Genomic DNA, 276345 nt, shown 5'->3' with positions numbered 1-276345 from the left:
GCCTCAGGGCCCCTCTCCACCTCATGCTCTCAGGAGGCCAGAGTGGCTGCACAGGAGTCCTAAGGAGGAAGAGTGAGGCAGTCGTACTTTAAGTGGCACTGGGGGAAGGAACATCAGCCACGCAGCTTGGGGTGAAGAACTGAAGGGGGCCTTGATGGTGAAACTGGGGGAGTCTTAGAGTGCCCTGAATCCTGCAGAAGGACATTTGACGTGTGAGATTTGAGCTGTGACCTCAGTTATACTAACAGGATGGGGTGGTGGGGTTGGCTAAGGGACAGTGACTCTTGCAGACGACAGGGCAGCCTGAGATGCCTCTGCCAAGAAAGGCTGCATTATTTCAGGAGGGCCCCCTCTTTGACTTGGGTGATTCTTTCAGACTAACTCCTATTGCAAAATGCATTCTGTTTCTTTATGCCTTCTTTCATCTCAGCTTCAAGGATGGAATCTTCTGGAGAGAGAATGTTATCAGTCTTTTCAGGCTGGAAGAAGGAACAGATATGGGAGCAGGAACCCACAATCACATTACATTGGTAATGAGGAACAAGGGCCACCTGTCAGTTACATGAATTTTCTGCTTTGGAACAAGATGCAGGCTGACTGAACCCATTAGATAACAAGAGCCTTTTCCCCTGAGCTTTGACTTGATTTTCAAACTACCAGCTCATATGTGATATCTTCCAGGTGAATGATTTTCTGCATCCAGTCAACTTATTTTTATTGTGGTCGTGATTGATCTCTGGCATCCTGGAAGAATAGCTACTGAGATCCAGAATCCAATCAACACATTGCTTTTTCAAAACAGACATTCAGAGAAACCTGACATTTTTAGGGCTGGAAAGAAACTTAGAGATCATCTAATCCCACTCCTCATTCGATACCTAACTCAGTGGGCATGACTGCTAGAGGAGGGCACAAGCTAATTTGGGTGAACTTAAAAGTGGAACCCAGGAAACCCTAACTCATGAAGAGTGCTACAAACATTTTATTCTGTAACTTTACAATTTGGATCCCCATTGACTGGCCCAGATACACTATAGAAGGGCTTAGGTTCTTTTTTTTCTGTGTATTTTTCTTGGAAATAATTTACAGACAGTTCCTCAGGTATCCATAGTCCAACTGGACAGAATCATAAACAAAATCACCCTATGGTTTTCTTACACAAGATCAAAGTCATGTGCAAAGCCTTTGCTTATCCTATCGTGTGCTTGGGGAGCAAGCATCATGTAACTATTCTGAGTTTCTTGAACTGGGTATCCTTTCTCCCCAATTCCTCCTCCCTCCCTCCTCCCTCTCCCTCTGCCCCTCCGCCCTTCTTTCCCTCCTCTTCCTCCCAGCTTACCCCCTTTCCTCCCTAATCCTGAACTTTGAACTTGCAGGCAGGTTTCTCCTTACATCTGCTGTAGCTCACAGTCAACCTACCAGGGTTTTTGTCCACATCAGCACCCCCACCACGCCCTTTTGTTCTTTACTTTCCCCTCTTCCCACCTCTCCCTGTACTTTTGTTTTCTAAGTTGTGGGTCTATCAAAATTGTTTTCTCCATATCAAATGCACACTGAAATTACTATATTTCTAAATCACCCCATGTGTCATGCCAACACATTCAGAGTCTTCTGGGAGCAACCAGAGCACCCCTTGATAACCTTGGGAACACGCCTGGGAACAACATCATAGAGATGCGGCTTTTGACAAGACAGAAGCTTTTCCTGGTCTATTCTTGGCCTGTCTCTTTGTTTTTTATTTTGAACATGCTTGGAGCTCTACGGAGTCAGTGACTAGGTTATACCGTGTAATCAGTATTCCAGGAGGCTCCCAAGGAAAAACCTATGACACATGATTTTGCTGGCAGAGCAGGTGTTCTGCCTTTAGTTGTGACATAGCTGGTGAGCAATAGCTCATGAAATGACCTTCTTTTCAATTTATTAAAGGGAAGGCATTTCTTGGAAATCCATATATTTCACAGAATTCTAAATCAAGACTGCATTGACCAGGGCCCTCTCAAAATCTCTTGCTTCGACTGACTTTCATAGAATTGGTCATTAAACTGATCATTTCTGCCTTTCACTGGTTAGAAAGCCCTGCTTTTAAATGCATCTCATAACAGTGAGGTGTATGCTGCAATTGAATGTTTGCAGTCTGGCTTTCTCAGATGTGACAGTGGGTTGTGTATGGTGCTGTGTCTCCTTGTGTTCTGAGGTCAGGGGCAACAGCCTTTTTGTTGGTCAAAAGGAGGACAAAGCTGGAAGGTCAACTCCAACCCTCCCACAGGTGGGCCAACAAGTCCTCCTGGTCCCAGTCAGTAGCATGAATCTTGGGATGGAAGGAACGTACTTTCATTCCTGTATTAACTTGCTTCTCCAGATCATGTCTTGACTCAAGCTGTGCTTTGTATTCTATGCTGATCTGCCTGCAAGCTACAAAGTAAACACAGGTGTGACGGATGTGCCAGCACCAACCTCAGCACGAGCTTTTTGCTCTATCACATTCTCCTGCTCCTCCTTTCCCCTGTGCCCAGCAGAAACATCTCTCTTCCAGGGTGAGCTGGCATGCTCTGGGGATCTGTCAAAACTTCATAGGGGACTCTCAGGTGGCTCTAGGAGGCAGGAGTGAAAATATCCCAGGGGCTGCTCTGCCCAAAGGTCCCTAGAAGGATAGAGATAAGTGAATAAATTCTATGCATACGATCAGAGCAAAGCTTATTGCTAAGACTGCTAGGTCTTTTTAATCCTTGCTAGGTCATCTTAAGCAAATTAAGTGCTGCCTCTGTATTTCCATAAGAAACAATTCCAGGGCAATTGGCCTTGGACACTGAGGCCTAGAATGTCTCCTACGAAACACATCACAGGAGTGCATAGGCTACTCAGAAATATAATAAGAACTTGCAAGATAAATTCAAAATAGTCCTAGCACCTGCTTTAAGGAACATAAGCTAGGGGACAAGAAAACCCTACTGGAACAAGAACAGAGTCCCTCTGGGCAGCAAGTCAGGCTAAGCTGGTCTCTACATCCCACACACACCAGGCCTCTTCCCTCTAACCCCCTTGTCCTGAACTGTTCCTACCAAGAGATGACTCTCATGATAACCCAGCTTCTTACCAAAGTTACTGCCTTCAGTTAAGCTGACTTCTATAAGTACAAATGTCTTTGATTTTACTAAACTTTGTGAAAGTAAGGTAACTTTATGCAATAGACCGCATCGTGTTTCCCATTCCCCTACCCCCAATTCATATGTTGAAGCCCTAATCCCCAGTGTGACAGTATTTGGAGATAGGGACTTGAGGGAGGTAATTACGGTTAGATGAGATTGTGAGGGTGGGGCCCCGATCCTATAGGATTATCATCCTAAATAAAAGAGATGTGAGAGAGCTCACTGTCTGTCCACCATGGGAGGGCATGGCCAGAAGGCAGCCGTCTGCAAGCCAGGAAGAGAGCCCTCACCAGACCCTAACCATGCTGGGACCCTCATCTCAGACTTCCAGTCTCCAGAGCTAAGAGAAAATGTCTGTCTGTCTCTTAAGCCATTTAGTTTGTGGTATTTTGTTATGGCAGCCTGAGCAGACTAATTCATTTTACCTCAGAGCATTCATAAATCAATGGAGGCTACATCTTTGGCCCAGGACTGAGACTAGGAGGAGGCCAGGTGGATGTCTCCTAGGAGGAGGGACAGGTGTATGCCTCGTCCCTCCTCCACAGGCACACAGTGCAGTCAAGGGAGGATGACAGCAGAAACTTTTCTTCTATCAGCTCCAAACTAATGATAAAAGGGGAGGATAAATTCTCCAAGGCTGCTACCTCATTAAAGGGACATCAGATCAATATGTCAGTGCTCCTTTAACTAAGGTTGGGATATGGATGCCAGGTTTATCTCCTGAATGCTTCTTGATACCTTTCTTTCCCCACTTCCTACCACACCATGCTCCCTCCAAATTCCCCAACTCCATCCTCAGACGTCAGATGAGATCTTTTAGAAACCACCTTCTAGATGACGGATCTGGCAGGAAGATCAAGAGGTTGAAAAGAACCATCCAGCAAGAGTTCAGATCTCGCCCTTGGCACTGACTCCTTTCAACCCCAGTGAAGAAAAATCTTAAACTTACTAAGCTTATAAACTTGCACTACAACACCAGGTCAACTCATGGAAAACAATCATTCATTTTTTTAAAAAAGAAGGCTTCCAATCTCTTCCTTTAGTTCTGTGCATGCAATGTGTGTCTTGTTTTCATCAACGGCAGAATTGAAATGTTGCTTTCCTCTTTTGACTAATTCAGAGGGCTTCTGAGATGACTGATTGATTTGATCAAAATTGGGAAAATGATTTTAACTCTTTTACAAATTCTTGAACTTGAAAAGAATGGTACTCATGATGTCACCATGCTGACATGTGCCCTTCAGAATGTCACATCTAAATTAAAAGAAAGAACATATCTAAATATGATGGGAGAGTTAACGCACCATGATGCTAGCTGCTGTGTAACCATTCCTGCAGGACGGGGTCAGATCGGGATGTGCATCCAGCAGGGAGAGAGGTACTGGTGTGGCAAATTATTGGTTGCTAATTTGGTAAGTGTTCATTAAGCATCTGCCATGTGTTAAGACTTTATGCCAGGTCCAAAGACCTATGAAATGAGACCTGTGCAAAGTGAACATATTATGTTTTTTTTCAGTGCTTATAGGTTGGTAAGCACGCAGAAGTTTCCAAGTAATCAAAAATCATTTTTAAAATAGCCAAGTGAAAGCTACTCTTCAGTTCTTGGAATAAAAACAAACACAAGCCACACCACTCTTACTTCCAAATTCTGATTTCTCTCACGGTAGCATTTAAACTTCTCCTGTGGTGAAACAGAAACAGGTAAATAAAGAGAAGTATGTGAATTGGCTCTAAATTGGCTTTCAAGAAATGTATTTAATGGAACATTACATAGCCATTTAAAAATGATTATTTTAAATATGATTATTTGCAAAGTTGTTCAAATGTGATTATTTGCAAAGTTGTTCAAGAGAGACAAAGAAAAAAACTGAGTTCTGAAAATTAGGTATTGTGTTGTGTGTGTGTGTGTGTGTGTATGTGTCCCTGTATACACATGTATATAGATACATATGCATGCAAACCTTCTGGAAGGAAATTTAAATTCATTAACCGTCTTACCAGGAGGCAGATATGGGGGGTTAAGGTCGTAGGGGAGGTCAGAAAAACAACTACTGTTTTTCATTTTTTATTCTTTTGTACTCTTTGAGTTTTTTCTAAACATGAGAACTTTTATAATTGTATAAAAGTTTTTAAATTTTTAAACCTATTTTTGTTACCACCAAAGCAATATGTACACAGAAAAATTAGAAAAGACATATTTCCAAAAAGAAAATTAAAAATCCCCATAACCTCATCTACAAAAACAATGACATATCTAAAACTCGAGTGTGTATTTTTTTCACTTTTGATCTTGTGTTTACTTCTGTTTTAACAAAGATAGAATCATACTGTAATACCATTTTGTGATCTGATCCTTTTTTCACTTAACAATTCATCATGAATATTTTTCCTGGAAATACATTTCCATATACAGCATCATTATTTAATGACTACATTATACTCCAGTGTATTATACCATCTTGTATCTAATCCATTTCCCTTATGTTTGACGGCTGTATTGTCCATTTCTCTCTCTCTTATAAACTATGTGCCAGTGCACAACCACATAACTAAATCTCTTGGCACATTTCTTATTATTTCTTGCAGCCAATTCCCTAGAAGTAGAATTGCCATTCAAAGCTTTAGATACATATGGTCAGCTTGCCATTTAGATAACGCACAGCAATTCCTCCTCTATTCAAGAGTGTGTGAGTGCCTTTTTTCCTGCATCCTTGCCAACATTGAATATTTTCATTAAAATATTTTCCTCTAAATCTGCTTTTAAAGATTTTAAAAGAATCCCTCCTTGCTGGTACAATTTAATTTGACCAACCAGAATATTACACTAAAACTGAAGCTGTGCTCATCAATAGAGTTTAACATGAAGTTCATTGTCTACTCTTGGGAGGCTGGAGCTCCTGTCCCTGCAGACCATACTCCTGGATGTCATAGACATGCACAAAGCCTTGCTGGTTAGCCAGGTAGGAAAGGGCATCTCCTGCTGTCACCGAGATGCTGCTGACTGGGGCTTTCCCTTGGGACTGAGACACACACAGGGCTCATTACAGACAAAGCTTTCCTACCAGGTAATGGCTAGTGAAATGCTGTATTCAATCAATGGTAAGAACTAGTCGTGCCTGTGTCAATCCACCAGTGATAAACACCATGAGGATAAATGAAGCCTAGGGCTTGGCGCCTGGCAGAGGTGCTGGGTTAGACAGTCAGTCTAGTGTCAAAAACCACACCAAAACGAAACACTGAACCTGTCTCTGGGAAGTGATTTCCAATTGACTCCCCAGCTTACAGGAACGAAGTTTGCAATGAGGCCCACTTCATAGAATAGCCTCCAGAAGGTAAGAGAGCCTGGGCGAGAGGGAAGCGCTAGGAAGAGGGCCATGGCTTTTGCGCTTTGCTATGTTCCCTGAGCCCACAAGGTGCTGGTCTCTGAGCCTGTGCGGAGAGGCCACTGCATCCTCATGATTCCTGGGACAAACACCTCTTCTTCCTTTTCATTTATATATGTTTTCATCAGCTAGAATTATCAGTGTATATCAGGGAAGGGGGCTCTTCCTTTTTGTGGGTTTTTATTTAAATGACTCCTGTAGCCTCTACTCAGGCCAGCTTTGGCTACAGAGGAAAGTGCAGAAGATTTGGGCTCTGATGGCCATTAATGTTTTTCAGTTTGGTATATGTGTGTGTGCATTTATTTTAAACACACAGTGGGACTTGCGTAATAAAGGAATTTGCTGGGGATTCTATTTGGCCTATCAGTCACAATTCTCGCCTGTGGTTCATGTGTGGGTGTTCACATAGCAAGCCTTTGTGTGTGGGGGGCCTGTGCAAAGCATTTCCTCTTGGAAGCTCCCTAAAAGATCGCAGAAGCCTCCTCCTTTTTCCCCAGGGGTGGGAGGAGGTGCTCTGTGCTCCCACCCAGGTAAAGCAGAAGCGATGGATGCCTCAGAGAGGAGGGTGGAGAAAGAGAGCCATCCAAGGGCACCTGGTGCCCAGCTGGGCCGTGAGCCAGGGCCCCGTGGGCTGGCCTCCCTCGCCGGCAAGGAGAGCTCAAGCAACCAGCTACCCCGGGACACCCAGCTCCTAGCCTCCGGCAACCAGAACATCACCGGTGGCTTTATTTAAAATCCTAGAGCTTTGGAGCTGGGCCTTGGCCCACTTGTGACATTTTACTGCAGCCTGGCTTACGTTGCTTCCTTAGTGCCAGCCAGCCCGTTACCACCAGTCTGGACTCAGAAGCCCGTTCTCGCTCCCAGGGGCCCAATTTCCAGCTCTATAAAATGAGCCAGCTCGGAAGCTGATCTCCCAGGCCCGGCCAGCTCTGCCCTGTGGGGATTCTTGGCCCGACTCTCTTGGCTCCTCTGTCGGGTTGCCTGGGGCTGTGGTGGCCACTTCCCCTTAAAGGCTGTGCATGGTGTTTAGGGACCCTGACTAAGTGATGTCCTTGGTCCATTTGACCTCAGAGGGCCTAGGGCCCCATCAGCCCTCAGAGCGTGCAGGGAGGATGTGGGTGTCAGGTCCTCGCTCTCCAAGGGACTGCTTCCCTGGATGGAGGTGGAGGTAGAGCAGGCTGGAGATGCCAGTCAGCCTGGGCTCTACAGAGGGAATAGGCCCCGGGAAATAGCAGGGGCACTCCAGGTGCGGGGTGGAGGCTCAGAGTCTCCCGTGTCTCACAAAAGAGCACAGCCCAGTGCAGGATCCAGGCTCACCTCCTGGCCCACTGGCCATTGGGGAGCAGTAGCTAATGCCAGCTTCGCTGCCGAGGGCTTCAGGAAGGCCAAGCAGGACTCGCTTCACTCAGGGCAGGGGGAAGGAGAGAGCTTTGGTGGTGCCCCATGCAGCTCACTGCTCTCACACTCACAGCTCTCACACTCACGGCTCACACACACTCACAGCTCTCAGCTCTCTCACACTCACAGCTTTCACACACCTCACACTCACAGCTCTTCCTCTCTCACTCACAGCTCTCTCTCTCTCACACTCACATACTCACAGCTCTCTTTCAATTAGGTGCCACCAGCAACACTGGCCTCTCTAGTCAATGGGGTAACATCAAAGAAGAAGGCTAATGGCCCTCCGTAGTTGATTAGGGGACTTGGATGTTGCCCCAGGACCCATAGGACTTTGAGGGAGAGACAGGGAATGGGAACTTGGTATAGTCTGTGGGGACAGTCTGAGGTATCTGAGGAACTAAGCAGGTGGGCTTTCAGGAGCTTAGCCTGGGAGTCTGCAGGCCCTTCCCAAGAGGACGCTTTTCCAGGAACCCGTGGACTGGTGTAATGTCGTTTAACTTTAATGGTGCCTTTTCCAGGTCCCTCGGACTCTTGCCCACATAGTGATAGATTATTATTCCTATTGCCGGATGAGGAAACGGAGTCATACACAAGTTGAAAGATTTGCTCAAGGCCATAAAGATGTCCATTTCTTCATTCGCTTATTTTTTATGGAAGTCTGTTAACTATGTCTAGGGGCTAAGCATGGTGCTGAGAGCAGGGGAAGAGGGAGAAGCAGAGATCAGAACCAATCTCCAGAGAACTACCCCAGAGGAAGGAACAAAATGCCATGGGCATGCACAGGAGGGGGAAATTTGCTGTGCATGGAAGGGAGAGGGTCATAGAGGGCACCTCAGGGCAAGCAGCATTTGATCTGGAGTCTTGAAAGATGGAACAGGCAGGGGCAGAGAAGGGCGCTGCAGGGAGTGGTAAATATCAAACGCAGACCGCCACCACACACTAAGCCAAGAATCGCTTTTAAACCCCTTCCTACCTCCCTGGTCTTCCACTTCTCTGCTGGACTTAAAGTGCCATCAACAAAGGGGCCACATCTGTCTTTTTACTACTTACTCCAACCCTCTCAGAGCGCTTAGTACATAGAACTGAAATATTTGCTGTCGAATGAAAATCCTACACACCTACTTGGAGTCAAACCTCCAAGAGCTACAAAGAATGTTGCTACTTGGGTACTGGGAGCCTTGGCAAAGAGCTCTCTTTATCTTACCCTCCTTGAGCCTGGGGAGTTCAGGGGGCCATTGCCCAGGCTGAGGGAGAAATGGATGTCATATACATAAGGGTTTGTTAGGGAATGAATATTTATGTCCCCCAAATTCATATGTTGAAATCTTAACCCACCAATACGACGATATTAAGAGGTGGGGCCTTGGGGAGGTGATTGGGTCATGAGGGTAGAGGCCTTATGAATGGCATTAGTAACCTTATAAAAGGGGCCCAAGAGGGTTCTCTTGCTTTCTTTCTGCTATGTGAGGACACAAGGAGAAACCAGCAGTTTGCACCTCAGACAAGAGCCCTTATCAGAACCCAAGCATGCTGGAACCCTGATCTTGGACTTCCAGTGTCCAGAACTAAGAAGTAAATTTTTGTAAGCCTTTTGTTTATGGTATTTTATTATAGCAACCTGAATAGACTAAGACAAAAATTATATAAATCATGGGTCTGGTGCTGGAGTCGTGCGCCCAAGGCTCACTATCATAACTCAGGATGTTAATCATTCAACAGTATTTATTTCAATCTGACTATGAGCTTAGCACTGGGCTGTGCACTTGGGAAGCCACAATGAACACAGAGAACTCAAGCCTTGCCCTCAAGTGGATGATGACCACAGCCAAAATTGTCCATATCATGAACACTTTGTATGTTCTGGGCACTGGGCATTATCCTCCGATTTTACAGGGGGAGAGACTGCTGTTTAGAAGGAACCATAATGTGCCCACAAACACAGCTACTAATGGAGGGGTTGGGATTCAACCCCAGCTGTTTGCCTCCAAAGCCCATGCCCTTGACGTTATCCTTTGTGATTGTCCTTAGGGGGCTGAATGCTCTCAGAGGCAGGATGGAGGGTCACCTATATGGAGATGTGGCTGCTGCCTTGCTCTTCAGCCCAGTATCCTCCCTGATTCCCAGAAAATAACACTAGTGATTTGAGCTAAGCATTACCTTGCTCTCAGGTTACTAGATTCATGGGAATATTGAACTTAGGGGGCAAGGTGGGAGAGGTTAAAGAGGAGAGGACGCAGCAAACACAAGCTTCCTTAGCTTTGCCCACACTCATTCCAGGAAAGAGGCTGCAGAGGCACAGAGACATGGGCATGCAGCCGCCTTCCCCACTTACCTGGGCGGGGCCTGGGGGAGCATTTCACCTCCCTCAACCTCAGTTTTCTTCGCCTGTGGTATGGAAAGTTCCTACTTTATAGGGTCTTAAAAGGGATTAATCAAGACACTATGTGACTAGTACTACACGACTTTCCTGAATGGATTTCATGAACGTAAAGTGTCAGGCACAAAGATGCTCAACAAATGACAGCTGTTACAACCATTGCCATTTAATTCTGCAGCCTCAGTTTCCCCATTCATGAAAATGAATATAATAGTACCTATCTCTCAGAATCAATATGAGCACTAAATGAGATAAAATATTAAAAAGCACTCCGGAAAATGACTGACATAGAAGAGGTACCCAACAAATGTTGTTATGTTATTTTCCTAGATAAAATGCCTTAGTATCCTAGTGAACGCACAGATTTCCTGGATTTTAGCCTGATTGAAATTTCATGATCTTTCTCTTTCCCTTTCAAATTCTTTCTCTTTGAGGTGAGAGAAGAAGTAACCATCCCCAGTGTAAGGAAGAATGAAGTTAAAATGTTGTAAAGTCAGCAGAAAGAATATATTCTCTACTCATCTGGCTTTGCTTGTACAGTTGCCTTTCTCTCTCAGTTTCCCTCTTTCCTGAGAATGACTTCAGAACAGTTTCCCAGATGGTTTTCCAAATAAGATGGCAATCTCCTAACCAATCCCATATGCAAAGATCACTGTGTTTTGGTTTGACCCTCAAGAAGAGCCAGGACTGTTCTTTTCTGGAAGTGTGGAGAAATTTTCATATATTTCTATCTCATTTTAGCAATTTTTTTCAATGCAAATGTGAGTTATTGGTGGCTATAGTTGGCTTTGCATTTTTGGAGAAGACCGGCTTCAGAAAACCACCAAAATGTCAAATAACTGATCAATAAATGCTTCTGTGAACAGGGTCTTACATTAGAACTGCTAGCTGAAAGGTTAACATTGCATTCTTGGCTAGTAATCTTGTTTTCATTTCAATGGCAATGAAAATAAGCTTTAGAAGAAGATGCTGCCACCTTTTCTCCCCAAAGGTTCCAAAGAGGTTTTTTTTTGACAGCATCTTGCTCTGTTTCCCAGGCTGAAGTACAGTGGTGTGGTCTCGGCTCACTGCAACCTCCGCCTCCCGGGTTCAAGTGATTCTCCTGCCTCAGCTTCCTGAGCAGCTGGGATTACAGACACCCACCATGCCCAGCTAATTTTTGTGTTTTCAGTAGAGATGAAGTTTCACCATGTTGGCCAGGCTGGTCTCAAACTGCTGACCTCAGGTGATCTGCCCACTTCGGCCTCCCAAAGTGCTGGGATTACAGGCATGAGCCACCATGCCTGGCCTCCCAGGAGACTTTTTAAAACTCTTCAACACTCTCAGAAACAGCTTCATAGAATAATATTTTTAAAAATATGTGTAGGAAAGGAGGATAGGAATAGACTCGATGATAAATCTAGAGCTAAGAATTTCTTTTTAATCTCAACTGTCCAGTGGTTTCAGTTTTTAACCGAGCAGCAGTGAGGACTGACTGCAAGGCTTTATCTTTATTTTACCTGCTGGGCATGCATATCTTGTCTTTGAATTTAGACTACGAGCCCCTTGAGGATAGCACCAGGCCTCATATCTCTCTGTTTCCTCTTTGTGTCTCTCATGGGTTATGCCCGTGGAAGCAGCTCAAAGATAATTTCTGATTGAGTAAGTCATCAGAGCTTCTCCTTGACTAATGAGTTATCAAATGTCTGAAGCAAGGGATTGTAATCCGGGACTTACTGCTCTCAGTATTTGCTGGTTGGGCTTCAGGAGACATAAGAACTTCCTAAATTTAAGCAAAAATGTCCAATTCCCTGTGTCTCCCCTACTGGGGCTCCACGGGCGTGGGGTGGTATAGCTCCTGGCTGTTGGCAGGTGAGCATTTGTGGCCTGCTGCTTGGGAAAGATGGGCCTAGACTCTGGAGGTGAGGGAAGAGTGGTAGGAAGGAAGCCCACTTGGCTGTGGGGTCCAGCCACTTATCCAATCCAGCACAGGCAGCAACAAAACTGGTAGATATTTGGATCCTGTGTTTGTTTCCCATATGTATTTATCAAATGGTTCAGGACATGGAGGGAGAGGGATGTGATTACTAGCTCTAAGCCTCAACACCTAGCATCATGCCTGGCACAGAGCAGGTGTTTGTCAGTATTTTTTGGATGAATAAATGAATGCATGAACCTATGATTGCATTGGCAGAAAGAAATGGAACCTTGGCAAAAAAAAAAAAAAAGAAAAAGAAAAAGAAAGGGGTAGCGGGGTGGGGGAGGGGGCGCATTTTTATAACACAATATACAGGCATTAAGGACAGACCCAGGCAGAGCCAAGTGGGTGTATAAAGGCCATGGGCCACCAGAGGGGGTTGAGAATGAGAATGGCATAAAAGCCTGAGGACATCCAGTTGGATAAGGCATCAGAGAGATGATGTCTGCACTGGGTTTGGGGAACAGGCTTGCTAGCTGGACGGAGGAAGCACGTGGGGAATGGGCATAGAAAGCAGAGGAGTAAAAGCGAGAGCAGAACCAGCAAAGCCTGAGGGGCTTATTAGGGGCATGTTGGCAGCTGATGAGAAAGGGCTCCTGGAGGTGGTGGGCTGGCCTGGCTTTGATGGACAGGTGCCTGGGGATGTGGGCTAACCTAGGTGGACTCTTAAGTGTCCTTCCAGCTTTGGGAATCTCCATCTGACAAGTCAAACCTGAAACCAGGCCAATCACTTCTAACTGGGAAGCAGTCCAGAACTGAGACTCCTTCAGACAACTTGCCAGGAGTTCCAGCCAGAAGGGCCTGTGCAGAGTGGCCATGGAGCCTGCCCCTTCATCTACTCTATCATCTGGGCCATCAGAGGGGCTGGAAGTGTTCAGCTTGTATGATATGTGGCCTGAGATGACTTTTCAAATAATAATCTCCCCGTTGTAACTGGAGAGGACACAGAGGTTGTCCTCCTTGTGCCTATGGTTCAGAGAAAGAAAAAAAAAAAGGGACAGAGTTAAGAAATCAAATCCCAAGTCACTCATAGTTAACTTTTATTTCTTTAATCCCTATGACAGAGAGTACAGAAGGGTGCCTCCTTCTGTGGCTTCCCAATCAAGGGCTCACCTAGAACCCCCACTCTTCTGTGTTGGAGTCTGTCTGCAGGTCAGCCAGAGAGGAGCTACCTCTCCTTGGGTCAGTTTTATCCCCTCTGAGGGCCTTGTCCCTCCCAGGGAAGTGCTACTCCTAGCAGCTTCCTCACCTCACCACACTGCTGGCAACAGAGTATTGACAAGGTGTCCTTACCGGGCTGAAATGCAGATGGAAATGGGACAAGGAAACCCAAGCACTGGCCGGGAGTTTTAGATATGTACCCTGAAGAGGCCAGGTGCAGTGGCTAACACCTGTAATCCCAGCACTTTGGGAGGCCGAGGTGGGTGGATCACCTGAGGTCAGGAGTTCGAGACCAGACTGGCCAATATGACAAAACCCCATCTCTACTAAAAATACAAAAATTAGCTGGCCGTGGTAGTGGGCACTTGTAATCCCAGCTACTCGGGAGGCTGAGGCAGGAGAGTCACTCGAACCTGGGAGGCGGAGTTTGCAGTGAGCGGGGATGGCACCATTGCACTCCAGCTAGGGCGACAAGAGCAAAACTTTGTCTCAAAAAAGAAAAAATAGATATGTACCCTAAGGAAAGATACAAAACCAAAATGGACTTTTGAAGACCATTTTGTCTTCAAAGTGCTGCAGGTTCAAAGAGTCCCTGATCATTCCCTCATCTTTTCACCATCCTCATTGTAGGATCATTACAATATGAAAAGAACTGGCTTCTCTTGGTCCTGCAAAGATATTCTTTCTCCCTTGCCACAGAGCACCCCTCGGGGACTTATCCATGATCACCTAAGATGCCCCTTCTGCCTGAATGTAGCTGAAAAAGTGCATTGTGAGACTGTTGAAAAAGACAGGTCAATGCCATGTCCTCCCCACAAGCCTGGGCTGCCAGGTCCCCCCCACCAACACCCTGCCCCTCCATAACTGTGAGCACTTCGGTCTGGGCTCCTCCTTCCATAACCTGCCCGCCTAGAGAATGAAGTTTATGCAGCTGTTAGAGACTGAATGCTTCTGTCCCCTCAAATTCATATGTTGAAGCCCTAACCTCCAATGTGATAGGATTTGGAGATGGGGTCTTTTGGAGGTGATGAGGGTTAGAAGAGGTCATGAAGGTGGGACCCTCATGATGGGATTAGTGCCCTTGTGAAAAGAGACACCAGAGAGCTCACTCTCTCAGCCATTTGAGGACACAGCAAGAAGGTAGCTGTCTGGAAACCAGGAAGACAGCCCTTACCAGAACCCAAACACGCTGGCACTTGATCTCGAACTGCCAGCGTCCAGACCTAGGAGAAATAAATTTCTGTTATTTAAGCTCCCCAGTCTACGGTATTTTGTTATGGCCGCACAAGAAGCCTAAGACAATATCTTAGCTTGGCTTTCAAGCTGTAATTTAAATTTCTAACCTCATTTTCCTTCTGTACCCAATGCTCTAGCCCCTCAGACATTCCATAGTCCTTCCAAACAAGCCTTTCATGCGTCCAGACTTTGCTCCTGCTTTCCCCCTTTCCCCTCATCTAGATTGCCTTTCTCACCTTGTCCTCAATCCTAGAAATCTTTTAATATCCTGTATGATATTCTAGCAAAGTTGGCGGTTCCCATCTCTGTGCTACCCCAGCATTTTATACCTTATTATATCATCTGTCACATTGTATGGTTATTATTTCCTCAGTGGTTTATCTCTTTGCCAGTCCATGAGATTCTTGAGGCTGGGAATCATGTTTTATTCATGTTTTTAGCATCTTTACCTATCCACTGAGCTATGCAAGTGCTTGATAAATATGCATTGAATGAATGAAAAACTGAATGAATATGGACTTCACTGACTCATGGATGATTTCTGCCCTTGCGATGGCCATGATTTCCTGGGACATTTTCTGCATAAATTTGTTCTTTCATTCAACATTCACTAAACTGCAAGCTCCATGAAGGGGGCGACTAAGCCTGGTTTTGCTCCTCACTGCATCTTTACTGAATAACACACACTTGGTCCACAATAGGCATTTAACAGATGCTGGTTGAATGAAAACATATTTATTGGGCAGCTACTGTAAACCAGGCACTGGGCTAAGTCCTGGAAATACCGCAGTGAAAAAGCAAATGAGGTGTGTCTTCATGGAGTTTGTATTCTAGTGACTTTTACCTTTTGGAGTATTTACAGGGGACTTAAGGTAGGTGAGGCAATGGCAGATGGTGGGGCACAGTGATTTTTTTTTTTTTTTTTTTGAGACAAGGTCTCATTCTGTTTCCTGGGCTGGAGTGCAGTGGCATGATCACAGCTCACTGTAGCCTTGACCTCCTGGGTCCAAGCAATCCTTCCACCTCAGCCTCCCGAGTAGCCAGGAATACAGATGTGTGCCACCACACCTGGCTAATTTTAAAAAGTTTTATTTTGTAGAGACGGGGTTTTGCCATTTTGCCCAAGCTGGTCTCAAACTCCTGGGCTCAGGCAATCCGCCTGCCTCGGCTTCCCAAAGTGCTGGGATTACAGATGTGAGCCACCGCACCCAGTTGACCTTGCTTTCTTAACACACGTCTTACTGACTTGGCATCCAGACAATTTTGAGGGAGATCATTCAGTCCAGGGAAGCTGTGTAAAGTTGGAGACATTTTGAGTCCTAATAAGAATCACAAGCAGTCTTCTGGCTATGGGCCCCTAACAAGCCACTAGGCAATAGGAATGCCATCTCTTAGGCTCCCTGGCTGCCAAAGGATGGCACAGTGAATGCATACAGTTTGGCCCACCAAACAGAAGCATGATGTAGATACTTCCTTGAGGAAAATCACACCCAACACACCCTGAGCCTCCCTTCGTGCCCCCCAGGACCCCCAAGGTAGATTACTGGACCCTGTGCCTCTGGCCTCATGCCCCAACCTGAACATTGGGCTGTCACTCTTCCGAAAGAGGAAGTGGATCCCTCGCACTCAGTGCTTTTGGCTCAGCTTGGACCTCAATCATGAATCCTGCTATAGCAGAGGTTTCTGAGATGCTGTGAGCCCTGAGGCAGGCCCAGAAGACTCAGGGGGAGACTCTGGAGAAAAAAAGACCCTGGTCGTGTGCCAGACAGATAGGGGACCAGGGCTCACCAGGTCATCCTGCCAGCATGGCTGTGGTTTCCAGAAGTGACGAAAGTCATGTGGCATGTCCTGTATCCAAAGCCAAAGAGGAGATGTTGTACAAGCAATAAAATGAGCTGCCAGACACTTGCTGCTTCAGAGAGAAGGTGTCAGCACATTTATAACCCTACCCCTCACCCCCAACCAGTGATGCAGATTTTTGAAATGTCAAAGCAAATTCCCCGAGTGCCAGTAGGAATAAAAAGCAATCCACTCCTGACGTTTGGGTGATTGCATTTCAGCAAATCATGTGTCAACTGACAAGCTCTCCTAGATGGTCTGCATAGCTTCGCCTTCGTAATAAGACCCTTAGCTGTTGCATGTGCTAAAACCAAAGCCATCAGCCCAGGAACCTGTAATTCCAAAAGACAAATTCAATACCAAGACTTCTCAGGTAGTCATCTCTCAGATCATTCTGCAGATGCAAGGCTTACGCTGTGAAATACAGCACACTTTCAAATGAATAAAGAACTTACAGTGTTTAAAGACGTGGAAATCCATGACTACACAGCATAGCAAGCAAGAGAAAGAAAATGCCACGGGGAGATTTAAAACTTAGTTTTAGTCAGCACTTTCAGCTTCTCCTGTCTCTTCATCCCCTTCCCCAACCTAAGCCACTAAAAAAAGTTCTTTCCGCAGAGCTATCTGTGGATAGCATCACATCTCCTCTTTCCATTTAGAGATGAACTAGGATGTAAGGACCAGGCAGATGGAAGGAAGAAACCGAAGGTGAGACAACTGACAGACCAGTTAATGGCAGCTGAGAGCAAGGGGATGTGGCCACAGCTGGAAAACCCTGCAGGCTGGGAGCCAGAACCACGACCAGCCTCGACAAAGGGTTAGAAAACAGGGCAAAGAGCGCAAGGCCAGGGGAAGCACTGCCGGTGTTCAAGGCACAGGCTTGGTTTTGATTCCCAGGGATACCCTCTCTGGCCCCAAGAGCTGTTCTAACTATTACTTCGTCTTAGGGAATGGAACTAGAGAAAATAAACTATGCAACAAATGAAGTAAAAAGGTTTTAGACTCTTGTTGCCGAGGCTGGAGTGAAATGGCATGATCTTGGCTCACTGCAACCTTCACCTCCCGGGTTCAAGCAATTCTCCTGCCTCAGCCTGCCGAGTAGTTGGAATTACAGGTGCCCGCCAGCACGCCTGGCTAATTTTTGAATTTTTAGTGGAGACAGGGTTTTGCCATGGTGGCCAGGCTGGTCTCAAACTCCTGACCTTGAGATCCGCCCGCCTTAGACTTCTGAAGTGCTGGGATTACAAGTGTGAGCCACCATGCTGGGCCGTATAAAGGTTTTTAAAGGAAATAAGGAAGGCAGGCAGGGAGGGAGGAAACTCTTCTGTCTATATCACAACCTGACTTGTACCAGAAAACAAAGGTGTAAAGGATTTCTCCAAAATCTCTGTTTAGAAGAAAAAGAATTAACAGAGTGAGAAAGATGGTTAAAAGAAAAAGAACAGAGAGTGGGAAAGAAGGAGATAAATCTGATGGAGGGTTTTGAAATATCATCGTTTTATATGTTTCACTTATAAAATACACAACTATTCTTCTGTCTCACCCAACAACTATGATACACCTAGAACAGTAACAGAACTTTATATTTTGATATTTAAGCTTTTCATCTGTTTAATGTTTGTGGGGGAATTAAGACTGTGGTTTAATTTTGCCATATCCATCTGATTAATGAAGAGAACAAGAACACAATCTCTTTTGTTTATGAAGAGCACGGTAAAATGTGATTTGATAAATTACAATCAGTTTTTTAACTGGTGTTTAAGGGATCAGGAGACAAGAATAGGATGCCCTGTAATTTCTGAGTCGACAGATGCTGCTCCATCAGCAGCTGCCTTTCTGAGGCTTGCCTGGTCCTAGGAGCATGGATCCATGGAGGTAAGGTTGAACTATGAACAGAGCTTGGCCAAGAATTGCTTTTACTTTCTGAGTGTCCAGAAGGGAATTTGGTAGATTTTTATTCTTTGATTTATGGCAGCAGAATTTAATTACGCCAGTCTCTGATTTCTTTCTTAACAATGCATTTGGCTGGGGGATAACAGTGCTTGCTTTCTCTATTTCTAAACAATTGTCAAAATGTGCGGAGAATTGCTTCCAATGTTCTGGAAGAGACTAGTTGCCTAAATTACCACTGGGGAGCAACTGGGGTCCTCGGGAATGCCTCAACACATTTTCTTCTGGAAAATTCCCTTCACTGTCTGGGTGCCTTCCTCCAGAAAAAACTTTACATTGGCCGGGCACGGTGGCTCACGCCAGTAATCCCAACACTTTGGGAGGCCAAGGCGGGTGGATCACTTGATGTCAGGAGTTCAAGACCAGCCTGCCCAACTTGGTGAAACCCTATCTCTACTAAAAATGCAAAATTAGCCAGGCATGGTGGTGCATGCCTGTAATCCCAGTAATTCAGGAGGCTAAGGCAGGAGAATAGCTTGCATCCGGGAGGCAGAGGTTGCAGTGAGCTGAGATGGTGCCACTGCACTCCAGCCTGGGCAACAGAGCGAGACTCTGTCTCAAAAGGAAAAGACAGAAAAAGGTTCCCTCCTAAATACAACCCCTCTTATATCCAAGCTGAATATAACTCACTTATTTTGGTTCACCTCCAAGTAGGTACAATCACAGACTTCACTTTGTTTTTCATCTAGAAAGATAGCAATATTATCATCTGATATTAAACATTTTTCTTTATGAATTCTTGAATACGCTTACATACCTAGTCTAACTGATGGTGCTGCAGTCTGTTTCCTTTGGGTTGGGCGGGGGAAGTCTCACCAGTATTGTCCCTTCATGGTCACCAGAAAGATGTTACCGGAAAGGGGTCCTGATCCAGACCCCAATAAAGGGTTTTTGGATCTCACACAAGAAAGAATTCAAGGCAAACCCATAGAGTAAAGTGAGAGCAAGTTTATTAAGAAAGTAAAGGAGCACTTTCGGAGGCCGAGGAGGGCGGATCACGGGTCAGGAGATCAAGACCATCCTGGCTAACATGGTGAAACCCCGTCTCTTCTAAAAATACAAAAAATTAGCTGGGTGTGGTGGTGGACGCCTGTAGTCCCAGCTACTCAGGGGGCTGAGGCAGGAGAATGGCATGAACCTGGGAGGCGGAGCTTGCAGTGAGCCAAGATTGCGCCACTGCACTCCAGCCTGGGCGACAGAACAAGACCTCAAAAAAAATAAAAAAAAAAAGTAAAGGAATAAAAGAATGGCTACTCCATATGCAGAGCAGCTCCTAGGGCTGCTGGGTGCCCATTTTTATGGTTATTTCTTGATTATATGCTAAATAAGGGGTGGATTATTCATGCTTCTCCTTTTTAGACCATATAGGGTAAATTCCTGACATTGCCATGGCATTTGTAAACTGTCGTGGTGCTGGTGGGAGTGTAGCAGTGAGGATGACCAGAGGTTGCTCTCATCCCCCTCTTGGTGGGTTTTGGCCGGCTTCTTTACTGCAACCTGTTTTATCAGCAAGGTCTTTATGATCTGTATCTTGTGCTGACCTGCTATCTCACTTTATGACTTAGAATGCCTACCTGTCTGGGAATTCAGCCCAGTAGGTCTCAGCCTTACTTTGCCCAGCCCCTATTCAAGATGGAGTTGCTCCTGTTTGAACACCTCTGACATGATGGGGAGATGGATTTAAGACTTTATCTCCCTTTCTCCTTGGGGGCAGTCCCAGATTAAAGCTTTCTTCCCTGGCAATACTCATTGTCTCAGTGATTGGCTTTCTGTGTGGTGAGCAGCAGGACCTAGACTGAACCCTTGGTGTTTTGATAACAGAATCTCTAAAAGACAGTGATAGTGTGGGAGGAGAAATCACGGGGGGACAGCATCTTTTCTAAAAACTATTGAATGTTTCTTCTGATCTGCCACTTTGTAAAAGAGGCAGCTACATTGACATGAAAGTTCTAGGTCTCCAAACCAAAAGCCAGAAGGTGTCCTCTCGTTGTTGATTTCAAATCCCTGAGAACAGATTTTCAGTTGTGCACACGTCGTTTACTTCCCTCTGTCCTCTTCCAATGCCAGGGTTTCTAGGGATGTCTACCACTCAGGTGCTTTCATCTGCTATCCATAACATTGCAACAGACCCATAGCATTACTAGAGTTCACCTCATGGTTTCAACCACTTGCAGATAACCCAAAGTTCTGCAACATGCAGTGATCTGTAATATGGTTGAGGACTGAAACTGCCTTTGCAAAAGTTATATCAGTGAGAAAATTAAAACAGTAAGCTAAGCTAACCCAAACCTCATCTTGCCTTTCCTTTCATTATTCCTGGGCTATTGGGCCAAGCTAACTTTGGAAGGCATTTAGATTACAGTTTAAATGATAATGGGTCTTGCCCAAAACTCAACTGCTTTTGTAAAGCTAATAGGAAGCCATGAGGCTGCAGGGGAGGATAGGAGCCTGGGTCCTGCTAAAGTGCAGACATTATTCCAGGGTTTATAAGACATGCAACTTCCCCAATTACTCCTACAAATAACACTACTATTATAGATTGGCCTTTTGAGATCTATTTCCAGGTTTTTTTGCATGTCTGACACTGACGGCTCCACCTGGACCAAAAACCCCGCTCTTGTGGCCCCACCCAGAAGTGATTCCTCCCACAGGAGGACAGCTTCAACATCCTATGAGTTCATCTCTGCCCCAACCAATCAGCAGCAAGTACCTGTTACCTGACCACCCTGACCCCTTCCCCCGAACTGCCTTTGAAAAACTCCTAACCTATGAGATTTGAATGAGATGATTTGAGTAGGAACTCCATCTCCCACGTGGCATGGCTGACTTCATGTCTATTAAACTGTTTCCCTCCTGCAAGGCTGTGGTTTTTCCTGATGCAGTGGGCAGGAATTACCCCTTGGGGCCTTACAGGACCAGATTTGAATTCAGGACCCATTGGCTGGTGATGAGGTGCTGGCATGGAAGGGTGAGCCAGAGCAGGCGTGGGCTGGGCAGTTGGGCTGGGCAGTTGGGCTGGCCGCCCGCCCGGAGCCACACCCGAGGGAGGCGTCCTCCTCTCCACCTGCCTTTCTAGGCTCAGGTCTCCCATTAAGTGCTTAAAAAGGCACTTCTTTGTTTCCTAAAAAAAGAAAAAAAATCCCCTAAGGAAGCTGCTACTGCTGGTAATGGAAGTGAAAAGATTGAACAATGAAAATGTCTTTCAAAATAACTTTTGGGTTCTATTTAGAAATCAAGAAATGTCTAATGGTACTATGTATGCTTTCTCAGGTATACCTTACTTGCACTTTGTAGGGGGAATTTTATACCACAGAAGGATTAATTTAAGAACTTCACAGGCTCAAGTGTTCTTCCTTTTGGAGATTCTATTCAATCAAACATATTAAAAGGCAACCACATCCCATATTTTAAAAATATTCCTATTTAATGTTAAAATCATGTAAACAAGATTTATAGTTTTAAGGTCTGTTGATAAAAATTATCTTATTCTTTCAAAATAAACTTCCATATTCTATATAACTATATATATAAATAAAATTATAGGTGGTATGTAATATGTTGTAAACATTTAATTAAACTTTTATTAGTTTTAATTGTGCAGTTTTCAAACATTTTCCGAGGCACTAAAAGTTGGTGGTCCCTAGTGCTATATGACCAAATGGACAACATTTATAATGTTATTTATAAATTTGGGCTTCATGAAGACATTGGTCTATATTCTCTCCTCTTCGAATGTCAACAGTGTAATGTAGTTTAGATCCTATGGATTGTGGCAGTGGCCATAATGATGTTATAAAGATTTCACACAGTGCCATATCTGCAAGGTGAGCAAATACTCAAATTAACAATTTCAGGCCGGGTGCGGTGGCTCATGGCTGTAATCCCAGCACTTTGGGAGGCCAAGGTGGGTGGATCACGAGGTTAAGACCATCCTGGCTAACACAGTGAAACCCCATCTCTACTAAAAATACAAAAAAATTAGCCAGGCATGGTGGCGGGTGCCTGTAGTCCCAGCTACTCGGGAGGCTGAGGCAGGAGAATGGCGTGAACCCAGGAGGCGGGGCTTGCAGTGAGCGGAGATCATGCCACTGCACTCCAGCCTGGGCACAAAGCGAGACTCCGTCACAAAAAAAAAAAAAAAACAATTTCATTCAGTCATTATTAGAGAGTTTATTAACAGCATGTACCTGCTAGAGTAATAGCTATGTGAGTATTTGTATCTCCATTCAACATCTACTTACCACCTACTGCCAGGGGAAATGTGCTTATCAAAAGTAATGTTATGGAAGAGGTGGGCTGCGTTACCATAGAATTAGAAGCTTACATGCTAATGGGGCCATTCATTCTGCCTAGATGGGGGATGGTGGGGGAGGGTCTAAGAAGGTTTCTCCAAGGAGCTGATATCTGAGTTGTGCCTTGAAAGAGAAGAAGGGTTTTGACAGATCAAGAAAGACAGAAGGCAAAACACAGATTCTCAGATCCCTGGGCTCAAGTGCCCACTGACTTGTTGGAGAGGGGATGCTCACTCTCAGGAAACAAACTAACACCATGATGTTGTAACCGCCTTTGCAAAAATCGTAACTGAGGAAATTATGACAGTGAAAGAGATCAGACCTAACTGACCCTGTTTTCCTTCTAATCTCTAAGCTGTCTTTGTTCATTCCTGGATGTAGGCCTAACTAGCCTTAGGAAGGAATTTAGCTTGTAGTTTAAACTCTGAAACAAAATTGATAATAGCCCTTTCCCCTAAAAACTCCTTGCCTGGGGACCAGCCTGCATTGTAGGACTAACAAATTAGCTACAAGATTAGAAATTACGGTTTAGAGGCCATGCAGCTTCTGGCTACAAAAGTCTCTCCAAATTGCTCCTGGGAATAACATCACTGTTGCAAAACCTAAGATCAGTGCTTGAGATATTTTGCACACCTTGCATTCCGATGTAGCAGATGACACCACCTAGACTGACAATCCAGCTCAACCAGTTCTAGGATCCCATCCAGAAACAGAAGTCAGCAAGAAGAACTCAGTTTGACCACCTATGATTTCATCTTCAACCTGACCAATCAGCACTCCCCGCTTTCTGAGCCCATACCCACCAAATTATCCTTAAAAACTCTTTTGAGTAATAATAAAACTCTGGTCTCCTGCACAGCCGGTTCTGCATGAATTACTCTTTTGCCCTTGCAATTCCACTGTCTTGATAAATCAGCTCTGTCTAGGCAGCGGGCAAGGTGAACTCACTGGGTGATTACAATATGAGGGACTAAGACGGGGTGGTCAGGGAGAGGGAGAAGCCTGTGTGAGTCAGGGTAGGGAAGAGAAATTCCATGGATATGCTGTGACTTGAGTTGGACCTTGAAGGATCACTAAGGTATGCAGAAGAGAAGAGCAAGAGGCAGGAAAGTTCCAGATGAGATGGTAAATGGTTGGACAGAGGCACAGGGCAGGAATGTGTAGGATGCTGAGAAGGTAAAATGTCGGCTTCATTGGAGTCACAAGAGAGTCTGATAAATAGAAGATAAATACTTCTTCATGAGCATGAACTCCAATACTTAGGAGCTGACCTTCTTTGAGATGTATTGAGACTGAGTTATCATAAAATAATTTTGAACAATAGATCTTGGTATCTGTAGAGAATGGGTTCCGGGACCACTGCAGATACCCAGATCCAAGGGTGTTTAAGTCTCTAAGATAAAATGGCATAATATTTGCATATAACCTAGCACAATAGTTGTTATGTTGTATTGTTTTTTTATTTGTATCATTTTTATCATTGTATTGCTGTTTATTTATTTGGAATATTTTTCATCCATGGTTGGCTGAATACATGGAGGCAGGACTCATGGGTGCAGAGAGCCAACTGTAATCTATTTTTAAAAATACTTAATAAAACCATGGTGATCACTTATTTCTGGAGCAGAAACTGGGCAAGAATGTGGGAAGACAACTGAGTCTCCCTGGGAGTGAAGCTGGAATGCATGTGATTATGACGAGGACATGGCGGGGCCTGTGGGGGGATGCTCTAAGGCCCGGAGAAGAAGGAGAGAGGGCATGGCCACATGCCCCAGGGCCGCTTTCATGTAACATCAGAGCCCAGGCCAGTGATTCAGAAAGTGACTGAAGTAATATTACGAGACTTCAGAGCATTAAAACATCATGGGTGTAGCTGGGGTGTGCCTTCCCATTAGCCTGAGGACAGAAGAACATGAATCATGGGATCTGTCTCTTTTTCGTATTCAATGAGCACTGATTATGCCCCATCCCCTTTGGGGGAACACTGCCTCATGCCAGTGGGCTGCATTTGAGCCATGAACAGGATGCAGATGGCATGGGCTTCACGAGCCCTTTTGTGAGGGGCAGTGGACATGGAATGCTCTGCAGAATCCTGTAACCTGGATTAGAGTTACAAGGTGTTAGGGTGGTAGTCATCATATTACACCACACAAGAGAACTGCAATGAAATAATGCTACCAGGATTATCCTTCCAGATAGCTCACACTATGGACCATGGAGAAACTGTACACGCTTTCATCTGACCATCATAGTAGGCTGTCCAAACAATACCTGATCCTCGGTAGAGTAGAATTGATTCTCTCATTGTTTACTTCCAGGGACAGAACATCCCCAGAACATGCTGTTCAGTTCTAAGGTGAGGACAGAGAGGCCAGGCTCTTCCTCTTAAATATATCATTGCTGAAGAGAGCAGGATGTGATAGTTACAGACGCTTGGGCGAAGCTGACCATGTGCCTGAAGGCTGGGTTGTACCTGTAGCACACCATGAGCTCTTGGTGGGAAAGTGTCAGGTGAGGCTCCAGGGCAGCTCTTGCTCAAGGAAAACAGAAAGAGGATGAACACTTGAGCCAACTGCATGACATGGTTACCCAGGGTGAGGTGTCCCCTGTGCTGTTAAAGGATGATCATGGGGAGAGGCTTTGGTTCAGATGACGGGTCTATGACCTTGGGCAAGTCCCTCAACTGCTCAAAACCCCAACTTCCTTATCTGTAAGATAGGGATTGTGACATCTACTTTAAAGGACTGTTTGGAGGATTAAATGAGAAAATATATAATGGCATGAGCACCGAACTTCACGTATGTAATTGGCATGCGATGAGCGGCAGTCACTGGTAAACCTCAGAACTGAGAACACACATCTCCTCTCCAAGCATGAGGCTTGTGAGACTGCAGAATAGATCTTCTTCCCTATTCATTTAGATCTTCCCACACACACAAATGTGTTAGTCCATTCTGAATCCTCGTGCATGAAAGGCAGTGCTTCTTGCTCCCAGCAGCGAGAAAGCCAGGTCAGATGGGCTGCTTCTGCCCAGGGGGGCCCTGCTGTGTGACTCCGGTGGGCATCCAGGTGCGAAGATCACACCTGAGCATGCAGGGCCTTGCTCCATGAACCATCTCTGAAGGTCAGCACACAGAAAGCCAGCCAGCCCTGGGGTTAAGCAACACAACCCCTGTGGACTAATTTTCGCGTCAGCAAAACGAATCCTTGATGGAAATTTGTGAGGAGTAAGCGAGAAGGATATGAAGTGTTTTTATTTAAAGGAGGAGCGTGGCAGGCAGTGGACACCTAAGAAAGGAATGTTGGTTCTGAGATCACCACTCCACCCTCTGCCTTTATTGTTGCTCCACTGCTTAGCCCCAAGTTTTGGCTGCAGTGGAACAGGTGAACTTCCCACAGATCTCAAGCCTCAGACCTGGTGCCCAGAAGATTCGTGGTATGGGAGAATCCTCTTCAAGAAAGAGCAGGATTTGGCATAAGAAATGTTTTCGGCCGGGCGCGGTGGCTCACGCCTGTAATCCCAGCACTTTGGGAGGCTGAGGCAGGAGGATCTCGAGGTCAGGAGATCAAGACAATCCTGGCCAACAAGGAGAAACCCCGTCTCTACTAAAAATACAAAAAATTAGCCGGGCGTGGTGGCGGGCGCCTGTAGTCCCAGCTACTCGGGAGGCTGAGGCAGGAGAATGGCGTGAACCCGGGAGGCGGAGCTTGCAGTGAGCCGAGATCGCGCCACTGCACTCCAGCCTGGGTGACAGAACAAGACTCGTCTCAAAAAAAAAAAAAAAAAAAAAAAAAAAAGAAATGTTTTCATGAAGGGTCTCTGGGCTTCGGGAAGCAAAGGTGGAGACTGGGTGTGGGAGGAGGAGGGAAGGCCCTGGGAAGCCCAGGCCCAAAGAGAAAACACGGGTTGCGGGCCAGCACCCTAATTCCTTCCCTCCTTTCCCCTTGCAGCACTGGGGGGGAAGGAGCTGAGGCTCCTCACTTCACAGATGAGGGTTGGGTAGCTGGATCCAGGTCACACAGCTCCTGAGTGACAGAGCAGGGATGCCGGGAGCGGGGGCGGCGGGGGGTTGGGAGATGAACTATCTGGCACTTAAGCATTGGCACTAGAGATTGAGGCTGTGTTTGCTATGAAGTGGAATTTCAGTCACCTTGCTCCAAAAAAATCAATCAAACATGCTGTTTGTTCTACACAATGCTATCATGTAGAACAAACAGCAGCTTGATTGATGGAAGCTTCTGTTTCTCAGCTGGTTATTTTGCCATCTTGAGTGAAGACCCTGCTCCCGAGCCCGGCTGTGATGATGACTTGGCAGCTGCTCTGCTCCGGCTCTCTCAGTCCTGAACAGGAAGGCTGTTTCACGGCCTCGGCGAGCACGTCGGAAAGGGAGGGGACAGACACAGGCAGCGGCCGCACATTCTAAACTTCTCCATGTAGTTCTGGTGCTGTGAGGTTTGATCACTTTTCCCTGAAGTTAACTCTTGACATGTGATTTAATCACTGAGTCCAATCACTGTATTTGAGAATCTTCTTGTGCCTGTGTTCACAAATCAAGAAAAAACATTGGGGAGGCCACACGTCATGATTTTTGGCTCAGGAAATCCAGTCATCATTACCATATAGATGGGATTTGAAATATGTAAGCTGTAAGAGTCAGCTGAAAGTAAAAGTTTTCCTGAGTCCTTTTTTTAGCTCCCATAAACTCTTGAGTTTGGATTTGGGATATTGCTGAACACGGAGGGGGCAGCTGCTGATGGGGAGCGAAGAATGTGTTTGTATTGGTGCAGCAAGGCGGGTAATGGGGCAATGACAGTGGGTCACTCTTGACCCATGAGTGGGTCACTCTTGACCCATGTGTGGGCTATGATGGCAGATTTCAAAGTGCAGGTGGTGGTTGCTCACAGCCCCGCTGGGTGGGCAGGGTAGAGCTCCTCCCCTGGGGAGCCTGGGAAAAGGGTCATGACTGACCCCACATCTACTGGGCCTCTCAGGACCATCTGAATGAAGCCCTCTTTGCAGGCTCTGGAAAAAGGAGACTAGTCAATGCACCTCCTATTGTCTGATTGTTTTTTTTAAAAAGCATAGGGCTTGTCTTTCCCTTTGAAGTCACAGAGAGCTCAGCCTTTCCAATGAAAGTGGCCCAGTGCATGGAAAGCTGCCGACTGGGCGTCCCAAGACAGGATAATAACCGCCCCAGTTCTCCTCTGTGCCCTGGGGCAATGCATTGCCTTCTCTATGCCTCTGTTTGCTTCTCTGTAAAGCTTCAGAGTTGGGCTAGATGACTACTGGGTATCTGGGAGGTAGAACTTAAAACTCTTCAGGAAGATCAGGCAGTCTCAGCATAGGCAGGACAGAGACGGGCAGCTGGAGCCGATAGGCATTCAATGTCCTCAGTGACCTCACTCAGTGGGAAAAGGTAAGGCAGGCGGCCACTCATTTTCTTTACTGAGGAGGCAATGGCAACGTGGCTTGGCAAAGGTGTGCCAAAGAAACCAAGCTTGGTTTGGTTGGAAACCAAGCAAACCTCACCTGCAGAGGAATCAAGGAGGCTTGGGTCTTGAGGCACTAGAGCTCCTGGACACTAAGGCCCTGGGCAGAAGCAGCCCACCCGGGGACCCTCCATCCAGCCTACGTCATCACCTGGGTGTGTGCTATCCCTGCATGACTGTCCTGCCTCAGGGACAGGGGTCTCAGACATGGGTCACTGCTGAGGCAATGAGACTGGTGGGCTGGCCCTCCAGGGCTGTCTCTGCTTGACATCTGCCTGTCAGGTCAATGTTTTTTGGCTGAATAAACAGCTCCCCATAGTAAATTTTAGGGCAATTTACTATAGGAGTAGGGCCAGTGGGTAGAATAGGCCTAAGAGATAGATCACAGGCTTTTCAATAGCATAGGAAGGTGGTGCTGGAGTAATTAATGGGAAATGTTAAAGAGAGCTCACCAAAAATATCCTACAAGCTGGGGACACAGGGCCTGCAATTCGGGAGCCTGCACATCGATCTTCACTGCAGAACATTAAGCAGAAGGCTGAAAACAGCTGCACAGGGCTCCGCAGAACCCTCTAGAGAACTGAGTGCTTGGAGCCAAAAGGACAACTCCATACCTCTGTCTCAGGCACAGGAGTGCAACAGTGTCAGTGCCCACACACACAGCTCGGGGGCCAGGGAGTTAGAGGCAGGCTGTGAGCTCACCTTTAGCCCACCGGCTTTTGACAAGGCCATAAACAAGCAGCTGTAGGCTTCCAGATCTCAGATCTGAGAAGGAGATGGGGGAAAATGTAATTAGAGGTCTTGAACAGCCTGCTGTGCAGCCGCTATCTGTCGTGGGGCCTGGCTTGGCTTGACCGAAATTTAAACACTGCCCTATACCCACCCCACCAAAATAATATATTGAAATGGGTTCCTTCTCCTTAGTTGTTTGCAAAAGAAGCAGACAGTGAGGCCTGTGTTCCTGGTCCCTTCTGCCATGCTGAAGCTGCCTGAGGAGAGGGGATACCTGCCCCCAGGCCACTCGGGCGATGTGCTTTACTGTCCCCTACAAGGAGAAGACCAGTGACATCTCTTTCCATGGACCTTACTTTCATAGCAGAGCTGAACACCACGCATCTGATTTGTGACACAGAGCTACCTCTGCCCTCATATAGGTTCCCCTTTCTTTTTTTTTTTCTTTTTTTTTTTTTTTGAGACGGAGTCTCGCTCTGTCGCCCAGGCTGGAGTGCAGTGGCGGGATCTCGGCTCATTGCAAGCTCCTGCCTCAGCCTCCCAAGTAGCTGGGACTACAGGCGCCCGCCACTACGCCCGGCTAATTTTTTGTATTTTTAGTAGAGACGGGGTTTCACCGTTTTTAGCCGGGATGGTCTCGATCTCCTGACCTCGTGATCCGCCCGCCTCCCCTTTCTTAAAACAGGTTTTCAAAACCAGTCACTAGGGAGATATTTGAAGGACACAGGGAATACACTTCAGGGTGGATATTGACTGAGCACATAAGTCCAGAGCCACCTGCTTGGTTTGGAATCTCAGTGCTATCTCCTAACAGGCAAGTGACTACACTCTCTCTCCCTGGTTTTTCATCTATAAAATGGGAGAATAATAATAGTACCTACCTTGTAGAGTTGTTTTAGGGAATTAAAAAACTAAAAAAATAGAATGCTTAGAATAGTGGCTACAACATGGCAATAGTACAACATGATCAAAATGATAATAGTGGCCGGGCGTGGCGGCTCGCCCCTATAATCCCAGCACTTTGGGAGGCCCAGGTGGGTGGATCACCTGAGGTCAGGAGTTCCAGACAAACCCGGTCAACATGGTGAAACTCCATCTCTACTAAAAATAAAAAAATTAGCCAGGCATGGTGACAGGCACCTGTAATCCCAGCTACTCAGGAGGCTGAGGGGAACTGCTTGAACCCGGGAGGCAGAGGTTGCAGTGAGCCAAGATCGTATCACTGCACTCTAGCCTTGGCAACAGAGCGAGACTCAGTCTCAAAAAAAAAAAAAAATTAAATTAAATAAATAAATAAATAAAATGATGATGGTACTGCCAGTCATTTCTTGCGATTGGTGTGTAAATCATGGCATAGTTCTTATAGTAGCTTCATGTGCTGTGGCCTGGTGAGGGCTGCAAGGGAGGACTGCATCCCTGGGGGAGAAGCAGTCAGGCCAAGTGTGAATTTGGGAAGATGATGATTGTCACAAAGGCAGTGGTTGTTTAGTGAGATGACATGTACCAGATGTTGTGTTAAATTCTTTACATGCATTGTTTTGTCTACTCTTTGTTGTGGGTTAAATTGTGTCCCCCTCAAATTCATATGTCGAATAACTCCCGTACCTTGGAATGTGACCTTATTTGGAAATAGGGTTGTTGCAGAGGTAATCAGTTAAGAGAAGGTCCTACTGATGAGTAGGTTGGGCCCTGAATGCTATATGACTAGTGTCCTTATAAAATGGGGAAATTCAGGGATAGACACGTACAGAGGAAGAATGCCACGTGAAGATGAAGAGAGACAGATCCCGATAACGCTTCTACAAGCCCAGGAATGCCAAAGATCACCAGCAAGCCACTAGATATGAGGTGAGGAGCACGGGACCAATGTTCGATCACAGCCCACAGAGGGAACCAACCCTGCTGACACCCTGATTTCAGCCTCTCAGCCTCCAGAATGGCGAGATAATACGTTTCTGTTGTAAAGCTGCTTGCTCTGTGGTACTTTGTTATGGCACACCCAGCAAATTAATACTCTCTTAGACAAACTTTGGGGGGTAAGCATGGTCCGTTGAGTCCCAGCAAGGTTAAATAACACAACCAAGTTTACACAGCTGGGAAGGAGCTAAACCAGAGGGTTAACCTCAGGCCAGTCTCCCTCCAGAGCATCACAGGAAAATCTAAGGATTAGAGTGGGTGGGGTGTGCCTGAATGGAGTTTTTTCCTCTTCCGAGTCTCCACTAAACAAATTAGCTTTGGTGAGATTTGAAGCCTTTACCTCCTAAGCCAGACTCTATTTGTGGTTTGTATACCCTGTGTTTATTTTTCTGTAGTTCTCCCTAGCAGTTAGTGAACTCATTCTGACAGTCCCAGCCTTTTTAATCTATGCTTTTAAGTCATGACATAAAACAGGGGAGCTGTACTTCCCAGCAGGGCAGCATGGGGACAGCCGTAGTGATCACAGTACAATAATCCCATGGAAAAGGTGGCCCTTCGGGCTGCTTTTTCAAGGAGCATTCTCTCTCCTTTCTGGAATATTGGTTTGTTTGAAGGTGCTCCGTTTTCTGGATAGAAAGGTAACATACATAGCTATTATCAGTCACTAATACCTCCATGTGAATTCATTTATCTGTTGATTTGTTTCACACTTAATGACATAAGGTTGCTTAGAGAAGGAGGATTTTAATGCTGGGGAGGAGCACAGAGCTAATTCTGGAGCCTGGGAAGAAGGATGTCAGGTGGGATGCTATACAGGGACTCCCACCAAAGTCCAAGAAGGGAAAGGTGGGAAGAAACTCTTCATATTGAAGTTGAAGCCGATTCAGCAAATTGGCCTTAAGTCCTCCAAATATAAATAGCCATCAAAAAGTAACCACCACTGACGTATCTGTTGTCAGCCCAGCACCCACCTTTTTTCTAAGAGTGGTCTTGGCACCCATGCCTCGCCAATCTGTGTCCTTTCCTCCAATTGTTCCAGCTGGCGCTAGTAGTGAAACTGAAATTGGAAGATGAGTTCAGGGCTGTGGGCATCTATGTTCCCTACCATTTGGAGGGAGAAAAGCTGTCTGCAGGAGGAGCTGAGGAGGCCAAGGTGTACCAAGGAGCAGAAATGAGAAACGCAGGCAGAGAACATGCTAGCAACAGTCCCATCTCTGAACCCAGCTGCCCATGAGGCCAACTGTTCCATGATCTGGTTTCAATCACCAACAAATCCTCCTTTTTAAACTCCAGCTATTTGAGTTAGAGTTTTGTCTCTTGGGCTCAAATGAGTCACCTGGTAAAACTCTGCGTTGGTGAGCACACTTTCTACATGACCTTGAATGAGCTCAACTACCCTACATGTGGGTCTTTCACCCATTTAGTAAGAGAGTGTATGAATGATCAAAAGAATTAAGGAACTCAGTTCAGAAGGATTGAATAATTCACCCTAGGTCATCTAGCCTGTGGCATTTTCACAATTGAAACTCAAGAATGTATGTCTCCAAAGTTTTCTGTCCCCCTCAGAAGCTATGCTTCTCTGTCTACATGTAGAGTTGTTGCTGAGAAGTGCTGCCAAACGAAGGCATGACCCAGTTTCCCTTTTATCCAGAGTAGTCGGGAGCTCAGCCATGGGATGTGAGAGGCAGTGATGCATGTGACTTCTGACTGGGATTCAGAAGAAGCAGGTGTGCCCTCTCTACTGTCACATCCCTTGCATGTGGATGCAGAGGACTCTGAGGACCTATGGCAGGGGAGCCACCCGCTGGAGAGAGGCTGGCCCTCGGGTGGGAGAGAAGCACCCACTCACCAGGGGCACTGGTGTTGGATGTCACAGAAGACAGAAATAAACTTTGGCTGTAACCTATTGAAAACGTGGGGTTTATTTGTTACAGTAGAAGCCTTACCCCAACGAATACACCATGCCTATCTTCCTTGCAAGAGATCATTTTCTTTCCATCTGAATTCCGGTCGACACAAAATAGCTCTGTTTGTGATATGCAATTTTAAATTCACAGAAAATAACAAGTGAAAAAGGAAATCTGAATCTGTCACTTTACTCTCCTTCAGAGAATGCCAGAAACCAGCAGACTTCCGAAATGTTTTGTGTGTCCCTGCGATTTACAGGAGTAAAATATTTGGGCTGAAAAATCAATTCAAAGAATGAAGACTCTCAGATCAGGCATGCTAGAAATCTAGCTGTTTGGCTTCTAGTTGATTAGTTTTTATTTGATAGGAATAATATATTCTGAAATAATGTACAGGCCATATTTCCAAGATAGGATTTCGATATATTTTAAATACACATTGGGATGTGATTCAATATGCCTGAATCATCATAGGCAAGATGCTAATCTTGTAATCATGAGTTTAGATTGGGAGAAAATGGAGTGGCACTAGGGAAAGAAAATAGGATATAAGACATGTCCCCACATACAGAATTATGATTATCTGAGGGTGGCAAATTTTGGGGGAAAAAAAGAAAATCTCATTAAAAATATGAAGTCTCCAACTTTGTGGCTTTGGATGATGCTTTTGGATGAATTTTATCTTTAAAATAAATCAAAAACCAAAGTTCACAAATCTTACCATTTTAATGAAGTTTGCCCAGAGGACTGAATTGAATTTGGATCCTTGCTGTATCACCAACTTAATTTTATATCCTCATCATCACCATGGGATGGACTCTAAGCTCACTATACAGGAGCCCTATTGGACCCATACAGAAAAAAATCCCAGCACATCCCAGGGCTCCAGTATGCAGTGTCTGAAGGTTTTTTCTTCTTTGCTCACTCTCACTCCCTTTGAGATCTCATCCATTCCATGGCTTAAAATTCCATCTAATTGCTAATGACTCCCAAATTCATATCTCTGGCCCTGGCACCTCCCCTAAACTCAGGACAACTCTATCCAACACATCCACAACAGAGCTCCTGGTTTTATCCCCCTGTCACTCACCATATTGCTTGTCTTAGTCTTTAGCTCACACCCCAAACCTTGGTGTCATCTTTGGCTCCCCTCTTGCCCTACCCCCTTAAAAATGCTTTCAGTGGTTTTCAGTATATCCACATAAGTATTCAGCCATCACCACTACCTAATTTTCAGAGCATTGTCATTATTCCTAAAAGAAACCCCATACCAATAGCAGCCACTCCTTACTCCTACCTCACCCCAGCCCTGGCAACTTCATAACTCCTTTCTGTTATGGGTTGGCCTATTCTGGACGTTTCATATAAATGGAGCAAAATAATATGTGGCTTTTTGTGACTGGCTTTCACTTAACATAATGTTTTCAAGGTTAATCTGTGTTGTAACATATCAGTACTTTATTTCTTTTTGTTGCTGAATACTATTCCATTCTACATTTACACCACATTTGGTTTACCCAATCACCAGTTGATGGACATCTGGGTTGTTTCTACTTTTTGCCTATTATAAATAATGCTGCCATGAATATTCATATGCAGATTTCTGTGTAAACATACAGTTTCAATTCTCGAGTATATTCCTGGGAGTGAAATTGCTGGGTCTATAGGCAACTTAATGTTTAACATTTGAGAACTGCCAACATGTTTTCCAAAGTAGCTGTACCATCTTAATTTCCTACCAGCAATGTAGAAGGGTTCCAATTTCTCCATATTCTTGTCAATATTTGCCTATCTTTTGATTTTAGCCATCCTAGTGGGTATAAAAAGAAATCTCATTGTGGTTTTGCTTTGTATTTCCCTGTGACTAATGATGCTGGGCATCTTGTCATGTACTTATTGGCCATCTTTGAAGAAACGTCTATTCAAATCCTTTGCCCATTTTAAAACTGGGCTATTTGTATTTTTATTGCTGAGCTTAAGAGTTCTTCATATTCTGCATAGGCAACAAAAGCTAAAATAGGCAAACAGGACTCTATCAAACTAAAAAGCTTCTGTACAACAAAGGAAACAATCAGCAGAGTGAAGAGACAACCTGTAGAATGGGAGAAAATATTTGCAAACTACTCATCTTACAAGGGATTAATTTCCAGAATATACCAGGAACTCAAACAACTCAATAGCCAAAATAAATAAATAAATAAATAAAATGGATTTAAAAATGGTGGTAAGAGCAGGTATCCATGTCTGTTTCCTGCTTCCCGATCTTAGGGGGAAGGAGCTTTCACCAGTAAGTATAATGTCAGCTGTGAGTTTCATGCAGATACCTTTTATTGGGTTGACATATTTTTCTTGTATTCCTAGATTGTTGAATAGCTTTATTATGAAAGGGTGTTGGATTTTGTCAAATGCCTTTTCTGCACCTATTGAAATAATTATATGGTCGATTGTCTTTTATTCTGTTAATATGGTATATTACATTGATTTTCATATGTTGAATCATGCTTGCGTTCCTGGGATAAAATCTATTTGGTCATATTGTATAATTCTTTTTGTATGATTCAGTTTGCTAGTATTTTGTTGAGAATTTTTGAATCCATATTTGTAAGAGACATTGGTTTATAGTTTTCTTGTGATGTTTTTGAGCTTGGCATCAGGATACTGGGCCCATAGGCTGAGTTAGGAAATGTTTCCTCCTCTTCTTTGTTTTTTTAAAAGAGTTTGTGAAGGACTGGTGTTAATTCTTCTTTAAGTGATTGCCATAGAAGCCTAGACTTTTCTTTGTTCGAAGTTTTTTTTTTTTAAACTAATAATTCAATCTCTTGATTTTCTTTTTCTTCTTGAGCCAATTTTAATAGTTTGTGTTTTTAGAAATGTGTACATTTCATCTAGGTTATCTAATTTGTTGGCATACAATTGTTCGTAGTATTTCCTTATAATCCTTTTTATTTCTTTGAGATTGGTGATGTTCCCTCTTTCATTCTTGATTTTAGTAATTTGAGTTTTTTCCTTTTTTCCCCTTGGTGAATCTAGGTAAAGTTTTGTCAATTTGGGTGATTTTTCAAAGGAATAAAAATTCTTGGTTCTGTTGATTCTCTGTATTGATTTTCTATTCTCTATTTCATTTATTTCCACTCTAATCTTACTTACTTCCTTTGGCTTGCTTTGGATTTAATTTGCTCCTCTTTTTAAGTATCTTAATGTGGAAAGTGAGATTATCGATTTAAGATCTTTTTTGTTTACAGATGTTTATGCCTTTAAGCACCGCCTTCGATGCATCCTGTATGTTTCAGTGAGTCATGCTTTTATGTTTTTGCTCTTATTTTTAGAAACTTCTCTAGTGTATCACCAAATCCTCTTGTCTCTGCTTTTAGTTGCCTGTCTTCAATATCTTTTATGTCACCCTTTGGGATAGGTATGTTTGGAAATTCAAATAATTTTGAACTTTTAAAGGTCATATAGCACATTAATGCCCCCAGTGGACTTGGTGGCAGCACCACATAATCGGACACATTTATATTTCTGTAGCAAAACCTACAAATATTAACTTCAAGTGGAATAAAGACTGTTAAACAGCCTCAAATCAGTTCAGGTTGTTTCATTGCCAAGTGAATGTGACTCAACCTTATTAAAAGAAATTCAGTTGTCGGGACTTTTTGAAGTGTGGAATTTTGAATAAGGGATTGCTAATCTGTGTATCCAGAACCAAACCACTTCTCTCCACTCTCTTGAGACCACCTTGCGCAAGCCAGCATCACCTCTCACTCAGGCTGTTGCAGAAACCTCCGGACTAATCTGTTGTTTCAGCCCTGGCCACCCTATAATCTATTAGCAACACAACAGGATGAGAGTCTGTGAAAATGAAAATCATATCATGTCATGCCTGTGTCTCAAGAAACAAGAAACAAAACCAAACAGCAACAAACCAAAGCCCTTAGCCAGGCCTCTACGGCCCTCTGCAATACACCTCCTGCATACCATCATGTTTCTATTCGATCTCATCTCCTCTCGACTCTCACCTCAGGGACTTTGCACTCACTGGTTCCTGTGCCTGCAACACTCTTTGCAGATAAATGCATGGCTTGCCCCTTCATTTCTTTCAGACCTTTTTGTATACGTCACCTTACTGTGGTCATTCCTGACCAGCCTATTAGAGACAGGAAACGAATTTCCTTGCTCTCTCTCTCCCCACTGCCTACCTTACTGCCATAGCACCTGTCACCATCTAACATACTATTTCCTTGATTTATTTTACTTATTTCTGCCATCCCTTCTCCATCCCTCCTCCCCATGAGACTGTAACCTCCATGAGAGCAGGATATTTTGACTATTTTTGTGTGTGCTGTATCTCCCATTCCTAGAACATGTTTGACACACGGTAACATTCAGTAGATTTGCTGAATGAATGAATAAATGAATCAGGCCTGCTCCTTGTGATCACAGACTAGGCAAATCTATTGCATTAGTCTCCTAGGCTGCCATAACCATCTGGGTGGCTTACACAACAGAAATCTATTTTTTGCACAGTTCTGGCAGTTGGAAGTCCAAGATAAAGGTATCAGCAGGGTTGGTTTCTTCTGAGGCCCTTCTTGTTGGCTTGCAGAGGGTGACATTATTGTCTTGCAAGTCTTCTCGCTCTCTTCACATGGTCGCTCCTCAGTCTGTGTATGTCCACATTGCCTATTCTTATAAGGACACCAGCCATAGTGCATGAGGGGCCCACTCTACTCAAGTATGACCTTTGTTTAACTAATTATATCAGCAGTGACCTTATTTCCAAATAAGGTCACATTCTAGGTGCTAGGGGTTAGGACTTCAACATATGTGTTTTGGGGAAGGAAGATATAATTGAGTCCATAACATCTATGAATCATTTATGATGTGAGTGGTCAGTGAGCTGGCTTCTGTATCTATACAAAGCAGTAAAATTGATTTCTTTTCTAAGTATCCCACATTCCTTTGATTTACTCCAGACTCCCTCCCTCCAGCCCCATGAGAGTCCAGAATAGAAGGTGGAAAAGTTAGGAAAACTTGTCATTTTCTTTGGAAAAGCATGTGAAATGACAGCTGAAGCAGATCAATGAGACTTCTTTTTGTATAAAAAGTAGTGCAAGATGGCAGTCACAGGGTTACCACATTTTAGAGGTGGACAGGATCTTAGGTGTAAAGAGAGGTGGAAAGGCAAGTGAAATCAAGATGGTAATATTACTCCCTCCAGCAGGCTCAGAAATTCTAAGCCTTACAAGTGACATTTCAGAAAGGGCCCAGTTGCCCTATGTGTTTTTCAAAATAAGGTGATAAGCAATGGTGGTAAGGGCCACTGCCTCCCTGAGGTCCCATTCCATCCCCAGCAACACTTCTCTCTCCTCCAACACACACTGTTGGGACTATTTGGGACAGGGATTACTTGCACAGTATGCATACAGGGCCCTAAATCCTGCAGTCTACTCACCCCAACACAAAACACCTGGTATGAAAAGTTCACTGCGAGTTCAATTGCCTACATATCCTCTCTTTGCAAAGCAATCTCACATAGGTAAATACCATTTGAGTGAGGCTCCTCAAACTGTCAAAGAGGGGAAAAGAAAAATATGAAAAGGAGACCTTCCCTCTCTGAACCTGTCTTGGAGGATGCATCAAAATACAGAAGAGGGAAGACCTTAATCGTATTGTTGGTGGACATGGAAAATATTTTGTTGTCCTTAGCAGATATGTGGATGTGGATCACTGGAGCCATGCAGCTTCTCAGCCTACCTGTTGGTTTTCTGGAATGGAAAAAGAACAGATGAATGCAAGGCAGCTCTATCTGCTATTTCTAAATAAAAACGCAAAACTAAATTGGCCTGGATCTGGCAGTTCTATTCAGCCTGGAGGAGGGTTATGTCTCCCTCTGAAATTACACAAGTATATCTTGTGTGATAAAAGGATTGAAGCAAATAATACCCAGCTATAGCAACATAACTCAGGGTGAGATGAAGCCTTGGGCTTTGTTTCTCCAACTGTTGACAATAATCACTATAAAAGGAATACATGAGGAAGAGCCCAGGGTGTGGTTGGAATGGATTCCGTGGTAGTTTTTTGTTGCTTTATTCAGGCTGGAGTGAACAGTATTAAAATTTTTGGGGGTGGGGATGGCTTTTTAATATGAGTTTGTTTTAAGGACCTCTGAGGGATTACAGTGCCCTTGCAGGGTCTCAGGGCTGGGAGGGTTAGAGGGAGAAGATAAGCAGGGCTGAGGTTATATTTTTAAGAATAACCAAGTCAGTGAAAAGTCAGCAAATTGTTCTCAATTACCAGACAAATGGGAGTCTTAGTAGAAGTGGGCAGAAAATAATTTCTTTCTTATTCTGCATCTGACATTGTGTTGAGTGTTTTGTGTGTCTTATCTCATTTTCAGTCTTTATTACTGCTCCGGAAGGTGGGTCCTCTTATCACCATTACAGATGAGGAAATGGGGGCTGTAGAACTTGGTCAGGTTGGAAGGCAGCAACATAGTGAGACCCCCCGTGCTAAGCTATGACACAGCACCGTCCTGGCACTTCCTGCCACTGCTGAGCACAGGGTCCCCTTGTGGACCCCCCCACTGATGCCAGGGAGGAAGGCTCTGCCGGGAACTTTGGCACGTCCTCCATGACTTGTCCTCATCCCTGGTTCCCACTATCAATGCAGGAGAGATCAGCTCCCCATTTCCCACTCTCCTCCCATCTTCAACACTTCTCAGCAGAAATGACAAGCCTGCATTTAAACCCTAATTCTGCCATTACTTCTAAGAAGTTATTTAACTTCTCTGCGCTTCAGTTTCTTCATTTCTAAGTAGGGTTGATGGGAGGATTAGAGATAATGTACTGGGTTGTAGAACCCAGTAAAATGGTAGTTAATTGTCAATATCTCAAGAAAGTGTTCCTGGAGCACTTGCTTGATAGGGGCACAGGATGAAAGGCAGGGGCTGATCGTAAAGAGAACGATGTTATCCATTGAGGGTGTGATGGTACCACACCTTTACTGCTTACACTGATTACCCTGCTACCCCAATTCTAGGTTTTCCAGAACAACCCATTTTCTTTCTTTCTTTCTTCCTTCCTTCCTTCCTTCCTTCCTTCCTTCCTTCCTTCCTTTCTCTCTCTCTCTCTCTCTCTCTCTCTCTCTCTCTCTCTCTCTCTTTCTTTCTTTCTTTCTTTCTTTCTTTCTTTCTTTCTTTCTTTCTCTTTCTTTCTTTTTGAGGTGGAGTCTTGCTCTGTCACCCAGGCTGGAGTGCAGTGGCGCGATCTCAGCTCACTGTAACCTCTGCCTCCCGGAACAACCCATTTTCTTATGTCAGTTTCACCTGCCCTTTTATGTCAATTCTGCTACACCTTAGGGATGGTAGAGTCATTCACTGTGATAGGGCTAAACAACCCCAGTGGAGAAGTGAGTGAATACTTAGGGAGATCTGTGTGAGGTACACTGAAAAAGGTACACTGATTGCACATCAAAATCCCTAAGTGCTCTGTACCACTGATCATGGTTCATTGTAGGAAAATAGCAATCTGATTGTATTTTATTTTTATTTATTAATTTATTTATTTTTAGACAGAGTCTCACTCTGTCACCCAGGCTGGAGTGCAGTGGCATGATCTTGGCTCACTACAGCCTCTGTCTCCCAGGTTCAAGCGATTCTCGTGCCTCAGTCTCCCAAGTAGTGGGGATTACAGGCACATGCCACCACACTCGGCTAATTTTTGTATTTTTTAGTAGAGACGGGGTTTCGCTATGTTGACCAGGCTGGTCTCGAACTCCTGACCTCAAGTGATCTGCCCGCCTCAGCCTCCCAAAGTGCTGGGATTACAGGTGTGAGCCACCGCACCCGGCCCTAGCAATCTGGTTTTAAAAATCCTCAGCTGTGGTGAATGATGGGTCCACACAGTCTCTTTGTCCTTGTAAAGTATTTACATTTTAAATGAGCTGTAATAAACTCCAAAGAATGAATCTTTAAAGGCCACAAAAGGAAGTTTCACAGGCTGTGCATATGGGGGATTAATTTTGGATGTAAATTCTTAAGTTATTCTAATAGGAATTTAGGGGCCCCTACTCCGGCTTTTGTGCACCTTACTACATCAATGGCACTCTTGGTTGGAGAAAGACAGCTTACCCAGGCAGGCAGATAAGCATTCCAGACTCTAATTATTTGATTCTTTCCACCTGTCAGCAGCAAGTTCTTTCCTTACGGAATGAAAACGTCTTGACTCCTTTGTAGTTACAAAAGATTGTTTGATCACATTCTGCTCGCCTTTGGGGCAAACCAAGGAATGCTTGGCCTTTTCTTGTCTTAACATCTTTTCTAACATTCCTTATCTCTTTCGTCTTTTGCTTGACATTTGTTGTTCCCATAGTGCACCCTAACAATATTCACAGGAAAACGATATACAGTTTCTTAATATGATCAGTCAATTTCCTGACAGGTTGCTGATTTTTAAAGGTCTCAGGTTCATTTTCAGTGATGACTAGTGTTTTCTTCTTCTTTCGCCCCCAGGTGTTAAACCACAGATAGTCTGAAGAATAAAAGTGATGCGGGTAGGAAAAACAAGATGTTTCTCCCTCCTCTAATAAGAGACAAGAAGAGTCACCTGGGAAAGAAAAGTGACATAAAGAAAGTCACTGTATTTGGAGAAAACTTTTATTAAATTTCTACCTAGTGCCAAGCCCTCTCCAAAAACAATCTTGTTTGAGCCTCACTCAGTGAGGCAACCATCTTCATCTCCGACTTACAGGTAAGAAAACTTAACCTAAAAAGGTTAAGAAGCTTGTCATCAAGAAATGGTACAACCAAGCCTAAAATCCAGACTGACTCTTAAATTGAGGCTCATTGAGTTGACCTACGCGTTCCATCAACCAACCAGCAATTTTGTCCTACAATTCTTTTGGCAGGTATTTTCAGGCAAATGACTTATTGGCTTATGAATCTACTGAAAACAGAATCAAAATAGTAGCATCAAACAGAAGCAATCAAAGGTCCTCCCATAGGTTTAAACATCATTCTCACCAGAAGGTCATGAAGGAAATCCTCAGTACACACATCAGGGCCTCTCCCATCTCCCCTCCACACCATCTGGCTTACTCTGATTGCTGACTTCTGCCTTGTCCAAGGGGACTGAAAGTGCCTTGGAGGAAGAAGGTAGAAGAACAATCTTCAGCTTCCCACTCCCTTCATCCCTAGATAAGAACTCTCTTCCATCATGTGTGACTTCAGCTATGAGTTGAGGGATAATTGGTTTTGTTTGAGTGTTGTGCATGTTACTACAAGTTACCAGTCCAAATATTTTTCAGGAATCATGGAGAAGAATTTTCTGTTTAGGAAGTTTCAGTCAGGTGTAGTGGCTCACACTTATAATCCCAGCACTTTGGGAGGCTGGGCAGGAGGATAGCTTGAGCCCAAGAGTTCAAAACCAGCCTGGGCAACATCATAGCAAGACCGTGTCCCTACAAAAAATGAAACAAATTAGCTGGGTGTGGTTGTTCATGCCTGCAGTCCCAGCCACTTGGAAGACTGAGTTAGGAGGATCACTTGAGCCCAGAAGTTTGAGGCTGCAATGAGCTATGATCATGCCACTGCACTCTAGTCTGGGCAACAGAGCAAGATCCTCTCTCTAAATTTTTTTAAAATAAATAAATAGAAAAGTTCAACCAGAGTGAATGTATGCTTAATCTGGAAGGATGAGTGCAGCTCCATCCAGTAGACCCTTGTCAAATAGAACTCTAACACAGATCTGCTTAATTTTCAAGATTAGTGGGAAGTCTCTATTTTTGTTAGAAAGTTCCAGAACTTTAAATATTACCCGGTTTCAAAACATGTTTTAAGGCTGGGCGCGGTGGGTCACGCCTGTAATCCCAGCACTTTGGGAGGCTGAGACAGGTGGATCACGAGGTCAGGAGATCGAGACCATCCCAGCTAACACGGTGAAACCCCGTCTCTACTAAAAATACAAAAAATTAGCTGGGCATGGTGGCAGGCACCTGTAATCCCAGCTGCTCGGGAGGCTGAGGCAGGAGAATGGCGTGAACCCAGGAGGCGGAACTTGCAGTGAGCCGAGATCATGCCACTGCACTCCAGCCTGGGTGACAGAGCGAGACTCCGTCTCAAAAAAAACAAAACAAAACATGTTTTAAATACTGTGCTTATCCATGGCTGCCTTAGCTCATGCTGCCTCTTGGGACCCTGGGTTTAGGGGCATGTCACTATACTGTAGTTCAAGGATGTGTCCAGGAAGGGGAAAGGGTGCTCTCTTAGTCTGTTTGTGTTGCTACAAAGGAAGAACTGAGGTTGTATAATTTATTAATAAAAGGGGCTTATTTAGCTCCTAGTTCTGCAGGTTGTATGTGAAGCATGGCATCAGCATCTGCTCCTGGTGAGGACCTCAAGCAGCCTCCACTCTTGGCAGAAGGCAAAGGGGAATCAGTGTGTGCAGAGATCACATGGCAAGAGAGGAAGCAAGAGAGAGGAGGCAGTGCCAGGTTCTCTTGTATAATCACATCTCACAGGAACTAATTGAGTGAGAACTCACTCTTTACTGTGAAGATGGCATCACAGCCACTCATGAGGGCTCCTCCTCCATGCCCCAAACACCTTCCATTGGGCTTTACCTCAACATTGGGGATCAAATTTCAACATGAGATTTGGAGGGGACAGTTGTCCAAACTGAAGCAGGATATCTCATCTTTCTACTTCTCCTGAGCTCTCTGACTGGCCCAAAGACCTGACCTCAAGAAGGGCTGCTCTTTCTTCCATGAGTTCTGATAGAGAGCGTCAAGTCATTTCCCAATGACTCACGTGTGTGATTTCCACATAATTTGGGGCTGCAATCTGAGTCTTGGACCACCCCTGGCCAGTCTATTGACAGTGACCGGAGGTAACAACTATGCTGTCTGTGGCATCTTTCCACAGTGGTGAATGGCTAGTTGGGTAGGGTGACTGGCTGGTCACTCTGGCCCTGTCCTTCCCTTTCTCCTTCAACAAACAGTAGGAAGGTAAACAGCCTTTAACTTGCAGCTCTTCATTTGCCAGGCAGTGGGGAGGGAGGATAAGTGGTGAGTGTAATTGCTTAAGACAGCAGAGTCAGCCTGAGACTCCGGGTGAGCACTTAAAGTGTCAAAGCAATGCAATAAACCTTCCTCAAACAGCAGTTTGACACAGTCACCCTTCTTGTTATGAGCAGAGATCTGAAACTTCTAAGCAGGTGTGTCACTTTATTTTTATTTTCTTAAAGGAAGGAGAGAGCAGCTAGTTCATTTGCATGATTTCTAGCAGTTCTTTTCTGAAACAGCCAGACAGAGACACATGGTTAAATGGTTGTCATGGAAACCAGAGAGCATAGCTCTCCTCCAAGGTCTAAAGGAAGGATGATGAAAAGTTTAAGTAATCACCATGGAAACCTAGAGCAGATTCAAGGCGAGTCAGATCCCCAGCACAGTAACCAGCAGGTAAGTCTTCAGAAACTGGGGCCCTGGTGGAAGGGTGATGCTGACTGTCCACTGTGGCTTATAGCATCAGGGCCAGCCCAGATGCCACCTCCACAGTCATAGGCCCAGAGCTCCCCACAGGGTTGGCAGTGAGATGAGTGTGTTCCCTCAAAGCTCAGACTTTCACTTTTCATGATTCGAGGTGGATCTTGGAGACTCTCTTGCCTGCCCTTCCCTGTCTCTTACCTCTTTGCATCCACAGTATGATGGGAACCCACGGATCTGTTGTCACAAAACAGAACCCTGTTCAGATTTGCAGGTAGGAAGACACTCAAGGCCCAGCCCTGGTTTATCTATGGACTTGACCAAGACACATCCCCTTTCATGTTCATTAATAACAAAAATGAAGCCAGAGATTCTGGCATTAAATAAACAAAAGCACTTGAAAGCACTTCCTGACTGCAGAGCTCTCTATGCAATTGTTGGTTTCTTCTATCACCATTTCCCCTCCTCGCCTGAGGTAAACCTATTTGGGAATAGGTGGCTGACCTTAAGCCAAGTTTTAAAGTCTAGGAGGTGCTGTGGAAGGGCTGTCACCTGAAGTGGGGACAGGAACTCTCCAAAGGGAGCCATGGGAATGGGGTGAGTCACCCCTCTTGCTCCTGACAGGGTTATGACCCTCCAGTAACCAATTAGGGGTGGGATTCTGATGCCATGGTACATAGTGGACATACACATACTCCTGGCGATGGCAGTGATATGGGCACAGGGAGCCGTGGGGACACACTGGGGGTAGGGAGTGGATTAGTTTGTTCTCACATTGCTGTAAAGAATTACCCGAGACTGGGTAATTTATAAAGGAAAGAGGTTTAATTGACTCACAGTTCCACATGGCTGGGGAGGCCTCAGGAAACTTACAATCATGGTGGAAGGGGAAGTAGGCACATCTTACATGGCCAGGGAAAGAATAGAGAGCAGGGGGAGGTGCTACACACTTTTAAACAAGCAGATCTCATGAGAGATCTCACTATCCTGAAAACAGCACAAGGGAAATCCACCTCTATGATCCAATCACCTCCCACCAGGCCCCTCCTCCAACACTGGGGATTACAACTGGACATGAGATTTGGGCAGGGGTACAAATCCAAACCATATCGGGGGAATGGGGAGATATGAGACAGGCACAGGAGGAAACCCCTGATGGGCTTGTCCCTACCTGTGGCTTTCCCAGAGTGTGCTGCTTCCGACCACTGCTTTGGGAGAGAGATGGGTGTAGCTCTGAATTTTAACTTCACAAACACATTCATTCAACAAGTATTGATTGAGCATCTATTATGTGCCATGCACTATTCTAAGCACTTGAGACACAACAGTGTACAAAACAGACAAGAATCCCTGTCTTTGAGGGAAGACAGACCATAAACAGCAAACACAACAGGTAAACAATATAGTATATGAGAAGGTGATTAGATGAATGGATTTAAACAAGGATAGAACAAGTAAGGAGGATTGGGAATGCCAAGAACTAGGGGGTGGGCATTTCCAACAGATAATAAAGTGAGCAGAGTCCGCCTCATTGAGAAGTCACATTTGAGCAGACTTGAAAAAGGCAAGGGAGTAAGCTTTGTGGATATTTGCAGGGGGAATCTTCCACACAGAGGGGAGAAACTGTGGAAAGGCCCTAAATATATTTAAAGAGACTGGAGTGGCTGGGAGTGAGTGAGCGAGGAACAGAGGTCAGAGACGAGGCCAGAAAGGGAAGGAATGGGGTGAGTCACACAGGCCCTGGGAGACTCTGGCTTTTAGTTTGAGTGAGATGGGGCCCATTGGTGGATCTGGAGGGCTTGGGCCTATAGTTTTATAGGATCTCCATGGCTGCTGTGAGAGAATAGGCTGAAGGGGCAGGATGGAAGCAGGGAGACCAGCGAGGAGGTGCTTGCTGAAATCCAGAAAAGAGAAGATCATGATGGTACTAGATGGTAGCAGCGGTGCTGGAGAGAAGAGGGCAGGTTCTGGGTATATTATGACTGTGGAACCAACAGTAGAATGCAGGTTGTAGGAGAGAAAAGTCAAAGGTGGCCACTAGGTTTTTGGCCTGAGCAACCGCAAGGACGGATTTAGCCCCAACTGAGACAGGGAAGTTGGTGGAACAGGTTTGAGGGAGAAGATCTGGGTTTCGGGTTTGGAATTCATTTTGACTTCCATTATCTATCCAAGTGCAGGTAACCATGTGTGAGCCAAGATCACTGGAAACACCAGGCTGAGATTCAGGGAGAGACCTGGGCTAGAGATACAAATTTGGAGCTGACAGATACCAATGATACTGGGAGATATCAGTAAGAGAGTGATGCAGACATGGAAGCAGAGATGAACGAGGACTGAACTCTGGGGGCTCCAACATCAAGTCAGGGAGATGTGGAGGGATGAGGAAGGGAGACAGAGAAGCAGCAACCAGGGGAGAGAAGGAAAACCAAGACAGGTTGGGGTTTTGAACTCAAGTGAGAGAAGTATATGAAGAAAGCCTGGGTGATTAGGTGCTTCAAATGCTGACAACAGATGAGATGAAGATTGGTAGGTGGATTTAGCAACAGGAGGGGCACTGGTGACTCTTATGAGAGTGGTTTTGGTGGCATTGTGGGGACACAGAGTAGGTTGGAGGGGTTCCTAGAGAGAATGTGGGGAGAGGAATTGGGAAGGTTGAGTCTAGGCAACTTTTGCCAGGAGTTTCACTCCAAAGGCTTTCTGAGCTTCAGTATCTCATCTTAGCATGGTGCCTGGCACATGGTAAATACTCAACAAAAAGTCACTAGAATGATGTCGATCCGCATGAATCCTTTCTACAGTCTGATTGTCTAGTTCTCAAGAGAGACTTGTTCAATGAAATCATAATAGTTTAGAGCTGTAAGCAATTGTAGTGACCTCAGGTTTCTGTGATGTGAGAAGGAAGAAGAGATGGACAGAACACTTTCTTTAGAAGAAGGAGTCTGCATCTGAGTTAGAAGGGTCCTCAGAGCTCACACCCAATTGTCTGATTGAGCCAGAGGGGAAACTGAGGCCTAACATCACAGCTCTGTTAGTGGCTGAGCTGGGGCTAAAACTAAGACTTTCTTGTTCTGAAGTCATTGCTTTTGATGTGTCCAAACAAATACTGGATTTTGAGCTGCTTCAGCCTCCAAAGGCTGAATTTCCATTTCTTAGGACACAATCCATTATCTTTCTGGAAAACCGAATTTCTTAGTTCCAAGGAAGTCTAATGAGTGTTCCCAACAATCTCTTTGACCACTGAGTATCTCTTTCTAACACTTTGGTGACTTAAATGTCAGTGAATCAGAACTTTATAAAGGATGCTTTCCTTGAAAGATAATGTGATGTGCACTCCTAGGCCATAAACCAGAGAGCTGGAGGGGGCTCAGAGCAGACTTCTAGCAGGAAAGCGACAAGGTGATATTCCACGGAAGGCTGACACCTTGGGCATGAGTTGTTACATATCCTCCATGATGTTCAGATGTTCAGTGGCAAATGGGACTAGATTTTAAAAGATAAAAAGAAGGAGAAAACTAGGATTTCAGCCTTCTCAAAGGCTCAGAAATGCTCAGGCACCACTAGGCTGGAAGGCATCAAAAAAGAAATGGCTGGCGTCATTGTGTGGGTGGCTGACTGCTGAGTCGCTTAAAATGGTGTTAACTATTTTGTGCATTACAAATGCACCACTTGGTGAGTTCAAACCAGGCCCTTAAAGTCCAGGGGTGGGGCTGGTGAGTGGAGCTGGGAGGAGGAGGAGAGGAGGGAGAGAAGGTAACTAAAAGATAGTTACAGTTAGGAAAAAAGGGAAGAAAATCCCAGTGAATGAAATATCTGGAGAAGATCTCCAGCAAGAGTGACCCAAGTCATTACCATCCTCTCCATTATAAATTCACAACGCTGACCTTCTCTGCTTCTGCCTCCTCCCCAGTGGGTGGGCCTGGCCGGGCAGCAGGCAGGACCATCTGTGTTTGGGCTCTTCAGGGATTCCTGTCTTCTGTTGCTGCTGCTGCTGCTGTTTCTGCTTTTGCTCAGGTAGGCAGGGAGCCCAACCAAAGATCCTAAAGATGACCAAAGGCAGCAACTCAGGCAGCTTTCTCAGGTTACACCTTCTCAATGCCCTAGGGATGAATAATAACATTTCCTTTTCCTGGGATCAGAGATTTATTCTGCTCCAGGGCCAGAATCTCCCTTTGATACTAGGCTGTCCCAGTATAAGTCCCGGAACCTGAAGGGCTTTAACAGCCCAAGTCTAGGGGATGGCAGGTGGGATCCTGGCTTTGGGGGTCAGAAAAACTGGAGTCGAGTCCCAGTTCCTTCTCTTTCAGCTAAGTGACCTTGTGGGCAAATTTATCTGGGCTTAAGTTTCCTCATCTGTAAAATGGTGATGAGCACAATTCATACCCAATGGGATACCATGAAGACGAAATCATGTAATGCATGTGAGTGGTCCTTGACCTTGGCTACGAACTAAAGTCACTGGGAAGTGCCTAAAAAATACAGATACCTGGGCTGTACCCCCTTGAATAATGGTTTTTGCTCTTGGCTGTGTATTAGAATCGCTGCAGGGGCTTTTAAAAGTCTCAATGCCCAGGCCAATTAGATCAGAATCTCTGAGCATAAAACCCAGGGAACGAGCTGTTATAAAGTCCCCAGATGATTCCAGTGGGCACCCAAGACTTAGAGTCACTGACAAACATGAAAATTACTTAAAATTAGTAAGCCAAACACATGTAAAGAATCATCATCAGTATCAACTGAAAATTAAATGTGATGATAGTGACATTGGCTATCTGGATGGGGCTTTCCAACATACTCTCGAAAGCTTCACAATATGAATATAAAGTTTAATACAGTAAGTGTGAAAAATTAAGAAGGTCTTCAAGAGACAAGTTGTTAGGAAGCATCATGATAGATTATTGTGATTAAAGAATGCCTCATGCACACACAAGTCACCCACAGGTGTTCTCAAAGGTAGAATCTGCTTTAGCAGTTCTGGGGTGGGGCCTGAGGCCCTGCCTTTCTAACACATGCCCAAGTAATGCCCCTGCTGTGGGCCCCAGGGTTAAATGCACAGGCTCTGGAGACAGATGAGGTTCATGTGCCCAGCCTTCCATAGCTGAGTTGTGTGACTCAGGGTACCATTCTTCATGTTTTCTGTCGTCAATGAACCTCCCCTCCCTGTCCCTGTTTGTGGAGAGTGCACCCCTCCTGTACTCTAATCTTCTGGGTTAGTTGAATCGTCCCACCCCTGCTCTTCTAGGTTAGCTGAATCATCATTGTCCCTGAGCCAGACTGGTTCAACAGGACCCTTCCTGGGGTGGTTGAGGACCAAGAGCATCAGCCAGTCCCTGTGCAGTTTAGCAGGGCAAAGGCTCATGGCCCTCTGAGGGGAGCGGTGTGCAGAGGGAATCAGGTGAGGGAGGAACAGAGATGAAGCAGCATTGGAGTCCCTGTTCTGTGGAGCTGCTTTTCTGCCCTTCCTGTGTTATATAAGCTGTCCAAAAAATTCTCCTTTTTGTTCAAGTCAGTTTGAGCTGGGTTTTTCTCAATGCAGTGTAGGGGGTGGTGGGGGGAAAGGCCCCAAGAAATGCCTTAACTATTCTGTACTTTAGTTTTCTTACCTGTGAGATGGAGTGAATAGTAAGTGGGTTGTAAATCATAAGGTTGTTATGGAGATTAAATAACGTAATACATGTAAGGCACTTTGTACAGTGCCTGCCCTTAAGTAAGCATTCCAGTTAGGAAGATCCAGGGCTGGCCAGAGGTCTGCATCCATTTCAGGGATTCCTGGGATCCACGGAATGGTCCATCGTAAAGGCATTCGATTCCTGGTTCAAATTTGGATCAGTCTGACCTCTTAAAGTCTACCAGGTGCTGAGGGAGTGTGTCCTCAGTCTAGTCCAGACAAACTGACTCCCACATGAATAGCACAGCCTCACCCTGCCACCCTCCCCACTCCTTTGACCTGAGATCAGCTTGGTAAAGTCCATGCCCAGACTTAGTGATTCACTGGGGGCTGTAAGATTGAGGGTGAGTCAGAAGCTGGGTTCTCCCTGGGCCTTTCTGGGAATTCACTTGCTCTAAGTCTATCTTCCAGAAACTCGGCGTGTCTTCAGGTTCTGGGCTTTCACTTATGGCTCTCACATCCAGCATGCCTTTCTTAAAATTTTCTAAAAATTTCCAAATTCCATTTCATACAAATGCCCCATATCAACCGTCCATGTCAATATCACTGTATATTTCACATAATGTAGCACATTAGGGGTGCTCAAATGGTATAGCCTGACATGACTTGCAGTGGATTTTGCTTTGATTTCAAGTCAACATACAGTAATGGAGCTCTCAGTGTGTGTGAAGCCCGTGGTAGGAGTGCCCTCCCTCACTCTGCCTCCCTGGCGGCCACGTGGTGTGAAGCTTATGAAACTAAAGGCAAACTAAGCAGTGGAGGATGCTACATTTTTGAGCTGCACTGGGAGTTATTAGCAGAGTGTGGGATGCCTGTCGCAATGCTGAAACTACAAAGATGGGAGCCATCCGAGGACCCAACACCCCAAAAGAGCATATCACAAGCATGATAGGCGTAAAAGCAGTACCTATTACTAGAGCGCTGGGCCCATGGATGGAGCTGGAAATGACAGCTTTCATAGAATCCTAGTAGTTCAGCTAGAAATAAAAAAGTGAGAAAATGCTAATTAATAAAATCACCCCACAGGTCACAAGAGTTTGTAAAAACGTCTAAAGCATTCTTTCAAAATGCATTTCATGAGGAAGAAAGGAACCACTTGCTCAAAAGATAGGAACGTTTCAAAAAAGCACACGTCTGTGTGGGCAGACCCGTGTAGGTAGCCTGGTGGAGTGTGGAGTGGGTGATGGTCTCTTCCCGTTACACTCGCTTGAGGAGAACACTAGAACAGACAATGCCTGGGTATCCTTTCTGACAGTCCGTGTTCAAGTTTCTACTGGCTATTTTAGATTTTTCTGAGAAAATCTGAATGTTGCCTGCATAGCCGCAGGGCTTTTACAGAGAAAACAATTTGTCCTTCCCTAGAACTCATTTTTAAATTGGAGGCTATGCTGAATATCGTACCGGGAGGAATAAAACTGCCCCCGACCCCCGTCTTTGAAAATCAAGAGCTGGACTCTGGAACAAATGTGCGGGAATTAGGGAACCAGGGCTTTTGGGCAGGACCCTGAGAAAGGGCCAGGGGCAGTCTTAGCTGCATGGGACCAGATTCCGTGGGGTTTGAGGAGCTCCTCTCCTCTCAGACCACCTTTCCCAGCAGAAGTCCTTATTAGGAATATGGGTGTGGCTGGGAGCCAGTGGTTCACACCTGTAATCCCAGCACTTTGGGAGGCTGAGGCAGGAGGATTGCTTGAGTCCAGGAGTTTGAGACCAGCCTGGGCAACATAGCAAGAACCCATCTCTACAGGAGGGAATCTTATCAGGGTCATGGAAATGTTCTAAAATTGGATTATGGTAATACTTGCACAACTCATTACACTTATAAACTGTACATTTAAATGAGTGAATTTTATGATATAAATTGTACCTCAATAAAGTTGAAGAAAAAAGAACCCCATTCTACATTCCAGCTACCCTTGAGAAACATGTCATATTACTACGTATGCTTGTTTATTCAGATTATTGTTTTGTTTTTTTTCTTTCTTCTTTTTTCAGGTTATTGTTTTCTTTTTGTACCTAGCTTTCTTAATTCACATTTCTGTTCTATTGCAGGATTGGTACTTAATTTTCTTCTCTTTGTATTCACTTTGTTGGTTTTCATCTTTTAGACAAATGCTATTTTCTTGGCCCAATTTTTCTTTCCCTTTAATTTTCCTTTCCCTTTAATTTTCCTTTTCACTTATCAAATGTTTGGTGATGTTTCCGTTTTTCCTTTCATTGTATTGTATTTCCCACCACTCTTTTCTTACATATGGCTTCATAATTAAGAACCTTCTCTGCCTGGCCGAAGCCTGATGTGTTTAGACAGAGTTAAGAGGCGTGGGCATGAGACCGTGCTCCCCCACTGGCTGCTCTCATCACAGCCATCCTCGGGACACTGCTCCCCTCCTGTTCCTTCGGCTGCCATGTCCACTCTGCACGTGGTTTCTGGGCTCTCTTGACATAAAGGACACTGTCTTGCTTCTTTATGCATTTGAGAAATACAAATATAGCTTCTCAGAGCCAATAGAAGTCTCAGGGAGTCAATCTCACATTGGTAATCACATTACTGGTCCTAAGACACTCTGGCCATTTGAGTTGCCTCTTACTCCAACATGAGGAAGGAAACGCCATCTGCTACCTTCGGACTCAAAAGACACCTGGGATAAGGCCCTCCCAAGCCAATCACAGCACAAAACTCAAACTGATTAATTTCACTAGCTTCAGAAAAACAGATGTGTATCATTCTTTATACTATTCTGTGTATTTCACGGAATATTTATTTTTGTTTTCAGCTAGGTTTGAGAAGTTATCTCCAGACCAGCAGTGACTTATTAAAGAATACTTACTATTTCTTATTTATTTGACTGCTTGTGGGATATATCTGGAGAGAGACAGAGGACAGGCTGGAAAATTCTTTTTTTTTTTTTTTCCAGAGATAATATTTCACTCTGTCACTCAGATTGGAGTGCAGGAGTGTGATCATAGCTCCAGATAACCTCCAACTCCTGGGCTCAAGTGATTCTCCTGCCTTAGCCTCCCAAATAGCTGAGACTACAAATGTAGACCACCGCACCTGGCTAATTTAAAGACATTTTTTGTAGAGACGGGGTCTTGCCATGTTATCCTCAAGAGATCTTTCCTCTTTGCCTTCCCAAAGTGCTGGGATTACAGACATGAGCCACCTCATCCTACCACAAATTCTAGCTTACTTTTACTTTTTTTTTTTTTTTTACCTGAGTAACCCAGTCTCCATGCACTTTCCAATGGATATAGTTTATATTTGGAGAGGGCACCGCATTGTTAATGGTAATGTTTGGCATGTTCTTAATTTTGGGCATCTTCTTCCAAGTTCTAAGGGGAAAAACATAAAAATCTCAAAAGATGAGAATGACTCACCATCACACATCCTTCTCATTCTAACTAGGAGCCTTTTCTCAGGCTCTTTTAGGTCAGGAATCACCCCCTGCCCCCATAGCCTTCACTCATATAATTCTTCTCATTCTCGGAGGCCTCAATAATCATCCTCAGGGCCTCTCTGCATATGCCAGACCATTTGAGCTCTCTCTTTTCTGGATTCCAGAAAAGTCGAGCATGTAGCTGCCATTTTTGATGTGTGCTGCTCTTATTTTCTCATAAGATGTGTACAGCCTGAAGGCAAGTGTGCTTCCTTTAGAGTCCCACGAGCCCCAGCAGTGAGGAGGACTCAACAAACTGACTGGGTGAGGGCTCCAAGGACTAACCTGTGTGTTCCAGTAAGGGCTTGAGCGGCCTTTCAAAATATGATATTGCACTTTTGAAGTCAGTCCCACAAAGAAGTGGACTTTGCTTGTAGTCAACATGTATGAAGGCAAATGGTGGCATCTGTGAAGTCCCATGTCATAAAAGTTCTTGAATAATTGATTAACTCAAATGAGGGCTCTGAGACAGGCTGTCCTTTCCATGGCCAAGGCAGGAACAAAGCAGTTGGTGCAATGAGGAATGATGAACTGTGGAAGACGCCATGGATGTCCACCTCTTCCCAACAAAATCAAGGCACAGATCTCCTAATCTCAGGGGCCTATTGTGACCCAGTTCTGGCCAGTGAAATGAAGTGAAATCAGCGGAGGAGCTCTGGGAAAACTTTTTCTTGTCTAATAAAATGTGAAACTAGTGTGAGACATACATCCTCTCTTTCCTCTCTCTGTATGTGTATGTGTGTGTGTGTCTGTCTGTCTGGTTTTCCTCTCCCCTGGTTGGCACTCTTCATCCTGATTCCAAACACAATTGAGATGTCTGGAGCTACAGCAGCCATTTTGAGACCCTGAGGCCACAGTGTGAAAGACAAAAAGTCAAGAGGCTAAGGATGGTGAAATGAGAGGATGAAGACTCAAAACTCTTGACTACATCATTAATCAGCTAAACCCATGTGGGCAACCACCTATATCCGGACATGTTTGTTAAAAGAAAACCCTTTTATTCTCTATGAGTCATTTTTCCCTGTTACTTAATAATAGCAAACATTTATTAAGTTCTTATTATGTGTCAAGCACTGTTCCAAGAACTTTATACCTTTATAGTTATTGATCCATTTACTTGTTTATTTTTGAAACAGAGTCTTGCTCTGTGGCCCAAGCTGGAGTGCAGTGGCAGGATCTTGGCTCACCGCAACCTCCACCTCCCAGGTTTAAGTGATTCTCCTGCCTCAGCCTCCCTGGTAGCTGGGATTACAGGTGCCTGCCACCACAGTAAGCTAATTTTTGTATTTTTAGTAGAGACAGGGGTTTGCCATGTTGGCCAGACTGATCTCAAACTTTTGACCTGAAGTGTGTGCTCCAACCACATCAGCCTCCCAAAGTGCTGGGATTACAGGCATGAGCCACCACTCCTGGCCTCTTGATCCATTTCCTCTTAAACATAACTCTATGAGATAAGCACTATTCATTATTCCTTTTTTAGGGATGAGGAAACTGAGACACAGAAAGATAAGTATCTTGCCAAAGTTAGCAAGTAGCAGGATGAGGATTCAAACCCAGGCAGTCTGGATTGCAGCTTAAAACATTCATAACGGATGGATTAACTATACATAATAGTCTACAATGGACATTCCCATGGTTCAACAAATCATAGAATTGTGGGACTGTTTTAGAGTTGTGAGGGATCCTTTGAGATGAGTGAATATGTTACAGTAGATATAACCTGGAATGGTGATCTCTGCCTTATGGAAACCTGTAGGCAAGATGTTTTTATACAGTTTAGCAGCAATTATGGAAATGCATTGTCTTCTTCAAGGCAGTCCCCATATTGGCATTTCCCCTTAGTAATTGTTTTCCCATTTTATTAAGCATTTCATAATAAAGTTCTCTTCCTCTGCACTTTTTAATTGCTATCATGGCAGTACATTGTCTTGTTTAAATTACTCATTACTTTTGACTATATTTTTTTCTTTCTTTCTTTTTTTTTTTTTTTTTTTTTTGAGACAGAGTCTTGCTCTGTTGCCCCTGAGCTGGAGTGCAGTGGCGCTATCTTGGCTCACTGCAACCTCTGCCTCCAGAGTTCAAGCGATTCTCCTGCCTCAACCTTCTGAGTAGCTGGGATTACAGGCGCACACCACTGCACCTGGCTAATTTTTGTATTTTCAGTAGAGATGAGGTTTCACCATGTTGGCCAGGCTGGTCTCAAACTCCTGACCTCATGTGATCCACCCACCTCAGCCTCCCAAAGTGCTGGGATTACAGGTGTGAGCCGCCGCACCCAGCCACTTTTGACTACTTTTTAAGTGTTACGTTTGTACGTTTTGATCCACTACAAAGTTATTTCTTGGTAATCTTCTGTGCATAGTAGTCTTGTCAGACACTCTTGGTTTCTAACCAACAATTACTCAGCACTCACTCCTGATTTGGCGTAACCCTTGCTGGACTTTCTCACCTCATGGAGGAGTGAGGGAGAGTCTACGTGAGGACTCACTTTCTCTCCAGGTGAACTTCCTGTCAAGCTTCTTCATGTCTTGGAGATGCTTTTCCATCAGGCCTTTCTTTGCCTGATAAAGTTCTTTACTGCTGAGTTTCTTGAACATTCCACACAAGTCCCTGCATCCTCTCCTCACCTGTTCACACAGTCCAGAAAGTTAGAAGCTTGAGTAGGTCTCAATCTTCACACTTCAGAACTCTCAAGATGCTTTGCCTTGTTTCAGCTTTCAGAGGATGGCGCCTCAGAGACTAATGCTGAGTACTTGACAACCTCCATTTTACCTGTGGAATTGTCCTTTTAAGATTTATTTTATTGTGTAAATTTACTTGGCTTCCATAACAATACCCCACAGCATCTAATTTCACTGGTTAAATGAAACATCTCTTTTTGAAAAGCAATTTTCAAGAAGCAGTTTGAAAAGTCTGATATTGTTTCTTTATGAATTGTCTGTTCTCCAACCATAGAGCAAATAATAAGTATGTCTCCTCAGCCTTCTGCTTCCTTTGTGATACTTTGAGAATCCTTCAACTCATTTTTTTTGTCAATTGATCTTCTCCCAATTGAATTTCCCTCAAATAAAATTTTTTTCTGGCCCTCTTCCACTAAGCTGTCCTTCGTAATACCATTCACCATCTCTGTTGCCTTTCTGTGGATACAGTTAATTTCTGGGACAGAAAATGGGGCAGAAGAAAAAAACCAGCCAAGTTTACAGGCTTAGTGAGATTACGGACATAGTGATGATGATCAGAAATCAAAGGTAACTGATTTGAAACATGCATTCGTATTTCAAGAAAGAAAACTAGGAAAAATCTTTAAACTTCTTGGAATTACTTCATGGAAATGTGGATTCAGTCACTTGTGAGTGTATTAATTGATGGGGACAAAGTCTCTAAAATAAGGACTTCATTGTAATTTGTTTTTCATTCTGATAATAGTTTCTGTATTGCCCACCAATATTTCCTTAATTTAGACAAGACCCATAATCTGTTTTTTAACCTCCAGCAAGCATGAAGCAGATAGATTTCCTGGGAGACTAATGATACAAGCTGTTATCTTTTGAGGGCATCTACAGGAGAGATGGAGAGATTTAAAGTCTTTCTTCTTTTTTTTTTTTTTTTTTATTATATAGATGAAGGCTTCCTATGTAGCCCAGGCTGGTCTTGAATGCCTGGCCTCGCCTTCTTATGCGCCAGGACAACAGACCTGAGCCATCGTGCCTCCCTAAAGTCTTTCTTCTATCAGTTTATTTCATCTACTGTGATACTGGTTTGGTCAGATCCAGACAACAGTTCTCCATGATGCTGGGTTGGTGAATTTGTGTCATCAGCCAATTGCTCACGTTGAACTTCATCTTTCAGCTTGTCAAAAAATAATCTAATACTTATCCAAGCACCAGCATGAATCCCTAAGGAAGCAAGATGGAGGAGGTCATCAATGCAACCAGGACCTCCAGTCCTTGCCCCTGTCCGGGACGCCCTGAGAGGCGGTGAGGAGCTGTGGGTGTGGTCTCTGAGAGCCCACTCCCACGTGCCACAAGGTCAGGGGCATCTGGAAGACCCAGAACCACGGCTGTGAAAGGCCTCTGCCATGTGAGACTCTTGATCTTAGCAGAGGCACTGAACAATTGTGTGTGTGTGTGTGTGTGTGTGTGTGTGTCGTGACAAGGGCCTGTTCATTTTAGGGCAAAGCTCTAACCAGTTCATTCTTTTTTACCCAGACACAACTGACAGATACTGTGAATTGTCCTGCTGTGACTCTTCAGAGGGACAACAATTCCTGAAACTGTTATTATCAGTACTTTCTCTTTTCTATTTTCTCCTTAAAGATGTGCTCGTATTATATCCTTTGAGCAAATGAGCAAACACCTCTACTCAAAGTGAAGCAAATCATATGAGTGAATCCCACCCGGAGGGATGTTCGTAGTGACAGGCCACAGGGCTGTTCTCAGCTGTGCCCTATTCAACAGTCTAATCCAGGACTTGGATGAACACATAGAAACACTGCTAAATTTACTGATGACACAATGCTGAGAGAGACAGCAAATCTACTGCATGCCAATATTATCAGTGAAAATTATTTTAGCCAAATAGGATAAGAATGCAAAAAAGTCAATAACATGAAATTTAGCATCAATGAAAGCTCTGGATTTAGGTTCAAAATAGGAATTTATAAGTAAAGGATGTGGACTATATGGCTCGAATATGGGCTGTATTATGCCAATGGACAAGGTGGGCTATAAGGTGCTGTGTGGCATCCAGTCCTGAGCACTCGGGCCGCTGTCGGCAAGAGAAAGCCAGGACAGTGAGGCGTCCTGAAACAAGGTCATATGAAAAACAGCTGAGAAAGCTAGAAATGGTCACCTGTGAGAGGGAAAGGCTTAGTAGTCATTTTCAAGCTCTTGAAAATTGGACATTTTTGGACATTATGTTTTGTTAATTTTTCTTTCGTTTCAAAATTTATTTTGATTTTTATTGAAATTATGTGCATTTTTTGAAATCATACGCTTTCCCAATGGGAAAGGGGAACCCTAAAACCTACACCAGATGAGGACAACCCTAGAAAAAAAGATAAAGTAGCAGATGCTTATGCAATGCAAAAAGACTCCTCATTTTTCTGGAAGGATTTTCCTCAGTAGTTTGTCAAACAGAAATCAATCACTTTCAGCTGAATAGTGTATCTGACAGAAGTTGGTAGGGAAGGAAAGTATTGAGGAATTTGAAGTTTTAGTGTGACTTCCTGCTAATTGAATAGCATGTCAAAAAAATAAAGCATATCTCAAATAATATTTAGTCAATGGGCAAATAAGATCCTGTTTATCAAAAGTCCTTTTGTATTCAACTTTCCAGCAACACAGCCATCATGTGCAGTTGACGAGTATGTATGCTCACAAGTAGTTACTTGCACATACTCCTTCAGCCATCTCTCCGGTAATGAAGAAGTTAATGTCTTACAATTAGTTTCTGAGCATTTTATAATGCTTAACTAATTATAAACTAAAAATAAAATCCCTTGAATTCAATATCTAATGAAAGACCCAGCATCCATTGATCTGCCACCCACCCATCCTCTATCTATCCTCCATTTATTCTCCATCCTTCCCCCATTTATTCATGCATGCATCCATCCATCTATTCACCCATCATCCATGCATCCTCCAACCATTACTCACCTATCCTCCATTCATCCTCCATCTTTTCATCTATCCATCCTTCATCCATCCATCATCCACCCAACTGTCCAAGGTCGACTAGAGATTCAGAAATAAAAGCTCTAATTTCTAGGTTCTATTAATAGTATTGCCCACTCTAGTGAGAGAGACAGATTGTGGACAGAACATTCTGATTCAGGGATAAAATCTCAATCACTGAGGTATGTACAGGACTTCATAGAGACTGCATTGTATAGAGAGGAGAAGACCTCCCTGAGGAGAAGATGCTCAGTGGAGGCCCAGAAGGGCACCACAGTCAGGCAGAGGAGGGCACCAATGCAAAAGCATGGGGCCATGAGAGAAGGGGATGCTTGTTTGATGCTCACCTGCTCCAGAACATGGGGGTTGAGGGGATGTGAAGGCACCATCAGAGATGAACCAGGAAAAGTAAGCAGAGCCCCAGTCCTGAAATGTTTTGTGGGTCACACTGAAGAGTTTAGGTTTTTGAGTGGGAGAGAGACATCAGCACCTCTCACAATCTTTTCTGCTACTCTCTGGTCTGAGGCAGCAGGATCATTAGAGTCATCATCCAATAGAGAAGTCGGAGCAAGTTGTCTACAGCTTAAAACCCTGCAATGGCACCACCCGCCATAAGGTCCAATATCACCTGACCCCCTCATAGCTCCCTGATCTCATTCCCTCCACTCTCAACCCACACCTATCCTGCCCCAGCCACCCCAACCTGTGTGCTGTTTCTTGAAGCCCCCATGTATGTTCTTACCTTAGGTCATATCTCTGACTCTTCTCTCTGCAAGGAATGCCCTTCCCACAGATCCTCAGGTGCCTCCTTTGGTCACCTGTCACTCCCTTACCTCCTTTGGTCATATGTCAGCTTCTCAGTGAGGCCTATCCTGCCTGCCCTACTGAAAACTCCACACACACGTGTGCACACCAGGAATTCTTGATCCCTTACCCTGCTTTATTTTTTCACAGCACTTACCACCTTCAAAATTATTATGATATAATTATGTTTATTGTCTTTCTCCTTCCACTAGTCTGAAGGTCGAGGTCTCTGTTTTGTTCACCGACCCCCAAGCACCTAGGACAAAACCTCACACATGCAGGTGCTCAATCAATGTTTGCTGAATGAACATGAGATGAGATTCATTTTCTCTTTTTACAAAAACCACCCAGTGAAAATATGAAGAGTGATGTGCAAGGATTTGAAATTGGGCCTGGTGAGACCATTTAGAAGTTTGTTGCTGTGATGGTGCTGACAGATCAAATGAAGCAGTTGCCATAGGGAGGGAGAAGAGGGCGGGGAGGGCATGAGCTAGAGTTATTAAGGAGATAGAATTGTCAGGACTTGGTGGCTAAGTACAGGCTTGTGCCTCATAATGATGCTTCAGTCAGTGATGGACAGCATATACGACAGTGGTCTCATAGATTATGCAGCATATATAGAAACGTGACAAATGGCATTTGATAATGGCATCGCAGATGAAGTAGCGGAAATGAATGATATTCAGCAATGGTGCTGGGACACTTGGTTTCCCATATAAAAATATACATAAATAAAAATATGTATGCAATCTAGGTTCATGTGAGTATGCCCTGTGATGTTTGCACAATGATGAAATTGCCTAAAGACGCATTTCTCAGAATGTATCTCCGTGATTAGCAACACACGACTGTCTCTGGATATGGGATATAAGCAGCTAGGATGACTTAGCTGGCATGGACCACAGGGCAGTGGTGGTGCCATTCACAGAGTCGGTGGGGAGAGAAGAGATGCTATTTTTGGTGGATGGCAAAGGCATGATGAGGTTAGTTTCACACACGCTGTCCTTTGGTTCTCCATGGGACAACTGAGTGGATGCAAAATGTCTTTATATATTACAGAGTGCATATTGACTTTACAATTTATTTCTTTTCCTCCTGGACAGCCACTACCAAGCACATATAATATGCCTTGAATATCTACCAAAATAAAAATAACCAACCACAATAATTTACTTCTTATCTTATAGTCATTGGCCTTCCTTCTGGTCCTGTTTGAGACTTAAAAAAAAATCACTGTATAAGGTAAAAACCACATGTCTTTACCCATTGTCTGTTTTCACACTGATATCCGGAGAGTCTTATCCCACAACACCCTCAGATGCTATCTAACGTTTCCTAAAATGATGATGTCCTTAGCTAGTTTACTTCAGACAGAAGCAAATTCACAGCAATCCGATTCTTACGGAAACCACTAGATTTTTTTAAAAAAGAAAATAGCTGGCAAGAATCTGGCTTCTCTGTAGTTTCTCCAAGCAGTAACCTTCTGTCATGACAAACTGTACCCACTTGCTAGAAACTCGGCAACTTGGTTTTCCCGTTCTGCGTGGCTCCCAGATGGCCACCAGCTGGCCGGAGCTATTTCCTGCATTCTAATCCCTTTCTGCATCCTCCTGGTTCTCTTTTTGATCTCCCACGTCTGTCCCCTCCTCCTTCTAACACCCACCATACTATATCCCTCTTTGGAAGCACCTATTTTCTAAGAAAATCTTGAGGAATTTTTTGGAGGCATTACGTCTTTTTTGTTTTGAAACTTTTGGATTGTAAGGAAAACCAGCTGCAGAGCTAGCCAGAGGCCCCAGCTCTGCTCCATCAGCAGAAGGACAGCTGTCTTTGAGGGCGGGACGAGGACCCCCACCTCGCAGGGGTCATGGCAGACTGCTTTGTGACAAGGCCGTTGGGGGACAAATGGACCTGACGTTCTCCAGAAACCAGGCTTCAGTCTTTGAGCTGCACTCCTCTTCCTTCAAAATCGTGGCAAGGAGACGCCTATTCCCCCGGTGTACTCATGGACCAGCGAGAGCCACTGACAGATGCATCACTGGATCCTAACTAAACACTTTGTTCCATCTCCCTGTGACCAGAGTATTGTACCACAATCCCAGTTGTTTGCAATAAATGGCTTGTCTTGATTTTCCAGATTATAGCTAGAAGATTGCCTCAAACGATGAATTGTAGAATGGAGCAGGATGTCTGTGTGTCTGCGTCTTCACCCGGGTTTTTCAGGCCAGTGAGTGTCGGGTCTGCGTCTTGGAGGAAAGGGCTTTGGTGGGGTCTCCATTAAGACTTCTGTACAGGGAGGGTTTCTGTAGAGGAGCATGTCTGACTGGGTGGTGGTAGGAGATTCCCAGGTGAGGGGTGGAGGCTACTGGTATGCCAGGCTAGCGTCAATGCCTGTGTGTGCATAGGGGTCTGTGTGGGTGACTGTGTGTGTGTGCACAGGGGGTCTATGTATGTATGTGCACAGGGGGTCTATGTGTATGTGTGCACACGTGGGGTCTGTGTGGGTGATTGTGTGTGTATGCACAGGGTGTGTGTGTGGGTGACTGTGTGTGTACATGGGTGTGTGTGTGCACAGGGGGTCTGTGTGGGTGACTGTATGTGTGCACAGGAAATCTGTGTGGGCAAGTGTGTGTGTGCACGGGGGATCTGTGTGGGTGACTGTGTGTGACTGTGTGTGTGCACAGGGGGTCTGTGTGGGTGTGTGTGCGCACAGGGGGTCTGTGTGTGTGTGTGCGCACAGGGGGGTCTGTGTGGATGACTGTGTATGCGCACAGGGGGTCTGTGTGTGTGTACACAATGGTTCTGTGTGGGTGACTGTGTGTGTGCACAGGGGGTCTGTGTGGGTGACTATGTGTGTAGGGGGGTCTGTGTGTGTGTGTGCACCGTGGGTCTGTGTGGGTGACTGTGTGCACAGGGGGTCTGTGTGGGTGACTATGTGTGTAGGGGGGTCTGTGTGTGTGCACAGGGGGTCTGTGTGGGTGACTGTGTATGTGTGTAGGGGGGTCTGTGTGTGTGCTTGCACAGGGGGTCTGTGTGGGTAACCGTGTATGTGTGTAGGGGGGTCTGTGTGTGTGCATGCACAGGGGTCTGTGTGGGTGATTATGTGCATGTGTGCACAGTGGGTCAGTGTGGGTGACTGTGTGTGCGCGCACAGGGGGTCTGTGCGTGTGCACAGGGATTTGTGTGGGGGACTGTGTGTGTGCACAGATCTGTGTGGGTGATGATGCGTGTGTGCACAGGGGGTCTCTGTGTGTGTGCACAGGGGATCTGTGTGTGTGTGTGCACGGGGCTCTGTGCGTGTTTGTGCACACAGGGGGTCTCTGTGTGTGTATGCACAGGGTGTGTATGTGGGTGACTGTGTGTGTACACGAGTGTGTGTGCCCAGGTCTGTGTGGGTGACTCTGTGTGTGTGTGCACAGAGAATCTCTGTGGGCAAGTGTGTGTGCACAGGGGGTCTGAGTAGGTGACTGTGTGTGTGTATGGGGGTCTGTGTGTGTATGCATGTGCACAGGGGGTCTGTGTGTGTGATGGTGTATGGGGGTCTGTGCGTGTGCGTGCACAGGGGGTCTGTGTGAGTGACTATGTGCATGTGTGCACAGTGGATCTGTGTGGGTGATTGTGTGTGTGCACAAGGGACCTTTATGGATGACTGCATGTGTGTGCACGGGGGTCTATGTGGATGATTGTGTGTGTGTGCACAAGGAAACTGTGTGGGTGACTGTGTGTGTGTGTGCACAAGGAACCTTTGTGGGTGACTGTGTGTCTGCACAGGGGTCTGTGTGGGTGTCTATGTGTGTGCATGGGGGTCTGTGTGGGTGACTGTGTGTGTGCATGGGGGTCTGTGTGTGTGCGTGCACAGGGGATCTGTGTGGGTGACTGTGTATGTGTGTAGGGGGGTCTGTGTGTGTGTGCATGCACAGGGGGTCTGTGTGGGTGACTGTGTATGTGTGTAGGGGGGTCTGTGTGTGTTGTGCACAGGGGGTCTGTGTGGGTGACTGTGTATGAGTGTAGGGGGTCTGTGTGTGTGTGTGCATGGGGGTCTGTGTGCGTGACTGTGTGTAGGGGGTCTGTGTGTGTGTGTGCACAGGGGGTCTGTGTGGGTGACTTTGTATGTGTGTATGGGGGGTCTGTGTGTGTGTGTGTACAGGGGGTCTGTGTGGGTGACTGTGTATGTGTGTGGGGGGTCTGTGTGTGTGCGTGCACGGGGGTCTGTGTGGGTGATTATGTGCATGTGTGCACAGTGGGTCGGTGTGGGTGACTGTGTGTGCGCACAGGGGGTCTGTGAGTGTGTGTGCATGTGCACAGTGGATCTATTTGGTTGGCTGTGTGTATGTGCCCAGGGGATCTGTATAGGTGACTCCGTGTGTGCACATGGGGTCTGAGTTTGTGTGCAGGTGCATATTTGTGTACCTGGCACTGTGAGGGTATGTGGGGTGTGGTGGAGGCGTGTGGGTTGCTTTGGAGGGGTATCTGTTTTGTGGTGGGTTTTGTGGAGTGACGTGAGGAGATGAGCTGGGGCAAGTGACACAAGAGGATCTGTGGAGGATGTGTTGAGGTGTCTGCCAGGGTGTTAGGTGTACTTTGAGATATTTTGGGGTATGTTTGGGGTACCTGTGAAGGTGTCTGTGTGGGTGTCAGTGGGGATCTTGTGGATGTCTGTGGTGGTGTGTGTGGTTTGTGAGTTGTGTTGGTGAGGGTGATTGTGGGGCATCTGTTGGGTGTCTTTGAAGTGAGTCTAGAGTTTCTATAAAGTGGGTGTGCAGATATTCATGGGATGCCTGTGGGGCATCTGTGAGGGTCTATGCATTTGGGTTTGGGGATTTTTTGTGGGGTGTTTCTGGTTGTCTGTGGGTCTGCCCTGTGGACAAGTGCCTGGGAAGGTGGTCTGTGTACCTGGGAAATGACTTCTGTGGCTTTTCTGTGTGCTCTGCCTGTGGGTAGCTGTGTCTGTGAACTTAGCTCTATGAAAGCAAGAAGCCTATGAGAATTCCGCCAGGGGCAAGCCTGGCCTTGGCGCTTCACTGTCTTAGCGTGTGTCTGGCCCTCCCATTCCTGGCCAAGGCCCACAGCCACCACAGATGACCTGCTGATGCCTCTGCTGAAATCCGTGGCCACTGGCCAACAGCTTGACAAGAGTGTCAGCTCCCTCCCGAGACGAAATCAGAGGTGAGTCACTCCTGATCCCAGCCTGTATGGTCACTTGTTGTGTGGCTCTCACACCAATTCCCAGGGCACCTGCAAACATCCCCGTGGATGCCCCAGCCTGTAAAACCATGCACCTGTCACCTTCAGAACAAATGTGTTGGGGCTGAGAAGGGAGTGCGTCACACCTTTTCCTGACATCTTCCAGATGATGTAAAAGAGCAAGAGGCATTTGAATTTCAATCCGCTGTTCTCCAAAGGGACTCATTCCCTCCCTTTAAGGGAAATGAGACGTTTCAAAAATCACACTTTAAATTTTACCCAGAAACTTAAAATAAACCAAAGATCGTTCTATTTAGAAGAATCCCGGGTCTCCTCATCCACAGACCATAGTGGGTGAATCGGTATTTATATTTATATTCGATGTGCAGCGTTGGCCCTCGGTATGAACAATTAGATCCTTTCAGCATCTCCAGGAGGCAGCTTGCGTTGTTCCCAGGGAAGCTGAAGCTGAAGGAGGTCACACTCCTGCCCAGGCTCCACATGGGCCTGCATCCCAGAGCAGCCTTATCCACATGGGGTGCTCCCAGGCCCCTCCATTCAGGGGTTCTCTAAGGCCTTCGGGGTTTTCTCTCAGCTAGCTCATTCCAGGGGTGCACACAGAGTCCCAAGCAAAAGCAGGAGCTGGCAAGGAGGCTGGCAAGTGAGCTTCTCGTGATCCTGAGCAGTACAGCTGCACTTGCCTTGAGGGCAGCGAGATGCTATTTTAAGCCGCCCTTGAACTGCCATCACAAAGTGATTTTAGCCAGTCTTGCCTTTTTGTTTGAAAAAGGTATTATTTTGCTAACTTCAAAGCCAAAATCCAAGGATGTTTATTCCTTACCCTTTCCTATTCATTTCAGGAAAACGCCTCTAGTTTCTAAGAAGCACACAGGGAGCCACTTCTTTACCGCTAGCTCCTGCAGGATCTGTGGGATCCTGCAGGTGCTGGTTTGCCTCCTGAGCCCTGTCCTAAGGACACTCTGCACATCGCCTCCTGGTGAGTGAGCTGGGGGACTTCTTCTGGATACATCTGAATCACTTCATTCGCACCTCAAGGCTCTCTGGGAGGAAAGCTGGTGCAGGAACTAGTGTCTTAGGATTATGAGGGAGGACGTGGAGGCAGAGGTGAGGACGGAGCTAAAGCCAAGCTGCAGGGAGCCTTTGGGCAGGAAGCGGAGCTTCGGGGTCCTAGGCATGTCCTCTCACTCTCTCTCATTGCCCCTAGCAATGAAGAGGTGCGTGTCTCCGAGATACGAGGTGCTCTTCTCTCTAGCAATGTAAGATCTGTTGAAAAGATGAGACATATCTACAAAACCTGACCATGAGTGGGTGACTGAGAAAGGCCTTGGGAGGTGCCGAGAAGGAGCATTACAGAAGGAGGCTGTGTCCTGTGATCAGGGAGATTTTTTGAAAGCAAGGGGATTAGATCTGAGCACCAAAGATGGGAGAGGAATTTGAAAAGCTGGGATGGAGGGAAGCACACATTCTCGTTGCAAAGTTTGTAAGACAAGATGCTGAGGAAGGTAAGCACACGCAGGCTCTGAAGAGAGCCCACTCCACCGCCCATGAGGAGGCAGATTCGGCAGGCTGGGCTGTGGCAGAGAGGAGTGGAAAGAAGGTAGGGGCCGGGTGCGGTGGCTCATGCCTATAATCACAGCACTTTGGGAGCCCAAGCCAGGAGGATTGTTTGAGGCTAGGAGTTTGAGACCAGCCTGTGCAACATAGTGAGACCCTGTCTCTACCAAAAAAAAAAAAAAAAAAAAAAAAGTAATTAGCCAGGAACAGTGTCATTTACCTGTAGTCCCAGCTACTCGAGAAGCTGAGCCCAGGAGTTCAAAGCTATAGTGAGTTATGATGGTGCCACTGCACTCCACATTCCAGTCTGGGTGAGAGAGCTAGATCCTGTCTGAAAAAAAAAAAAAGGAGAAAGAAATAAAACAAAAGGGAGAGGCAACAGGAAAAGAGAATAAGAGAATTCTCTGATGACAAAGGGGTTTTCACATCATCAGCAAAAATTCCCAGGGGACATATATTGTATTGTTTCCTTGATACTTTATTTTTTAGGTTATGTGGCAAAGACTGGCAAATTATTTATCAAACCCATTTCCCTTTCTGTGCTGTTCAACTTCCCCAGCTTCTGTGGCAATTATGGTGGCCATGTGACTGACTTCTGGAGTATGAGCAGAAGTGACACACAGCACTGAAGGCATAGCACATAAAATCACCCTGAATGACCACCCACTCCATCTCTTCCCCAGAATGCTGCCCGCTGCAGAGGACCCAAAGCCCTAGGGGGGAGCCTGGGTCCCCGAGTCACCCACCAAATGCATGCAAGGAGCTGTTACATAAGCAGAAAGTGAATTTCTATTGTGAGAAGCCACTAAACTTGGGAGTTATTCATTATAGCAGTTTGCCTGCCCTGACTAATACAGACTGATTCATACTAATATGTTATATCTGATTCTCTTAACATTTTATGTTTAGCTGAAATGTTCATCCTGACATTTGCTATGACTAGTTTAGGTTTCATTCCTCTATCCCCTGAACCAGGCAGAATGCTCTGTTGCACTAAATGCACCAACTCTGGAGGTCCACAATGGTATTGCACCATGAGAGAAGAATATCGGAGCAAAGCTGGGAAATGGACACACCAGGGGGAGCGAATGTAATGTTACAATCCGAGAAAATTAGAAAGGAGAAGAAAAAGCAAATCCCAATCCTAAACCATCTTGAGAACATTTGCTAGTTTATTCCTTTACCCCATGGCAACAGTTACATAAAGTGATTATGTCCTTGCTTTAAAAAAGTGCTATTCCTCTTCTTTCAAAATTATATTTAAACTTCAATATTTACCTTAATAGTTCACTTACAGATGGCAGAAGCAGAACGGTCACACATCCCTGCAACACAATTTAAAAAACAAAAGAAAAATAAATTTCTTGCAGAAGTAAAAACACAACATATTCCATTTATTTCCCACACACTAAAATCTTGTCCTCTCTCAGTAGAAACAACAAGCAATATTTTTCTGTGTAAAAGGGAGTGGAGAGTTTTCCAGTCTTCTCTGTTTCTCCCCAGACAGATGGGCTTTCACATTCAAGAGACACTGGAGCTGCCATAACCTTGAGTGGACATGAGCTTGGCCAGATTGCACTGTCCAAATGCCAGGACCCAGGGCCCCGGGGAGGTCTCTGGTGCATGCGGCAGTGCTCTTGGAGGATCTTGATCACTCCAGCGCATTCCTTGCAGCAATCTGCACTTGGAACAGCGTTTGATATGGAAGGAAACACTAGTATAATATCAAGTTGTGTATAATTGCAAAACTTGCTGTCTCGGATGTGAAATAAATTCGGCTAATTTGTTGGTAGGAGCTATCATAGTATTTTTTTGGTATCAATGTCACTGGAGACTATATCCCTGAATAAGTGCCAGGCACTGGCTCTGAACTAACTAAATGCTTTGCATGTGTTATTTCATTAAATCCTCACAATAATCCTGTGGAGTCAGTAATTTTATGATTTCCATTTTACAGGTGAGGAGACTGAGGCAGAAAGAGGTTGAATGATGTGCCCAAGGGAACAGAAGTCATGAGTAGCAGAGCTAGGCTTGCTAAACCTCGTGTGGTCTTCAAGCTCAGGTCCATCAGCACTGGAACAAGCTATGGTGTTAGTTGAGTTCACAGTAGGTCATGTCATTTTCCTGCCAAATTATCGCAGTCTGGGTACAAATAAAATCTCAGCCTGCTGCTTTTTTTTTTTTTAACCTCAGTATGACATACACCAAAAATTCTGTGTCAAGTGTGTCTTATACAAGATTTTTCCAGTGCATAATCTATTAATGGGAATTGCATCAGCATCATTGGGTTCTGTCACTTTTTCATGCCATTATAGCACCATTTAGAAGCTCATTTAATTTCACAAAGTCAGCATATACTGTTCCCTTCCCTCCATGTCTCTCTTCCTTAGCTAACGTGTCATTTTCTCACTCCACACTCCCTCATTAGAGCCCGGCAATCTGACTTCTCTCCCTGATCCTCCACTGACATTTTTCTCACCACTAGTTCCATTTCTAATAAATCGCATGGGGTTTTCTCAGTCTCTCTTCTTCCTCGAGCTCCCTGGATGTTCAGCTGCTAATCACCTCTTCCCTCCAGACATCCCTTCTCCCTTGGCTTCTGCTGGCTCCTTTCCTCTCTGTTACCCCAACACTTCCTCCCTCCAGTGCTCTTCGAGTCTTACTGCTGAGCAGTCTTCCCTAAGCCAATGATATTCATGACTACATCTCTTCCTGAATCCCAAACCGAGACTTGCAGCTTCCAACAGGACCCTTGCACTTGGGGGACCTTGGCTGTTCTAAAGCCATCTCACTCTCAACATACACAGCATCAAACCTTAGGCCTTAGCTTGGCCTGCCAGGAAGCTGAGCAGCTCCATTTGCTTGCAGCGCCCTCCATTGTCTTGGTATGCTGGCACTGGGATCTTATGCTTGGAGCTCGATAAGAATGATTGGAATGTATCTAGCCTAGTGTCTGGCATGGAAAAGGTGCTCTGTAAAACCATTTCCTCTTTCCTTTTCCTTCTCTCTCCTGCCCAGTGTTCATGGAGTCACCAGGTCTGTTGAGCATGGAAGGAAATGCCAGCTTTATTCCATTCCATCCACCCCACTGCCACTCCACTGACCCCTCATCCGTCAGCCTGGAATAGTATCTAGCCTTTGAGCCCATCTCCCAGCCCACATTTCTCCAGGGAACCACCCTGTTCACTGACACCAGGTAAATCTTTCCAACCCATGGCTATCACTCAGCTTGACTTTCAAAGCCTTCCATGCATGGGGCCTGTCATTCATTCAACATTTCCACCCCCCCACACAAAAATGAGAGCTCTTTCCTTTAGTCCACCCAGTGGCCCCACCTCTTCTCTGCCTGCCATCTCTGTGTCTTGCTCACATTGTTCCATTTATCAGATACACTTTCCCTCCCCAGACTTTGCTTCTTCAGGATCAAGCTGACCCATAAAGATGGTCTTATGTACTCAGTCCAAAATGTTCTTTATTTCCTCTGAATTCCTCTAGCATTTACAGTCAAGATCCCACACCCTCTGACTACCACTAATAGAATACACTGGGTTCTTACTGTTGTAAAGACTGATTCAATCACTCCTGAAAATAACTTGGAGAGAGATATGTCCACCTGTTCTTGCCAGTGAGGAAACTGAGGCTCACAAGGTGAACACCCCAGAATTGCATCTGGGATTTGGTTCCAAAGACCACATCCTCACTCCTCACTGTGCTAGATTCTCCTGTATTTGTTTCTTTTCGTCTCCTGATAGGATTTAATGGCACAGATCATTTATTGTGCTATTTTGTTGCTTTTCCAATGGGCCTAGCTAAGGACTGAGAACATGATATTCCTTTGATAAACACTCACTGATTTTGGCTTCTGACTTCCAGACTTAATAATGTTGTGACCCCCAAAAGAGGCAGGCAATTTATGTAAGCAGTGGTCACCAAAATTATTTGCCCTGATAAATAACATAACAATCAGCACCAGGCCAAAGTGACCAGTGATATCCAGATGACAAACTGCTTAACCTCGGCTGTCTCCTTCCTTTTCCTCCTTAAAAATAAGAAAACCAAGGTAAAATGCCTAAGAGCTCATTGCTATTCTGAAATCATTTTGCTTCCAACTCTTATTTAAATCATCTCAGGGGTTTTGTTGACATTATCTGCCAAAGATTGTAATTCATCTTTCCAAAAAGGAGAGAAGCATCAACCCATCAAACAATGCCCTTCCTTCTACAGAGAGCTGAGGTCTGAGTTTCCCTCCCGACTGCTGGGGCAAGTGCTCGCTACCAGGCCAGCTGCTTGCGCAGGGCCCCTGGATGCATTTCTAAAGGGTCATATTTACAGTGTCGGATGGCTGGGCACTGTGGAGCTTAATGGGATTCTTAATAAAGGCAGCCTTCATTAAGACGGGAGTACAGGCAAGGTGCCCTTGCGTTTGAGGAAAGGACGACCCAGTGCAAGACGGATGCTCCCCCTTGGCTTGGAAATCACGCGGGTCAAGTGCCTTGTCATGCATTAACAGCCTTTTAAGTTCCTAGGCAGATTAAGAGGAGCGGTGCAGATAAATGAAAGAAGAGGAATCATGTGATCTGTCTTGGTAGCATAAACATTGAGACACAGCAGCTGCATTTAAACACAGCAATTTGCTAAACGAGTGGTTGGCGACTTTCCAGATGGCCAATGTGACACAGGGCTTGGATGAATCCTTTATTCAATCATGCATCTGTCTAGACAGAGACATTGAAGGCCAGGTTATAGCCACTGCAGGAGTGGCAGCAGCAGCAGCAGCAGCTTTGAAAGCCTTATATAAAACATGCTCGGTATTGCCCGTGAGGCAGCTTGGCCACAGATCAGCTGGAGAGGGTGCGGCGGCATGGTGTGCGTGGAGCCTCCAGGAAAGCCGTCTTCTCAGCTGAATGACGGCCAGCTTGGAACAGGGGCTCTTTCTCTGCCCGTCTTCCTACTGTGTCACTTCACACACCTACCCGAAGAGATGGGGGTGGGTGATCTTAGGGGAATAAGGCAGCAGTATCAGTGTGGAAAGCAGCAATACTGGTTGTGTTCTATGTCCCTTTTTTAAAAATGCGCACATTAAAGTCATTTCAAATGTGTTTTATCTTGAATTTCTAGTTGATTTAAAAATTCCCCAAGTAGATAAAAATGGATGCTTAGCTTTCAGCCATGACCCTACTTTGCCTTCCCTTTTCCCTACTCCTAGCATTCAGTTCAGTCTTGGATTGAGGACTTTGCTAGAGATGATATCCTGAAGTTAGTGGCTGTAGAGGCTAGGGCGTAGACAAGATGACCACTCAGCCCCAGTTCAACTGACTGATTTAAACCAAGTCAGGTAAACTGGAGGCACCCGATGGGCCTTTGGCGTGACTGATAAAAACAGGCAGCCAGAGGGCTTCCCTGGGCTGCAATGGGGACTTACGGGAAATGCAGCTCTACTGATTGGTTTCCCTCTGGTAAGTTGTATCTCCAAGCCTATTTTATTTTTATTCTTTTATTAAGAAGTTTCCATGGGCAAGGGTTTCACTGTGTTCAACAGCCATTCGAGTGTTGTTACCGGAACGTTCTAAGCGTTTAGTAAGCAGCTCTGCCCCACCCCACCCCTGGAACCCTCAGGGCCAGCCACGATTCTTCGCCCTCCACACGGAGCAGCAGCTTCCGTTTACTTCTGACTCACAAGGAGCACTTTAACCTGATGAATCACCAGCAGCACTTCCTGTGACATTCTGGGGAAAACTACAGTTTGCTTAGGAAGGACTCTGAAGCACTTCACTTGCTGTGGTGTTTGATCTGCAATGGGGTGGAAAAATTTCAGTTCTGCTCTGTGTGGACACACCAAAGCCTTCTCACCAACTCTTGGAAGTTTCCTATCATCAGGGCTAGGTCTACTCCATAGTCAGCCTGAAATGAATGGATTAAATGAACAAGGCTGTCCCCGGGAGGATACAGCATATCCCCCTCACTGATCTCACCCAGGATGCCATTCCTTTTGTAACTGTTCTGGGCTTAGTTTACTCATCTGAACCACAAAGCACAGATAATTACCTAAGGGATGATGTTCTCAATTCTCCCAAAGGTGGTACCTCACCAGCGCCATTCTTCAGGTATAGGTAAGAAACAAATCCATACATACAAGAAATGCTTTAGGGTGTGGTCGGCCTAGACCTTATCAATGGAGGGCTTTGATAGTAAGAGTCCAGGCAAGGGTAAGGGAGTTGCCCTACTACCTAAGTTATGCCACAAGGTGAGAACAATGAGCTCTGGAACAGTTCCAAATTCGTTCAAGTCCTGGCAATGAGAAAACAGAAAGGGTAGAAAAGTCAGTGTTTTAACCTTCTACAGAAACAGTTCTCTTAGTATGTCAAATGTAATGCAGGTGAATATTATCGAAAGATCTTCAACTGCATGATCTAGGGCCAGGTATTACAAATCTAAAGCTGACCCAAGGACAGTCACGCACCAAAACAGCCTTTGTGGCATGTGGTGACAAACCAAGTTCCCCTGGCTGTTGTCAGCGTATTGCAGAGGTGGCTTTCCTTATGCTGAGTATGACTGGGCCCCTGATTGCCAGGATACATGGCAATTAAGAAGCATGCAAATTGTGAAAACCTTGAAAACCAAAAGGTGATTAGGTGACAGATTAGGTGATAAGGCAGGCAGTCAGTGCTTCTGCTTTATAAATAAACTCGTTTTTTCTCTTACACAAAACCTGAGGCTATGCTAGATGCCAACATGAGCTCTTTAATGCGACGTTCACGTTAAGCATTTTTATAACCTAATGAAAATTTGATTTTTAAAATGAGCATCAAATGAGGCCTGAAATACTGTTTGAAAATGTCACGACTTTTTAACATTTAAATATAGCTTTACACAGAGTCACCCTTGATTGACATTTTATTCCATTTCAGGGCTGTTAATTAAGAACCGTAGACACTAGCAACAAAGATTAAAGCAGCAGAGGCCGAAAACTTACTGAAATAAAATGCAGCTCTGATTTGCTCAGAGCCCACATCAAAGCGGAAGCACGGATCCTGGCTCATGCACATCTGGTCCACTAGGGGGCAGTGAATGATCGCGCCTCCAGCGGGAGGGCTTGTTCTACATCCACCTGAAGTGTGCAGGCCTTTCACACAAGTGAGATGCGCTGCCGCCAAGGCAGGTGTAGGGACTAGCCAGTTATTGCTACTAGCATAATATGCCAGAAGGATGAAGTGAAATTATCGTTTGAAAAACTGAACAATGAAAAAAGTTCATTTTTACCAATAAATTTGCATGGTAAGGAACAGGTGGTACCGCTGTACCTGCCCGGGTCCTGTTCCCTGGCTCCTGGTGGAGGGCAGTGACCAGGCTGGGCTGCACCCAGAAGGGCAGCCACGGAGAGGGGTAGAGCCAGGGAGCCCCGTTTACGCAGTTGCTGGGGCTAGCAACCACCGGGCACGAGTGACCAAGGCGGGCTTCCCCTACTCATCCTGTCCCTGTGCCGGGGTCCATTTGGGGGAGTCCCAGGCCTGGAAGCCGAACAGCACACATCCAGGGGCACCATCCGAGCCGTAGGCTGTGTGGATGCCCCCTGGAGCCGGGCAGTTCCCAGATCATCCCCGCTCCCACCACGTGGGGGCCCTGTAGAGAGAAAGGCAACACCGGAGCAAAATTAGGAATTGGGGCCAGCTGGATTTCAATGTCTGCGTGTTCCCTTCTCATTCTTCTATCCCCTCCTTGATTCAAGAATCTGGTGCCCTCCTGTCTTTGTCCAGTCCAAACCTGTTCTTCTAGGATATCCAGTCATTCACCTTCCACTGTGTTTCCTTCACCACCTCCCAAGGGAATTTGCATTTAAGCCTATTTATTTATTTTTTGAGACAAGGTCTCCCTCTGTCACCCAGGCTGGAGTGCATTGGAGCAATCATAGCTCACCGCAGCCTCAAACTCCTGGGCTTAAGCGATCCTCCCACCTCAGTCTTCTGAGTAGCTAGTATTACAGGCGCATGCCACCATGCCTGGCTAATTTTCTATTTTTTATTTTTTGTAGAGGCGGAGTCTTGCTAGGTTGCCCAGGCTGGTCTTGAACTCCTGGCCTCAAGCAATCCTCCTACCTCAGCCTCCCAAAACTCTGTGTTTACAGGCATGAGCCACCTTGATCGGCAAGACTTATTTCTAATTCTGAAGCAAAATACAGAGAAAAGGTTTCTCCCTCCTGGCCCTGATTAACAAGAATCTCCCCTGAAAATGGGAAGGAAACCAGATGTGCCATTTCCCCCAGCACTCTGACTTCAGTGATTTTAGAGTGACTTCTGTGTTCCCAGACCCATTTCTTCACATAGTCACCTGGAACATCTCTTTGTTTCCTCGAGAGTCAGTGAAGCCTCGTGGGCAGGTGCAGAGGCTATGCAGATCTGCTTGGGTTCAAATCCCAGCTCTGCCACCTCCTAGGGGCATAGAACCTTGGGCCAACTGCATAGCTGCTATGAGCCTCCATTTCCCCATTGTCACAAATGGCATGGTCATAACCACCTCGTGGGGATGTCATGAGGACTGAACGGAAAGCACTGAAAAGAGCAGAAGGCAGACAAACCAGCACTCGCACCTGCTCCCTCGGCATGGCTTGCTCACCAACGCCGCATTTCCTTTTCCGCTTCTCTCTTCGTTTTGCCTCCGCTTGAGACACAGATGCTCCTGTCCTCGTCCCTCCCCCTCACTTCTCCCTGAAAGGATGGCAGATGGTCTTCTGGCCCCTGACTCAGCGCCTTCCACTCTCCTTCCACCCTCCACACCTACCTGGCCATTGCTGTAGAGAATCAGGTACTTGTCAGGATCCACAGAACTAAAGCAAAGAATGCAAAAGCAAAACCTCATCTTCAGACATTAAGAATGACAGACTCGTTGTGGTGTGTGTGTGTGTGTGGTGTGTGTGTGTGTATGTGTGGTGTGGTGTGTGTGTGTGTGTGGTGGGGAATCCGACACATGTCCTCTGTGTCAGGCCTGTGTTCTATTTGTAGAACAGTCTTGGAAATAGACACTTGCTTACTTCGCCTGGATCAGGAGTGATTTCAGATTCTCTTCATTTAATCGTCTACTTCCACTGTGCAGATTTATAATTAAAATAAGAAACTTATTTATAAAACCAGAGTGGGAGCCGAGAGATGGCTGCAAGGAGATGCTTCTGCTGTTGAGGCCTCTGTGCAGTAGGCTCTAAGTTACACTGGGTGGCCTGGAAGGAGTTGCAGGGACCTCCCAGACATAGCCACAGATCTCTCACATCAGAGGGAAGAGACAGGGCTATTGGCTCCCTAAACCCAGCATATGAGGTGGAGAGTGAGGACATTTCTCTCAGAGAGAGGCTGGGTTTGCATGAGGAATTTCTGTGACCCTTTGCTTTGGGTAGGCACTTTGAGTTTGGGTGCCACTGGCTGGTGCCAGGACCAGGGTAGGCAAGCAGCTCCCCTCAATGGAGGAAGTCTGAAGTATGGGTGGGGCTGGCAGGAGGGTGGAGACGACCGCAGGCGGAGGGGACAAGGAGGCCAGGAAAGAGAAGAAGGAGTGGGAGGAGTGGAGAATGAAATGGCAAGACACAAGTGGTGTGACCTTTCCCAGTGACCCCACAAACCTTCACTGATGTCTATGAAAATCACAAAATGATTTGTGATGGTGCAGTTGGACCTCTTGTCAAAAGCCAGTGAAGGGGCTGAATGGATGCAAGAGGTGGAGCCCGTGCCAAACTCTGGAAATTAACATTGCCGTGGTAAGGCTTTGACGTTGTGTGATGTTGTGTAGCTACATTAAATTTAACACGTAATCCGTCAGTTTATATGGGACTTATTTGTTGTGTTTTTATTTCCAAAGACAGAGGAATCTTCTAGAAATATTTCTTTCTTGTGTCAGTATGAGAAATCTGTATGTCTTTTAAGCACATGAGTTATTATTCTCTCACAGACACTCTGAAGCCTACATTGGATGTTGTTTCCTTCTTTTTTCTGGGGTTATGGGAGCTCAAAGGGAAATGTGTTGTTCATTTCTAAAAAGTGTTTAGGGTATTATGAAATATGTTTTCTTCATTGACTTCATCTTCATATATATGTGTGTGTGTTTATATAAATATATATATATATATATATATATAGGCTTCACCTCCATTCATAAATGTGTGTGTACATGTAATCTTTTATTTTATTCTATATAAACTGCTGGAAGTATTCCAAAATCCTTTTTTAGACAGTGTTGTTATTAATAAGCAACAACATAAATAAATACATTTTACCTGTCCTGGAAGTTCTGACACTTTAATCATTTGCTGTACAGAAATATTCCTCAAGTTTTGTTGTAGTCAAATCTGCCCTGACTTCTGGCTTTAGAGTTCTGCTTTTGCAAAGGACTTTCATCACTCATGTTGTTATGAAGATATTCTCCTGTATTTTCTCCTTCTATATAGTTATAAAATATTGAGATCTTTATTCTAGCTGGAATTTATTTTGATACATACTATGGTATAGGGACTTAACTGTTCCCTAAATAAATAACCAACAGTTATTTGTTAGACTGTTTCCTCCCTAATTTGAAATGTCAGTTTTGTCAAATATTTTTTTCAATGTAAACAGGTGTGTCACTGACCTGCTTGTCTCTTCTTTGCCCCAGTATTTCACTGCTTTTATTGACTGTAACTTAACAGCATGGTTTACTATCTATTGTTCAAGTCCTTCTTCAATTTAAAACAATTCTTTTAGACATAGGGTCTTGTTCTGTTGCACAGGCTGGAGTGCAGTGATGCCATCACAGCTCACTGCACCCTCGCACTCCTGGTCTTGAGCGATCCTCCCATCTCAGTCTCCAGAGTAGCTGGGACCACAGGCGCATGCCATCGCACACAGCTATTTTTTTATTATTATTATTTTTAGTGGAGATAGGGTCTCTCTATGTTGCCCACGCTGGTCTTGAACTCTTGGGCTCAAAGGATTCTCCCACCTCAGCTTCCCAAGGTGCTGGGATTACAGGTGTGAGCCACTGCACTCCATCTCTCTCTCATTCCTTTTCAACAGTTTCTTGGCCGTTATTGCATATTTACCTTTCCAGATGAACTTTAGAATCAACTTGTTAAGCTCCAAAGCAATCTCACAGAGATTTTGATGAAAATTTCATTGAATTTGGCATTTAATTTTGGGATATCTTCCCAATATCCAGTTTACTCATCCAGGAACATAGATACTTTCTATATATTTGGGCTTTCTCTCATGTCTTTAGAAAGGTTGTTATTAAGATTATTTCTGAGTGTATTTAATAATCTGCCAGTCAATTTCTTCTTCAAACAGAGAGGAAGTGGGAAAGATAGTAAAAAGTCAAGTTCCCTGAGGCCAAGAAGTTTCATCATGAAGCCATATTCATCTGCAAAGATTTGACAACCTTTTTCCCAGCAAAGACCAGTTCAGTCCACGTAGGATATAGAAATTATTAGCTAAGAAGGTCTGGACAGTTGAGTAGGTTACAAAAACAAACAAACAAATACGTGTTCTTCAAGAAGCAAAGATTTGAGGCTCTCTGACAAGCTATCGAAAAGACCTGTTAGGACCAAATTTTTTTCTCTGTATCTCACATTTTTACAGATTTTCAACAGAGAATTTAGCTCCTTGCACACCATTCTTCTCCTCAACACTACTCTGTTCATAATTCTTGGTGATTTTAAAAGCCATTGTAGATAATCCTTCCAGTTTACCGGTTTCTCATGTCTTTCACTTTATATCTCCCAATGGTCTTGTCTCCCACCCAACTGCAGCCACTCACTGCCATGGTCACACTTGTAGTTTTTGCCAATAGTGTAACGGGAACCCCTCCAGAATCTCCATTTCGAACATTCTACCTCCAATATTTCCTCCAATAATTCTACCTCCAATATCCTCCACACTCCATCTCCAGCACTGGAACTTTCAATCCCCTGGTCCTAACACATGCTTGCTATCCCTGGCTCTCTCCTGCCTTATTTTCCTTCTTACTTGGCTTAAACTCCATGGCCAATTATAACCACTTCCTCGTGTCCACCCTCAACTCCCTTGCTTTCTCTCCTTTTTTGCTCTCATTTGGCAAAACATCACCCCTGCTTAACTCTGACTTTCCACCTACCTCATGCCCGAATTCATGTGAAAATGTGGTCGGAGAAAAACCTCAGAACTGTGCTGAGTGGTATGACTTTAAATTCGTGACCACAAACCACAAATAGGTTCTCACTGTTTCCTGGCAGCCGTCTGTCCTCTCCCACTTTCCAAGACCATTTCACTTCCTCCTTTCTCTGCAAGTCTCCAACACCTGTTCCCCAGTTCCCATTCTCAGATGAGACCTTGCTTCCTAAGTCATCACAAAACCCAAGGCCCTCAAAAGAGAAGCTGCACCAGGCCCCACCACAGAGGCACACATGCCTGCACCTGGACCGCTGCTCAGCCTTCCCTGGGGTCCCTCCAGGTGAGCAGCCCTGCTCCTTCCTGAGGCCAGCCCTCCACTGTGCATGGGAGCACAGCCCTCTTGCCTACCCAAGAAATACCTGTTTGGCGTTTATCCCCTTACTCTCCTGCATCCTTGATTTTCCAGTTTTTACCAGATCTTCCCATCAGCACATAAGCATGCTGTATTCCTGCCACTGGGGAAAAGAGAAAGGCTGGGGGCGGTGGCTCATGCCTATAATGCCAGAACTTCAGGAGGCAGAGATGGAACAATCTCTTGAGCCCAGGAGTTTGAGACCAGCCTGGGCAACATAGCTAGACTGCATCTCAACAAAAACAACAAAAATAAGAAAATTAGCTGGGTGTTGTGGCACACACCTGTAGTCCCAGCTACTCCGGAGGTTGAGGTGGGAGGATCACTTGAGCCCAGTAGGTAGAGGCTGCAGTGAATCGTGATTATACCACTGCACTGCAGCCTGGGTGACAGTGAGACCCTGTCTCAATAAAGAAAGAAGAAAGAAAGAGAAAAAGAAAGAGAGAAAGGAAGGAAGGAAGGGAGGAAGGAAAGAAAAAAGAATTTGTCTTGACCTTGACCCCCTTCCCATCCAACTATCAGGGCATTTCTCTCTGTCTTTTTTTTTTTTTTTTCCTATGGCAAAGTCACTTGAGAAAGAGGTTCATGCTGCTGTCTCCTTTCTCCCTTCCCTCTGTTTTCTTGACAGTATTCTCAGCAAGCTTTGTCCCCGCCTTCTGCAAAAGCTGTCTTGCTGGTCAGCAGTGACATCCATGCTGCTAAAGCCAGTGGAAATGCTGGGCCTCATCTTCCTAGAAGCTGCACTTGACCATGGCCTCCCCAGGCTCTCGTGCCCGCGTTCAGCCCTCACCACCTACCTGTAAGCCGTTGGCGAATACATTCATTAGCACATGGCTTTCACTTCCTCCCTCCATGCTAACGGCTCCTACTGTCCCAGGTCACATGCGCTGACCATCCTGGATGTCTAATGCCCTTCCCTGGCCTTTCTTTCCTCATAGCACTCACCATGTCCTACCTTCCTGTGTGACCCTATGTTACGAGAATGGCTTGTTGTTTACGGCAGGTTCCACTGGGGCAGGGGTTCTTGTCTACTTTCTTTGTGAACATATCCCAAGTGCCCAGAACAGTGCTGGCCCCATCACAGGCTACGTGGATCTCTGTTGTTGATGTGTTTGCTCACTTCCAGGTTGGCCATGCAAGCTCCTTGCACACACCAGCTGCGTCCCACCTGTGTGCCTCTTGGACGTGCCTGGAAGCTCTGTAGTGCATCGCTGCTCTCCCCCAGTCCTACCTCGGTGCTGCCCAGAGAGCTCCGCCTGGTCCCCATTCACCTGCTATCTCGTTCCTCCCATGCCACATTTTTTCTCCTTAGCCCTCACTCTCTAGCATACCCCTGTTAGTTTTGTATAGTGCCTGTCTCTGCCCACTATAATGCGAGCTCTGTGAGCATAGGGTTTATCTGTTTCTTTCTTTGCCGTAGGCCCAGCACTAATAACAGGGTCTGTATCTGTTTGTGGAAGAGACTTGCTGAGAAAGCATGCTTTACAAAGTTCTGTGTGTTTACAGCTGTGTCCTGATCAGCTCCCAGGCCAGTACCTCATCATCGTGAGTCTGTTCTACATGAGAGTCCCGCACCGTCTGAATGCGCTGTGTCTGGCCTGGATGCTGCACCCTGATTCCTCAGGGTAACAGTCATTCACCTTTGGCTGCTCAGCCTCCAAGCCACACGCCATGGTCAGCCTCGGCCACTATCACAGCTGGTCCTGGAGGCTGCAGGGCTCCCTCTCTTGGACCCAGTACTCCCACTACTCCCTCCCCAACTGATATGGTTTGGCTGTGTCTCCATCCAAGTCTCATCTTAAATTGTAGTTCCCAAAAATTGCACGTGTTGTGGGAGGGAGTTGTGGGAGATAATTTAATCCTGGGGGGCGGTTTTCCCCATACTGTTCTCGTGTTAGTGAATAAGTCTCACCAGATGTGGTGATTTCATAAGTGGTCTCCCCTTTTGCTTGGTTTTCATTCTCTCTCGTCTGCGCCATGTAAGATGTGCCTTTGGCTTTCCACCATGATTTTGAGGCCTCCCCAGCCACGTGGAGCTGTGAGTTAATTAAATCTCTTTTTTTTAAATAAATTACCCAGTATCATGTATGTCTTTATTAGCGTGAGAACAGACTAATACACCAACTACACGCACACACTACTGTGGCCTCCTGGACTTCTGAGTCCCAGTCACCACTCAGCCAAGCTCAGGGCTGCAGCCTCACTCACTCATGGCCTTGCTCCCAGTTGGATGAATGTTGGTGCCTAGCACAATGTCTGGCACAGCTAGACACACGCCCAAATCCATTCATTCCTTCATTCTGCAAATATTTACGGAACCGACACTATAAGCCCAGCATTGCTGTAGGCCCTTGGGATATAAGAGATAAAGCCCTTACTATCACATTACTTATATTCTGATGAGGGGAGGCACATCATAAATAAATTACCAAATAAATAGATTGTGTGTCAGGTGATGGAGAGTGCCATGGAGATAAATAAAGCAGGGTGTGGGCTATAAGGAGCTCTGGGCCCGGGTGGGGTAGTGTGCAGAGTGTATCTGCATAGAGGTGGTGAGAAAAGGCCTCTTTGAGAAGGTGACATTCCAGTGAGCCATGCGGCAGGGACAGAGTGGTATGAAAAAAGCACAAGGGAGGAAGATTTTCCCCAGAATTAAAACAGAGCCCCCCTAGGCTGGGGAAAGGTTACCACTAGGAGAGGAGCCACACAGGACGAGGAGGAAGAGAGGGCAGTGGGTATCCAGTCTCAGCTTCCCAAAAGGGCTGCTGGGGGCAGTGAGTCCCCAAGGAGGAGTGACTGTGTGGGCTTGAGGCAGACAGTGCCAGGGGCAGCCTTGTGCAGAGTCTTGGCTCAGAGACAGCCATAGGGCCCAAAGTCCCTGTGTGGCTCGGGATGAAGATCAGATGGCTTCCACCATGGGATCCCAGAACCATTGTACAACATCGGTGAGGGAACCCCCGAAATGACTGATATTATGGTGGGTGGTGGGAACTCAAAATAAAAATGAACTTGAGTTTAGGAAAGTAAAGCAAATTCTATTTCTTGCATACCTAAAGTTAGGGACTGAGATTCACACTTGCTACATTACATTAAAATCAGGCACAACGTACAGCGGTTGCATCCCTGGTGTATCTTTTAGGAATCTTTGCCCCTGGGAACTGGCATATTTTTCTCACAACAAGACTGCTGAAAAATGGAAAGAGTTGCCTTCAGTGGAGATCTCTGCCCCACTGCTGCTCATCCCGAAAGGAGTCTCCGATCCTGCTTCAGAGTGCAAAGCCGCTGACTTCTCTAAGAGAGATAGACTCCGATGGCATGTCTGCCAAAAAAATCCCAGAAACACATCCATCCTGGGGAAGGGAGCCCAGAAATTATTCATATCACTCTGCAGCTCTGGCAGGAGACCAGATCCTGGGAATTAGAGGCATCTGAAACGTTCCAGTGTGCTGCAGCAACAGCAATACACTTCGGGGGTCAACGTCTAAAAAGACGGAGCTTTGCAAAGAGGCTATCTTTGATTTCTTTTTAAGATGCAAAGAGGCCCAGTTTAAAACTTATTATTTCCTTCTTTCTTCAGGAATTTCTCATCTCTAGCTAATCTGTGTATCGGAATATGGATGAAGGGAGCAAAGGACACCATCTCATTTGGGAGTCAGGGGAAGCAAAAGGAAGTTTTACCCGACTAGCTGCAGCTGGGTGATCCACGAGAGCATTTTGTCACATCTAATAACCTGACATTTTCCACAGAGCTTAGGACAGAGCTCCAGATGCAGGGCATGTTCGCATATGGACACTGGAAAGAACCAGGGAGCCAGGGAATTGGAGAGACCCAGCGATGTTTGGATTGGCTCCAGATTTTGTTTCTTTGAACTTTCCTCAATTTCAAAGCATTTATGATAAGTGAGTCCATTTCTGACAAATCTTGGTATTCTAAATTCTAATGATCTTACCATCTCCGTATTGGAACTGCTTTTGATTTTTTGGAAGAACCATTTTTTTTCTCTCTCTCTCTGAAATGCAGTAGGATAAAGCACAGAACAAATCTCTCGGTTTTCCCTTCAAAATGGAGACAATCATTGACTCTTGCTTATGAAAGGTGACGGACATAGGGATGGACGAACACTGTCTACAAGGGGCAAATTGGTAATTTTTTTAGGTATGAGAAAGGGAAGGACCAGTCAGATTATAAATCAATCTGAAGGGTCTCTAGTCATTGATGTTAGATTCTTCTCCTCCAGACATCAGCCTTCCAAATAAAGTAAATGGCCTCTCAATGCTCTCAACTCATAACCCAGCCAAGGAAAGAACGTAGGCCATTTTTACTTAGTGTGTGCTTGACTTGAACTCAATTGATTGTGCTAAGGCAGTGAAGGGCAGCTGAGATTCCTCACATTTGTTAGAAAGCTCATTTGGGGCATCATGGTGATTACCATATCCTGAGAGAGCCAGCAAATGTCTTCACATCAACTTGGATGAAAACCAGAAAACAATGGTGACACCATCCCTTTTGCACCTCAAGGAAGCTGGGAGGAAGTGCAGGTCATCCGTGTCCAGAAAGGCCTTAATGCACTGGGATAGAAGCAGGATTCCATCATGATCTGTTGAGGGTTGTTGAACAAAGCATAATCAGATCTTCCCAGAGTTTGTGGGCTTAGTTGCAAAGAGGAGAGACAGGAGGCAGTGAACTAATCAGCCAGGATGTGTGTAAAACGATGGGGATGCACACTGGGGCCGGGATTACAGAAATGAGGGGACAAAAGCCACAAGAGTAGGTCAGTGATCGGAAGTGGAAGTACGGGACAGGAGGCACCCACAGAGAATTCCAAGGTTCCCAAATTGAATAGTGAAATGGAAGCTGATCTAACACATGGAGCTAGAAAACACTGGAAAAACTGCAGGATTTGTGGGGAACACCGTTATGTTTTGGCATTCCACGTTGGAAAGGCCTGTAGGACATCCTTGTGGACATGCCCCTGGTGTTTAGAGGGCAGAAGGCAAGCAGGGGCCTTCAGTGGAGATCTCTGCTGCTGCTGCTCACGCTGGAAGGGGTCCCCCAGCCTGCCTCAGTGTGGAGCCATGGATGTCTCTAAAAGAGGTAGACTCCAGTGGCATCAAGAAGTGGGCTTAAATCAAGGCTGAAGCCATGAAAATGAAAGGCAATACTTAATACTGAGAGAATATGGTTCACGGGAAGGCCAAGGATGGCACCTGAGGCAGAGGAGGGGCAGCTCAAGCAGAACCAGTGCAAGGCACTGTTCCAAAAGGCAAGGCAAGACAAGTGGCATCTACCGCCTTTGATATAAAGAAGGCTCAAAAGAGGGGGAAGGACTTGCCTCTTAGGAGTCACTGTGAGAAGCAGGGGGTAGTAAAGCAGGGCAGGGGTGGTGTCTTGGCAGGTGGGGAAGGCCCCGGGCATGAATGTCGGGAGGCCCTGTTTGCAAGGTGAGGGCAGCTCCCACTCCAGCCTTTGCTCCAGCTGTTCCTCTCACTGGGCTACTCTCCCCAGGTATCCCCTTGGTCCCCTGGCTCACCCTCTTGCTTCCTTACGGTCTCAGTTCAAATGACACCTTCTCATTGACCTAGCCATCTCTGTTAATACTGCAGCCGACAACCCCGCCCTTTCCACTGACGCTCACACAAGTGCATCCTTGGGCTTACTTTTCCTTTTTGTTTGCTTTTGTCACTTTCTAACATACTATATAATGTATATCTTTATAGTAATTTAATTTACATCTTGATAATATTTTTATAACATACTATATAATTTATATCTATTAGGTTGGTGCAAAAGTAAAACCGCAATTACTTTTGTACCAACCTAATATAATTTTCAAAATATTTCTAACATACTATATAATTCATATCTTTATAATAATATATGACATTATGTAATAATATCTTTATATATTTAATATTCATTGTCGCTCTCCCTCTACTCAAACAATTCCTTCTTGAGAGCAGAACATCTTATTTCTTTTGTACATTGAAGGTTCCCCTGCACCCAGAAGAGCGTCTGGCTCTCAGTGGTCCCATACAGTATTTGTTGTGGAATGAATGTTGCTGACTATGATAGAAGACCGAGAGTGCTAATGTCTAGAATAGAGATATAAAGGAAGAACTCCAGAGGCCCAGAAGAGGAAGGAATTAATTCCAGATCAGAGGACTGGCAAAGGCTCCACGAAGACAGAGACATCTGAGTCAGATCTTGGGGACTGGTAGGATTTTCATAGTCAGAAGTGGATACTGCGTGGGCTGTGACCACGCTCCTGGCTGGGGAGCTGCTCGCCTGTGCGGGAAGAGGTGAGTGGCCCAGTGGGCTGTAACAGGAGCTCCTTGAGGAGCATGGTCGGGGGCAGAGTGCAGGCCGGAAGGGACCTCCATCCACAGTCACTGCTGCGGGCTTGGACATGCCTGGCAGACTTCAAAGTGGAGACAGTGAGAAGAGAGTTGGATATGAGCCTGGAACCTGGGAGAAAGATCTGCGCTAGAGATACAACCATGGGAACCACCTGCATACCGGTGGTTATCTGGAGATCACCAGAGGGCATGAGTGTAGATGGAGAAGAGAACCAGGATGGAAGCCAAGACGCTCGAAGGATAAGAGGTCAGGGAGAAGGAGAGGAACTAGCAAGGATCAGCTAGATCAAATGATGGTTCTCATGAGAGGAGCTCAGAGAACTGACAGCGGACCTTCAACATGGTGTTGTTGGAGGCCCTGGAAAGAACTGCCTGGCAGAGGGGGCAGGGGAGTGGCGGGAGTAGACAGGGGAGACGGCGTATGGATGATTCTGATCCTTTTAAGAAGTTGTGCTACAAGGAAACGGGACAATGGCTGGCTGAAAAAAGGGAGATAGAGAAGAATTTTGTTTGTTTAATAAGGGAAAAACAACAGCATTTTAATTAGCTAGTGGGAAGGAGGCAGTAGAGAGTGGAAAGGAGGGAAAGTGAAGGGAGATTTGCAAGAGGGCTCCCTTGAGTGGGCGGGAGACGCTGGGATCTGAGATCGAGTGGAGAGATTTGCTGTGGATGCAACGTGGAAAGGCCATCTGGTATAGCCAACCGGAGTCCGTGATCTGGGTGCTGGTAGGCACAGCGGGGGGTGGGGGTGGGGGGTGGGGGAGTGGAAGCCAGTGGACGTTCCTGCTGGATGGTTTTGATGTTCCCAATGAGGTGGGAAATGAGGCCAACAGCTTAGAGGAAGATGAAAGCAGGATTGTTGGGGATTTGGTAAGAAAGGAGGAAAAGCGGAACTATAGACTTGGCATGAGCACACTCAGGAGTGGTAGGTGACTGCCTGGGGGTCTCAAGGGCCCACTGAAGTTTAAAGCACCTCCGTTGCAGGCTTGCATGTGTACTCCAGCTGTACTCATGCCCTCTCTTTACTTCTCTAATCTCCACTCCTCACTCGGCCTTTGAACTCGGTGAGGTCTGGTGCGCACAGCATGCTGAATGAATGTTGGCTAAGTGGAACTGAGGTCTACAGCACTTCAGGAAGGGCCAACAAAAAGGCAAAGGCAGACAGCTGAGGACATCCCCAGGTAGGCCAAAGGGGAAGGGGTGGGGAGTAGTGTCGTTTTTGGGATCCTGTCCTCTCTCCTGGCCCTTCTCTGCTACTGTGGTGGGTATGGTGTTGGAGAGAGGATGAGGGGTAGAAGAAAAAATGGAAGGAATCTTAAAGCTCATCTCACCTAAACTGAACACAGCTCAATGGCCTCATGGGCCACCCAGACCTGGAGTGACCTCTGGCCCCTTGGCCCTCAGCCCTGCACCTCTAGCCAGTAACAAATCCAGCTGACCCAACCTCCTGAAAAGCTCCGGAATTGTTTCCTTCTCTACCCCAGCTGCTGTTTCAGCCTTTCGTGGTTCCTTCAGCATTTCTTATCTGGATCATAATAACAATTGTTACTATTTACTGAGCACTTACTGTATGCCAGTCACTAGCTAATGGGCTTTTATGTTTGTTCATTCATTGAGTCCTCAAAAGAAACCCCTCATTTTGCAGATGAGGAACCTCAGGCCCCTGAATGTCTGCAATACTCTCCCTATCAGTCTGTCTGTCTCCCGTCTAATCCATCCCCCAATCCCCACCAGCGTGAGCATCCTTAGACATCTATTTAGAATCTGCACAGTGTTTAGGCTGCAGAACAAAGTCCTTGGCAGGGGCATAGATGACTTTTCATTAGCAAACTCTGACTGTCTTTTCTGATCTCCTCATGTTTCTTTCCTTCAAAGGGGCCCTTTACTCCAAAATAAGTCAGCTTCTCCAAAGAATTCAATGCCTCCCAGCCCCCTTCCAGCCCTATGCCCGCTGCTACCCACCATGCTTATTTGGCTCCTATGAATTGAAATGTCCTTTCTGTCCCTCAGCCTGCCTCCCTATTGTCCTGTAGCCCCACCGTGACTGCCCTGGGAGGGCTTTGCTGACATCCCCCATCGCTCCCCCAGTCTGAAGTGGTGTGCCCCCTCTCTGGGTGCCCTCACACCCACTGCAAATCTCTACCCAGCTCCGAGTCCCCACATGCCAAGGTGGGTTGGCTTGTCTGCCTCCCTCAGGTGGACATCCTGAGAAAGCAGTGTTTTAAAAATCTATTTTAGAGCTCATTTCATAGCCAAGTAGGACTCAAGATACAAACATCCTTTTGACACAGAACAGAAGAGAAATGTGTCTAATTTAGAAGTGAAGCCAGTGTCTATTTGGTTTCTCACGCATATGTTTTTTAAGAAAATGCTCTAAAATTTTAAGTTTTTACTGCAACAAATCCTCTGGATTAGGTTGATGTCATGTCCCCTAGGAAAGTAAATATTTTTTTCTGTTGTTGTTAGTTTATTTTATATTCAAATAGGGCAATGTCTTGCCCTGGTTAGCAGACAAATTAGCAGTAGGTCAGGCTGGGATAAAAAATTACTTATTTTTTAATGTATTTATTTGTTATTCAAAAAGTAGTTGTTGAATGCCTTCTTATGATCCAAGAGCTCTATTAGGCAGGTACATTTATCACTTATCAAAAACACTCTTGCCTTTTTGTTTATTTTTTATCAAAAATTTTTAAGGCTGAGGCATGCCTTGGAGTCTGCAGCACTGTGAAAGCAACAAAATAGGAGTTGTATTGTATTTGAAATCATATATTAAAGGTAATGATAGAGTGAGCGCCACACGTGGTAATTAGTTTACAATGTGCTCCTACAAATGCACTCAGACACCATGATTAGTGCTCCCTGGAGCCTTCAGCCCATGAAACTAGCGATCATGGTTCTCACCAGAACTCGACTCTCCCAGGGTATTATGATAAATACCAAGTTGGTTCTAATATTACTCTAAGTGTTTAGGCCTGGGTGTGAGAAGGGATGGCGAGATGAAATGGAGATAAAACACAAAGCTTATGCTTTGGTTGCTTAGCCAGAAATAGGTAAGGAATGAGCCAGTCACCCTTCAGTGAGGTTTTAGGGTGACATAGGGACAACCCCCCCCCCACCAGCCCCTTCCTGCACATATATGTGCCCAGCCTGTGGGAGTTATAATGGGTTATAAGTGCTGTTTCAAACTGATTTTCTATTGGGTGTGTCTACAAGCTTAACAAGAAAGAAAGAGAAAGAAAGAGAAAAAAAGAAAGAAAGAGAAAAAAAAAGAAAGAAAGAGAAAGGAAGGAAGGAAAGAAACAGAGAGAGAGAGAAGTCTAGTCTCCACTTCACAGGAGCAGAGAAGCATCCTGAGCCTCACTCCTAGTTTCCTGGGACAGCCCTCTGACAGATGCCAGGCCGCAGATGCGGGGCTGTCAGAGAATGACATCATCAGCCGACAGTGCCATTGGCTGAGGAGGCTAGTGTGTAGACAGTACTATTGGCTCCATCCCAGACGAGGCCCTCGGGAAGCGAGGGTGGCGTGGTTGGAGTGCACCACCTAAGTCAGTAAACATGCAGTGTTGGGCCTGAATGCCTTGGCCTCCCCCAACAAATCCATGTGTTGAAGGCCTAAGACCCCGTGTGATGGTCTTTGGAGACATTGTCTTGGAGTTGATGAGGTCATGAGGAAGTGGCCCTCACAATAGGATTTGTGTTCTTATAGGAGACACCAAGGAGCACTTTCTCTTTTTCTCCTCCCTCTCTTTCCTCCTTTTCTCTCTCTGCCCTCACTCACTGAGGAAGGGCCACATGAGCACGCAGTGAGAAGGCAGCCATCTGCAAGCCAGGAAGAGTGCCCTTATTGGAAACAGAATGGGTGGGCACCTTGATCTCGAATGCCCAGTCTCCAGAACTGCGGGAAAACAAGTTTCTGTGGTTTAAGCTGCCCAGTCTATGGTGTCCTGCAGCTCCAGCAGACGAATACATTCACCAAAGTGTGCACATCTCGAGGTTAGGCATCCTGTGTGCTCAATGCACAGCAAAGGGCACACACACAGCTCCAAGCCCCAGGAGTCCAGGGGGCAGAATAGGGTCCTCATGACTGCCTGGGTCCACGGCATCCCTAGACTCTTATGAATTTGGAATGCTGTCCATCCAGCCTCGCCTGGTCAGGAGTCCATATAGTCGTGATGATAATGAAAACCAGCATGTATAAAGCCCCTTCTGCATGCCAGGGAGCTACTATCACAAGAACGCCTCCCAACAATGCAGGAGGTGAAGTACTGTTTTTATTCTACCAATTTCACAGACAAGGAAGCTGAGGCACAAAGCGTTTGGACAACTTCCTGGGACTCCAAGTGAGCTTTGACTTCATAGTCTAAGCCTTTGCTTGTTCAGTTATTTAAGAAAATACTTAACAGCTATTATATGCCTTGCACTCTAGGCTTACAGTGGGGAAGAAAGCAGATGTGGTTCCTGCCCCCACTGTGTAGTGAACAGGACCGCCAATAGACAATTCACCGTCTATACTCATGGCCTATGCTACATGCAATAAGGAAAGGAACAGGGTCATGGGAACATAGTTAGATGAGGCGTTTAGGAAAGGATGGTCAGAGGAGGGGAGGTTTCAATCAAGATCTGAAAGAAAAGGCTGTCGTAGTGTCTCAGACAGAGGCACAGCATGTGCCAAGGCCCTGAGACAGGAAAGAGCTGAGTGAGACAGGATTTGAGTGAGGCCGGAGCAGCTGGGGCTCCCAAGTCAGGAGAGGATTGGAAGGCAAGGGGTCTAAGTGGCTTTGAGGGCCAGATGTGGGGACAGAAGCCCCGGGGGCCATCAAGCATGGTTCCTCCCATTCGCAGCAGGCTGGGATTAGAAAAGGAAAGGGTGTTCTGCGTGTGGAGCACCTGCTGTTGGGTGTTGTATTAGGGGCCTAATCTACAGCGTGGATTTCATCTCAACCACAGCTCAGTGAGGCCAGTCGTATAAGCTCTGTTTCGCAGATGAGACACCTGAGGTTGAGAATGAAGACATGACTTGCTCAGGTCCCCAGAGACGAGTAAGAGGGCTGAGAAGGGAGCCAGAACCCTCGGCCTTTGGAGCCTGCATGGGTCCACCACTCTGTCCTGCCCTCCCCAGAGCCCAGGGCTGCACTAGGAGGAACCCAGATCCGCTGATGCTGGATGCTGGGGTCTTATGAGGGTGGTTACAGGGTAGATGCAAAGTGCAGAGGGGCTGGGAGCCTGGGCCCCTTCAGGGCATAGGGAAGCTGCAGCACCACCTCCAACCTTTGTCATGGGGTGTGAGTGGGCATTGCCCTCTGGATGGGAATCCGGGTTTTCGATGAGCTGGGGAGGAACCCGGGGTCCCACAGGGCAGGAGCTGCACACCAGAGGGGAAAAGGCCTCTTTGTCTTATGTGAAAGGTGCTCCAGGGCAGGGCAGGGCAGGGCAGGGCAGGGCAGGGCAGGGCAGCTGAGCCTGACTTGTGTCTCCTAGGCTTTTGTTCTGCCAGAACCACTCGGGGACAGTTTTTCTTTTCAATCATTTCATTCTGAATCCATTAACTTTTTTCTATATTTCTCAATGTACAAAATGATTGATAGGAGAGAGATGAAAGAGAGACCTATTTCACTGCAATTGTTGAGCAGCTGAAGGAGATTTCTATCTCATCTGGAGAAGAAGGAGGAGGAGGGGGAAAGGAAAGGCAAAATGAGCCTGGACCTTCTCTTCGTCCACTTAAATAAGAATTTCTGACTTGGTTAATCCACAAATGTTTCCTGAGCACCTACAATGCACCAGTTGATATGTAGGTGCCAGAGAGTAGACAGTAAATTTTAAGGCGCTGGTGTCACCCACAAATGACTAAGGACCTGCACACTGGTGGCCACAGCTCAAGGCTAAGGAATCTCCTGGGTACGCTCACTTCTGCTTATGATGGACATTCTAGGTAATCTTCACAATGATGTGTGAGCTGGAAAGAATGGTAGGATTATAGCAGGACTACCTGCTCTATGAGACTTATGGCTCGTTGGGAACCAGGTCTTATTCGCATGTGCATCTCCGTGTCCAATCAAATCAGCACATAGTAAGTGCTCAACAAATGTCGAGCAACAAATGTCGTTGGGGTAAGGGGCAGCACATGGAACAGTATGGAGGCGACAGTGTTTGACGCATTGACAGTTCCCTATTCAGTTAGGTTAGTGCTTCCCCAGCCTCAAGGCACAGCAAGGCAAAGGCTGGAAAGGTAGAAGGGAGTGGATGCCTCAGAAGGGTTTGGACATTACTGTGTTGGAGAACAACTGGTAACTATTAAGAAGCAGAGTACTGTGATCAGAGTTGAATTTCAGGAAATGAATCCAGTCTCATTTAACACAGAAATTAATTTGTAACCGCATGACTCTAAAAATAATTTCACCTCCCTGGTTTCCCTGTCCTTGCTAGATGCAGGAAGCTCCCTCTTTGCTGGGCACAAAGAGGGAGCTGTGCCATGGTTGTGACAGGCTGCCTGGAACCCTGACATTTACTGATTGAACACAGCTGCCCCAGGAGAGAGGAGGCCAGGTTTTAATGTCCAGGGGAAGCCACCCACAACCAGGCCTCCTGGCCCCGCAGACGCCTTCCCTTGCCAGCAGTCCAGCTCCATAGGCACAGCTTCCAGGCCACCAAGCTGACAGTAGGGCTTTGCAATAGAGAGCTCCTACAGCTGGGTTTCACGGTTCCTGTTTAAAAATCAAGCACACTTGAAGTAGACTTTAAGCTTCCCACTTCACCTCTGTAGAAATATTTTGTATTCCACAAATCCCACAAAACAGAGGCACCGGACGATGACCTAGCAGGGTGGAGCTTGAGGCCTCCCTCCCAGCTCTCCCCATTTGGGAAAACTTCTTTGGCCTGGTTCTAAATCTGCCCACGGGGCTGGTCCTTCTCCATCAGGAGGCTAACACAATTTTCAACCACCTGAGCTCTGAATTCCAGCAGAGGGGTATTCAGATCCCAGCTCAGCACTCAGTTCCCTCATCTGTGAAATGGGATTGTAACAGTCCCTGCCTTATAGGAGAGTGGTGAGGATTAAACGAGATGATGTGGGAGAAAGGGCTCAGTCCAGTATCTGGGGCTTGTGAAGTGCTCAGAATATGAGCTGCTGTTTGATATTGATAATATGAAAAGGGTTAGCTCTGCAAAGCGGAGGGTTGAAGGCCTCTTTCTCTACACCGAAGGGTTCACTTGGTGCCTCCCTAATTCCCCGCTTCCTAAGCTGCAGCGTGGACCCCTTCCCTCCTATGATAGCTTGTCTATCTTGGAGCTGATGAAAAGAAGAATTTTGTGGGTGTGAGAAAACTCACTGCTTTGACTTGTTCACACAGGTCACTCTCAAGTCCACAGGCCTTGCCTTTGTCTCAGTGCTAAATGGCTTTTTTTCACTTCCTTTCTACCTGTCCTGCAGTTCAAAAGTGGTTCCCTGCCTCCCAATGGCATATACCCTGCCTCAACTTCTGGTTTGTCAGCTCAGAGAGCCTCTATAAGATCCTGCTCCAATCTCTGAACTTCTGTGCGTTTAAAACACATGATAAAGTCATTGAATGTACTTTAAAGAATCAAACTGGACTGAACGTATAAATCTAAATTTGTTGCTTTTAGAATAGTTAATATTTATTATGTTAGTTATATTTATATTTTGATAAATACATGTTAATGATTTACATATATTAATAAATATATACATTATGATATGTAACATTAAAATTAATTATATTTAATAGCCTAGATAGTTTGAGGTTGTATTTAACTTTTCATTCAAGTGGTTAAATCCTAGGGAACTGGTGACTTCTGGAAGAGACAAGGTAGAGAGGAGAAAACCCTTGCAAGAAGCTGAGCTTCCAAGGAGTCCATGGTGTCCTGGTAGGCAGTGCTGTGAGAACCTCAATCACTCTCCCTTCTCGTAGCCATGGCCCCCAGACTCCAGCACTAAACAGCCTCATTTTTCAGCCTAGACCCACTCACTCATAATTCATCCTCCTACGGTGTTGAAATTGCTCTTTAAAAAAATTATTATTATTATTTTATGGGCAGTTGTCAATGGCCTAGAAATTGCTTTTGCTTCAACCTTGATTTGACATTTTCCAAACCTTCTTCCCATCAAGCCACACCGCCTTTGACGTGGCCCATTACTGAGAAGAGTCAAGCAGCGCCCAGGACCCTGCATATTCGTTTTCATGATGTTGCCATTGATAAAAACCTCAGGGCCTCCTTTCCCAGCCTGAGACTCGCTCTTCTGAAGCGCTTCAGCAGTGAGTGTGATCATCTTTCTACAGAGGATTTTATTTTTTGGATCAGTTCAGAGCACTACAGACAAAATTTTGTGGCTAATAAAATAGGAAAACTATGTTGAATATAAAATAAGGTGTACTAAAAAGTACCAAGGCTAATGTTTTTCTAGTCTGGCCCATACCTTGGCCCCAGAAGTATTCCCCAAAAGAAAACCTCAGTCTCTGTTGGGGGCAATGACAGCATCACTGCAATAGGCCAAAGTGATAACCTTGCGTGGTAGCTTCGATTGATACATGAGTTTTAGTATTTTTTGAAAAGGGTCTCATAACTTTATCTTCATACCACAAACATGTATCTGTTTGTGTGAATTCACACATGAAAATGGATTCTGTAACACAGTGATTGTTCACTTCTCTTTTTTTTATTTTACTTTTTATTTGAGAAGGAGTCTCACTCTGTCGCCCAGGCTGGAGTGCAGTGGCGCAGTCTCGCCTCACTGCAACCTCTGCCTCCTGGGTTCAAGGAATTCTCCTGCCTCAGCCCCCGACCCCCAAGTAGCTGGGACCACAGGTGTGCACCACCACATTGGTTAATCTTTTTGTATTTTTGGTAGGTACGGGGTTTCACCATGTTGCCCAGGCTGGTCTCAAACTCCTGAGCTCAAATGATTTGCCTACCTCGGCTTCCCAAAGTGCTGGGATTACAGGCGTGAGCCACCACTCTTGGCTGATTGTTCATTTCTGGGTTGAAGAGCAGCATCACTCACTTGGTCCCAATGATCAGTTTATTGCAGTGTAGCATGCAGATGACATCTGTCATCCACCTGGGGTTCTGGCTGGTGGACTTGTCCTAAAGGGTTGAAGGGTGAAAATGAACAAGCATATGCCTTTTTAATGATCAGACATTTTCAGTTGTCTCAAGCCATTCTTGCCTGTAGTATGCATGTTTAACATCATATAATTTTCTTTATTTTCTCCTTCAAGTGGAAATAATTTGTTTCATAGATTTGGAGAATCAACTTTATTTTCTGTCTCTAGGGAGAGCATATTCTGCATCCCGAGGGCTTTGGGGCAGCTATAATATCTGGGATAGATTATACATTTCCTGAGGGCAGAGACTGGGTTTCTGTGTTCCCAGCACCCATCACAATGCCTGGTCTATGACAGAGACTAAAATATTTGTTGAGATAATAAAAAGAATGGCTTTAAAAATAGAACATATCCTGGAATGGGTCAGGCATTGTCATTCCTAAGCATACCTCCCCAGTGCTTTTTGTCTTTTGAATTTCTGATTCTGTCATTCAGTAAGTTCTCTGAAGAGAAGGCCTAACATAGCTACCTAAACTGATATAACCGTTAATGGGTGGAGGAAGGGAAGATTCTTTTCTATTTGTCATTCATTAAGACATACAATAAATCACATGATGGAATCACATGTAATTCATCATTCCATCTGATTTTAGAAGCAAAATGAAGCTTTATCTTGCACTACATAGAGAGATCATATTTTATTTGCATTCTACAGACTAGCAAAATCCAGCATGAATATATTATATTCAAGGACACAATTTATGTAATCACACCACTTAAGAAGCAGTTTAAAATAGCAAATAAAATCAAACTGTAGCACTCAGCATCCTTATCAAATGAAAATCACATACAAAGACCCGCTTTCTTCTTTTCAACTTCAGCTGCAGGGACCAGAAATAAATAGCTCCATCTTCTCTGATCATGATTAAGGTGTCGTCAGGCATAGAGAGAATGCGCAGCACGGGACCCCCATATGACAGCCTCCGCAGCGCAGCAGGCAGCAGGAAGGAAACCTCTTTCTGTCGGGCCAAAGCATTAGCTCGCTCCAAATACTCTAGCTGCAGATACGTGCGGAAGCCACCCTGGAGGATAAAGGACAATTCATGAAATGTCCTCTATCTTTCTGGCTTTCAAAAATTCTCCTTACCATCTGGGCATGGATAATGCCTTTCTTGGACATAACATCATTATTAGCACATAAACGCGGCTGCCAAAATCTTGGGGGGTAATAACTGGGGTGTGCCTGTTGAGCTGAGCCCAGAAGTCTGTTACCCAGCTGCTGGGCTGGCTTCTGCTGCCAGTTTCTTTCTCTAAAGAGGATGATGATGATGGTTGTTGTTGAGACTGTACCATGTTCCATGCAACAGAGACCTTCCTCTCAATTCTCAAGATAACCGTGGGAGATAGGTTCTATTGTTCACCACATTTTACAAATTGGGAAACTTAAGCTTAAAGAGGTTAAATAACTTGCCTACAATCATAACTAGTAAGTGGCTGGCCAGAGACATGAGTCCCCATGGGTGTGACAACTCTGCAGTCCTACCCACCAGGATGTGTGCCTCATTTCGAATCTTAGCAGTACACCTGCAGAAAAAAACTCTGTGGTCAGAGTGAAGGGGTCGGGGATATTTGGGGCTTGGGAAATCTACATTTTCTCTCCACTTTCCCCCAAACCCTACCTCATTAGAAGCTTTCCTTCTTTTCCCTGGAATCCTGAATGTTCCTTTTCAAATCAGATGACAATGAGACCACTTGTATTTAATTTGGTGGGGGAATTGGCCAAAAGTCTGAATAGAGAGGTGTTTTTGTTTTTTTGTTTTTTTGCTTTTTTGTTTTTTTTTTTATGGAGTCTTGCTCTGTTGCCCAGGCTGGAGTGCAGTGGCATGATCTCTGCTCCCTGCAACCTCTGCCTCCTGGATTCAAGCAATTCTCCTGCCTCAGCCTCCGGAGTAGCTGGGACTGCAGGCACATGCCAAAATGCTCAGCTGATTTTTGTATTTTTGGCAGAGATGTGGTTTCACCACATTGGCCAGGCTGGTCTTGAACTCCTGACCTCAAGTGTTCTGCCCACTTAGACCTCCCAAAGTGCTGAGATTGTAGGCGTGAGCCAGGATGCCCGGCCTGAATAGAGAGGTGTCTTACTGCTCAACTTGTCATTTTAAAACTTAATTCATTCTAGGACAATGGAAGTACACTGATGGACACGACGATGAAGAATGTTAAAAGCAGCCTTCTTAGCCTCTCATTATTATACATCCCAAATTTGGAAATATTAATAATGATGATGATCATATTTGCTGAAAATTTATTCTGTGGCATCCCTGTTCCAAACACTCATCTGATCATCACCAGGTGCCGCTGCCCATGGCATTTCTTGCTCACTGGTGTGCTCTTGCTTTGGGTGAAGTTGTGGATGCACTCTTCAATCCTTAGTTTTAGGATATCCTTCTAAGAACTTGCCGTCATTCCTGAAATTCCTAGTTGAACTACTCCAAGTATAGCCAGACATGGCAAGAATTTGAAGATTGTGAGCAAGCACGTCCCCTTGGTTCAACTTCAGGTTGGCCAAAGGAAATGAGGGGCAAAGAGTTCTCCAGAAAGAAGTGGGCTGGGAAATAAATACATTATGCAAATTCCCTAGAACTCCAAATCTGATTCACAAAAAACCCAACTTACCCCACTGAATTCTGCCCAGTGCTTCACAGTCTGCTTTCATGAACAGTTGTTCTATTTGTTTAATACTCTAGAGAGAGAGAGAGAAAAAAATCTGTTTATAGAAATTACTAGATTACTGGGGAAAGGGGTATAGAAGGAGGAGGAAATCTTCATATAAATTTCACATTCAAAAATGCATAATACTCAAAGATCTCTGGAACTCCAAAACATTAATAGGATGGTTAATTGAAATTCAGTGCAGACGCCAAAGTCCTTCTCCAGTGGGATACCTGGGCTTCTAGACCTTTTATTTTTTAAATCAGGCCCTAATTCGCAGAAGAAGCTCTGTGTTCCTCAGTGTTCATGCTCCCAGGAATTCCCCCTCTGCCCTGGTCCATTCCTGACCAAACACTAGTCTCTCTTTAGGCGCCTCGTTTTGAGTTAAACAGCAAACCAAGTTCAAAGGACAAGGATGGGGAGGATACTCACTTGGGTGTAAACGGAGACAAAAAGACGTGTAAGTCATGAGAATTGTTTTCAAGTATTAGCAGGATCATTCTGTAGGACAGAGATATTTTTTTCTGGGCAGCTATACCGGCAGACTATTAGATGAACCCAGTGATCCCTGCCTCCTGATGTTCATGGCCTATATTATTCTCATGCTCTGAGTAACTTTCTTGGAGCCAATAGAATACCTCAACTTTGAGGGGATGTCACTTCTGTGATGACATTACATGAGATCATAGTTTGTCTTGCCAGCAGACTCGCTCCCTTGCTGGCTGTGATGAAGCTGGCTGCCATACTGTTAGTTGCCCTATAATGAAGACCACGTGGCCAGGAACTAAAAGCAGCCTCTGGCCGACAGCCAGCAAGGAATTGAGACCATTAGTCCAACAACCTGCAAGGAACTGAATCCTGGCAACAGTCACGTGAGCTTCGAAGCAGATCCTTCCCCAGGCAAGCTTTCAAATGAGGCCCCCAACCTAGTGAGACCCAGCTGAGGGTCTCCCCTCTGAGGACACAGCTAGGCCATGCCTGGATTCCTCACTTACAAACACAATGAGACACGAGGTGGTTGGATCACTTGAGGTCAGGAGTTCAAGACCAGCCCGACCAACATGGTGAAATCTCATCTCTACTAAATACAAAAACTTAGCTGGGCGTGGTGGCGCATGCCTGTAATCCCAGCTACTTGGGAGGCTGAGGCAGGAGAATTGCTTGAACCAGGGAGGCAGAGGTTACAGCAAGCTGAGATTGCACCATTGCATTCCAACTTGGGCAACAATAGCAAAACTCTGTCTCAAAAAAAAAAAAAGTATATTGTTTTAAGCTACTAAGTTTTTGATAATTTATTGTGGAGCAATGAATAACTAATACAGTGGCTGAAAAGTATAGAAATTGGGCTACAGGGTAGAATATCAATAAAGACTAATTTCAGCTCATAGAGGAGAAAAAATATCTAAGGTCAGAGCTTTCCAACCTTGAAATGGGCTGCCCTATAAGGTATTGAGTTCTTTTTACCTGAACACATTCAAGCTCATGCTGGCTCATGGCTTAGCAGAGAAGAGAATTTGAGAACTGAATGGGGTTAAACATTAAAACAACTCTAAGGTCCTTTCAAGCCCCAAGATCTATAATTTCATGAACGTGTGTAGAAGGCAGCTTCACCAGAGCTGGTTGTATTACATGTCTGTGTTGGGAAGTCAGGTGTTGGTTTTCTCATATATCCCAGGGTGTCTGCCTTTGAGCAGTAATATAGTGAAATGGAGAAGATGAGGTGATGCCTGGTACCCAACACACCAGGGCATTGCGTGGTGGTGAGTCTAACACTCAGGGCCAGTGTAGGGGTCATGAAGAAAGACCCTGGCTGTGCAACCAAGTTCAGCACCAGTTCCTTCTAAGTCATGCTCCAGTGGAGACATGTCACATTCCTGGGGTGGGCTGACGGTGCCAAACTTCACCGCGGCCACTAGACAATACAATGCACACAATATTTAAGGCAGATTTTTGGAATAAATGTACAAACAAACCAAAACGCCCAGAGGTATGGCTTCAACAAGAGCCTAGGGTCAGAGATGGAACGGAAAGTGGAAAAGCCCAGGAGGAGTAGCATTTACACACTGGGCTCAGGCTGCCCCCGAGACCACCTCTGTGACTGTGGAGCCAAGCCTCAGGGAGCTGTGTGTACCCCTGGGCACTCTGAGGTTCCATACAGGATGGCAGCAGGGAAGGGCCATGCGGTGTTGTAAGCTGCATGGTGAGGCTGTGGGCCATCAGATGGGCTCTTGTTGGCCCTGCAGCACTGTGGGCTGTGCCCAGAGAGACCCAGCCTCCTCCTTCCAGCCCAGAGCTGAGGAGGAGCACGTGCTTCTGCATGCAAGGGCATGATTCTCAGTGAGACACTCAGGGACACTGAACTCTGCCTCCACACAGTGATTCAGTCACTGGAGACACTTAGACTGAGCACCAATGGTAGGTCAAACACTGTGCCAGATGCTGAGGCTTCAGAGCTGAAAGATGTGCTTTTGTGACATTCAGTATCTAGCAAGGTCACAGACAAGCAAACCAACCATGTAATGGAAAACGATAAGTTCTATATGGGTAACTGCAGACCACTGTCAGTTTTAAAGGAGGAGCATCTAAGTACAGTATTTCTAGGAAAGTTAGGACACCCTCTTGGCTTCGCAAGGAAGCCAAAGGGTTTGGTATGCTTCTGGGCTGAGACCACTGTTCCTCTAGATGCCACCTACATCTGAAATATCCTACACATCGTGCCCTACCTGAATGTATGCTTTAGCACTCCTTCCCCTTCTTGGCACTGAATTTTAATGAAGTAAGTCAGTATTGCATAGAAAGAGCAAAGGAGATACTTTCTGGTTCTTAGCAGGTACTAGAATACAAAACCCTAGAATAGTGGAAAAGAAATGAGCAAAGACCATATTTGCCTGCTTCATTTGCAGCTAGATAGGACATATGATTAATTTCTGACTAAAAAGTTGCAAATGCAGGTGTCATGGGCAGCTTCTGGGAGTTGTCTTTAAAAGGAAGGGGTGAGTCTTTTCTTGACACGCCTCCCTTCCTGCTGGCTGGAATGAGAGCATGTTGGCTGGAGTCTGAGCAGCCACCTTGGGCCATGAGGAGGAACACACAGGCTGAGGATGGCAGAACCACAGAGTAGAAGGGGTCTGGTCCCTGAAAATTTTATGAAGCTACTTGACCCCCGACTTCCTACATGAGAGAGGAAAAAGCTTCTGCCTCACTTAGGCCTTTGAGGTTATGCATATTCTGTCACCTGTAGTTAAAGCCAATCCTAACTGATATAATGAGCTTTAGAGAGAGACTAGAGTTTCAATCCCAAATCTATTCCTTAGTAGCTGAGGGGTTTCAAGCAAGTTACTCAGATTCTTTAAATCTCATTCTTTTCAGCTATGAAATAGGGGTAAGAATCCTTTTGAGGGGGCTCTTGATATTCTGGAGACTGATGAAATAAAATATATAAAGGTCCTAAAGCAACGTGGACACATAGTTGGAAGTCAATGACTGTTTGATACATAAGTGAACAGAGAAATGGTCTCATGGCTCCTCAGTGATGTACTGGGTAACATTTTGCTGAGCAAAAATGGCCCCAGATAATGTGATGTCTGTCCTGGACCCCCACCGCCTCTCCTCGCATATGCTCCGCTGGATGTGTGGAACAGGCAGCATGCTGACTCTTGCCTCTGTGCTTTTGCACATGCTGTTCCCTCTGCCTAGGAGCCTTTGCCTCTCTCTCCCTCCTTTATGGAGTGGTTCCCTTCATCCCTCAAAACTCAGCCCAAGGTTCACCTTGCAGGAGGCTCCCTTACTCCTTGGTCTGGGTTGGGTGCTGCCACTGCACCCAGGCTTAATTCTACTGCAGCGCTGATCTTCCCCAGGACACAGGCCATGACTTGACTGACTGCACCATGGGGGCTAAGACAAAGCCTCCCACAGTAAATATGTATTGAAAGAAGGAGGGAAGGAAGGAAGGAAGGAAGGAGGGAGGGAAGGAAGGAAGGAAGGAAGGAAGGAAGGAAGGAAAGAAGGAAGGAAGGAAGGAAAGAAGGGGAGGAAGGTAGGAAGGAAGGAAGGAATAAAGGAATGGGTAGATGACCAGGCAGGCAGGCAAGCATTCTAAAATTGTAGGTAATGACACTATTTTGGTTTAAAATATCTGGGATATTGCTAAAACACTGAATAATTTATACATTTAAATAAGACGCTCCTCTCTCTTCCTAACAGGAAGTTTGTTTCATTTCACACAAATGAAGGCGCTGTGGTCTGAATGTTTGTGTTCTCCCAAAATTCATATGTTGGAATCCTACCTCCCAATATGATGGTGTTGGGAGGTGGGGCCTTTGGGAGGTGATTAGGTCACGAGGGCAGATCCCTCATGAATGAGATTAGTGGCCTTATAAAAAGAGGCTCCAGAGAGACCCCTCACCCCTCACCACGTGAGCACACTGTGAGACGGTGCTGTCCTGGATCGAGGAAGCAGGCCCTCCTCACCAGGCAGTGAATCTGCCTTCATCTTGGACTTTGCAGCCTCCAGAACTGTAAGAAACAAATTTTTATTGTTTATAAGCCACCAAGTCTAAGGTGTTTTGTTATAGCAGCCCGAAAAGACTAAGACAGAAAGGGACACTTTTAAAAAATATGTGTTATTTAACATTCCTTTTCCCACAGCAAGTGAAATGCTAAGCACACCTAAACTCCCACGGTAGCCATGGAATCTGGGGCTCTGCCCTTGAAAAGGGCACCTGGGGACTTCACCAGCCTACAGTCTGACAAGAGTGTATTTTTGTTCAAACTCCAGGAACAAGATCATAGAGCTTTACCTTGAATACTTTTTTCCTATAATTTCAGACATAATCATGAAACCTTAACAAATAGAGCTTAAACAGCTTGTTCCTTTATAATATATATTTTATTTTATGATATGAGTGCAACCTTATTCATTAAGATTTCATATTCTAGGCTAACCAAGGTGGCAGAGAAAAAGTTTAAAATACCTAATTCCAGCAGATGGAGGTAAGGGAAATGCCCAACCTCTCCGGACAAAAATACGTATAAAACCAGTGATGTAATAAAAGTCTTTCTCCTTTTTTTTTTTTTTTTGAGATGGAGTTTCGCTCTTGTTGCCCAGGCTGGAGTGCAAAGGCTCGATCTCGGCTCACTGCAACCTCTGCCTCCCAGGTTCAAGCGATTCTCCTGTCTCAGCCTCCTGAATAGCTGGAATTACAGGCATGGGCCACCATGCCCAGCTAATTTTGTATTTTTAGTAGAGACAGGGTTTCTCCATGTTGGTCAGGCTGGTCTTGAATTCCTGACCTCAAACTATCTGCCAGCCTTGGCCTCCCAAAGTGCTGGGATTACAGGCGTGAGCTACCGCGCCCGGCCTTTTCTCGTTTTTAACATAAGTCTTTAAATATCTTGTTGGTCTAGTGTACTAAGTAATTTAAATATATTTTACCATGTAAACAGTTCAGTAAATCAGATGGGTTTTAAGTAGAAATTACAGTTCAGAGCTGAGAATGATCTTACAGATAGATCATCTGGCCTAATTGGTTCATATGGTTAAAGTTTTAACTGTGGTTTCAATGAGCCAATGTTTATAAAACCCATTTACTTTATTCTGTGACCTCATACTCTGTTTCATTATGCATTTGAAAGTTTCCAGATCCAGCAGCTGTCTTCCTCTCTTTTCATACTCCTGAAAGCAAAAAAGAATAATTAGCTATGAACATAGCTGCATTTTCTTTAGTCTAGGAGCCAAAGTCCAAAGAATTGAATGTCTAATTAGACTTACCTAAACTCTGTCAATTTCTAACATGTATCTCTTTTGTTCATTTCCCTGATGCATTCACAATTTGTTTCTAATTCCATTAAGAAGTGACAGTTTAAAAAGAATTTAATCTGCATTGCTGTTTTATAGAATTAAAAGGATTTTCACTGAAAAATCAATCTTCAAAAAGAAAATCAAATTACCCAGATGAATATTTGGAAAGTTCACCTGGCCAATTCCTACCTGAAAGGGTGCATTTAAGCTTTGTAACTCTTCAAGGGTCATTTGATATTATCTTATCAAAACAAAAAGAAAATAAATTAAAAATGTATAATGCTAATAGTAATATCTACAAAATACAATTTCTGGAAACCCATAATTTCTCTCTTTATGAGTCCAGTGAGATAAGCTGAGCCTCCAGGTAATTTGGATATTCCAGCCCTCACTGTTGTGAGTCTCTATGCCAATTCAATTGATTCCACAACCCCAAATTCTAGGGTAGGGTTGGCTTTACTGGGTGGAAGGAAGGAGGAGGTAGAGAGGTAGTGGGAGGAGAGGGAGGATAGGATAGGCTTTGACTTGAGAGAGAAAAGAGGAAGCTTCCGCACCCCCTCAAAAAAAGGATCAGGAACTAGACTGAATGAGAAAAGGCAGTCTACAAATATTTTACTGTGTCAGATTCCAAAGACTCTGTCCCCTGTCAGGGGTCCTCTGTTTTAGAGCTGCCTGTGCCACATCCTCTGCTCTCCAGCCCATCTCTCACCCATGCTGAGCCAGGAGGAGGCCTTGGGGGAACTGACCTGCCATCTCTTTTTCTGGGGTAAATTTTCTCAAGCTGTGGCCATTGGATGGAGGAACTCTGGTGTTAGTGAAACTGGATCTCTTTTAGTCAATAAACGGATCACCAGAGAATACCTCCTACTCACCTTCAGTCTCTTAGCTACTGTCTCACCAATTTGCCTTTTATAAATGAAAATCCCCAAACATCTGGCTTAGAATGAATAAACTATCACCAGTGAGTACAGCCAAGTCAGGCTCTGATGTTCTTACACTGTCTCATGAGGCCTGAGGCAAACAGCAAAGGAGGAAATTGGCTTTTCTTCCAATAGAATCATCTCCTGAAATCTCTGTGTACCAGTCTCCAAGGTGGTGGCCCCTCCTGTAAAACTCAGACTGACACCAAAGCTACTGGGAGATCTGCCGTTTTATAAAATTAAAGCATCTTTCAGATTGTGACTTGAATGGCCTCACAATTACTTTTCATCGGGGAACAAAACCAAGGACCCAGGTCTAGAGTGGAGACACATGTAGCCTGAAGTTTCTACTTGAAAATTCTTTGTAGGGCTCTTCTGGCAAGAACGGAACCCAGGAAGTAATTTCAGAAGTTAACTGGGAGAAATATCTTACCAGTATTTAAATACATGCAAAAGATATTTCATCAAACTGAGAGCCATTTCCCTTATCAGACAAAAGACATTACCACTGAGTTAATTCAAAGTGTTCTTTGGCCAAAGCCTTCTCTAGGATCCAAAAAAGCAGATGAGAGTTTACCAGGCTCGCACACAACACATGAGAAAAACATACTTGGGTCTAAGCTTTAATAAAAAGATCCTGTCTTGGCTGGGCGCGGTGGCTCACGACCAGCACTTTGGGAGGCAGAGGAGGCCAGATCACGAGGTCAGGAGATCGAGACCATCCTGGCTAACATGGTGAAACCCCACCTCTACTAAAAATTCAAAAAATTAGCCGGGCATGGTGGCAGGCACCTGTAGTCCCAGCTACTTAGGAGGCTGAGGCAGGAGAATGGCGTGAACCCAGGAGGCGGAGCTCGCAGTGAGCCGAGATTGCGGCACTGCACTCTAGCCTGGGTGAAAGAGCGAGACGCCGTCTCAAAATAAATAAATAAATATAAATAAATATAAAAATAAAAAGATCCGGTCTCTAAGAACACCTATACGACTTCTCCTGAGTTCTAGATGTGAAATCCAGAAGGTGAAACAACTTTTAAGGATTTGAAAATTATTTCTCTTAAGGTTGGAAAATTATAGGAAAGACATGCTACTGTCACAGTTTTTCACATTGTATTTTTCTGAGCCCTTACAATTCTAAATATCAGATATAAATACTTTATTAGTCCATAAGTTACATAAAACACATTTGTTTTGCAGATTTGTACAAAGGAATCAAAATATATTGCCTATATGTTATCTCTACCACAAACTTTCATTTTTTCCACTGTACCTGAATATTTTTTCGTCTTAGCTTCAATACTTCCTGAAATTTTTTTACTGCGATGGATTGCCTGTCCACTAACTAGCATTTTATGTGGAATTGGCCTTTTGCCTTTCTCTACCTTCATCACTGAAAAAGAAAAAAACAGCAACAACAAAAATTGCCCTACCTCCCAGGAGGGGGCTCCCCAATCCAGAAAGAGACTAACTCATCTTGTCTCAATAAATTTCCTGGAAATGCTGCTGAGACAGTGGAGTGAAAGCCATCATTAATAATAGCAATGAAGGGCATGAAATCTAAAGGGAGTGTGATTATATAATTTATAAAGGGTTTTACAGTAATTTTCATTTAAGCATAAAATGCAACCAAAAAGCCTTTTTCCCTTCACAACTTCTCCTCAGAGCCATCCGCAACAAATATCCCACCTCACCCCACCTCCACCAACAAGCATGACACACCCACACCTGTCATGCCTTAGGAGCCGGCTGAGGTTTGCTGTCTGTCCTCTGGGGTCACGCTACCATCACTGCCTCTGGCCACATCTTCTCTCACTTCCTGCCTCCCTTCTCCCACCCTTCACAAAAATAAGGAAATGGATGAAAGGTAACTACAGAAGATTTGTCAGGCTCTTGGCACACACTATGTTAACTAAATTTCCTTTGCACTTAAGAAAACAGTTCTTAAATCTCACAGACCCCATCAAATTTTCATATGTCACGAAGGAAAGCAAAAATCCAGTGATCATTAGCCAACTTCTTTTTTAAAGGCAGCAATATAAATACGTTTTGGAGAAACACAGCTAGAAAACAGGGCCATTATTGTGCTTTTCCTTGAAAATATATATCAGGCCTTCACATAATTGCATGTTTTTAAGGCAAATTTGGAACACAAAGCAGAGAAAACATATGTCCCTTCTGGGTACTCCTGTGCTTGGCAGGGCTTGGAAATTCGTAACTGCCATCGACAGCAAGTCACATTGTATCACTAAAAAGCTTGAATGACTTGTTTTCCTACAAATAAAAACAAAGGGAAAGGCCTGACTATTTCATATCCAAACTATCACAGCTATAGTGACAACCATAAATAATTTAGTCTGCAATTGTGGATTCAATTTTTAAAGATATTATCTACCGCCCAGCAATGCATTTTGTTTCATTCAAGCACAATTTCATAGAAAACTACCTGGATAATTCCCTAATATCCTATATTAGAGGGAATTCACGGAGCTATGATTCTGCTTGTCCTTACATTGCAGTTTCCCCAAAGCAAATAGGTTTTATGATTAGAGTGGTTTTCCCATAAGGGTTCATTTGCCTGCTGGTTGCTCATTTGCATTGCAAATGAGCTCTCCTATTGTTAAAACCCAGCATCTCTTTGCCTCTCACTGTAAGAGTCTCCTCTGTTGGGGTGGTTTAGGGATAATTTCATGTCTACCACAAGGGAATTGACTAATTCATCGAATATAGTATCCTTTTGAAATTCTGTTTCTTGAGTGGCTGTCTCTACAGCTTCAGAAAATAGACAGATATAATCAATGGTCTTAAGATTCTAAAAGAGAAAGTGACTCCAGAAGGTTTGGGGCTTCCCCGGGGTTGAAATTCAGAGGATTCCCCAGCAGCTTGTCCAGATGAAGAGGAAAGGAGGGAAGTCTAAGGGGAGCTCGTCAGTGAATCTAGATTGTTAAACCACTTGTGTAAAAATGGAGACCAGATATTGCTTAAGCAAGGGAAGGAGGGAAAAAATGGTGGGGGCGATTGTGCTGGGGACTTTCAAACCCAACACAAGCTGAAATTTGAAAGAGGGTTGTCTTTTTAGCCATGTTAGGAGCCAAAAATTAGAAAAGTACTTTAATTTTAAAATAATGAATGCAGGCTTGACAGCACTGTCACTAATATCTAGCCTCTGTTGAGGTTATTATGTGCCAAGCATTGAGTCTTTTACATGCACGTTTGTGTTAATCCTCTCATCAACTCTGTAGGAGAGATACAATTATTGTCTCCATTTTATAGATCAGGAAACTGAGGCACAGAAAGGTTGATGAACTTGCCAGGCTTCCCACAGCTAGTAAGTGCTGGAACCAGGATCCCAGCACAGGAGAGCCACGCTGCTCACTGGTCACTCAAGCCCCCTTCTCCAGACTCTGCTTGAGGTCCCCAGCTACCTCCAGGGACAGCACAGATGGATGAGCAGAGGGGGAGCAGTGTGGACTTGCCGGTCTCTAATGTCCCCTATCACCTCTCTTCTCATCCAGTGTAAAATTAGTGTAAATTGTTCTAACCCAAGTTGCTGGTCCCTTAGAAATGAACCTTAAATGCCTTTACTTGAAGGTGTTCTTCCTTTATTATTCTTTTAAAATAGTTAAAAGTAACAGTGACCTTTAAAGAGTCAGATCCTTCCCCTTCCCCCAGTGAGTATTAAAGACTTCCTACCATCAGGATATCACAGCTTATGTGAGCTTTTAAGAGGATCCAAATTTGTTGCAAGGCACGGCCCAAGCATTTTCCAGCTCGCTTCTCTAAATTAATCTGAAATGAGTACATTGCTGCTTTTCCAGCTGCTTGGGTATATTCCATGGCCTCTTAGTGGCTTAGAAATAAAGAGAGTTGCTTCCTCCAGCTTTACCAAATAAGCATGGCAGAGCTCATCTTGCCTGTATACACTGGTCAGCTATAGCAGTGGAGGGGGATGTTGAGAAGGCTATTAGGGCAATGACCACCCTAATAGGGAAGGTTAGGATGGATTAGCTCTGTGTCCTGAGCACTGGAGGGTGGAGTGGGCCTTAAGCAATGCATCTGTACCATGAGCAAGGCATTGGAGGAAGGCAGAGAAGACGAAGCTGGAAGGCACCATCCAACCCATAGAGTCATCCCCCTTCCTTTACAGTGGGGAAACTGAGACCCAGAGAAGTATCTTGTCGAAGGTCACATCACGGATTAGTGGCAGGAATAGAAGGCTTGTTTTTTTCTACATTAGAAATGGGATTAATTTATCCTCTTCCTGGAACAAGTTGATTGAATTGAATACAAAATTGGGAAGAACAAGGATGTTCCAAGTTGTCAAATTCCCTCCTGTAGATTCCCTCACACCCTCTCTCCTGACTGCCCTCCACCCAGCCCTGCCCTGCCAGGAGATGCCAGGTCCCTGCCAGGTCCTGTATTGTATCTTCTTTCTAGTGGGTCTCCCTAGGGCCCCTCCTTGCTGTCCATCTGTAACTTTTTCACCTATTAGGTTGCAAAGGGAATAAAGGCTCTAGCCATACCCTCTGGAGTTGTAGGCACCAGATGCTCAAATCAAGATAAAAAAAAGGGAAAGCCAAGAGTCTGGGGACAGGATGAATCAGAGCAAATCCAACCTTACTGCTTATTGTTGTGGTAAACTGTAAAAATGGCCCACACTCTTTGCCATATAATTTGGAGCTTGGCTTGTGACTTTGGTCAGTGGAAAATTAGAAAACATGATGCCAAAGAGGCTTTAAAAGGTATGCACAATGTGTGTGTCCTCTCTCTCATTTGATCTCCCTGAGAACATGCCCACGCTCGTCTGCTGGAAGAGGAGAGATACACGGAACAAGCCACGGTGCCCTGGTTCCCAGCCAAGCTCATCTTAGGTCAGCCAATGGCCTGCCGGGTTTCAGATGTGTGATCCAGCTAACTATGGCCAACAGAATTCTCTAGCTGATGAGCAGGCACCTGAGAAAACCAGTGAGTACTCTTGTGTGCCACTGAGGTTTTGTGGTAATGTGTTATGCAGCATGACTCTGGCAATCCATAACTGATACACTGTCTATTAACTTACATTCTAGTTGGTTCTACCACAGGCACATAGCCTGAAGCATCACCTCTTCCTATGGTATGTGTTGTAAATCATGACTTACAAATTTTCTCTTATATCATAATCCTCAGTAAGAATCTGTTAAACATATATATGCACACATGCTATTGATTATATACACACACTCACATATACACCATATTTTGTGAAACACTATTGACCTTTAATTTGTGTAAAGTGCTCTTATTTTTTTCTATTCTATTTCCTTTTCTCTACGCCTAAGTTGTGTCTACTATACACTAAGCTGATGTCATGACTCACTAGGGGGCAGAGAGCTGCAGTTTGAAAACCACATCACGCTTTGCCACAAGACTTTCTTATGTTAGCAATTCAACAGGTATTTTCTGTGCTCTTGGTACCCTTCTCAGTAATGGGCACAAATAAGCACTCAACAAATGTTTGTTGAATTCAACTGAATTGAGAGAAGTTTACAGTTATGAACTTCCTGGGTTTGTGTCCCTAATCCCTACATTTGAGATCTAACTTTATTTCCCAAGATTTCAGAGATATGACAATGACGGTACCCTTCTGGGAGTGCTGTATGAGTCATTCTTCACAGTTCTAGCAAATTGAAGAATGATTTCCAACACTGGCCCTACTGGTGGTCTGTCTGCCCACTCTTAGTGCACCTGCCTGCAGAAGCAAGAATGCAGTCCTGCATCTGCCCCGCCTGACCGTGTGAGGGTGGGAAGACGGAGGCCAAGTGCCGTATCATATCACTCATTGCTTCTCTTATGTCAGGCTGGTGTCTGGCACACAGTAGGTGCTTAGAAAACACCTGTTGAATTGAACTGAAGTGACATCAGGCCTCCAGGTCTGTTTCTTTATCTTTAATGGAAGGAAATTCGACCAGGTTCTTTCCAGCTTTAAAAATCTAATTCTAAGTAGTGTCAACTAAATCTGACTGTCTGCCGAGGTGGAATAAACAGCTACTACATGCTGTGCTCCAGCTGTGTCAGGAAAGGCCCCTCCCCTTACAGACACGCTGCCCACTGATGTGCCGGGCAGGCCAACTGGAGCAGCACAGCTTGGCATTAAGGTGTTCAGCCTTGTCGAAATACAAAAACGTCTGCAAAGGTACGTGCAAGCTATTATCAGTCTTTTACACCAGATTGAGAAAACAACTTCCAGAACTTTGCCTGGGAGCAGACCTTGAGAGAGGGAACAGTACTATATGAAGGAGTTGACCTGCGGTGCTAGGGGAACAAGCTTGGGGTCCTCAGAGATGAAAGGAGTGTGGCGACACTGAAGGTGAACTCGTACCGGCTCACAAATGGCCCAGTTCAGCCACTTGCTGTCTTCCCTGAGCTCTTTCCCAGTGTCTCTCAGCAAAGAAGTGAGAAGTGAAACTCAGAAACTCTTCATCTCCTCTATCCAAAGCCAATATTTTGCTCTATGAGCAATGCTGGCTCTTGCATGTTCTAAGGCAAATTAAAAATAGCTGCTGTGTGCTTATTTTCCTGCAGCGAATTTAAATGTGTGCCACTGAGGCCATCACTTTTTACTTTGAAGAGGCATCATCCCACGTCCTCCCACACAGACTGGATCCTGCACCAGCTCACACACACCTCACGCTGGGAGCTTCAGATCCTGTCACTATTCCAAGCTGGCAATGGGGAGCCTCGGGCCTCAGAGACACCCCACCAAACATAGTCCAGTCACAAGCAATATGGCTTGGGTAACTGCAGTCCCCAGACTGGCTAACCCAATTAGCAAAGGATGGAAACCAGGTGGAGTTATTTCCATATCTTGGCTATTGTCAACAGTGCTGCTACGAACATGGGTGTGCAGACATCTCTTTGAGATCCTGATTTCAGTTCTTTTGGGTATACGTTCAGAAGTCGGATTGCTGGATCATATGGTAGTTCTATTTTTAATTGTTTGAGGAACCTCTATAAAGTTTCAGTTATGCAAGATGAATTAGTTCTAGGGATCTGCTGTATAGCATTGCACCTATAGCCAACGATACTACCAAAGTCATCAATACTGAATGCACTTACAATTTTGTTAATAGGGTATATCTCATAGTAAGTGCTCTTAACACACACACACACACACACACACACACACACACACACACACGGCATAGGGAAAGTTTTGGAGGTAGTGGATATGTTTATTACTTTTTTTGTGATGATGGTTTCATGGGTGTATGCATATGTCCAAATTCATCAAATTGTATACATTCAATATGCACAGTTTATTATGTATCTAGTTGATAAATAAGGCTAGTTGATAAATAAATAGCAATAAAAAAGCTCAATATTGTATTGTATCTAGTTGATAAATAAAGTGCAAAAAAAAAAAAACCCAAAAAAACAAAAAACCCAGGTTGGCCTCAGTTAAAAACTCACTCTCAGCCATGAAGTATGCCCCATAAAGCTCTGTCATCCTCTGACAGCTGCCAAAACTTCCTACATTATCCCAGCAGACTGAAAAAAGACTTGCTGGGAATGGGAAGGTTGAAGTGGAGCCAACACAGATGACTTCTGTGTGCCCCAACTTGAGAGGGGACCAGCAATAGATTCCTCCTGAGGCTCCACCATGCTTGAAAGTGCATCACACACAGGGTAACGGGTTTCAGACTTCCTTGACTGTGACCATTTCACAGGACTCAAATGACTCCATCTTCACTTGGAAACAAAAGTTTCGCACTGCTTATGCTTATGCTGGAAGCTGCACTTTGACAGTAACTGTTGGTCAGTATTTTAGATGCCAGTCATATTCCAGTAAATCAATTTTCTGACCCATTGATCTCACCCACAGTATGAAGATCCCTGCCTTCAGGAAAGCCTCTTTTGTTATATTATTTGCACAGGTCACTAAGGGAAAAGGAAAAAACCCCAGTTCTTAACTCCTTATGATCCATTTCCACCTTACCGTTCAACATTAGTTTTATTTCTGCTGTCCATCAAGGCCCATCTCAAATGCTACCTCCTCCAAGAAGCCTTCCGTGTTCCCAAAGCCGCAAGTAATTTCCCCCTCTCAGTTTCCCTGTTAGGATTACATGTCGTTTGGATACAGTCTTCCTCTCCCATTGAGTTCCTGCTTCCTAGAAATTAGCCATGAGTCCATCATCTGCACAGATTTTGCCATTTCGGTGTCATTTACTGAATATTCTTCTTCAAGTAGCCTCACTTATTTTACATACTACCTTCTTTAGCCTCACTCTAAACAAAAGTAATCTTGAAATAATGGATTTCATGTACTTGTTATACTCTTACAGCATGTTAACATGTAAATGACATTATTAAAATTTTAAAAATCTCATTATGGTACCACCTAAAAACAACTCTTTTGAGGAAAAAATGCGCTAGCTGTGTAAAGCCTTGAGGGGCTGGATTTTGTTTAAGTTTGATTTTTCTCTAGGGCCCAGTCTATGGAATTGCTCCATAAATGTTTGCTGAATTGAAATCAAGTGCAGGGGATTACTGGAAATTATTTATACACTAACATTGTTAGCATGAATCTGATTTATCCAAAGAGGTGATTGTCACTCTGGAAAGTCAAGAATGGGATTGGACTGGAAAGGAAGTGGGCATAGAAAGGGAAGTATTGGTGGGCATGGGAAAATTAGAGGAAGAAACTCGCAGAAGCTGGCCATGTGTGTACGGGGGTGGCTGGGAGGTGTGCGAGTTTGGGGAGGGGAGTTATAGGCAGCAAAGGCGGGATGCCACCTTCCGCAGCAGGCCACCAAGCACCTGTTCTGGACCTGGGCTTTAAACGGGGTCATTGGCAGAAGGCTAACCTCCTGGCCGTGCCTAGGGGATTCCAGCCCCGTCCCAAGGTCCCGCCTGGCAGACTGCCCTGGCCCACCGATGTGGCTGCGCCCCTACCTTTTCTGCGCTTGGGCTCCTAGCCAGGCCTGAGTGGTGCGGAAGCTCCTCGGTTCCCACAGAGTGGCTGTGCATTCTCCGCCGGGTGAGGCAGGCCCACCCGGGGGTCGGCACTCGGCGGCCCCTGCTGGTCCATCGGCCAAGACCCAGCGGGGCAGGTTTGGGCTAGAAGCATCACGGGTCCCTCAGGATCGCCGCTGTGTTCAGTATGCTGCACAGACCCCACCCGAGACACTGGCCCATCAGGGTCTCGGTGAGACTGGGCCCACCCAGCCCGCATGCGACTCCCTTCTGTGCAGCCACAACAGCCACCTTCCCACGAAAATGACTCTAGAAGGTAGGGGGATAGGCGCTCTGCCTTTATTGATCAAGATGGAAGACATCAGGCTGAAAGACCTTCTCACCCTCTTTAGGAAGAAAAGAAAGAAAAGCAGGAGCCTGGCACGGTGGCACGTGCCTGTATTCCCACCTGCTCAGGAGGCGGAGGCAGGAGGATCACTTGAACCCGGGAGAGGTCAAGACCAGCCTGGACAACATAGCAAGACCCTGTCACAAAAGATAATCATAAAAATAATACTTCTTTCTTATTTATTCATAAATAATGAATGAAAAACAGGACAAGAAAGGGGTCTCTATCCCAGCCACTCATTTCTTAAATGCTTTTAGTTCTGCACATGTAATGTAACAAGTAAGTAGTAAACTACCAAGGAAAAAAATCCACAGAAGGTAAAGATTGTAATCACATAAAGTCTACCACAAAGTGAATCTGACATGTATTTCATGATAATTTTGATTGTATTACATGGTAATTAGATATAAGTGACAGTTTGTTTAAACAATAATCCTAATTACAGTTAATTTTACAACAGCACTTTGGGGGCTGCTCAGGAAAATTCCCAAAGGTGCCTGAGATCGCGGTTCTTCCATATGAGTGTTTCCGTCTTGAGGAAACAGAGGCAACAATAGATTCTAGGCTTCTATGCCCAAGTACTCTGCCCTTTCGTGTCTGTGCTTAGGAGAACATAATGCCTACTAGTCCCTTGCTTAAACTTCCTCCGTTTAAAGATCTTGCTTGCTGGATCTTCTTGAAATAGAGAGATTAGGGGAAAACTCATCTCTCTGGTTGCCAAATAGGGCCGCAGAAGTTTGCAAGCTCATTTCATCTTGCCCCTAATTTGACTCAGGGGAAAGGAAGTTGTCTCATTTAGGGCCCAGCTGTAGGTTATAAGCTGGACTGCAGGTCTTCTGTCCCCTGTCATCAGAGGACTGCCATCTTCAGGGCTCAGGATTTGTGGGTGATTAACAGTGCCACTTTAGGCAGGAGGCTGGGAGCATCGTGGTAAAACCTGGATGTGGCTTGGATTCTGCATGTAGGAATCCATACTACATAGTCTGTGAAACTCTTTAAGGACACTCTCTGCGGGGCACGGTGGCTCACGCCTGTAATCCCAGCACTTTGGGAGGCCAAGGCGGGAGGATCACGAGGTCAGGAGTTCGAGACCATCCTGGCTAAAACAGTGAAATCCTGTCTCTACTAAAAAATACAAAAAATTAGCCGGGCGTGGTGGCGGGCACCTGTAGTCCCAGCTACTCGGGAGGCTGAGGCAGGAGGATGGCGTGAACCCGGGAGGCGGAGCTTGCAGTGAGCCTGGATCACGCCACTGCACTCCAGCCTGGGCGACAGAGCGAGACTCCGTCTCAAAAAAAAAAAAAAAGGACACTCTCACTCTTGGAGCCCTGATTTTTTTTTTTTTTTTTTTTTGAAACGGAGTCTCGCTCTGTCACCAGGCTGGAGTGCAGTGGCGCCATGTCAGCTAACTGCAAGCTCCGCCTCCCGGGTTCAAGCGATTCTCCTGCTTCAGCCTCCCAAGTAGCTGGGGCTACAGGCATGCGCCACCGTGCCCAGCTAATTTTTGTATTTTTTAGTAGAGATGGGGTTTCACCATGTTGGCCAGGATGGTGTTGATCTTTTGACCTCATGATCCGCCCACCTCGGCCTCCCAAAGTGCTGGGATTACAGGAGTGAGCCACCATGCCCGGCCCGGTGCCCTGGTATTTAATTTCACTGTGTCCAAAGAACACAGAGTCTACCCTAGAGGAAAGAATCCTCTACTAACGGCAGGCCCTACACTCCGAAAGGCCAAACCAAGCTTCTCTGGGGTCAGGTAAAGGGAAGGTGGAGAGACGGGGTGAACTGAGTGAAGCAGGATTTGGGTGGATGGGAGAGGGGAGAGGGAGTAGAGATGATTCTGGAGCGTGGAGCACTTAAGCGAAGTACTTGGGGCAACCAAAGTGAGAGCACTGGGACTTGGCAGGAAGGGGACTGATGGGGGAGAGAAGGATAGGAGATGGGAGCGTTATGGATGCATCACCTTTTTAGCTAGGGCAGTCAAGTATAGAGCTACAGCTGTACAGCTTACGATATTTAATTTCCCCAACTGTCAAGTGGTGATCATCACAGTGCCTGCCTCATAGAGCGAAAAGGAAAGCTAATGTTATAACGTGTGGGCAGTGTTTAGAGTAGTGCAAGGCATGTAGCAGGTGCTCCATGCATGTTGACTATTATCATTATTATCATCGAGGCCAGGACAGCCTCCTACTATCCTACAAGAGGCTGGCCACAAGCCCTTGACGCTCTAGCTCACAGCTGATTGGGCATAGTATAAAGGATGTCCATCAATCCGAGGACTATTGAAAAGATGGGCTGGACCAGTGAGAGTCTCTCTCGGTGTTTAAACTAGCACATTTGCAAAGTATCCTGGCGGGACCGAAAGAAGCAGGCATGTGGAGTGAGCTGAGTTGTATAAACAGTGGGGTTCCAGGGTAAAAATTTTGAGCTATTTGTTCTTGGGTCCCTGAATATCCTTTGAATCCAAAGCCACTCTCCCTCCAGCTTAATAAGGACCAGCCCTGAGACAGCTTCTTGCTCTAAGATTTCTGTGAGATTTTTTGTTATTCCACCTGCGTCCCTACCACGAAGCCTTTTGGCTTGAGTCAACTCCAGGGGATTCTGTTCCTTGCAATCCAAAAAGCCAAAATAGAAGGAACTAATTGTCTTTCTGGTGGAATGTCCACACATGATTCCTATCTTCTTCTCTTTGCTTTTCTCTTTATTTTCTACAGTGAGCCTAAACAATCAATTTATAATTTTCTATAATGAACACTTATTTTGTAGCCAAAAAAAAAAAAAAGTGTTGTTTAAATGAAAGAATTAGCCCATCCATTTGTAGCAAGCAGAATGTTTGCAGGAAAAAGACCAAGGAACTTTAGGTCAGCTCTGTGTTCAAGTGGCTTTCTTTCTTTCTTTTTTTTTTTTTTTGAGATATGATCTCATTGTATTCCCAGACTGGAGTGGAGTTACGTGATTCCAGCTCCTTTCAGCCTTGACCTCCCGGGCTCAAGCTCAGCTCCCCCAAGTAGCTAGGGCCACAGGCATGCACCACCATGCCTGGCTAGTTTTTAAATCTTCTGTAGAGATAAGGTCTCACTATATTGCTCAGGCTGGCCTTGAACTCCTGGGCTCCAGCAATCCACTTGGCTTCAGCCTCTCAAAGTGCTAGGATTAGAGGTGTGAGTCATTGTACCTGGCTGAAGTGGCTTTCTAACTATCCAGTCATGTGACCTTGGCCATGCTGCCTCACTCTCTGAGCCTTGCTCCTAAAATTAGAAGGTGTGCTAAGGAATCCCTAGGTTTCCTTCTGGTTCTAAATACTGTTGCTATCCCAGCTTAGCAGAATCTGTACCCGCAAAGCTGCAGCTAGTCTGCAGGGGGTGGTTTACTTGGGAGTCAGCCTCTGTTCAACACTGAAAGCAGCTCCTTCAGAATGGGAGCGGGCACAGTGAGGGAGCACTGCTGGAACTCATCACTCATTTCTTCCTCCATCATCTTACTTTGACCAGCATTTGTTAAAAACGTACCCTACACCAGACAACATGCTAGCTGCTGAGACAGTGAAGACAAAACCAAGGACAGAGAGGCGAGCCAACAATTTTATACCACAGTAAGTGCCATGTCAGAGGGTGTCCTTGGGGCTCTTCAACAACACGGAGAGGAAGCCGTTAACTCTGGCTGCCAAGGTTGGGTGGGGAGGTGCTTCCCAAAGGAGAAGCCATTGGAAGGGTAAGTATTAGTTTTTCAGGCAGACAAGAGGGGCTGTTCTTCCAGGAACAGACAGAACAAGTACAACCGTGCAGAAGCAACAATGAGCTGGATGCTGGATGTAGTCATGGCGCTGCTAGTGATTAAGCATGAGGAAATTCTGGCACCAGCCAGGAAAAGGAAAGAGATAAGGCCAAAAAATGTGTAGAGGTGGGATCCTGAAGGAAAGTGCAGGTCATATTAAGGAGGTTGGATTTCATCATTCCTAAGAAAATGAAGAGTCATCTCAGCAAGGCTTCGGAGAAAGACCATTTTCCCTGTAGCATGGAGAGATTGGAAGTGAAGGAGATCCTTTGCAGCAGCCCAGGATGGAAGTGCAGTGGACCTGCAGCAAGGCAGGACAGTGGGGATGGAGACAAGCAGCAGCAGTGACTGCAGGGCTTGGGGAGAGGAAGGATGGCTCCAGGGTTCTGACTGGCACAGTGGGAAGAGGCTATGAGAAAAGGAGAAAAGAAATGGAGTTTAAGATAATTGATTCTGCTGGAGTCATCAAAGCCCCTTTTGAGATATCTGGGTAAAGAGGCTTACCAGGAAATTAGCAATAAAGGTCTGGAGCTCAGGAGAGCTATGGGAGGCACCATTGCAGCAGGGTGAGGTTACTCAGAAAAGGGGTCCCTCAGGACAGACAGTGGGAAAGCGTGTCTTGTCCTCATGCAGAAATGTTGGTGTCATTGATGTCTGTGTGCACAAGGAATCAGGCATCTGATGGCAATGGTCGAGATTAGTACTTCAGAGGTGATTGTGCCCACAGATTAATAGAAGAAGATCAGAACTTGGGGGTCTATACTGGAAAATAGGAAGCCAGAGGATTTAGGAACGAGGGAGATAAGAGTCAGAGACAAGCCCTGGAGCCAGAGACAGTGGAGCTTGCCCTCACATGAGTGAGGCGTGGTGGGTGGGGGTCCCACTGATCCTAAAGGTGCAGGGTAGCCTTCCCTGGAGGCAGGATTTCTCCCCCGGTTGTCTGACTGGCTCCTCCATCTTCAGCATGCTGGGAGCTGCTGCAGACTCATTCCCTAGGAACGATCCCACCATATAACCAGCTGCCCAGCCTCCCAAACAGAGTCATCTTTTACTCTCCCGTTCCTCACTCTCCTGGAAACAGAAGCACCATCTGACCTGCTGCCGACACTCAGAAGTCCAGCCATGATTTTACTCTTTCTCACCCTCATCCCCTTTATCTGCCCAGGGCCATGTCATTAGCCAGTGTCCTCCTGTTGTCCGCTGTCACTGTGACCCCCAACAGCAGTGGTTTCTGGGGCCCCCTAACTTTTGCCATTCTCCGTGATCCTTCTAGATCCCAGATCTACTTTCCTGACCCTTCCTTTCCTTGTGCCACCCTCTGCTTGGAGCCTGGGGCTTCCCCCTGCCCCATGGTCAGTACAGCCCCACTGCCTTCCACCTGCCTCTCTCGGGTTTTCTGACCTCGGGCAAATTATTTAACTTTTGTGATCTGAACTTTCTTGTCTGTAAAATGAGGTGGTTGGACCAGGTGATCTCCAAGTGCTTCCTGCAATTTTTCTGCTGCACTTTAAAGACTTTTCTGATAAGTCTCCCCCGACCCCAACTCACACAAACCCCAGGCTTACAGGTCCCCTCACCAGCCCAGTCTCCCCTAAGTCCTTTTGCTCAGTTGTTCCCCCACAAGGCACCTCTCCATTGCAGCAGATGTGTACACGGAGGTCGAAGCCTCTGTTACAGGTCGAGGCTATGCTGGTTCAGTGGTGGGTGTGGGATACAGCCCAGGCCTCTCTATCCATCTGTTCCTCTTTGTGTCTGACCAAGACTAGGTCCAGTTGGGTAGGGACAGGTCACATGATTTTATCATACTACTTAATTAAAAAAAAAATTTCTGCATTCTTCATTAAATGTTTTCATGGTTTTTGTGAAGGTCAGTGACTTCCTCACCAGGAAATCTCTAATTCAGGCTTCCTTTGACAGTGCATTTAGGTTTGTACTGACATATCCAAATGCAACCATCATGGGTCATTCCTGCACACTCTCCCCATCCCCAGCCCTTTTACCGGGACCTGCCTGTCCCTACCTGCTCCCAATGTTTGTGTTTGCCAGACCACCCTCTTCTCTCCTTCCTACCTTCCTGTTTCTGGCTCTTGTTTTCACATCCAACACACATCCACTCCCAACACCCCATCAGGCTCTCTTATTGGGAAGATCCACCGGGCCCAGTTCTTATTGGGAAGATCCATTGGTTTAGCATCCAGCCTGCCCTCAGTGGACCTGAGCCCCACCCTTGGCTGTTGTGACCACCAGTGGCTGTGGGTGGAACTCTCATTACCTGCTCTCCTCCCTGCCCACAGGTCCTTCACACACCTCCCCCTCCATCTCCAGCCTGCTGAAACACAGACACAGAAGGGAGACTGAAGAAGTCCTGTGCAAACAGAAGTTTAAATAAAGCTAAGCAGTTCAGACAAGAGCTAATCCAAACCATCACAGGGATGCATTTGTGTGGCGGTCAGATCAGAGCCAACACTAACATCCTCAGCTCCCTTGAATTCTGTGAATTCTGTCTGCAGAATGTGCTTACAAGGCTGGGAGACATCGGCCTGCTTCAGATCAGGAGCTGGCATGCCCTGGTTGCCCATGGCAACCCAGCTGCACGGGAGTGCTGGCGTTTGTAAATGTGTGTGGGCTTAAAATTATATTATTGATTCTGTCTGGAAGAAGATAGTCTGATTTGTATATAGCTCTGAATAAATTACTCCTTATCCTTTACAGCCATTGGAGTATGAACCTCTCTCTCTTTCTCCTTTTCTTCTTCTTCTTTTTTTTTTTAGAGAGACAGCAAATTGTGTCAGCAGATGTGAAATGAAATGTTTCCCATAACAACCGTACTAGAGGAATCAACATCCAGGGCACCAGCCTGGAAAGTAGTCCAGGCATTACTGAATAAATAGCAAATGGATTTGGGAGAGATGGAGACTCTATCGGGTAGTCTATTCCAAAGGGAACATACGGTGTACTCTGAATTACAGTGAGATGCAGCCAGGAATAGAGAGACAGGCAGCTCCACCCTGGACTCCATCACTTCAACCTGAGTCCAGGCTTTCTCTTTTGTCTTCTCCCATGTGTGGTATATACTCAGTGGACTCAATTATTGCCCCAATTCCTCCTGCTCCTTATATCCATACTCTTTGCCCTATAACCCTGTGAATCCTCCTACAAAAGGCATCATGCACTGCCCTTGACTCCAGGCTTGGTCTTGCAGCTCGCTTTGACTAACTGACAGAAGTGGCAGGGTGCCAGTTGCGAGTCTAGGCTTTAAAAGGTTTCAAGGAGTTTCCACTTGCCCTCCTGTCATCACTGTGAGAAGAGTCTGCCTCTGGTAGCTGCTGTCATTTTAGCTGGGACCCAGATGAATACACATGGGGAGGAGTCACCACCTGCAAATCCAGTCAGATCAACAGCTCTAAGACCTACTCCAGCCTAGACAAGCCACTCCAGCCAAGCAGCAGATGCATGTGAAATAAATGTTTATTGCTCTATGCCACCAAGATTTTGTAGGTGCTTGCCTTGCAGCAGTAGCTGACTGATAGAATCTTCCATTTTTTCAACATCATGGCAATCAGTATCACTGACAATGGGAAAGAAAAGAACAACATCCCTCAGCTCCCCATTTCGGCAGTCACTGATCACAGGCCTTATTGAGAGGAAATCCAGGTCATGCATTACAATTTCAACTCACGTTGGGTCCTCACTGTGCACTGTGTCATCAAACATGGTGTTGCCACCAGGTGCATTCTGGAGGCCAGTGCATCTGAGAAGCTCCAAGTAAATTATAAGACTCTGTCTCCACCACTGCTTTAGTGCCCATGAAAGTCTTGTTCAAATATGGGTGGGATTACATTTGAATCGAGGAGGAATAATGGCATTATACCTCCCAGAATGCATTGTAAACACTGCCTTCAATTAATCTTAGAATGAACACCTTTACCAGAATGCCAACCTCATGCTCCTTCTAACTTCCACATTTCCACCCTTCCGTCAAGGTTCATATTATACAAGTACATTCAATCAATTTTCAACAAATATTTATTGAGCACCTGATGTTGGCTGGGCCCTTGGAGCACCATGCTAGATAACAGATTGAACAGAAAAAAAGTGGTGGAGTTGTGTCATTAGGGAAGGTAAGAGTCAAGACTGACTCCTGGGCATCTGTCCTGAACAACTGGGCAGATGGAGATGCCATTTTCTAAGCTGGAAACACTTGGGGAGTTGCTGATTTGGGAAATATAAAAATTTCTGTTTGGAATATATCATGTTTGAGATGCTTCTGAGACATGAACGTTGAGATGTCAAATGGACAGTTAGGTGTCCAGATATGGAGCTCAGAGGAGAGGTCAGAGCTGAGGCTATCAATTTGGAGGGTTGCCAGCATGTGGATGCCATTTAAAACCACAGGACTAGAGCCCGGGTGAGATTTTCTAAGCAGAGAGCACTCATAGAGAAGAGGGCCCAGGAGGATATTTAGAGGAGAGGCAGAGGAGGACTAAGCAAAGGGGTTGACAGGGGAGCAGCTGGAGAGATAGGAGGAACACCAGAAGACTGTGCAGGCAGACACTGGTGCTTGCCATGCTGTGTTAGCTCACTCTGTGTTGCTATAAAGAAATACCTGAGACTGGGTAATTTATAGAGAAAAGAGGTTTATTTGGCTCACAGTTCTGCAGCCTGTATGAGAAGTGTGGTGCTGGCATCTGCTTCTGGTGAGGCCTCAGGAAGCTTGCAATCATAGCAGAAGGCAAAGGGGGAGCAGGCATGTCACATGGTGAAAGAGGGAGCAAGAGAGAGAGGAAGAAGAGGTGCCAAGGCTCCTTTAAACAACCAGCTCCCATTGGAACTAGCAGAGTGAGAACTCACTCATTACCATGGCAACTGCACCAAGCCATTCATGAGGGATCCACCCCCATGACCCAGACACCTCCCACCAGGCCCAACCACCAACACTGGGGATCACATTTCAACATGAGTTTGGAGGGGACACACATTCAAATCACAGCACATGCTTTTCCACCCAGCAGCCATTCTGCCCATCTTTCCCTGGCTGACAGAACTCTGCCTTCGAGTAGGTGTTGGGGGTCATGCCCTTCATGAAAGGAGGAGTTTCTCTCTCATCTCGGTGGGTGAATCAAGCGGCCTGAGACAAGCATGGCAACCCACTGTCCTCTCTGATTTGGGCTTAGTCATAAGCATTTAACACAACTTTGGCCAATCAGATGTAGGTGGAAGTCTACTGGGTGGCTTTTGGGGAAAGGTTTCTCTGCTTTTAAAAAGTGAAAAAAAGGAGAAAGCAGAGTTCCAGTCCTGCCTCAGAGGGAGCTTCTGCATGGAGGTGCTGCAGAATCTTGCAACCAGGATGAATGTGAGGACTAAAGCTCACACAGTGAGGAATATTCTATTTAAATTACATGTTGAATTAGCCAACTTTGGAGAATTCTCTACCACCTAGTTTATGTTGTAAGGTAATTAATTTTGTAAATGTTTAGGCATTATGGGTCTTCTATGACTTTCAGCTAAAAGCATCTTAAATGGTACTTGTGGTTTCAAGTCAACCTGTTCACTTGACCGTTAACCCATAACTTAATGGATTCTTTTACCTTATTTGGGGAAATAGCAATTACCCAATCTGTTAAGTATATGGTTTGTCAATCTTAACACTAACTTAATATTATGTTTACAATTTGTTTCTTTCAACAGTCAAAAAACAAATTATTCTGCCAAGCAAGGAGCATGTTTTAGCTTAGTCACCACAGAAGAAACAGATCACTTTTAATTATGACATTTCATCAACACTTGGCAAGTAAGAAAGATGGGTTGAAAGACTGCATCAGAAATATTCTAGAGTTATTTTCCTGCTAACATGGAAACAAAAAGATTCAATGTGAGAAGAAAAAATAGATTCCTAATGGTCAAGAGAACAAGAAAATTAGATAGAAACTTAAATATAAAGTACCCGGAAGTCAAAATGTTTGAAATGACACTTAGAGCCTTAATTAACCAGATTTTAAGATAATGACTGTAGTGTCTGTGTCTTCAAATGGTTTGGGATGTCCTTACAGCTCTTTGAATAGTGTTCTCTTTATTCAATTAATGCTTCTGAAAGAGCTTTAATTTTACATTAATCAAAAGCCCTCATGATATTTTCAGGATGTACTCAAATTCAAGAGTTTTTTAAAAGTGCAATTAAGTTATCAAGGCAGAGGCTCTGATTATAGGGACAAAAATTTCATAGCAACAGCCCATTAAACACACTGAGCCTGACACATTGCTGTACACCATGGTTCATGCCAGGCTGTGGGCAAAATGGTCAGGCTTCCCAGTGAACAAGACTGACCTCCCTCTACCTTCCTCCTGAAGAGCAAAATACTGCTTCTTTGACAACATAAACAGTTACCTTATACTACCCATTTTTACAGCAAACGACTCTCTGCCTGTAATCCAAGCTAATGGAATTTTTAAAAATTCTATGAGAGTTTTAAAAAGCAAGGACTGAAAATAGCTTTTTCTTTTTTCTTTTTTTTTTTTTTTTTGAAACTGAGTTTCGCTCTTATTGCCCAGGCTGGAGTGCAATGGCACGATCTTCGCTCACTGCAAACTCCGCCTCCCGGGTTCAAGCGATTCTCCTGCCTCAGCCTCCCGAGTAGCTGAGATTACAGGCATGTGCCACCATGCCCGGCTAATTTTTTTGTATTTTTAGTGGAGACAGGGTTTCTCCATGTTGGTCACGCTGGTCTGGAACTCCTGACCTCAGGTGATCCGCCCGCCTCAGCCTCCCAAAGTGCTGGGATTACAGTCGTGAGCCACTGTGCCTGGTGAAAATAGCTTTTTCTTTTCTTTTTTTAATTATACTTTAAGTTTTAGGGTACATGTGCATAACATGCAGGTTTGTTACATATGTATACATGTTCCATGTTGGTGTGCTGCACCCATTAACTCGTCATTTAACATTAGGTATATCTCCTAATGCTATCCCTCCCCCCTCCCCCCACCCCACAACAGTCCCCGGTGTGTGATGTTCCTCTTCCTGTGTCCATGTGTTCTCATTGTTCAATTCGCACCCACGAGTGAGAACATGCGGTGTTTGGTTTTTTGTCCCTGTGATAGTTTGCTGAGAATGATGGTTTCCAGCTTCATCCATGTCCCTACAAATGACATGAACTCATCATTTTTTATGGCTGCATAGTATTCCATGGTGTATATGTGCCACATTTTCTTAATCCAGTCTATCATTGTTGGACATTTGGGTTGGTTCCAAGTCTTTGCTGTTGTGAATAGTGCCGCAATAAACATACGTGCGCATGTGTCTTTATAGCAGCATGTTTTATAATCCTTTGGGTATATACCCAGTAATGGGATGGCTGGGTCAAATGGTGTTTCTAGTTCTAGATCCCTGAGGAATCGCTACACTGACTTCCACAATGGTTGAACTAGTTTACAGTCCCACCAACAGTGTGAAAGTGTTCATATTTCTAATCTGTTAACAGGAGAGGTTTCTAACATTCCCAAAGCAGAACTTCTTCCTCTCCAGTTCATGGTATCAAATAGCAACACTTCCCAAGTTCTCCTTTACTGCTTAGAATCATGTCCACTCAGTCCTGTGGAGCAATCACTAGTGATCAGAGAGATGCCTTGGGAAGAACATTGTGCTCTTTTTATGCTGGGAGCAGCTGATGCTAATGAGATCTACTCACAGTGGAGGTTCAGCTTCCACTGTCCACGCCAGGGTTTGTTACTGGAGTACCAGGGTAGATTCCTCTTCCCTCCACTCCTCCCCAGGTAAGTGAATCCCATCACATGTGAAGGTAATTGGTGTTCCTGTGAAGTTCAGGTTAGGGGAGAAAATGTCAGGGAGTCAACGAAGAGGAAAATAACTTTGGTATTGAGCTTACTCTCTTATCATCTTGCCCAGCCAGGGTGAGATCAATAATAATTCTAACTTACATTTGGGTGCCACCTGCCATCCAAGACTGAACCCTTATTATCCAGTTCCACTCCTCCCCAACCTCCCTTATCTCAGACGCTAACTGCATTTTTCCAACTGCTTAGGGTAAAGTTTGGAGTCATCTCCCTCCCCTTTCTCTCCCAAACACGCAGTGAGTCCACCAGCAAGTCCCTTTGGCTCTACCTCCATAGAGGTGGATTCCATCAGAATCTACCACTCCTCACTTTCTTTCCCAATACCTCCCAGCACAAGCCATCCATGACTCTCATTTGGGCTTTGCAATAGCCTCCTAATTGGTCTCCCTCTTTCCATTTCTGCCTCCCAACAATATATTCTATGTAGGGAGTGATCTTTTTAAAACAGAAGTTGGATAGTGTCAAGTCTCTACTTAAAACCCTGCCATATTTCTTTTCTCATTCAAAGTAAAGTCCGAATGCAGAGGCACACCATGGTCTGTACTTCTACCTGTTGGACCTCACCTACCACCAGTCTCCCTCATTTCTCTGGAGCCACATTGACCCGCTCTTAGGACATGCAGGGCTCCTATGCTTGTTCCCTCTGCCTGGAAGGCTCTTCCCCGAGATGGTCCCAAGGTTCTCCCCTCCTCCCACACTTCCACCAGGAATGAAGTCAGTGCCATCTTATGGGGAGGGCTTCTCCCACCACCCTACCTCAAACAGCAAACTCTCAGGCCCCTCTATGCCCTTAGCCTGTTGTATTTTTCTTGATACTTCTGAACTCGACATTGTGATACATATTTACATGGCAGATTTATATGAAATACATGTTTGTATTACACCCATTTTATGTTTTTCCTCATACTTTCATACTTGTTATTATAGCAAAGATTTGTGTATTAGTTTGTCAGTTTTCTCCCTTCAGCATATTAGCTCCATGAATGTACATTTATCCCCTTTCCTGAGGAATCCACAGAGCCTAGAACTCTGCCTAACACAGTTGAAGAATGAATTGGCACTTCCCAGTTTGCCAGTGGCTCCCAAATAGTTCATCTACTTAATCCTTGAAATAACTGCTCCAGTGTTGTAATCCTCACCTGCATAGGAAGAAAAAAATCCAGATAAGATGTGATGCATGTGAGATTTCATAATCAGTAAGCAATACAGCCATTTCTGTTTGGAGACGGGCCAGCCCAGCTCTCTGTCCTCAAGTGCAGGGTTCTTTAAACTTCACAAAAATGACCTCTCCCAGCCTTTAAAAAAAAAAGTGTGGAGATGCTCTACTTTTAAATACTACATGTAAGATGGTTCACGCCATTCTCCTGCCTCAGCGCTCGCCACCGCGCCCGGCTAATTTTTTGTATTTTTTTTTTTAGTAGAGACGGGGTTTCACCGTGGTCTCGATTTCCTGACTTCGTGATCCGCCCGCCTCGGCCTCCCAAAGTGCTGGGATTACAGGCGTGAGCCACCGTGCGTGGCCAATTTGCTGAACATTTTTTCAGGCTCTACATTTATGTAAAGATGTACAATTTTATATAAATGAGATCATACTATTTTGTAACCTGCTTTTTTCACTTAGCAAGATATCTAGAGTGTGTTTCCGTATCAATAAAAATAGACCTAAATATGTGCATAATGTTTCATTCTGAATTTCCTTAAAGGTTCCGTATTAATGAGCATAACGGTTGTTGACATTTTTTCCGGAGTTTTATATAGTGCTTTGAGCGGGGCCCTAAAAAGTTAAGAGAAAAAGTTAAAGAACGGGCTTAGCTGGGGTAAAGAGGAACAAATATTCCTAGAAATGGGGTCAACTGCAAAAGGCGCGCTAGCACTCAGGCACCCTGTGACAGGCACTCAGCTCACAGCCCATCTATGCCCCAGCATCCTGTCCACAAGCATTTAGCCTCCTTATAAAACTCCCCTCCAGGCCTTGCCTCTTGGCAGACATCCTTCCTTCCGCTGCCTTGCCCGTTATATCCTTGCAACATACCTCCCCTTTCTGCAATAAACCTGCCTTTCTAAACTCATTCCTGTCTTGGTAAATTATTTTAACTCTTACGCACCAGTCCCAGACAATCACTGACCATGACACTTTGATGAACAATCACAACAAAAACCGGTATGTAAGTTTCCCATTTGTGCAAAGACGTCATTAGAGTATATTTATGAAAATGGAACTCGGAAACATATTGCCAAACTGTCCCTTGGAAAGACTGTACCCAACTTACACTCTGTTATGAGTTGAATTGTATCCCTCAAAAAGATATGTTGCATTTCCAACCTCCAGAACCTGTGAATGCCGTTTTATTTGGAAATAGGGTCTTTGCAGATGTAATCAAGACAAAGTCATGAGGGATTAGAGTGGGCCATAATCCAATATGAGTGGAGTTCTTATAGGAAGAGGAGACTTTGGACACAGACAGACACAGAAGGAAGGTAGAGAATGCCATGTGACAACAGAGGCAGAGATTAGAGTGATAAATCTACAAACCAAGCAATGCCTAGGCTACCAGAAGCTGGAAGAAGCAGGGAAGGATCTTTCCTTATAAGCTTCAGAGGTGCATGGCCCTGCCAAACAGCCTGGTTTCTGACTTCTAGCCCCTAGAACTATGAGATAATAAATTTCTGTTATTTTAAGCCGCCTAGTTTGTGGTGCTTTGATACAGCAACTCTGGGAGATTGATACACATCCCATGAATGCACGAGCGTGCCCTTTACCACCCTTGCTGATGCTGGGTCATCTTTGCCAATGTGACAAACAATTGTCCATTTTTCCATTGAGGCGTTTGTTATTTTCTTATTGATTTACATGAACTACGATTAATATTTGCATAGATAATACTACTATTGCTACTTTTTAATATATGACGCAAATACTTTTTCTGTTATTTGTCTCCTAAACATTTTTACGGTTATGATTTTTTTTTGGTGGGGGGGAGGTCTTTTTAGTTTGTTTTAGCCATACTTTATGTAGACAAATTTAGTAGTCTGTTTATTTAAGTTTCTGGTTTTTGCAGCATGCTTAGAAAGGGCTTTCCTTAGCCACAGATTTTCTTTAAAAATTTTTCTTTATAGTAGAATGATTTATAATCCTTTGGGTATATGTCCAGTAATGGGATTGCTGGGTCAAATTGTATCTCTGGTTCTAGATCCTTGAGGAATCACCACACTGTCTTCCACAATGGTTGAACATGTATGTTTATTGCAGCACTATTTACAATAGCAAAAACTTGGAACCAACCCAAATGCCCATCAATGATAGACTGGATAAAGAAAATGTGACACATATACATCATGGAATACTATACAGCCACAAAAAAGATGAGTTCATGTCCTTTGCAGGGACATGGATGAAGCTGGAAGCCATCATTCTCCGCAAGCTAACACAGGAACAGAAAACTAAACACTGCATGTTCCCACTCATAAGGGGCAGTCAAACAAGGATAATACACGGATGCAGGGAGGGGAACAACACACACTGGGGCCTGTCAGGGGGTAGAGGGCAAGGGAAGGGAGAGTATTAGGACAAATACCTAATGCATGCGGGACATAAAACCTAGAAGACGGGTTGATGGGTGCAGCAAACCACCATGGCACACGTATACCTATGTAACAAACCTGCATATTCTGCACATGCATCCCAGAACTTAAAATAAATAAATAAATAAAATAAAAATTCTTCTAGTAGTTGGAAAATTTTATGTTATAGCTTATAGTTTACATTTGTTTATTTCTTCCATCTGGAATTTATTTTTGTTGAGTAGCAATTTGAAGGTGCATCTTTTTTTTTCTCCAGAGGATTTTTTTTTAAATAACGTGTATTCAATAAGCCGTTTTTTTTCTCACGGTTTTGCACTGGCACCTTTATCACACACTAAGTTCTCATATATATTTTAGCCTTTTTCTTGATCCTATTTTTGTCCTATTAATCTGCTCATCTTTCCTGTTACCTGTAACATAGTACAGTATAGCAATTTTATAATACATTTTAATATTTGTTAGGGAAGTTTTCTCCTAATTACTCATCTTACTTATCAAAAATTTCCTGGTTATTCTTGATATTGTTCTTTCCCAAATGCGCTTTATAATTTTTTGTCAAGTTACCTGCACGCACACACAACACTCATAAAAAAATACTGTTCGAAATTCTACTGGTGTTAACTTTATGTCAATTTAGGAAGAAGTGGCATTTTTACAATGTTGAATCTTCTTTTATTTATTTATTTATTTATTTATTTTTTAAGATGGAGTCTCGCTCTGTTGCCCAGGCTGGAGTGCAGTGGCGCAATCTTGGTTCACTGCCAGCTCCACCTCCCGGGTTCACGCCATTCTCCTGCCTCAGCCTCCCGAGTATCTGGGACTACAGGCGCCCGCCACCACGCCCGGCTAATTTTTTTGTATTTTTAGTAGAGACGGGGTTTCACCGTGTTAGCCAGGATGGTCTCGATCTCCTGACCTCGTAATCCGCCTGCCTTGGCCTCCCAAAGTGCTGGGATTACAGGCGTGAGCCAACGTGCCCGGCCTGAATCTTCTTTTATAAGACTGCACTGGCTCTTCATTTACCGAAGCCTTACTTTATGTCCTTCAGTAGGTTTCATGGGTTTTCATCATATGACTCCAATACAATTCCAATTACGTGTTATCCAAAGTATTTTATGGGGGTTTATAGTTACCATGAAATAATAAACATTAGACTAATTAAAAAAGATTAGTTAGTAGCTGATTACTCATTGACCAGTTATATCCATAAACTAATTATAAACAGCAAATAAGAAAAGACTTGTGATGTAAGATTTACACCTTTAATTTGGCTAAACAGGTCTAGAAAATCCCCTGAACCCCAAACTGGCACAAATTGGTACATGGCAAGACCCTGGGAGCAGAGATCACATAGGGATCCTATCCAAGATGTGTTTTGACTTGCATATTTAAAAAATTTGAATTAGTTGGAAACTGTTAAAAGACAGAAAATTTCAAATAAAAACCCTATTCCTGACTTTTGATTTCTGTTCAGGAATCTAGAAAGTCAGAAACGGTGTATTTCCCACCCTAATGAGGTAACAGCAATAGAAAATCGGACAAACTGCAAGTTCATAACTTTTCTTATGCCCATCAGAGAGCTGACGACACAGGGCAACCAAAACTCAGGAGACACAGGTATCTGCAGGGAGAGATGGGACACTATCATTTGCTTACCTGAGCCAGAAGTGGCCGGACACCAGAAAGAAGAATTCCGTGAGAATACTTACTAACTTGATATAGGCTGAGAGGATGGGCCGGCAAGAGAGTGTGGTGCTTGACGGGGCTGCAAACGTAGGGGAGTTCACACCCTCTTGTAGACTTTTCTCCATGTACCCCACCAAGGACTCACAAAAGGGAGTGGTGAACCTTGGGAGAAAACATCCTTCTTGGTACAAGCCTTGAAGACAGCAGCTAATTCAGGAGAAGCTTGAAATCTTAACCAGGCCTCTCCCTTAACTCCCCTATGGAACAAAGCCTTCATCTGCAAGAGGATTGGGGAAAACTCACTGCTGCTGGGGGAAGGGAACAGAAAACATCCTCTATTCATGGGGGAGGGACAGGAATAAGTGCTGGGGGAAAGGAAAGAGCCCTGAGAAGGCCATGCCCTGAGACCCAGGGACACAGTGCCTGCTTAAGAATAAGGCTTAACCAAAACAACAGAGAACACCCCCACCACAAGTCAAACAAGCATTGAGGAATCAGTAACAGTAGAACACAGTGTTCTACTGTTCCCCAGGAAAATAAGAGAGAGGCCTGGGCCAGGCACTGTGGCCCGTAATCCCAGCACTTTGGGAGGCCGAGGTGGGCGGATCACCTGAGGTCAGGAGTTTGAGACCAGCCTGGCCAACTTGGTGAAACCCCATCTCTACTAAAAATACAAAAATTAGCTGGACATGGTGGCAGGTGCCTGTAATCCCAGGTACTCAGGAGGTTGAGGCAGGAGAATCACTTGAACCCAGGAGGTGGAGGCTGCAGTGAGCCGAGATCATGCCATTGTACTCAGTCTCTGTGACAGAATGAGACTCTGCCTCAAAAAAAAAAACAAAAAACAAAAAAAAAACACAAAGAACATTTTCAGAGATAAAGAGGGATAGTATATCATGAAAAAGGGATCAATTCACCAAGAAGACATAACAGTGTGTTTGCAGCTAATAACAAAACTTCAAAATACATTACCGAAAACTGGTAGGACTGAAAATAAAAAGATAAATCTGCAATTATAGTTGGAGACTTCAGCACTCTTCTCTCAGTAATTGACAAATACACAGAAAATCAGTAAAGATACAGAAGATTTAAACTACACCATCAACAAACTTGACATAATTGACATTAATAGAATACCGAAAAGCACATACACATTGTTCTCAAGTGCACATGGACCATTCACCAAGGAAGAATATATTCTGGGCCATCAAACAAACCTTAACAAATGTAAAAGAATAGAAATCATACCAAGTATGTTTTCAGACCACAGCAGAATTAAACTGGGCTTTAATAATAGAAATATGTCTGGGAGGATCCCAAATATTTGGAAATTTAATTTCTAAGTAGCCCATAGTTCAAAGAGTAAATCTCAAAGAAAATTTAAAAGCATATTAAATTGAATGAAAACAAAAATACAAATAAAGCAAAATTCATTGAATGTAGCTAAAGCAGTGCATGGGGGAAATATATTGGACTATAGCATTAAGCATAGAAAACATATTAGACTATAGCATTAAGTAGTAGGAAAAACAAAAATTCTCAGTCACCTAAGCTTTTAGGTTAAGAAACTAGAGGGGAAAAAACACCTAGACCCTAAGCAAGAAGAAAGAAAGAAATAATAAAGATGAGTACAGAAGTTAAGGATATTGAAAAATAAAAAACAATAGAAAAAAATCTATGAAACCAAAAGTTGTTTCTTTGAAAAGATCAACAAAATTGATAAACCTCTAGCTAAGCTAATGAAGAAAAAAAGAAAGAAGACAAAAATTACCTGTATTTGAAATGAAACGGGGGCCATGACTATGAAACCCACGTACACTGAGAAAAAGGGAATGCTATGAACAATTTTATGTCCATAAATTTGACAATTTAGATAAACTGGGCAAATTCCTTGGAAGAAACAAACTACCAAGCTCATTCGAGAAGTGGGTAACAAGAATAGTTTGGATAATATCTATCAAGAAATTGAGCTGAGCATGGTGACTCATGCCTGTAATCCCAGTGCTTTTGGCCTTAAGCAATTCTGCCACTAAGGGGATTCTTCCCAGGAATGCAAGGCTGATTCAACAATTAAAAGTCAACCAAAGAACCCTCATATTAATGGACTAAGGAAGAAAAGCCGCATGATCATCTTAATAGGTTCAAAAAAAGCATTTAACAATATTCAACATCCATTCATGATTAAACAAAACAAAACTCTTGGCGAACTAGGAAGAGAAAGGAATATCCTTCACCTGATAAATCTTTGTGACACTGGCTTAGTTTTTACTGGATAAAAGACACTGTTAAGATAATAAATAGAAAAGCCACAGATTTGGAGAAAATAATTACCAGTCATATTTCTGTCCAACAACTTGTATTCAAATATGTATATATATTATCCCCAAATTCAACAATAAGAATACAAACAATCCATTTTTTTAATGAGCAAAAGATCTGAATAAACACTTCCCCCCAATATGTATACAGCTGGTAAATAAGCACATGAAAAGTTTCTCAATATCATTTTCATTAGGGAAATGCACCGTAAAACTATGATGTAATAGAATAGTAACAAACAAACAGAAATGTGAAAATAAGTAATTCAAAATCAAAGCTATTGGAACTTTATTTGGGGCCTTAAAGGAATGTGATTATGGGACATGAGTCGTATAAAAGGCAGCTATAGCCTAGGCATCTGTAACCTTTGTTTCTCTGATTATAGATTACCCTTTTCTTTACCTGCATTGTTTTATAAAATGTTATAAAGACTAAAGGGAACCAGAGAAGAATCCCTTCCCTCTTAACTATTGATCTTTGTTATAGATTAACTTTCCTTTTTCTTCTTTTACACAAATAGCATCATGTTGTCAAAAATGGAATGTTAAATATACTCTTTTAAATTGAGAAAGAAAACAATCCATACCTAATCAAATTTCTATAACTCATAAACCAGCTTTGTGTGGAAAATGTTGTAATCCTGTTAAACTTCCCTGTTTTCTGCCTATATAAGTAAGACCTTAACTTTTCAGCTTCAGAGCACTTGACCCCATCCCTTTGGAGTCTGTGTTTTCAAGGTGGCCATCCTCAGTTTTGTTCTTAAATAAACTCTCTTAAACTGGATTTTGATTCTATAGATTATTACAGGTTGACAGAATATAAAAATTAACTGTTCCAATTGCTAATAACAGATGTGGAGCCATCGTAACTCTCATACGTTGCTGGTGAAATGCAAACTGGTACAGTCATTCTGAAAATGGTTTGGCAGTTTCTTATAAAGTTAAACATGCATATGACACAGCAATCCCACTCCCAGGTATTTATTTACTGAAGAGAAATGAAAAGTTGTATTCACAAGAAAACCTAAACCTGAGCCAGGCACAGTGGCTCAATCCTGTAATCCCAGCACTTCGGGAGACCGAGGCAGGTGGATCACCTGAGGTCAGGAGTTTGAGACCAGCCTCGCCAACATGGTAAAACCTTGTCTCTCTTAAAAATACAAATAGATTAGCTGAGCATGATGGCGGGTGCCTGTAATCCCAGCTACTTGGGAGGTTGACAGAGGAGAATCACTTGAACCTGGGAGGTGAAGGTTGCAGTGAGCCAAGATTGCACCACTGCACTCCAGCCTGGGTGACAGAGCAAGACTGTTTCAAAAAAACAGAAAAGAAAAAAAGAAAAAAGAAAAGAAAACCTTAACCTGAATGCTTATAGCAGCTTTATACGCAAATGCCAAAACCTGGAGACAACCCAGATGTTCTTCAACCAGTGAACAGATAAATAAACTGGTACATCCATACTCAGCCATAAAAAGCAACACGTTACTACAGATTACTCAACAACAAGAACAAGAACAACAACAAAATTCATTTTGATAAATCGAAGATACAGAAGGTTATATATTATATTATTCCATTTATATGACATTCTAGAAAAAGCAAAATGATAGGGATGAAAACCAAACCTGTCATTGCCAGTGGCTAGGGAGGTGGGGCTGTGTACAGGGGAACAGCCAGAGGAATTTTAGATGGAATTTTACTTTCCCATATAATGATTGGGGTGATAGATACAGTGCTCTATGCATTTGTCAAAATCTGTAACACTTTACACCAGAAAGAGTGACAATAAAAATTGTAAATACATTTAAAAAACATATTTTTTGCTTTTCCTGAAATCCTCTATGACTAACACATACTAACAGGGCAACAATTAGCCAGAGATAATGTAAGCAAACCCACATCCAGCAGCTCGCCAAACACAAGGGACAAAAATTGGTGGGAGGAAAAGCAGGTTTATTGGAGAGCCAGAAAACCGAGAAGATGCTGAACTATTGTCCTAAAGCACCACCTTAAGCCAATACAAATTGTAGGTACTTTTCATGTTAAGCGCAGGGGAAAGAGGAGGGAATTGAGATCAAGAGCTAACCAGTAACCACAGACAATTGGGTGCCAGCAAGGGTCTGGGGAGGTTGGGAATGCCTTTGTCCTTGGTCAGGCCTTAATGGTCCTATACATCTTTAACAAAACATAGTTGTTTAAATATGTGTCCTTTAATCCTAAAGTGTTTTTTAAACTACACGATTGTTGTTTTTGCCTATTAGTGCTCTAAAATTATCTTAGCCTATGAGCAGGAATGGGTAAAGGCCCCTTAAACAAAAATGGAGTAAAGTAGTTTTTTTGTTGTTGTTGCTACGATAACTCAGCAGCCCTTTTAAACATAGTGGGCACTCTTCATTTCACCAGTCACTCTCCCTATGGTCTCACTCCTGGCCCGCTTCCCTCATTTAGGTTACCTGCCAGGCCTCCTGTGATACTGTGACTTATAATAAGAAATACCTATTTTGGTCTTTGTCCAGTTTCCTGGCAGGCAACTCCTAGAATGTTTCAAAGTGATAAGTGATGCGTCTTTTTGTATGTGAATGAGATGTCTGAGATGACTGCCGGGGAAGGAGGGAGGCTTCAGGATAGACTCCACATGCAGGCTGGTTGCCAGGGGAACCAATCTTGATTAGAGAGTTGAGACTTTCAACTCCACCCCCCAATCAGGGAGAAGAACTGAAGTTTGAATTAATCACCAATGACAAATGATGTAATCAATTATGCACATGTAATGAAGTTTCCATAAAACTCAAAAGGACATGCTTTGGAGAGCTTTCAGGTTGCTGAACATTGGAGATGCCTGGAGGGTGATGTGCCTGAAGAAGGCCTGGCAGCAACTTGTACTTTCCCCCATACTGTGCCTTATGTAGTTCTTCATCTGGCTCGTCGTGTTCATCTTTTGTAATACCCTTTATAATAAACTGGCATATGTGAGTGAAGTGTTTCTCTGAGTTCTGTGAGCTGTTCTAGCAAATGATCAAACTCAAGAAGGCAGTCATGGGAACTTTCAATTTGTAGCCAAGTCAGGCAGAAGCTGTGAGTAACTTCGGGACTTACTACTTCCTGTTGGCATCTGCAATGGGGGGCAGTCTTGTGGGACTGACTGGAATCACCCAGTAGGTTCATTTTGTCTGCTGCCTAGATAGACCCAATTTATCAAGACAAGGAAACTGCAATAGAGAAAGAGTTTAATTCTTACAGAACCAGATGAACGGGAGACCATAGATTTATTTTTACACAGATTAGTCTATCCAAAAATTCGAAGACTAGGTTTTTTCAAGGATAGTTTGGCGGGTAGGGGGCCAGGGAGTGGGGAATGCTGATTGGTTGGGTCAAAGATGAAATCATAGGGAATTGACGCTGTCCCCTTGCGATGAGTCAGTTCCTGGGTGGGGGTCACAGGACCAAACAGTGAGTCTGGGTAGAGCCATCGGTCATCAGAAATCCAAAAACCTGAAAAGACATCCCAAATCTTAGGCTCTACAATAGTGATGTTATCTGCAGGAGTAACGGGGAAGTTGCATTTCTTGAGGCTAATTTGTTAGTCCTACAAAGGCAGTCAAGTCCCCAGGCAAGAAGGGGTTTGTTTTGAGAAAGGGCTGTTACCATCTTTGTTCCAAAGTTAAACTATAAACTAAGTTCCTCCCAAAGTTAGTTCAGACTATGCCCAGCAATGAACAAGGGCAGCTGGAAGGTTAGACACAAGATGGAGTTGGTTAGGTCAGATCCCTTTCACTGTTACAGATTTCTCACTGTTATAATTTTTGCAAAGATGGTTTTGTGAGTCCTCATCCTGCCAGATCTGCGCCAACTCCAGGTAGTGTCACAGTTGAATTGAACTGTGAGCTAGGAGGACACCTACCTGGTGCTGGAGAACTATTCGGTCAGGGAAAAAACTCCACTCATGTGGTCACAGTAGTGCTCTGCGTTGCGTGAGAGTAGTAGGAGAGTATAGAAAGAGAAAAATATCTTGCTTTCTTGCCTATGCACCCCTGTAGGCATTTCAGTTTGAAACTCTTGCTTTTGAAAATAGCCTAATCATAGTGGCTGTACATCCATAAAAACCTGGGCCTTTACCTTGATCCAGAAACCCTTTCCTGACCCTTCAGGCCGGGTTAGGCAAGCTCTTAGAAATCTCGTAGCATTCTGCACATGGCTCTTTTAGGATGTTACTGAGATTTCCTTCTGTATTTGTTAGAACCCTGTTGATTACGAGTGGCAGAAATCTAGCTCAATCCAGCTGTAGTCAAATCAAGAAATGAATTGTTCATGGGGCATGGATGGAGATGGTTTCAAGGGTAGACACTCCAATCTCATCAGGATTCTTCCGTTCCTCATACATCCTCTCTCAGGTCTCCATTCTCTGGGGCTGGTTGCTGTTGTGGGACCGGGAAGAAGACCACGGGCAACTCTGGAAACATCTTCTTACAGCCTCATAGCAACAGAGGAAAGAGTGCTCTGCCCAGTCCCCATGGAAGAAAATCCTGGGCCAAACCCCAACCATGGCCAGAGAGGAGAGGTACCACATTCAGATGGTACCTGGCCCGGGCAGGGCACAGAGAGCCTTCAGCTGACATCAGAATCACATGGCTGGATTGGGGTGGGAGAGTACCCCCCAAAGTGAGGCATGCTGCTCTGGGCTGGCAAAATTGTAAATTTCATTACATTTGCCAATTTGTATTTTTTGCTAGACTCTTAGACCTTTAGGAATAGAATAGATTACTGTGTCTTTCATTTCTGTATCTAGTACAGCAGGGTGTCTGGTATGAAAGACTTTAAAAATATTTAAAAATAAATGTTAAATGAAGGATAAAGTTTAAATTGTCATAGTCATATGCCTTGAATTTTCTGGAATAGTCCCAATTTCATGATATGTCTATGATATCTTTTTTATTAAGATAATTCTTTAAATGAATAATTTCCTTATTTTATAAAACTTTTTATAAAATTACATTCAAAAATTTATTCAGTACTTGGCCATACCCTCCGCTTGTGGTTTTCATTCAGCAAGGCTGGCCAATTGTGTTGGTTATATTTTATTTGGCTTCCAAATTCCCTTTAATCGCCTTTTCTGGCCTGGCTGGTGCCACAGGAGGTTAACTCTTTGGACTGCATCTCCATCAATACCTTGCTGGTAAGCATCCATTGGGCTTGTCAGTGAGAGCCATTGCCAGGAGATCAGATTATATGAGAGGGAAGGAGAAGCAAGGCTGGAGGAATTTTTCCCTTCTTGTTCCCTGTGTCATGTCCCCCAAAATGGCTCTGTCCCTTCCAGGGGACAGCAGCTCCCTGACAGCCCAGGCTCTCACAGGGAGAGGTGGTAACAGCTTTCTTCTCTCTCAAGTCTCTGGGAGCCTTACCCCACGTTTATGTCCTCAGTAAGTAGTCCCTTTACTTAAGCCCCATCATCTGAAACAAATGGGGTGGATTCTGCTTCCTGCTTAGACCTTGACTAAACTACCAACTTAACCTTCTCAGGTGCAATTTACCAATTAGATCCCCCCTCTAGTTTAGTGGTTCTCACTCTTTGCTGTGCACAGGGATCACCTTAGCACCTGTGATCCGTCCCCAGAAGTTCTGATGTAATTGGACTGGAAAGTAGCCTCGGGATCAGGATTTTAAAAATCTCTCCAGGACATTTGATTGGGTAGCCAAGGCTGATAAGCCCTGCTCCAGACTCATATACCTCCTGTACAGAAAGGAGAATTCTAACACGTAGTGAAAACAACTTCCTATAACCTGCGTTTTATTTCTTACTTTCTTACAAATTATTGCAGCCTTCATTCTAAAGGGATGTTGTTTTCTACTTATTCACAAAAGCTTTTTAAAACAAAGTGGAACAATTTTAAACACATTTACATAACTGTTTCTTCAAGAGGTTCAAAACAAAGAACAGATATTTCTAGAAAGCATAGAAATCCACTATATACACTTTTATTTTGAATAAGGTGTGTGCAAGGGTGATGGCAGTGGCTGCTGCCATCATGCCAGCTGCAGCAGGGAAGCGCAGCTGGGGCTGTACACTCCCTGGAGCCAGGGGGAACCCTGCCCATTCTGAGTTGGGACAGGACCTCCCCATGTGGCTACAGCCACCCAAACCACAGCTGCAGACCCAGGCCTCCTGCTCTAGGGAGCAGGAAGGAGCGCCCCCTACTGGGTGAGGCTACAGCAGCCCAAAATGCAGCTGTGGATCGGAGCCTTCCTGTGCTCTTGGGAGAAACGGGAACAGGCAGGATCTGCCTTCCGAGGTGCAGTTGCAGCTGCCTCATTCGCGGCTGCAGACCTGGGCCTCCTGCTCCAGGAAGCAGGCAGAAGCTGGGGACAAGTGGGAGTCCTGCCTCTTCTGAGTTGGTGGGGCGGGAGCTCCTGGGTGCAGCTGCACTGCCCTCCCAGGCACAGGACCTGGGCATCTCTGTAGCCTACACCCTCGAGTGCCCCAGGAAGGACCCCTGTCCCTGCAGGCTTAGGGGTGTCTGCTCCCAGTGCCTGGCCTCTCCTCCCAAGGCCCGCTCCAATCTCCCAGCGGGGTTGGGGGCCAAGTCCCAGCGGGAGGCTGACAGAATCCTGGGTAGAAGGAAGAGGGTCCCCAGTAAGGGCCCACCCTCAGGCCAGGGAGAGCCTGAAGACTAGGGGCTGGGCTGCCAGTCCCGTGAACTGGAGTAGGGACTCATGGGCCTGGAAGAGTCCAGGCCCACCCATGGCCGCCCATGGACCAACTGGCATACATTTCCTTCCTTCTGAGGTCCATAAAAGCCCTGGGCTCAACCAGAGCAGGGCAGAAGATGGCCAGAAGACAAAGAGAGCAGAGAGATGATGGGACTGGATGACCAGCTGCAGAGAAGAGTACCCTGTCCACTGAGAGCCTCAGAGATGACCTGCCAGCAGAAGGGAGCTACCCACTCCTCTGAGTTGCTCTAACACTAAATAAAACTCTTCTTCACTCTTCACTTGTGTACCTCACTCTTCCTGGATGCAGGACAAGAATTTGGGCAAAGGTGCTGTGGCCACAGGGGTTCCCGGCAAGAAAAAAATCAACACCCCAGAAATCGCCTACCAAGGGTAAGTTTTTCAGGAAAGAAAAAAGAGAATTAAAGAGCCATCGGGGGATATCACAAGAAAAAAAAAATGGCAGGATTAGTAACTGTTGAAAAACTACTATCTTACAAATATAATAATAGAGATTCTAGTGCCATGTAATTAACTCATGCCAGGTCCATGACTGATCTGGGTTTGCCGATCTTCTCTGAGAATGAACCAGGTTAAAGCACTCACAGCTTCTAGCACATTAAAATAAGCAGTGGCTACTGGCCTCATGAGAATCTTTAAAGTGTTCAATGTTTAAAACACCCTTGCCATTTTTAAGATACAAGAGAACCTCAACCACACTCTTACTTTAAAATGCAATTGCTTTTTTTTTTTTTTTTTTTTTTTTTTTGAGACGGAGTCTCGCTCTGTCGCCCAGGCCGGACTGCGGACTGCAGTGGCGCAATCTCGGCTCACTGCAAGCTCCGCTTCCCGGGTGCAATTGCTTTTTAAACACACATTTGTTGACGGTGGTAGAATTTAATATTTTTGAGAAAGAACTGATTCTACAAAGCTTTTTCTCATTTTGAGGGTCCCAGGAATGTTGCATCTAAATAAATGCTGTGCCTGTACCAGTCAGCTATTGCTACATTGGCCTCTGGCATGCAGCAAAGAGCATTTATTTCTCATTCACAGTTTGTGAGTCATTGGGGCAGGTCAGCTGGGGTGACTCATTTTTCTCCTGGGACCAGTGAGCAGCCCAGGTTTATTTCTTCTAACAACCCATTAGCCAAAGAAAGCCACATGGCTGTGCTCACATACAAGGTCAGGGGAAATACATTCCATCTTTAGTGGGAGGCACTGCAAGGTTACATGGCCAGGGGTGTGGATACAGAGAGAGATGAAGAATTGGGGCCAATAATTCACTTTACCACCGTCCCTAAAGCAAAAGTCTGTCGAAGATGACATCTCAATACTGTATTTACAAGTAGAACATCTTGCTCTAGAGTGATGTCACTGACAAGTTCTAGAACCCTGTAGGTAAGAGGACTTTTTGTGTCCAGACAGATGGCAATACTCATCCGTATGTTGTCTGCCCCAGGGCAAGGTAGGTGATGCTGGCTTTTCTTAGCTACCCTACCTCCAGAATACCAAAATGATCTCCAAAGAAGTAATCAGGGTTTGAGGGGAGGAGGAGAGCATTGAACAGGTGGTGCATAGAGAATTTTTGGGGCAGTGAAACTATCCTGTGTGATACTGTAATTGTGGATACATGGCACTATGCTTTTGTCATAACCCATAGAACTTTATAGCACAAAGAGTGAACCTCAATGTATGTGAATTTTTAAAAAATCATTTGGGAGGTCAGGGATACCATTTGGGATGCCCAAGGTGTAGAGATACATTAAAAACTTAAGATGCATGCACAGACACGTCTGCAGTCGTGAAAAACTCAAGTCCTACACAAAACTTTGCTACCAAAATTTGAAGAAGAAGAAGACGAATAGTATAAAAACAACATTCATGGGTGATCCACAACTTGAATCAATAGAAATTTATTGACTGTTGTGAAATAAAGTTACATAGAATACAAGAGTCTATGCTAACAGAAATACAATGGCACTCACACCATGATCCGACTCTTGCTTCCTTGATCTCTTTTTGCGTGACTTTTCCCTGTCCCCGGCCAACTCACTATGTATGTGTCAACCACTCCACCTTCTTCCAGTTCCTAGAACACCAAAATCATTCCTATCTTGAGGCCCTTGCCTTGCTGTTCTCTAAGCCTGGAAAGGTCTTGTCCCATCTCTCCATGTGGCTGGCTCCTTCTCCTCTTGAAGTTTCATTTCAAATAGGAGCCTCTTGGTGCCTCCCTCTAGAATCGAAGCTCCATTACTGTCTTTCACTAGTGCATTATCCCCATCCCCTAAAGCCCTGCTTGGCACGTAGGAGGTGCTCAATAAATATTTGTGGACCAAAGGGGCTACTCATTTATTAATATTTGGCTCAAGGCCCTGATGGAGTATGGACCTCTGCTTTGGAATGGATGCTGTGAGGACAGTCAGGAAGTCCCACACTGCACACACTAAACCAAGAGAGAGTCCACGTAAAGCTCCTGGGTGGCCACTGCAACAGTCTTAAGCACTCTAAGAAAGGCATAAAAGCAGATTAATGCTCAAGTATTGACCCACATCTGCAAAGGACGTTGGGGCAGGGAGACGCTTAGCTGATAAATAGAAAACTACCCCTGTCTAAAGCAGGGATGGTTGGGATATGACTGCCTTGATGCAAAACAGGAGCAGGAAATAGGACAGGCCCAAACAAGGGCTCAAAAAAGAAAGAAAGAAAGAAAGAAAGCCAAAGCGGCAATAACAACAACAAACTCTTGCTGCTGGTGGGAAACCTACAGGGCAAGCTCCTTCTCCACATGAGCCCTGCTGGCAGTTGTTTGTATGTGTGTGTGTGTGTGTGTGCATGCACACGCGTAAGAGCACATGCAGGGGATGTAGTGAAAAGCACAGTGTGAAATGAGGAAATAAAGGATATCTTCTCAGTCAGTAGCCATGGGAAGAACCGGGAAGTACAAGGTCCTGAGAGCACAGAGATGATGGAATTTTTATATATTGGGAGAGGAACCCAAATCTAGTAATGACAATGTGTGATAAAAACTACTAGTATGATGAAAAACAGTATATTTCCAAAACTAACATTAGAGGGGAAAATGAAGAAAATCAGTAAAACTAAAAAGAACAAACAGCAAATAGCAAGCAAAAAAAATGATATAGAAAACAAAACCCAGTATGTGAAGCATCACAGTTGCTCTGTACTAAGTTTTTGAAGACAAAGACTGACACATTAGTTATGAAATAAAAGATAGGCATAATTTATTTCTAGAAGCAAAGTTACAAAGACAGATTGGAAATGAAAGCAAGGACATACTGAGCAAATGCAAAGGTAAAACCAAAATCAAATCAGCACCAATAGCAACATTAATATCAATTAAAATGCAATTTAAAGCCAAAAAGCATTAACCAGCCAAAGATGAATAATATATAATGGGCAATGTTAATCAATGAAGAAGCTCTGTGTAATTCATAAACCCTAATAGAATACAAAATATAACAGCCACATATATGAAGCAAAAACCCCAGAAATACAAGGGAAAATTGATAAAAATATATTTATTGTGGGAGGTTCCAATATTCTTTCAGAATTGAACAATTCAAGTATACAATTAAAGATATAAGGGATTAAAAAATACAATAAACTATAATTTTTTTCTCATATTCACGTAACACACAAATTAATCATATACTTGATTAATGGCATTAAATAAAACTGCAATTGATTTCCCAAAAGCAGATTTTTAAACTTTCATTCATTCAAAGAAGAGATAAGGCAATAAAATGATTTCTTAAGTCTCTGATTAATGGGACATTAAGAAATCTCTTCCACATAATTCCTAGTTCACAGGAGAAATCAAAATTGAAACTACAAATTAAGTATCCAAAAGGGAAAAGAAAAAAACATTGTATCAAAAACTATTGGATACAGCTAAAGCTATGTTCAGGGAAAATTTTGTAGCCTTAATTTTATTGTTTAAAAATAAAGCGGAGCAAAAGACACAAATTCATGACTATCACATCATACTTGAAGCTATTTGCATCTTATTTTTCCTTGATAATTGAGAAAATGACTAGGAATGTCCTCGTGCTTCCATTGATTTTCAGATTTTCTTCATTTGTACTATTTTCCCTTTTCATTTCTTCTTTTTGTTAGTGTCACAGTGAGTACGAATAAAGCGATCAATAATTTGTCTATCTGAAAAGTATGAAGAAAAACAGGATGAAAATTTTCACGTAAGTATTTAAATGATAAATTGGGAAATTCTATGAAGGAAGAAAATATCTGATAATATTACTAAATACACAAATTTGGTAAGACCAAAATAATAGCAGGCTATTATACCTAATACCTAAACAGGCACAGTTGTGTAATTATTGATTAAGAAGAGTAAACTTAATACTCAAGGGATTAGCAAACTTACTGGACAGAACACGAATTTCAGAATGAAACAGGCTTAAGTTTTAGTTCTGTGCTGGCAGTTGTTAGCAAATGATTTAACCTCTCCACTTCCTCAGTTCCTCATCTTTGAATACAGGCAGCAGGACTTGCTGTGCACAGACGTTGGAATAGATTAGGGACACTGTGTGTGAAGCACCCAGACAGTGCCTGGCCCATCAAAAACAATAAATGGTTGTCTTATCCTTTTGTTACTGGGTGCATAGTAATAAACAGTGATGATAATAGAAATTATTGTTCCAAAATTTTCATAGAAGCCAGGGCTGTTTTTTTACTCACCGATACTGGTAAGGTTTACTAGTCCTTGAATGGTAACTGTTTGACCTTGGGAAGGCCCTTCAACTCCCCCTCCCTGGCCTCCATTTCCTGATCTGTAACATTAAGGAGTCTTGTCTGGTTCTGAACATCTATGATTCCTTACTCCTAATTATATATATATATATATATATATATTTTTTTTTTTTTAGATGGAGGCTCACTCTATTGCCCAGGCTGGAGGGCAGTGGTGCGATCTCGGCTCACTGCAACCTCTGCCTCCCAGGTTCAAGCAATTCTCCTCCCTCAGCCTCCTGAGTAGCTGGGATTACAGGCATGAACCACCATGCCCAGCTAATTTTTGTACTTTTAGTATAATCCCAGACTCCTGACCTCAAGTGATCCACCCGCCTCGGCTTCCCAAAGTGCTGGGATTACAGGCAGAAGCCACCGCACCCAGCCTCTAATCATGTATATCTTTAATAGTACAGAGTGGAGCTGTAAAACTTTATTCACTCCCAGCAGTTATCACCTGTGCAGCCAAAACCAAAAAGGAGTGAAAATGCAAGTGATGTCATGCTCATATTCAATGTTCATGTTATCCTGCTCAATGTCACAAATGCCAGTGGAGGCCCATAGATCAGGGATGTCTGTGTGTGCGTTTGTGTGTGTGCATGAGTGTGTGTGTTTATTCCTGTTTTCTCTCCAATTATGTCTTCATTTATTTGTTTTTGTGATTTCATGTTTAATTTTGAAGCATCCCTACCCTACTCCATACCTTGTCTCCAGTATTTTTTTAGTTGGGTATACTTTTCATAAAGTGAAATTCACTAATCTTTTGTGTACAGTTTGATGAAGTGACACATGCATTACTGTAACCCACGACCACAGGATGATATAGATCATTCCTTCCATCCCAGAAGACCCTTCATGCACCTTCCCAGTCAACACTCCCTACTTCAAGACAGCCACTGTTCTGGTTTCTTTCATCAAAGATAAGTTTTCCCAGTTGTAGACCTTCAAATAAATGAAATCATACAGAAGGTATTCTTTTGTGTCTGGCTTCTTTCATTCAGCACGTTTTTGAGGTTCATATGTTTTGCTCTATATATCAATAACTAATTTCTTTTTATTGAGTGGTATTTCATTATATGAATATATCACAGTTTGTTTATCTATTTTCCTGCTGATGGAGATTTGGGTTGCATCCAGTTTGAGGCTATTAAGAATAAAGTGGTTATAAACATTCTTGTACATGTCCTTTTGTGGATATATGGTTTTCTTTCTCTCAGGCAAATACCCAGAAGTGGAATTTCTGGGTCATGGAGTAGTTATATGTTTATCTTTAGCAGAAGCTGCCAGACCTGTTTCCAAAGTGATTGTACTCTTTGATGGCTGGGCACAGTGGCTCATGCCTGTAATTCCAGCACTTTGGAAGGCCAAGGCAGGTGGATCACTTGAGGCCAGGAGTTTGAGACCAGCCTGGCCAACATGGCCAAACCCTGCCTCTACTAAAAATACAAAAAAATTAGCTGGGCGTGGTGGTGCACACCTGTAATCCCAGCTGCTTGGGAAGCTGAGGCATGAGAATTGCTTGAATCCTCAAGGCAGACGTTGCAGTGAGCCAATATCACGCCACTGCGCTCCAGCCTGGGTGACAGAGGGAGATTCTGTCTCAAAAACAAAAACAAAACAAAACACAAAACAACAACAAAGTGATTGTATTATTTACTCTTTAATATTCCCACCAATGCTCTGTGGGGTTCTGACTGCTTCCTCTCATTGATATTTGCTATTGTCAGTCTTTCTGATTTTAAGCATTTTAAGCATTGTCTATTACCAAAGAATTTATAGCAAAGAATTTATATTAAAATAAGAAAAAAATCCTTTCTTCTGATACCAGAGGTATACATACATGGTTCACCAAGTTTTGCATGAATTAGTAAAAACGATGAGTGTGTAAAATTTTAATGTCAATTTGAGTGTTCAAAAAGGCTACCAGTTGTAAGTCAAATGATACCAATCTTTATTATGTATAAATGCAAATTCATTTCCTCGTGATTTTGTTTACACTGTTGCTTCTGCCAGGAATGGTCCTGCTTCTCCTTACTGCACAGATTCATCTTTAAGACTTATAGGACCCCTCCTCCAGGCAGGCTTTCCTCATCTCCTGTCCATCCATAGGGTTGGGAGTACCCCTCACAGACTGCTACTGTACCCGAAGATTACTTTGATTACAGAACTGGTGACATTTTAACTATGTGTCTATCTCCCATACCAGATAATGAGTTCCCTGAGAAGAAGGATTCCTTATTTATCTTTGTATCAACTGAGCATTTCTTGAGTAAATACATTGATTCTTAATATTGAATCACAGGCTAGGAAGAAATGCCTTTTACATGGCCATTTGTGGGAGTTTCAGTTGGAGGAAGAGATGGGAAGGGAGCCATAGCTGAACAAATTCACAGAAAACTGGGTATCAGATCATTTTACCTTTCAACTAGGGGAAAAGTGGACTGATGACACAGTCTTTACCAATAGGAAACAGTTGCCCAATGAGTAAGCTTTTGAGTGGTCTGAAGCAGACTCAGAGATTAAAACAATTTGAAAGTAGAATAGTCACTAAAGATAACTAGTTCAACCTCCTCAAGTTATAAATAAACTGAATACCAAATAGTGGTGACATACGGAGTTAGTGGAAATGAAAGGTTTGCCTTCAGCTCTCTCTCCTTTATGCTTTCACAGCGTTAGTTTTTGTCATATTGGAGTTTTCTCTTCTCTGTATTTCACCCTCCAACACGCACCGTCTCTCTCCCACACCCTCACCTCCCACCCAACTTGGCCCATTACTTAAGAACAAGCCTGGCCTTTTCCCTTTCTCTCTCTCTGTATCTCTTTCTCTCTCTCTTTTAAAATGTACCTGTTCTAGGCTTCTATTCCATCAGAGACTACAACCTATGAGAGATAATCCTGTAAAATAATTTAAGCTGAGTTGATAATAATTCTGCCTAACACATCTGCCAGGTTCTTAAATTATCTGCATATGTACTCAGCCACAAAAGCTCTGCTGTGATATTCACCAGCTGAAAAGCATCAGTGCCATGCCTGACACAAGAAAATGACAAGAGGTTTTGGGCACAAGAATTCAGAGGGAAACTTCCATTTGTTTTTCAGCTTCTAATAAAGCTGGCATTGATGAGTGGGCCATTCTACAGCAGAGCTTGGAAAGAGGAGTGAAAATCCATGGGAAGCAGATCCTGCATCAGCCCAAGGCAGCCCCAAAGAGGAAAGCTCTGGGGCATGAGCCTTCAGGCACCTGCCCCTGGTGCTGCCCTGAGGGAACCAGGAAAGCAGAAGAGCTAAGAAGAAACAAAACCCTAGCTTATTCTAAGTTACCTTGTTAGCTAACAGGTCTACCTCACCTGTCTGGGGAGGAAAACCCCATTAGGTGGACAGAGTGTTTACCTGAAAGATCAGCTTACCCCAGTATCTTGGAGAATGTAGATCTGAGGCTGCCAGAGCACTTTGAGGAGTCCCTAGTTCACCCTCAGGGGCGCCACTAAGGTTGGATTGCACCTGACACACAGTAAGAGACAGCGGTGCCTGCAGACACCATGGTTTCCATGAAGGCAGAGAAATGACAGCTGAATCTGCATTGCAAGTCCCTGGGCAGATGGGAGCATCTGCTTAGGGAAGACAAAAATCCTCTTTCTACAGGGTCCAACAGATGTGGATCCTAAAGGTAAAAAGAGCTCCTTGTAAAATGCAGAGGATAATTTTATATACAAAATTGAAAGCAAGAACAGGCAGGCTGACTTGAGCTTGCTGCAGAGCTTTGGCTGGGAACTCTGGGAAGATTGAGCCAGCAGAGCCTTAGGAGCCTCTTGGTTTTCTTCTGAAGTGCCAGACTGGCCCAGAGGCATCTGTGGAGAGCAGGGAGGCATCATACTCACTCCATGTTCCTTTATCTCAACAGAAAATGTATACTCCTGTCTCAGTAGGAGGGAAACACCTGCTTCTTGTACCTCCCTGAAACCCAGCATTCAAGTTCTTAGAAGGGTCTTTAGGCTCTCAGCCCTCAATGTGTGAGAGTGGAAAATACTTCCTTTCTCCCAGCACACACACACACACACACACACACACACACACACACACACACACTCACACACACCCTTCCCTGTCAGCCTTGACTACAGTAGGTTTTCAGTCTTTCTTAGGGCAGGAGATCCCCAAAACGAGGGTTTCAGCGAGGATTTCAGAGGTGCAAGCTCTTCTGATTGTGGCTGGGGACAGCACCTGGAGGCCCAAGAGAGTCAGACAAGAGACAGAGAGCCCTTGGAGGGATCCCACATGGCCAGTGGAAGTCCCAACCTCATCACAGGGCACACAATAAGTTAGTAGCCCCCAGATAGCCTAGAGCACAAAATGGGGTACAGAAAATGATCAGCTGGGTACAGGAATAAATATTAGACTTTTATTGATATTTTTTACTTCCTTCTGTAACAGTTTGTATGTTTTATAAATGTATGTGATACATTAGTTTAGTTGGCATATGAATATATTTTATATAAATTTTTACATCTGCACTGGGTGATGTACTCACAAATGAGGGGGAATAGGGGGTGTGTGATCCCTCACGTAGGATGCTGAGAGGCAGCTGCAGGAAGAGCTCAGTTTCCTCTCCTCAAGCGCTCTTATTCTCTGAGTTCACATTTTATACACTCTCAGACTGACCTGTTGCCCCTAAGATGCCCCCAAATCAATTCCAGTCACTTGGCTGCAAACTAGGATAAGTCTTTTGTCATGTGGAGTGAAGCCACATCAATGGCATTTGCTCTCCTTCAGAGAGTGATATATAGAGATTTTCCTGTACCTTAAAAAGCTTATCACAAAAATGTACCAGCAAACAGAAAATAAAGATTAGACAAAATACAGCAAAACAACGTGACTGTACAAACACCCAAAGGAGAAATCAATTAGCTCTAAGAAAAAGAGGAATCATCCTGGAGCAATTCAGCCACAGGCAAAATGAGAACAGAAATGAGTGAAAAGCTGTATGTCTCTTTTTTAATAAGTGGGGATATAGTCACTGGGCCTCCTTAAAGGAAAATGTCTTTTCAGTGGATTGAGGTTTGCACAACACTATGAGTTTTTTTTTTTTTTGAGGCAATGTTTTCATTTTTGTGGGCATTCAACTCCAGTGGCTAGAACTTGGAACAGTTTCTATTTGGCAAAAGCAATGTATTGTGATCTGTAAGTGTGTGAAATAAGACCTCATCTTACCTTTGTAGGAAAGACTCTGAAGGTACTCTTTGACTTGAGAGGAAGTAAATGAGTTTAAAAGCATTAAGAAATCTGGGTAGGTTTTGTCGTAGTCACTTTGGTATGTGGTCTGTTTCTTTGTGTGCTCTTGGTTCCTCAGGTAGCTGTGCAGCACAGAAGGCACTATAGAAATACACAGGGGAGGAGAGGTCGGAAGGCTGGCACCCAAGCACACCAGTCTTGCCCTTATTGTTTGAAAATGACCCTGACAGCCCCCAGCCCAGCTTTGAGCTTAGGCAGCATCCTTCATGATGCTGGACATTAAGGCTCTGTATTAAACAAATTCTTCCAATGACCAGGGCTGAGCAGAGCTGCAGGGACTTCCAGCCTGTTGCTGCTGGAAGTGGCAGTGATCGGAGAATGACCAGAAGGGTGAGTTTGACCATCACTTTCAGAAGAGAAGTTTTCCCTGAACTTGACTCTTATGCAGGTCAGTGTGTTATGATAGTGAAGGAAACTGAAATATTTCACCCCAAATTACACGTCTTTGATATACGTTGAGATGGCTGTTGAGAAGGCCTGCAGACAGAAGTAGTCCTGCAAAGTTGTCTTTGAGAGTGGGGTGACCCGCATCCACAGGGAATCTGCACTGATGAAGCCTGGCTTTCCAAGGCCTTCCCTTGTCTGGATCTAAGAAAGATTAACTACGATCGGACTTCATAGGTCTAAAAGAAACCTTTACCATCATTCTCTCTGGGGGCTGCTACCACTGAACAAGACCAACTTTGCTAGCCAGGTCTCCTCTTCTCCCCCTCCCATAACCTGTTTAGCCAGCTCTTTCTATAACCTCAAGATGATATAAAAGCATCAACCCTCCCATAATTTCTTTGAGTTCTTATATTTTGCTTGACTCCCATGCATGTTAATAAATTTATATGCCTTTTCTCCTTTTAATCTGCTTTTTGTCAGTCAATTTTTCAGCAAACCTTCAGAGGGTAAAGAGGAAGTTTGCCCTTGGCCACTATGATGGTGATATTCACTGCCTACTTAATAAACAAAGGTCCTCATAGAAGCTTCTTCTTTCAGGACATCTCCTGTGCACATTTGGGATGGCACAGTAAGGGACTTCCTTCCAGGGACCTAGGCATCTTCGGATGAGGATTTTAGAAGAACGATGGTGTTTACAGTCATCGCTCATTGTCCATTTGGACTAATGGGGGTCTGAGGTGCAGGCAACACCCAAATCACTTATATTTGATTATGAATATTGCTCATTTAATGTGAGTTCTAATATTCCAGAAACTATCATGAAAAAAATAATAGAATCACGATGTAAAAACCAAATTTTCACAACCTACCCAATCCTTTTAAACCTTAAGAACACCTTCCAGCTCCAGGGATCCCCTTTAAGGGGTCATTGGCCAAATGGAGGAACCAAACTGGTGAGAGGATTTGACACTGCACCCTGAGAAGAGTGTTTGTAGGGCCTGGAAATGCTTTAACTGGAAAAGAGAAGACTTAGAAGGCATATGACAAGGTTTTTGTAGGGTCATAGATTTATACTAACTAACATCCATGGGAAGAAGTGGAACCAGTGGCTAGAAGTTTAGCAAGGAATATTACAGCTGCTACAACTTCTACACAGTTGGAGCATCAGACAACGAAGGGGGATGGGGCTACCCTGAAGTGGATACACAGGGGCACTGTCACCCCTTGGCAAGGATGGAGTCAGGAAGAGTCACACATATGAGGCTCTGGATGAGGTAATTTCTAGGCCACCTTCTAACCCCAAGGTGCTAAGCATCAATTCTGTGATTATTGTCTCAAGTGCTACTTGATCCCAACCCCATGCCAGGAATGAACCATGTCTCAGACTGACACCAAGTTTTCTGTTTAACTAGTAGCTTGGAGGTGGCTTGGTCACGGAATTTTTAAAAACTTTCAGGGGATGCACATGTGGATACACTTCCAATAGAAAATTGAGACTAAACTGGATTCCCACCCCATTGCTTTCTGTCACTTGACAGCAACTGCATCCTTCCCTCTCATTTTTTAGGAGAAGGAAGCATCCCCTAATCCCAACCACTGCCCCTCCCCAGCAGGGATGATACTCATTTCTTGGCCTAAGCAGTCAGTCATCTTCTGCAATGTACTGGCTCCCTGGGTTACAGGTTGGGAGCTGCAGCGACAAGGTTCTGATTTCATGCCAGGATCTCTGGCTTTCTCCATGACTATTACCAAAACGGGCTGCCAGCGCCCTCTGTGTTGAGAAGTTTTGGAGCCAGGGGTTAAGATCTATGAGGTTGTTTTAGAAACTGCAGCTGGGCTGGGCTCATGCCTGTAACTCCAGCCTGTAACCCTAGCACTTTGGGAGGCCGAGGCAGGTGGATCACCTGACACCAGGAGTTTGAGACCAGCCTGGCCAACATGGCAAAATCCCATCTCTACTAAAAATACAAAGAATTAGCTGGGCATGGTGGTGCGCACCTGTAATCCTAGCTACTCGGGAGGCTGAGGCAGGAGAATCGCTTGAACCCAGGAGGCGGAGATCTCAGTGAGCCAAGATTGTGCCACTGCACTCCAGCCTGGGCGACAAGAGGGAAACTCCGTCTCAAAAAAAAAAAAAAAAAAAAAAGAGAAAAAGAAAAAGAAACTGCAGCTGTACTCACCTAGACCCTGAGAAGCAACAGGCAAGCTTGAGTAGCATCCATATTTGAAACTGAAATCTTGAAGCTCAGGAATTTTAGCTGGAATTTGGTAATTCCTTCGGAATTCAGTGTCTGGAGGTTGGGGAAGTAACTTTTTCCATTCCAGAGACAAGTGAGAACTTTTCTTAATCTTCTGAGCTGGGGTGGAATGGAAATGGAAGGCAATACTTACTCCTTGTGAACAAAGTAGCTAAACCCACTCTTGCTGTGTTTAGAGGTATGGTCAATGTGCCCTGTATGAACACTTCAATGGAGAAATAATTTTCTGCTTTGTCAGTCACAGGAAGTATATACTCAAATGATCAGAAGTGGTCTCTAGTGAATATATTTTTATGTCATGAGTCTGCTCAGTGGGCACAGAAGACACTGATCACTCCACTGGGTCTGTCTGGTCCCTGGGGCAGAGGTGGGTGTCAGAGAGATTTTGGATAGGGCCAGGGTCGCCATATAAAACATGGGATGCCCAGTTAAATTTGAATTTCAGATAATGACTTTTTTAGTGTAAATACTTGCTATCTACTGCATATCATTATTCAAATTTAACTGGGCATCCCATAGTTTTATTTGCTTAATCTGGCAGGCTTAGATGGGGTGCTGTATATCATCCCTATTACCTGGAAAAAAAAAACACTCGAAGCTTATCCCTTACTGATGGAGGGTTAGGCATCACTGCATTAGTGGATAGCACCACTGTTATTTCTTTGAAATATCTCTGCTAAAACATATTCATTCAATATCTATGAAGCACTGAAGCCAGTGTTACAAACATTATCAGATTACAGAGGCAAGAGTCACAATCCATCTCACTTAGAATGAGTTCATTCCTGATTCTTGCTACAAAGCCTTAGTTCAGAGGCATATCATGTAACACCATCTTTATTCAGAAAGACAAAGATGTCAAAAATATGAGTTTCATGAGCAATGTCCAAACAGTGCAAATTACTATTGACACTGAACTCAACTCTCTTCCAAATTAGTTTTCCAATAGATCTTTTCAAAATAAATCCTAATATATATTATGTATCAAACGATTTATAATGGTACCTACTGGTATACGTTTTATATCAAAGGATACATAATTGCATCTACTGGCACCTGAGAGCATTTTTATATTGATTTTTTAAAAATGATTTCTGTCTAGACCAGCAGAGGAGGAGAGGATTCCAGTACATGTTGCCTCTTACTTTAGATAACTCAGGAGGAGAGGGCATGGGTATTCAATAGCCCTCATAATGACCTCATAAACTGCCCATACAGAAGACAGGTTATAGAGGGGAGGAACTTGTGGGGCTCAAAATCAGGGCACCCCTTAAGATATTTTGGAAAACCATCTGGTACTGTTCCTGTAACTTCCATCTATAACTTAGTGCTATGATTTGAATGTGTCCCCGCAAAAGCAAACTTAATCCCTAATGCAACAGTGTTGGGAGGTGGGGCCTAATGGGAGGTGTTTGGGTCATGGGCACTCTGCCCTCATGAGTGGATTAATGCTGTTATTGTGGGAGTGGGCTAATTATTGCAAGAGTGGGTTCCTGACAAAAAGGTGAGTTTGGCTTCCTTTCTCTCTCTCACTTTCACGCTCTTGTCCTTCCATTTTCCATCAGGGGATGATGCTGCAAGAAGGCTCTTGCAAGGTGCCAGTACTATGCTCTTGGCTTCCCAGCCTCCAGAATCATGAAACAAATAAATTTATTTCATCATAGATTACCCAGTCTCACATATTTTGTCAAAGCTGTACAAAACAGACTAAGACACTTGACTTTTTCACTAGGAGCTTTATAAGCAAAAACAAATTTCCACTGAAATACTTGATGCTTTTATCTATATCTCTTCCCTAGAGCTACCATTCAATAGTAAATGTTTTCAGTTCCTATATCAGTTCTGTGCTATTTGCCAAGGTTATACATAATTAAGTCATTGTTCTACCTTAAGACAATTAGCGTGAATACAAAGATATCTACAGAACAAACAGGTAGGGAATGTGGTAAGTCTTGCAACCATAACATTTGGAACTGTGGATCTCACGTGGAAATATGACATCAGAATCACCTGGGAAGGGTCTCTCAGAATACATCTGCTGACCCTCATTCCAGACATTGAGAACCTCCAGAAGTGAGCCCCAGGCACTTAGATTGTGAAAACAAACCGCCCATGTGCTTAAGAAATACGACTCAGAGCTTTGAATAGGGTGCTACAGGAGCCCAGAGAGAGTATGAGGGGCTGTGTTGGAGGAAGAGGAGGATGACAAGGACGAAAAGGCAGTCACAGTAAGGAGCTTTGACAACGGGTCAGTACAGAAGCAAAAACTGCATAGTGTGTTTGTGAAACTTGGCCTGGCTCACAGAAGGGTGGGGCATGCAGGGCAGGGAGGAGGAGCTGAGGGTGAAATAGGAGAGGCAAGCTGGGGCCAGGCTGTGAAGAGTCTGGAACGTCCGTTCCACATGAACAATGATGGACCGGCATAGAGGTGGAATCATTGGAGATGAAGACCCAGAAAAGGCAAAAGCCAGGACCTAGACTTAAATATCTATAGAATGAACAGGGAATGTGGTGAGCCTTACAACCATAACACTTGGGACTGTAGATCTCACATGGAAATAAGACATCAGAATCACCTGGGAAAAGTTTTGCAGACTACAAAGAGTCTCACTCTTCATTGATCCTCAGTACTTATCACAGTGATAGAACTCATTAAGTATTTACTAAGTTAATGAGTGAACGCACACACCAAAAAACCTGGAAACATAACTGCTATGGATTAGCAATTAATATCTGAAGTACACTCTAGTGACTGCCTATGTGATCAAGCTATGCTTAAGGTAACTCCTAGTAAACTATATATTGTTCATTCCATAGCATGGGCTTAGTTCTTTAAAATTGAGGCTTTTGTTGTCTTTATAAAATGTTGTGTTAATGAGCTTCATGCGTTATTTGGAAGACAGGTTCCTGATAAAAAGGGACCTAAGCGACACCTAAAACCCCCGTATTTGTGCTAAAGTATGGACAAAAATAATAACCATGAGTTAGAGCTAACCTGACCCAATGACGCCTCCCCCCAGGGTTCCTGTTCCTCAGGAGCTCAGCTCCCTGGGTTTCTTTTCCACTGGAGTAAAACTGGAATGGTTTAGCCCAAAGAAAGAAACTGGCCCATTTAAGATTAGGTATGGCATCTGCAGAAAGGCCCAAACCAAAAGTAAGTCTTCAGCAAGGACCATTCAAAACTATTAGGACCAGCTGAGCACGGTGGCTCATGCCTGCAATGCCAGCACTTTGAGAGGCCGAGGCGGGTGGATCACGAGGTCGGGAGATTGAGACCATCCTGGCTAACACTGAGAAACCCCGTCCCTACTAAAAATACAAAAAAAAAAAATTAGCTGGGCATGGTGGCAGGTGCCTGTAGTCCCAGCTACTCGGGAGGCTCAGGCAGGAGAATGGCATGAACCCGGGAGGCAGAGCTTGCAGTGAGCCAAGATCAGGCCACTGCACTCCAGCCTGGGTGACAGAGTGAGACTCCGTCTCAAAAAAAAAAACAAAAACAAAAACAAAAAACAACCCATTAGGACCATTGACACATAACCTATAGTCAAGTGGGAACTAGCTCCGCTGTCTATCAGCTGCTCTGATTCATCAAAGCCACGTTCTCTAAGCCTGACTGTGAAAAGCAGCACATTTCAGTGCTCCTCAGTCGTTTACCTTAATTCCATAATGAGGATAAAAAGCTAAGACATGGCCCTTGTTCTTCAGAAGCTTAGATTATTACAATATCATAAGTCCTACAAAAGAAGTAAGAACCAGGGCTGTTAAAACACATGGGAAGGCCAATAACCCAAAGGTGGAGGATCAAAGAAGGCTTCCAGAAGAGAGGCGAGGCGTACAACCAGACTTAAATTATGGGTAGACAGAGGCTGAGAAGGAAGGGAGACCTGCTCCACAGGGAGGAAGCAATGTGTGCCACCAGCACAAGGCCACGAGGCATGGAGGTATGCGGAGGCTGTTAGTCGGGACGGCTGGCAAGGTCATGAGGGTGGGGGCTGACAAGAGAGGAGGCAGCATGGCGGCCAGGACCAGATTGTACAGGACTCATGTAAGGCATTTAGCTTTTATCCTGAGGACAATGAAAATTCACTGAAGGGTTTTAATCCATAAAGTGACATCAGTTTGCACATCTGGAGACTCATGATGGCTGTCTTATGGACAGTGGGTTAGAGGACACAAAACTGGAAAAGCTCACTGGGAAAGCTCCTCTAGCTGCCAGGTGGTGAAACAATTGGAGGGAACCTATGGATAATGCAGGAAGATCGGCTGCCGGGGGAAGGAGATGAGTTGGAATGCTCATGAGGCTTTCACTCAGCACCCAATATAGGAAACTGAGGGTCTAAGGAGAGGTTTGGGAAGAGATACAAATGTGGAGGTTCTCAGGATAGTTGTTCTTTAAAGGAATCAGAAACTCTAACAGTTAGAGGCCAAACAGAAAAATCACCAGAGAGAAGGAGTCAAAAAAGTAGGAGGAAACTAGGAATGTGTGGCAACACAGAAATGCAAGAACAGTGGTCTGAGAGAGAGAGCAGAATCCACAGTTAAATGATGCTCAAAAGTTGGGTAAGACACAAATGGAAAAATCTCCATTGAAGGTCATTGCAGACCTTGAAAGGAGCAGTTCAGTGAATGGTGGGGGCAGACACCAGGTTGGAAGGGGTTGAAAAGTCAAAGGGCAAGCTTCCCATTAAACTCAATGGATTGTATCCCTGCAGTTAGGACTCCTCTGTCCCCAAACTCCAGCAAAATGATCGTAGATTAGAAATGTTAACACATTTTTTTAGAAAATGGAAAGCAAATGTAGATGTAGCAACTGATTGAGCAAAGTAGAGGAAGCTGAAGCCTAGATGACTGCAGCAGGGAATAATAGCAAAGAAGTGAACTAGGTAACCCACACTACAGAACACTTGCAGGCTCAAAGGTAACAGGTACAGTGGAAGGCAGGGAGCAAGGCTCAGGGCTGAACACAGAGGCTTGGCTGAAAGCTTGAATACCAAGTGGCTTCCCGGATCACCTTCATAACCCTGCATAGTCATATGACTATTCCTTCCTAACTAGAAGTTTATTCTCTGCAAAACTGAACCAAAGAAGCTCTGGACTGAGGGACACCAGGCATGGTAAAAGGTGAGTGGAGTGAGATGCTTGATTGAAAAAAAGAGGGGTCAGTGAAAGTCTGCACACCAGCCAGGAAGATCCCAACCCCTTGCTTCTCCACTCCTGCTCTCAGAATGCCAGCAGTCAGAATTACCTCTCTGGAGAGACTGATCCACAAATAATGGCATTTAGGGATTTCCCCCAAGAAAGATAGCTCATCCTCTAATCACCTAAGTCAAGTACCAGCTAACAAGTCCCTTCTTTGTACACAGTTTTTAATTATATTTGATACCTCCTTTGTAGGTTTTTGAGCCTTGGAGTTTAATATTTTGTGTGCACCCACTTTAAGAAAAAGAAGAGTCCACAAAAGTGAAACTTGAGTTTTATTAGCTTTATAATGAATCGGCCTCTGCTCCCTTGCAAATATGGACAATCAAATTTTCATTAGACCATTAAGACACTCAGAGAAAAATGGAAACAATGCAAGAAACAGATGAAAATGCTGAAAGTTAATTATATCATAAATATCTTAAAATTCATGAGAATTACTGCATTATAAAATAAGAGCAGAATGCTGTTTTTAAAAAATAATTGGAGGGAGGAAGAAAGAGAGCTTAGAAATTAAAAATATGAGACCTGTAATAAAATTTAATGAAGAGCTAGATTAAAAAGTAAAGAAGTTTTCAGCCAGGCATGGTGGCTCATATCTGTAATCCTAGCACTTTGGGAGGCTGAGGTGGGTGGATTGCCTGACCTCAGGAGTTCAAGACCAGCCTGGGCAACATGGTGAAATCCTGACTCTACTAAAAATACAAACAAATTAGCCGGACGTGGTGGTGCATGCCTGCAGTCTCAGCTACTCAGGAGGCTAAGGCATGAGAATTGCTTGAATCTGGGAGGCAGAGGCTGCAGTGAGCCAAGATCACACAACTGCACTCCAGCCTGGTGGAGATTCTGTCTCCATGAAAAACAAACAAACAGACAAAACAAAAAAGGTATAGAAGTTTTCAAATAAACAGAACAAAAATACAAAGAGAAAGAAGCTAGGAGAGAAAAGGTAAGATAATTTAAGGCTCGATCCAACTATCCAGTAGCTTCCTAAGAAAGGGTGTGTTGGAGGAACTTTTGAAAGTATATTCTTGTCAATCTGGAAATGTCTTTTTTTCTTCATTAGACTTGCTTGATAGTTTGGCTGGATATAGAATTTTAGGTTGGAAATCACTTCCCTTCAACACATTTTTCCAAATGTCTTCTAGCATCCAGGATTTCTATGTAGAAGACAGATGACATTTTAATTTCTGATCTTTTTTATGTCAACCCCCTGGAAACACTTAAGATCTCTTTATTCCTGACATTCTGAAATTCCACACTTACATGCATTAGTGACAGTCTTTTGTCATTCGTTATGTCAGGCATTCAGGGGCCCTTTCAATCTAGAAACTCTGAGAATTTTTTCCTGCATTACTCCTTTAATATTTTTCTCTCCTCTCTTTTCTCTGTTCTATTCTGTCATTGTGTTTGGAAAAAATTTTGGTAAGTGTACAACAAAGTATGGAAAAAAATAGTGACAGGCATGTAGAAAAGTAAACACGTAGAGAAAAACAATTAATTCTGGTAAAAATAAGAGAAAACAACAAGCAAAGGAAATAATGAAATACAACTTGGCTCAGCAGCAAACATTTACGTACTCATGTAATCACAGTATGTCATATCATAATATATACACTAGCAATTGAATTTAACAAGAAATCTGTAATATAATTATATTGACATGATGGATGGAGGGCCAGTGAGACAGAGTTATAGGATAGCCAAATCCTCAGCTTCCAAAACAGAAGTCAATAACGTCTAAAATTCATGAATGAAGAGGAGCAGTAGAAGCAAATTATTTAAAAATCACATAAGAAGAAATAGTTAACCAGATTGAAATTGACTGCCAATGAGGAATAAGAGTAGGGATGGGGCGGGGTAGGTCAAGGAACTACTGTTGTTTCTTTATATGCCTGTAAGTAATCATTTAAGTATATGCATACATTTGTTTAATAAAAGTAAATTTTAATGTTTAAAAACTGTAAACAAGAAGTTAGGAATTCAGAATACCATGTATAAACTGACTCTTGAAGGAATTTTAGCTGGGAAGGAGGTAGTTCTAATAAGAGAAGCCAGACTGCCTGGGTTCAAATCCTAGACACCACCAGTCCTGAGCTGGGCAACCCTGGGCATGTTGCTTAACCACACTGAGTTTTAGATCCCCCTCTTTGATTGGCGGTAATAACTTCACAGGTTGTGAAAATTAACTGTGTTAATTTATGAAAAGCTAAGGGCTTAGTAAACATTGGCTGTTTATGAAGGGAAGCAGAGAAATGAACAGTAGCTAAAAGAAGAGATGGGGTTGAGGGAAAGCTCTGTTTTTGTTTTCATCTGGAACATGCTAGACGGGATATACTACAGTCAATGTGCATGCCGGTGGGGTGGGATTAATACTTTAGAGATGGAGGGATGATGTTGGAGAAAAGGCCAGAGAACTGGAAAGATAAAGTTCTTGTTCAGGGGACAGGGAGACAGATCCACAGCTCACAGGGATTGATGGTTCTGTTGGGGCAGGAAAAGGGATGTAGGATGAAGATGGAGACACCCAGACCTTGAGAGATGTGTCATTCTCCTGTCCTCGGGTGAACAGGGGCCCTCAGCACTCCCTGGCTTGTGTTCAGAGCCCACAGGGCAGCCAGCCTTCCTCAGCAGTCACTGGGTGTCATTATTTTGTCACCAAAAAGCAGGAGAACACCAATACTCCAACTGCCATTGTGTCACAGGGCTTAGAGCCATGCACCAGCGTGTGTGGCTTTCTCAGTAACTTAGGAAAAGATTTCCGTCTGTGCGTCTAAAAATATAATCAATTTTCATGAATTCTCAATAAAGTAAATTTCCTGCTGATAAGCAAGACCAAAATTGCATTGAATCACCAAATATGTCATTTCTGGAAAATGTGTTGGTATAGATGGAACTCATTTTTGACCCCCTGAGACATGGAAGCTATGATGTCATCTCTACTTACCCTACAAAAAAACAGTCAAAGGTGTTCCCAGCCACAGAGCCCTAAGGGCAGAGCCAGGTGAAGCATGAGAGAATCTAGATTCTCACAGGGGAATCTGCATAGCAGAGTTCCCATCCCAGGACACATGTGCTCTTCCAGGAAGCAGGATGAATAGTGTGCTGGACTTTTCATCTCTAACAAAGGAGAGAATAAAATGGCCCTCACTTCATCCTCTCATGGTTTCCTACTTACCTACAGAAGACACCAGCATCCCATCCACAAGGAACTCCAAGGCAGACTCCTATTACTCCCGTATCTCTGACATCTGTCAGTCACTCATCCCTATCATTCATTTATTTGTTCAACCAATATTTATTTTCATCACCTGTGATAAGCCAGGCACTGGGGTGGGTGCTGGTGAGACAATGTGAGCCAAAAGCCACAGCCCCTACCCTGGAAGGGGCTTATTGCTGACTGAAGTGCCCATGCCACCACCTTGCAGATCCTGCCTCCATCCGCACTGCCACAGCCCTGTGTCAAGCCACCTCACTCCTCTCTGCGCTCCCCTAACAGCCTCCTCCTGTCCACCTTCTTCCTGAAGGGCCATCTCCATTCTTCACTCTGCAGCCAGTGTGAGGCTTCTAAAAGTCGACATCTGAATTGTGTCACTACCTTAATAAAAACCTCTTAATTGCTTCTGGGATGAACTCCAAACTCTTTAGTATGCCCTGTAATGCCCTTCCAGACTGGGTGTTCTCTGCCCACGTTGATCTCCTCCCTCAACCCTCCCTTTGCCCTTGATGCTCTACTCTTGCTGAAGTTCTTTTAGTTCCTGAAATGTTCCTGCAGGTCTTCAATCCTGTAACAACACTCTCCCCTACCTCTTTGCCTGGCTAATTCCTCTTCATCCTTTGGGCCAGGCAGGGAAGCCTTTCCTGACCCCCTATCCCACACTAAGCTGGATGTCTTCCTGTATGCCCACAGCAACCTGCATTTCCCACAAGGTGCACCTTTTTATACTTGATGGTTTTTATTTGCAAAGTCGCCTGTCTCCATGCCTAGACTTCAAGTTCCTTGAAGGAGAAGAACACACGCATGCTGCCGACCACTGCAACTCCAGGGCCTACCACATGACCCAGGAAAAAAAGAAAAACAAAAGTGTTTACCTTTTGATCTGTCCACAAAGTCTCTCTTAGTAAGGGAAATAAACTGATTTGATAGTGCCTTGTTAACTTCTTTCATTGAAGCCGGGATTTTCCAAGGGAGGCAGTTCTTTAGTGTCCCCGTTTGTTGACAGTGAGGTAGTGTCCACAGGAAAATGTCCTATCAAAGCAAACATAATTTTCAAGAAAATCCATATGGGTTCACCCAATAGGATCAATAATCTGAGTGTCTGTGTGCACATATTCTTCAGAATCCTTTACAACCAGCTGCCACTGCAGGTGCATGGATGCTGGGAGCCCGTCAACAGGAGACATTGGTTGACCCAGTCGAAACGCGGGCTCTGTACATTTCTTTGACTTTTCACATTGAAAATGAGAAAATGAGATTGAAAACTTCAAAGAGTTGTGCTTCCAACCAGAAGTCTCCTACAGATAAGACTAAGGGAAGAAATAACCCATGTTAATTCTAGTTCTGGCCATTCCCAAGGAGCACAGGCAGTAGCTGCTTTCCCCTTGGGAGCCCCTGAGGAAAACTCTGCCTTACATGCAGAGGCCTCAGCAACTTGCTGAAGGACAGGAATGGCCAGCACTCTCTTGTCACCTCCAAATGTCCAACAATGATAGACTGGATTAAGAAAATGTGGCACATATACACCATGGAATACTATGCAGCCATAAAAAATGATGAGTTCATGTCCTTTGTAGGGACATGGATGAAGCTGGAAACCATCATTCTCAGCAAACTATTGCAAGGACAAAAAACCAAACACCGCATGTTCTCACTCATAGGTGGGAATTGAACAATGAGAACACATGGACACAGGAAGGGGAACATCACACACCGGGGCCTGTTGTGGGGTGGGGGGAGGGGGGAGGGATAGCATTAGGATATATACCTAATGCTAAATGACTAGTTAATGGGTGCAGCACACCAACATGGCACATGTATACATATGTAACAAACTTGCACGTTGTGCACATGTACCCTAAAACTTAAAGTATAATAATAATAAAATTAAAAAAGAGAGATTTTAGGATGATAAAACTTGAAATCTTCACCCCCTCTTGCCATCGTCCCTCTTTCCCATGATCTTGCTTCCTATTTCCCTGAGAAAATTGAAGCCACCAGAAAATAACCTCCACAGCCCACCAACCGTGTCCCAGCCACCGCACCTGCACTCACACATGCTGTGACGGGAGGGGAGCCGCGCAGGTGCCCTCAGCAAGGCCCAGCCCCGCCTGCAGCACTAGATCCCTCTCTACTGAGTCTACTCCAGCAAATCGCTCCAACAGTCCTTACTTCTCTCTTGCAACTTGAATCTCTTCCTCTCTGCTGGATCATTGCCATCTGTATCAAAGAATGCGTTTATTTCTCCTATCTTAAAAAGAAAGCACTCTCTTCACTGTACTTCCCCTTCTAGTTACTAAGCTATTCCTCAGTTTCCCTTTGCACCAAAATTCTTCAAAATAGTTAGGTATACTCGCTGTCCCAAACTTGCCTTTTAAACCTCTTTTAATTTTCAAGTTCTCTCTTGATTCCCTTCTTTCCCTCACAATCTATCAACTGGAAAAACCAATACATAAAATTATGATTTATCTATTGAAGAAGCCATTTGCTGTGCAGAGGTCCCAAAGTCTGGATTTTGTTGATTGCGTATGCATTTGTTGTTTAACAAGTTCCTCTGTCCCCTGTATTTCCTGCAAATTGGCAGGTGTATCCAGAGACTCAAATTCACTAAACTAGAAGTCAAGCTTGTCCAACCTGTGGCCCCACCCAGGATGGCTTTGAATGTGGCCCAACACAAATTCATAAACTTATTTAAAACATTATGAGATATTTTTGCGATTTCATTTTTTAAAGCTCATCAGCTATCATTAGTGTTAGTGTATTTTATGTGTGGCCCAAAGCAATTCTTCTTCCACTGTGGCCCAGGGAAGCCAAAAGATTAGACACCCCTGAATAAATGGTGTTTCACAAGGCTGTAGGAGGCAGATAATACATCGTTGTTTTTCTTGTGTAACGTTAGCAGTTGTTGATATTCAATACCTAGAATAATAGGAGCTGCCATCTGGCATGTGAACACTCATTGGCTGAGAACACGCAGGACAGTCAGCCACACTAGCTCTCATTGGTTGAGAGCCTTCAATAGTACTTAGAGGAAGGGAAAATTATATGGTCGTGTGTTTGTGAATGTATAAATACAGTATAATATTGTATACATACAGTATAATATTGTAATCAACTCTTCTACATTAATTTTAAAATATAAAGGATGACCAAGCATAGTGTCTCACGGCTGTAATCCCAGGGCTTTGGAAGGCCAGGGTGAAAGGATTGCTTGAACCCAGGAGTTTGAGACCAGCCTGGGAAACAGAGTGAGATTCTATCTCTACAAAAAATAAAAAATTAGCTGGGCATGGTGGCATGCACCTGTACTTTAAGCTACTCTGGAGGGTGAGGTGGGAGCATCACTTGAGTTCAAGAGTTCGAGGCTGTAGTGACCTCTGATTGATTGTGCCACTGCACTTCACCCTGGGCCACAAAGCAAGATCTTGTCTGTAATATATCTAATTATACATAATAATACATATGTTAGAGACATATTTTTATATTATATATAAATTATATATTAAATATATAATTTAGATATATATATTTTTAGAGACAGGAGTTTTATGTGTATATCTCCAAGAGATATATACATACATATATGTGTGTGTGTGTGTGTGTGTGTGTGTGTGTGTGTGTGTGTGTATAGGTCTATAAATATATATATTTTTTTTCAGGGTTGAATACATTACAATGAATGGATATCACAAGGAACCAAATTTAATCAGCTATATGTATACATTCTAATGACTTCCAAGTCCATATGTCCAGCTCATCTCTCCCCCAAGAGCTCCAGACCTGTCTATTAAACTGCCTGTTGGACACATCTTCAACCAACATGTCTTCAACTGAAACTACATGTTCCCCCAATGCCCTTCTCCACCCAACCTGGTCCTCCACCATGTTCCAGCTGAGTAAACAGAATCTGCATACACCAGCTGTCCAAGTCAGAAGTTGAACATTATACTTTCCTCTTCCTTATCCTTTGCATCCTTTTAGTCATCAAATCCTGTTCATTCTACCACTTTATCATCTATTGAATGCATCAAGGTGGCTCCATCCCAGGTTGTCCCATCCCATGTGGCAGTCAAGCAAATGAAACCCTTTACTACAACAAAGCATTACCTTTTGTGATGGGAGAAGGGAATAGAAAGACAAGAAAACACACACGGAGAATCAGCTATTTCCACCCAGGGGAGAAGGAACTTAGAGATGGCTTTCTTTAATGTGAGTCTTGAAGAAATATAGGAGTTCCCTTCATGCACAGGATAAGGGCATTCTAGGTAGAGGCAACAGAATGATTTAAAAAATGGAGGTTTGAGAGCGTATGAAACACAAGGCTAAGCACAAGTACTTGTACATGGCTGTTCATAGCTGCACAATTCACAATAGCCAAAAGGTGGAAACAATCCAAAGATGCATTAATGGATGCACACACAGACAAACTGTGGTTTATCCGCGGAAGAGAATATTATTCAACTGTGACAAAGACTGGAAGTACTGATATTTGCTACACGGATGCTACATGGGTAGTCTTCATAATAGTGCTTTTCCTGTCTTCTTTCTAGTCAGATAATTTCTTAGATGATGAACCTTGAAAACATTATGCTAAGTGAAAAGAAGCCAGACACAAAAGGTCACCTATTATTGATTCCACATGTAAAATATCCACAAAAGGTAATCCACGGACATAGAAAGCAGACGGTGGGGAGTGGAGTCGGGGGTAATTGCTTAATGGGTATGAGGTCTCCTTCTAGGATGATGAAAATGGTTTGGAACAAAAATAAAGGTGATGGCTGTCCAACAGCATGTATGTACTAAATGCCAGTGAATTGTTCACTTTAAAAGGTTAATTTTATATTACGTAAATTTCACTTCAATTTTTAAAAAGTCCTTTTTTAAAAAAAACTCCAGGGGATAGAACACAAGAGGTTAGAAATAAATGTGAGAAGGTAGACAGGAAATAGTCTAAAAAGAACCATGTATCCTGTGACTGTAGAAGCTGAGAGATCTTTGTGACATATTTAAACTCTCATTCTTATGAGTTGTTGATACAGTACAGTATTAAATTCAACACATATGTAGATATTATCTTACTTCATTGAGATGAGATTTGTGGCTCTTGATTCCTCTTGAAGTCTCAGTTTTGATCAAATCTTCTTTAGAGTGTGATTTCCAAGTGTACTCATCACTATATTGTGTCTGATTGAGAATAGGATCACTAAGTGAATATGTATATCCTAATCTTCTGATACCGTTTTGGCTATAAAAAAACCCAGCAGAAATTAGAGTTAGAGGTTAAATACCAAATCTCACAAAAGTACACATGTCAAATCATTTTACTCATTACATTTTTTAAAAAGATTGATTGGCATAAGAGTTGGTGCCAGAAATAATTTAATTTCAGGTTTTCCTTGAAGGAAAACAACCCTGTATTTTAGGATGGCTTTTAACAAAAGTACAGATGCCTAAAATAAAATTTAAAAACATAACAATATGAAATTTATTTCATTAATTTTTTTAAAGAGCTGAACACTCTCCAATACAAATGGCACTTCAGTGTAACCAAATAGCTGGTGAAGAAAAGCTTCTCTCTATAGAAATCTCCCATTTGATAAAGGGAAGAAATACAAGAATTGAAATATCACTAGTTTCAAGCCCATAATGAAATAATGAATCTAGGCAATGGCCAGCAATGTCCACTCACAGCTCCAAAAGAGGACCACCAGACACTATGAACTTCTGAGTGAATACATGCATCATCACTTATTAAATATCTTTGCCAAAATGCAAAACTTGAATCAGATGAAGTCTTCAGAATGTTGGATTACAGGAAATACATGAAAAGAGAAATCATTTAAATGGCATCATGGAGACCAAAAAAAAAAAAAAAAAAAAAAAAAAAAAAAAAAAAAAAAAAATCCCAGAATAATGATTCTGTTTCTTCAACAAAGAATTTGTCAGAAAAAAAAAAAAAGTTCTCTTTCTCTCTTTTTTTTTAAAGATTAAATGAGGTAAGAGACAATAACCAAATGAAATGTGTGGACCTTTTTTAGATTCAATTTCAAACCACTGCCTTTTAAAAAAAAGTTATGAGACAATTGGAGAGATTTGATTGCTGATTGGCTATTTGATATTAAGGAATTGGTTTTCTTAAAGGTGAGATAATATAATTGTTACATATTTTTAAAACATCCTTATCTTTTAGAGATACATACAAAATCTTTAGAATTGAAATGATACAATGCCTGGGATTTGCTTCCACATACTCTAGTGGGAAGGATTAGTGGAGGGTACAGATAACAGTATCTAACGAGTGATGATTGCTGTTGCTGGGTCATAGTGGGGGATTTGTTGTGTGTTCCTTTGTGTATGTTTAAAATATTTCATTTTGACTTTTTTTTAAAAAAGGGCTGAATAGATTCAGATTATCTCTGTAAGAAGCAAATATCTAGGAAGTTAGAAAAAAACATCCATCTGGATGATCATTCTATTGCCATTCAGATATAAACTGGAGAGTTTCCAAAGGGACGGGACACAGCACAAATAGCTTTTTTTTTTTTTTTTGAGACAGAGTCTTGCTCTGTTGCCTAGGCTGGAGTGCAGTGGTACCATCATAGCTCACTGCAGCCTCTAATTGCTGGGCTCAATCTATCCTCCCACCTCAGCCTCCCAAGTAGTTAGGACTTACAGGCATGTACCACCATGCCCAGCTGATTTATTTTTTATTTTTATTTTTTGAGATGAGGTCTCACTATGTTGCCCAGGCTGGTCTTGAACCTCTAGCCTCAAGCGATCCTCCTACCTCAAACTCCCAAGTAGCTGGGACCACAGGCGCATGCTACAGGCTGGGATTACAGCCGTGGACCACCACACTTAGTCACAAAAATCTTTAAAAGAATCAATTTTCAGATCTCAATTTCTCAATATACTCTTTCCTAGAACATATCCACCTGAGAACAAACCTGCAAATGTATGTGGGTTCTTTCTTCCTTTACCCCTTGCCTGATTCTCCCTTCCCCATTTCACCACAGGCTTTTTCTATGGTGCATTGTCTCGAGGAATAAGCCTCCAACCCTGAGGGGGTCCCCCAGTGAAGGGAAACATGGTAGGAGTGATTTCACAGACACCTCCTTGTAATCCAAGTTCCACTTGGAACCACTTGTCTGGGCTTGTGGTTCTCAATGTCATGTGTATTTCTATAGAGTGAAGGGTTGTGCTATACCCAGGGTACTAGGTATGTGTGGGGAGGCTCTGAATTTAGCTAAGTCATAGAGCATGGCTGAGAGTAATGTCTGGTTTTCTATCTCCTAACAATTACAAAATGTTCACCTCTTTTTAGGGAGAGGCCTCTGAGAGAAGAGAGGATGTAGAATGCTTAAAGTGACTCCTTTCCTGCCACATTTAAAGATAGGCATTTATCATCTTATCTCTGGGACATACCATTAGCTGGAAAGAAAAGCAGCTCTGAGGTGGTGAAGCAGCACAGATTGGTCATGCTGACTACTTTAAATATAACCAGAATCTTGCCTTTTTTTTTTATTTGACAGAGTCTTACTCTGTCACCCAGGGTGGAGCAACCTCCACTTCCTGGGTTCAAGCAATTCTCCTGTCTCAGCCTCCCGAGTAGCTGGGACAACAGGCACATGCCACCACACTGGTCTAATTTTTGTATTTTTAGTAAAGACAGGGTTTCACCATATTGGTCAGGCTGGTCTTGAACTCCTGACCTCAGGTGACCTACCCGCCTTGGCCTCCCAAAGTGTTGGGATTACAGGCATGAGCCACCATGCCCAGAATCTTTTCCGAGACAGCAAATTTTTAAAGATTCACTGGATAAAACTGAGAAATAGGAATCTTGTATTTTTTTCAGATTTTGTATTAATCATTCAATAAAGTATTTAAATTTTATTCTGAATCCAATCATTTTACAAAATATTTACTCCAATGCAGCCAATTTTCATTTTATGTTGTAAAATATTTAACAATAAATGAAAGTATAGGCTGACCTGCCAGACCAATATTAATTTTCACTATATGTAACTTTCTTTCACTGAATACTAGTAAATACTTGATTTGATGTCTGATGAAATTAATAAAATTGTTTCTGTTTTTATACGTGATTGGTATTTAATCATTCCCAAAAGGAAAGCAGCAGAATTCTATATACATGAGAATATATTTAGGAAACATTATGCTTTTTATTATACTCTTCACTTCACAAACAACTTATACATTTAGCTACACATTTTATTGCATTATTTTTGGATATAATGCAATAAAATGTGTAGCTAAATGTATAAGTTACTTGGATATAATTAATCATATCAGACCCAAATCTTTTAACACTTCCTTGTCTACTTTTAATAGTCTTCTCTATAATATGCATTCCATAATTTATTTTTCAGTGGTTTTTATAATATTCTCAAAATATATATTAACATTTATTTGGATTGAAAGTATAGCTAGATTTTATTTTGACATGAAATAAACCTGATTTTACTTATTGATTTGAACAACAAGGACTGATTTTACCAACTAGGTAAAGATGGTATAAACCGGATAAGCTAAATGTTCAGCTCCAAGATTTTGATAAAAATATATTCAAAATATGATAAAAGCCTTTTATCAAAAAAGTCTGTATTTTGGCTTAGGATTGACCTGGCAATGTGGGCTCTTTTTTGGTTCCATATGAACTTTAAAGTAGTTTTTTCCAATTCTGTGAAGAAAGTCAAAGCTTGAGGCATCACACCACCTGACTTCAAACCATACTACAAGGCTACAGTAACCAAAACACCATGGTACTGGTACCAAAACAGAGATATAGACCAATGGAACAGAACAGAGCCGTCAGAAATAATGCCGCATATCTACAGCTATCTGATCTTTGACAAACCTGACAAAAACAAGCAATGGGGAAAGGATTCCCTATTTAATAAATGGTGCTGGGAAAACTGGCTAGCCATATGTAGAAAGCTGAAACTGGATCCCTTCCTTACACCTTATACAAAAATTAATTCAAGATGGATTAAAGACTTACATATTAGACCTAAAACCATAAAAACTCTAGAAGAAAACCTAGGCAATACCATTCAGGACATAGACATGGCCAAGGACTTCATGTCTAAAACACCAAAAGCAATGGCAACAAAAGCCAAAATTGACAAATGGGATCTAATTAAACTAAAGAGCTTCTGCACAGCAAAAGAAACCACCATCAGAGTGAACAGGCAACCTACAGAATGGGAGAAAATTTTAGCAACCTACTCATCTGACAAAGGGCTAATATCCAGAATCTACAATGAACTCAAACAAATTTACAAGAAAAAAACAAACAACCCCATCAACAAGTGGGCAAAGGATATGAACAGACTCTTCTCAAAAGAAGAGATTTATGCGACCAAAAAACACATGAAAAAATGCTCACCATCACTGGCCATCAGAGAAATGCAAATCAAAACCACAATGAGATACCATCTCACACCAGTTAGAATGGCAATCATTAAAAAGTCAGGAAACAACAGGTGCTGGAGAGGATGTGGACAAATAGGAACAATTTTACACTGTTGGTGGGACTATAAACTAGTTCAACCATTGTGGAAGTTGGTGTGGCGATTCCTCAGGGATCTAGAACTAGAAATACCATTTGATCCAGCCATCCCATTACTAGGTATGTACCCAAAGGATTGTAAATCATGCTGCTATAAAGACACATGCACACGTATGTTTATTGCGGCACTATTCACAATAGCAAAGACTAGGAACCAACCCAAATGTCCCACAATGATAGACTGGATTAAGAAAATGTGACACATATACACCATGGAATACTATACAGCCATAAAAAATGATGAGTTCATGTCATTTGTAGGGACAGGGATGAAGCTGGAAACCATCATTCTCAGCAAACTATCACAGGGACAAAAAACCAAACACCGCATGTTCTCACTCATGGGTGTGAATTGAACAATGAGAACACATGGACACAGGAAGAGGAACATCACACACCAGGGACAGTTGTGGGGTGGGGGGAGAGGGGAGGGATAGCATTACGAGATATACCTAATGCTAAATGACGAGTTAATGGGTGCAGCACACCAACACGGCACATGTATACATATGTAGCAAACCTGTACATTGTGCACATGTACCCTAAAACTTAAAGTATAATAATAAAAAAAGTTTGTATTATAGAAATTTATTAAAATTAGTGTTTCGATTTTCCAAATCCTTTTTGAACATAGAAAATTAAACAAGTTGCTTCCAAGTGAAAGAGTAACAGGTGCAATTTAATAGTCATTTGTTAAGACATGCCTTTTCAATATATTCTCAGAAACTGAGACAGGGAATAACTCAAAGAATGGAGGACAAATCATCTTATTAATAGCTTTCAATAAAATTTAAGGAGTACCGAACCAAGTTGTCAGCTGATCAGTCATTAAAAATCACATTGTGATTTCTGGGACATAATTCAGAAACAGTTCAGAGTACTGAGTGACACTGCTATACTAAAACTCCTTTCATTTGCACTTACTTATTTCTATATATATATGAACAAAGTTTCTTAACATTAAAATCTATAAATTGAAAAAAGAGAGAAGCAGAAAAAATTGATGCTGAGTGCAGTTTCATTCTGAAAATAACAATGCTCAAAACTAGATATAGGAACTAATTGAAAACTAAACAGCCACATTTATCTCATTAAGATGCAGTTGCAAAAAAATTTTCTTTTTGTATTTCATAATTATGAACATTTATAATGTATTTATTGCTTTGAGCGATTGTGTACTAAAATAATTGTGATAACTCAGTACTTAGGGTCATATAACATGTTTAAAAATTAATTTCAATTAATATACTAAAATAGTTGCAAAGAAGTATAATAGCATGATCAATAAATTGCTTCCAAACATAAAATATATCACAGCAGGGAAAAAGTCTATGGAGGAAGTGGAGTGGGAATGAGAGTTCAAGAAGAGAAAGAAATGAAATAAATGATCAAATAGAACTTATTTGTGTGTTTATTTAAAAGATCATGGCAGGTATTAATTTGCTAAAGCATTCAGAGTATTCATTGGTTTTATTGAAAAGTTTTATTTTAAAATGTCAATATGCAGGATGGGGAGGAAGTTTAATCTTTTGCAGCTATTTAAATTTATGTTGACATTTGACAAAGCCATCATACAAAGACTCTCTATAACCAAGGAACTTATGCAGACTTCACCCCTGAAAGCACCAAGAGCCAAATTAGGCTGTAATAAACTGTAAACATTAAGGTCACATCCTTAAGGGGGAAAAAAGAAATTTTAAAAAATCAAATAAAAAATAAATTCAAGAATAATTAGAATAAATAGTCTACCCTAATGAGAAGGAACCAGAAAAATAATTCTGGCAATATGACAAAACAAGGTTCTATAACATCCCCAAAAGATCACACTAGCTCTCCAGCAATGGATCTAAACTAAAATGAAATCTTTGAAGTATCAGATAAAGAATTCAAAAGGTTGATTATTAAGCTACTCAGAGAGATACCGGAAGAAGGTGAAAACCAACATAAAGAAATTAAGAAACAACTCAGGATATGAATAAAAAGTTTTCTAAAGAAATAGATTTTAAAAAAAATCAGAACTTCTAGAAATGAAAGACACATTTAGGGAATGACGAAATGCAGTGGAAAGTTTTAACAGACTAGAACAAGTAGAAGAATAATTTTAGAGCTAGAAGACAAGGCTTTTGAATTAACCCAGACAAAAATAAAGAAAAAAGAATAAAAAGAAATGAGTAAAGTCTCCAAGAAATATGGGATTATGTAGAATGGCCAAATCTAAGAATAATTGGTGTTCTGAGGGAGAAGAGTAAGTAAAAAGTTTGGAAAAATTATTTGAGGGAATAATTGAGGAAAACTTTCCTGAGCTTGCTAGAAATTTAGATATCCAAATACAAGAAGCTCAAAGAACTCCTGGGAGATTCATCACAAAAAGGACTTTACCAACGCCTATAGTCATCAGACTGTCTAAAGTCAATGTGAAGGAAATAATTTTGAGACAAATGAGACAAAAGCATCAGGTAACCTATTAAAAAGCAAAACAAAACAAAAAAACCTATCAGACTAACAGCAGACTTTTCAGCAGAAACCTTACAAACCAGAAGGGATTGGGGTCCTATCTTTAGCCGCCTTAAAGGGAATAACTCTCAACCTAGAATTTTTTATCCAGAAAAACTAAGATTTATAAACAAAGAGGAAATAAAGTCATTTTCAGACAAACAAATGCTGAGGGAATTTGTCACTACCAGACCAGCCCTACAAGAAATGCTAAAAGGAGTTCTAAGTCCTGAAACAAAAGGTCAATATACACCAGAATAGAACCTCTTGAAAGGACCTATAAAACAATAACACAATGAAAAAAAACAAAGTATCTAGGTAGCAATTAACATGATGATTAGAACAGTACCTCACATCTCACTATGAACATTGAACATAAATGGCCTAAATACTCCACTTAATAGATTGGCAGAATGGATTAAAAAAAAATCCACAAACCACAGAATATCTGCTGTCTTCAAGAGACTGATCTAAAACATAAGGATTCATATAAACCCAAGGAAAAAGGGTGGAAAAAGATATTGCATGCAAATGGAAACCTAAAGCGAGCTGGAGTAGCTATTCTTATATCAGATAAAACAGACTTTAAAGCAACAACAGTAAAAAAAAAGACAAAGAAAGTCATTATATAATGATAAAAGGATTAATCCAACAAGAAGATATTACAATCCTAAATTTGTATGCATCTAACACTGGAGCTCCCAGATTCATAAAATATTTACTACTAGACCCAAGAAATGAGATAGACAGCAACACAATAATAGTTGGGGACTCCAACACTCCATTGACAGCACTAGACAGATCATTGAGACAGAAAGTCAACAAAGAAAGAATGGACTTAAACTACACTCTAGAACAAATGGACCTAACAAATATTTACAAAAAGTTCTACCCAAGAATTGCAGAATATACATTTTTCTCATCAGCACATGGGACATTCTTCAATATAGACCATACAATAGGCCACAAAACAAGTCTCAATAAATTTTAAACAATAAAAGTCATGTCAGGTATCTTCTCAGATCACAGTGGAATGAAACTAAAAATCAATTCCAAAAGGAACTCTCAAAACTATACAAATACATAGAAATTAAACAATCTGCTCCTGCATGATTTTTGGGTTAACAGTGAAATCAAGATGGAAATTAAAAAGCCCTTTAAAATAAATGATAATAGTAACACAAGTTATCAAAACTTCTGGGATACAGTAAAAGCAGTGCTAAGAGGAAAGTTTATAGCACTAAATGCCTACAGCAAAAAGTCTGAAAGATCACAAATTGACAACCTAATTTCATACTTCAAGGAACTAGAGAAACAAAAACAAACTAAACCCAAAGCTAGTACAAGAAAAGAAATAAGATCGGAGAAGAACAAAATGAAATTAAACAGCAAAAAAAAATCAATGAAACAAAAAGCTTGTTCTTTGAAAAGGTAAAATTGATAGACCATAAACTAGATTAACCAAGAAAAGAAGAGAGAATATTCAAATAAACTCAATTTGAAATGGAACTAGAGACATTTCAACTGACACCACAGAATTATGAAAGATCATTCAAGACAACTATGAGCACCTCAATGCACTCAAACTAGAAAATCTAGAGGAAATGAATAAATTCTTGGAAACACACAAGCCTCCTAGATTAAATCAGGAAGAAATAGAAACCCTGAGCAGACCAATAACACGCAGTAAGATTGAGTCAGTAATAAAAAAAACTGTCGACTTCAAAAAAAGCCAGGGCCAGATGGATTCACAGCTGAATTCTATCAGATGTTCAAAGAAGAATTGGTGCCAATCCTACTGAAACTATTCCAAAAGATTGAGAAAGAGGGAATCCTCTCCGACTCATTTTATGAAGCCAGTAACACTCTGATACCCAAAACCAGGAATACTGGTCTGTAGAAAACTACAGACCAATATCCCTGATGAACATTGATACAAAAATCCTCAACAAAATACTAACTGAATTCAATAGCACATCGAAAAGATAATATGCAATAATCAAGTGGGTTTCATCCCAGGGATGCAGGCATGCTTTAACATATGCATGTCAAATATGATATATCACATAAACGGAATCAAAAAACAAAAATCATATGATCATTTCAATAGATGCAGTAAAAGCATTCAATAAAATCCAGCATCCCATTATGATAAAAACCTTCAACAAACTAGACGTCTAAGGAATATACCTTAAAAAAAATTAGAGCCATCTATGACAAAACCACAGTTTTCATTACACCAAATGGGGAAAAGTTGAAAGCATTTCCTCTGAGGCCTGGAACAAGAAAAGGATGCCCACTTTCACCACTTCTATTCAACATAGTACTGGAAGTCCTAGCCAGACCAATCAAGCAAGAGAAAGAAATAAAGTGTATCCACATTTGAAAAGAGAAAGTCAAAATATTGCTGTTTGCTGATGATATGATCATATACCTAGAGTTTGGATAAATGAATTCTGTAAAGTCTCAAGTTACAAAATCAATGTACACAAATCAGTAGCACTGCTATATACAACAATGACCAAGCTGAGAATCAAATCAATAACTCAATCCGTTGTACAACAGCTGCAAAAAATAAAATACCCAGGAATATACTTAACCAAGGAGGAGGTGAAATATCTCTACAAGGAGAGCTACAAAACACTACTGAAAGAAATCATAGGTAACACTAACAAATGGAAACATCCCATGGATGTGTTTCATGGATCAGAAGAATCAATATCATGAAAATGACTACACTGCTCAAAGCAATCTACAGAGTCAATGCAATTCTTATCAAAATACCAACATCATTTTTCACAGAATTAGAAAAAACAATTCTAAAATTCATACAGAACCAAAAGAGAGCCCAAATAGCCAAAACAATCCTAAGTAAAAAGAATAAATCTGAAGGCATCACATTACTAGACTTTAAATTATACTACAAGGCTATAGTTACCAAAAGAGCATGGTACTGGTTTAAAAAATAAAGTAGGCACATTGACCAATGGAACAGAATAGAGAACCCAGAAATAAAGCCAAATACTGACAATGAAGTGATCTTTGACAAAGCATACAAAAACATAAATTTGGGAAAGGACACCATATTTAATAAATGGTGCCGGGAAAATTGGCTAGCATCTCTCACCTTATAAAAATCAACTCAAGACAGATAAAAGACTTAAATATAAGACTGGAAACCATAAAAATTCTAGGAGATAACTTAGGAAAAACTCTTCTGGACATTGGCCTAGGCAAATAATTCATGATTAAGACCCCAAAAGCAAATGCAACAAAAATAAATAAATAAATGGGACCTAATTTAACTAAAATGCTTTTATACAGCAAAAAGAATAATTAGAATAATCAGACAACCCACAGAATAGGAGAAAAATATTTGCAAACTGTGAAGCTAACAAAGGACTAACATCCCAAATCTACAAGGAACTCAAAGAAATCACCAAGAAAAAAATCCTATCAAAATGTTGGTAAATGACATGAACAGCCATGTCTCAAAAGAAGGTATACAAATGGCCAAAAACATATGAAAAACAATGCTCAACATTGCTAATCATCAGGGAAATACAAATGAAAACTGCAATGAGATACCACCCCACTCCTGCAAAAAATATTATTGAATTTAATTATTAAAAAGTCAAAAAACCAATAGATGCTGGCAACGATGTGGTGAAAAGAGAACACTTATACCCTGATGGTGGGAATGTAAATTAGTACAACCTCTATGGAAAACAGTATGAATATTTCTTAAGGAACTAACAGTAGATCTATCGTTTGATCCAGCAATGCCACCACTAGGTATCTACCCAAAGGAAAAGGAGTCATTTTATTAAAAAGACAACTGTACATGTATGTTTACCACAGCACAATTCACAATTTTAAAGATATAAAACCAACCTAAGGGCCCATTGATTAGTGAGTGGTTTAAAAAAAGTGGTGTGTATATATATATACACCATGGAATATTACACAGCCATAAGAAAGATGAAATAATGTCTTTCGCAGCAACTTGGATGGAGCTGGAGGCCATTATTCTAAGCGAAGTAACTCAGGAATGCAGGAATGGAAAACCAAATACCATACATTCTCACTGATAAGTGGGAACTAAGCTATGGGTACCCAAAGGCATACAGAATGACATAATGGACTATGGAGACTCAGAAGCAGAGAGGGAGGTGGCAGTGGGTGAGGAATAAAAAATTACATATTGGGTACAATGTACACTACTTTAGTTACGGGTACCCTAAAATCTCAGATCTCACCATTATGCAATGCACCCATGTAACCAAAAACCACCTGTACCGCAAAAGCTATTGAAATAAAAAAGTTAAAATTTTTATACTGAAACTTTTGTGAGAAGTTTATAAATATATAAATTCAAACATCACTGACCTAGACTCCCTAAGTTATCTATTTGTTTTTGGCTTTCATCCTAAACATTTCTTCTTCAGGCTACTGTTACAGTTATATAGATGGCACTTTCATTACAGTCAGATGATAAAATTTCCCAGTTACGGACTCACTGGGATAGCTAGTAACTCAGAAATCTGGAATCTTGTAGCCTTGTACTTTTTGGAAATCTATCACATACTATGGTGGGAAAAATGAATGAAAATGACTAACTTCTTTGTGTTAGTCACTGTCCTAGTGCTTTGTGTCCTCAGAACAGCCACTTTAGGCAGGTATCATTGTCCCCATTTCACTAATGACAAAACTGAGCCCCAGATGGCTTGTTACTTGCGCAAGGTAGCAGAGATAATAAGGGTAAGAGCAGGGGGCTAAGAAGCCATTTCTGCCTAACTCCATAGCCATGGTCTTACCAATACTCCACTTTTCAATATCTTGAACGCTTTTAAGATGAAATTTTTGTTTGTTTGTTTGTTTTGAGACAGAGCCTCGCTGTGTCACACAGGCTGGAGTGCAGTGGTGTGATCTCGGCTCACTGCAACCTCCACCTCCGGAGTTCAAGCAATTCTCGTGCCTCTGCCTCCCGAGTAGCTGGGATTACAAGTGCCTGCCACCACACCCGGCTAATTTTTGTATTTTAGGTAGAGAAGGGGTTTCACCATGTTGTCCAGGCTTAAGGTGAAAAGATTCTCACTGGACACAATTCACAGAATGAAGATGATAATTGAAGGCTCTCTATGCTGATTTCATACCTACCAGTGACACAGTAAAAGATGATGGGGCAGCCGGATGTGGTGGCTCACGCCTGTAATCCCAACACTTGGGAAGGCCGAGGCGGGCGGATCACAAGGTCAGGAGATCAAGACCGTCCTGGCTAACACAGTGAAACCCTCTCTCTACTAAAAATACAAAAAATTAGCCAGGTGTGGTGGCGGGCGCCTGTAGTCCCAGCTACTCGGGAGGCTGAGGCAGGAGAATGGCGTGAACCCAGGGGGCGGAGCTTGCAGTGAGCCGAGATCGTACCACTGCACTCCAGCCTGGGCGACAGAGCGAGACTCTGTCTCAAAAAAAAAAAAAAAAAAAAAAAAAAAAAGGCAGCTGATGTTTAGAAACTCCCACTACTCTCAGCTCAGGTTGAATTGGAGGAGAAGCTGAAGCCAATATTGCAGTATCTGGAGGAGTGGAGGTAAGAAGAGGGGGACAGTGGCCTTCTTCCATCTTCCAAGACTAGTCTTGGTGATGCTATGATAACAAGTATTTATTCATCCATTCATCTATTCACTCAATTGTCATTGCCTGCCTACTCTATATTAGGGAATGGATTCAAGTCACGTGAATGTTTAGGTAGCACAACCTTATTAACCTATATATTGGGTCTGCTGTAAACCACAATATACAGGAACTTTATGAAAAATTGGTAGCCATTTTCTCGGTTTCCCTATAGGAGGTGTGGATACTGTTTGAGGGGAAGGGGTATCACGGATGCTTGGAGCAGAGGTGTGCACACAGTAGCCCGTATCCAAGAGCATTTTTACGAAGCTTCTCTAATTACTGTCTATGTGTTTGGATTCTGAGTCATAAAAGACAAGTCAACAAATTAAAACATGTATATCAATCCAACACAAATAATGATCTACCGAATTAAGGCAGGCACTGCTCCTGTTTTAGGCGTGAATGCAGTCCTCATAGTGGTAGCATAGGAATCCCAGTTGGGGTCATCTGCTAAAAGTACAATAAAGCAGTTTTAAATATGGCAAACCAGAATATTTTGAAGAAATGTTGTTTTAACAATTAAGATAATTTTGCAAGAGAAAAAAACATTTTGGATGGTTTATCTTTAGAGTCTAAGGAATAAAGGCCAAAATACAGCCTCTAATAGGAATGAGGAAGTTCGACTTATCTGTTTCACCCCAAAATAAAAGATAGTTCTACTGTTTCTCCTGAGCATTCATGCATGCTATTTTAAAGAATTAAAGACAGACATAAAAATATAAAGAGGAAAGTAATTCATCTGAAACTCTATCATTTTAAGAGACCTACTATTATGTTTTAGTCACCAACTTTACATGCATCATATTAGATGTACCTATAGACACACGGAATGACTTTACACACACAGGATCATATTACACACATCAAGTTTTATAATGGACATCTCCTTACTTCTTCCTTTCCCTGCCATTGCCACTCTCCTTCCTATCCCTCCTCCCAGGCAGCACATGTTAACAATTTTGCCTGTTTCTTTGCATACATGTGGAGGTAATCACATGCTGATTTATACATAGACATATCGGGTTTCAGTTATCAACATTTTGTTTCACAAAAGTGGGCTCATACGACACAGAGTGTCTTTTTCTTATATCTGTCACTAACAGTGTGTGATAGAAAACTCCTCCAAGTCATCTGGCGTAGTTCTAATTCATGTCTTGTAATGGTTGTGCAAAATTCTGTGGTGTAGATGCCATTTAAAGCTATGAGAGTGGGGAGATCAATGAAGGAGGGAGTAGACTTGGAGCAGAAGTTCCAAGGCTGAGACCTGGAACACTCCAATGTCAAGAATTTGGAGAGAGAAGGAGGAGCCAGTGAAGGGGCTGAAAAGAACTGTTAGAGAGGTGATGAAGAAACCAGGAGCCAGTGGCATCCTGAAAGTCAAAAAAAGTGTCCCAGAGAAGGGAGTCAAACACTGCTGATGATTCCAGGAGGATGCCAGCTGAGAATTCACCACTGGTAGTGCTATTGTTTGAATGTGTCCCCCAAATGTTGTGTATTGGGAACTTAATCCCCAAATGTATATGTTGATAGCATTTGCAGGTGGGGCCTTTGAGAGGTAATTAAGATTAGATGAGGTAATCAGAGAGGGGTCCCCTTGATGGGACTGGTGGCTTTATAAAAAGAGGATGAGAGACCTGGGCTAGCACATTCTTGCCCTATCACCATGCAATGCCCTCCACCATGTTACAATGCAGCTAATAGGCCCTCACCCAATGCCAGTGCCATGCTCTTGGACTTTCCATCCTCTAGAACCATCAGCTAAAGTAGTTTTCTTTTCCTTATAAATTACCCAGTATGTAGTATTCTGTTACAACAACAACAGAAAATGGACTAAGACAGGTAGATACCAGCAACAACACTGTTTATTTGCCCCAACTTCCCATTGTCAACGAAGTACCACCAAATTTCTCAGGAATATACATTTTAAATTTAAAATTCAGTCATTCTCTCACTCTTCATATCTGGGTGGTTACCTGCTGCTTTATATATGTCATGAGAACCTTGGTTGAACATCTCTACTTTTTGAATACACAATGTTCTCTAGGATGTATCCCTTCATCCCTAGAATACTGTAGCCACCTCATTGCCTGTATTTGTTCCCCTTCATGTGTCCTATTACAATTGCTATTAAGTATTTTTCTTCAATTTCCCAATATTTTGAAAAGCTATATGCTACTGCTTAGCATAGGGAGCTCTGGCCAAATATTTATGGTTCCTGTTATCTGTGAACCTCTTAATGTTCATCTCCTCATCTATCCCAATCAAGTCTTGTTTATAATTTAACAGACTCTCATTTCCAATCAGGATCTGATCATCTGCAACTATTACCTGTGCCCTTAACCCTGGCTGAAGTTCTACCTCCACTTAAGAGCCCCTTAGTCAGATAACTGAAGCCTTAGCCCCTTGTATTCCCCACTCTGTAACTGTGCTTCTATGCACTCCTAGTGTCTGCTCTCTAATCCTGCTCTACAAGAAATGACATCATTCTCCAATACTCCTTCTTTAGTGGGCATCGCTTTATGCTTGAAAGCATTTTATCCCAATAGCAGAATTCAATGTTCTTTGTTAAAAGAATTACAAGTATGAACAAGTAAAAGGGAAGAAATTGTGAGGCATGCCACTCGTAAAAGAAGCCTTCTCTAACCTGATTTGAACTTCGGCATTGGACTTTCGGAACAATCAGGAAGGATATTCTGCACAAAAGCCACACATAAATTTTCCCTGTTTTTTCTAAGGCAAACAACTCTAACAGTCCAGATCACATTTCTATTAGGCTCAGATATGCCTCAAAAAGCCTGGCAGAACAGCACTCCAGGCAGCACCTCCCAATCAATCATGTGGGCAAGCACGACACGCCCCTCTGTGTTCCCGCCCATCTAGGGTCCTATCCCTTCTGAAGATAGTTTGGCAGCTGGGGTCACCAATTGCCAGGTGCCTGGATCAGGAGTCTGACGGACAAGAGCAGCATGCCTTACTGTTTCCAGGAACTGAGGCCATGAGAGCCTCCCTCTTCCATTGTTACCTTTGTACAGATCAGGCACACCCTCCACTCCCTAATCCTAACCTGCTTGGATGCACACTTGATCTTTGGTACATCTTCCTTTAATTTCATGTTAATGATTTCCCTTACTACAACTCTTTTTGTAAGGGCTGTATTTCTATGCTTTTTACCTCCATTGACAAAGCTTCTGAAAGTACAGTATGCCATTGGAATTAATTTTCTTCATTAACAGAAATGTTCATTGAGAAATCTGTAATCACAATATTCTGAAAATCTGTTCCTAGTATGTTCTCTGCAAGTCACTACTTTCTTCTCAGTATCTCAATGTCCTTTTGTGTAGCTCATATCCATCTTTCCTGTGATTACGTCTTCCTAATTCTTTCTTCTCTCATTTTCTGTTCCTCCTTCAAAGAAGTCCCCAAGCCCTCCCGTGGACCCAGCCCTGTGGAGCACTGGGACACAGAGTCTTGACCTGGCCTTGGAGAACTCACAGGCCAAGAGATGAGCTATGTATCCTATGAGCACAAGTTTAATGTGGTGCTGATGTCCTATGTGTCACAGGGAACATGAAGAGGGTGCAATTCTTTTTGCTTGGATGAGAAGATGCGGCAGCAAGGGCAGGCCCAGGGGTCATCATAGCATAGGTGGCATCTGAGCTGTGATTTAATTTAGTAGATGTTTGAAAGAGAAGCACAGGACATGAAGTAAAACAATTTACAGAGGAAGTAGCATGAGGTATGAGAGTCTGAGATGAGACACAACAAATAGCCCCATGTGAATGGAGCAAAGGGAAAGATGGCTAATGACAGGTCAGCAAAGCATCCTAAAGCCTCATTCTGCTAACCTTGACAATCCACTGGATGTGTTCACCATTAGGAAAATATAAAGCTTAAAAAATATTATAAAGTAGTAACATGTATATTCTATTATACTTTACAAAATATTTTCACATATATTATTTTATTCCCTCACTTTGTTTTGAGGATTCAAGGTATTGATATATGTAAGTTGCTTGTAGTGTGCCACATGGTGACACTACAAAAAAGATATTTCCATGTCCTAATCCCCAAAACCTGTGAATCTTACTTTATTGGGAAAAGGGGTCTTTGCACACGCAATTAAAGATTTCGAGATTAGGAAATCATCCTGGATTATCCTCGTGTACCCTAAATGCAATTACAAGTGTGCTTATAAGACAGAGACAGAGACCTGGAGTAATGAGGCCACAAGCTAGCATTACAGGATCTCTGGGGTGTTGATTTTTCTGGCTGGAAAACTCTGTGGCTGCAGTGCCTTTGCCAGAGTTTTTGTCCCGCATTGAGGTACACAGACAAGTGAAGAGTGAAGAAGAGTTTTAGTGTTAGAACAGCTCGGAGGAGTGGGTAGCTTCTCTCTGTAGGCAGGTCATCCGGTCAAGTGTTCAGCTGTCAGTAGAGAGGAGGCCCTAGGCAGCGTAGCTCCTCTCCATAGGCAAGTCATTCAGAGATCTCTGCAGGTCTCTGAAGCTCTCAGCAGAGAGCGTAGCTCCTGTCTGTCGGCAGTCGAGAGGGTACTCCTTCCTTTCTGCAGCTAGTTGCCCCATCATCTCCAGCTATCAGCAGAGAGCATACTCCTCTACAGCGGGGGGTTCCCTTGTCTCTCCCTGCCCTCTTCATTCTCTGGCTGCTGTCCTCTTCCCTGCTCTGGCTGAGCCCAGGGTTTTTATGGACTTCAGAGGGAAGGAAGTGCATGCTGATTGGTCCATGGGTGGCCATGCGCAGGCTGGAGGAGGCAGCATGAGTCCCCACTCAGATTCCTGACTGGCAGCCTGGTCCCCAGACTTCAGGCCCTCCCTGGTCAGAGGGTGGGGCCTTACTGGGGACCCCAGCCCCTTCCACCCAGGACTCTGTCTGCCTCCTGCTGCCATTCACAGCCCTGGGGCTTGGTCCCAACCCCACTCTGAGATCAGAGCCAGTGGAGAGAGGCCAGGCAGTGGGAGCAGATACCCTTTAGCCTGCAGGGATGTGGGTGGGGTATTGCCTGGCAGTGGGATCAGATACCCCTGAGCCTGCAGGGATGGATGGGTGAAGGGTGTCCTTCCTGGGGAGTCCAAGGGTGCAGGCTGCAGAGATGCCCAGGTCCTGTGCCTGGGAGGGCAGCTGCAGCTGCACCAGGGAGCTCTTGCCCCACCAACTTGGAAGAGGCAAAGCTCCCACTTGTCCCTGGCTCCTGCCTGCTTCATGGAGTGAAAGGCCCAGGTCTGCAGCCGTGGGTTCCACAGGGAGGCTCAGAGGCACAGGGAGGCTCAGACCCACAGCCGCAGTTTGGGTGGCTGTAGCCTCGCCCAGGACTGCAGGGCTCCTGCTTGCTCCATAGAGCAGGAGGCCTGGGTCTGTAGCTGCAGTTTGGGCGGCTGTAGCGGCACAGGGAGCTCCCATCCCAACTCAGAAGGGGCAGCTCCCACGGGCTCCATGGAGTGTTGCAGCCCCAGCTGTGCTTCCCTGCTGCAGCCAGCATGATGGCAGCAGCCACTGCCATCACTAGCAGTGCCGATGGCTACCTGAAGCTGGAAGACGTAAGGACCACTTCTCCCCTAGGGCCTGTAGAGGGAGTGCAGACTTGTCCAGACCTTGATTTCAGGCTCTCGACCTTCAGAGCTGTGAGCAAATACATTTTTGTTGTTTGAATCCACCAGTCTGTGGGAACACATAGCAGCCACAGGAAACTAATACAACACCTGAGAGCCCCATCTGTAGTAATTATTCAATAACAGTTAGTCATCAGTCACCATCAACCTCATCCTATTTCGGACCAAACCTGGGCAGTGGGGACACATCAAGCCTACCATTTGGAGGGTGACTCTCCCAGCAGTGGGGAATGAAGTGGCACAGAGTAGCCATTAGAGGCCCAAGCCTGGAGGTAAAGGGGCGAATTCACCTGGGGGAAAAAGAGCTTTGGAGGCAGAATCAAAGAGACCTGGTGATCAAACTGCAGTCTCAAGGAAGCTGCCTTCCCTTCTAAATTGAGCAGCTAGGACCCTCTTAACTGAACTCTCAAAGTCTGGAAGGTTTGAGGAGGACAAGGAGTGTGATTTTGCACATGTCAAGTTGGAGGCCCTGCTGTGACACCCACATGGAACTGTCTGGTAGACAGTTAGATATTCTGGTCTGAAAAAGTAGGAAGAAAGTCCAAGTCAGAGATAAAGGTTAGAGAGTTGTTGGCACCTTTATGCAGCACTTGAAGCCCTGTGCAGGATATGGTCACAAAGAGAAGGTAAGCCTAGAAGGATCAATCCTGGGGGACTCCAACAGTTCCCAGACAAGAAGGGGATGAAATGGGGAGACAGTGGGAAAACAGGGTGGTTAGAAAGGGAAGAGAAGCATCCAAAGGGGTGCTGTCGGGATGCTAGGAGGGGATCCTCCCTCCTCTGTCTCTCCTGTTTGCCTTCCCATCATATAGAAACTGAGTGTATTAGATATTTTCTGCACTAATTAAGTATTTTCATTTTCCATTCTTAATTTACAACGGAATGAATTGGAATGAAAATATGCATTTCATTCACTCTTTTGGGAGCACAATTCTAGGGAATTTGTACTTGAACAATCCTTCACTGCTCCATAGCCACTGTGGAATCACAGTTACCCAACTATACAGCAGCAATGGCCAATTATTGCCACAAGAGACTATGATGGAGCTGACTACACGGTAATCATGCCACTAGCGTCACAGCTAGAGTGGTTCTCCCTCCACAGACCCAAAAGGCTGAACTGGTGAACCTGCTGCATCTGTGGGCAGAATTAGGATGAAAAGCACTACCTCTGTGAAATACAAAATCTCTGTGGAAGAAAAATCAATTCAGGTTAGAGGCGGCAGCTGAAGGCCATGGCTCCCAGCCTGGTGCGACAGCCCAGGGAGGGCGTCTGCCTCTGCAGACACAGCTGGGACTCCATTCAGCAGCCAACCCTTCCCCCACTTTCCTTGCTGTTTCCAAGATCCTATATGGGGATCGGGACTCAGGCAGGACCTGTTCTCTTCAGAGCTTCCAGGACTTCTCTTTCTTCTTTGCCTTTGGCCCTGTTTTCCTTGGAAAATCACCAGTTCTTCCTTTTTTCCTGTCCCCTCTTAGCCAGGCACTTCCTCGAGTGTTTAAAAACCCTGCGCGTTTTAGGGAGCGGGGATTTGGCAAAGGTTATGCGAAGGACTGAAAAGGGGCAGCGTCATGAAGGCCCTGTCATTCTCCCTGACTCCCCGTCTTTTCCTCAGTTGAGCATACTCCTAAGAGCGATGCCACACCCTTAAATACTAAGGCCCCTTTTTCTCAACAGGACCCTTTCCCCGGGAAAGACCCCAGCCCCGCCCCGCAGACCGGCAGAGTCTGCTGTCTTACTTGGCTGGAGGTTGTGGTGGCAGAGAGAGGGATCCGGAGCCCTGGGCCCAGGCTGTTCCATTCTGCCCCAGGAGGCGGCCGCGGGGCCCTGGCTCCAGCTATCTCAGCGCTTGCGGGAGCCGCGGGCTGCTTTGTGACGCGTCGCCATGGAGACAAGGATCGGGTTCCAGGGAGTTCTGCCCCTGCCAAGGGGTGCTGGCCACGCAGGAGGCTTAACCTGGCCGGCGCGGGAATGGGGTGCAGAGAGCAAAGAAATGTGGCTTTGATCTTATGGATGCCTTACTTTTACATTATTTGTACAGTTCTTGCAGTGAGCTTTCCGGACCACTGTCTTGTATGTTTCCTAAGAAAAGCAAAAAGGGAAGAGATTGAAGAGAAAGTAGATTTTCAACTACAAACTTTCATCCATTTGCTTTCAGCTTAAGCAAATGTGCGCAAAGTTGTCATGGATTTTTGCAGTCAATAAAAACCAAGCAAGAAGACTGAATCCCAAGTCATCTGGTATAAATGGAAGCAGTTTCTGTGATAGTTCCACGCGGTCAGAAGGGTCATCCTGGCTTAGGAGAGGGGCAGAAGAGGAAATGCACGCGTGGAAACAGGAGTGGGCAGGGAGGATGTGACACTGTCCTCCTCACCAGGCCACGTTCCTGGCACCAACCATAGTGTTTGTGAGGGTCAATTTAATTGTTCTTGTGCTCTCATAGAGGAAGCTGTGTCTTTCATCCCCTTGTAAGAGTTTTCACTGATGAAGGGGGTCTTTTATCTTCATATCTTGGGAACTACTGAAACTGTTTCAAAGAGTCAAAGACACCAATAACTAACAGAAATTCTTGTTTTCAGGGGCAGATAAGAAAAGAAACAATTTGCTGAAACTCCCTCTGCTTATAACAAAACTGACTGAAATCAGCCGGAATCAATATGGCCAAATGCAGTTTGCGCACAGCAAGCTTGCTGATGTCACAGCCTGAATTTCTACTGCATGTTTCATACCAACTCCCTCCAAATTTGCACATGGGACCCACCAGGAAGCATGAAGAGAGAGCCATGCATGCCTGAAGACTTCCCAGATGTTCCCTTTGCTTCCACCAATCACCTGCTAACCCCAGGATCCAACCCTAAACCTTTTGTAATAAAATTACTGCCCTAAAGCCAGTACAAGACAGATTTGAACTGGACTTTTGTTTCCTCAGAAGTTAACTTGCAATGTGAAGCTTTCCTTTTCTCAAAAACTTGGTGTCATAGTGTTGGCTTCTAGTGCAGTGAGCCCCTTTTGCTGGATAACCTTACCTGGTAATTTGACATACTAGGTGGTTAGTAACTACTGACTGTCTCCAGGTTACAACACAGTTATTACCCACTTGGGTGAAAAGAGAAGACAGGAAATACATTTTGGAGTTGGCTGGCAACCTGTTTACAAAGCAATTTACAACAGTTCCTTATTCTTAAGGGGCTATTCTAATACAAGACCTCAGAGAAACAGTGCAGTGTGACAAAGGAGGAATTTATCAAAGGAGACAGAAAAAGCATCAAGGTAAGGATCCCAAATATATGTGCAAGGAATGTCTTTAAAATGAAGAGCTAAACTAGAATTTCCTGAAGGTAGAGTTCTATCCATATAATGGAATGAATATAACACATTATAAACTCTCATGTTTTGAAGCAATGGAGGGTGGAACACATTAGAAGGCATAGATGTTATTAAAAGGAATGAGTCTAAATTAGGATTTAGTAGTGGCATCTAAATTTAAAAAGTAGCACCCAATAACAGATTACTGTCTGGAAATGGTAGAGCTAATTAGCATAGCATAATTTAAGAGAAATATATGTTTAAAATAGAGCAGCAAGTATATAGAATTTTGAAAGTGAATTCTTATTAATATCTTACAATTTGTCTCATTTTAGGCAAGCTGTGAAATGGTGCGGTAGGAACCAAATAGAGAGCCAAAGGATCTTTCTGTCACTGCAGGCCCTTAGGGGTAAGCAAATCCTTCCCTGATCCCTGGTCTCCTTATCTGTAAATGAGAATACCAGCACCCACCTCACTGTGCTGTAAACATGATGAGTTCTAACAATAATTTATAAATTGTAAAATCACACAAATCTAAGATATTGCTCTTGTTGCTATTCTGATCTTCATTCCTTTTATAGTCTTTCTACTTCAAAGTGTATTTTTGCGTGGGTCCATTTTATGGCTAGCGGTATAGCACTATTCCTGCCTTTGAATTCTGGTTGCCTGAGGCAACCCTTCTAAATGATTAAGTAGAGTATTTCCCCCCTGCTTTCTTCTCTCCCTCAACAAATACTGACTGTGCACTGAATATGAGCTGTATGATGGCATCGGGGCAACACCCTGATTATTATAGTGAACAACTTCCTAGAAAAGGAGGTGCCTGAGCTGGGTCCTCAAGGATGCTTGGAGTCAACCAGGTGAATAGGGGGAGGTGACAGGTGACACAAAGTAACGCAAGGGCCCAGAGGCATGGAACACTGTGTGTAGTCCCAAGACCTTTAGTAGTTTAATATTGCCATATTGTAAAGTGTGTCAGGGGAAACTGAGAGCCGGCTGGGGTGGAAGGCCCTGCAGGCCATCCTGAGAAGCTTGGACTTCACCTGAGCATGCTTGGGTTAAACAATGCAGTGCAGGGGCCAGGTTGGAAGTTTAAGTAAATCCTGGCCTCTCATTCCAGAAGGAGGAGAGGCAAAATTCCACAACATTCTGCCAGAGTAAGTTAATCATTCAGAAATTAAAGCATCTAGGTTACTAATTTAGGTTACTGATATCTCTTTAGCAGAGTTTCAAATTGATCCAAAACAATTGAGAATAGTTGTATTGAATGGGTTAAATGTTAATTGGTTGTTTTCAGTTGAAGTGATTACAGCCAAGCGAGGTGGCTCATGCTTGTAATCCCAATACTTTGGGAGTCCAAGGCAAGAGGATCCTTTGAGCCTAGAAGTTTGAGACAAGCCTGGACAACATAGGGAGACCCCGTTTCTACAAAAAATGAAAAAATTAGGCAAGGTGATGCATATGTGTAGTCCCAGCTACTTGGGAAGCTGAGGTGGGAGGATCAATTAAGCCCATGAGTTTGAGGCTGCAGTGAGCTGTAGTGGTGCCACTGCACTCCAGCCTGGGTGACAAGAGAAAAACCCCATCTCCAAAAACAAAAAACAAAAAATTTGTGACAATTTATTTTTGCATGCACACACGCACCTGCGCATGCAGGTCCGTGCATGTGCGCGCACACACACACAAACACACACATAGAGAACATGATGTGAAGTAGTAAAGACTGGGATGGGTGGTAAGGGTGAAGAGATAGCAAATATAGAACACTCAGGTTTGAACTATAACAGAGAAGAAAACCTCTAGCCAGGGGAGGAGGAGGGGCTCAGGTAGAGAGAGTTATTACTTGAAACAGGGGAGGAGTAACCAAATTCCTAGGCCAAGGGTCAGGAGCAGAAAGATAGAGCTTGAAGCTACAGGAGAGAGCAGATGGGGTCCAGGCCTGGAGAAGATGGGTGTGCTGGAGAGCCGCTCCCCAATCTGAGTGTGCATATCTGCCCCTGGGCTTGTGTGAGCACACAGATTCAGACTCAGGAAGTCAGGCGGAGCCTGAGCTGCTGCATTTCTAACAAGATCCCAGGTGATTCACAGAGTTTGAGACGGACAGCTCTAGAACCTTGCTGTGCTCCGGTAACCTCAGCAGCACCTTGTTAGAAATGCAGAAGTTCAGGCCCCACCCAAAGCTGCTAAATCAAGATCTGCACTCTATCAAGATCTCCGGAGGATTCCTAGGAACATTCCAGTTTGAGAAGCACTGCTCCAGGTCATATGACAGGCAAGGTCATCTCCCGAATGAGAGGGAGAGAGGAAAGAGTTGAAGGCAAAAATTCAAAGAGCAAGCTAATGAAGAACGGGTAAAAGAACTGACAGGTGGCCACTGCCAAAAGCCCAGAAGAGGTCACAGACAATCTGCCACCTTGCCAATTACTTTGGATACAAAGATAACGAAGTGAAGCTTCTCTGCCTTCACTCTTACATTTGGACAAAAGACTTTCTATTACTATGCAGTATGCAATGCTTTGATTCGAGCATCCTTATTTAAAAAATAAAATAGAGATTTCTTTTAAGGAATTGTCTCACACAATTGTGACAAGTCCAAAATCTGTGGGGTAGGACAGCAGGCTGGAGACACAGGGAAGAGTTGATGTTGCAGCTTGAGTCTGAAGACTGAGTGTTGGCAGAATTCACTCTTGCTGGGGGAAGCCAATGTGTTGTTCTAGTTCATCCTTCAACTGATTACATGAGGTCCACCCACATCAGAGAGGGCAATCTGCTTTATTCAAAGTCCATGATCTAAATGTTAACCCCATCCAAAAACACCCTCACAGAAATATTCAGAATGACTGTTGACCAAAGATCTGGGCACCGTGGCCCAGTCAAGTTGACATGTAAAATTAGCCATCACAGACTCAGATCTTGTTGAATCATCTAGGTCATAGTTGCCACTAAGAGGGGTTGTAGGCAAGTAGTCCAAGAATGATTTTGGTCCTCTTATTGGAAATTCCAGAAAAAAATTATATAGTTACTTTCTATTAGGATAGTCTAATTTAATGGGGTAAATTCTAAGCTCTGCTTCTAACTTGGTACTTACCAAATTTACTTACATTTCATCTAAATAAAACCATAACAGCAAGTTTAGACTATTGATTCTATCAAAACCTCATCAATCCCTTTTATATGTGACCTCCCTCTTCGGCCAGCCCTTCTCTCCCTAATTCTTCTCTAAACTCTTTTTTTTTTTTTTTTTTTTTTTTTTGTATTTTTTGTAGAGATGGGGTTGCACCATTTTGCCCAGGCTGGTCTCAAACTTCTGGGCTCAATCAATCCACCCACCTCAGCCTACCAAAGTGTTGGGATTATAGGTGTGAGTCACGGCACCCAGCCTCTTCTCTGAACACTTAAGAAACACACAGGCTGTGGCAGCCATTGGGTAATTACCAATGCCTTCCATTGTTAGTTCTTCTCTCAGGTTTATGCAAGTAGCAAACAGCAAAAGTGAACAGTCATTTTAAATCTGTTATACCAGCACTTATCCATCCAAATGAATGTTCTCTTTTTCAAAGTAATCACTTATTTGAATGCTGCTTGTATTAGTTTGTTCTCACACTGCTATGAAGAAATACCCGAGACTGGGTAATTTATAAAGAAAAGAGGTTTAATTGACTCAGTTCCACATGGCTGGGGAGGCCTCAGGAAACTTACAATCATGGAGAAAAGCACCTCTTCCACAGGGCAGCAGGAGAGAGAATGAGTGCCCAGTGAATGGGGAAGCCCCTTATAAAACCATCAGATCTCGTGAGAACTGACTCACGATCACAAGAACAGGATGAGGGAACCACCCTCATGATTCAGTTATCTCCACCTGGTCCCTCCCATGATACATGGGGATTATTGGAACTACAATTCAAGATGAGATTTTGGCAGGGACATAGCCAAACCATATTACTGCTGCTATCACTTGAAGCATTTTTGAAATTCTTTAGATACTCCCTTTGAAAACTGACACACGCATTCTTTTGAATTTCTTCAATGGGGGCATAACTTTGCTTTTTCAGGATAGATTGGATATTTGAAACAGTAAAACAGATAATTAAGGTAGGCGATCAAGTTGAGCAGTGTTATCTTTTAGCCAAAAATCAAGCTAGTACCATCAGGCAAAAAAAAAAAAAAAAAAAAAACAAAAACTCCCTCATTCTGTAAATCATTTCTGGACTTGCATTCTTGTTGGAATAAGTGACTAGCCTCCAAGATCACTGAGAGTTTGGGTAAATCAATCACTTGGATCAATCAATCCTTAAATATTTGTTTTAAAACTAAATTTTGCCAGGCATGGTGGCTCATTCCTGTAATCCTAGCACTTTGGGAGGCCGAGGCGGGTGAATCACCTGAGGTCAGGAGTTTGAGACCAGCCTGGCCAACATAGTGAAACTCCATTTCTACTAAAAATACAAAAATTAGCTGGACATAGTGGTACACACCTGTAATCCCAGCTTCTTGGGAGGCTGAGGCAGGAGAATCACTTGAACCCAGGAGGCGGAGGTTGCAGTGAGCTGAGATCATGCCACTGCACTCCAACCTGGGCAACAAAAGCAAAACTCTGTCTCAAAAATAAAACAAAATAAAATAAAATAAAAACTAAATTTTACATTACATGTCATTGGTTTCTATCTCTAGAACTGGATTACAAGCATCTTAGATGTTTTCCTTTTTGAATTTCTCTCAGAGCACTTGTTTTAGTCTTATTAGCTTACACAAGGGTCTTCTTTTACAAGAGTGGAAGCTCCTTGAAGGCAAGGGCCATGTTTAGGCACCTTTGTATGCCAGTATCTACCTGGTATGTGCCTATGGCACCTAGTAGGCACTCAAGCATGTGTGTTGAATGAATGAAGACGAAATGAATTAATGAATGAATGACTTGCTTAGGTCATTGTTGTCCTACGATTGTATTGATCTTAAACTGTTAAAATATCAGCATTCGGGCACATTTATACTCAGTGTGAGGCCTCTTTTACCCAGGAAGATCTGTCCCTAGGCTTTTCATCAATTTTAAAGATTGCCCAATATAACTTCTTTGTGATATTTACTAATAAAATACACTAGCACAGTGTATATTTCTTACAGGCAATCAATAAAACTTTGCTGAGTAAATATGGAATGGGTGAATGCGTTTGATTCAGAGTTGACTGAAAAGAAGTTTTAATGGTGAAAGAACCCTTCCAGATCTTTAGTCCATTCCTGGGGTGATACTGATGGTTTTTCTCAATTCCGCTACTTAAAAAAAAAAATCTTCCTTGTCAGTTTTATGAATAGAGTCTCTGTTTCCTTTGGGAAGCATTTCATATTTGATATCCACCTAAGGTTTGTTTGCACTGGTGTAAAACTTAGTTTATTGTTAATACTCTTCATTTTTTATTGAGTGTAATAATAAATGTTTAACATCTTCTGTTATTAAGTAGCATTCCCCTTCTCTTTTCTGAAAGATCAGTATCAAATTTTATTTCCTTTCTTCAAATACTTCATAGCCTTGTTCTTCAAAAGGCGCTTCTTGAGAAAGTGGCTATGAAAACCCACAATTCTTATTGTAATTCAGTAAGTTACAAGGCAAATACAACACCCACAAACCACAATGGAAAGCTCACATGAAGCCTCAGTCATAAATTTAATCAATTCTAGGTTGAATGCTAAGAAAAGTTTTAATTGTGCAAATGTGGTACATAACATTTCAAATATAAGTGGAAGGATCATCAGTAGTGTTATCAAAATGCATAATACAGAAACTTTTTAAGAAAGGATAAAAAATTACACTCAGGACCCATAACTCTTCCTCATTATAAGCATATGTAGTGATTCATTCATGCAGGTTTTTATATGTAGATAGGATTTTTTTTTCCTTTTCAAGAATTCCATTGTAGCCATGAGATGAAAAATGTATTATGGTAATGGTATAGCTTTCTTCTATTTTGCTTTTAGTGTTAGGTTTGCTAAAAGCTTATTTAAAATTCCCAACTGACATAATGTGTTTTCAATAAGGAGGACGCTGCCGTGTCCAATACCCTTCCCCTGTCATTGTTCGGTACCATATCTCCTGGCTTCCTTCTACATGGGTCACTTAGTTAAGAGGGAGGCCAAGGGAGTTCCGATTTCAGGCAGTGTGTGGCAGGGTTACTGTCCTAGCAACCTGGCTACTCCTCACTGTGAACGTTTCTCATAGGTGTCATATGGCAGGATGAAAAACATATTTGCCTCCCAGTGAAAGATGGCACAGGCTTTTGCCCAGCCAGGTTGGCAAGAGAACAGAACTCTTAACCCCTTGCTCGACAGGTTTGAGTTCAAGGGGTTGGATGCTCCAAGCAGAGGGCCAAACCCTGATTTATGAAGCATGCTAGGTCAACAGCCAGTCAGACCACTCCCACAAAGGCTGCCACAAAAACTCCCAGGGAACTGAGAAAAATGTTCAGGGTGGCAGAACTCTGTGGCCCTTCTGCCTCTTTGGAGAAGTGTTCAAAGTAGAGAATATCCCCCAGCCCCACCCAGTGCCATGGGACCAAGGCCTTTCCATCCTGGTAATCATAAGTTTTAGGGGAATCAGCTGCCCTGGGCCTGCCAGGGCATCACATCCACAGAAGCAGAAGAGAGGAGTCCTCCATAGAAGCCATGGAGGAGCCGGAGATTGACACGCAGGTGGAAGTATCTGCCTCCCACCTCCTACCCTCCCCCCAGCCTATAGTCTAGCACAGGCCTGGAGTGCGGGAGCAACTGCTACAATGTTCAGTTCAATCAGATAAATTGGTTGGGTGTCTCTTCAGATTCCAGAACACTTGGAAATGGTAATTCTGCCAAAAGAGGCTCTGTCAGAGATGATCTGGGTGACAGATTGCAGTTAAAAACATCATCTATTGAACCTAAAAAACAGTAAACAAAGCATGCATTATTACCATCACTGAAAGAAAAAAAAACCAACAGTGCCTTTCAAATTCATGCAACCTAACTATTTTAATAATTAATAGAGAATCCTGGCTTCCTCAGAAAAATTCAAAAGGCTAAACAGAAATGTGTTGCTTTTTCTTTATTAGTGGGACAAGATTGTCTCTTGCTTTTTTGCGGGCTGGAGTAAACTTGCAATGAGCTTAATATACTCTTTCACACTTGAGGGCAAAAGGCTTACATTTTGGGAATAGTTACTGAGGACAGAGAACAGTTTTTGCAGGGAATGGGCCCAGGTTAGCACCCTAGTGGCCCCGTGCTCTGCCTGTCGTGGGTGCCAGGTTTGGACCACGTGACAAGCAGGAGGTGCATCTTGGCTGTGCTGTCCTGCAGTGCATGATGACAGCTTCCAGGAAGGACCCTGCCACACTCCTCTGAAGTTGAAGTGGCCCCAGAGCCAGCTTAGAGTAAACTTTCAAGGAAGCACTGCTTAACTTCAAATGTTCCTCAGTGTCCCAAAGATGGGGTGGACACTCTGGGCAGCCCACAGGACAGAGGGTGAGCCATGGTGAAACCGGAAAATCCTGCCCAGGCTGCTGGGGCTGATAGGTGAACTCAGGGGTGTCAGAAAAAGGCCCAGGCACATATGGCACTGCAGCAAAGGGGCCAGTTAATCATCCCCTCCAAAAGGATCAGAGTATAATCCTCCACATGATTGCAACAGAGCAGAGCACAAACACATCTTTGTGAGGAACTCCCAGGCAGAGAAAGCTGAAACAACATGGGAAGAGATGAACAGAAAGACAGAGAGACAGAGAAAGAGAGGGGAAAGAGAGAGAAACAGACAGAGACAGAAATGGAGATGGAAGAGATGGAGACTGAAATGAAGACAGAGATGGAGAAAGAGCAGGAGAGAAAAACACACAGAGAGAAAGAGAAAGAGATGGAGAGAGAGAGGAGGAAGGAGGGAAGGAGGGAGGAAAAGAGAAAGAGACCACTTCTAGGATAAGAAATAGCTAGTAGCAAGCATTTTTGTTGTAAACATTTGAAGAAAGAAACACAGGCTGTGGCCAGGCGTGGTGGCTCACACCTGTAATTCCAGCACTTTGGGAGGCTGAGGCAGTTGGATCACTTGAGGTCAGGAGTTCGAGACCAGCCTGGCCAACAGGGTGAAAACCCGTCTCTACTAAAACCACAAAAATTAGCTGGGTATGGTGGCACACACCTGTAGTCCCAGCTACTTGGGAGGCTGAGACACGAGAATTGTTTATGCCCAGGAGGAGGAGGTTGCAGTGAGCCGAGATGGCACCACTGCACTCCAGCCTGAGTGACAGAGCGAGAGTCCGTCTCAAAAAATGAAAAACACAAAAAACAAAGCAAAAAAACACAGGCTGTAAATACAATTAATGAGGATTCTATATTTTACAGCTGAACTCTGAGAACACCACAACTTCACAGAGACTGCTGGTTTTCTGCAATTAGCAGCAAGAGTCCTGACTCAGGGAAGTTGCTCTCCAGTCCAGACTAGCAAAAGACAGAGAGAATGGGCTCTGCAGAAGACAGATCCAGACAAGCCATGCATGATTCATGCCACCTGCAGCCACACGGGTGTCAATACCAAGAACCTGCCATATGTCATCAAGAGTGTGTTAAGTGAAACCTTCTCAAGAGTTATTCTTTTGTGCTCTGTCCAAATCTGGAGAACCCTTCCAAATACTATAAAGATTGATATCTTGGCCGGGCCCGGTGGCTCACACCTGTAATCCCAGCACTTTGGGAGGCTGAGGCAGGCAGATCACAAGGTCAGGAGTTCCAGACCAGCCTGGCCAACCTGGTGAAACCCCATCTCTACTAAAACTACAAAAATTAGCCAGGCGTGGTGGTGTGCGCCTGGAATTCCAGCTACTCAGGAGGCTGAGGCAGGAGAATCACTTGAACCCGGAAGGCTGAGGTTGCAGTGAGCCAAGATCACACCACTGAACTCCAGCCTGGACAACGAGAGTGAAACTCCGTTTCAAAAAAAAAAAAAAAAAAGACTGATATCTTGACCATATAGTGACTCCTCCCAACTGATCATTTTTGTTCACATTCTGTTGTACAGAATATGAACATTTGGAAGGCAGCAGTCTTCCAATATGATTGCCAATAATATTTAAATGATCATCAATACTCATTTAAATTAATAATAATATTTAAAGTTATTTTGGGGTATACTGCATAATGTAATCCTCATGTCAGAAGACTTAAAGGAGCTCAAAAGGAAAAGTCACTGCATTTGTTTTTGGTAATAAACATGCCCCACTTCTTACTTTCTGAATTTTGTGATCTATTTCCCTTTCATTAATAGGTCTTGCCTTTTGAATCAATTGACTCTCTTCCATTATTTTACTCTACCCTTTTATTTAACTACCTTCCACATATCCTTCGGAATTTTTAACATACCTCTGGAAGTTACACTGAACTTTCGGTCAGAGAAACTGCTCCTTCGGATTAAAGGCTCACTCATTTTTTCCAGAAATAACTTAATCGTCTCCTTCTTTTCTGGACTTGTACTTGACAAATTCAGAACTTTTCCATTTACTTTTACAACGGAATTACTGAGCCCAAACCAATAGAAGAAATCAAATAATGCATCAGCTTTGAATTCATATGCAAAGCTTAAATTTTCTCCATTAACCACTTCATTTCCTGGGGGGAAGAAATTCTTCACTGCCTCTTGAAAATCAAACTGAAAGAGAGAGGAACATTGCATTGACTTAATGGACATAAGTATCCTGTTGACATTGTAGAACTAACAACCGCCTAAATATCCAAAACATCACACCTCTTATTTCCCTTTCACTCTCACACATATTTTTAAACTGTTGTCTTTATTTTTTCTAACAAAACTTTGCATTTGCATCATATTCCATCTAAAAATTCTGAACTGCTTGGCCAAAATTACATTTATTCTTACCCATTTCTAATAGGTTGCTAAGAACTAAACTCATTTTATTGGTAGCAATAATGCCACCTTTGAGAACAAAGTGTCTGAATGCACTTTGTTTTCTAAGGGCCATTCTCTTGGCCTAAGCCAGGGCAATAGGGCCTCAGTTCCTGCATGAAATGCACAAGCTCCTTCCATGTGGTTGACAGCCCTGGATTCAGACAGGCTAGGCTTACCTGAAGCCGGTAACTTTCTCCAATCACTGAGGAGATGACCATGTCCATCCCTTGCTCTATCTGTCTTCTTATCTTGGGGTGCCTCGTGTTTACAAGAAACGCGTACGTCCTTTCTAGAAATTAGCAAGCAGAATTCAGAAACAAGTGTGTCCATGTGACATAAGCATGCTTCTTATAATTTGCTATTGCAGTGGTTCCCACCTCCTTTGAAGATTTTATTCATTTATAACCTTCCTCTCTGCTCCCTCACAACCTTACTACAAAGCCTCGCCAGATTTCTAGAAGTGTTTCTGAGAATTTTGCAGATTTGAAGGAGGTTCTGGGCTGCTGTAAAGGCAGGCTAGATAATCAGCTCCCACAAGGCTGCAGTTTGTAACTGGAGTCTCAGAAATCAAAAATTCCACTCTATAATTATCACAGATGAGAACTGTGCCTCCACAGCATGTATCCATTATGGGGAAGGAAAGTGGAAGATCGAGATAGCTGGTTTTCATGTTCCTGCAGTGCTGGATTTTTTCTTCTTCTTTTTTTTTTTTATTTTTTTAAGACAGTTTCTGTCACCCAGGCTGGAGTACAGTGGTGTAATCAAAGCTCACTGCAGCCTCAACCTCCTGGGCTCAAGTGATCCTCCTGCCTCAGCCTTCAAAGTTGCTGGGACCACAGGCATTCGCCACCATGCCTGGCTAATTTTTGTATTTTTTTTTGCAGAGACAGGGTTTCATTATGTTGCCCAGGGTGGTCTTGAACTCCTGAACTTGCGCAATCTGCCAGCCACGGCCTCCCAAAGTGCTGGGATTATAGGCATAAGCCACCATGACTTGCTGGGTATTCAAATCACAACTTGGCTCTTACAGAAACTTTCTTATTTGCAAAAGAAAATCTGCAAAGATCAGGAAACAGGGCTGCTCCATGCTTTCCACCTCCACCCCTACCCCTACCCCATGCCCAGCTCTCCCCAGCTTCTCCAGGGACCAGACATTCTGACAAATGGCTAGTCTAGGGTTCTATGGACCAAGGCAACCAGAGGTTGATTCTTCTCCCTGCTGCTACCTCTAACACAATCCCAAGTGGGAAAACATCTCCTTCTCATTGTTTAAATAATACCACGTGTCTGTCCTGGCAGACAGATTTTTTTGGTGTTGATTGATTAGTTTGGTTTGGTAACCCCTCATGTTCAATTCTGCATGATTTAAGCCAAAAGAAGGTTGTTTACTCATTAGGAAATATAAAATGGTATTAACCAGCAACCTCTTAACTTTTCCAGTCCCCCGCATCAAGCTCCATGGCCTTAATTACTCAGTCCTTGGTCTAAGGAGACACATAGATACCTGTGTTCTCCTCCATTTAACAGCCAGGGACCAGCCACTGTGTGATTTTTAGAACTCAGTGTTTTACACTGACTTTGAGATATCTCAGAGACAAACCTTCGGTCCACCAACAGCAAGTGTTTACGTCCTCGAGGAAGGCATTTTAAACTAACCTTATTCATCTCGTTTTTCTTACCCATGTTTTTCTTTCTCCAAAATTATTTTTTGGGCACTTTAGATATAAGCTGCCTTATATCCTCTTTAAGACAATAGATAAACAAAGCAAGCAAACTCCTTGATACCTTCAATTAAATCTCATGTAAACCAAACCAACACCTCTGGGGTCATTATATACTCATGGCCACAACACTCCACAGTTGTGCTGATGGGGCAGGTTGTACACTGCCTAACTCTAGAGGCTGTCATTCACATTTACAGACATTATTTTTATATTATGACAAACTTGTGGGAAGCATTAGTAATCGTCTTGAGGAAATGGTGGCTTTTTCTGATTTGCACAAAAGTGCAGTTTAGAATAACAGCAAGACTAGACATATTGCCTTAATCATAATTTTGCAATTTAAAATTGACCATCTTAAGCTTTGTGTCATAGAGCCTCTTCATTTTATGGCTTTTATCACAATTAACTAGTACTGGGTTTCTGGATTTCTGTTGTGGCAATTCATCACATTATAGCATGACTCAGACACGTGCCTCCTTCCATGATAGTTGTTCGACAACTTCATACATTCTATAGGCTACCTACAAATTCCTCCTTGTACCACTACCTATACTTTCATTTAAATGTTAAAATGAAGAGGGCTCTTACTCTTTTTTTAGATTCCTCCTGAGTGATCGGTGCAGGAGGTGTACTTGATACAGCTGTGAATTACATTCCTAAAGAACTATCTGGCTTTCTGGTTATAATCAAGCCAAAGAACACGTGGGCTTCAGATGTTCTAATGAGCACTTCTTGTTACTGGGCATTCTGTTCCTGGCCTCTCCTGCAGAAAGAACATCATGACTTTTTATTGTCAAATGAGCAGAGAGAGCTCCACAAATTTGAATGAGAGTGAATGTTTGGGGAAATCTATTTGAAATTCGTAGATCATTTCTTATTTCCTTGGACTCATTTTAAGAATGTTAGTTAGAAGCAAGTTTAAGAAATTCTACTTCTATTACAGAACGTTATGCCCATGACTTCCCCCACATATCATTCTGAGCAGGAGGAGGAAGGCAAAATGGAGACATTTTCATACTGAAATTTGGTTTAATATAGTTGCTACCAGCTAATCTGATTTCTTGGAAGAAACAATGAAGAGATGTGTCTAAACATGACATTCCAACATCATGGCATGAAACAGAAAAGCATCCACAATGGCTATTTATTTTCTTAGTTTCCTCATCTATAAAATGGGAATAGTGTAAGCACCTCCTAAGTGGGATAATTACGCATCCTAGTTTGCCCGGGTCAGTTTATACCTTCTTCCCAGAATAATTATTGATAGTAATGATGTTCATGTTCATAACGTCCTGAATTGATAAGCCCTACAAAGTTGTTGTGGTGATCCATTACATTAGAGCACTTCTTAGACATAGTAGGTGTTTGATACGTGGTAGAGCATGTTATATATCATCCTCATCACTCTAGTCATTTCTGCAACCTCCAAAGGCTCAGAATGTCAGATCACTTCCCACCTAGGCAAGAAGTAGAAAAGAAGCTCCCAGACAGGTGGCTTCTGCCCTAGGATCATTGAGGGGTTTGTTCTGCAGGCATGTGCTGTGTTTCAGGTGGCCTCACCCACCAGGCTCCTTGCTGTCTACCTTGTCACAAGCTGATTTCTGCCCTGCTCATCAGTCCACACCTCAGCCCAGTTTGGTCCCAGCAAGGACCAAACCAAAACTATTTATATACTGATATGGTTTGGATTTGTGTCCCTGCCCAAATCTCATGTCAAACTGTAATTCCCAATGTTGGAGGAGGGGCCTGGTGAGAGATGACTGGATCATGGGAGTGAATTTTCCCCTTGCTGTTCTCATGATAGTGGGTGAGTTCTTGCTAGATCTGGTTGTTTAAGAGTGTGTAGCACCGCCCCGCTTCCGCTCTCTTCCCCCTGCTCCATGTAAGACGTGCCTGCTTTCCCTTCGCCTTCCACCATGATTGTAAGTTTCCTGAGGCCTCCCCAGAAGCAGAAGCCTGTATAGCCTGCAGAACCGTGAGCCAATTAAACCTCTTTTCTTTATAAATTACCCAGTTTTAGGTATTTCTTTATAGCAGTGTGAAAATGGACTAATATAGATACTTACCTTTTGAGGTGTCTTTTTTGGTCTGTACATTAATAAAGAACAACATTGGTTTGCTCAATATAGTTTCCCTGTAGTCTTTATAATCACAGTAGTTGGTCAGTTCCACATACCTATGAAGAAGCAGAGATCATTGCAAATGTAACGTACCCTTTCATCTAAATTAGGAAGGGGATGTACTGGACAGGTATCTGCCACAGCCACAGACCTTGGAGGGAAGTTCCTTGAAATGCATCCTTACAGAGGTCACCATATAAACGAATCTTTCTGGTCATGGCTGATTGGCTCAAGGATCAGCGTGCAGCCCACAGGCAGCCATGGCCCTAGGGGTGTCCTGGCATCAACACTTGGCTCTCAGACTTTACCAGATGATCACCAGTATCATCTGTCGTTTGGGCTAAAAGCGTTCATTTGAAGCTATAAGAGCTCTAAGTCCCTCTGAATTGATAATGAATTCGACATAATAGTAGAATTAGCTGAATTTTCTCCAGTGGAGTCATCCTGTTTAACTTGTGGGTCTTGAATTTTCCTTTCCTTCTCCCCACTTCCCCACTAATCCCAAGATAAACCAGCCCCCTCCATAGATTACAGAATCAACCAATATTCATATGAACTATTACTAGTTCACATCTCTCCTACGCTGAACTTGTGTAATTAAAAAACGAAAACAACTGATGTTGGACTTTTCACTACATCCTTGTTAAATTTAGCCTTTTTGGTTTTCATTATTCTCATTTAGGAAGATCTTTCTGAATCCTGACTCTGTCATCCAGCATGTTAGCTTTCTTCCCTGCCCTTCACATCTTCCAAGCAGCCTAGCTACATCCCTGTCAGCATTGTTCATAAAAAGGTCCAAGTGCAGATTAGCTTCCTTCAAGAAGTTAGTTAATTTTCTAACTAAACCCAAGCTCAGATGCCATGTGGATGTAGGTAGGCTGAATGGCCCCCAGCAGGCTGAAGGATGCGTCTGCCGCAGTCTCTCTGAAACACAGAGCTGGTTCCCCATTGACACAGCTGCGAGCATCTGCACGGAGCGAATGGCTGGCTGAGCTGAGCGCGCGGGCTGCCTTTTGCTACACCACAGCATGTTTGTTTCTTATATCTAGTCATCAGCAGAGACAGCTCCAAGCAATTCTTTCTGGCTGATTGTCCTTCCAGTGCCTGACATGAAAATCACAGCCTTGGCGAGAAAACAGCCGCTGCAGGGAGTGGTGCCCACAGTACTCTAGGCATCCCTCACCTGCGTCCACTTCCCACCATCCCTCGGAGGGGCCAGCACACAAGACAGTGACCGGGGCATGTGTCAAGAGCATGCGAGAGAATATCTACCCTGAGGCAGGAAAACACGGCTTCCGCTCGGCTGTCTCCCAGCTTGGTTTCTTAGAAATCTATGTCATTATCTTTCTGCTGGGATTGTCAGACCTGATTTTGAGAGCATTTAAAACCTGACCCCTGATGGAGCCTCTAAAATGCTTCCTGTCTTCTATTTCACCAAGCTTTTAAAGCAGTCTCCACCTCCCACCACATCTGTAGTGGTGGCTGCTTGGGAGCTGTTCCTGGGGTAGGGAGGGGAACATGGGGCTGCAGTGTTCCAGAGAAGAAAAAGGTGGGTGTGGATGTTGATGCTCACGGAGTGGGTGAGGATGGCAGGAGTAGAGGAGAGGACGATGGGAATGGAGGAGGGGCGCTGGGGTGGGGCGCTGGGGTGTTACAAGGGAATGGATGGCCAGGTAAGAGAATGCAGACCCACACATGGCTTTGGTATGGGTCTTCCTTCACCCCTCCCCTGCCCTCATCCTCACCTGGGCAGAACAGGAGAAAGGGGGTGAGATGGGGGAACCTCAGGAGACTGAGGGGAGTGGTGCTGGTGTTGCACATCAGCTGGGAGAGAATTTTCCTGCCCTTTTTTTTATCCCAGTTGACCAACTGCCAAAAGTTACTAGAGAAAGAAAGCAAAGGAGAAGGCAGGAAAAAGAAAACCACCATTTGCTGGGCTCATTCATTCATTCACTGAGTAACTTCATTGAGTCCTGCTGATGAGCCGGGCACCAGGTGAGCATTTACATGTGTCTCATTGCCTTCTTGTGCTGGAGGGGCTCAGAGTCTAGAAAGGGGACAGTGGACGGAGGCAGTGCAGGGCGCCCCTGTGCTCGCCCGTCCCTCTTGCCATCCATCTATTCAGCGGCCAAACACCCAGCACAAATATCATAGATATTTCAGAATTACTATGCAAATATTGCTTCTACATATTGAATATTTATCATAGTTGCTGAAATCATCATTAGGCAGGCAGGTAAGAGTGGCTTGGGAAGGGGGTGAAGAGAAGGTGAAGTATGTTGTTACGTGGGGGGTGAGGATACAGAGGGAGAAAAGAGAAAGAAAACCCCTGTAGCAAAAGAGGAAGGAAAGGGCAAGTCTGGTTGACATAAACATAACAAAATAGATGGGTGATGCGGGAGGAGTTGGGGAGCAGGCTCCACCTATGACCCATTCGAGGCAGGTTTCCCATTATCCTACCATCCTGTTTACATGGAGTTCAGTCATGGTCATTTCAGCTCCTTTACTACATTCCTCGGGGAGATTCCTCTATTCTTTCAATATCTGGAGTCTGATTGTCATTCTTAATGGAAAGCGCATGGCATTTGTGTACAATGCACCCAGAAATCTGCAGTTTTGATGCCTTTTCTGATGACACAAATGCTAGTGCAGTATGTCCCTCTGCGTACAAAATTGATTGACATCCAATGGGTCAGTGATCCCACAGATAAAAATCTCAACTTACAAATGATCTCTGGTTCAGAGAACAATCAGTTTTCCCTGGAATTTGGTGGAAGGCTTTTTTCAATGCTACTGGGCTCAAAGAGCAGGTATTTGGCATGGTCACAGAAGGAAGCCTGCTGGATAGCCACATGTTGAGTGTAATGTATGACCTACACATGAGCTATCCATTTTCAAGCCTGAATTTCATAAAACACCTTGGATAATAAAACTACATGCAACATAATTTAATCTGCCTTTGATGATTCAGGGGTACTTGAATTTCAGCTCCTTAACCAGGCTGTAAACCTCATCACAGTGCATGCCAGTTATCACTGTAGCACAGATGTGTAAAAACACTGCTTATAGAAGACCTCTGATGCCAGAACTTACAGACAAGAGATTGTGCCAAGATCCCTACTTAATAAGCTCCCTAACTCTAACCAGGCCACAGATAAGAAATACCTCATTAATTCCTCCATCCCCAGCCTCCCAGTTATGGTCCAATTGTTAAGCACCTTGAAATTCCATTGAAATAAATAAATGTGAGCATTCACTAAAACACGATAAGATCGGAGAATTTAGTTGTTAAGGTGCACAGATATTTAAGTTTCTGACATGTAATCACTGGTTTTAGTTTAAGACTATCCTTACTAGATTATATTAGGGACTAGTTATTTGATCTTCTTTGTTTGTGTGTTCGTTTGTTTGTTTTTTGAGATGGAGTCTCACTCTTTCACCCAGGCTGTAGTGCACTGGCACAGTCTTGGCTCACTGCAACCTCCGTCTCCCATGTTCAAGCAATTCTACTGCCTCAGCTTCCCAAGTAGCTGGGATTACAGGCGTGCACCACCATGCCCAGCTAATTTTTGTATTTTTAGTAGAGACAAGGGTTTCACCACATTGGCCAGGCTGGTCTCGAACTCCTGACCTCAAATGATCTGCCTGCCTCAGCCTCCCAAAGTGCTGGGATTACAGGTGTGAGCCATCACACCCGGCCTTTAATCATAGATATTTCAGAATTACTAATGCAAATATTGCTTCTACATATTGAATATTTATCATAGTTGCTGAAATTATTATCATTAGGAATGAAAAGCAAACACTTTAAGATAGACAGTTTCTTTAAAATCTCATTTCTTCATTGCTTTACCCTGGCCCCAAAATGCTTCTGGGGTGAAAGTTTCTAAGCTTGGCTTCAATCCAAAGATTAAAAGGCAGGGCAAAGCCGGGCGTGGTGGCTCACATCTGTAATCCCAGCACTTTGGGAGGTCAAGACAGGAGGACTGCTTGAGGCAAGGAGTTGTAGACCAGCCTGGGCAACACAGTTCCAGACCAGCCTAGGAAAACCTTGCCTCTACAACAAATTTTTAAAATTAGCCAGGTGTGGTGGTGCATGCCTATACTCCTAGCAACTCAGGAGGCTGAGGTGGGAGGATTGCTGGAGTCCAGGAATTCCAGGCTGCAGTGAGTTATGACTGCACCACTGCACTCCAGCCTGGGTGACAGAGCAAGACCCTATCTCAACAAACAAACAAACAACCCAAAGCAACCAGCCAAACAAAAAACCCCAGCAGGACAATGTAATGGGAAACACAGTATTTCAAAATAAGATCTAATTCAAGTCCTGATTTGCTGGCTATGTGAACTCAATTCCAGAGCCACAACTCACTATGACCTTGAGGGACTTCTTTAACCTGTCTGCACCTGTTCACTCATCTGTGGAAAGGGCATAACAGTATTTTTTCCCTCATGATGAGTAAATGCAGTACATGCAATGTAGACATACGAATTTGAACCCATAGTAGATGCTTGATAAACATCATGAGTATCTCTAATCCTGGCCAACTTGGCAAACCCATAGGACGAAGCTCTGTAAACTTCTGACTCCCAACCAGGGCTGTGTTCATTTGAGTTCCCAGGAAATAAGGAAAATATCAGCATCTGATAAATGAGCAAGAGTTGCTCCTTCCTTGTTCCAATTTCTTTCCTCATTTTTTCAGTTTAGGAGGCTAAAGGGAACAGCTTAATGACAGCAACATCTGAAAAGGAGGACCAAAAAAGAGCATTGTGTTTTGCTTCTAGCAAATCAGGAGCCACTGAAAGATGGCCCACCTCTAAGACACCCAACTTTCAAAGCTGCCCCAAATTTCCCTTGGCTCTAACAATTTCTGCTCAATGACAAATAGGAATTCAAATCCTTCATGGCCTCCATCAAAGGGTGGGGTGTGTGTGTGTGTGTGTGTGTGTGTTCATTAAAAAAAATATGGACAGTTGAGCAGAGAAAAAGAAGAACACACAGTGCAATAGTCTGTGTAGGAGGCCCAGGAACTGCTTGCCACCATCATAATTCTTTGCTGTGACACTAAGCAAAAGCTTGCAGAGCCATTTTACTCTTGGGGGAAGCAGGCTGCCCCTGCCATGACTTTCCAGTGTTAGCTTGATCGCCTTACACAGAGTCTCGCCCTAATCTCTTTTCCCTTCTTCCCTCCGCCTTCTGCCCTAGTTCTACTGAAATAAAGCAAAATTTTTAGACTTCTCACTCTAATGTGTGTGGCTCACACAGACATTATTCAAGGGTACACATATTCATGCATTCATTCCTTAAGGAATTATTGACACTTAGTGTGTGTAAAACTCTGATGGGGCAGAGAATGATTCATTCATTTATGCATGGAAGGAACGATTACTGAGTACCTACTGTGTGCTGGGCACTGGGGACACAGAGATGAGAAAGGAAACAGCCTTGCTTTTAAGAAGCATATAGTCTCCTAGGGAGACAGATGAGAAAATACACCATTTTGGTATGAAATGATGAATGTATAACCTTCTTGCTCAAAGTGTGATCCTTGGACTAACAGCACTGGAATCACCTGGCATGATGAAAAATCCAGGGCTCCCCCCATAATAAATCAGAATCTGTGTTTTAACAAGGTCTCCAGGAGACTTGCATGCTTATTTAAAGTTTGAGAAGCACTGGTCTAAGACATGGTCCCTGCTATTCATAGGCTTGCAAACTGGTAAATCATTCAAACATACTAATGCCAGAGAAATGCATAGTTCTCTGTATTCACGTGTCCAGGCTCCACTGGGTTCTCCCCTAGTCAGTTAAGCCAAGGGGAGCAAGTCAGGAGGGGCCTGGGGTTATAGCCACGTACTGGGGTAAGATGGGTAGTAGGAGAGATATTGTCCTGTCAAGCCAAACAGCCCACAAGGATTGGACAAGAGCAGGGGCAGGGAGCACCCCAGGAAGAGTCACAGCCTAGCCCATCCATGAGGACTATGGGGTGGCTGCACGCAGGCAGGCAGGCAGGTAGGTGGCAAGGACCAGGGGGGCTGAGAGTAGAAAGGAGACCCAAGTGTGGCTGCAAGTCCAGAGCCTGGCTCTGAAGAAGGCAAGCAGGAAAGATGGTCAGGTGGCACATTGCTGTAGACTCATCAGATCTGAGTGTGATTTCTGTCTCTGTGACCTCAGCTAGTGTTTTAACCTTGCAGACATTCATTTTCCTCACCTGTAGAATCTGGCTAAAAAAAGGCACCCCATGAGTGGCTAAGAGATTCAATAATGTGTGTAAAGCTCTTGGCTTCTGGTGCTGCTTAATGGTATTATTACTATTCCCACTTTATAGTTGAGGAAATGGAGTCCCATGGACAATAAGTAAATTTCCCAAGGTCATTCAGCTCGCAAAGAGCAGAGCCCTTCCTCTAGACTGACTCTCCTAAAAATCTCACAGCTCAATGCATGGATGGTTATTATTTCACCAACATCACTGTGTGTCCTGCTAAGGGGCTGCTGTCCTAAGCAGGTTGCTACATCTAAGACCACATCTTCCAACCTCCCAGCCTCAAGTTGGAATCTCTTCTGAGAACTGGGCCTGGGCCAGCAGACAGAGCCCAGCACTTCCCACTGCAGGATGGAGGTGAGGCTTCCCCCAGTAAACTTCCAAGTGTGTTCCAGCCCTACTGTCCTCATTTTACCCCTATGAGTGCCGCTTCACCTCACCTGCATTCTCCGCCCTGAGTAGGTGTGACTGTCACCCATCCAGGAGCAGGTCACAGCTCTGCTTTTAGTGGCTTCCTTAAAATCACTGCACTTACTTACTTTTGTAGGCTGATTGTACAAAATGTGCACTAGCTGACATAATTCCAGTTATTTATTTGTAGATTCAGGAAATGAGTGAGAAAGCAAGATTATTTCAGGTTCAAAGTAATTTGCTGAAAGCATAGGTTCTCCTGGTTCTCCCACTTAGCAGCATCTTACCTAGGTAAATTACTTAAGCTCTGAGTCCTAATGCTTACATCTGTAAAAAGGAGAAACAACAGTAATGCAAACTTTGTAAACTTTTATGAGATAGTAGCTGTGAAATACTTTACACCATTCGAGTAAATGTTAGTAGCCACCATTTCTATTGTATTTATTTTTATTCTCCAGGCAGCCTCTTTCATGCTAGGGGAGCACCAAAAAGAAGGGACTCCAGGTCTTCTTTGCCAAACGTTTGCCATTATATTTCACCAAGAGGCTGCTTTATAGGAAAAAACATGTGTGTGTGTGTGTGTGTGTGTGTTTGTGTGTGTGTCGTAGTTAATGGTAATTTTGACTTTTAAGTATTGAATGAATGGCTCCCTGAATGACCATTACCCACATCTCGTGTCCTGAGCACATTGTGTTTACAACATGGGCGAAAATCCTGATCTTGAAAGAAAATAATAAAAATAAAGATCTTGCCATAAATCCTACAAAATAGGACAAATATTTTTAAAGTAGGTTTTTGAAGGAGCTTTAGAGCTGGTGGTCATCACTAAACCTTCCCACTATGCTGGATTTCTTTAGGTTACTTAGTAGGTATGTACTTAGAAAAAATGTTAAAGTATTAGAAAATGAACCTAAGTAGGGCTGCTAAAATCATCCTGTTGCTCTCTTAGCGAGTGAATAACCTGAAAGTCAAGGTCGGTGGCTCTTAGCCTTTCGGGGTTCCTTGGAAAAGGGCCTCATGAAAGCCACAGTACATACTTATGAGGTCCCAGAAAGAAATTCTAATTACACCAGGGGCTTATCCCATATGCCAAAAATATTTGTTGAGTTAAAAAGAACTAATTAATTAATAGAGCAAGGATTCTTAACCTGGGTCCAAGTATCTCATGAACATCCTGGATGGTCAGCAAAAATTGGGTATATATTTACATTTCTGGGGAATCTACGTAGAATTCTCAAAAGTTCTATGGTCCAAAATGATTAAGAACCATTTTGCCTTTTGGGATCCCTGGCCATCTTGGTGGCTGCTTTTGGTTAGAGGCCATCCCACATCCAAGGCCAGAATATGGTGGCCGCAAAGAAGACGAAAAGTCACTGGAGTCCATCCACTCTAGGCTCCAACCCATTAAGGGTCAAAAATACAAGCTGGGGCAATCCGGCTCTGAAGATGATAGACAAGGCAAAGTGAAACCGGTCATCCCCACCAACTGCCTGGCCTCGAGGAAATCTGAAATACAGAACTAAGGTGCATACTCTCAAAACTGCCATCTACCACTCCAGCAGTAATAACATTAAATTGGGCACAGCATGTGGAAAATACCATAGCAAGTGCACCCTGGTGTCACTGATCCAGGGAATGCTGAGATTTTTTTTTTTTTTTTTTTTTTTTGAGACAGGGTCTCACTGTGTTGCCTAGGCTGGAGTGCAGTGGCACCATCTCGGCTCACTGCAAGCTCCACCTCCAAGATTCAAGCCATCCACCTCCCACCTCGGCCTCCTGAGCAGCTGGGACCACAGGTGCATGTCACTATGCCCAGCTAATTTTTGTAGACAGGAGGTCTCACTATGTTGCCCAAGCTGGCCTCGAAGTCCTGGACTCAAGCAATCCGCCCACCTCAGCCTCCCAAAGTGCTGGGATTACAGGCATGAGGCACTGCACCCAGCCCTGAGATCTTTGGAAGCATGCCAGAACAGACTGGTGAAAATAAATCATGCAAATCTTTAATAAAACTGGCCAGAGCTTATTTTTCAAAAAGAAGGAAGGAAGGAAGGGAGGGAGGGAGGGAGAGAGGGAAGGAAGTGGGGAGGGAGGGAGGGGAGGGAGGGAGGTTTTATGCTATCTCTAAAGCCAAAAACAACTGGCAAATTTGGCAGCTCAGAGGAACGAAGCTTTAGATATCTGAGTTCTGGCTTCGGCATACCTCCCACCTCCTGATTCCCGAGGGCAGAACCTCTCACTGCTGCCCACAGTCCAGTCCTCCCCCTCTGCCTGGAAGGCTGTCTCCATTTAGACCACATTCCCTCCTGGCCATCCTTCAGGACTGCACACTCAGTTATAAAAGCCTCCTTCCCTGCCTGAGGACAATAGATAGCTCCTTCCATCACCCAAATTATTTTCAGAGGCTCCTTGCTATTTCCCAGGTACAAAAGAAGCCCTCACAGTATTGCTTATACAATGATAGCCTATTATTTGTTGTTTTGTATTTGCACCCTGGTCTGTGTTACCTGGTCACTGTGGCCCAGTTGTTTATTCTAGATTCAAAGCTGTCAGGGGAATCACTGTTGTTTAATTTTCTTTTGTGTAGGAGGTGTTCAAAGCAAAAGTTAGATGACAGACTTCAAAATCATTTCAGATTCTGCAGCACTGTTTGCTACAATTAGGAGAACTGGTTCTGTCAAAACCCTAACTTACGGCTTCGTTCATTCTGGACATTTTTATTTTTCATACCCTGCTCTCAAATACAATGGGTATCTTCTTTTTAAATCTGCACACATCTGACTCAGTTCCTCCCACAGTCCTCCGCTTATGGTTTGGAATTGGAATTTTCATTTCACTAAGAAAGGGAGAAATTCTTGCTGGGGAATGGTTCTTCAGGCATTCAGAGCCCTCACTATCTTTGGAAAAGCAAGGTTTTTTCTCCAAGAGTTTTGAAGACTGCACGTTCAATATCTCATTTTGTTTGCTTCCCTCTCTTGGCTCCCTCCTACCCACAGGGTGCCACAGCACGCTGTCTTTCCCAGTAGCAAAGGCGCTGTGTCTCAAAAGCTGGCTATCTTATTCATTTCTGAGTCAAACTCTAGACCATGCTTGCCTCTTCAGGCACTTGGCTCTCTCAGCACAAATATAACAGGTCTTTGCACTCCAGGCCCTTGCCAAGAGTGAACTCTGGAGGCCTGAGGCCATGTGGAATCAGGCCTGAAGTGCCCTCCTTTACCCTGTGGCACCAAAGCCTGCTTCAGATGGCTGGGCCACATCCTGCCGGTCTGCCAAGAAGAGCTTGGGGGCACTCTGGCCACAACAGTCAAGCATCCTGGGGGCCTCCTTCCCATTAAGGCCCTCAGGTTTCGCACTTATTTCCCCAGAACTTATCTGTGCCTTCCACAGCCCACATGGCCCCGGGCTGGACTTCCAGGGGCTTTGTTCCCTTCTCAGCTGCGGTTTATTTGTTTACTTTTGAAACACGAAGTGAGGCCAGAGATGGGAAACTTTGAGCTTTTGCATGCTTCTCCACTCGGTCTCCTCACTGGAGAGGGCTGGCAGTGCTCAGAATGGTGCATGCCCCCTGCTCCTCACCGCCACCCATGCTCCAAAGCCAGGATGTGAGTCTTGCAGAGCTGCAGACAGCCCCTAAAGGGTGTGCTCCCAATTTGAGCTCATCTGACCCAGTTAAGGAGCCAGAATGGGAGAAGCATCTGCCACTCATGAGCTCTGGCTGGGGGGCCCCTGCCCTCCCCCTCGCCCCCAGTCCTGATGCCCTTCTGGGCGGCTTCAAGCAGCAGCTGCAAAATGTCAGTGCAAGAGGCAGAAGAACCAGGGCGAGCGTGCAGGCTCCGGGTGATAGAAGCAGAAGGAAAGTCTAGAAGCGCACGGAGCAAGGGGCCACGCGGTGTCGCAGGCAGCGAGGACAGCCCAGGCTCCCAGAGACCGCAGCCGGGTGGAGGCGTCTGCGGGTACCAGGCGACGGGCCAGGGCGCACGGCGAGGCCACCCACCTCTTGATGTAGCTGCTGAGGCGGTAGAGCTGCCCGTCGAGGCGCACGAGGCCGTCACCGAAGACGTTGAAGCCCCCCCGCGCCGCCGCCGGCTCCCCGGGCCTGGCCACCACGAGCTGGTCGCCGCTCAGCTGGAAGGCACCGGGCTGCAGGCGCAGCAGCTGAGCCAGCGGCAGCAGGGCCAGCTCGCAGTCGCAGGTCCACAGGCTGCGAAGCTCCCCAGACGAGATGGAGGTCAGGCTCGGCCTGGCCACCGGCTCGCAGGCCGCCCCCGCCATGCCCGCGTCGTCGGTCCTCACACCGCCTGCTTCCGTCCGGTGCCTACAGCCCCCAGCCGGCACCTGATGGTCCCCAGGAGGGGCCGGGCGCCCTGCCTGCGTCAGCCGCGCGCGAGGTGAGGAGGGGGTCGGTCTGCCCGCCTGGCCGGGACGCGGTGGCCGCTCAGGTGCCAGTCTGACCGCCCGGGCGGCCCCTCCCAAGCTGCCACTCGCTGGGAGCCCTGCAGGCACCGCGCGGAGAAAGCGGCCCCGGCGCAGCGCGGCCCCTTTTATCCGCCCTCTGGACGCCCGCCTCGCCCCTGCCGGCCCACGGCCACGACCCCAGAGGCTCGGGGCAGAGTTATCATCGTCTCATAACTTGGCATGCTCGAGTCTGCTCGCAGGCAAGGCTTAGTCATCCCCCTGGGGTCCACTACTCAACACCAGCGCTGGCCCCCGCCCTGCCTGGCGGACACTGCCGGAGGCTGGAGGTGGGGAGAGTCCTCCCCGGGTTCCCAGGCCCTGCCTATGGTGGGCGGCAGGGCGCACAGCACCCATCCTTGCCTAAGACACCACACCCCTGGTGTTGATTGGAGAAGAAGGCAAGGGCTCTGGCCCTACCCATTCCACCTGGGACCCAGAGGCTGTCAAAGGCCAGTGCTGGAACTCCGATCCCCACCTCAGTACCAGACCTCTCACTCAGCCTCAGTTTTCTGCCATTTTAACTCCATCCAGATCGTACCCTGCATTTCCCTCCTTTCAGCCTTTCCTTCAGCTGGTTGCTGGCCCTGGATCCCTTCCCCCTAGAAATCCCACTGATCATCACATCGCTTTTCCATAAAGCCTTCACGAATCCCACGAGGGTTTCATCGCTTTGCTTCTCCTTTCTACTGCACGGTGAACCCTAGACTGCAATGTGCCGTGTAGTGGGGATAGCAGGGTCCTAGCATCCTCCCTTCTCCCCTGCCTCCCCAGTAGGTGGTGATCTCCTTGAGCCCCAGAATATGTTCATTTCTTCAGTCTATAAATATGTGAGTGCTAGCTATGGGCTCATTGATCTCCTGAGGTATGAAAGGAGAACTATATTATTCCATTTAATTAAACACCTATTTCTGCTGCGGAGAAGCCTGGATGGGATGGGAGGAGAATCTAGCCTAGTTTCGAGGCTTTCTGTAGTACTGTGTTTTAGGATTCTAAGCTACATCCCAAAAGTTGAGTAGAACGTAGAGAATATCCTTAGTTAGTCTTTGTGTGCCCCCACATGAACTCTTGTGTAGGTTTAATCAGATGGGATGAAGAGTCCTCCCGCCACATCTCATTTAAATCTCAGAATATAAATGAGCCCCACTCTCTTCTCTTCTTCTAGGTGCACACCTATCCTTTCTCCAGACATGGATCTTTTACCCATGGGATCATTACCCCATCTCTGGGCCTCTCTGAACAAATCTAATTCACTGAGCATGAATTGATCACTACCCACTCAACCTTTTGTGGCGCAGGAAGGATGCTCTACCTGTGAAAAAAGCATCCAGAAGATCTTCTTGCAAAGGGAGGTTTGAGGATCCCTGCAAAGAGAATGGGTCTGGGGTGGGCTGAGACTGTAGACAGGACTCAGAGGCTGGGGCTGTTTTCACAGGGGAGGGATTTGGTGCCAGCAGTTAAATCCATTGTGCCCTATTTAGAACTTCACTCTTGTCCCAAACATTGACAGAGTCATCACTATGCACCAGGGACCATCTTAAGCTCTGAGGTCACACACACACACACACAAGGATCCAATAAGTGCTACCATAGATGTATGGACTAAGCACTATGAGAAATAAGTGGTTCTGCCCCAAGAAGGGTGCTCAAAGGAGGTGACACATGGCTAGACTTCCAATACACAGGGGAGGCTCCCAGGGGAAGGAGCAGCAGCAATAAGGAGATGGGAGAGAAGATTCTGTACCATTCTATGCAAAGAGAGATGCTATGGTTCCATCTGGGGGAGGGGGGAAATTTTTAAACAGCTAGGGCAGACCATCCTATTTGGGATAAGAGGGGTCAGTTTTATATGAGATGAGACCAGAAAGGGCTGTTGGAGCCAGATTGTGACAGACCCTCTGAGTTGTCAGGAATTTGGATTCTTAAGACAATGAGGAGCCTTGGGATGTTTTAAAGAAAGGAAGTGATATAATTATGCCTCAGTTCAGATAGACACCTTTGGTTATGACCAAAGAAGATGTTTTGAAACAGGAAGATCAGAGGCAGAGAAACCAGTTAGGAGATTGATGTAATAATCCAGATAACATATGATGGGGGTCTGAACAGAAGCAGCTGTGGGAATGGAGATGAGGTTTCAACATTTTTGAGTCAGAGTCAGCAGGAAGGATCTTATGAGTAAATAAATGAAAAAGAGCAGAGAGACCCACTTAGTCTCTTGCTTGGGTACCCAGAGAGATGGTGACACCATTAACGAAGCTAGGGTTCACAGGAGGAAGAGTAGGAGTTTGAGGAGAGATAGTGATGAGTTCAGGGGGGACATACTGATTTTGAGCTACTTATGGAACATCAAGGTAGAAAAGTCCAGGAGGCAAGGAGTTAGTTGGGTCTGGCGTTTTGGAAAGACAAGGTCAATGATTGAGATTTGAAAGTCTCTAGATCAAAGACGGGGTTGAAGCCAAAGAAGTGGATGGGGGCATCTAGCTAATACATGATAGGGTAGGAATTTGAACCCAGGCCTTTAGTTTACTTCAACATATGTTAATTGAGCATCTGCTATGTTCAGTGCTTTGCTGGAGATACAGAGTTGAATAGAGGATGGCCCCTGTCCTCAAATAACAGGGAGAAATGCAGGAATCAGCATGAACTAGTCTTCTGGCACCATGTCCAAACATGTGGCTGAAATCTAGTTATATTTTGCCTGTGTCTCCAACCTGCTGGTGGAATACAACCTCAACAACAATAACAGCTGCAGAAGTTGCTTTCAATTAGTAAGTCAAGGAGGGCAGGTCCACTACAGAGCCCTCACCAGCCCCTACTCTCCCCATTCCACATAGATCGAACTCAACAACTCACCCTATGAGCTTCACATAGATCAAGCTCAACAACTCTTGATTGCCCTTAAACCTACACCACACTGTCTATGAATGATTTGGCTTTCTTGAAGGGTAAAATGTTACATCGGGGTTTTATATCAGAATTATATGCATTTGTTTAAGATAAACATACCAGTCCCTCCTATCAAAAAACCGTTTCCTGGGCAGGCACGGTGGCTCACACCTATAATTCCAGTATTCTGGGAGGCCAAGGCATGTGGATCGCCTGAGGTCAGGAGTTCCAGACCAGCCTGGCCAACATGGTGAAATCCCATCTCTACTAAAAATACAAAAATTAGCTGGGTATGGTGTTGAATGCCTGTAATCCTAGCTACTTGGGAGGCTGAGGCAGGAGAATCGCTTGAACCTGGGAGGCAGAGGTTGCAATGAGCCAAGATCGTGCCATTGCACTCCAGCCTGGGTGACAAGAGTCAAACTCCATCTCAAAAAAAAAAATCCGTTTCCTTCATAGTAAGATATCAACACTTAGATCTGAGTAGAAGAATTAAACGAAATTTTTCTTTACCTCACCACAGTTGTGTGATTTTACACTTTTCCTGTATTTTCCAAATAAATGTGTATTGTTTTATACAGAAAAATGATGTTGAGCATAATAAAAATATTTTAAAGATGCTTTCTTGGTATGTTGTCTAGAGGTTTCATTTGATGCGTTTTCAGCAAAACACCTGCATTTCTTTATGGGTAATTTATGCATTACCAAAATGCCAGAGAAAGATATGAAAAAGTGAACAGAAAAAAAATAGTATTCAATGTAATGTAAGCCATTGCTAATAAGTAGAGAGCTAGAGAGATCTTTTCATGTTTAATGTCTTTTTCATTACCCAAGTACCAGCCAGGCAAACAATCACTCCTGGTGACGACCTTTTCAGTCTTTTTTTGGTTTGCTTACATAGTTGTGTTCCTATCGTAGAATTTTTATTCGGCTTTGTGCATTTAACATTATATGTATATTATGTTGTGAAAATTTCATTTTCTTTGTGAATAGTATTTTAAATCACTATGCTATTTTCCATCAAGTGTATATTCTATTGTTTGTCTAGACATTTCTTTACTCTTGAACACTCAGATTGTTTCTTGTTTTTCCTTATAAACAATGCTGCAATAAACATCTTCATACTTTGATTTCGTTTTTCTGTATCCAAGCTCTCAGAGATGGAATTACTGGGACAAATGATATGAGAATGTGCATTGCTCTGGAAACGTGTGTCATTATTCTCCTAAAGGCTGGCACCAATTTGTCTTCTCACCAGCAGTGATTTTTCATGGTTTTAAATCTTTGCAGTTGGGGTAGGGTACCTCACAGCTATTTACGCTACAAGTGAGATTAACAGTTTAGCTATAATGTTACCACTCAAATTTAGAGACTTTATAGCAAGGCAATCACCCATTGGTGAGTCTGTGGCTATGCTCACAGGTAAAAGACAAGATAAAGATTTTGCCATCCTTATGTGTCCCCATTAAGGTAACTGTGCTATGGGGACATCAGCAGCTCACAGGCTCAGTTTCTCAGCTTTGGGGGTCCAAAGTTCATATTCAGAAATTTGATTCAACCTTACCAAATTCACAAAAGATTAAAAATCAATTAGGCACCACCACTGCCACCATTTTTGGATTTTTCTGTCAGCATACAAACATCTACAGGTTTCTTTTGTCTTAAAAAAAATAACTTTTTAAACATTTTAACATCTCACTTTCCCTTTTAGTACATTTCCATCTCTCTTCTTCACTCTATGGTCAAACTCCCTGAAAAAATTCTCTAAATTCCTTGCCTGACATTTACTCCTCAAGACTTTATACCTTGACTTCTGCCCATCACACCTCCTGAAACTGACCAAGTCTCCAATGACCTCCTTGTTACTAAACCTCATAAACACTTTCTGTTTTGATCTCACTAGACTACACTTGTCCCTGCAGTTCTCTCTTCCCTTAGCTTGTGAAGAACTTGCACAATGTAGTGAAAGGTGCAAAGGGTTTAGAGTTGAAAAATCTAACTCTAACATTTGCTAACCATGTCATCTTGAGCAAGTTTCCTAAACTCTCCTGTCGTTCATTTTCTCATTTTTAAAATTAGGGTAATAGAGGGAGAGGCAGGATAGCAACACCGTTAAGAGCTCAGACTTTGGTACCTTGTCACCTGGGTTGGAATCTTGAATCTAGCCTGCAGTCTTGAACACATTACTCCTATGTGTTTCAGTTTCCTCATATGTGAAGTGTGAGGTTTGTAAGGATTTGATGTGTTATGGCAAAGAATTGTCTGACACATAGTAAGTGCAATGTAAGTGTTTGTTTGATGCCTACATCAGGGGACTTCTGTAAGAGTACAATGAGTTGACCGCCCACTCACAGCATCTAGCTCAGTGCCCGGTTCTCGAGTAATAGTGTCAGCTCCCTGTCTTCTCCCACTCTTTCTCCCTCATTTCAGGCCACTCATTTTCCTGAACTGCAGAGTTCTGTCCTTGTCCACCTTTCCTGGATGACTTTGTCCAAATCTTTGGCTCTGATGACCACTTACAAGCTGATGATGTCTGAATCTCTAGCTCCAGGCCAGATTTCTTGTCAGGCTCTCTGACCAATCTACACAACTTCCTGCTAACCTCTCCACATGATTTCCCCCTGGCACCTGCAACTCATCGTCTTCCTCCTGCCCAATGTGCTGTTTCTCCTGTGTTTCTCATCCCAGGGAGGCATCACTATCCCTCCATCCAGCGCTGTGAGGGCATCCTAGACTGCACCCTCTCACTTCCTCCCTCCACCCCTACGCTCTTCTGCTGTTCCTCCACCCCAGTCCTCCTAGCCAACTGGGTGCCTCCACCCACTGACTCTGCCTTCTACAAATCTCAGGAATCTCTTGGTTCCTTCCCACCCCCACTGCCATTGATTTTGCTTAGCTTTCTGCCACTTTTTCTCAGTACTATCTCAGTAGCCTTCATACCAGTCTCCTCTCTCCCAATCCCTCCTACCCACGTCCCCCTAGCAATTCATATACTGAAGTCCTAACACCCAGCACCATAGGATGTGACTGTATTTGGAGATAGTTTAGAAAATTCACTCAGGTCAAATGAGGTCATAAGGGTGGGACTTCAATCCCATAGGACTGGCACCCATATAAGAAGAGAACAGCTCCAGAGTTTGTGGGCATACAGAGGAAAGACCACATGAGGATACAGCAGGTGGCAGCCATCTACAAACCAGGGAGAGAGCCCTCATCGGAAACTGAACTTGCATCTTGCTCTGGTTTGAATGTGTCAAACCAATTCAAAGCAAAGTCCGTGGATTGGAGACTTAATCCCCAAGGCAACAGTGTTGGGAAGTGAGGTCTAATAAGAGGTGATTAGGTCCTGAGGGCACTGCCTCATGCAGGGATTAATGTCATTATCTCAGGAGCCGGTTTGTTATGGACAGTGGGTTATAAAAGTGAGTCTGGTTCTCTCTGATCCTTTCACCTTTTGCCACAGGAGGACACAGCAAGAAGCCTCTCCCAGATGCTGGCACCTTGATCTTGGACTTCTCAGCCTCTGGAACTGTGAGGCAAATACATTTCTGTTCTTTATAAGTTACCCAGTTGGTGGTATTCTGTTATCACAGCATAAACAGACTAAGACACAAAGTTGGTGGCACTTTGTGATGGCTGCCCAAGCTGTCTAAGCCCCTTCCTCATGCTCAGATACACAGCCTTTGCTTAAGGCTGTGGAAGATGGCTTGCAGCTCCCTGAGGGTGCAGCTGGCTTTCCCTTGATGCTGTGGACAAGCTGTTCCTGCCACACAGCTTCCTACTGTCTTCACAGCCCCTCACTCATCTTTTAAGACCCAGTTTCAACATCACCTACTCAAGGCTAATTTTGGTGTCCTTCCTCCTTGTCCCATAGGACAAATGATACATATTGTGTGTCCCCTTACCACATCCTGTACTATAAGTGTTGTGTTATTGATTTACTTGTCTGTCTCACCCTCTAAGCCCAAGAGAAAAGAAAACAGCATCTTATGCCTTTTTATTCCTGGTACAATGTGGTTTCACAGAAGATATCATATTTATTTTTATTGAATGAATGAATAAATGAATGGAAAGCAGCATTGAGTCATGGTTATATATAAAGTTCTGAGAACAGTGCCTGGCATAAATAAGCACTATTGAGTGTTTGTTAAATAAATGAACAAAATATATCTGAACATGTCTCAGATCATTTCTTCTGCAATTGTAACTGTAAAAAGTCTTGTGAAAGCTAAAGTAGGAACATATGGGAAAATAAAAGCCCAGATTTGCAGAGATCCACTCATGCAAATACGTTCAAATTCGAAGTTATTGCATTGATTCCTGACAACTTTAGTCATGGCTAAACTAGAATGGAAAATTTTACTTCCTTCCCTCTGCTTACCTCATTGGGCTCTGCCTGTGTTATTCTCTGAGTTCACTGCTTCCTGTCTTCCCAAACAAACACTCACTTCTGGTGGCAGAGTTCACACAGAAGCTTTCCCAGGCCAGTCAGTTGATCCTGGTTACGTATGTGCTTTTGCACTTTGGTTAAACCTCTTTAATTGCTGGTAGGGTGCTCAGTGCTGTGGGGCACTGGGGCAAATGTAGGTTAGGACATTGCAGCAGCTGGGACCATCCGGTACATGGAGCGTCTGGAGGAGGCGCAAGTGACTTTGGAGAAGAGTGAGTCTGTTAATGTGAACCACGTGTGGGAACCAGGGTACCACTCAATTCTACAAACACTGATGGAATGCTGGCATGGGCTAGGAGTGTGGGACTCCAAGATGCCTAAGACCTGTTCCCTGTCTCCAGGGGCCTCAAGTCAAGCCAGCTACTAGTGGTCAATAAGTGTTGGAGGAGGAGATGGAGGACCTAGGAGGCGGACACGAGCACAGCCAGTTATGTAGGAGAAAGTAAGGATGGAGGGTCTCTAAGCCTAAGAACAGGAGTGTTGGTTAGGTACAGGACACAACTGAGGGCTCATCTAGAACTTTTAATGGGGTTGGATGCAGTTGAAATCACATTTGAGAGGGTATGTTGCAAAGACTTTAAAATTTTCTGTATGCTGTGATGTTTTGGCATTTTAAAAAACCTTTCTGGTTGGTGAGAGATGGCCCCTCCTGGATCTGGCCAATTCTTAGAGAAAGGACTCAGACTGAAGCATGTCTTTGATATGCAAACTAACCAGTGCAGTGCCAGACCTCCTGTATCTGGCCAGTGCATCCCAGGAGGCAGTATTCCTCTGCCTACATCATCCCAGGACCAGGTGCCAGCAACAGAGACCCCTCTTTGTAGCCAAAAGCCTGCCAGAATTATTCAATCTAGCCCATCCAAAACCATTCACCCTGCCCTGCCTTGCCTTTCCCCAGAAACCCCAACAAAGGTTATGGCTTAAATCTCCCCCTCATCCTATCTTCTGCGAGCTCCACCCTGGTGTCTTTCTCATATGGACCAACACAGTGTGTGTGCCCCTTGTCCCTAGGACCTGTGAGTATAATCGGCTTCTTTTTTCCCTGAGCCTCTCCTGCATCTCCTCTTGTGGTTGCACCTGACTATCTTATAAGAGACTAAAAAACCGAGGGATGGCTCTTAGTAACGGTGTCTACAGATAAGATTGGCTTTAGAAAGGGGGTTTCACTAGAAGACCCATCCAACTCTAAAGATTCACACCCTAAAATGGGCAGATTCGGAAAGTCAAGGGGTGAACCCAGGGAATCCCGTAGTATTGTCAAAATTATTGCTGCTCCTGGAACAAAGGGCCAAATTGTTCCTTGGATTTCATGTCTTTCTCCACCCCACTGACAAACAGCATCAACCACAACAACCATAATGAGAATGGCTGACATTTAGTGAAGATTTCCCCATGTCAGACACTGTTCTAAGTGCCTTCAATGGATGATTTTATCTACTCCTCCAAACTATGAACTATTTATATTCCCATTTTATAGAAGGGGAAAAAGAGGCACACGGAGTGCCAGTGACTTGTAACTTGCCCAGCCATACAGCTGATGCAGTGAAGAAGCACTTTTTATAAACCCCTTCCTACCCAAGGCAGCTGAGCTGACAAGATGGAAAAGATGAAAAGCTTCACTCTTCACATCTCTCTGGACTATAGAACAGGAGTGGGAAAAGTATGGTCCACCAGCCAAGTCCAGCCTGCTGCCTATTTTTGTATGACCATGATTAAGAATGTTTTTTCATTTGTATAGAGATTGCACTGAATCTGTAGCTCATTTTGGGTAGTATTGTTAAATAGTTGAAAAAAAACAAAAGAAGAGTAATAATTTTGTGACATGCAAAAATAATACAAAGTAAGCTCACATTTCAAAGTCTTTAAATAAAGTTTTATTGAAACACAGCCACATCCATTTGTTTACATATGGCTGCTTCCATGCTACATAAGCAGAGCTAAGCAGTTGCAACAGAGACTCTCTGGTCCTTAAAGCCTAAAATGTTTACTGCTTACCCTTTTCCAAAGAAGGTTTGCCACTCCCCGCTCTAGAGACCAAACTGGAATTTAGAGTAAGTTATTCTGTCTTCTCTAGGCAACCCTCAGCACCCTTCTCTGTCTCCAGAACTTAAAGTATTCCCCCTCCACATTTAAAAGAATCCGGACCAAAAGAGAATAAAGCCACCCAAAACCCAGACTCCTCATCCCTCAAGTCCTTGTCTTAAAGCTTTAAAAGGAACTTTACACAGTGGCCTTTTTTCTGTTGTTCACATCCTTTGGCATGTTGGTGGGGGCTGTGTTCATGCATTCATTCACCCAGTCATTCATTCATTCCATAAACGTTGATTGAGCCCCTTTGTCCCGGTGCTTTCCAGGGTGGATGAGGGAATAGGAAGTGGGCACTCACTCTCCACAAAGTCAGTATTTACCTCTGGTCTTAGACCCGAACTGCATGGTCAGGCACACACTTCGAACTTGGACAGACCTGAGTTAAGATCCCAGCACTTCCACTTCGGAGGTCTGTGACTCCATGGCAGCCAGGAAACCACTGGGCCCTGCAAAAAGGGGGGATACCCTTAACTCCTTCCCATGTATGCTAGGAGCGGTCAATAAAAAGAATGTGCGGAAAGCACTTTGCACAAGGCAGAGCACAGGGCCAGCCCCCAGAAAATTGTGACCATCATTATGACCGTCACCACCACCAAGGTCCTGAAGAGTCTAAACACGTCCACCTCAGAGTCGATCAAGTTGACAGAGATTTCAGAAATCTGTGTTCTCTTTTAAAAACTTCTATTTATTTAATACCAGGAAACACTGTACTATTTCTAGTCCCCTAGGTATTTGTCACAATCATAAAAGCCAAAACTTTTTGAGTCACAAAAAAAAAAAAAAATAGAGAGAGAATTTTCCTCACATTAAAATCCCCTGTGATTTGGGAAAAAACAAAACAAACAAACAAAAAAAAAAACACTGAGCAGAAATAACAAGAAACCTGGCAATGCCTGGCTGACAACAGCCAGAGGGAGAGGCCCCCTCACATGAGCGGCCTGAATTCCCGGCCTGCATGTCAGGTCTTTGGAATGCTGGGCCTAACGCAATAGTTCCTTTACTAAAAAAAATTGACAGGCATAGAATGTTCAGAAAGAAATAAAATGAAAACGAAAAAGCAAACCCCCCACACACATTTTGTGTCTTTGTGAGGCTTCACAATCAAGGGCTTAGCAGAGAGATGGAGTGGGGAAAGCTAGGCCAGCCCTCCCTTAATCCTATTTTGGCCTGTAAGTTACCGGGACAAGGGAAGAAATCCATGTTTTCTAAACTTTGTAGTTCAAAAACTAAACAAAACAAAAACACTTGTTTTGCTTCACCACTAAGTGATTTGTAAGTGCAGAAAAATCAGAAAGTATTGATTTAATTTTTTCAAATAATAAACAGAAGTCCCCTCTATCATCCCACCACCCAGAGGTAAGCACTGAATGCCAGTTACTGTGCGTCCCCCAAGCCTTTGTCTATCTGTTTAGAGCAGAGGGCATAGAGCTCCCTATGTCACCCAGGGCAGCTGGGTTGGTGCTTAGGACGGAAGACTTAGGGGCCTCAATATCTGGATTCGAATCCTGGCTTTGCCATTCATTAGCTGTGTGACTTTAGGCAAGTGCTTCCCTCTTTCCGCCTCAGTTTCCTCATTTGTGAAATGGAGTTTATTACAGCACTCACTTCTTGGGGTTGTAGGGAGGATTAAATGAATTGTTATATGTAAAGCACTGAGAACCAAGACTGGCACTGTCTCTCTCTCTCCATATATATACACACATATGCATGCACACATAGAAATATATATAATTTGTATGTACACTATGACATATATTTATATATGTGTGTATTTACTAATATGTGTGCATTTTTCCTGAATAAAATTACATCAAACTATTCATGGTACTGTATTTGGTAGCCTTTCTTTTTATGGCTTAATTATGACATCTATGACCCCATATTACCAATAATTTAAGTTGTTTCTCATTTTTCATGATTAAAATAAAAATACCGCCATTTACATTTTTGCACTTGTATCTTTGGCAACTTGTCCAATTACTGGCTGATAATTCACCCCTAACCTGGATCAGATATTATGCTCTTTTTCAAGGATTTTGATACATAATGTCAAACTGATCTCCAAACTAAAATTCCCAAAACCATAGCAGGAAGTTACCTATTTCCCAAAGTCCTAGCCAAAACTGTGTATTATTATTCTATTTTATTTTTCCCCACCACGTTGGAGAATTTTATTGTTTTAATTTTTTTAATTTGTTACCAGGAAGGTTAAAACTTTTTATGTTTATTGGCCATTTTTATTTTTTCTGCTGTGAATTTGCAATTTAGATCCATTGTTAACATATGGAGACATCTTTTCCTTATTTGTTTGCAAGAACTCTTTATATATTAAACATGTTACCTTTTAAAATTTTTATCATTTGCCTTTCTGCTTGATAAATTCCAAAATATATCAGAATATATTTTTTACCATTCAGAAATTTTGAATCTGTGTGTATGTGTGTGTGTGTGTTTTAAGCCCTTGAGTCTAGCAATATTTTTCACTATGACTTTGTCCTGAGATCCCCAGTTATAAAGTTTTTCTCTATTTTCCCCCAAATCATAACAATATTTTTAAAAATTTTCTTCCAATGCATTTATAATTTGATTTTTTAAGATTGAACTTATCTCAAAATTAACTTGCAACTAAAAAGCTGATATGTGTGGTTTCTTCTCTAGACTCAGTGATTCTATAAATTTATCAGTATCCAAGACTGTAATAGATAGATTAAACAAAATTTTGTCTATTTCTTTTTTTTTTTTTTTTTGAAACAGAGTCTTGCTCTGTTGCCCAGGCTGGAGTGCAGTGGTGCGATCTCAGCTCACTGCAAGCTCCGCCTACTGGGTTCAGGTCATTCTCCTGCCTCAGCCTCCCAAGTAGCTGGGATTACAGGCGCCTGCCACCACGCCCGGCTAATTTTTTATATTTTTAGTACAGACGGGGTTTCACCGTGTTAGCCACGATGGTCTCGATCTCCTGACCTCGTGATCCGCCCGCCTTGGCCTCCCAAAGTGCTGGGATTACAGGCGTGAGCCACCGCACCCGGCCCCAAAAATTTGTCTATTTCTTTGAATACCAATGTTCTCCTCTAAAAAGCAAAAACAGTGAAATCTCCTCTGCTTGTAATATTGTGAATAAACATGTTTCGAAAAGTGTCAAATGCTATAGCAGTATAACAATTATGACTAAATTCAGCTTCAGGATGAGAAAGAAGTGAGACACAGGAATGAAACATTTGAGTTCTCCCAAGAAGGGAGAATACTCGGCAATAAGTTTCCTTGATTTGAACTGATGAACTCACTAAGTCACACACTTGGGAGCCATTGGGGGTGGTGTAGGATAAAGGTATTTTCTGAGCATGTCAGTGATACTTTATACATATCACAGATTTGACTTAATACTGCCAAAAAAAAAGACCCACCAAGATTCAAGTTTAATAACTTAAAAAGTAAGAAGAGGTTAATTATCAGGTATTTTATATGAAAAAAATGCATTCCTTAAGTTGTTTTGATTCTCCATAAACCTCAGGCCAAATTTTTTAGATTTATGTAAAACTACCACCTCTATTGCACAGTACTTGCAAGCCTTCTCCCTTTTTTTTTTCTCTAATCAGAGTAGTGAGGATGAGATAGGTTCAGAAGCAGCAAGCCAGGCCACCCCACTCTTGTTCCAACATTCTGGGCTCTGCTCAGAGCCGCCTCCACCCACACCAGAGCCTTGCACAGGAATTCAGTGTGCTGTCACTTGGCGGCCTTTGCCGGAGTGGCCAGAGGGGGCGCTGGCGAGAGCTAACAGCCTCCCACCCTTGTGCTTCTTCCATTGGCCCTGGACGTGAATAAATCATGCCACTGACAACTGATGGGACTCAACTTCAAAGATGAGAGAAATTACCCAAGGGGAAACAACACCAAGTTTATGAGTGAAGAGTTAAGGAGCTGTTCTTAACATTTCTGAAAGGATACCAAGAACCTACTGAATAATCCACAGTCATTCATCTTTTTTATAGTTAGTTTGCTCAGGGTCCTGAAGGACATTATCAGAAACGTGAGACATTTGGAACAGTATTCAAGTATGTGAACTAAAGCTTCCCTCATTTTCTCAGATGAAAGCTAGTAAATGTAGCAATGAGAGATACAAGAGAGCAATGTCCCACCCTCATTAGCTCATTATGGGGCTATGATTGAATTTGAGGAAAAAATCTTGATTCTACAAAATGTGCCCTTCATTTTCTTTTTTCTTTCTGTGCTATTGAACACTTTGAAGATATACCCTTTTTTTCTTCTAAGAAAAGCAAAAAAAAAATAAGTGTGACAACACTTTTTTTCATGACTCTAAGTTTGTCCTACTTATATAAAAAGTACAGAATAACAGCTATCATTTCCTATATGCCTGGACCTATTAAGGTAAATACTATCCATTTTCTAGATAAGAAAAATGACTCTCAGAGAGAGCAGGTTACTTGCCTAAATTGTTGGAGTTAGGATTTGAACCCTGCTCTGTCTCACTCAAAAGCTTTTGCTCTTTCCAGTACTCAAGGATGAAAAGAGGAAATGGAACCTTGCTGAGTTTTTTAAATCCTGAAACAATTTTCATCCATCAATTCTTGGAATCTAATTCTTTGAGGTTTCTATTAGATCTAAAGAGCTAAATTTCTTGGTTGTGTCTTCTTTCATTCCATCCCTGGGGAACTACAATTCAGGCTCTTTCTCTGACTGCTTGGTTAGCTGGTCCCTCATTCCCACAGGGTGATCCTCCTTCTACTTTCTTGTTACTTTGCAATCTGATAGAATCTCAAATCTATATATTGCCTCACTCATGAAGTATGGATTTTTGATCTACTATAATACATGCTAAAATAGTAAAATTCAACTCCTAATGGTCCCCAAAAGATTTGAATGAAAGGACATTCTAACATACAGCCAGAGAGAGACTTAGACATTGAGAAGAATATAATTCAATATTTGTGAGGTATTCAGATGGTACTGAGTACTTATCACAACATGAAACAATTGGCATGACTTTCTACCTCAGAGGTCCCCATTCTCAAGGCAAATACGGCAGAAACTGTGGATATATGCAATAGAAAAGGGATTTGAAACAGCCAGGTGCAGTGACTTATGCCTGTAATCCCAGCACTTTGGGAGGCCGAGGCAGGTGGATCACCTGAGGTCCAGGAGTTCAAGACCAGCCTGGCCAACATGGTGAAACCCCGTCTCTACTAAAAATACAAAAATTAGCCAGGTGTGGTGGCCGGCGCCTGTAATCCCAGCTACTCAGGAAGCTGAGGCAGGAGAATCGCTTGAACCCGGGAGGCAGAGGTTGCAGTGAGCCAAGATTGCGCCACTGTTCTCCAGCCTGGGTGACAAGAGTGAGACTCCATCTTAAAAAAAAAAAAAAAAAAGAGAGAGAGAGATTTGAAAAACAAGGACCCTCCCTAACAAGTCATGGCAGGACTTGACATGTAAATACTATAATCGTTTAACTCTGTGAAACTTTAAAAGAGTATCAGAACATTAGAAATATCAATTTTCTTTGTCTTTTTCACTAGACATACTGGCACAACTGAGCCTCATACCTCTACATAGGCATTTGGTAAATATTTGTTGGAAAAAATGAATGATCAATTACAGCTAAGCCCATTATTCTTTTTACTATTACAGCTCTATTATTTGATTTATTTATTTGTTCAACAAATTTTTATTACATTGAATTGGCAAACACCATAAAAGATGCTGAGAATACAACTTTAAAATGAATACATTCTTCCTGTCCTCATATAACTTTCCTCTTCTACTTAACCATCTGTTTAACCTAGGGCAATGCTTTCACAGTCCCTTTCTTCATATAAAACAAGAGGAGTAACAGCTTTTCTAAATACCTCTATGGAGTTGTTGTGACAATGAAGTAAGATAATACAATTTCTAAACTGTGAAGTTGTATACTAATATGTCATCTACAAATTATACAAGTTAGAATGCAACCAACAAACAGCTTCATTCAAAATAGCTTAAACAATTGAGGGAATTTGTTGGCTCAAGCAACTGAAAATGCCAGATGTAATATTGGCTCCAGATAAGGCTTGATCCAGGAGCTCAACAATGTCACCAAGAACCTTATTTGTTCCTAGCTCTTCACATTGCCCTTTTTGGGGCCAAATTCTAAGGCTGACTCTCTTTGAGATCCCCTATGGCTTCCAGGAGCTCTTAGGGCTGTTGCTTCCTCATTCTAATCCAGAAGGGAAGCAAGGAAGCAGGAGAGCATTCCTGCCTAATGTTTCCAAGGAAAATCTGAAAATTCATTCTGATTGGACCCCCCTTAAGACACATGCCCCCTCTGCAGCCAATATCTGTGTTCCAAGAAATGGAAGGCACGGATTGGCTTAGCTTAGACCTCATGCCTCACTCCCGTCAATAAAGTCAGCTTCCCTGGAATCTCATGGATCCCCCCCAGTGGAAGGTGGTAGGCTGCTTAGAAAAGAACACAGATAAGAGAATAGATGATGAATATGTGACAAACCAACAAACTGCTTGATTTGCTGGAGTTGAAGCAAAAGTCAACCAAATAATACTGCCTAAAATCCATTTTATGATCACAGGTAACTAAGGACAACTAAATATTTGGAAAAAATGGAGGCTTGAGTAGACTTTCTATGGTGTATATGGAAATTATGTATGTAAATAGGACTCTGAAATGTAAGATAATTAACAAAATAATTGACATAATTCACTATTCTACTCCAGATAGTGACCACATAGTTTAAATAAATTTTTGACACATTAAAATTTTGCCTGTCCAATAACAGATACTTTCAAGCATTAAAAAAAAAAAAAAATTTCTGTTTAAATCTCTTACTCAAATCACTAGTCTGGTATGATGATTTCTTATTTCTCTAAATAAATAAAATGTCTTCTACCTCTGAATAAGTTACCTGAATAATGTTGGGTCATACATAGGCCAGCCTTAGACAGGAATACAACCAAGACAGAAGAAAGTCTAAATCCTTAAAAGTTTTGAGGTGATATAAATCACTGAAGTTATCTCAACGGCCCCGAGGAAGGCCTTACACAGAGGAACATACAGCAAAACATCAACAATCTTTGCACTCAACCATCCCCCACCATGTGCATGAGACAAATGGGTTTGTTACCTCATATCCACAGCTGGAGAGTTCCATATAAAGTAATTTAAAAACGCCTCTTACGTAGGTGGAACTCATACCCAGTATATTCACTACATATTGAAAGATTATGGTTTGGGGTCGTATGAAGATCCACCTTACTAAGTCATCGGAGAGCACTTGAGGAAGTAGAGACAGCAATGGCATGATAATTTATGGAGCTCAAAGAATGTTAGTTCTGTTAAAAGAAAAACTTTATAGAAAGTAAATTCAACAGAATTGACTTGAACAAAATGTGATTCATGAATCAGGCAGCACTCAGAAGCACAAGAGGTTCATAGAACTCCAAGTTAGGAGCATGAGCTGTGGCTTTTATAGGCTGAATGCAGAGGTAAAGTGCAGACATAACTTGATTGGTTATGGCTAGGAATTTGCCTTATTTGGACATGGTCTGATCAGCTGACCACCTGTGAATGGCTGAAGCTTGGCTGCTTGTGATTGGCTGAGACTGGCTGTTACAAAAAAATACACTCCTGAGTTAGGTTCTCGTTTGTTTATATACCAAGTTAAGTTGCAGTTCATTGTGTAGGAACTCAAAGTACCTGCACAGCCTCAAGCCAATGGCCTCCTACTTATTACAGTTCTTTGCAAGTGAACTGTCAGACCAAAAAATGGAAATTTCAAGGAAAGTCCTAAAAGGGTCCCAAGTTTCTAAATTTAAAAAAGTAGTCTGTCACTATTGGAGGGATCAGACAACCAGGATCCTGGTGCCAACTATCAAATCGATTGTGATGCTGACATGAAGCCACAATAATAACATGGGTGGGTGGTTTTCATGCCAGGCTCCACAGAGCCTTGGGTGTTCCTTGCAGTCTCCTCACAGGCCATTGCGAGGGAGAAGGGAAGCAGACCTCTGGGGCCTCCACCTCTGCTTCAACTAAAGTGCTGCACTGTATCTCTTACATCTCAAACTTCTAAGATTTTATTTGAAGATTTCCGTTTTCAAAATGGTGGCCCAAACACATACTGCTGCCTTCCCTTCAGCACTAGGTTTTCAGACACAATAGAAAAAATATGTAACAGGCCGGGCGTGGTGGCTCACGCCTGTAATCCAAGCACTTTGGGGTGGTCGAGATGAGGGGATCATTTGAGGTTAGGAGTTGGAGACCAGCCTGGCTAACATGGTGAAACCCCATCACTACTGAAAATACAGAAGTTAGCCAGCCATGTTGGCACTCATCTGTAATCCCAGCTACTGGAGAGGCTGAGACAGGAGAATCGCTGAACCCAGGAGACAGAGGTTGCTGTGAGCCGAGACTGCACCACTGTACTCCAGCCTGGGCAACAGAGTGAGTCAAAAAATAATAATAATAATAATAATAAATTTTAAAAAGTAACAATACTCAGAAAACTAGAAGGGAGACTTTTAGAGAAGGGGGTTTTCAGAAACTGAAAATCCCTAAAAGACCAAAAGGATCAGAGGAAGAAAAAAAAATAGTCAAAGGTGTGTGCAAGAGAGTCCTGCTGCAGAAGGGACAGGTGCCACCAAACATTTGTCCCACCTGGTGGTTGGAATCGAGGACCTGGGTGGCTGAGGTACAAGAGGCAGCGTGCTTATTTGGGAAGGGAAGAACAGAGTCACCCTGGTAGACTCATTCCCCCTGGTGTCACTGTGAATAGAGTGGAGCACAGAAGAAGACAGCTGCATCCACCTCTCCTATCAGCAGTCAGTGCAAATTGAATTAGTCTATGTCACTGTTAATAAAGAAACCTGGCTGGGCGCGGTGGCTCACGCCTGTAATCCCAGCACTTTGGGAGGCTGAGGCAGGTGGATCACCTGAGATCAGGAGTTCAAGACCAGCCTGGCCAACATGGTGAAACCCCATCTCTACTAAAAATCCAAAAAAATTAGCTGAGTGTGGTGATGGGCACCTATAATCCCAGCTATTTGGGAGGCTGAGGCAGGAGAATCCCTTGAATCCGGGAGGCAGAGATTGCAGTGAGCCAAGATTGTGCCACTGTGCTCCAGCCTGGGTGACAAGAGCAAGTCTCTGTCTCAAAAGAAAGAACGAAAGACACCTAAGCAGGATGGCCAAATATCCAAATAAATCCAAGTGCATGGGGGAATCTCCCAACAGGACGCAGGGATAAAGAAATAGAATGGAAGAACGAAAAGTAAGAAATATGGACTTCAGACACAGTAGGTTAAAAAGCCCTCTTTTAAGGGTTCCAGTAGGAAAAAAATTGAGAAGAAGGAGCAGAGCTAACAAAGAAATTACAGAGAAGAATTTCCTAAAACTGTAGTCCTCAAATTGAAAGTTCCCTGGAGGACAAAGCAAGATACATTTTTTTTTAAATGAAACAAATCACCCCCTATAGATTAGAGTAAGCTATCAGAATATCAAGGATAAAGAAAAACTAAAATATTTCAGACAGAAAAAGCAGGTCACCCACTATGGCATGTAAATCAGTCTAACATCACACTTCACTAGCAGCACCCAGTGGAAGAAGACAGTGGAGTAGTCACTTTCTGAAATGCTGAGGAAAAGTGACCTTGTTATAGAATTCTCTACCTAATCAAATTGTCATTCAAGTGTGAGGGGTAAAATTTGATGTTTTTGGACATACAAGACCTGAGAAAGTGTCCCACCCATCAATTGTCCTGAAAGAATTGCTGGACGGTGGAGTCCAGGAAGAAGCAAAGAAATTAGCAAAATTTATAGTTGGTCTTAATAACTATTGAGTATAAAACATATATGTGTGCGTGTGTGTGAGTGTGACGATTTGGAACCCCTTGTTTTGGCTTAAATAAAAGCTTAAAAACCAATGGAAAAAGGGATGAGGTCAAACTTCTGTCTCATATCACCCTCTGGATTAATTCTGTATACACAGGGTGTTTCTTCTCTTACCCTCTGGAGGAGCCAAGTGAATCAGGGGAGTTTCCTTTATGGTCCCTGATGGGCACAGTCTGTCTTCTCTGCCATCTGGATGGCACAGGAGAGATGAACTCTCAGATAGATGACCCTAGGGGGGGAGCTGGACACCTTGTCCTTCATCCTTCCCAGGCCATGTACCCACTGGGAAAGGGCCTTTGAGGGATCATCACACACTGCAGAGGTGAGGAAGGGCATGGGTTCCTCTTCTAAGTAGCATCGGCCTCAGTGAAGCAGCCTCCAGAAGGTGTCCTCCCTGGAGAGGGCTTCGATGGACTTCAATGCCTCCCTCTCTCCTCAGACCTTCACATTTTTCTGGGAAGTTCTCTCACGCCTGTAATCCCAGCAGTTTGGGAGGCTGAGGTGGGCAGATCACCTGAGACCAGGAGTTCAAGACCAGCCTGGCCAACATGGTGAAACCCCATCTCTACAAAAAATACAAAAAACTAGCCAAGTGTGGTCGTGCGTGCCTGTAATTCCAGCTACTCGGGAAGCTGAGGCAGAAGAATCGCTTGAACCCGGGAGGTGGAGGTTGCAGTGAGCCGAGATCACATCACTGCATCCAGCCTGAGTGACAGAGCAAGCAAGACTCTGTCTCAAAAAAAAAAAAAAAAAAAGTATTTGAAGACATGCCCATGACACAGCCTCAGGAGGTCCTGATGGCTTGCATCCTGGGTGGTTGAGATACAGCTTGTTTTTATACATTTTTGGGAGACATAATACATCAATCAGTATATGTAAAATTTACTTTGGTTCCATCTAGAAGAGCAGGACAAGTCAAAGCAAGGTGAGGGTAGAAGGTTAGGGTTGGTGGGGGAGCTTCTAAGTCATAGGTAGATTTAAAGATTTTTTGATCGGCAATTGGTTGAAAGAGTTATTATCATAAAAAGGAATGTCTGGTGGGGCGCGGTGGCTCACGCCTGTAAACCCAGCACTTTGGGTGGCGGAGAGGGGTGGATCACTTGAGACCAGGAGTTTGAGACCAGCCTGGACAAATGGTGAAACCCGTCTCTACTAAAAATTCAAAAATTAGCCAGGCATGGTGGCGTATGCTTGTAATCCCAGCTACTTGGGAGGCTGAGGTGGGAGGATCGCTTGAACACAGGAGGCAGAAGCTGCAGTGGGCCAAGATAATGCCACTGCACTCCAGCCTGGACAATAGAGCAAGACTTCATCTCAAAAAAAAAAAAAAAAAAGGAACATCTGGGTAAATGTCCTTGTGGAGACCAGGGTTTTATCATGCAGATGAAGCCTCCAAGTAGCAGGCTCCAAAGAGAATAGGTTGTAAATGTTTCTTATCAGACTTAAGGTCTGTGTTGATGTTAATGCTGGCTGGCTGTTTCTGAATTCCAAATGGGAGGAGGGTATAATGAGGAATGTCCCACCCCACCTTCCCGTGATGACCTGAACAAGTTCTTCAGGTTAACTTTGGAGTGCCCTTGGCTGAGAGGAGGGGTTCTTTCAGATGACTGGGGGGGCCTTATAATTTTATTTTTGGTCTACAATACAATATTTGTTCGTTTGTGTCTGGCTTATTTCACTTAGCATAATGTCTTCAAGGTTAATCCATGTGATAGCATGTGTCAGATCTTCCTTCCTTTTTAAGGCTGAATATTTTCCATTATATGGACCCCATTTTACTTATCTATTTATCTGCTAATGGACACTTGGGTTGCTTCCACCCTTTGACTACTGTGAATAATGTTGCTATGAACATGGATGTATAACTATCTGTCTGAGTCATTGCTTTCACTTTTCTGGGTATATACCCAGAAGTGGAAATGATGTAGGAGTTAAAAAGACATTATTTAGGCAGATAGTGAGGGTAAGGAAGTCCTCAGTAAGGTTTTCCTTTTAATGAAAAGCAGCCGCCAAATCATTTTCTTTTCTAACAAAGGGTGGCCAGTAAAATCAAGCTGCAGACATAGAAAGGCAGGCTAGAAGTTTGCACAGGTGAATGCTGGCAGTTGTGCCAATAGGAAAGGGGTTACCTGGGAAATAGGCATGTTCAAAATGGCAGTTTCATCTTCCCTTTTCCTTGCCAACCACATGTGCAGCAGGGGGCAGACAACATGGAGCTCGTCAGGCAAATAGCCCATTTGCATAAGATTAGGGTGGGGAAGCCAGCTTCCCTCAAGCTATGTAAACATCACACTAGGTCCAACCAATCTTTGGGCCCTATGTAAATCAGACACCGCCTCCTCAAGCCTTTCTATAAAACCCTGTGCACTCCACGACCAGCCGGAACTCCCACTCAGGTGCCCTTCTCTCTCTCGCAGAAGAGAGAGCTGTTTTCTTTTCTCTTTCTTTTGCCTATTAAACCTCTGCTCCTAAACCCACTTCCTGTGTGTCTGCATACTCGATATCCTTGGCATGAGATGGCGAACCTCAGGTGTTTACCCCAGAGAATGATGTTTCTTTGGAATTGCTGAAACATATGGTAATTCTATGTTTAATTTGTTGAGGCACCACCATATTGTTTTCCATAGTGGCTGCACCATTTTACATTCCTGCCCATTCCCAATGCATCCGGCTTCCAGTTTCTCAATATCCAACACTTGTTATTTTCTATTTTTTTTTTTCATTAGTAGCCTTCCTAATGAGTGTGAAGTGGTATCTCATTGTGATTTTGATTTGCATTTTCCTAATGATTGATTAGTGATGCTGAGCATCTTTTCATATGCTTATTGACCATTTGTATACATATTATCTTTGGACAAATGTCTATTCAAGTCCTTTGCCCATTTTTTATTTGGACTGACTTTGTTGTTGTTGAGTTGCAGGAGTTCTTATTTTTAAATATTTAATTTTTTTTTTTTAGAGACGGGGTCTCACTGTATCAGCTCAGCTGGAGTACAGTGGTGAGATCAGAGCTCACCGCAGCCTCCGGGCTCCTGGTCTCAAGCAATCCGGACCTCAGCCTCCCAAGTAGTGGGGACTACAGGTGTGCACTACCACATCCAGCTAATTATTTTTTTTCTTTTTGTAGAGATGGAGTCCTACTTTGTTTCCCAGGCTGGTCTTGAACTCCTTGCTTCAAGCAATCCTCCCATCTCTGCCTCCCAAAGTGTTGGAATTACAAGCATGAGCCACTGTGCTTGGCCAGGAGTTCTTTATATATTCTGGATATCAATCCCTTATCAGATATATGATTTGCAAATATTTTCTTTGATTCTCCTTGGGTTGCCCCTTCACTCTGTTGATTGTGTCCTTTGATACATTTGAAACCCTCCTGAGCCCTTCCCTCTGGTATCCTGCCCCTGCTCTCAGGCTGCTCTATCCTTTGCATGGGGTTCTTGGGTATCGGGGTACTCCTCCACCTTGTATCCTGCTGCCTCCCTGGGTGGGCTGCACCCACTGAGGGGTGAGGGAGTGGCAGGTGCTTCATTCCTCTGTGATTTCTGCCCCAGTCCTCTTCTAACAAACGCAAATCCTATTATGAGAATTTGCTAACACGTTTTAAAAATACGCAAATGTATTGGGAGCTTATTTCAGAGACAATTTTTATTTTAAAGAAAAAGTAACTTATATATTTTTAAAATCTAGAGAATGTACAACTCCTCTGCCACAACGTGAGGGAGAGAAGTCTGCAGACGGCTGACTGGTGACGACTGAACAAGACGGAAAGGCAAGTCGCTATGCCCGAAGCCTTTGAAGGGAGCCAGCAGGGTCCATGGGAGGTTCAGGACACATATCTGCAGCCCTGCTTCTGGCCCCACCCTTGGGGAAGCCTTTTGCAGGTGATCCTGGGCCTCTGCTGGGGAAGGCCCCAAGAGGTGAAGCATCCTCTGCAGAGGAGAGAGCACATCCGGAAGTAGAAGACAGACCACTGTCTGGGCTCCGTTTAACTGCTGTGATTTGGGATTGTAACTTACTCCCGTAAAGCCTCAGTTTCCCACATGGAAAATCAAATCGATCATTGTTATAACATTTCACTTTTTTGTTATGTGATGTAATTTACACAGTGCTTTCGTATACGTTATCCAATTTAGCGAAATAATACAGAGCAATGCATTTTGAAAAGAATAAAATGCTTAACATATGTGAGGAATTCTTTTTTCCTTTGAAAACTACTCCGGATGGCTTGGCTATTGTTTAGTTAAGAGAATTATACAATTTTTGAGACATGGTTCCTTATCTTGTGTAGGCTGAAAGGCAATTAAACAATTATTCATGTCAGAATCTGAGGTAAATAAAAGGCTGCTTCAAAGAGTCCACTTACGGAGTGAAAAGCAGTTGAGTAGAAACAGAGAGTGGTCTGTAATTTCCTTCTGGAAGGAATATCCACTCCATATGGCCTGAAGCAAGAATTTCAAACTCCTCTGTGGGGAGAAAGAGACAGAAATAAAAACTTTTAAGTTTTTTTACTCCGATTTGTCCCAGCCATTTTCTGAACAGCCTATGGAAGCCATCCGCTCCTCTAAACAAAAATAAGCTAAGAGACAGAAAGAATGATTTGATTTCCGTGTGTAGGGATGGTTCAGTCATAAATCAGTGTATTTTTTCCAAGAGGAAGGTGCCAGCAACAAAAGTTGGTCATAAAAAGGACATTAAACTTTAGTAGTCTCTTCACTGTTCCCTCCCACATCCAGTTGCCAACAGCAGAGACAACTGTGAGACACAGTGAAATGAAGTGACTGCTCCACTGCTGGGCAACAGGAGACCCGGATGCCAGGCTCCCTGGCAGAAGAAATAGAAAGTCAATAGCAAACACAGATGTCTTCCTCCCTACCACATCACCTCCACTTTTCACCATCGCCTGTGTGATACAACCACCCCGCAATGCCTTCCTCAGCCTTTTACTTCTGTTTCCAGTGAGTCAAGAAAAACTTCTCCAGCTTGCCCTGTGGAGATGAATGAGCCCATAATCCACTTACACGTGTGACCTTTACACAGCCAGGACCCCCATAGAGCAGCCAAACATGCAGTCTTGTAAACAAAAGGAATTTCAAGATAACTCTGATCTTTCACTAATTATCCCAAAGCCCAAAGGGGATCCATATACATAGTCCGAAGCCTACTTTAAGGAGGCATCCTCCCCTGTGTATTCCCAGCCCATCCCATAGTTTCCCACTCTGCAGCTCCAAACTCAACTTGTCCCATCACCAGCCCCCAGCCTCTCTTCTTTCCCTCTCCCCATGCCCCACTACCTCTATTTTTTATTATTGCAGATTGACCAAATGTCTATGAAGCTGCAGCAAGGTTTCTTCTTTTTTGGAGCAGGGAATGGGGAGTGATTGGGCTTGGCTGTGACAGATTGTTTTGGCAGGCTCAGTGGGCAGAGGCGGTGAACACCATCCCAGTAAGTAAAGGGACTGTAGGAGCGTAGAGTTCCCTTAGTTCCTGGCTGGAAACCCAGCTCCCTGCCTCCTCCCATCCATCAAGCTGGGAGCCATGACAGTGTCAGAGCCTGAGCTCCAGCCCAGACTTCTGGGTGAAGTGGTCCCATGGAGCAAAGCTTGGTTTGGAAGATTTGGAGAATGGGAAAGAATGTTCTCTTACCACAACCTCTTCCCCACTGCGGCCCCTTCCTAAGCTGCCATTGAAATCTATTTTTGCCAGAGCAAAAAATGGGGGAAGTGGACAGCTTCTGCCAACAGTGAGTTTGTTCCAAGCCCACCCCACAGTCATGGGTTCCTCAGAGTGTCACTGAATCACAGGACTCATGGAAATCTGCCCATGTCATGAAGATAAACCACTGTGATCACTTTTAAAATCTTTCTCATCATGTCCTTGGGAAGATAAAGGGGTGGAACTGAACAGAAAGGGGCAGAGGTGGGACTTTTTTTCACTAACCTTAACCTTCATGCCAAGAACAGAGATCTCTGTTTGAAAGCATGTCTCCGATGACCATTTATTTGCTCTGCCTGGTAAACCTTCGTGTAATGCGTGGCTTTAAGCATTAGTCATTCCCTGCTGGGAAGGAGGTTAGAACTCCAGAAACAAGGCTATTGCAGAACTGGACTGTGTGGGTCACTAAACCACAGGGGAAAGGGTGGAGAAGCAGCTGGTGTCCCGCTTAAAGGTCACAAAGCATTATTTCTACTTTAATACCCAGAGTTCAAGTGGAAATAAACTCAGAAGGTTAAGATCTAAGTGAAAATTAACTGAAGGCAACTGTGCCATTTGGACTCTGAGATGTGCTTGCCTGGGAAAGTGCAAAACACACTGGCTATCTTTCCATGAGCACAGCTGAACAGGAATAGGCATTAATAAGGATAAACATAAAGAAAAAATTGCTAATTATTGGCAGAGAATGCCAAGAAAAGTTGGTGGAATTCTCTTCTTTGGGGACCCTGGGAAAAGAACAGTAACAGTTAGGTACAGAGGCGCCTGGAAGCAAAGAAACTTCTTTCCCTGGGACAGTGGCTCTGTGCTGTGTGTAACCCTGAGTTCTTTAGGTCACTATAGTCTGGGTGAGTGACTCCAGGGTTGTAGGATGCAATAGCCATGCTAATGAAAACTCACTGGTTCTGAGCCCCCTTCCAGAAGTACTGTGGGTACTTTCAGCCTCTTTTCTCCCTGCAGAGTCTCAAAGAGCTCATGTTCTGTCCTTGGTGATTAATACAGATTTCTTGGCTCTTCCCAGCCTGCTAGTCAGTGAACTTAATTTGCCACTTCTGTTGCTAATCATAACTCTTGCCTCAGCATCAAGCTGATCATCCTTGCAGCTGTAGATATTGGCCCTCCTGCACTGGATGCTCGCAGAGAGGGGAAGGCAGTCTCCTAATCACCATTTCTAATAAAAAAACGAGAGGCTTGCATTCTCACTCTCTTGCTGAGCTTCTCCTGATGGAGCTAGCCATGAGGTTCCTGATGGCTGGAGGAAATATGAGGATATCTTCCCCAGAACACCCACCACACCTCTCTCAACAATCAACTCATGTTCCAGGACAGATGCTGTGAACAACAGCAAATGTAGAGCAGGTACTAGAAACTATGATCAGTGCTTTACATAGATGATCTCATTACATCTTTACTGTAAGCCCATGAGGTAGGTACTCTTATGGTCCCTATTCTACAGATGTGCAGAGAACCAGCACCTCAACTCTCTGATTTCAAGTTGAGAGGTTGGGGTTGGCCTGGTTGGCTCTTCAAGTCAAGAGGACATTTTATTCTGTCCCATCAAGTGACCTTTGGGTCACCAAGGCATTAGTTCTCAGTGGATATTGCTGGTGTGCCTGACGGAGGTGGCCATTAGGCCTCCCTCCATTACACATGCCGATAGCTCTTGGTTTTCTTTTATTTGCAATACAATTCAAAAATGTGAATAAAACCTCAAAAAATAGGGAAATGAAGTCTGAACAATAAAAATAGCTGAGATATTGAGTATTTAGTCTTGCCAGGCACTGTTTGCCAAGCACTGTTCTGTGAGGACAGTGCCTGGCAACATTAAATACTCAGTATCTTAGGAGGTAGGTACTATTATCATCCCCATTTTACAGGCCGCCAAGAGGTTAAGTGACTTGCACAAGATTGCACAGCTCTTAATTGGAGAAGCTGGCATTCAAATCCAGCAGTAGCATCGGCCTGTTCCTTGCCAAATACAACAAGGCTTTCTACCTTCTTGGATGTTTATTTCCTACCACACTTTTAAAAACAATTCACCAAACACGTAAGAAGTAGCTAAAACAAGGGGCTCACATTCAATGTGTAATGTAGAGGTGCAGCTTTGTGGTTGGTTCCTTCTTTCAGTTAAGTAATGAAAAATGATACAACACATAAAAATATAACAAAACCGAAAGAGGTGAGTGCCCTAAGGAGGATACAAATACAGCCCTGTGGAAGCTAAAGTGTTGGAAGAGATCCTGCTGAGTTAGGTCCCAAAGAATCACTAGGATCTCCACGAACAGAGATGGGAAACAGACAGTAGCACTGTAAGCAGGAAAAGAACTTCGTGGTGGAAAAGTGTCCTGGGGTCCAGAAATAGTGAGATACTGATATCTGATGGATCAAGTAGGAAGTCATGGATGATTCCAGGATGAAAAAAAATTCATAGATTCATCAGAACAATTAGCAGGTGAAATTTAGCAATATTTTCAACACACCTTCAAAAACACTTGGTAGTGGCACATGGGGCAGAAGAGTCCCATATATATGGATGTCCAGGTTTACACCAGATGTCCTGGCAACCCATCGGGTTAGCAACCCTAACCATTCTCAAGATCCTTGCATGGACAATAAATTATATGACCACCCTGTATCTGGCAAATTGAAAGATAGGGCCCAACACTTAGGTGTATTAACGGTGCTTAAGAAGTCATATTGTGGCCAGGCATGGTGGCTGACACCTGTAATCCCAACACTTTGGGAGGCTGAGGCAGGAGGAGCACCTGCGCCCAGGAATTCCAGAACAGTCTGGGCAACATGGAGAAACCCCATCTCTACAAAAACAAAAAACAAAACATAATTAGCTGGGTGTGGTGGCACACAACTGTAGTCCTAGCTACTCAGGAGACTGAAGTGGGAGGATTACTTCAGCCCAACAGGTTGAGGCTAGAGTGAGCCGTGATAGTGCCACTGCACTCCAGCCCAGGCAACAGAGTGAGAACCTGTCTCAAAACCAACAAACAAAAAACCAAAACAAACCCACAAATAAGTCATATTTTAAAAGCCTACATCTCAATGCCTAGCTAAGCTTTATAAAGAATGCGGGCTCTTTGACACTTGTTTACAATTGCAACCATAGTTGGTTTTGGAAGTGTCAGTTCTTCCCACAACCCTATTTGGTGTGAGCCGTTTTGCACAAGGTAACCCAACTAGTGTCTGCCACAGAGATATGCAGGAAAAGCCAGCCTTTGATGAACAAATAGTCCCCATCTATCTGGAGTTAATGTATAGTAAAGAAAAAACCTGGTTAAACACACACTGGCATAAACTGATAAAGCTAATTTTTATCCAAGCCCACTTTTGGATTTCAAACAACTGAAGTCAAAGAAGTTAATTAAAAACACATAGAGTTGTCAATGAGTTTAAAAATAAAACACAAATTTATTCGAAATAATGAGACTTAACTAACTCTGTGGTAGACTAGTTGGCTAGTCTTTTGCAGAAGAGCCAACCTATTTGTACCTGAGATAAAACATATTCAGAAAGAAGGAAAACTGCAAAGTGGTCCCAGAACAGAGAAAGCAACAAGGAGAAGGCTTAACTGTCCTTTCAACTTTGAGGTGCAATCTGTCTACAGGGCTCCCTTGGGGGAAGCACAAGCTCTTTCTTTTAGTCTGATTTTGTTGATTGATGCTGTGTTGTTGCTGGATTGTATTACTATGTGAAGTTGAAAGGCTTAATGTTAATGTGTCTTAAACTTCAAGACTTGGAATGCATGATCCCATTTAAACTTGACCGTTCTGGGCAATGTGTTTTGATTGGCTGGATGTCTAGCTTGTGCATTTCTGTCATTTCCTAATGTGTGTGGTATGCTTTGAGCACTGCAGACAGGAAACTCACTTTTTCTCTGGCTTTCTTCTGATTTTTCTGTTTCTTGATTATTGGAAAAATGAATAAACACATAAAAATAATAATAAAGTGTCACCCCAAAAGTCTTATCTTTAAAATAATGTGGAATGGCAATGCTAAAAATAAAGCAACTTGAACTAATTTCCACTATGAATAGGGAACAAAGAATCTGCACCTTCCCTGATTTTGGATTCCAGATTCCAAATATTTCATAAATAAAATATGGCCAGCCACATGAATTATAAGGTATATACCATGTGAGTTACATACACAGGGAGAGGTTGTTTTTAAAATTTCCTGCTGGCAAAGTCAGACTTATCCTTCTTTTTTTTTTTTTTTTTTTTGAGACAGAGTCTCACTCTGTCGCCCAGGCTGGAGGGCAGTGGCACAATCTCTGCTCACTGCAAGCTCCACCTCCCGGGCTCACGCCATTCTCCTGCCTCAGCCTCCCGAGTAGCTGGGACTACAGGTGCCCACCACTATACCCGGCTAATTTTTTGTATTTTTAGTAGAGACGGGGTTTCACCGTGTTAGCCAGGATGGTCTCCATCTCCTGACCTCGTGATCCACCCGCCTCGGCCTCCCAAAGTGCTGGGATTACAGGCGTGAGCCACCGCGCCCAGCCAGACTTATTCTCATTGCCACTATTAAACCTGTCAGATAAAACCATTCCAGGATGAAGTTGGAGATACGTCATAGTACATTTTAACCCATTTATGCCTGAGGTTGCAATTTTTTGAGTGTGAAAAATCAGACCCTGGTGATGACCTTGAGCAGTAAGACATAAATAACTCCCACATGCTTAGTGTTCCAATAATGGAACACTAGGCATAAATAGGTTTTAATATAAAAGCTTAAAATTTGTACTCCAAAGTAGGGAAAACTTGATTATATTCATTTACTCTCTATTAGGAGCATCACATCAGCTATATTTTTAAAGGAAGAAAAAGCATGTCATTTCCTTTGTATGCATATCGTCTAAACGGACACTTGGAAGTCAGTATTAGGTGTCAATGAAATGCCACATGATGGAAATAAAATCATCTACATATATAGTTGTACTCCTGTAAATACTTATCTTTGTATCCTCATAAATATTATGAAATACATACGTGAAAGTTTATCTCATAAATAAAATCCAATTTGTTATCAGACATTGAGGGTCTCAGGGAGAAAAAAGACCTTCAAACATATTTGCCTTATGCTTATGTGATTCCTGCATCCTTAGCATGTGATAAGTTGAAACCATAGCATAAAATACTCTAACAGAAATCCCTATGGAAAGCAAGAAACTATTTACCCTAATTAGCCTAGTGGCTTATTTCATAGTCAAGGAGTGTCAAAGATATTGATTTTATTGCAAACTCATACCACCCTTTATTCAGATCTGGGAATGGAGCAGATAGAGTGCCTGGGTCCAAGTTTAAATCTAAACCATCAAAAACAAATACATGAGTGACTGTTAAACTCTGCATGCCAGGCACTATTAGATGCTAGAGATGTAAATGAGCAATACTGTGGTGGGTTAAATGGTGGCCCCTGAAATATATACCCACACCCTAATCCTTGGAAGCTGTGAATGTAACCTTCTTTGGAAAAAAAAGTCTTTGTGGATATAAGTAAGCTAAGGATTTTTAGATGAAATCATCCTAGATTAGCCAGGTGAACCCTAAATCCAGTGACAAGCATTCTATGGGACAAATGGAAGAGCCACACACAGGGAGGAGGAGAAGGCTGTAAGAAGATGGAGGCAGAGGCTGGGTGATGCAGCCGTAGCCACCAAATAACTGGAGCCACCAGAAGTTGGACGAGGCCAGTAAAGGTCCCTGCTAGAACCTTCAGAGGAACACAGCCCAGCCGACAAATTTATTTCAAACATCTGGCCTCCGGAACTGTGGGAGAATAAATTTTGGTTGTTTTAAGTCACCAAGTTTGGGGTAATTTGTTACAGCAGTCCTGGGAAACTAATACAAATAGCATCCCGATATCTAGTTGCTGAAGGACAATATGCAGAGGGGGACAAGTTAGAGGTAAGTTACTTATCTGAAACTCATACCTGTAATCCCAGCACCTTGGGAGGCCAAGACAGGGGGATTGCTTGCATCCAGGAGTTCAAGACCAGCCTGGGCAACATAGCAAGACCTTGTCTCTACAAAAAAAATAAAAACAAAAAAATTAGCCTGGTAAGGTGGCATGAGCCTGTAGTCTCAGATACTCTGGAGGCTGAGGTGGGAGGATCACTTGAGCCCAGGAGTTTGAGTCTGCAGTGACTTCTGATGGCACCACTGCACTCCAGCCTAGGCAACAGAGCAAAAACTACTTCACTACCAGCAAAACAATAGGCAGAAAAATTTACTTGTGTGAATTTTTGAAAATCCAAGTTAGATTAGGACTCCCACACATGTCTTTTCCCAGGCCACTCCGTTTTGGATCCTCCAACTCCAGGTACTGGACTCCTGGGCTCCCTGGGATTTGAAATCAGGCCTTGATACTCCATTTTTTCCAAGCAGAGCTTTTTGAGAGGTCTTGAAGAACAGGCTTGAGTAGAAAGCCATATTTTTTGCACACTTATTTGTTGACCGCACATGTGGAATATGGGCTTTGAAAACCACTCTGTGTGTTGTGACAGCCTCAGCGTGGCCTGGGACACACCCATCGTGAGGCTTCTGCTGTGACTGAGTGTATCAGGCTCAGTAGCGAGCCAGGCTGGACTGACATCCAGAGCAAGGGCTGAGAAAGTTCTCGAGAGAAAATTCCTGTGAGGAAGGATTCTCTCCCGAAGGCCCAGAAACTCCTGAGCTTGTCTGTGAAATGTTACCTATATGTTCACTTTTCTGAGAGAATTTCTGGGGCTTTTATCATCTTTTGAAAAGGTTTCACAGCTTAAGAAACCACGCTGTAAGAACCCAGAATGAGATTTGGTGAGCTTGACCTGTTAGAAAAGCCTCAGTTGTCAGAGCAAAGTAGGATTCCAAATACAAAGATGTGGCTTTAACCTGGCGTGCTCCTGGAGGGGCAAGGCTGGGGCTGAGGGAGGATAGAGCAGACTGGAAGCAAAAACTAGATAGCTGGTCAATGAAGGCTCAAGCAGCCTTGCTGTGGGGCCCCACACAGCGACTAACACAGCAGAGAAAGCTGTTCCCCACCTCCTCCCCAGCCCCGGGCAAGGCTTTGGCACTCTAAGCTACCAGCAGAGATTGGCTGCACTCTCCAGAGTGGAGCACATGCGAGATGCCCCCAAGACCCCCAGAAATCTGGGGGCAGAACCTCAGGAAGCTGCACGTCCTGCTTCAACCTGAGGGGATAACGAAGTCAGCAGAATTCAAGTTTTCAATGTTACTGAAAACTCATTTTCACCCTCAGGTGTGGGAACTTTGGGGCCACACACCATTATGGAATTTGACACAGAATTTATACCCCCAAAGATTATTTATGTTCATCAATTCACATTAGATTGGTTTCAAATTTTAATTTTTGGTACCATGTGGAAAATCCCATAGATGCCTGTAGATTTAGCTACATTTTCCTGTACCTAAAATGGTAACGTTAATGCTCGTTCCCTAACAAACCCCAGATACTACGCTTTTCCAGAGCATTTCAGAATGAAGGAGAGGTGGGGATTATAAGAATATGCACAGTTCTGCCAACCATGACTGGGCATAATTTTCAGGCTCCTGGTAGACCTCCACAGGGGCGGTAGTAGGCTAGACAGGCCTGCCTTCCTCTGGGCTTGATGCTGCCGGCATCTCTGCTTCAGGCTACAATCAGTTACCCAGAGCCTTTTCATCTTTTCACTGAGGAAAACAAGAAAACCAGATCCCTTCTGAAAACACTTGCAGGAAAAGAAAAAAAAAAAAAGAAAGCAAATGCACAGTTTTTGTTGTGCTTTGTTGTTTTATATGGTCTCAACAGAGGCAAGTAAGAATAGATTATATATTTATCTAGAATGGGTTTCCAAAAAAATGGGGAAAGAAGGCTTAGGGAGTTCTTATTTTGTGATTTGTTTAAAAAAACAAAAAAGCTCAAGCCTCAGCCCCAGTCTCTATTGAAAAAAAAGAAAAAAAAATCAGAAAAGAGGAACTTGTTAGGAAGTGGAGTGAATGCTGGCTTCCCCCAGGCCCACTCAACCCCATCACCATGGAGACTCCTGAAGGTTCCAGGAATGACTCACGGGATTCGCTGGCGAAGCCTTTGAAATGGAAGCAGCACGGGAGCACAAAGATGAACTTAGTCTGCAGCCCTTAAAGACTATGCCTTTGCCTCCTGACTGACAGCCTGGGATGTGGATGGCAGGCTACAGAGAACGTGCCCTTCCCTTCTTCCAGATCCTCATTACTTGGGGGCACTTTGCTCATGAGAGCAAAGGTCAAAAAATGTTTTTGCCTTGGATTGGGTTCTTGCCCCACTATTGGAGAAATATTGATGTAAATAAACCCCTGCACCCCACCCCCAGAGTGTGAATACTTAAAAGGGGAGGCTGGGGCCCTTGGGATTAGAGAGAGGGTGGTTTTCAGAAGCCCTGGGCTGGAAAAAGGTGTGGGGGAGCTACAGGCCAAGTTTTTTCTTGGGCAGCTGAAATGTATTCCCCTGGCTGTCCCTCTGGCTACATAAAACTGGCTCACATTAGGTTCCTTCAAAACTCAGGAATGCAGGGTGTTATAAACCGGCTTTGGGTTTCATCTCTGCTGTAGCAAGGCTCTAAATTCAGAGAGCCACAAGAAGACTCCTCAAAGAAAAGAGTCACTCTCTGCCCAGAGTTTTATCCGCTGAATGTCTGTAAATCATAATTGGCAATTTGTGGAACAAGGAGAGCACCCTGCCCGGGGCTGCAATGAGCTCCTGCCCCTGGGAATTCACACAGGACAAGCACAAGCATGGCCGGTGCCCTCGTAAAGAAGCCCCGTTGCTGAATAGCTGAGGTGCTTCTTTCCCAAGGGCCTCAACTATGCAGCAGGGCTTCTTACAGGGAGTCCACACAAATGTTTAAGTTTCTGGGCATGGCAGGCACCCTGGGAGGGATGCCAGCACCCCCAAGTGCCAGCTGCCATTGCTAACCCAGAGCACCCGGTGTCCTCCCCGTCAGGAAGCTCGGCCCAGGCTGAGATGTGGGGTCAGGTTGGGCTGCCCACCCACTCACCCGGCACAGCCATGCTCACCAGCCACCGTGGATAACCTAAGGAGGAAGAGAAACTTCTCTGGTAGGGCCCAGTCCTTGTCTCAGACTCAACAGCACTGAGTCCAAAACTCGAGGGAGTTTGCCAGGGTTGCCTCCATAACACTTTTCTAAAACAGAAGCTCACCAGAATTCCCTCCTCCAAAATGCATAGAAAATACCCTTCTTTCCCTCCAAAGGGAGAACCACCGTGAAGATGCGTATTCTCTCCTTCCCTGCCCTAAATATACATCCTGGTGACTGCAGACCTGCTTAACCATGAAAACAAATGAGAAATAAAGGTCTGAGCAAAGCTGCAGTCGCCTCCTCTCAACTATTTATTCTGATTTCTCGACAAGTGAGTTAATTGGATGGGCCCTGTGACAGACATTCCATACTAAAATTCATAGCTTTCTGCCAAAACAACATATTGTGCGCTGCTATATTTTCCTTGTTGGAACTTGGCGCTGACGTGGGTCCCGAGCAGTTTCATGCGGAAGCGGGGAGACTGAAGGCGCTGAAACAAAGGCGACACCCCCTGAGGCTCCCAGCCGGCCTGTCCTCCGTCCTCTGCAGCAGCACCTGTTCCTTGGCTTTTTTATTGTTACTTGGGCTTTGCAAGGTTCAAGTTCAAAGGGAGCCCCAGGAGTGAAGAAACAGATGCCGGTTTGAGGCCACACCAGCTGGGGCCTCCCTGCAGCCTGGGAAGGGTTTGGGCTGTCTGGCGGCCTTGGTGGGCCCAGCTGCCCGGCTCAGGCAGGTCTTCTCTGCGGAGCCCTGTCCCATGCCCCAGTCCCCATGCGCAGGGCCCTGCGGGGAGGTCCCGTCGCCCCAAGGGAAGGACAGGGCCGGTGCAGGCTTAGGGCTGCGGAGCCCTAGGCGGCCCAGCTGATGCCACCACCGCTGTCCTGAAGGTTCCTTTCCCTTTCAGCAAAAGTCAGCAGCTGCCTCCTCTGATTCAGAGATGTTCCCCCTCTGAAATAGCGCTCTCTTCATTTTCCAGGAATTTCTACCCGTCTCGGTTCCCTCTATCCACCTGCCAGGACCCAGCATCCACCATCCCTCTGCGTCCTAGGCCTTTTCTCCTGAGATTCAAGGAGCACCGGGCCGACATGCCCAGGCCCCCGCTGTCCTCTCAGAAGGGAGGTTGGCCTTCGCACCTTCTCCACTCTGTAGCCATGTCGTGGGCCTTAAACAGGTAGAGAGAGAGGTAGGCTTTTGCTCCCCACGTCAGTCCCCAGAATGCTCATCAGTCAGCAAGCAGGCACCAGCCCCCAGTGCAGCTTCACTACCCCACAACCATCGCCGTGCCAGAACCACAGACTCCCTCCAGACAGCCTCCGATAAGAAGCTCCGTGCCCCTGAGTCCACCTCACAGAGCCCTGACTCCAACCAACAGAACTCCTGACTCCACCCACAAAGCTCTGACTCCACTCCACAGAGCCGTGACTTCACCCCAGAGATCCCTGACTACATCCCACAGAGCCCTGACTCCACTTAACAGAGCCCTGACTCCACCCAACAGAATCCCTGACTCCACCCACAGAGCCCTGTCTCCACCCACAGAATGCCTGACTCCACCCAACAGAGCCCTGACTCCACCTCACAGAGCCCTGACTCCACCAAACAGAACCCCTGACTCCACCCAACAGAGCCCCGACTCCACCCACAAAGCTCTGACTCCACCCAGAGCCCTGACTCCACCCAACAGAGCCGTGACTTCACCCCAGAGAGCCCTGAGTACACCCCACAGAGCCCTGACTCCACCCCACAGAGCCCTGACTCCACCCCACAGAGTTCCTGACTCCACCCAACAGATCCCTGACTCTACCCACAGCCCTGACTCCACCCCACAGCACTGACTCCAGCCCTAAGAGCCCCTGATTCCACCCACAGACTTCCTGACTCCACCCGACAGAGCCCCTGACCACCCCACAGAACCCCTGACGTCGACCCCACAGTGGCCCCTGAAGCTCAATCCCGTGTAGGCCAAGGAGTTATGTGAGCTCCTCACCCCTGTGCTGTCACTGTTTCCCTAATGGCTTCCCTTAGATGACCTCACATAGCATGCGTCACAGACTGAAGGAGCAGAGTAGCATCCTCTCCATTCCAGAGGCAACCGCAGTGGAATGCCATGATTTGCTTATAGTTTCACAGCTTGTAACTGGCAGCAGCTCCAACCAGGGCCCTAGGCTCAGATTCCATGCTCTTTCCAACCTTTCAGGCTCCTAAAGAATTAAAATCAGCCTGGAAAGTGTCTGCCTCTGACTGGGGACATTCGAGTGTGCATATCACCCAAAGGGAAGAGGCAGGAGGAAACGAGCTTCTAGAGTGACAGAAGGAGCTGAGGAATGGAGCCCAATAATAAAGGAAAATTTTAAAAAGAAAATTGACACGAGAGAAGAAAGTCCCTATTTAGAAGAAAATATTTGCTCCATCAGAGCAAAATGCCTCTACATTTCTGCCTGAAACCATCTATATTTCTGAACAGGGCTTGCTCCACCCTACAGTGGAGGAGTGGACTCCACCCTGCAGAACCTTGGTCTCCAGCCCAGCCGTGACCTGGATGCCCTTTCCCTGCCTCTGGCCAGCCCAGATGCATTCCTTCCTGCAAACCCAGCTCAAGTACGTCTTCTCCACAGCCCGTGGTGCACCTTGCCTGCCTCCCGTGTCTCCTCCTCGCTGAAGTCCTCCGGCATATCCACACTATTTGGGGCTGCTTTAATTGGTCCTCACTGGTATTTTGTCTTGAGAAAGTCCTTTGGTTGTTGCATGTGTTTCTGTTTTTGCCCCTTCATCAGATTGTAAAGCCGTCGAAGATGGAAACATTATCTTCTATTTCTCTGTTGGTTTCCAGGAAGCTCCTTTCTGCAGGTCTTCCCTCGACCTCTCAGGATGCACAATCTCAGTCTTTCCTGGCTTGCCTCAGCATTTAACACCCAGTTTGGAGTTTTGGTCCTCTTAGCACTTCTTGTCCTCTCAAGCTACACTCTCTCCAGGCATCCTAACACATGCACATTTGCCACAGCTGCTTACAGCTGAGACTGTTTCCAGCCAAGTATTCAAAGCCATTTCTTAACTTCCAACTGGGCCTTTCCTCCTGAAAAGTTCTGAGGCGACTTCAACTCAGTAGGAACTGAACTGAAGAAATTACCTGTCTCCCAGCCCAGTTCTTTCTCTGGTATCATCTGTCTTTATTAATGCTCCCTCATCCACCCAGTCACCCAGAAACCTGGGATCATCCTAGACTCCTCCCTCCTCATCATCACCACTGTGCCCAGTCCTTCCAGCCCCTCTGAGGGCTGGGGTCTGAGCCAAGCTTTTGACTCAGAGCTTTCCATTTACTCCTCTCCACAATGCTATGGAGAAAGCACTATTTTACCTCTGCCTTAAAAATGAAGACACCCAGTCTGGGCACAGTGGCTTACACCTGTAAGCCCAGCAATTTGGGAGGCTGAGGCGGGCAGATCATTTGAGGTCAGGAGTTTGAGACCCAGCCTGACCAACATGGTGAAACCCCATCTCTACCAAAAATACAAAAATTAGCCAGGCGTGATGGTGCATACCTATAATTCCAGCTACTCTGGAGGCTGAGGCAGGACAGTCCCCTGAACCCAGGAGGCAGAGGCTGCAGTAAGCGGAGATTGCGCCACTGCACTCCAGCCTGGGCAACAGAGTGACACTTTTCCCCCCACCCCCACCAAATACACACAAAGACACTCAGGCTGGGCATAGTGACTCACACCTGTAATCCCAGCACTTTGGGAGGCCAAGGGAAGAGGATCACTTGAGCCCAGGAGTTCAAGACCAGCCTGGGCTACATGTCCTAAAACATTCAAAAATGAGCCAGGTGTGGTGGCATGTGCCTGTGGTCCCAGCTACTTGAGAGGCTGAGGTGGGAGGATCACTTGAGCCCAACAGTTCAAGACTGCAGTGAGCTGTGATCACACCACTGCACTCCAGCCTGGGTGACAGAGCAAGACCCTGTCTTAGAAAAAAAAAAATGAAATGAGGACACCCAGGTTTAGAAAGGGTAAGAAATTTGCCCAAAGTCACACACGGAGTAAGTGGTGGTGTTGAGATTCCCAGCCAGATGAGCTGACCCCAGAGGAGACAAACATCTTCCTGCAGTCAGCCAGTACCCACTCTTCACAGTACAGGGCCCACGAGGTGGAGAAAACCCATTTTATAAGGAGAAAACTGAGGTTCAAAGCAGGTGGTGACCTGAACCAGGCCCACCAGAGTTACGACTGCTCTCACTCCTCTATAGCACAAGCTACCTTTGAGAGAACAGAGCTCCGGATCATTTAAGAGGTTTCCTTCTGTTCAGTGCCAACTGAGTTTAAAATTCCCGTGTGAGTTATGATTATCATTTCCATTGATTCATTTCCATTGATTGAGAATAAAAAGAAGTGGTTTATGTTGCAGCATGAAAGATCTAAATTAGAATTTTTAAAAAAAACCTTCTAGATCTGGAGAGCTGATAGATTTTTCATTTCCTTGCTAAGGGAGTCTATGCAAGCTCTCTCTGGAAATCCTTTGAAATGGCTTAGAGACCTGATGTAGCTAGAATGAGTTTGGAGGAATCCAACATGAAGGTAGCCCAATACTAGGTTGCAAACAGGCTAGATGCTTTTGGGTTTGTAGACATGTTTGATTTGGAACTCCCAGTGTTTTACATGAAAATCCCAAATTCTGGCTTCTTTTGAAAAACCAGTTGATATGACAACCCAAGCCTTTCTGCCCCAGTTGGCCACAGTCCATGCTGGAGCAGGGTCAGCCTGCCTCCTTGGACAGGGCCGGCACACTCCACTTGGCCTCAGCCCCTCCAGCCAGCTTACCTACTGATGTTACCTTCCTGGGCTCTTTAGGCATATGAATTAGTGACCTCAGATGACACTGGTAGGGTCAACCTTTCAAACGTGCACCTTTCCACTTAGCCAAAATCTGAGCTATGCCAGACATTTTGTTAGATAGCATCAGAGCACGGACTAGAAGCTGAATTGCTCTTGCAGTGAAAGGACTGATTCCCACACTCCTATTTTATCCCTACATGAAAACATGGCAAAATCAACTTTCCTTCTTGCTTACCTTCTAGGAAAATCAGAAGTATTCACCAGGTGTTGAAATAGAAACTTATTTCTTATAATTGCCAACTTTGCTGCACTGAGTCACATGTTGATTTCTACCTAATGAAAAATCCAGAGCAGGCTGGAGTCTGACAGATAGAGCCCGATTCGCTATTTACTCTGGTGCTAATCACAATCATGTTTACAGGAAAATGCCCTCATCTGCTTCCAGCAGCTCCAGCCACTCAGCCATGTGAGCGCTGTCTTCAAAGTCAATTGCCTGTCATTTTGCTGATTTATGTTGAGCAACTGCAAGGACCCCTCGAGGTATTTGTAGCTAGCTTGATGATTCCCAGCTTATAAAGTGGCAGTGGGCAGAGCATTTCAGTTCAAATTCCCATCAAGACAGAATTTAAATCCCCAGCCCTGCTGCTCATATTTGCAATGTGAGCACTTTAGATAAGCAGAAACCATCAAACCCTAAATGCTGGGGGAAATACAACCTGGATTTCTTCAAATGGAGCCTAAGCCCAAATCTTCTTTCAGACCTTGGATAGGAAAGTGATTCTAACAGTTTTTAAAAGAGTGATCACATATGCTTTTTCCCAAGAAGTATTAACGACTGAGGCAAGACGGGCACTATCAGATTAGATTGGAGAAGCCGGGAAACGAATTTCCCTCACCGCCTGCCTGGATTCTTAACGTTTCAACCAGCAGAATCTAATTTCTTTGGAATTACTTGCCCTCTAACAGAAGTTTTCTTTTTAAAATGAAAATATTGCCGAAAAGGGAGACCTATTAAATTACTAACCCATTAGCTTCTGGTTTAGCTTCAATCTTAGAGAAGCCCAATTCCTTCTAAACCTGTCTCGCCCTACACTGAAAGTGCTGGAGGTGCAGATCTCAGTGCACTGGCCTTGGCTGCTGAGATTCAGGGAGGTTAGATGGCGGGTAGAGTCACCCATGCGCTGTGGGATGGGGGTCCCTTCCATGCACTCTCCTGGCAAGTCCTGAACCACCAAAGGTGTAAGTGGATGTATTTTTCAGGTTCTCCCTTACAGCACTTTGAAGTCAAACACAAGATTTAAGGATTGCTCACAGCCTGCATTTTCTGTATTTCTGCATTTCTTGTTCACTCAACGTCTCAGGTATTTAATTACATACTCACTGTTAGGGCTCAGGGAAGCTGTTTAGAGGTTCAGCTCAGCCCCTTCGGGTCACAAAACTGAAATACAGTGACTTCCCCAAAGTCAGCAAAGCTCAAGGATCCTTAAGAACCCAGACATGTGAGATACTGAGTAATCCAAACTGAGGCCAACTCCAAAAAAGGGCTCCATTGACTCATCTTTCGGTCATCTCGCTCCAGCTCTCACTTAGAGAAAGTGCGTATTTCTTCCATTTAGAAAAGACTGCTCACGCTTTCCATGTCATTACATTTCTTTATTCCTCTCTTTATATTCCAGCTGCCTTTCTTCGTGTTTTTTGTCACTTGCCCTATTTAGCCATCTCCAAACTAGCTACCTGCCTCCGTGCCATGGAGCATGCTTTTCTGCAGCTCGGCCTCACGATTCTAGGCCAGCTTTTGCACCCCCTACCCCCTCCATGCTTATAAAACTGGGTTCCCTGCTCCCTTTCTGTGTGCTGTTATGCTTCAGAAGCGCCACTGGGTGGCAGTGTCTCAGAGCAGTCCTGGGCCCTGCAACGTGGCTTTGGGCTGGGCTGCTGGTTGCTTGTCTGTTACAGCACAAACAGGCCTGTGTGGACAGGCAGAGCAACGAGACAGCCACAGTGGTGCTCTGGAAAGGATGAGTATTAGATATTAAGGAAACGAGGGACAGAGGTCTGCGTACTGTGTCCTTTCGGAGCTTGCACTAGCCACAAGGCTGACATCTGCCGTCATTCTAACAAAGGAATCTCAAATCCTGAGGCTGTTTGGGAGGTGTCCTTGAAAAGAATGACTATAACCCTTTGCCCTCCCTGTTTTGATTTTCAGCCTACCATTGGGCCCTGATTCATCCATAAAAACAACAACCAAAAAATAAAAAAAAAAGGCAATCCCCGTGAGCATTGTGTGTTTGCTGGACAGGATAGTAATGGCTTAATCCTTCTAATGGCTTTGGTCACTGCAGGATATTAGCTATTAGAAGGGTCTGTTTAAAAGGGGGTGGTGGGGGAAGGTAGGGCCATCTGCTGATTATAGCATGCATGAGGAATGAAGGGAACATTTAAAGAGACACCGTCCATTGATTTAGACACAAATAATTAGTTTGTAGTTGAAAAGGCATATTTAGGGCTTGAATTTTAGTATCTGAATCATTTGCTTAAAGTGCAAATGTGATGTCTCAGACTGGAGATGATCCCAGGAACTATTTGATTCCACCTTTCATGCTTTTTGTAAAGAACTTCTCCGGAGACTAAAAGGAATGTGGCCTGAAATGCATCAACATTGACGTCATGGCTTGGAGTCTGTGGAAGTCAAACCAAATGTTTTTATTATAAACAGGTCAGCCCAGGACCAAACTGTGAAGTACATGTTTGATTTCCATGTGTCCCACCCCCAGCCCCAGCCTTGGCCTCTGCACAGAAAATAGTTCCCAACATCCCACCAGGTGGCCCAGCCCCCTCCTCACTGACTCCCCACTTCACCTTCCCTTCCAGGCCTGACAGCAAACTAAAGCAAAAGAAATCTTCCCAAGGATCGTGGCATATTAGGAAATGAATGCACGCTCTCCATTCAGGAAAGCTGGGGGCAGGCCAACCTCACCTCCCAAACGGGAAAAGCCTAGACTAGAGGTGAGCAGAGACCTGGCTTCCCCTCTAGGCCAGGCCCTGGGTCCATAGGCAACAACTGTTCTGGGAAGTGGGAATTTTATACAGCAATTCAATGAGAAGGAAGATGTGGAGGGATGTATTTGGTATCAAATGCATCCTGTCATCCCACAAAATCAAAACTTTGGTCCCTGAACCAAGAGAACATAAAGCCTTAGGGAAAGACATTTCCTGAATATTGAGAAGTGAATACTGAATAATGTAAGGTGGCGTAGGCTGCCTGTAGTGTCCCGGGAGTAGGTGATGCAGGTGTTGAGAGACAGGCACAGAGAAGCCACCCAGGGAAGCAGAGTCATGGAAGCCACCACGGGAGAGATGAAACACAAGTCAGGTCTTGAAGGAAGAGTAGATTTACCTGGCAAAGGAAAGGAGGGAGGGCATTCCTCGAAGAGCTTATATTAGCAAGATAATGGAGAACGGGAACACACAAGAATGAAAAGATGGCTTACATGGTTGAAGCGGAGAGTCTGAGAAGCGTAGTAGAATAGGTGGCAGTAGATAAGGGTAAGATGGGGAATTCCTGAAGTTGGCTTTTTTTAGACTGCAAGGAACAGAGACACCTGATGTACCTGAAGTGAAGGGGATTGACTCTGAGATGCAGGAATGAGGCAGGAAGAGCACACAGCCCTGCGTCTAAAAACGCAGGGGCAGCCACATTGCCAAACTCCAGGGAGACGGGAATGTAATGTGGGAGCTGAGTATTTTAAAACTTCGTAAATTAATTAAAAATTTGAGGTATGGTAAGGCAAACAGATAGGAGACAACTGCCAGTAAAAAGATAGCTTGTTACTCACGGTTTCCAAGAGGAGAGGACATGCTGTGCCACGTGGGGAGGGGGCACACAGGGGAGCTCCAGAGCGAGTCGGGAGGTCGCCAGAGAGGCTGGACCTGTGGGCGGGGGCCCTTATTGTGGCGCATGCTGGAAGGTGTGGGCAAGGCAGAGCAGGCAGGCTCAGGGTAGGCTGGTTTTAGTGGGCTCTGGGGTATATGGGCTGTCCTTAGTTAGAGACTTGGCCCTGCGGAAGGAGTGATTGGGGCAGGTGAAGAGGTGGCTGGGGTGGGGCTGTGGAGGGGTTGGTTTGCATTTGAAAAGCACATTGTAGGGGGTTGCAAGTTGTTTTCTATCTTTGGAATAATTGGTAACCCTGGGAGGGACAGTCCCTCCACGGCCAGCAAGGCCCAGATGTCAAAGCATCAGAATATAGAAAATAAAAGACGCAATTACTGCACCAAGAGAGCATTCAGAACACGATGTCACTCTGGCGGTGCCCTCGTCTGTGGCTGCCACCAGTGCTCCGGATTGGGTGACCAGCCCTCAACCCCACGCTGACTCTCCTCTGCGGCTCCTGTCTGGAGTTAGACTCCCAGGAGAGGATCAGCTTGTCTCCGTGGCTTCCAGCCAGGCCTGGCTGCTCCTGTTGGGCAGCTCTTTATGTCCGGCCGCGCGTGCCGGCTGCCCGTGAATCAAGCACCCACTCGTTGTCTACTCAATTTATTAGTGGGTCTCTCGGCTTGGCAAGCTATACTCAGAGCCTCCCGTTGGGGGAGGCCTGCACGGGGAGAGACATTCTGAGGATTCCGAGAAGGAGGAACTATGACCAGCACCTCACTTGGCTTTTCCCGTAGAAAGCTTTTGGAAGCCTGGAAATGAGTCTGGGTAACAACTGCAGAAGTGCCCAAGGATTTAAACAGGGCAGTGACATGGGGAAGCATCATTTTTATGAGGAAGATTAATCTGACAATAACATGTGGGACCCACTGGAGAGGGAAGAGGATGCTACAGATCCCAGCACCTGGGTGGGGGGACCACGGGACAGAGAGAAAGGGGAGGTTCCCAAAGAATGGCTGAAGAAAGCATTGACAGAACTTAGTGAGCAACTGGCCGAGGAAGGAGAGGAAGAGGAAGGCACATTGAGACTGCAAGCCTGGTGGGTAGAGAGGAAAATGCCTCACTGACACTGACAATAGCAAAGTATGCAAAAGGAGCAGAGATGACGGAGATTCTTTTTAGATATATAAACTTGTATCGGGAGATGGACACCAATAGCCCCCAACTGTTGCTGAGTGGGAAACAGTGTGTCTGTAGCAATGAGACACTTTGCTGAGTAGACAATTTATTAACTCTTACTTTTTTTACTCATGAGTCCAGTAGATCCATGAACACAATGACCGCATTTAGGTTTTTCCAAGTTTTCTCAGAGCCCAAAGTCTAGGTCTTGAACTCATGGAGATAGGGAGTAAAAGGATGGTTACAAGAGGTTGGGAAGGGGGAGGGGTTGGGGGGTGGCAGGTGAGGATGGTTAATGGGTACAAAAAGTAGTTAGAAAGAATGAATAAGGTGGGATGCGGTGGCTCATGCCTGTAATCCCAGCACATTGGGAGGCCGAGGCAGGTGTATGACTTGAGCTCAGGAGTTCAAGACCAGCCTGGGTAACATGGCAAAACCCCGTCTCTACCAAAAATACAAAAAAAAAATTAGCCGGGCATGGTGGCATGTGCCTGTGGTCCCAGCTACTTGTGAGCTTGAGGTGGGAGGATTGCTTGAGCCTAGGAGGGTGGAGATTGTAGTGAGCCAAGATCATGCCACTGCACTCCAACCTGGGTGACAGAGTGAGACTCCATCTCAAAAAAAAAAAAAAAAAAAAAGGATGAATAAAACCAAGTATTTATAGCACAACAAGGTGACTATAGTCAATAATAATTTAATACATTTAAAAGTAACTAGAAGAGTATAATTGGATTGTTTGTAACAGAAAGGATAAATGCTTGAGGTAATGAATACCCCATTTACCCTGATGTGATTATAATGCATTGCATGTCTGTATCAAAATATCTCAGGTACTCTATAGATACACCTACTTTGTACCCACAAAAATTGAAAATTAAAAAAAAAAATAAGTCCAGGTGTTGGGTCCAGTGTAAATAGGTGCTAACCATACTTATTTAATGTCTTCTGCCCACCTCTGTCCAAGTATGAGTTTTACATAATTAGAAGCATGACTCATACAAATATATACTGAGCACCTGATAAAGACGGATTTCACTCACGAATGAGGGAACCAACAGGGAGGTAAAACTGCCCAAAGACTATTTGTGGAACAGACACTTACATGCTTTCTCAGGAAAGGAATATTGAAACAGGTTTGCTAAGTTAGCTACAAAGCAAGTTATTACCCTGCAGGGCAATATAACTACGACCTTTTAGGTTATCTTTTCCACTGGACAGAAATGTTTGCATCTCCACCAGACAAAAAAAAAAAAAAAAAAAAAATCATTTGCAACTTAACAATCTCCTACAAGTTAACCTCTAACTTCACACAGTTTGGTCCCTAATCAATAGTTAATAGTAGGTCAAACCAGGTGTACTCCCCTAGAGAAGTGGGTGATCCTTGCACAAGCCTCTTAGACAATGTTTCAATATGACACTGAAAGTACTGTAGTCATCCTTTTGCTTTATTTCTAAGTTTGGGATAATTTCTAACTTACATCCTGCCTTAAGATGTTAGATTTCAACTCAAGTGTTGTTTCCTTAAGCCAGCCTTCCTTGGCCTCCCTGACAAGTTCACATCCCCCTGTTCACTTGCTTCCACGGTGTCAGGTATTTCGCCTTCTCGGCGGTTACTTTAAAAATTATTCTGACATTGTAAAAACGGTAAGAAAGACTTTATTCAGGACAATTGCAATAGGTGTCAAGATTCTTGCAACGGGAGAGAGAGAGATGGAGCTCAGCTCCCAATACGATAAGAACAAGTGGAGATTTATAGCCAAGGGGCAGAGTGAGGGGTCGATGGATAGAAAATTACTAAGAGAAGACATCACAGGTAGGAGGATCCTTGCTAAACTGACTTAGGATTCTTGCTGAAGGCAGGGCAGGGTGAACAAAACTGAGGGTGAGGAATGAGGAATTTCATCAACTAGGGAGAGTGATCAGATATCAAGGATGGGGCATTCTTACTAAACTGACTTATTCTTGCTAAACTGATTTTTGCAAAGACTGGGTCATGTAGGCACCATAAGTACAGAACAGGAGCCAAGCTCAAAGCTTGGGCCTAGTTGGGAAGAGTGCTGAGAGGAACCTGACCAGCTTGGTCAAGGAAAGAGTCTTTGTCAGTTACCACTAGTCTATTTTTTTTTTCATATGGAGTTTCGCTCTTGTTGCCCAGGCTGGAGTGCAATGGCGCGATCTCGGCTCACCACAACCTCTGCCTCCTGGGTTCAAGTGATTCTCCTGCCTCAGCCTCCCGAGTAGCTGGGATTACAGTCATGTGCCAGCATGCCCAGCTAATTTTGTATTTTTAGTAGAGATAGGGTTTCTCTATGTTGGTCAGGCTGGTCTCGAACTCCCGACCTCAGGTGATTTGCCCACCTCGTCCTCCCAAAGTGCTGAGATTACACACATGAGCCACCGCACCCTGCCCACTAATCTAATTTTTATGTATCCATGTGACCATGGATTCACAGCTGTCTCCCTTTCTAGACTGTAAGTTCCTTGAGGACAAGGCCATTGTTGACTTCTGCTTACCATGCTCTTTCAGCACCTACGATGGACTTGAGGCACTCAGATGCTCAGTGAATGAATTTACTGAATAAATGAACGAATGAGTGAACGCCTAGTATACTAAAGCCCAGGGAATGTCTTGGAAGACAGGAAACAGACCACACACTGCTGCTGCTAATTCACTAGCCTGGCTGTCGTTATTTCTCTTCTTTGTTTCTATTTGCTCAATTGCACCTTTTCTCATTTGACTGCCTGGCCGGCAGTTTAGCTCTGGGGGAACTCAGAGAAAAGTCAGGCTGTTTGCTCCACAGTGTGCTGGTGCTGACTCAGCCAGCCGGTTCTGCCTGCTGGGGCCTAAACACACTGATCAAAATCCTGGGGAAATGATTTGCTGGAGCCGCTAACCTTTCTCTCTCCTGCAGATGCTTCCTGGTTTGTACTGCCTGACCTCCCTCAAGGTTCTTCCCCATTTCCCAGAAGTTTAGGACTCCCCTGCCAGCCTTAAGTTAAGAGGAGACGCAGGAGGACAGGATGGCCACCTGATAGGTCCATTGTTTACTGTGCCAGGGTGGAGGAGGGAAGAGGAGAGGTCTGCTGAGTTCTGAAGATTGGGAAAGGGCTCCTCTTTTTAGTAGGCAACCTCTTGAAGAATTGTGGTCTGTTTTCCCAATCCCTTCACTTCAATTTCCATTTCTTAGTGGTCATTTCTAATTAGCCTCAGCCAGTACTAGCTGTCAGACCTCCCTGACCCTCCTTCTCTCACTCCATTGTTTGTTCCTTCCAGGATTCCTATTCCTAAAGGCTGGAGGATCCAGGGCTCAGGCCAAGGACCTCTTTTCTTTGGACATTCACTCCTGTTATTGCACCTCTAGGTGACCTGACAGCTTGCCAATGTCTGTTCAGAGCCCAGCCACCTCCCCAGAACGTCAGGCTTGTGTGCTGTGCTAGGCGGCCCCTGAGATGACTCCCATCTTCCTCACTGCCTGGTGTTCACACTGCTTCCTGAGGGTGGGCTGGATTGCTTCCGAGATTAGGCCTCTGTCTTGCTGGCCCTCTCTTGCTCTCCCACTTGCTCACTCTCATGAAGGTCGGCTACTGCGCTGTGAGCCACTCTGGGGAGAGTCTCGCATGCCAAGGAACTGGGGACAGCCTCCAGCCAACAGCTAGCGAGGGCCTGAGGCCCTCAGTCCAACAGCCTAGGAGGAACCCAATCCTGCCAATAGCCACATGCATGAGCTCAGAAACAGATCCGCCCCAGAAGAACCTTCAGATAAGATCACAGCTCCTCAAGTTCAGTCTGTGAGATACCCTGAACCAAACAGGTTGCAGCTAACTCCTAAGCAGATAAGCTGAGCCATCAGTGCTGGCTCAGTCTGGGGAATGGACCTAAAGGTAAGACCCAGCTAAGCCACACTCAGATGGCTTCCCCTACAGAAACTGTAAGATATTATTTGTTGTTTTAAGCCACTGAGTTTAGGAATAATTTGTTACACAGCAGTAAATCAGTAATACTATATTTAACTGCCTACTTAGCTTGGATGCCTAAAGAACATCTCATACTTAACACTGCTAAACCAAATCTTGATTTCCTGTCCTAAGAATTGAGGGAACAGAACACACCAAAGATAAAGAAACATAGACTAAGTAGAACCACTGTGCTCACAGACAGTGCCGAGGGAAATGCAAGGGCTCAGGAGACAGACCTAGCTGAGAAATCTGAGAAGGAATCAGCATGCATGGGGAAGTCAGGAACAACAACGGGCCCATGGACGCCAGGGTGATACCCCAACTCAGGGGGAAGCTCAGGCAACCCTCCTGTTGCTTGTCTGACTACATTACATGGGTTGGTTGAAGTGGTAAACTGTGAGGCTACCTGCACGACACTGCTCCCCAGACACACAGCCTCGGCTCAGCAAGGAAGGACATTGCCATCATGACAAAAAGCTGCAGAAACTCAACATCAGGTGCATGTCATCTCAACCTTAGAAAACCACCTAAAACTCAGTCATGCTGCTTAAACGCTTTTTTGATGAGAATCTGACCGAGCACTGACAGCGTTAAGGAATGCTTTCAGCTTCCTGCCTATGTGGGCAAGTTTGGAATTTTATTCTGACTCTCCCTCAATAAAAGGGGCAAAATTAGAGCTCATCCCCAACATACCTTTGTTCCAGGCAGACATCGGGGGAGAATCTCCAATCTGAAAATTTAGAGATAGGCTCCTTTTGTATGTTTTGTGTTTTTGTAACACCCTATATGAAGACTGTGTGCAAAATAAATTATGTTCTTTCACACATGTGTGCTCATTTGCGCTTCATACAAACTGTGAAATAAATAGAAAACATGCCCTTATGGCCATTTTAAGTGGAAACTGAGGCTCAGCAAAGTGAGTGACTTGCCTAAGATCACTGGCTGGTGTGTTCTGGAACGCACATGAATCAGGCTTCCTGATGTTCAAGCATACAGAACTCACTTGTTCCTTCACAGTGGAGATCGCTGCTCAACCTTTAGCTACATCCACTCCCGATTCATCCACTTGTCTGGAGAACAGGACCATAACCATAGCTGCATTCACCAAGCCACTGAGGAACCTCGAGAGAAAAAACCCTGCAGGAGAAGAGGAAGCCAGATGGGTCCTGCATGGCTCTGTGGTCAGAGGCAGGCGAGCTCCTCCACATGGCCTGGCAGTGGACAGCAGGTTTGTCCCCAGGCCAGCATCTCAGTGGACTGATTGTTTAGCCAAACCCTCTCAGAGATGTGAGCACACAAAGAAGGGATCCTGGTGCCCCATGCAGGGTGTAAGACAAGAGGGTGGTGAGGAACTTCTCTGGTTTCAGGCACATCAGGAGTTCAAGGGTCTCAGGTGTGGTGCTGGAGATTGGCGGAGGTGGGGGTGGCATCAGTGTGAGGCTGTGGGACTCAAAGACACCGCAGCAGTGCCTGGAGGCCAGCTGTGGGCCCCATATACTCACCACCCAGACACGATGAAGCCCTTTGCCTAGCTGGGATACTCACCTTGTGGTTTGCAGATTTTTACAAGAGTGGATGGATTCCATGAGAGGAAACAAGCAAAGGTGCTGAGTTTTGGGTCTAGTTTGGTGCCCAGTGAAAGGGAGGCAGCACCCACAAGAAGGGAGAGAAGGAGGGAGCCGAGAGTGAAGCTTCCAGGGCTTTGCACAAATGCAGCAAGGACTTTAGACCTTGAAGCTGTAGAAGCAGAGGTTCGAGGCAATCCTATCTCAAAAATCCAGGGATGTCACTGATGACCGATTACCCTGATAATGAAATGAAGGCCTGGAAGGTTTCAGGACTTGTCTAGATCATCCAATCCCAAGCCAGGATTCTTTTTATTTCTATCATGATTTTACATGTTACACCAGATCACTCAGCTCAGTGAGAATTCCCCAGCTGTTTCAGGGTGACAGCCTGACATTCACGTGATAAACATCTGGCTCTCCCCAGCCCTTTCTAGCCCAGCTCAATTTATCCTAAATGCCAGTTTCTGCCTGTCCTGCGGATGTCTACTGAATCTAAAGGAATGCTCATTTCCTAAAGGTTTGCTCCTGTTACACGTGAAATGACAGGTCTTTGCAAATTCATCTCTAGCTTATTGATTCTGACAGCATGCTCCAAGGGGCATGGTGTGAGCGTGGACTTCCTGTGAGGAGACCACCCAGGAGTGACGGTGATGTTCTCAAGCTGTGTCTTCCTGGCCAGCACAAGAAGGCACTGGGCACTTCGCTGATAACAGGCAGCAGGCTGTCCATTCATTCATTGGCAGCTAATCCTGCAGCTGAGATCCAAGCTCTAGATTTGTAATGACTTCAGGTCATGGGGCTATTGGCCTCTTTTAAGAACCTTTGAAAAAATGTAGGATGGAGACAAAGTTCAAATCAACCTGCAAAGTGGAAATGTCACAGCAGCCATTCATGCCTTCCTTCTGCACAGTTTGATGAAGTAGACTATGTGGCTAGCTCTGAGCTGCATGCTTGGAATCTGCTGGTGAGCAAGATTACACATGGTCTGTCTTCTAGACTGAAATGCAGGAGGCAGACCAGGCAACTCTTACACTGAAGCACCCAGCAGCCATGCAGCACCGTGGCCCAGGTACTCACAGAGAGGCAGGCAGCCCAGGCAGCCAGAATGCACACACGATTAGCTTGGGTGAGAAAAGCCGAGGGTGCCAGCACAGCAGCAGGCCAGCAATGGGTTGTTAGTGATGTCAAGGTTGTGAAGAAGCTGGTTCTCTGAGAACTGTACTTCAAGAATTTTACTTGTACATCAACCCAGACTCCTGGGAACTTTTCTGCAGATGACGGCAGAGGTGACATGTATTTGAGCACTCATTTCTCCACAACGCCCTGGCTGGGCTTCTTGGATTTCAGCTATCCTCATGAGTCCATGTATTGTGACATTAAAAAGTACAGATCTTAGAAACTGGCATAGCCCTACCTTTTACTAGCTGTGTGATTGTGAACAAGTCTCCTAACATCTCTGAGGCTCAAATTCCTCAATTGCAAAATGAAAATAATTATAGGATTGTTAGAAGATATATCAGTCAGGGTTCTCCAAAAAAAACAGAGCCAATAGGAGGAGTGTGTGTGTGTGTGTGTGTGTGTGTGTGTGTGTGTGTCTTTTATATATAAGAAATTGGTTTTAAGGAATTGGCTCACAAGATTATGGGGCCTAAGGCCAGGTGCGGTGGTTCACGTCTGTGATCCCAGCACTTTGGGAGGCCAAGGCCGGCGGATCACCTGAGGTCAGAAGTTCGAGACCAGCCTGACCACCATGGTGAAACCACATCTCTGCCAAAAATACAAAATTAGCCGGGCGTGGTGGCGCATGCCTGTAATCCCAGCTACTTGGGAGACTGAGGCAGGAATATTGCTTGAACCTGGGAGGCGGAGGTTGCAGTGAGCCTGGGCAACGAGAGCAAAACTCTGTCTAAAAAAAAAAAAAGAAAGGAAAAAAGATTATGGGGCCTAGCAAGACTGCAGTCTATAGGGCAGGCCTGCAGGCTGGACACTCAGGCAGGAGTTGATACTGCAGCCTTGAGGGAGAATTTCTTCTCCTATGAGAAACGTTGGGTTTTGCTCATAAGGCCTTTCACTTGATGGCTGAGGCCCACCCTTTTAATCCCCCTTACTTAAAATCAACTGATGGTAGATGTTAACCACATCTACAAACCACATTTCCACAGCAACACCTAGATAATATTTGACTCCATAACTGGGTGGTAATACTCTAGCCAAGTGGACACGTCAAACTGACCATTGCAGAAGGATGGTCGACGCATCTCCCTTTTGGGAGAGGCATTTAGATAAGCAAAACACTCAGCTCAGTCCTTGTCATAGCGAGTGCTCAATACATTGAAGCGATTTTTATTTTTAAGGTATTCAAAACTATTTGAGGGCCAGATGAGGTGGCGCCTGTAATCCTAGCTCCTCGGGAGATTGAGGTGAAGGGATTGTTTGAGGCCAGGAGTTTGAGGCCAGCCTGGGCAACATAGCAAGACCCTATCTCTGAAAAAGTGAAAAAAATTGAGCATCTGCTATAATCAGCTAAAGTACATCTAATTGCTCACTGACCATGAGCAAGATTGATAATACACTGCCATCCTACCTAGCTTACGTCTCTAGTCTCAATGCCCAGTCCCCTCTAAGCCAGCCCCTGACCATTTGTGTCTCCAAAAGCCCTCTCTCTGGGCTGGCTGGAGGCAGCACAAACTTTGCTGCCACAGATAACTATCAATAAAGAATTCTGTGTCTCCTGCCAGGAAAATGCTCATCTTTATTCAGACACTTAGGTGAGTTTCAGGCCCACCCCTCTATCTATTAGTACCAAGATAAATGTTTTTATTTTTAACCAAGACTTTTACTAGCATTCTCATGGGACCTAATTCTTCAATTCCCTTAAATGACAGCTAATGCCTTTCTCTTCCTGTCTAGTGGAATTCTTTTTTTCCCTGGTATTTTCCATGCTACAGAAGCTTTTGGCTGATGGAAGAGAGGGCTAGGGACCAGAGAAGCTGAGGTATGTCAAACCACAGGTATAACCGAAGCTATTTTACTTCTGGATTTGCCTTTAATAGGACTTTGAGGCAGGCTAGTGTCCTATCATTTTAAAAGAAATGCATCTGAAACAATAGGCGTAATCATGGTGGCACAAGTTTGTTCATGGAGTTTCTCTCCTTCTCTATGTTTTCATCTAGAACTCAAAGATATTCTTGGGGAACAAATGATGCCTGCCCTTATTCTGTATTGTTCCTGTATGGTTAAGATCAGATACAAGTTACACCTGTGAGAATCCGTCCTAAAGGAGAGATGCTGAGAGGCTGCCCACAGGAGAGACACCATGCTCCTTTTGGGAGAGGGTCTACATCACTGTGGTTGAGGATGTAGGCCTTGGCATCAGATTGCATATTCAAATCCTGCCTCTACTGCTTACTGGCCAAGTGACTTGGGCAAGTTTCTTAACCTCTCTTTTCATGCTTCCATTTCTTTATCTGTAAAGTGGATTACTCTAGGATTGAAAGTTATCTAAATATGAAGTACCTGGCACATATTAAGCACTTAGTTTAATTAAATTATTGGTGTTATTATTATTGTAAGTGGTAGAACCCAACTCAAGCAAAGTTAAAGAAAATGGAAATTTATTAGAAAAACAATGTGTCATTTTATAGAGTCAAGGAATTAGCCTTTCTCATTGTGGCTTTGACTTGCATTTCCCTGATGTTTAGCAGTGTTGATTATTTTCTCATACGACTGTTGGCCATTTGCATGTCTTCTTTGGAGAAATGTCTATTCAAATCCTTTGCATGATTCCACTTATATGGGATATCTGAAATAGTCAAACTCATGGCAACAGAGAGTAGAAGAGTAGTTATCAAGGGCTGGGGGGAGGGGGAATGGAGAGTTGACTTTCGATGGGTATAAAGTGTTAGCTGTGCGAGATGAATAAGTTCTAGAGATCTGCTGTACAGCACTGTGTCTACAGTTAACAATACTGTATTGTGCACTTAAAACTGTTAAGAGGATAGATCTTGCGGCAGGTGCTCTTGCCACAAATAAATAAATACATAGAAAAAGACAGCACTTTTAGTTGGACATTATGGCTAGAACGTTGTGGGAGATGACTCACAACAAAAGTAAAGACAGGGAAAACCCTATGCATATTCTACAGAGAAATTGATCCCAAAATACTACCTCAGTATGTATCTGTCTGAGATAGGACATGGAGAAAAAGACACGAGGAAGCTGATTCACTAAGGAAGCGAAATAAAAAATGAACATGATCTGATTGCAGCCAGGGAAGCCTCATCATCATTAATTAGAGAATGTTAGAACATGCAGTTAGGAATGCTTGAAAACAAGTCACCACCAAGGGGATAGAAAGAATCCAGGAAAGGTATTAAGTTGGGGGTACGCCTTGTGAGTGGGAGACCAAGAACGTTCTCTCTCGGGAAGCCAAAGGGCTACCTGACAAGAGTCTGGTCCTAACTCAGGACCAAGATCTGGAGAAACCAGACGGGTCTAAGGTGGTCCTAACTCAGGACCAAGATCTGGAGAAACCAGACGGGTCTAAGGTGGTCCTAACTCAGGACCAAGATCTGGAGAAACCAGACGGGTCTAAGGTGGTCCTAACTCAGGACCAAGATCTGGAGAAACCAGACGGGTCTAAGGTGGTCCTAACTCAGGACCAAGATCTGGAGAAACCAGACGGGTCTAAGGTGGTCCTAACTCAGGACCAAGATCTGGAGAAACCAGACGGGTCTAAGGTGGTCCTAACTCAGGACCAAGATCTGGAGAAACCAGACGGGTCTAAGGTGGTCCTAACTCAGGACCAAGATCTGGAGCAACCAGATGGGTGTAAGGCTCCTCCCAACCTGGGCAGCCCCGCTGAGCAACCAGGACTCAGGCTTGGTCTGGGGAATAGACCTAAGAGTAGAACAGAGAAATGAAACTGGAGACGACGTTAAAACATGCTCTGTATGCAAGACTGAGGCAGTTGAGCCTGGCCATCCAGCTGCACCTTGTAATTTGTCTCCCCACACAGTCTCTGCTCAGGATTTTACATTCTGCCTCAACTCTCAACAACTGACCCAGCACACACCGTAGAACTATATCAGACAGAAGCAAGCTTTTGCTTTTAAATGAAAGTACAGAAACTCAATTTACAGAGAAATCACTGAATGCCTGTGGGATGGCAGAGGACCTGCCAATTGTTTTTTTGGGGGGAAGGGGGAGGGCATCCTATGATCTGAATGCATGTTTTTCCCCCCAAATTCATGTTGAAACTTAATCCCCAATGTGATAGTATTAAGACGTGAGGTCTTTGGGAGGTGATTAGATCATGAGGGCTCCATCCTCATGCATGGGATGAATGCCCTTATTCATAGCTTGAGAGAGCCTATTTGCTCCTTTTCTCCCACCCTGTGAGGACACATAGAGGCACCAACCACGAGGAACCCTCCTCATTATACATGAATCTTCCAGTGCCTTGATCTTGGACTTCTCGGCCTCCAGAACTGTGGACAACAATTTCTGCTATTTGTAAGTTACCCAGCCCAAGATATTTTGTTATAGTAGCCTGAATGGAACAAGACAGGGTTTTTTGTTGTTTTTTTGGTTTTCATTTTTCATTTTTGTTTTGTTTTGAGGGGACTTGGTCCAGTGCTATCTGGACAGCAGGAATAAAATAATAATAATAATAATTTGATTGACATGTATTTATTGAATGTCTTTTATATACCAGGCACTCTTCTTGTAGCTGAGGATCTACAGCACTGAACAAAGAGACAAGGCTGTGTGACCTCATCAAGCTTGCTTTCTGAGAGCCTCTGCACAGCAAAAGAAACTATTGACAGAGCAAACAGACAAACTGCAGAATGGGAGAAAATATTTCTAAACTATGCATCCAGCAAAGGATTAGTACCCAGAAACTATAAGAAACTTAAACAAACCAATAAGCTAACTTGGTTATAAAGTGGGCAAAGTACATGAAAAGACAATTCTCAAAAGAAGACATACATGCAACCAACAAACACATGAAAAAATGCTCAACATCACTAATCATCAGAGAGATGATTAGACACAAAACCACAATGAGATACCACCTCGCACCAGTCAGAATGGCTATTGCTAAAAAGTAAAAAAATAACAGATGTTGGTGAGGTTGTTAAGGGAATAACTCATACACTGTTGGTGGGAATGTAACTTATTTCAGCCCCTGTGGAAAGCAGTTTGGACATTCCTCAAAGAATTAAAAATAGAACTATCATTCAACCTGGCAATCCCATGACTGGGTATATACCCAAAAGAAAATACATCCTTCTCCCAAAAAGACATTTGCACTCATATGTTCATCCTACTACTGTTCACAATAGCAAAAACATGGAATCAACTCAGGTGCCCATCACTGGTAGACTGGATAAAGAAAATGTGGTACATATACACCATGGAATACTACACAGCCATAAAAAAGGATGAAACCATGTCCTTTGCAGCGACATGGCATGGATGCAGCTGGAGACCATTATCCTAAGCAAATTAGTGCAGAAACAGGAAACCAAATACCACATGTTTTCACTTATAAGTGGGAGCTAAACATTGAGTACACAGGACACAAAGATGGGAACAATAAACATGGGGGATCCCAAAAGGTGGGAAAGAGTGGGTCAAGGGTTGAAAAGCTACCTATCGGGTACTATGTTCACTACTTGGGTGACAGGATCATTAGAAGCCCAAACCTCAGCATCATGCAATACACCCGTGTAAGAAACCTGTACAGGTACCCCCTGAATCTAACACTTAAAAAAATTAAAGACAAATATATAAAAATAAATTCACCTTTTGAAAAAAGGCTTACTTTCTAGCTGGGAAAGATTGACAAAAACCAAAATAAGTATGATATGTATGATGTTAGAAAGTTGTAGTCTATGAACAAAAGCAAAGAGAATGGAAACCAATAGTGTTGCTGGGGGTGGGTTATGCAATTTTAAGAACAGATGTCAGGCAACCTTTTGCCGAGAGGGTGACATTGGAGTCAATACCTAAAGGAAGTGAGGGAGTGAGCTAATCACGTGTCTGGAGATAGAATTTCCCAGACAGAGAGAAACAGGACGTTCAAAGGCCCTCAGGTAGAACCTACTTGGTGCGTTGAGGCACAACAAGGAGGCCAATGAAGGTGGGCAGGTTTAGCAAGGGGATAACAGAGGAGATAAGGTGGAGGTGGAGTGCAGATAATGTGGCATCTGGCTATTCAATACTAGGGTCTTGGACCAGCAGCAGCAGCTGAGTGCTTGATAGAAATGCAGAATCTTGGGTTCTACCCCAGACCCACTGAGTCAGAGCTGCACTTTCACAACATCTTCAGTAGCTCATGTGCACATTACAGTTTGTAAAGTGCTGCTGTCGGGCTTGAGCATCCCATTGTTGGGCCTCAGCTATTAACTTTGTGCAATAATATTGGATATCTTCAGAGGGTTCCAAACATTGGAAGAGTGTAATCTGACTTATATTTTAACAGGATCGCCCTGGCCAAAGGGGACAAGAGTGGAAACCCAGAGCCAGTTGGAAGTTTCAGTTCCCTGGTAAGAGGCGATGAGGACTGAGGTTAAGAGGTGGTGGTGAGAAGTGACCAGGTTTGGATACATGGAAGGTAGAGCTGACAGGACTTGCTGATGGACTGGATGTGGGATGTGAGAAAAAGGGAAGATTTGAGGATGACTCCTAGGTTTCAGGCCTAGCTACATTAATTAAGCATTTACTATGTGCCAGACACACTACCTTTTCCTCCATCGCCTCATTTAATCCTTACAATGACCCTCTGAGAATCACTATTATTAATCCCAGAAAGGCTAAGTCACAGAGCTAGTCCATGAAGAAGCCAATTTATGAACCCAGGTGTGCTGCTTCCAAAATCCAAGCTACCCCACTGCTCGAGGCTCACTTCCCTTCCAGCACCCTTAGCTAGACACACTCTGAAATGAAGAGTGAGCAGTAGAGCTGACCATGGCTCCACAGTATACCACCTGTGTGACCCCAGGTAAGCTACTCAACCTCTGGGAGCCTCAGTTCCTCATTTGTAAACTGGGTCTATTAATGCTCCATAGGATTTTTGCAGGATGAGGCAAGATACTGAATGCGAAGCAGTAGGCTGAGGCTGTTGTCTGTTTCCAAACTGCCCTAGGGCTTTTTGCCCACTGCATTATATATATATTTTTTTCTTTCTTTCTTTTAATATCTAACACACATACATGTGTGCACAAAGAACTCAAACCAGATCATGGTCTGATATATCAAAAGAGAAAGGACAAAATGACAGAAATGAAGCCACAGAAATGGGACAAGTGACTAAGAAGCAGAGAAGGCAACCCTGAGCAAAAGAGCAAGGAGGAAACGAAGGATGGGGATGCAGCCAGTGGGAAGGTGAGGAGAAGGACCACAGAACCCATGGAGAAGACTGCATCGAGAGCAGATACCTACCAGTGAAACGTTAGCATTTCCAGCCTTAACAAGGCCTTTCTCATTTTGTATGGCTTTTTCTTCCTGTCCTAAAAGTCCTCGTAGAACAGGAATACTTCTTCTCTATGCATTTTGCAACTCTGACCTCCTAGTTATTACGTAGAGAAGGGCTATAATGCGGTTTGACAGGGCTTTTGTTTTGATTTTTTTCGTTGTTTTTTTTTTCCTCCCAGCAGAGATTTAAAATGACGACATCTACCCAAATACTCAGTCTCCTACTTGTCTCCATCAAGACCCATTTGCTGGCAGCTTTGAGACTGAAACTCTCAAGGGAGAGGGTGAATCATCCCTTCACACGGGGCTTGTCTTCCTCTCACAATCATGAATTCCCACAGAGATGCCGGGAACTTGTGGCTAAGGGCAGACGCTGAGGCTAAAATTGAACATGGGTGCAATGGAGCTGTGCTTAAAAGAGACATAAGGAAATAAGGAGTCGTACGTGTCCTGCTCTGTGGTTAACAAGTTGACTACACTCTCTGCTGATGGAGGGATGGCGACTTCAGGCAGGAAGGGTGAGGGAAGGACTCGGCTCTGGGCTGCCCCACTGTCCACCCATCAACATTGCTGTCTGGATGAATGGGGGATAGATCCCCTGGGGTGGAGGCTGGCTGCTGGGAATTATCCACTTTGGCTTCAAAATGAATTCACTGGGAAGATAGCCATTAGTGCAAAGTATGCTTTTCTCTCAGGAAAATCACCCTACAGATCATCATCATTTTAAGTTTTTCCTTTCCAGTGACCCCTTCTAGGAGTTTTCATTCTTCAAACAAATCATCAATTTGCTGGGAACATAATCATAACAAAAGCTAAAAGTTTCTCTTTTTTTTTTTTTTTGGTTCTTTCCTTCGAACCAGCAATCATCTTATGTGAATGCCCCACTGCCTAAGATCCAAATGAAGTAGAAGCTTGTCTCCTTTTAAAACGGCCGTTAGTGTTCATGGCCAGGTGTCTCTCTCACCTAAGCACAAGTTCTCCCTGTTCCATGGACTGGCAGCTGCTTTATAATATATACTAGTTATATTTTAATGCAATAGCTGGATTCTTATGTCAAGACCTGTGGAAGGTTTAAGGTTTTACCCCAGCTGTGAGCTAACAAGTGTCATGGATTCTGACAGAAGACATGACACTCCTGGATCAGAGACGAAAGATGTTATTATTCACAGCACACTCACTTACTTCAGAGAGTGCTAGCATCTTTGCAGCAGGCGTCCTGCCCCGAGTCCCATGGCGCAACAGGCCCAGATGAGGGCTACACACTCAGTGGGATGCACCTCAGCAGAGGAATCCAGGGTCAAGGGCCCAGCACTTTTTGAGTGCGCAGCAAACATTGCGGCAAGCAGCAGACCAGCCCTTCCCCGTCCTCCTGCAGAGTGAGCAGCTACTTAGTAGTCATGCTGTGAGCACCTGACCTACTTAGGTATCTGTGTGACTAGTTTGGAAACTGCTCAGTATCAGGAGATAGGTAAGCCCTGCAATCTGGCAGCAAGAGTGCACAGCTGAGACCAACATCTTCATCCATCCAGGTGGTCCTTTCCCTAGTCATTCAACTGCATGAGAACTTTTTTTGGTAATGTCTGTGTTACTTTGTAGACAACTAAAAATCCGGCCTGATAACCATATGTCCCAGGCAACCCATGCCTCTAATGAAAATACAATGTTTCTCAGAAGGGGAAATTAGAATTAAATATAAACTATAAACCTTCAGCTTTTTCTTCCTTCTCCCATGTTTGGTCTAAACTAAGTTCATTTAGAGTCATTGAGGCCAAGAAAGGTATTTGGTAGTGGTGTCAGGAGGTGGGAAAGAATGGATACATCCTATTGTTACATGTATCACTAAGAGCAGATGACTAACAAATGTGTTATGTGGTAAGTGTGTTGGAATAACTTTCAACATCATTTACAAATGCTTTTAAAAATGTCATTAAGGCCGGGCATAGTAGCTCATGCCTATAATCACAGCACTTTGGGAGGCTGAGGCAGGAGGGTCACTTGAGGCCAGGAGTTGAGACTAGCTGAGGCAACAAAATGAGACCCCGTCTTTACAAAAAATAAAATTTGCTGGGCGTAGTGGCGCATGCCTGTATTCCCAGCTACTCAGGAGGCTGAGGCAGAGGAATCGTTGGAGCCCAGGAGTTTGAGGTTGCAGTGAGCTATGATCACACCACTGCACTCCACCCTGGGCAACAGAGTGAGACCCTGTCTCCAAAACAAACAAAAAAAGTCATTAAACCTCTCAACATTGTTGGGGGCTTAGGCGCACAGTGTGGGCCTCTGTTACACAGTGTGGCAGGACATTATATCCTTTATTTTCTGATGCTTTGACCTCTAGAGTCATGCTGGTCAAATTCAGTTCCGCCAACTCCTGAAGATAGTAAACAACTCACGCAGGAGGATGCTTTTAAAATGTAAACAAACCAATCCAGAGTTCATACCCAAACCACTTCCTCTATTTGGCTTTCCTGCTCTGAGCCACTATCCACCTCCCCTAATGACCCTAGGGCCAGGGATCAGACGGCTAGGGACAGTCCCTACGCCCCAGAGCCCACTGAAAGGGTTCAAACTAGCCAATCCCAGCCCTGTCCACCCTGCCTCCCTCTTCCTCTGCCCCCAACCCAGTGCTTCCCCACGTGGCACCCCATGCAGGGTGTGCCTTCTTCTCTTAGGAACTGTGAGTAACAAACTATCTCTTCTTCTTCTTCTTCTTTTTTAATTTGTTTAGAGGCAGGATCTTGCCCTGTTGCCCAGGCTGGAGTGCAGTGTCACAACCATAGCTCACTGCATTCTTGAACTCCTGGGTAACAGTGATCCTCCCGCCTCAAGCCTCCTGAGTAGCTGGAACTACAGGCGCACACCATCGTGCCTGGCTACTTTTTTTCATTTTAAATTTTTTGTACAGACAGTGTCTCCCTATGTTGCCCAGGCTGGTCTCAAACTCCTGGCCTCAGCAATCCTCCTGCCTCGGCCTCCCAAAGTGCTGGAATTATAGGCGTAAGCCACTGTGTGCAGCCACAACTATCTTCTCAATGGCAATCATCTTCTGATCTGTTGGCTTTATTGTGGCTCCAATTTCCTGTTAATATGCTATATTTTAAAATAAGCAGTACCATTTGTACTTGGAGAAAGGACTGTGGGTGAGTGGGAAGACAGCCCAGGGTGTCCCATTAGAGTCTCCTTCTCTGTAAGTGCAACAGTGAAGCATTTGTTCATCTAATGTTAATACCCCTGAGAGTCAGGCATCTCACTCAGCTGCCCCCCTGACATTCCCACTGGGGTGCTTCACAGGGATCTCTCGCTGCACTGTACAAAACTGAACCCTAGACCTCTCACCCTCAACACACATACACACACACCACATGCACACACACACACACCACATACACACACACCACATACATACACACACCACATACACACCACATGCACACACACCACAGACACACACACACACCACATACACACCACATGCGCACACACACCACATGCACACACACACCACATGCGCACACACACCACATGCACACACACACCACATGAACACACCACATACACACACACCAGATACACACACACCAGATACACACCACATACACACACACCATATACACACACCACATACACACTACATACATGCACACCACATACACACACACCACATACACGCACCACATACACACACACCACATACACACACACAACATACACATCACATACACATACCCCACATACACACACACACCACATACACACCACATACACGCACACCACATACACACACCACATACACACCACAGACACGCACACCACACACACACACAACATACAAACACACCACATACACACCACAAACACACGCAGCACATACACACCACATACACGCACACCACATACACACACACCACAGACACACACACATCACATACACAAACCACACACACACCAGACACACACACACCACATACACACACCACACGCACACACACACACCATGTACACACCACAGACACACACCACACCCACACCCACACCACACCCACACACACCCACACACACACCACACCCACACACACCACACCCACACACCACACCCACACCCACACACCACACCCACACCCACACCACACCCACACACCACACCCACACACACCACACCCACACCACACCCACACCCACACCCACACCCACACACCCACACCCACACCCACACACCACACCCACACCCACACCACACCCACACCCACACACCCACACCACACCCACACCCACACACCCACACACACACCACAGACACACACCACAGACACACACATCACAGACACACACACCACAGACACACCACATACACACCACAAAAACACACCACAGACACACACACACACCACATACACACACACCACAGACACACACACCACATACACACCTACACACACCACATACATACCACAGACACACACACCACATACACACACCACAGACACTACACCACAGACACACACACACTCCACATACACAACACACACGCACACAACATACACACCACATATAAGCACACCACATAGACACACACCATATGCACACACACCACAGAGCCACGCACCACATACACACACACGACATACACACACCCCTGACACACACCACATACACACCACATACAAACACACACCACATACACACCACATACACGCACACCACATACACACACACCACATACACACACACCACACACACACAACATACACACACCACATACACACACACCACATACACCACATACAAACACACACCACATACACACCACATACACACACACCACAGACACACACACCACAGACACACCACATGCACACCACAGACACACACACCACATATACACACACCACACACACACACCACATACACGCACACCACATGCACACAACACATACATACACACCACATACACACACACTACATACACACACCACATACGCACACCACGTACACACACAACACATACAAAACACATACACACACACCACGTACACACCACATACATGCACACCACATAGACGCACACCACATACACATGCACCACAGACACACACACACCACATGCAAACACACACCACATACACACACACCACAGACACACCACAGACACACACACCATACACACCACATGCACACCAGAAACACACACACCACAGACACACACACCACATACACACATACCACATACACACACCACAGACACACACACCAGACACACACACACACCACATACACACTACATACACACCACATACACACAACATACACCACACACACACCACATACACAACACATACACACCACATATACACACACATCACATACACACACACACCACATACACACACACCACATACATACACACACACACCACATACACATCACATACACACAACATACACCACATACACAGACACACCACATACACGAACACACCACACACACCACATACACACACACCCCAGACACACACACCACTTACACACACACCACATACACACCACAGACACATACACCACATACACAACACACACACACACACCACATACATGCATACCACATACACAACAGGTACACACACACCACATACACAACACAGACACACACACCACATACACACACACCACATACACACCACATATACACAAACCACATACACATCACATACACACACACCACATACACCATATATACACTCACCACATACACAAACACCACATACACGCACACCACATACACACACTCCACATACACACACACACCACATACACACACACACCACATACACACCACATACACACATACCACATACACACCACATACACACACACCACATACACCATATATACACTCACCACATACACACACACCACGTACATACACACACCACACGCACACCACATACACACACACCACATACATGCACACCACATACACGCACACCACATACACACACACCACATACATACACACACCACATACACACACACACCACATACACACACCACATACACACACACACACCACATACACGCACACAGTCTCTCTCTCTCTATTCCTCCTCTCGCATCCCTGCCTCCATACACAGCATCACCATCCATTAAGTTGCTTGATCCAGAAAATTATCTGTCATTCTTGACCTTTCTTATTCCTCCATTCCAATTTATCACTCAACCCTATCAACTCTACCACCAATATATGTCTCAATTATACTTTTTTCTCCATCTCTACTGCTCTAGGCCCAAGCCAGTATCATTTCTAGCCTCGACGGCTTCCACAGCCTCCTCCTCCATTTCTCTATAGAACAACTCAAACCGCCATTTTAAACTATAAATCATGCGCCCTGACTCCCTTGTGTTAAAACCTTAGGCTGTGGTTAGAATAGAATTCATAATCCTTCCTGTGTAGGATCTGACCGTGGACACCTCTTCA

The 276345-nt window shown here is 44.2% G+C and overlaps 2 protein-coding genes, 6 long non-coding RNA genes and 1 pseudogene across 24 annotated transcripts, besides 17 other annotated features; 4 read left to right on the top strand and 5 right to left on the bottom strand.

The window, feature by feature from the left end:
• On the bottom strand, window positions 2537-40982 carry WDR95P (WD repeat domain 95, pseudogene; annotated as a pseudogene).
• Window positions 27727-28295: an enhancer, noted in NCBI's record as "H3K4me1 hESC enhancer chr13:31664078-31664646 (GRCh37/hg19 assembly coordinates)". NCBI's record gives its function as "activates a minimal SCP1, AML or CMV promoter by ChIP-STARR-seq in primed H9 embryonic stem cells {active_cell/tissue: H9 hESC(primed)}" and the evidence as "EXISTENCE:reporter gene assay evidence [ECO:0000049][PMID:30033119]".
• Window positions 61924-66576, top strand: LOC102723392 (uncharacterized). The gene is made up of 3 exons (XR_429233.4): window positions 61924-62071; window positions 64786-65010; window positions 65889-66576. It is a non-coding gene; the product is annotated as an uncharacterized LOC102723392 (long non-coding RNA).
• Window positions 65830-66124: a silencer, noted in NCBI's record as "tiled region #1526; HepG2 Repressive non-DNase unmatched - State 13:Ctcf". NCBI's record gives its function as "represses a minimal TATA promoter and a strong SV40 promoter by Sharpr-MPRA in HepG2 cells {active_cell/tissue: HepG2}" and the evidence as "EXISTENCE:reporter gene assay evidence [ECO:0000049][PMID:27701403]".
• Window positions 70919-71448: an enhancer, noted in NCBI's record as "H3K4me1 hESC enhancer chr13:31620925-31621454 (GRCh37/hg19 assembly coordinates)". NCBI's record gives its function as "activates a minimal SCP1, AML or CMV promoter by ChIP-STARR-seq in naive H9 embryonic stem cells {active_cell/tissue: H9 hESC(naive)}" and the evidence as "EXISTENCE:reporter gene assay evidence [ECO:0000049][PMID:30033119]".
• LOC124903147 (uncharacterized) lies at window positions 71286-72134 on the bottom strand. The gene is made up of 2 exons (XR_007063744.1): window positions 72026-72134; window positions 71286-71572 (listed from the first exon to the last, which is right to left on the bottom strand). It is a non-coding gene; the product is annotated as an uncharacterized LOC124903147 (long non-coding RNA).
• Window positions 71749-72948: an enhancer, noted in NCBI's record as "P300/CBP strongly-dependent group 1 enhancer chr13:31619425-31620624 (GRCh37/hg19 assembly coordinates)". NCBI's record gives its function as "activates an origin of replication core promoter dependent on BRD2, BRD4, P300/CBP, MED14 and CDK7 cofactors, with strong dependence on P300/CBP, by STARR-seq in HCT116 cells {active_cell/tissue: HCT116}" and the evidence as "EXISTENCE:reporter gene assay evidence [ECO:0000049][PMID:35650434]".
• Window positions 78778-78877: an enhancer, noted in NCBI's record as "active region_7548". NCBI's record gives its function as "activates an Ori minimal core promoter by ATAC-STARR-seq in GM12878 lymphoblastoid cells {active_cell/tissue: GM12878}" and the evidence as "EXISTENCE:reporter gene assay evidence [ECO:0000049][PMID:35858748]".
• Window positions 112386-112916: an enhancer, noted in NCBI's record as "H3K27ac-H3K4me1 hESC enhancer chr13:31579457-31579987 (GRCh37/hg19 assembly coordinates)". NCBI's record gives its function as "activates a minimal SCP1, AML or CMV promoter by ChIP-STARR-seq in naive H9 embryonic stem cells {active_cell/tissue: H9 hESC(naive)}" and the evidence as "EXISTENCE:reporter gene assay evidence [ECO:0000049][PMID:30033119]".
• Window positions 112917-113447: an enhancer, noted in NCBI's record as "H3K27ac-H3K4me1 hESC enhancer chr13:31578926-31579456 (GRCh37/hg19 assembly coordinates)". NCBI's record gives its function as "activates a minimal SCP1, AML or CMV promoter by ChIP-STARR-seq in primed H9 embryonic stem cells {active_cell/tissue: H9 hESC(primed)}" and the evidence as "EXISTENCE:reporter gene assay evidence [ECO:0000049][PMID:30033119]".
• LINC01066 (long intergenic non-protein coding RNA 1066) lies at window positions 121979-123074 on the top strand. The gene is made up of 2 exons (NR_189306.1): window positions 121979-122182; window positions 122761-123074. It is a non-coding gene; the product is annotated as a long intergenic non-protein coding RNA 1066 (long non-coding RNA).
• Window positions 134320-134895: an enhancer, noted in NCBI's record as "NANOG hESC enhancer chr13:31557478-31558053 (GRCh37/hg19 assembly coordinates)". NCBI's record gives its function as "activates a minimal SCP1, AML or CMV promoter by ChIP-STARR-seq in naive H9 embryonic stem cells {active_cell/tissue: H9 hESC(naive)}" and the evidence as "EXISTENCE:reporter gene assay evidence [ECO:0000049][PMID:30033119]".
• Window positions 140596-144953, top strand: TEX26-AS2 (TEX26 antisense RNA 2). The gene is made up of 3 exons (XR_941820.3): window positions 140596-140676; window positions 143349-143428; window positions 144755-144953. It is a non-coding gene; the product is annotated as a TEX26 antisense RNA 2 (long non-coding RNA).
• On the bottom strand, window positions 142736-185580 carry TEX26 (testis expressed 26). Of its 15 annotated transcripts, none has more exons than XR_001749479.3 (8): window positions 185460-185580; window positions 178458-178542; window positions 165411-165576; window positions 161207-161363; window positions 151838-152014; window positions 149190-149351; window positions 147389-147829; window positions 142736-143390 (listed from the first exon to the last, which is right to left on the bottom strand). XR_001749479.3 is itself a non-coding variant. In XM_047430094.1 (8 exons), exons 3-8 carry the CDS (start codon window positions 178505-178507, stop codon window positions 143329-143331), a joined length of 774 nt encoding a protein of 257 aa, XP_047286050.1. In that variant the 5' UTR covers window positions 178508-178539; window positions 183633-183768; window positions 185460-185580; the 3' UTR covers window positions 142736-143328. The 15 variants fall into 15 exon arrangements, 12 of the variants coding, with proteins under 12 accessions (XP_047286050.1, NP_689538.1, XP_011533221.1 ...); XM_047430094.1 differs by lacking the exon at window positions 147389-147829 and adding an exon at window positions 183633-183768 and having other exon boundaries at window positions 178458-178539; XR_941493.4 differs by lacking the exons at window positions 142736-143390; window positions 147389-147829 and adding exons at window positions 149710-149858; window positions 150527-150670 and having other exon boundaries at window positions 149274-149351.
• Window positions 185581-185627: 47 nt separating this feature from the next.
• TEX26-AS1 (TEX26 antisense RNA 1) lies at window positions 185628-235401 on the top strand. Of its 2 annotated transcripts, NR_038287.1 has the most exons (4): window positions 185628-186990; window positions 187362-187435; window positions 234176-234298; window positions 234901-235401. It is a non-coding gene; the product is annotated as a TEX26 antisense RNA 1 (long non-coding RNA). The 2 variants fall into 2 exon arrangements; NR_038288.1 differs by lacking the exons at window positions 234176-234298; window positions 234901-235401 and having other exon boundaries at window positions 185628-185960; window positions 186300-186990; window positions 187362-187564.
• MEDAG (mesenteric estrogen dependent adipogenesis) lies at window positions 192664-211965 on the bottom strand. 2 transcript variants are annotated; one of them, NM_032849.4, is made up of 5 exons: window positions 211443-211965; window positions 200724-200833; window positions 197110-197222; window positions 196390-196675; window positions 192664-193925 (listed from the first exon to the last, which is right to left on the bottom strand). In NM_032849.4, the coding sequence occupies exons 1-5, from the start codon at window positions 211718-211720 to the stop codon at window positions 193801-193803; spliced, it is 912 nt and encodes a 303-aa protein (NP_116238.3). In that variant the 5' UTR covers window positions 211721-211965; the 3' UTR covers window positions 192664-193800. The 2 variants fall into 2 exon arrangements, with proteins under 2 accessions (NP_116238.3, XP_016876290.1); XM_017020801.2 differs by lacking the exons at window positions 200724-200833; window positions 211443-211965 and adding an exon at window positions 199246-200357.
• Window positions 210863-211364: an enhancer, noted in NCBI's record as "H3K4me1 hESC enhancer chr13:31481009-31481510 (GRCh37/hg19 assembly coordinates)". NCBI's record gives its function as "activates a minimal SCP1, AML or CMV promoter by ChIP-STARR-seq in naive H9 embryonic stem cells {active_cell/tissue: H9 hESC(naive)}" and the evidence as "EXISTENCE:reporter gene assay evidence [ECO:0000049][PMID:30033119]".
• Window positions 232356-232927: an enhancer, noted in NCBI's record as "NANOG hESC enhancer chr13:31459446-31460017 (GRCh37/hg19 assembly coordinates)". NCBI's record gives its function as "activates a minimal SCP1, AML or CMV promoter by ChIP-STARR-seq in primed H9 embryonic stem cells {active_cell/tissue: H9 hESC(primed)}" and the evidence as "EXISTENCE:reporter gene assay evidence [ECO:0000049][PMID:30033119]".
• LINC00545 (long intergenic non-protein coding RNA 545) lies at window positions 234841-235674 on the bottom strand. Its single transcript, NR_103813.1, has 2 exons — window positions 235577-235674; window positions 234841-235142 (listed from the first exon to the last, which is right to left on the bottom strand). It is a non-coding gene; the product is annotated as a long intergenic non-protein coding RNA 545 (long non-coding RNA).
• Window positions 245567-246376: an enhancer, noted in NCBI's record as "H3K27ac-H3K4me1 hESC enhancer chr13:31445997-31446806 (GRCh37/hg19 assembly coordinates)". NCBI's record gives its function as "activates a minimal SCP1, AML or CMV promoter by ChIP-STARR-seq in primed H9 embryonic stem cells {active_cell/tissue: H9 hESC(primed)}" and the evidence as "EXISTENCE:reporter gene assay evidence [ECO:0000049][PMID:30033119]".
• Window positions 245961-246010: an enhancer, noted in NCBI's record as "active region_7547". NCBI's record gives its function as "activates an Ori minimal core promoter by ATAC-STARR-seq in GM12878 lymphoblastoid cells {active_cell/tissue: GM12878}" and the evidence as "EXISTENCE:reporter gene assay evidence [ECO:0000049][PMID:35858748]".
• Window positions 246377-247186: an enhancer, noted in NCBI's record as "H3K4me1 hESC enhancer chr13:31445187-31445996 (GRCh37/hg19 assembly coordinates)". NCBI's record gives its function as "activates a minimal SCP1, AML or CMV promoter by ChIP-STARR-seq in primed H9 embryonic stem cells {active_cell/tissue: H9 hESC(primed)}" and the evidence as "EXISTENCE:reporter gene assay evidence [ECO:0000049][PMID:30033119]".
• Window positions 253910-254858: an enhancer, noted in NCBI's record as "NANOG-H3K27ac-H3K4me1 hESC enhancer chr13:31437515-31438463 (GRCh37/hg19 assembly coordinates)". NCBI's record gives its function as "activates a minimal SCP1, AML or CMV promoter by ChIP-STARR-seq in naive and primed H9 embryonic stem cells {active_cell/tissue: H9 hESC(naive and primed)}" and the evidence as "EXISTENCE:reporter gene assay evidence [ECO:0000049][PMID:30033119]".
• Window positions 254859-255809: an enhancer, noted in NCBI's record as "H3K27ac-H3K4me1 hESC enhancer chr13:31436564-31437514 (GRCh37/hg19 assembly coordinates)". NCBI's record gives its function as "activates a minimal SCP1, AML or CMV promoter by ChIP-STARR-seq in naive H9 embryonic stem cells {active_cell/tissue: H9 hESC(naive)}" and the evidence as "EXISTENCE:reporter gene assay evidence [ECO:0000049][PMID:30033119]".
• Window positions 270084-270173: an enhancer, noted in NCBI's record as "active region_7546". NCBI's record gives its function as "activates an Ori minimal core promoter by ATAC-STARR-seq in GM12878 lymphoblastoid cells {active_cell/tissue: GM12878}" and the evidence as "EXISTENCE:reporter gene assay evidence [ECO:0000049][PMID:35858748]".
• Window positions 270284-270343: an enhancer, noted in NCBI's record as "active region_7545". NCBI's record gives its function as "activates an Ori minimal core promoter by ATAC-STARR-seq in GM12878 lymphoblastoid cells {active_cell/tissue: GM12878}" and the evidence as "EXISTENCE:reporter gene assay evidence [ECO:0000049][PMID:35858748]".

Source organism: Homo sapiens, chromosome 13, assembly GCF_000001405.40.
Source record: "Homo sapiens chromosome 13, GRCh38.p14 Primary Assembly".
In the NCBI taxonomy this organism is placed as follows: Eukaryota; Metazoa; Chordata; class Mammalia; order Primates; family Hominidae; genus Homo; species Homo sapiens.
Note: the sequence above shows the minus strand (reverse complement) of the source record. Positions and strands in the feature narration are given on the sequence as shown.

Coding starts and splice junctions, on each gene's coding strand:
- TEX26 (NM_152325.3), bottom strand. CDS start 185,520: ATGGAACAGCCTGGGCCCAGGGCTCCGGATCCCTCTCTCTGCCACCAC. Junction 178,543..185,459: donor CCACCACAACCTCCAGCCAA/GTAAGACAGCAG, acceptor TTGTACTTTTAG/CAGATGACCCCAACTGGGAT. Junction 143,391..149,189: donor TCAGAGTCTTTCCTACAAAG/GTAAGATGAGGT, acceptor CATACTTTTCAG/ATAGACAAATTATTGATCGC.
- MEDAG (NM_032849.4), bottom strand. CDS start 211,720: ATGGCGGGGGCGGCCTGCGAGCCGGTGGCCAGGCCGAGCCTGACCTCC. Junction 197,223..200,723: donor CAAAAAAGACACCTCAAAAG/GTAAGTATCTAT, acceptor GCTAATTTCTAG/AAAGGACGTACGCGTTTCTT. Junction 196,676..197,109: donor GAGAAAGTTACCGGCTTCAG/GTAAGCCTAGCC, acceptor TCTCTCTTTCAG/TTTGATTTTCAAGAGGCAGT.